This window comes from Eptatretus burgeri, chromosome 10 (genome assembly GCF_056783735.1).
Source record: "Eptatretus burgeri isolate ZD-2024b chromosome 10, Ebu_testis_v1, whole genome shotgun sequence".
Lineage (NCBI taxonomy): Eukaryota > Metazoa > Chordata > Myxini > Myxiniformes > Myxinidae > Eptatretus > Eptatretus burgeri.
Genome location: NC_140970.1, coordinates 14,836,402 through 15,051,401, shown reverse-complemented (window position 1 = coordinate 15,051,401; position 215,000 = coordinate 14,836,402). Strand labels below are relative to the sequence as shown.

General features: G+C 42.1%; 2 protein-coding genes and 2 long non-coding RNA genes across 6 annotated transcripts in view; 2 read left to right on the top strand and 2 right to left on the bottom strand.

Annotated features, from left to right (window-relative positions):
* The first annotated feature begins 22,218 nt into the window (after positions 1-22,218).
* On the top strand, positions 22,219-59,428 carry LOC147017971 (uncharacterized). The gene is made up of 3 exons (XR_015062780.1): positions 22,219-22,654; positions 53,940-54,251; positions 58,702-59,428. It is a non-coding gene; the product is annotated as an uncharacterized LOC147017971 (long non-coding RNA).
* A 4,974-nt stretch (positions 59,429-64,402) lies between these two features.
* On the bottom strand, positions 64,403-133,495 carry LOC147017969 (uncharacterized). Its single transcript, XR_015062212.1, has 3 exons — positions 133,153-133,495; positions 65,221-65,338; positions 64,403-64,971 (listed from the first exon to the last, which is right to left on the bottom strand). It is a non-coding gene; the product is annotated as an uncharacterized LOC147017969 (long non-coding RNA).
* On the top strand, positions 66,266-98,092 carry C10H10orf105 (chromosome 10 C10orf105 homolog). 3 transcript variants are annotated; one of them, XM_085897104.1, is made up of 4 exons: positions 66,266-66,521; positions 89,572-89,664; positions 90,253-90,430; positions 96,322-98,092. In XM_085897104.1, exons 3-4 carry the CDS (start codon positions 90,275-90,277, stop codon positions 96,562-96,564), a joined length of 399 nt encoding a protein of 132 aa, XP_085753230.1. In that variant the 5' UTR covers positions 66,266-66,521; positions 89,572-89,664; positions 90,253-90,274; the 3' UTR covers positions 96,565-98,092. The 3 variants fall into 3 exon arrangements, with proteins under 3 accessions (XP_085753230.1, XP_085753231.1, XP_085753232.1); XM_085897105.1 differs by having other exon boundaries at positions 66,267-66,521; positions 89,596-89,664; XM_085897106.1 differs by lacking the exon at positions 89,572-89,664 and having other exon boundaries at positions 66,269-66,521.
* Positions 133,496-161,212: 27,717 nt separating the features above from the next.
* LOC147017967 (glutamate receptor ionotropic, delta-1-like) overlaps positions 161,213-215,000 on the bottom strand; it is a 639,638-nt gene continuing 585,850 nt past the window's right edge. Inside the window, exons 14-17 of the mRNA XM_085897103.1 lie at positions 185,311-185,509; positions 184,475-184,638; positions 167,048-167,291; positions 161,213-162,610 (exon numbers count right to left, since the gene is read on the bottom strand). Of these exons, the coding sequence (XP_085753229.1) occupies positions 162,158-162,610; positions 167,048-167,291; positions 184,475-184,638; positions 185,311-185,509 (1,060 nt within the window). The 3' untranslated portion in view covers positions 161,213-162,157. The remainder of the gene's footprint in view (positions 162,611-167,047; positions 167,292-184,474; positions 184,639-185,310; positions 185,510-215,000) is intronic.

The following is a 215,000-nucleotide window of genomic DNA, read 5'->3' as shown; positions in this document are numbered from 1 at the left end:
TTATCCCTTCAACAAGCCGTGTTTGCTTTTGAAAACAAGCTGGAGCTCTTTATCATGGATCTTGAAACAGGCCGTTTACTACATTTTGAAAAACTGAGACAATTTAAAGATGCATGCACAGCAAGTGAGCCCACTCAAAACTTTTATCTCCACCAGTTAGCTGGCTTCACATCCAGTCTCCTACAGTCATTCAAAGCACGCTTTGGAGAATTTCGTGAGCACACTCGTCTTTTTAAGTTCATCACCCATCCAAACGAGTGTTCACTGAACACAGCCGACCTGAGTTACATTCCTGGTGTCTCCGTCAGAGATTTTGAAGCAGAAGTGGCTGACCTGAAGGCCTCAGACATGTGGGTGAATAAGTTCAAGTCACTGAATGAAGATTTGGAAAGAATCGCACGACAGAAAGCGGAGTTGGCGAGCAAGCACATGTGGACAGAAATGAAAAAACTTCAACCCGAAGACGAGCTGATTATCAAAACTTGGAACGCGCTTCCTGTCACATACCTCACACTGCAGCGTGTGAGTATTGCTGTATTGACCTTGTTTGGATCTACGTATGCATGTGAGCAGTCATTCTCACATCTTAAAAACATCAAGTCCAACCTACGATCACGTCTAACGGATGAAAGCCTCAACGCTTGCATGAAGCTTAACCTCACCAAGTACCAACCAGACTACAAAGCCATCAGCAAATCCATGCAGCACCAGAAGTCCCATTAATGGTGAGTATTATAACAACATTATTTAAAAGAATAAATTCAGAGGCTTATTATACTCACATTTAGTTGAATTCAGTCTTAAAATATATTATATGGCTCTCACTGAAATAGATTTCCAAATATTTTGCTTTAATGGCTCTCTGAGTCAAAAACATTCCCAACCCCTGACCTAAAGGGTTCGTAATGGGCTTAATACGCCCGGTAAGTAATCGGAACCGTCGAGGCCGACGATAACACCGCTTGGTTATCCCGATAGTATGGAACGGACCACTTAAGCGGCCCGTGTCCAGAGTCGAACTGCGGCGAGGTGCGATCGCCCGGTTTACCATCCGCGTGGGTACTTAGGTAGGTCGAGTTTGGCGAACAACCCTATCCCACGCGGGTGGCCGATTGGCACGATCGTGGTGAGGCCGAAAGGCCCACCCGTGACTAGCTCCCGGCGTTAGTCCAAGAGGGTCACGACAGAATTGTCCGTCCGGTGGGCGACGTGCCGCGATTCGAGTCACGTGGCCGATCGCACGCCAGCGGGTGCGAATTCGCAACAATATATATATATATATATATATATATATATATATATATATATATATATATATATATATATATATATATATATATATATATATATAATACAAAGTCAAGGCTCGTGTGTGGAAGAACTGGAACACAGAGTGGACCAGGACACAACAGAACAAAAGAAACAGCAGATAGAGCAGGGAAACGCCAACAGTTGGGTTGAGGGACAAGAGAGAGAGAGTTGGACAAATGTGGGACGTGGGGATGAATGAGCAGCAGGAAAGGATGCACGGGGTGGACAAAATGGATACAAAGGCAGATTCTAAGGAAGGAAAAACTGGAAATTTGGAATGAGCTGGTTTTAAGGAGGAGTGGTGTGGGGGGTTACAGGAATGAAACCATCATGGTTTTAGATAGGGTAGTGAACAGCTGTCTTGAAGACCTGGAGGGGCAAATGAGATTGGACACAACATGGAACTTGGTTCTGCATTTGGGGTAAAACAGGAACGAATGAGTGGAGGTGAGCACGAATTCTGGATTTTGGGAGTTTCATCAGAATCAGGTTGGTGGTGGGCCACATGCACCTTGCTGAAGCTGTGGAGGTACAAAACTCAGAGCATGCAGAGGATGGAAGATCAGAAAGGAGGACGAAGAACAAGACACAGTCCAACGACCGATAGATAATAGATGGAAACCGATAGATGGAAAGTGATAGGCCAATAGACTCAGCTTCATCAGGAGAGATTACAGTGATCTTAAAGGCCTTGGTTTTTCAGGGCGTCAATCTGCAAGGCGCCAGGCGGGAGTTCTCTGCCCAGAGAGGGGAGCATTACTCCATTAATCTGCAGATGAAGGCATTCATTGCATATATGTAGGAGTTCAGGTGTGCCAAGGAAGGACTTTGTACAGCAGAGGATGCCATGCTGGTGTCTGTCTTTGGAGGCCAACTCCGAAATGTGATTTGCCAAGAAAGATCATGGCGTAGAGTGAGACCCAATAGTTTGAGTGAATAAACTTCAAGAGGTTTCTGAAGAAACTACATGGGAGGGTTTGCCATATGGTTCTGTCAGTGAGAGAGAGAGAGAGAGAGAGAGAGAGAGAGAGAGAGAGAGAGAGAGAGAGAGAGAGAGAGAGAGAGAGAGAGAGAGATAGATAGATAGATAGATAGATAGATAGATAGATAGAGAGAGAGAGAGAGAGAGATAGAGAGAGATAGGAGGGGAGAAGGGAGTGAGTGTGTGAGATTTGTCAGGATTCAGACATATTCCAAGTGTTTGAATAGCTTGTAATTCTATCAGTCTGAAGAGAGACAAAAGCAAAAGGCTGCTTCCTGATCATCTGAAGAATGAGGGATGTCACAGCAGTGGGTGGAGTCATCAGCAAATAGATAAAAGGGATTTTCCAGAGTCAGATAGATTATTGATGAAGATCAAGAATAGGACTGGGCCCAGGACGTTGCCTTGTGGCACTCCAGCCAGCAAGCCATTCAATAATTATTCTTCTTTACCGTAACCCAAGGTCTCCCAAATTAGCCAAAATCAACTGTAATCACACACGGAAAGTAAATGGCTGAAACGTGCTCTTACCTTTTAAAGGATTTATTTTACAATGAAAAGCACAGGGAAGAGGGTCGACAAGATGCGATCATAAATGGAACAAACCAAGCGAGTCAAAAGACACAAGACACAAATGGGGAAATGCAAACTTATATACAATGAGGAGAAATAGCTCAAATCCTAACCCACTGGGCACCACAGATCACACTTTTACAACATGACAATCATGCAGGTGGGACTTCCTTTTTCTCTGATGTACAGAGTAGACACAGTTCAACACAATGCATCCAGTTTTAGAGACAAGGTGTATGATGAAGAGCCAGGAATGATGGTGCACAGACAAAGTAAAATGGCCACGAGCAGAGCCAGCGATGAGTAGGCCTTCAACCAGGCCATCTGGTCCCCCTTGATCTTTTTAGAGCAAGACCTTCTGGTCTGCCCTCCGTCTTCTTCCACCAAACCCTCCAAAAACAAGGGTGATCCCAGATTGGGTTGATTCCACATAAGGCTTCTTCTTTCAAGCAAGGTCTCTCCTCCTTTCACATGAGCCTCTTTGTTCTTTCCAGTGGAACCACAAGCCTTTCCTTGTTCTCTCTTGTGGACTCTCTGGTCGACTTTTCTCACCTGGAGTTTTCTGGTAGACTCTGGTGGATTCTTGAGCCCTCACGAGCCTCTCTTTTCTCTTCAGGTTTACTCGGTTCTCTTACACTAGAAGCTCCTGTTCCTCCCCTCGTAGACTCTCTGGTGGTGTCCAGTTCTCTCCTCCTCTTCCTCCTGGGTGGAGTCTCCCTCTTGGGTCCTGCTGATGGGAGTGGGTCCTCTTGGGTCCTCCACAGCACACTGTGCACCACCATGGCTGGCACACACTAGCCAGACAGATAATAATTGGCTTTTTGTACACGTGACACAAGTGCCTCTGCAATGGGAAGGTTATACCAAGCCCCATCCACAAATAAGATGTTTTGCAAATACATAATTATTCTCTACCCTGTCTATCTATCCATTACCTACACTGCCTCAGCATCACATGTTGCAAACGACTTACTCTGACAGATCCCTGTTACATGGTAATCTAACCTACTCAAAACACACGGACAATACTACACTTACCACAGTCTAGTTATGGATCCTTCCCCTCTTCCATGTAAAAATATTCCTAAACCTAACAATTTGTATAACGATAACAATTAATAATAATAATCGCATTTAAAATAATAGTAATAATAATTTGAAATGATAATTGTAAAAGCAATACTCTTAATAGGGTTTCTAAGAATACTCATAATAATTAATATTCATAATAATTATAATAATAATTTTCATAAAGTCTTTGTCACTTGTGTTTGTGCAAGTATATAAAAGTTGTAGACATTAGAAGGGGCTATATATTCCAATTCCAATTTATTGGAAAAAATACTCCTCAAATGAGTTTTATGTCTAGGGCATTGTTACGAAGCAAACCGACTTCCTCTCCAGTATGTAATAAAACGCCCATAAAAAATTCATGCAAAATGTAATGTCTTGTTATACAGGCCACCTTAACCAGATATTATGCTTCTGAGGTTTATGATGGCCATGTTTATATTACATTCACCAGTGAATAAAAATAAACACATGAAAAAAATTACAAATAAAATGATATGACAATATTGTAATTCGCACATTTGGTCACAAGCTGGAGTCCCGGCACAGTCTCAGAGGGCCAACTAACGTTCCCGGGGTAATGATGTGCTGTCGAGCCAATGGTCTCAACTTCAAACGACCTTCTATCCAATCACAAGGATGAGCCAAGTGAGATAGCTCTTATAAATACGATATTTGTTTAGTTTAGGTGGGCTCCAACTGACATCATGCACGTGCGAATGTAACATCTTTTACTACTTTGAACTCCTTAGTGAAAATGTGATTCGACTTGTGTATGTGCTGTTTCAAAGTAAGTTGTCCTTTGCGACAAGTATAGGGTTATTAATACCCTAAATCCTGGTAATTTTTAGAATTGCAGATTTCTACCTTTCTGTGAACAACTTTATTTAAATGCCATACATAAATTGCTGTTATTAGAGTCGAAAAGGTTGGGTCTTCAACTCATATTAATGAACAAGATGAAAAGAATAAAGACATATACCATACTCAATCATGTTGCTTCATGTCAGAAAAAAGTTTTGTTCTCCATTATTCGATGAATATAATGATAGTCATTTTAATCTCGCACGTTTTTAAGGCTTTTAATAGTCATACTCTCGTATTCATATCCATGCTCCAGCCATGATCTATACACAGCACCAGTTCTGCGGAAGCAATTTCTTAGCACAGGTTGCAATCCTGGATGGGTCGCCACTCCGAGGCAGGATATTCGACTAAAAGGGCAGGAATTTGAAATTTGCCAGGGTGCCGGCAATAGCTTGCCTATTCTTCATGAAGGACACCGTCGAGTCTTTACAGTGCACTAACTAAATCAAGTAGATGCCCCAGCAAACAATTTAACATTGCCATAACATTTCTGTAACGTTTCACTTAGGTTGTTGCAACATTTTGCTAGAAAGTTACAGGAACGTTCAAAAGTATGGAAAGGTTTACGTTACCACAATGTTTTATCATAACATTGAGATAACGATTTTATAACTTTACAGGAACGTGTTTCTAATGTTGCAGGAATATATTTTTTATAACTTTACAGAAACGTTCATATAATGTTGCAGGCACGTTTTCTATAACTTTACTGGAAGGTCATACAATGTTGCAGGAATGTTTTTATAACTTTACAGGGACATTTATTTTAACAAGGAATTATTTTATGTCCACTGCGATGATGGATTCCATGACCTTGCTGATGATTGGAAGCCCATTGGTCTGTTGTAAAGAGGATCTGTTTTTGCACCTTTGTTATGTAATGCTTTGATGTTGGCTGACTTTCAAGCAGATAGAAGATGACCGAGGGTAACTGACAGGTGAACATGGCAGGGAGAGGATTGTCCTCCCCCCCCCCCCTCCCAGGACTACTTTGTGGAGCTTTTCATGGTTGCTTTACACAGCTATATTTCGCTGGAAGAGTATGGGAGGAGTCAATTTATTTATATGATTGGGTGATTGGATCTTGTTTTCATTTATATGTTGACCCTTATTGAAATTGCATGTGGTACATGCTTGGGAGCCTCAGTGGTGCGCATTTCTGTCTGCACTGTCATTGATTCACCAATAAGCGATGAAACCATTCCGGTGACTGAGGGGTCTGTAGCATTGTGATTCTTATGTATGTACTACATATATATATATATATATATATATATATATATATATATATATATATATATATATATATATATATATATATTGTAAGTGAGCCTGGTGTTGGCGCAGTGGTTAGGGCAGTGGCTTGGGATCCAAAAGGTCCCGAGTTCAAGCCCCGTTGGACCACTGAATTAATACACCAGGGGGTTGACTCAGCCTGTCATCCTTCCGAGGTCGGCGAAATGAGTACCAGTGCACTGGGCCGGTGCATACCCCGGTTAAAATAGGTGTATCATATCCCTGTGTCGTAAGAGGCGACCAGGGTTGTGTCAGGAAGGGCATCCGGTGTAAAAACATGTGCCAAATCACTATGCGGATCATACGGATGATCCGCTGTGGCGACCCCTTACGGGAGCAGCCGAAAGAAGAAGAAGAAGATATGTATATTGTAAGTAAAAAAACTTACATTATAAGATAAACTTGCCATCAAAATTAAGGTTGTTACTCATTGTTAATTTAGAGCAGCAATTTCTGAAACAGGAAAGAGGAAACTTCCCAATGTAGAAAACTATACAATCATCATAGAGGTCAAAGCACCATAAGTGCTTTTTGATTATATGGTGATATGTTCAGGCAAGTGAAATGCAAATTATTTCTTACTGAGCTGTCAAGTAGAATGACCTGGATAAATCTTTGCTTGTTGTTGCTTCATTATTCAATCATTAATGAAGCAAATACAAACAAAGTTTCATCTCAGCCATGCTGCTTCTTCTTTTACATCCACGCTTTAATTGACTCTCCAGCAGTTGATGGAAGCCAAAAGGGGCAGGAGCAGGTTGTTAAGGAAAGAAAATCTGTGAGATTTGAACGCTGTCTCTTGAGACAATGCTCAATAACAAACGCTATCCTGAGGCTGCAGCTTTCCCCTAAAAAAACTCTCTCTGAGATACTGTTCACTTTCAGTGTTCCTTACTTGCACACTTCTAGTGTTCCTAAGAGGCTCCCATATGACACTTCTCACAAAAAGGTTATTAAAAATGATTGCTCACTCCCACAATCCCTTGAGACACTTCTCACTTTTAACAAGGAAAGAACGTCTGGTAATTTTAGAAATACAGTCCTTCGACTATTTATTTAATTATCTGTACTTCGAGGATGCTACATGATTGATTTTCAGTTCACGGTCACCGGAAGAAAATGCATTATCGATGAATGATTGCCTCTCAAGGATTATTGGCCTTAAGGGTCTCATTTCCAGCATAAATTTTCTCAAGCTCGTTTTCAATATAATTTTTCGTTTACATATTTCATGTGTGGCATCAGTCATTAAATTTTGCGTATTAAGTAATCACTGCTCTCAAATTAAAATAAATCACCATTGTATGAAACAAGTGGCACACCATTTATGATTAACGTGGACCCCTTTTGTGTAAATACCTACATCAGGACTGGATTTAGAGTTGTGGGTTCCCTGGGACAAACAAGTCTTTTGGGGGGCTGCCATCAGAATTTCATCATCAAATTATGAATTGATATAAAATTTAAAGTGCCTCAATTTTTTCAGGGTTTCAAAAAATAATGAGAACTATGTTCTGACATGAAAAACAAAACAAAGGTTTCATATATCGCAAACAGTTTAATAGATTACTGTATGATATACAGGATACATGAACCATATACATAAATGACAACAAACTGGGTTGACGTGCTTTCAGAGAGGCAAATATTTGAATCACATCTTTGAAATCCAAATCACGCAGCAAATCATATTCAATACCGAACAATTCGAGCGAAGAGAGATTACGTTGATTCGGTCTGCCAGCGAAGGTGGATGGAGGATGTTTTCACGCCTGTCTCTCTGTGAACAGGATATCTCAAAAGGTTATGGACGGATTTGGCCGAAATTTCGTGGAGAGCTTGGGTATGTGACACGGACTAAATGATTAGATTCGGTGAGAGATATGGCCATGAGGAGCACAGCTTAACGTTCGGGCATTGTCTTGATGCCTCATGGCAAGTTTGATTTGGATGTCTGGTGGTTTTTGAGAAGAATATTTTTGTATAAAATACCAATATTTGGAACAAACTCCCCCCTTCAGGTCGGGTCTGAATCCATATCCGGCCTATCAGTGGGATACAAAACATAAACTAATCCGCCTGGCAGAGACATACACTCTACTAAGTGGCCGTTCTATGTCATTGTTGTTCTGAGTCTGTTATTTTGCCTAAAAGTATCCATGAATTTAGTTGCATTAAAAAAGTCTTAAAAGTGCATCAAAAATGCTTTGGTAATTATTGGGGGGAGGGGGCTGTTTTGTGTGGATCCCAGGGCTATCTCCCTGTTCACCCCTCTTTAATTCCTGCCTGACCTTCATAAAAAGGGGGCAAGTTAATTCGAAATTCGTATTGGTTCATATGAACATGCAAGTCTCCCCTCCTACTTTTAACTATTTCACAAAAATGTGGGGAAAGTTCATCATGATTGTGTCCTCTTTTACGTGTAACTTGGCTCTGTCGTGATTTGAGAGAGATGTCATATATTTAGAAGGGAGATCGATGCTGAAAAATAAATCAGTGAAAGAGAGTCGGGCAGACATTTGGACAACCTTGAAAGTGATGGAGGTGAAAACTGCACATCAGAACACGCGAATTTAGTGCAGATATAAATAAATCACATATATTCTACATTAATTGCATATTTATTCACACACCTTGAGTTATCCTTCCATGGGCACTGCTCCCAGCCATCCAGCTTGGAAGAACTCCCATCAAAGTAATATCTCTCAATGTTGTATGGGTTGATGGCCAATGTGTTTTTTTGGAGGGTCGGGGAAGCATGGTCGAAGAGCAACTGGCCCTGTGGAAATGGTGGCACCACATGCATTGAGATTCTGAGCAGCACGAGGCACCTCTACGCTCCAATTTAACTCGTGCATTCAACACCAGCAGAATTGGATCCACAAATAAAAAACAACCATGGCTGCAGAAAGAAATGCGGATCAGGTCAGAGAATCGCCTGCAGGAGAATAAATGATTCCGTTTTGATTTTGTGAAGCCAGCTATTGATGATTGATTTGCGGAACTCATGGAGCACCCTTGTTGTCATCTGTAAACAGCCCTTTGGCGAGGCATGGTCCTTTGAGAGAATGTGTTGGTTGCTGTTAAATTAAATTGACAAGTGAATACAAATTTATGCTGAATAAAAAAGCAATTTAGGGATGACAAACTACAGTCTAAAAAAGGTTTTAAACAAGATAGGGATGATGTTGGTGAAGACTTAAGAGAGGAGCGAACAGTATTGCCATCACATAACAATCCCTACATCACTGTCTCCATATAATACTAATGTCGAGCTAAAAGTATTAGAAGCTCTGATATTTCATTTCAGCATAAGAAAACGAAGCTCCTATATTATTTTTAGAGAGTTCTTGCACCTTCAGTTGGCTTTCATACGTTTTTTTGATTACGTTATACTAACCAATCACAAATGCAGATGATTATAGAGTGCTGTTAGTGGAGATGTGCATGCAGTTTGTAAGAAGTTGATGTTTCTGTACAGTGCTGGTATTAACATTGTAGTCAGACTGCTAATTTGTAGTCTCAGTATATGGCTATACCACAAGAGTAATCAAGTACTGTTGTAACCAATGGAGTGTTTGTCGAAGAATGAAGCAATAATTGATGATGTGTGAAGGAGACAGTGATGTAGGTATTGTTCAGTGACGGTAACACTGTGAGATACTCTCCAAACTAACATCAGCCTAATCTTGTTTAAAACATTTTTTAGACTGTAGTTTGTCTTCCCTACATTGATTTTTTTTAATTTAGCATAAAGTTTTTCATTCATTTGTTTCTGTAATTTTTTTTTTATCATGTCGACTAACAGATTGGGATAGTACTCAGAGGATACCTAATGTTGGAGCAAAAGTAACAAGAGATCTTAGTTAGCAATGTGAAATATTGCATGTCTTCCTGCATGTCTTATGTAACCCTGACTGTATCTGACTGTATCGTATCCCTGACTGTGTCTTATTGCTCGTTTCTCACAGAACTAGATGGTATTCAGAGAATACATACCCTGTGCAGTTTTGAGAACGACTTGGTGTGAACCAACTCTGATGTTTTTCTTTAAAGTTTTTTTTTTCTTTGATCCAATACGGCTGCCAGACCACTTGATCGATGACGTCATCTTTATCAAACCATATTTCCCATGGGAAGTTGATCAAATAGTTAAATTGTATATTGATCGGTTGAGCAGTTTCTCCTATGAAGATTTTCAAAGATTTTCTCTTCGATCCAATTTGACTTCCAGAACACGTGACATATAATGGTCATTTTCATGAAAATCCTATTCTAATTTCAAGTAAATCGGACGAAAATTGAGGATTTCACAAATTTGGCATCCATTGACCTCAAAAATAATTAGCGATTCAATTCAGTCAGTTGATCTGAGAATTCTGTTCACAAATCAATCGGACGAAAATTGAGAGATGAAAATTGACAATTTGATAAATGTTGGTAAATTTGATGAATGCATGAATTTGAACCTATGTTGACCTTTTGCCCTATGTTCACCTTAAAAATAATTTGTGGTTGAATTTGGTGAGCTGATGTGAAAATCCTGTTCAAATTTCAAGTCAATTGGATGTAATTGACAATATTAGAAAGTCAGCCTCTGTTGGCCTTATCAACAATGTTGACTTCAAAAATAATTTGTGGTTGAATTGAGTGAGCTGATGTGAAATTCCTGTTCAAATTTTAAGTCAATCGGATTAAAATTGACAATTTTAGAAATTTTGGCCTATGTTGACCTTTTGGTCTATGTTGACCTCAAAAATAGTTGGTGATTGAATTAATTAACTTCATATGCAAAATTCTATTCAAATTCCTAGTCAATCGGATGAAAATTGAGGATTTTAGAAATACTCGCTCAGGATGGCGGAACACGAAACACTCGCTCCGGATGGCTGAACACAAAACACTCACTCAGGATAGCGGAGCAGGAAACACTCACTCCTGATGATGTGGCTTGGTGGAAGAGCACGAAACAATCCCTCAGAATGATGTGGCTCGGTTAAATCATCTGCAGTGAGTGAACATTTCACTCAGAATGATGTAGCACAGTACTGCTATCGAGTATAGGACACTCGGCAAGTGGCTTAAGCACTCAAGCAAACACTCCAATTTAATGGTTGACAAGGAACGGCTGACCAGGCTGTGGCTTCATACCATATAGGATCCCTTTAACTTTTATGCTGGTCTTCACCATGCATGCAACAGTTAAAGAAATAAAATGAATTCATTCAAATGATGAATTTATCCACAAAAGAGTGGCTGTTTAATGTAGAAATTCCCTGAAGACACCGCAAAGTTTAATCGCCCGTGAAATAGACATCGCAGATAATCCGCCCTGTTGCCTGCTCATCTGTGCATGTGTCAGGTGGTACATCGGTTCATGATCCACACAAATGGGATAACTTTATTTAAAAACATCCGTTTCTCACCATATTTGCTTTGATACCCTGTAGAGCAACCTCAAGAAACATCCAAAAATATAGACACAGATCTGGCAGACACTACAGATAAGCAGTCCTTCTGGGAGACAGTGTGTGTAGTCAAGCAGTGAATGCATGAAGTTGTATTGCTCAATGAAGCTGGGTTCATTTTGGCACATTCTGAAATCTTTTGTTCACTCAATAAAATTCTCCAAACAGGAGAAAAAGATGTTTTAATGGTTTGGAAATTTCACATTTTCTTGTGTATGTATGGAGAACAAGGGAAGATAGCTTTGCTTGCTTAAAGTAAATAGGTATATCTGCTTAGTCATAATACTCGTTATTTCTTTAAATTATCAGATTTCACTCCAGATTTCGACACTTCTTTAGTCGGGACAACATCCGATCCTCAAAACCGAAACAATATTTCGATGATACACTATAATTAGTCCATGAGAGTAGATCGTGGACAATTGCATCATATAATGCAGCAAATAACTCCAAGCTCTAACTTGAAAACCATAGCACGTACAAAAGTGAAGTAATGAGCGATTTGTAACTCTCTTGAACAGACATTCAATAATATGAGTGAGGAAAGTGAAAAAAGAATTTTATTGTTAAGCAATTGTTTGCCCTGTTCCAAGTCAAAGCATGGTTGAGCAGGCCAAAAAACACATGGCGGCTTCAGACCCCAGTGAAGTGACTCAGCTGGAATATGCCTCAATACCCCATAGAGCATGGTGACCTAGGTTGCGAGTGATAAAGGATATAATTAAATAAGGCCATTAATTATCCTCAAAAGGAGTGTTATAATTAACCCAAACACCAAATTTTCAGTGAGGCAATTCCTTTGAGTTGTGTTTAGTGTGTATGCAAAGTTTCAGGCAGCTGGGTTTCATGGTTTTAGAGTTATGGAGGACACACACACACACACACACACACACACACACACACACACACACACACACACACACACACACACACACACACTTATTAGTATAGATAACAATGTAAAAGCATCAATTAAAGTATTATTATGGATCCGCATGTTACCAAATTGTGTTATTCCCATTATTTTGTCCTATATCTGCAATTGTTCCTTCACCAAGACACGACAGGTTTCTGCAAGGGGACTGATTTGATTATACAAGTTTGTTGATGTATTAATTTGAAGTTTGAATTGACCAGGATGTTGAAATACTCAGAAACTGCTATATCTGTGTAAAATAATCTTCCTTCTTTTAGAAATCATCTTTTCCCCCATAATTTTGCTTTATTTTGCTTCTATCAATTTACTTTCTGTGAAAGAAGTTGTAAGAACGAACTCTGTTACTTTTGCATTGTTTTTGAATTTGCAGGTTTTCACCTTTATTCCTGCACTTGGGCTCCTTAAGCATTTTCTTTTTGTAACATATAAACAGCTCAATCAGGCACTTGTGCTTGTCAACCTGTCATACCGAAGAAGAAGAAAAATAATAATAAGAAGAACCACTTCTTTCACATCTTCAGGATGCACAGGACTGCTGGGGCACAATCCTGGACAGGTCACCACTCCAACACAGGATACTTGAATGGCTCATTCTTCCCAGTAAGATGGAAATCATTTTGCTGACCTCAAAATAATAACAGGTTGAGTCAACCCACCTGGTTTTAACTAACGACATGACAGGGGCTTAAACCCAGGGACTTAAGAATATCTAAGCCAGCCACCTTAACCATCAAGCCAACACCAGGCTTTCAGAGGAATTATGCTTTGGAAAATAATCATTATCATTCTCTCCTTCCCTCACAATTTATTTAAGTGACCCCTTGCTCTTTTTTCTTTGGACATACATGTTTTGATTATTATTTTTTTTTGAAATGAAAATATCTCTGAGTTAAGCAAACCAAAATGGTACTTGGATAAGTTTCCAGTGGAGACTGATGTCAGACAGTTTTTTTTCTTTAATCCAGCTTGTGATTTTTTTTCCCAGGAATTATGGAATCCTCACGACAATTCATGGACTGGTGTTTGTTTGTGTGTTTGTTTGTTTGTCGTGCTACTCCTCCTATGTTGTTTATATCTTTGCCGGTGGTTTTGGAGGAAGGGGGGGGTGGGGGGATGCAAATTCTCTATGTAAATGTGTATCGTTTAACGCCGCCTCCAGGTGGGAGAGGGTATTACAAGTCTCCACCATTTACAATACAGTATTCCTGTCCCTTGGGATGGTTGGGATGGTGGGCTTGGGATCCTGGGGTCCTGAGTTCAAATCCTGCTGAGCTGTTGAATTAATTCCAGGTGGGGTAAACTCGGCCTGTCATGCTTCCGAGGTCGGCAAAATGAGTGTCAGCATGCTGGTATATTGTCGGAGTGGCGACCCATCCAGGATTGTGTCCAACAGCCAAGGAGAATGCTTAAGCAGCACCAACTCTGCATAGAGTATGGTCCCAATGGATGGATGGATTCCTGTCCCCACGTTTTCCAATGCGTGAGGTGTTTTGAATTATAAGCAGTAGGTATATTTTTTTACTTCATGCACGTAACCCGAGTTATTTTTATTTTATTTTCTGGAGCAATTGAGGCAGCTGTCAGTTGCCTATACACCACCCAAATAAAGTTATGTTTCAGAAGAACGTGTTTCATGCTTGGAACAAGATCACCCATTGGGCAGGTACTCTGCCAGTACATTGAAAGTGTGACATCTTAAGCAGGATGATATCCTGAAAGTTATTCATGCAGAAGATTCCTTCCATCGGACCATACTCTGTGCGGTGTTGGTGCTGCTTCAGCAGTCCCCTTGGCAATTGGGCACAATCCTGGACGGATCGTCACTCCAACACAGGATACCAGCATGCCTGGATGGGTCACCACTCCAACACAGGATACCAGCATGCCTGGCAATAATTTTTCGACCTCAGAAGGATGACAGGCCAAGTTTACCCCACCTGGAATTAATTCAACAGCAGAGCAGGATTTGAACTCAGGACCCTCGGATCCCAAGCCCACCACCCTACCCATTAAACCAACCCCAGGCTATGCAGAAAATTGCCAACTTTGAAGGTCTTGTTTTCTGAAAGGTTTCAAAATTGAATAATATTGACATTCTGCTCAGCCATAGCAGCTCAAAACTCAAAAATTCTATCTTCAATGTGTTCAGCTTTGATGGCCAAAAACATGCTCACAAGTTCAAAGCCATCTCATGACTTTAGGAGGGTGGCAATGTATCGGGCAGAAGAGTAGGTGAGTGGAGATTAATTGAAAAAAATACTAAATTTCAGGAAGGGTACAGAAAGGGGCATGTTGGAAGTTGGATGAGGGTAGGGGTAAAGTATCTTCAATCAATGTGTTGCTGAAAAACACCAGGATAACAGATTATTATCATTATATCAGGAATCAAACACAGTTGAGACTCCAAAGTGAGCACGTTATCTGTCAGCCCAGTAAAAGATATGTCATAAGGCTTGTAGTCAAGGCTTGAATCAAAGCTTTGGACTCAAAACCTGCAACATTGCATGTATGCACCCTCACGAGGTCGCTATTCTCCACCCACAGCTATGTTACCGTATTGACCACGACTTTGGATGTGTATGTTTATGTTTAACAGTCTATCTGCAAAACCTGCTCTGCTGTATATCCTGCTCAAGCAAAGGTACCACTCACCTTGCTGTCCTTATATTTTGTCAATCATATGTTTTGTGCAGACTCATTAAATGACTGGTGTTTTAAGGCATTAAAAAAAAATGAAAAGATGGAGTTGCAAAGTGAAGGTGAAAAGAAAATAACCTTTGATAACGATGCCAAAATTTATTTACCCATGATCTTTGTCCCCTCTTATCCCAAGTGGGGCATGGACTTTAATAATTGCACTCCTGCTTTTTGAACCATCCCATGACCACCCATTAATCAGGCTTCCATACAGCTATTAAATACCATCTCCGTTCAGCCGCCATGCACAACCATGATCTTTTCTACCCCCCATTAACCCTTCCCAAGCACAACTTTTTCCACGTTTCCAGTTTTCCCTTCCACTTCTGTGATGTATCTTTCCTTCATTATTCTGGACATGTTAGCTATTTACAACTATCATGTATTTCATTCCATCCAACGATTTGGTCGCAAGAATTATATTTGTTAATGGGAGGGGAGGGAAGAGGGAGAGGAGTTCGAGAATGTATCCTGTTATTCAAATAGGAAAATAAGTTTTAAAAAAAATCCTACCTTGAAAACTCCCAACAGAGTAGGATTGCTGGGACAAACACCAGTCTGGCTTTCACCTCACTCCAAAGCAAATGGGCATACAGGTAACCACCCTAAAAAATACTCTATAGTGTGATCACCTCCATCGCCTGTCCCATCCATCCATCCATTGGAACCATACTCTGTACAGAGCGTTGGTGCTGCCTGTCCAATTGCCAAAGCAGTCTCTTTGGCAATTGGACACAATCATGGACGGGTCGCCACTCCAACACAGAATAACAGCAAGCTGGCACTCATTGTGCCACCCTCAGAAGGATGACAGGCAGAGTCAAACCACACCTGGTATTAATTCAACAGCCGAGTGGGATTTGAACCCAGGATCTTAGAACCCCAAGCCCACCAGGCTAACCATTAAGACTACACCAGGCATATAGCCTCTCCCGAAGCATTGGAAACTTTGTCGAAGGAATGCTGGAAAGCAATAATGATGGAATGGTGGAAAGCAAACATGAACGACTAACTTATCAAAATGGAGCATGATTAACTCAAGAAAGATCTGATCAAAGTGAAACACAACTCACTCGAAAACTTGCAGCAAAAATCAAATACAATTGACTCAAGAAAACCTTTGATGAAAATGTACTACGCTTGAATTGAAAAATTTACTTTCCTAACAATGTTATTACCTGAACACTGTTTGCACTGCATCACGTGATGGTGAGAACAAAAATAACAAAAAGAACAAAGCAAGGACCTTGCAGCATGCACCCCAGATTAGTTAATGAGGTACAAGTTATGTCATCAGTCTTAAGATAATGGTAGCATTCTGTAACTTCAGTCTTAAGATATAATGGCAGCAAACTACAAGGAAAGTTACAGAAAAAAATGTTGTAAATGAACAATCAACATCAGGTGTATTGGTGTGATAGGAAGGAGAGAATACGAGGATTAGTATAAACCTGGGTAAAGGACAACATTGCATCAAGAGAAGGGGGTGATATTAAGGAGGGAATAAATGTGGAGGATTCTGTATGGGTGGAGATTAAATATTGAAAAACAGTAAGATACTGGTGGGATGCTTTTATATGGCTCTCAATGTGAAGGAAGAGGAGGAAGGAGGAGTCTATGAATAATTCAGAAGGGCAGGTTGTAGGGAAGAGTGTTGATTATGGGGGATTTTAACTTGCCAGGGATAGATTGGGCCAAGGAACAGGGAAAGGGCAGAGCAGATGAGGATTTCCTAGTTTTAGTCCAGGATTGATTTTTAACCCAATTTATAGATAAGCCCACTCGGGGGAGTGCAGTGTTCGACCTACTTTTAACTGACGATCCCAATATGCTGGAGGAGGTGGAGGTCAGGGAGCATTCAGAATCATGTGACCATAACATTGTGTGTGCAAGGATTCTGTTAAGGGTTAGAGTTCAGGATAGTAGGGTAAGGGTATTAGATTCCAGGAAGCAAACTTTGAGGGTATGAGGAAAGAGTTGGGTGATGTAGATAGGGAGAAGCTAACAACAGGATAATCGGCATCAGAGAAATGGGAAATGTTACAGGACCAAATGTATCGAGTGCAGAATAAGTACATTCCATTTATATGTAAAATTATAAGCAGAAAGAGCTAAGCCAAGGTGATTGAGTAGTGAGATAATGAATGCTATTAAGGAGAAGCAGAAAGCATTTATTAGATACCAGCAAATACCATCCGTCACTTCGTTTACGGGAATACGAAGAGCGGGGAGAGGGAGAACAATGGAGTAGAGAGAGAGAAAGAAGAAGAAGGAGGAGCAGGAGGGAGGGCAGAGGAGGGAGGGGAGCAAAGAGGGTGCGGGGGGGGCAAGGAGGAGTGAGGCAGGATGGTGAGTGAGGAGGGAATTCAGTGTGAGAGGAGGGGAAGTGAAGGCAGGGTGAGGAAAGGGGAAGGGAAGGCAGGGTGAGGGGAAGGGAAGGCATAAAGAGGGGAGGGGAAAGGACGGCAGCATGAGGGGAAAGAAAGGCAGCATGAGGGGAGGGGAAGGGAAGGCAGCATAGCGGGGCATTACCGGGGTGAAAGTGCTTTGAATCGTCGATTGGGAAAGTGAACTTGTTGCTGTTGCAGACTTTGGCTTCTTTGAATCCACGTTCTCAATCTTCATTAGCAGGTACTCTCTCTGGAGTTTGGTTTTCAAATGTTTTAGCATTTTGGACATATTACCGTGATGAGAAAGTGTATTTTACAAAGTGAGCATGCAACTTTAGGACCGTCTTCTTTAACCTTCCCAAAATAGTTCCAAACTGCACTTCTGGACCTTTTAAATGACATGTCAAGATTTATCAGTTGATTTATTCCCTACCCTTCCGTCAGCAAAGCAATCAGCACACTTTACCGCCAGCTCTAACTGCCTTGCGAGTCATTTAAAAGGAACATGTCGGCTCAGGTTCACCACTCCATTGCTTTAGATTTCATGGTTGGAATTGAATGCTTTGGAATCTATTCCAACCACCACTATTAGACACTCAAACATGCAATCCAACTAAACGGTTTATGAGGAACTGCCAGCTTGGTCATACTAAATACCATCCTGAGATGACCGGAGACATCCAGAATATCAAACAATGTGTGATTTGGACAAATTTAAACTTTTTAGCAGTCGGAACTTTTACAAAGTTCATTTCCGCACTTAAAATTTTGAAATTTGGTTCAAGTTAAGACATTCTAGAGCTTATCATATTTCAGCTGTAATGCTTATACATTTCCAGAGAGTTGTATGGCGATGGATGGAGGAGGGAGTTTGGGAGGAGATTGGAAGGGGTTTCAGAGGAATTAAGCATGAGGTGATGTGAGTTGAAGAGAGACGTGTGGTGAAACGTTAATTACAATTCATACTGTCTCATCAAAATTATTCGACATAGAATAACAGTGAAGATGGAAACAAAGTAATGTCTGAAATCCATTTTCCACCAGTCATACAATAAATACCACCCAGAGATCAACTCCGCCCAGACACATCTGGAGATAAACACCGTCCTGACATGTCCAGAGACAAACACCGCCTGGAGATCAACACCGCCCAGACACATCTGGAGATAAACACCGCCCAGACACGTCTGGAGATAAACACCATTCTGACATGTCCAGAGACAAACACCGCCCGGAGATCAACACCATCCTGACATGTCCAGAGACAAACACCGCCTGGAGATCAACACCGCCCAGACACATCTGGAGATAAACACCGTCCAGACACGTCTGGAGATAAACACCATACTGACATGTCCAGAGACAAACACCGCCTGGAGATCAACACCGTCCTGACATGTCCAGAGACAAACACCGCCTGGAGATCAACACCACCCAGACACATCTGGAGATTAACACTGCCCAGACACGTCTGGAGATAAACACTATCCTGACATGTCCAGAGACAAACACCGCCTGGAGATCAACACCGTCCTGACATGTCCAGAGACAAACACCGCCTGGAGATAAACACTGTCCGTACTATAAAATGAACAGGACTGGAGTTAGATTTATATCACCATCGGAGGAAACAGAGGCAAGTTAAGAAAATTACTCGGCAAGCAAAAACAGAGGATGAGGATGACATGGCTAAGAATAATAAGCACAATAGCAAGGCATTCTTTAAGTTTATCAGGGGGAAATAACAGGTTAGAACCAGTGTGGGTTCATTGAGGAATAGCACTGGGAGAGTGATTAGTGATGAAAGTGAGATGGCAGGCTTATTAAACAGGTATTTTTCTTCAACTTTTACAGAAAAACAGTCAGGAGAATTACCAATAGCTGAGAGTATTTATCAACGAGGTGAGGAAGGGCTTTTACAGAAGATCCAGGTTGGAGTGGAGGAAGTAAAGGAACAGCTAGAAAATCTAAGAGTAGATATTATCTGGGTCCAGATAATGCACACCTGAGAGTATTGACGGAAGTGGCTGAGCAGGTAAGTGGGATGTTAACAGATATTTTCAAGAGCTCACTGGATGCAGGACAGGCACCGGAGGATTGGGGAGTAGCAAATGCAGCACCATTAATAAAGAAAGGCTCCAGAGAAGATTTAGGAAACTGTAGACCTGTGAGTTTGACTTCATTTGTGGGGAAGGTGTTGGAGACATTAATTAGGGACCAGATGAAGAACCATTTAAAGAAATACAAAGTAATTATAGGTAGTCAACATGGGTTTACCAAAGGTATTTCCTGTCTTACAACTCTTAGAATTCTATGAAGCAGTGTCTGATTGGGTGGATGATGGAAAGGCAGTGGACATAGTATATCTAGACTTTAAGAAGGCATTTGATAAGGTACCACATCGGAGTTTGTTAGCCAAAATGAGTACTTGTAGAGTGGCTGGTCAGGTCCCAAATTGGATTGCAAACTGGCTTGGTGGTTGGAAGCAAAGAGTGGCTGTGAGCGGGAGGATGTCTTGCTGGGAGTATGTAAGTAGTGGGGTACCTCAGGGATCAGTACTCGGACCAATGCTATTCATTATTTACGTCAATGATTTGGATAGTGGTGAAGAGGAGGCTTTCCAAATTTGCAGATGACACATAGCTTGGAGGCAAGGTGGATAGCAGAGGGAGTGATGATCAGATTCAGGAAAGTCAGATTCATGAATTACTTGCATAGATTGGGCAAAAGATTGGCAGATGGAATTTAACCTGAGCAAGTGTAAGGTGTTGGGGAATGGGAAAGAATAACGAAAATAGAGATTACAGGATGCAAGGGGTAATTTTGGAGTGTGTCACACAGGAGAAGGATCTGGGGGTGGTAATAGAAATGGGAGGTAAGCAGGAAGAACAATGCCAGGCAGCGATAGGTAGAGCAAATAAGGTTTCAGGTTGTATTTGGAGGGGGATCATTTATAAATCAAAAGAGGTGGTGTTAACATTGTACAATAATTTAGTGAGGGCCACATGTAGAATATTGTGTGCAGTTTTGGTCACCACAACTCAGGAAGGACATCGATGCTGTTGAGAGGTTTCAGGGCAGGGTGACTAGATTGATTCTGGGCCAAGCTAGACTCAGCTATGAGGAGCGGCTGAAGGAGACAGGGCTTTATACACTAGAAAGGAGGCGGTTACGAGGATATATGATGGAGATGTTTCAGATAATGAAGGGTACAGATAAAATAAGTGCAGATGAATTATTCAACAGAGTAGACAGTGATAGAACTAGGAGCCAAAGCCTGAGAGTAAAGGGGACATTTAAAACGGTAGTAAGGCAGGGGACTTTTAATCAGATTCCTCTGCACTTATTTTATGTATATCTTTGGGTCTCTCACTGTCTCACCTGAGGCAGGTAGGTGGTCTTTCTGTCTTCTACTGTCTCCTCTCTGGCGTTGCCCCCCACCCCTGCTCTGTCTGTGATCTGCCCCCCCCTCTTCCCTTATCTTTCCTTAGAGCGCTCAAGGTACACCAAAAAACCCCTTGTGGTTAAACTGCAAAACAAAGAATCACTGCTCACCTTCACTCTTTCATTCCTCTTTTTTCTTGCCTCTGGAACAAACTCTCACCCTGTCTTCAATCCCAATCCTCCCTCCAGGCCTTCAAAACTGCTGTTCACCACCATCTCATATCTTTCCCCATCCAAAATCTTGATCTTTACTACCTCCCTTAATCCAGCCCAAACCGACCTCCTTCACATTCCCTGATTTCCTTCCTGAAAGTCCCTGTAGTACCATCTTGTTTACCCCCGTGTGCCCTGCCCCATCCCTCTCCTTTTGAGAGATCTCCTATTGTCTTTGTTCCCCACAGTTTTGTGCTTCCCTCTCCCTTCCCTCATGTCTCCTGCCTTGTTATATGTTTCTGTGTATTAGCTCTTACATGAACCTCGACTTGGGGTCCAAAAATAAAATTAAGAGAGAGTAATTAATGCATGGAATGGTCTGTCTGGAAAGGTAGTGGTAGCGGAAACAGTAGATAAGTTTAAATTAGAATTAGATATGTACCTGGATGTTTTGGAGATAAAGGGGTATAGGGATGTTGGCAGGACTTTTAGGTAGTTTATGCATGGATGGGTGATTGTGTTCATCTGTATGATGGGGGTCTCATCAAGGGGTGGTGTGTGGTTGATGTTTGTTTCTCATCCAAGAACTGTCTTCACCCTCTACCCCCCTCCCCGAAAGACGAAAATAAAATTACAAAAAAAAACACAAAAATTAAACATTTTGCAATTTTCTTTTTCATATAAATTGGTCTGGTGTTGATGTGGTGCAGACAGGATGGGCCAATTTGGACCCCGTCCTGAGTCTAATTTCCGTGAGGATCTTCGTGTCTCTTTCATTATGACAAAAACATTGCTCACCGTTTTATAAAATTGAAACTACAATTTATATCCTGATTTGTTTTTGTCTTCTTCCCATCCCACAGTCAATTTCTTATCTTGGCTCATCGTGTGAGGGTAAGCAAGGAGCAAAGAAGTTCCTGACAGGCTGTTCCAAAAATTGCCGCAACACCCAAAATAAATACTCCATTCATGCCAAGCAACACGATCGTGTTTACGGACACACTTCTGTTTTTCAGTTTCCTGGTCATGGTTGCTTCTTGTTGATCTGCTTCTGCTTCTGCTTCCAAAAAGCTCAGTAATCGTTCTGGATTTGTCTGTGCTGCCATCGATTTTGTGTTCTCCGTTTGTGTGCTAACTCCCAGACCAGAAATGTTGTCTTGTTCAAAATCTTGTCCAGAAGTCCATCAGACTCCAACACACCAATGTATGCTTGGCGAATGAAATCTGAATTCATCCTTGAATGATTTAGTTATCTCGTTCCGTAGAGACATTCCTGATCAGATTTATCCAAACATCCCTATTCTTCACTGCTTCCTGAAGCTCTGGCAGAGATAGCTTGGATGCAGCCTTTACCGCCATCAATCCACCTCATCACAAAGCCTGCCTCTTTCTCTTCTTCCATTAAACATATCCGCATGGTTGATTTCTCCAGACCTTCGATTTCTGCATGCGTTATGTCTCTAAGGTATGACAGTTTATGTTTCAGCATCAGCACTTCTAATGTACACGATGGTGTAATTTCTTCAAACACTGATTTGTTTAATACCTCCACCACCGAAGGTCAGCAGAGGTTATGTTTACACTCCTGTCTGTCTGTCTGTCTCGAACAGCACATCTCAAAACATTGTGGATGGATTCAAACGAAATTTGGTCGACAGGTTGGTTGTGTGAGAAGCACGAAAAAATTAGATTTTGTTGAAAATCCATATCCAGATGTGGATACTGTAATTTTTAAGGTGGTGCTTCACCATTGAGAGATCGGGCCAAAACGATATGTAGCACGATATCTGAAATTTTTTTTGTACGGATTCTCACTAAACTTAGTGGACATGTTGGGTGTGTGACAAGGAAGAATTTGTTCAATTTTGGTGAATATCTGGCTCCACGTGTGGATCTGAGTATTTTTGAAGTGATTCTTCACCATTGAGTGATACTACTAACAACAATATATTTCACGATATCTCAAAAAGATACATACAGATTTGGATAACACTTACTGGACAGGTTGGGTGTGTGACGAGCAGAAATGGATTCAATATTGGTAAAGATCTGAATGTTTTATTTTTTTTTAAAGTGAATCTTCACCAATGAGAGATAGGGCCAAAAGCTAAATATGTTGTGGATGGTTGAAACTTGGTGCATGAGTTGGGTGAATGACAAGAACAAGCCAATTAGATTTTGGAGGTCCGGATCCAGATCCAGCCTATTGGTGGGAAACAAAACGGAAACTGTTCAGACAGTCGGTGGTTTGCACTCTACCGAGTGTGGTTCTAGTTATTTTTGTTGTCCATGGAATTTTTAGCATTCGTCGCCAACATAACCTTTCAAAATTGTCAACTTTCTTCCTTTCTTTTTTTGTCACCATCCATGACTCGCATCCGTACGTTCACCAGCCTCCTCTTGGTTTCCATTATTTCATCTTTGTCTTTCTAGATATTTGTTAACTCTGACATTGCTGTTCTCCCCAATGCTAACCATCTATTAATTTCTCCTCCACATTTTCACTCACTTCAATATTAGAATCCAGGAAAATGAAATTTTCCAATTTGTCCATGTGATCGTCTCCAAATGTGAACACATCAATCTTTTCAGTTGATAATATTTTACTCTTTTTGGTTTAAATAAGGACCAGCTTTTCATTTTCCTTCTCTACTGTCTTCAGCAGTTTTCTCAAGTCCTCTTCAATTCCACAGATTAGTATCATTAGCATACCTCAGGTTGTCGATGCATCTTCCTAAAATCCTGACTCCAGCCTCCATGTCATTCAAGTTTGATTTCGTAATGATGTGATCACTATGCAGACCTTGAACAACTAATGGGAGATAATGCATCCCGATCCAACCCCTTTTCCAATTCCAAACCATTCTGTATCCCCATACCCTATTATTACTGTCGCTTCTTGTTTAGTGTACAGACTTCTCATCAGATATATCAGAAGTGCCAACATCCCCATTTCTCTCAGCATAATCCACATCAATTAATGATCAACACAATCGAAAGCTTTGCTCTAACCTATATAAAAAAGACACACCTTCCTTTGATATTCCCTTGATTTTTCGATGATCCACATCATATTTGTGATTTGTTCTCTAACACATCTTCCTTTTATGAAACCTGCTTGGCCGAGAGGCATTTCTCATTTCATGAAGTCTTCCATTCTGTGTTGAATGATTTTTAGTAATATGTTGTTGGCATGTGACATCAAGGCAATGGTTTGGTTATTTGAACATTCTCTTGCATCCCTTTCCTTTGGCAATGATATGTAGACTGATTGCTTGCACATTTTAGGCCACACAATCCAGTTCCAGATCTGTGTACAGATAGCTGTTAAAATTTTGATTGCCTCCTCCCCAATCCCCTCAAACAGTCATGTTGGAATTTAATCGGAAATCTCATGCTTTTTCCTTTTGCGGACTGTTTCAAGGGTTTGTTGTCACTTTGAATCTCCATGCATGCCTCTTTGAAATATCTATTTTTGTCTTTCCTACCTTGTCGTTGGAAGTCAGCATTTAGCCACTTAATGTCCTCTCTCTCTCTCTCTCTCTCTCTCTCTCTCTCTCTCTCTCTCTCTCTCTGTCTCTCTCTCTCTCTCTCTCTCTTTCTCTCTCTCTTTCTCTCTCTCTCTTTTCATATCTCTCTCTCTCTCTCTCTCTCTCTCTCTCTCTCTCTCTCTTTTCATCTCTCTTTTCATCTCTCTCTCTTTCTCTCTTTTCATCTCTCTTTTCATCTCTCTCTCTTTTCATCTCTCTCTCTTTTCATCTCTCTCTCTTTTCATCTCTCTCTCTTTTCATCTCTCTCTCTTTTCATCTCTCTCTCTTTTCATCTCTCTCTCTTTTCATCTCTCTCTCTTTTCATCTCTCTCTCTTTTCATCTCTCTCTCTTTTCATCTCTCTCTCTCTTTTCATCTCTCTCTCTTTTCATCTCTCTCTCTTTTCATCTCTCTCTCTTTTCATCTCTCTCTCTTTTCATCTCTCTCTCTTTTCATCTCTCTCTCTTTTCATCTCTCTCTCTTTTCATCTCTCTCTCTTTTCATCTCTCTCTCTTTTCATCTCTCTCTCTTTTCATCTCTCTCTCTTTTCATCTCTCTCTCTTTTCATCTCTCTCTCTCTTTTCATCTCTCTTCTTCTGTCTGCAATAATTATTCCATCTTCTGACAGCCATTTAACCTTCTTCTTTCCGCTTATTTTTGGGATGTTGTTTTTGGCTTCTTCATTTATAATGTCTTCAAGATCTTGTCACAATTCGTCTGGCATTCTGTCAACCAAGTCCAGCTCTGCATAATGGTTTTTCAACCTTCATTGCATATTCTTCAGGTATATGTTCAAGGTCATATCTAGTCGGGGTTTGTGAGTTTATTTTTTTTCACCGTTCTCAATATGACTCGTATTTTTGCCACGAAGAGTTCATGATCTGTCATACAGTCTGCACCTGGCAGAGCATTGGCACACTGTAAAACACTTCTCCATCTTCTGTTGATGAGAAGATAGTCAATCTGATTTCTATATTGTCCATAAGATGAAGTCCATATGTACAGTCTATCTTTGGGTTGTTTGAAACTTGTGTTTGCTCATTCGCCACACACAACTGAAGCATTTGCTCACCTGGCTTGTCAAGGATACCAAGTCTGTGCTTTCCTCCAATCCCTGGTGTTACTGCTTCCACAATTTTTTTTCATTTCAGTCGCTCATAATAATCAAAACATCTCCTTTTGGCATCTTTTCTTCTAGTTCCTGCAACTTTCTGGCACAATCATCATCTGACACAATGGCTATATTTTCGTAGATTCCTGATCATTATTGTCTTCTTGGCATGTATGTAAGTGGTTTGCCATTGCCTTCTTTTGAGCAGTGTCTGTGGGTGATTTATGGTGTCTATGGTGATGGGTGATCCGAGCCATTCGCCTCGATAAGACAATCCTCTACATAGCATCAAGGTGATGTAGCCATTACTGGTGATATGTGCCAGCTGCCTGCATGGCAATCCAACACCTGTTCCCATGGCTTCATGTAATCCTGATCAGAAGGCTAAAACGTGGTCATGCTCCTTGCCTAAGGGTGGCCCATGGGTTAACCATTGCAAGGGCCACCAACTTAAAAGAGAATTGCTGCCTTTACCCTGTTAAACCATTAATGTTTGGCTTTGGTGGAAAAAAAAACTCAGCCAAAGGCAGCGGCGGACTTCTATTCCGAGTTTCCTTCTCCGAGATGAGATGCCTACTCAGGCTAATGAGCCCCATCTCCCTGAAGCAATGACAGAATCATACATTGTTTAAATATTAAGTTTCACACAAAATAAAAGTAAAGACAAAATATTAATGAAACAACCAAGTGAGTTAAGCAATGGGACAAAGTGAAACTGAATATTAGTATAAGGTGATTGGGAGCCAGGTATCATTGGCAGAGTGGAAAGATCACAAGGGTGAGAGAATATGGTGATTATTGACCTGGTTTGGACAGCGACTACTATCAAATGTGGTTATGCATGGGTATTTGAAAATGAAACGGAGCATTTCACAATGCAGAACTTTAAAAGTGTATACAGATTACAGCACTGTAGACTGCATCTCAGAATGAACAATCAATATTAAAGTAGATTTGCGTGCTGACTGATCATGGCGTGACACGCCACGCACTTGTCCTTTCCGGAACAGTTAAAGCTTATCCACAAACCTTGATAACTGTGCATTGAATCACAGCCCTCAAATCAAAAACTGCGCTATTCCTGCCAACCCTAACCCACCGGCATTTCTCTTACCTGAAGGACTATTGTGTATTGCTATCCATCCATCTTGCCATCTCACTTTTCAACAAACCTTGATTGTTGTTGTTGTTCATCTTTCGGCTGCTCCTGTTAGGGGTCACCACAGCGGATCATCCGTCATGATCCGCACACTGATTTGGCATAGGTTTTACGCCGGATGCCCTTCCTGATGCAACCCTGGTCGCCTTATACGACACAGGGATAAGGTTTGCGTTTCGCCATGATTCCGGGCTGCCCTACACCCTCTCATAGCGCGACCCAGCGCAGAGCTCCCGTCCTCAAGCGATCCTCCAACCCAAGCCTCCGAGTAGCCGGATTACAGGCGCACGCCACTACGCCCGGTCAACAAACCTTGATTATGTGTAGAAAAGATATAACTCTTCACGGAGTTTGTTTAATGTGCTTTCCAACGCTCAATCCTGGTTTTAGCCTTCCCCCCCCCAAAAAAAAAATGTGTTTCCTCTCGAAATTATTTTATGAATAAATGTTTTTTTTCATGGAAACTGCCATCATTCAAAATTCAAAGTAACATATTGATGACAGTCACAATTAACCATGCAGTATTTATATTGTCTCATTAACCTCCGATATGTCTCATAAACCTTCTCGACTAACAATTTTCATGAAAACTAGTCCAGCACAATGTGCTTCACCTTTTAAGTGAGTTATTCTTCGATCTTGTTTTAATATTGTTAGAGCCTGATAAAATGTTAATTCCCTCTCCCCCAACTAATGCTGTCTTTAACTGTGGATAATAATTTTTTATTATCATTATTTATTTATATTTTATATATGAGCATGTTCAACAACTTTGGTGAATTTCTGCCAAACCGTTTTGGAGTTAGCGTGATGGATGGACACACTGACAGACAGACAGACAGACAGGGTCAGACAGAGCTGATTATAATATCTCCTCGTTTTTCTCAAAAACTGAGGACATGAATAGAACAGCAATTGATAGACCACATACCTCTGCCAGGCTGAACAGTTTACATTTTGTATCCCACTCATTGACTGTATCTGCATCCAGAGCTGAACCCAAATCTAATCAGTTTGTTCTTGTCACCTACCCAAATCATCCACCTTGTTTTATCATCACCCATCCATAACATTTTGAGATATTGTGCTACATATCATTTTGGTCGATCTCACGACAGTGAAGAATCACTTAAGAAATTAAAGACATCTCATGTCCATATCCAGATCTTCACCAAAATCGAACAAATTTGTCCTTGTTACACACCCAACACGTCCACCAAGTTTCGTGCAAATCCGCCATTAACTTTTTGAGATATTGTGTGATATATGTATATTTTTTGGCCCTATCACTCTATGGTGAAGAATTACTTTTAAAATTATAGTGTCTGGATACGGATACAGATCTTCACCAAAATCTAATCAATTCGTCTTTGTGACACTGCCAACCTGCCCACCAAGTTCTATCCGAAGTGGATAACTTTGTGAGATATCCTATGGTTACTGCAGCACCAGGCCAAAAGAAACAAGAGAGAGAGGTTCGCATTTTGCACCGCCATTGCCCATAGGATCCTAAAAGACCACGGCTTTCCAGATAACATCTTCTTTGGTGATGAGGCCCACTTCCATCTCAGCGGTCATGTGAACAAACAGAACATGCAATTTTGGGCAGAACACCAACCACACAAAAATATGGAAAACCAGTTTGTGTACCCAAAATGAGGATTTAGTGTGCTATCGGATGAAGCAGTATAATAGGACATTTCTTCTTTGAGAACGAAGCCAGATAAATAGTGGCAGTCAACACAAATAGATATGTTGATATGTTGTAGGGAACATTCCTTCTGGAAGTGAGAAGGATACAAGACATCACAATGAATTCAGTCATCTTACAGCAAGACGGTGCACCACCGCATATGTGGAATTTTTGAGACGGAATTTCCCCGGTGATCGACTCCTTTCTCGACAGATGGCCAACCCATAGCCTCCCTACCCCGCGGATCTGTCTCCTCCCGCCTATGACCTGTGGAGGTCCCTCAAAGCTAAAGTCTACGAAAACAACTCACATACACTGCAGGAGTTGACAAATAACATCAGATCCAAAATCAGATGGATCCCACCTCAAGTTCTCAGCCTAGTTATCAATGACTTCGATGTCAATACAAGCTGAGTTATTGAGAACTTCAGTGTCTGTGAGGCAGCTGTCATCCAGAACCATGGTGCTTGGATTGAGCACTTTATCAACTACTAATATCATTGCTTATTATTGCTTGTTGAAGCATTTTTTCACTCTATCAACAAATATTTAACTCATCCTGTGTATTATTAGACAAAAACAAACAAAATTGTCCCTTAAAAAATATTTTAGTTTGATAAAAAGTTGCACATCATTTTGGACCAGCATGTACATCAATATTTATTACACATCAATGTGCAAATACTTCAAATACATTACTCTGCATTACATTCTATTGACATATTTAAATGACTTCAAAACTGATTACACTTTTCATTTTTTTCAAACCTGCCACCAGCCCTCTTTATTCGACCTTTATCATGTGATGAAAAAGATAATTGAGATTGGAATCTTGCACCACGGAATCCTGGGCTGCACAATATCGATGTAGCAAAGCACATGCTATAAGGCAAACACCGATAGAGCATCCATTAAAGAAAAATGACCAAGTACCAAGATCTGAAAAAACGAAGTCAAGAAAATCTTGAGGATGAGGAGTGCCGACATTGTGCGGATGGTAGTTAAGAGGAGGAGATTGGGACCATACTCTTTGCAGAGTGTTGGTGCTGCTTAAGCAGTCTCCTTGGCTATTGGACACAATCCTGGACGGGTCGCCACTCCGACACTGGATACCAGCATACTGGCACTCATTTTGCCAACTTCGGAAGGATGACAGGCTGAGTTAACCCCACCTGCTGTTAATTCAACAGCTGAGTGGAATTTGAACTCAGGACCCTAAGATCCAAACCCCACCACCCGAATCATTAAGCCAACACCAGGCATAGTAGTTAGGAGGTAGATAAAGCAGAACCTCATAAAGATTTTGAAAGCAATAGCAGCAAATATTACAACAAACAAACTACAATCGGAAGCTCACGAAGGTTCAATGGCAATCTTTGAACTTCTACCCATTTTAGTTTTCATCTGCAGTCTGATGGAGTACTACTCACTCCTCTGGGGGTGGTACTCCTCCCTCACACTTAGCTCGACTTCACACTGTGGAAACCAAGTCTTTTAAGATAATTGGTATCTCCCACGAAGAAGCAGAGTCTTTAGGTCTCTCACTTTCTCACTGGAAGCAGGTTGGTGGTCTTTCTGTTTTCTACCGCCTCCTCTCTGGTCCCCCCCCTCTCTGTCTGTGATCTGTCCCGCCTATATTTCCACAGGGTGCTCAAGGTCTGCCAAAAAACCCCTTCTGGTGAAACTGTCAAAATCAAGAATTACTGTTCACCTTCACTCTTTCATTCCTCTTTTTTCCCCTCTCTGTAACAAATTCCTACACTCTCTTCAATCCCACCCCTCCCTCTAGGTCTTCAAAACAGCTGTTCACCACCACCTCTTATCTTCTCCCATCCAAAACCTCGATCTTTTCTACCCCCGTTAATCAACCCCAAACCAGCATCCTTCAAATTCCTTGTTTTCCTTCCCGAAAGTCCCGGTAGGTGCCATCTTGTTTACCCCGTGTACCCTGCCCCATCCCTCTCCATTCCACAGATCTCCGATTGTCTTTGTTCCCCACTATTTTGTGCTTCCCTCTGCCGCCTTGTTATATGTTTCTGTGAATTATCTCTTACACAATTCTCAACATGGTATGCAGAATAACAATAATAATAATAATAATAATAATAATAATAATAATAATAATAATAATAAGCAATGTGTTTGAATCCTCGATCAAACGACAACTAATGACTCATCTGGAAACACACAACCCTCCTTATTGTTCAGTATGGCTTTTGACATTCAAGGTCCACTCGTGATGTTCTATTCATAATGACTGAACATGTGAATAGGTCTTTGTCTCATTGTGGAGAAGACAGGGTTGTTGCTCTCGACATCTTGAAGGCTTTTGACAAAGTGTGAAACAAGGGCTTCATCCATAAATTAAGATTATATGGCATCTCCAGAAAATTGCTTGATACAATTTCAAACTTCCTTACAAATCGTCAAATCTCTGTGGGACATGAAGGACTGCCATCCCCTGTCCATAATACAAATGCTGCTGTTCCTCAGGGGAGTACGTTGGGTCCAGTACTGTTCTTGTTATAAATCAATGATCTGCCTGATTGTATTCTTTCTCTATGAAGCATTTGCACAGATGACTGAACACTGTATACTACCTCCCCAGGAACCTTGTCTCCTCCTTCCCGTATCCATGCCAGTACCACTCTCAATCAGGACCTAGAGATTGTGATTGACTGGAGAAAAGATCTCTCCTTGACGAAATCCAGCGACATGCTGCCATTCTGGTGAGACAGTTGGCATCATCCCTGGAACCTCTCCCAATCTGAGGTTCTGTTGAATTTTTGAGCCTTTTCAAGAGATATTACCATGGAATATGCTCTGCAGGTTTCTCACAGGTTGTTCCACCTGAGCATACTTTCATTCGCTCGACAAGTTTGGCAGTTTCTTCCCATCCATACACTGCATCTGTCCTGAGGAGTCAGACTATGGAGTACTCTTTAGTTATTTTCCCCACTGCATCACTTTGGAACAGTTTTCCTGCATCATGCTTCCCCTCAATCCCAACTTACTTCAATTCAGGAAGAATGTCAATACAAATGTTTAAAATATCTATGCTTTCCTTTGTGTAGCCACAACCTTGTGTGGCCTTTGGCTTTGTGGTGGGCGAAAGAAAAACAAACAAAAAACACAAACAAACAAAAAAAACAGTCAACAATAGAGCTACAATAGGCAACAAATGTGAAAGTGAAGGTGACATTCGAATATCTGTCCTTAAATTATACACGTATAGACCCTGTTATGAATCTCAATGTATTTCACTGATAACAGATAATCTTGCTAATGGAACCTAGAATCGATTTCGGATAATTATATTGTGAGTTATCTTCATCGCTGTCCATCATGAGCAGTATGGTGTTGAATTTTCTCACCTAAGTGCATCATGGAATGGCTCTGATGATTGACATGCAACATATATGTTGAAACCAAAGAGTGATTTTCAGTATTCATGTTTGTTTGAACACAAATGTATGTGCCAAACATGACATACATGGGATCTGTTGCAGCATTATTTTATAAAATTTTGTAAATTTGAACAAAAGTTCATTTTTCACTTTTACATCTGACTGATTATTTAGTGCAAAACCATTTTTGCTTACTTTAACCTTTTCATCTTTAATGCTGTGTCTGTTCGTTAATCCACATCTTGTCACCAGTTGGAGTCTTGGCATGATCCTGGAGGTCCAAATGACTCCCCAAAAGGAATTATGTGCTGTAACTCCAATGGTCCAAAATACCTTCTCGCTGTGATTCAAGTACAAGCTATTAGGATGAGCTGAGCAATATCGTTGTTTCAATAATGAACAATAATTTACTTTATGTAAGTTCAAACTCATGTCATGCAACAACCGAAAGAACGGGGCTCACACGTTTACAAAAAAAACACACATTTATTTATTTTACTACTGCACATGTATTTACAAGTTCAATTCCCATGATTCCTTAAAAGTTATACCTTGTTAAAGTTATCTTTTACAATTTGCACAAATTGTATGGTTACAAAATGCACAGTTTATAAATCCTTCGCTCCAACATAACAATTAATCACAAAGAAAAGTTCTTGCACCTCGAGATAAGTCTCTCTGCAGAGAAATATGGGCATTTGAACACGAAAGTCATAGAACGATACACACAATGAATGACATTGGGAACTTCTTTCAGATATTGACTTGACTGACTTAAAGGAGAGAGGGCCATTGGGGAAAGGGAGGGGAGGTGGTGAGACAAAGCTGATGGGTTCTCCAGAGAAACGTTGTGGTATTTTAATAATTTCTGGTTTCAGCTTGACCTTCGGTACACTGTATATCCATCCTATTGTGTAGGGGGGCACAGAATGGTATAAATGCTGCCTGTCAGACCAAAAGTAACCCAGGTTGTCATCCCATTGTGCCTGTGCACCAACCTGCTTTTGGCTGGTCAAAATTAGCTCCCATCAAAAGCACCCAGCTTCCACTTTGACTCCAACATTTGCCACCTCTTCTCACCCCCAGTGTGCCTTTCTTGTTAAGCTCTTCCTGAGTCTGCCCTCTGCGTGACTGCACAGACCTTTTTTTTCAGCTTGAGTCAGTCAGCTTGGCAGCACAGCCATTCAGATGCTCCAACGTGGCAACAAACGAGTGCTTCCTCCATGATCAGTCGCTGGAGAATAGAACGTGTCATACATTCACATTTCTCCCCCCATCACCTCTCCACATATGTTGTGATATCAATTGAATGTCCCGTGGCAGAGAACACTGCAAATGGATCTCTCTTTTAGAGTCATACATGGGCGACAGATGATTTCCTTCAAAATAAATATTCTTCGAAATGCTCTCAGAACAATACGTGATTCATCCAAAATTTAAATCTTAATTGGTTTCTATCAAGACCTGCCAAAAAAACTACACTTAGCCATAAGAAAACATTGAATGTAATTTCCTTCATTTAAAATTTAATTGCCTTTTCTAATTTTAAGTGTGAGATCCAGACAAATGACAAAACAGACGAGACAAAGGTACACCACAATAATCTCATACAGTGAATATATAAAGCAAATATTATAGAACAAAATCTATATGCCTACATATTAGGTATAAAACGAAAATTGCACTCGATAGAGCGCATAATGCATTTCCAACAAACTGAACAGTTTATGTTTTGTATCCCACTGATCGGCTGGATCTGCATCTGGACCTAAACCAAAATCTAATCACCTTGCTTTTGTCACCCACTAAACTCATTCACCAAGTTTTGTCATAATCCGCCCACAACTTCTTGAAATATCGTGATATATATATATATATATATATATATATATATATATATATATATATATATATATATATATATATATATATATATATATATATTGTTTTTGGCCCCATCTCTGAATGGTCAAGAATCACTTAAGAAAATTTTGAAAATTCTCGTACCTCGATCCGGATCCGGGATTCCATCAAAATCAAATCGATCCATATTATTGTCAAGCAACCAACCTGTCCACCAAGTTTCATCCGAATCCATCCACACCTTTATGAGATATTGTGTTATATAGCGGTTTTAGCCCTTTCACTCAATGGTGAAGAATCATTTTTAAAATATTATTGGATCTGGATCCCGATCTCCACCAAAATCTAATCATCTCGTCCTTATCACACACACACACCCAACATGCCCACCAAGTTTAGGCCAAATCCATCCATAACTTTTTGAGATATCCTGCACACAGACAGACAGTCAGACAGACAGTGATGAAAACGTAACCTCCATTCACCTTCGGTGGCGGAGGTAACCAAAAGCTAAGATTACTCACAGATCTCTAACCCTCTCACTCATAACACTTTATAGCACAGACTAACATACATTATTACCATTTGTTTACGTTTTGTTTGACAGTTTTTTTTTGTTTTTTTTGCAGTTTGGTTTACAGAAGTATAATAATTAACTTTATTTTAACCTGGTTGGTTTTATTTTTTATCTTCCAAGAAAAGTTATTATTAATCGAGGCCTAGCCACTCTGTCCTCGCAGTAATATTAAGTTTGATTCTGGAATAAATATTTAGGAAAAGGAAGGAAAAGTCCAGAATAAATATTAAACACAAAACATGGTTCCCACTGATAGCCATAAAAAAATAATGTAATATTACATCATTAATATAATTATCATAATGAAAATAATGCATTATGTTATTTAACAAACCACACAAAAAATTATCATTTTCCTGACAATATAAGTTTGTGAAAATATTTTGTTCGTTGGTCCATGACAATTTCCTGCAAAGCCATTTTCTTCCAATGCAGCGCTTTTGTGTGCATTTGTTCCGATGAAATTGCTCTTCTCCTTGTCCAAAATATTTACAATCCTCACTGAATTCATCCCGTCTTATGTTCGACTTGATCTATTTAATTTACTTTCCATTGATGGTGGTCCCAAAGGTGTTGCAAGCTTCCAAAAATATTCAGGCCCCAGCTCGAACTTCAGACACCCCGACCCCCACTAAAACATTTCACCCAGTGGCATGTGAAATAAAATAGGCAAATTGTTATAAAGTCTAATTCTTCCCTCCAGGTCTTCAAGACAGCTGTTCACCACCATACCAGATCACCCCCCCATCCAAAATCATGGCATTTTCGATCCCCGTTAACTCTCCCACCACCACAATAAATTTCACGGGGTGAGGTCTGATGAACAAGGGGTCATGGCATATTGCACACACCACAATCCATCCACAGGTCGGGATAAGTCTCACTGAGCCATTTCGTGGACCCAGAGATCCCAGTGCAACATGGACACATGTGATTTATTCATGTGAAGCTTTCTTAAGGGCGAGGTTTACGCAACTCAACCAGCGAACTTTCGAGACCTGAAAGAGTGGATTCAAGCAGCTTTTGGAGAAATTATGGTCGGAAAGTGACAGAAAATGGTCTTGGAGTATCGCGAAAGGATGCACGCTGCTTGAAAATGATGGAAATCACGTGGAAATTCATAACTAATTTTGTACACTTCTGAATTCGATGCATTTTTTTTACCATAAAAAAAACTTGAAATATTTACCTATATCCTGTAAATAGCTTGTTTGATTTCGTTTCTTAGTAACAGAATTACATGGGTTCAAAACCGGGAATAGATACATGGCCTACTCTGTGTTAACTTTAGCAAAGGTGGGTCCAGCATTTTAAAAAAAGGGTGAAGCCGAGTGGTCAGGAGTGTGGGATGAGGGAGGGGGTTGAGTGTGGGGTCCTTATGTAATATATTATGTCAAAAATACATCCCACTAGCAACATCTATCTGGATAAATAATTGCAAGTTTTTGTCCATTGACCGTGAAGAATAACAAAACATTTTAAATATTATCAGCTTAACATGTTTTTATTTAATTTTAATAATGGAAGATTTGTTTTTAAAAGAAATAAAATTTAGATGGTGAATGACACTTTGTCCTTCGTCACTCCTCCCACCCCCCCCCCCCTCATCAAGTCCACCTCTAAGCAATTATCTTGTCATCTTTACACTTATCCCACTCTTGATTCACACATCTCAACTGCATTGAACGATGTTAGTGGAGGCTAAAGTTATTGAAAGTGCATCTTGGGACTCAGAGCAAGCTGTGAACATTTCCGCGGCTAAGTACCAATTCTAGACAGGTTGACACTTTTTGTAAGGTGAGAAATCAGCAGAGAAGCCACGGAAATCAAACACACGGCAGTGAGGGTAATGCAACAGGGCTTTACCAACTCCACAACCAAAGCACCTCATTTTGCATGCTCAATATTTATAGTTTATAAGTCACAGAGACAATAATTCTAATTCAGAGAACCTGACACCCACCTCCAATAGTGGGGCAACTTCGCTAAATATAGCATAACAATTGTGCATTTTATGAGGAAAGCACCAAATTTGGCACACTAGTAGCCTATCATATAATGAACAGATTTGGATATTGGGCCATCTCAAAATTTTTGATGACAGTGGAAAATGGCTGCCACAGCCATCAGCGGCTGAATTTGAGATGGCTCAATATCCAAATCTGTTCATAATATGATAGGCTACTCGTGTGCCAAATTTGGTGCTTTCCTCACAAAATCTACAATTGTTATGCTAAGTTGCCCACTACAATGTCTGAAAACATGAAAATTTTCATTATTATTCGATAATAATTTAAAATTGACATTGGAATGCGTGTGATGATGACATATTGCAACACTTAAAATTGGAAAACTATGGATTTCCGACTGCATAGAAAATGCCAAGCTGGAGTATCATCTCCCAATATATGGCCAAGCAAACAGGGCAAAAAGAAATTCGAAATAAGATGGAAAGGAGTTTATTTTTTTAGGTGTTGGGGCCAAATGACCATGCATCATTCGAGCAAAGCTATTGATTTTATTGATGATCCCCAGTACTTGAAACATGTAAACTTTTCAGGGATATGCCTGTATGACAGACAATATTTCTCATATTCGTGTGTAATTTTGGACTTTATTGAGTTGCATTTTCAAATACGACTCTACTTATTTTATGGCTACAATTATTCGCACCTTCTTGTGGGGATGATAGAGCAAGATTGTTGGCCGAAGTCTACCGAAATGGATGGCAGCCTTCACATGAGACTGAAGGTGGCACGAATTTGTAATTCGTTCAGGTTGCTGGTAGAAACCTAGTTTCACTTCAAAAATGACACCGTAAGATACACTACATGGCCAAAAGTATGCGGCCATCCTTTCTAACTAGTATATTTGGATATTTCAGCCACACCCATTGCTGACAGGTGCATACAATCAAGCACACAACCTTGCAATGTCCATAGACAAACACTGGCAGTAGGATGGGCCATAGTGAAGAGCTCAGTAACTTTCAACATGGCACCGTCATAGGATGCCACCTTTCCAACAAGTCAGTTCATCAAATTTCTGCCCTGCTAGAGCTGCCTTGGTCAACTGCCAGTGTTTTTATTGTGAAGTGGAAATGTCTCGGAGCAACAACAGCTCAACCGCAAAGTGGTAGGCCACACAACCTCACAGAATGGGACAGACAAGTGCTGAAGCTCGTAGCGTGGAAAAATTGTCTGTCATTTGTTGCAACATTCACTACCGAGTTCCAAACTGACTCTGGAAACAACGTCAGCACAAACACTGTTCATTGAAAGCTTCATGAAATGTGTTTCCATGGCTGACCAGCCACACACAGGCCTAAGATCACCATGTGCAATGCCAAATGTCGGCTGGAGTGGTGTAAAGCTCACTGAATTTGGAATCTGGAGCAGTGGAAATCCGTCCTCTGGAGTAATGAATCACGCTTCACCATCTGGCAATCTGATGGATGAATCTGAGTTTGGCAGATGCCAAGAGAATGCCACCTTCCCGAATGAATCATGCCAACTGTATAATTTGGTAGAGGAGGAATAATGGTCTGGGGCTGTTTTTTATGGTTCAGGTTCAGTCCCCTAGTTCCAGTGAAGGGAATTCTCAATACTACAGCATACAATTACATTCTATATGATTCTGTGCTTCCAAATTTGTGAAAACAGTTTGAGGAAGGCCCTTTTCTGTTTCAGCATGACAATGCCCCCATACACAAATTGAGGTCCATACAGAAATGATTTGTTAAGAGCAGTGTGGAAGAACTTGACTGGCCTGCACAGAGCCCTGACCTCAACCCCATCGAACATCTTTGGGATGAATTGGAATGCCAACCGTGAGCTCGACCTAATCGCCCAACATCAGTGCTTGACCTCACCAATGCTCTTGTGGCTGAATGGAAGCAAATCCCCACAGCAATGTTCCAACATCTTGTGGAAAGCCTTTCCAGAAGAGTGGAGGCTGTTATCGCAGCAAGGGGGGGGGACCAACTCCATATTAATGACCATGATTTTAGAATGAGATATTGGACGAGCAGGTGTTCACAACTTCACATACTTTTGGCCATGTAGTATACTTACTGTCCACCAAGGCACCACCTCATACTAACAGATGTGACACTCAGTTTCACATCCATCCTCTGAACGGCACAACTTGTGTTGCAACATCTTACCTGTGAAGTACTAGTCTGACAGTTTATAGTTGGGCCGAGAATCAAACCCACACAAGGTGGCTCAAAGGTAAGTGCGCTAACTCTGCACCGTCCTATCAGGACTCCCTGCTGTCGTTATTGGAATGGAGATGCAGAAAGGTACATTGGAGCCGGCTCAAATGTGAATGGGAAAATGGAGAAATAATGGAAATCGATTTACTTCCGTCGGACAAACAATAAGATGCTGAGAGTTGCATATCTTTATCCTGATGATATTTATTGGCTTACACAAGCAGACACCCGATTGGCAATGGATATACGAAAGTTAGCTTTTTTAGCAGCAAAGTTTCTGAATAATAGGTTAGTGCATGATGTCTAGATTTTACACACACCACACAACAGCAAAGTCTGACTCCACTGACTTTATCTTGAAGATAGGAGGACAGAATCTCACTCAACAAGCATTATCACATATATCATTATAGCTGCTTTGCTACTATTACATTACTGAGAAGTAAATAAACGATTTTACAAAATAATATGCTTCTCTGAAAGATGATCAATGAGAGAGAAAAGCTTTCCCAGACTTTAGATTACAATAGACTTTAGGCCCCAAATATGATTCAAAGTTTAATATCACCCTTGTGAGAGCAGAAAGTTGACGAAATGCACAGATACATTTTCTATTCCATATTTACAAGGGGTGGATGAGCTCCATTGAGTTTATAGTTTCAAGCATCCAGTACAGAGATGCTGTCTCCTAAAAAAACACCCAATGCAGGTAGGAAAATTTATTTTTTCCACCTGGCCTCGTTACCCCGTCCTTCACAGTGGTCCTGTGAAGAGGTTTCCTTGTTTCAGGATGAGGTGAAGGTTTTGCCAGTTTTTCCTCTTATTCTTTTTCTTTGTCACCCTTTATAATAGTGGCTTTCAGCCTTGTTTAGGGTGTACTTCCAAAAAAAACCCAGAAAGTGTCAAAAAAGCCAGACCATGGATGGCTGCGTACCACATTTATGCACCGTGTTGTCGAACACGTTGCATTTCAAATGCCTATAAGCAGCAAGCGGCTGTGGGAAATGAGCCACAAAACTCTCGGTAATAGTCATGTAGGCCTGCAGGAATAAAAGATAAGCACACTAGTAGTGTGCTTCGAACTAAGTTGTAGACATAGTGGATCATATCCTCTGGGGGGATCTGATTGGTATATGAAGTTGTGTTCTGGCACTGGGCAGCAGAACTACATTAGGAAACATTCCTTGCAGAATCCTTCAGAAAGGACATTAAAGGGCATGAGAAGCGTTTTATGATGTTTGCTTGGCTTATTGTAATCGAAAGGTATGATTATTATGAAACCATTTAAGTACAGTTTTTGATGAATTATCACAGTGATGGAAGGTATAATCTATATTGTGTTTGCTGTTCACGAGCTCCCCAGCCAAAAATACACCATCTCATCTTTGATTTCTGAAGTGATTAACACATTGAGCACATTTCAGGTACATTACTGCTGCCCAGCCAGTTCCCTTCCATCACATGCACAATCACGATTAGGATATTTCTACTTGTCTTGTTATATTAACTGAATAAAATCAAATATGAGTTATCTTACAAGGAACTTCAATGCAGGAGGAGACATTTAGCCCATCATGCCTGCACCACACTGATAGCAGACCAAATGTATCTGTCAAGCTGAGGGATATCCAAAGTGTGCAAAAATAAAAATGTGGATATATATTTATTCAAATTTTTATTTTTTAGTTATATATATATATATATATATATATATATATATATATATATATATATATATATATATATATATATATATATATATTTTGGGAGGGGGGTGGGGGGGGTAGATTGGCATGGGCAGTTTTGGGGCTTCTATGATGTCTGTTTGTAGACACGAATTTGTTAATCTTGTTCCATTGCATCGTCCCTGTGATGGCCAAAGATTCTGTAATAGTGTTTCCAATCGTTTGTCTTTTACTTCAATGTTCTCTGTCCATCTTTGTCATTGTAGTTGCATTTCGGTGTCTTTGTCTATTTGATATCTCCTCTAATGTTTCATTAGTAAAGCTTTGATGGTTCCTCAGAGTTCCCTCACACAGTTCAGCCATGTTTACACTTTGGGTGGTATAGCGGGCAGTGTATCATTATCGTTTAAAATTAAAAAAAACTTTGACATTAAAAAATACACATATTTGTATCAGATGGAATGAGAGGTATGTGCGGTATGAGGACAGTATCTGAGTTCAATCTACCTATTTATACAGGCCTCTATCATGTGTCTGTAGATACGTGCAGAAACATCGCTAAGGCTTTTATATACAGTGCCTTCAGAAAGTATTCACACCCCTCAACTTTTGCCACATTTTGTTGTGTTACAGTCTGAATTAAGAATGGATTAAATTTAAAAAAATGCCACTGATGTACACAAAATACCCCATAATGACAAAGTGAAAACATGTTTTTAGAATTTTTTCAAAATTAATTAAACATGAAAAGCAGAAATGTCTTGCTTCAATAAGTATTCAACCCCTTTGCTATGACACTCCAAATTGAGCTCAGATGCATCCAATTTCTTTTGGTCATCCTTGAGATGTCTTTACAACTTGATTGGAGTCCACATGTGGCCAACTCAATTGAATGGACATGATTTATAAACAAAAACACACCTTTCTATGTAAGGTCCTACAGTTGACAGTGCATGTCAGAGCAGAAACTCCACCATGAAGTCCAAGGAACTGTCCGTAGAACTCCGAGATATAATTGTGAGGAGGCATCGATCTGGGGAAGGGAATAAACCAATTTCTAGAGTGTTTAAAGTTCCCAAGGGCACAGTGAGCTCCATCATTCGGAAATGGAAAGAATATGGAACTGCCCAGAGAGTAGTATAGCCACCTTGTGCTCAGAGGTCTTGTATACAATTTGACATTCCAAAGAATGGGAGGATGAGACATTTGGCAACTCAACTGCAGGATTAGCATTAGGCAAAATAACTAAAAACTCCAATAGGTGTCCACTTTGGGTGGAGGGAGAGAATGACACAATCGCGGCAAAAGTTTGCAGTGTTATCAACCAGATCACCCTGTTTCATAGTAAGACATTCCTTTTATCAATATGTAGGTCAAAAGATTATTGGGTAAAGGGAAACATTACTGACAGCCAATTTGACAATAGCACAAAAATTTAATATATAAACTACCAGCAACAATTATAAATGAAAATACATGAATATAATTATTTTTCTTCCACAGAGGGCTCCAGAGCTCTAAGAATGCCCCCAGACCCATACCTTTTGAGATGGATAAAGGCGTTTTGAAGTAATAGAGGTCTGGCTTGAACCACTGAGATTTCCATTTTAACATTGGTATTTTCCATAGAATACCCAGGTATCTTGCAACAATAGAGATCTGATTTGTACCACTGAAACATCCAATTAGAGCTATCCAAGTTAGCAACATATTGCAGCAGTAATAGAAGACATGAGGCATGACATTGCAATGAAATTCAATTTCCTGGCTCAATTAATAGCGGAACTAAAGAAACTAGAGACAGCCAAGCCAACGCTTTGCTTCCTCAAAGCAAAAAAGGAGCTCAAAGCCATCCACCAGAGGTATATCCTATGCACCAGTCATCTCCATTTTCAACCTGCTACCAGAGAAAGAGGATGCCAAGTCATCTAGGATGAGGTCCATCAAATTACTGCCTTTGAAAACTTTCTCGGTGAACTTGACTACCTTATCTGGCATGTTCAAGTAGAGTTGGGACTCAGCGACCACCACCAAATGGAAGAGGCCACGCTCCTCATCAAATACACTAGGCATGGCGTTAATTGTGTCGCTTTGACCGTCAAGCACTCTATTGCGACCATCAGAAGGAAGTATGACATTTGTTTGGACTGCGCGTCAAGATGTCGGTTAACACCGATACTCCAGAGCTGACCTGCACCGAGTGCAGAAAGGTCCGAGAGTTGATAATACTCATCTTCGATAAAGCACAGTAATACTACCAGGAGGGGCAGAATGTCAAATTGGGATCGTTCAACCCGAATCACCACTTTCAATTCTGGATGGACCACATCTTAGCCCGATAGCTGGAGTAGGAGCACTGAGATAAAGATTACCCCAATAATACTAATAGAGAAAAACTCCTGGAACAACTCCGGGAAATCATTTGGCATGACGAGAAAAACCATCGCCTACTCACAGTTGATGACATCTGAGCAATGCTAAAAGAAATCGGGCAAAGGGATCTGAAAAAACCACTCCCCTCTTATTATGCAATGCCTCACAGGTATCCTCCCCACCCCCTCCCCCCAGCAGCTTCTTGAATTGATCTGTCAATGGGCAAAAAATCTTTTCACGGAAGTCATAAAAATTTTGGACTGGGTCCAAAACACCGGGCGGATGAACCACCGTTATTACCCTGATTATATATTCAAGATCCTTGATGCAATTCTTCCTGAAGATACTGGTCTGTCAGCAATAAAAGCGAAGGAGCTCCGGCAGGTCCTTTACAACATACACATGCAGTGATGGGCTTCACTTGAAAAATGTGAAAGGGAGTGGGAAAAATTGGTTTCGAGTTCCTGGGATAGAGTCGACTGCCACTAACTGGGCAAAACACCAGCGGCACTGGGCAAAAGCCCAGCAGCACCGCCCGCTCTAATTCTCATGACCGTCGAAGGCAGCGAGTGGATCATACTCTGTCGAAAAGTTTGTTTTTTGTAATTATTGGGCATAAACGAACCCAAGATTTCTTTGCCATACAGTTGAAATAATTTATAAGTCCAGGGTATTGTGTCGAACACATCAATGATTTTAAAAAACTCATTAATCCATCTCTTAGTATACCCCTTCTGAAAATGTGATTTCCATCGGTGTATTCGTACAATATCACCAACTCTAAACTTTGGTTTCCTCAGATTAATTTCTTGTTCATATTTTAATTCTGCAAATGTTTCTGAGAGTTTCAATTTTGTTCTCGAGTGAACTATTTCATTGTCAGCATCTACAATATCTTGTATGATAGAAACCCATTTCTTATGGCCGAGGTGAGAAAACTTTTTCTACAATCTCCCCTTCAAAGTGAGAATTATAAGCTCAATGGCATCAGCCTTTCCTTCATGAAAGGTACTGTACAATGTAATACCATGGGCCTTCAGAAAATGCAAAAATATGATATTACAGAACTCTGTGCCCTCATCAGTCCATAACTTCTTTAGCTTCCTTTTACTTTTACTAAATATCCTGTTGAATGCTAACATAAGAGTATTTCCTCTTTTGTTTTTCAAAGGAACAACCCGCATATATATACTCCTCAAATCAATAATGATTAAAGCATATTTATATCCCCTATCATTATTAAGTTCAATCAAGTCATTGGACCAATTGTAATGAACCTCCTTCGAATACACCTTCCTTCTTTTAAACTTTGTAATCATCAGTTTATATAATTCATAGGCTAATTGCTCTTCAGGCTTAATGGCATCAATTTTTTTTGCTCTGCTAAAGTGGAAACACCAAGTCTCAATCTTAATTTAGCACTTGTCATCTTCTTAATGATAAATCTATCAACTTTCTCTCTCAATGTTGGATTTCATTTCAAAGATAAATTATACGTTTCTCCATTGGCTTTGTGTTTCTCATCTAAAGTAGTGCTATCCCCATAATCAATATCGTGTTTCATACACACTTTATCAACCCTATTTTTGGGTCTGCTCCAAGGTTTAGGATTGTCAGCTTCATCTAATCTCTTATCCAGGTTTGTGCCAGGACTACAGAACGAATATCCCAGTAGATGTAGCTCTCTGGCTAAGTCAGTCATTGAAAATTTACTTCCTGATAGCAATTTTTGAAAATCTCCTCCACTTTTCTGCTTAGAAATGAATTGACTATTTTTAGTTCCACACACTGTATCTCTCCCTTTCTGTATAACTATATTATATTTACTTTTTAGAATAGAGATATCTCTAGTCTCAGTTTTCTTTCTGCACTTGGCACAATGAATCATTCTCTTTTAACTTATACAGATTATAAGAAGCTTTTTCACTTTCAACATTAACGTTTGGATCTTCACTTTGCAAAAGTGGATAATACGAAGTAGCATCTTCATACTTTCCTCCATATATAAAAAAAAATTCAAGAATCTTGTTCCCTCTTCAGTCTTCTTCCCTCTCATCACCATCACCCCCTTAATATGTCATATATGTCGTCTTCCCTCTCATCATATAGTATGTCATATATGTATTTGTCTGGATTTGTTGATATTCCTGCATTTGTAATTATTTTATTGAGAATGGGGAACCAGTAAAATTTATTCACCCTTTCTAAAAGAACTCCTTGTTTTGCTTATTTTATTACCTTTTGTTTATTTAATATTTTTATTAAATCCATATTTGTCGGTCGAGCAAAACCAGGGTAAAACCACTCAGTAATTGAGAATGTTCCATTCTCATAACGTAGAGTATAATTATTAAAATATTGAATGCCTTTTTCTCGCAAGTATCCTTGGATACAAGAATTTTAATTTTCTTGAAGAGTTCCCTCGCTTCTTGCTATGTATTATATATTATATTTCAGAAATATACGAAATATTTCGATGAAAACAACACCCCTTCTTCCTATCGTCATATCGGTTTGTAAACCCTTACATATTACATGCAACTGTGTTTTTCTTGAAATCACAATATAAACCCAAGCGAGGCTTTCATAGACTTTGCTCCGATAAAATTATTTTATTCGTTGTAGGCCAAATGTGGTTCCACAAATCACAGTGTCTTCACTGAGCAGATAATAGTCCTCCTTGTGAGAATGTTTCAATTGTTCAAGGTCTTGTAGGTCTATTGAAAATGGCCAATTATACCCTAAATCAGGCATATCGTATTCCCAAGGTGCTACTTTAATTTGGACTACACGCGCTTGTTTATAAAAATTATATATTTATTGGAACATTAAACAATGTAGCACTCGATATTGTTGATGTTATTTCTGTATTTTTGAATAAACAGCTGTTTTGCTTATGGAGAGGTGTTGTGCCACATCATTTTTTTCTTTTGGCGAGGTGTTGTGCCAAATCATATAATCTCACCAAGTCATTATCATGTGTAGGACTCGGGTAATTGGTTAATTTATAAGAATTATTCATATCGATATTTTGTGTAATTCGATATTTCAGGTGCTCTGCCTGTGCTTTTGTGTAATAACTGGACAAGTCAATATCCAACTCTTGCGACACACCTATGGTAGATCCATCCTTTCCAACATGCATCATCTTTTTATTCATAGCAGATTTTAAATGGTGCCATAAAAATCCCCATTGTTGTTGAGATGAAACAGCACACATAAGCATAATTGTCCAAAATATTTTGAATTGATGGCTTGTGTTTGAAATGTCGGATAAACACCTTCCCTTAAAAAATTTTCAACTTCAACAGGTGGTGGAAGGCCATAACTGTCAAAGTAATATTTAGCAGCCTTATCACTAAAAACACAAACGCAATGAGAACCATTTCCACTCCCATCTTCTAAATTCATAACAACGTTCTTGGTATCTTTGTGCAAAGTTAATAATTTGTTTCTCATGCAGATTACTACATCAATTTTCAGCCTTTTGCAATATTTCTGAAGTTCTACATTCGAGGTTGTATTTTTCCAAAATTCTTTGAACCACTCGCTGATACCCATTACCTCTTTTGTAAATAAAACACCAACTTGTGCAATAGAAGAAAGCATATCTCCAACTAGCAATCTAACTTTATCTGGAAGGCTTTCAAGCTTTTGAGCAAAATCTACAATCACACCGGTACCCGCAGCAATTTGTTTCTCAATCTTTCTGTAATGTCTTTCCAGCTCTTTTTGAGCGTGAAGTTGAGCCTTCCTTTCATTAGAAGTTTTTACCGCCAATGAAATCCCACCCAACAAGGCTCCCACAGCACCAAGACCCACCAGTATAAGGAGAAGGGATATAATAAATCCTCCACTCGTCTTCCTTGAGGAATATTTCTTCAACATTGGTTTTGTTATTTTTTCTCATAACCATCCAGTATCATATAAGGTTTCCACTTGTTCTCGTGTGAGTAAAAAATCAATTCTTACAGCTCCTTTCTTTGAATTGTATTAACATTGACAGAACAAGGTTTTAGATTTTGAATGCATAATTTTAGTTTTTCGAAGTTGCTTTGATTAACATAGACTCCCATTGGTACTTTGCCACTCCTCATCTTATTAAATTGTCAACAAACAATTAGTTAATATCAACCATCGCGCCATTTTCTACCTTAATCGCCATTTCAGTTTCTTCCAAAAGCAAACAATATGTATTAACTTCTTCACTCTCTCCTCTTTCAATGTATAGGGAAGTATCTACTCCATTGGACTTTATAGTTTCCTTTTGAGAAATCAGGTGAAGCGCATATATTATATAAAGCTTTGTAAATGCAACCATATTCAAAATGAGCTCTTTATTTCCATTACTTTCACACACCTTTTGGAAAGAGTTGTAGGTTTCCGCATAATCATTTTTATCCAAATCAATTTCCAATCTATCTCGCGGGTAAAATGTCCCATCCAGAGAAACTCGAAGTTGTTTCACCTTGGCATATACAGCCAACACGTTGTTCTTATCAGTCGTGGTATCTCAATCTGGTTCCTTAAATATGAGCCAAAGTATCGTGGCTTTCCTTCCAGAACACCCAAACTCCAAGTTTAGGTAGTTTGGTTCATTTTAATGTGTTGGCATCTCCTTTTTCCATGATACATTCATCGGCTTCTTTGAGTTAAGTCTTCTATTCAAGATCTCCTCCATTTTCAGTTTAGAAGTGTATTCACTGATATACAAACACAGTTCATTAATAATGAATTTATTGTTATCACCGAAAGCTTTAGCAGCACCAAATAGCACTCTGATTTCATTGTTATTTCTTTGTAATTGAAATCTAATTTTTAGTCCATACAGAGCTTTATCATAATCACAGAATCCAAATATCCCTTCAAGAGGAACTGCCATGGTAAAACTATTATCTGCTTTTGATTCATCAGTAAACATTGACTTTCTTTGATTATAGCCTGGGTCAATGTCTGTTCCCGTAGCCATATCAGGGATTCAAACCTTCAACAGCCTTCTTACCCAATCTATCGCTAAACGAATACAGGGTTAATTTCATCATTTCTGATGTTGTATAGACAAAATCAACCACTTCAACTTCTTGTGTTCAAATATACAAACAACTATCAAACATTTTCCAGAAGAAATTATTTGGGAGTGTAGCATTTGTAGTATTCACAGCCTTAGTGAATGTAAATTTACACAACAAGAAACTATCGGCTAGATTCAAGTAAATTTGTTGATTATTTATTTCAAAACCATTTGTTCCATTTGTATTCCAGTCTGTTTCTGTGATGGCATTTACCTTAAAGTAGTCTTCCTTTTTGGTAGAGTTTGAGATGATTATGGTATCATCCAAATCAAAGCTACTATCAATCGCTTCCATACTTGTGTGTATTTAGTAATTCATATTGTTTACGCTAAAACTTTCGAAATTCTGACCCCAATATGAGGATATTTTTATGTTTTTCTTGTGGCGAGAGATGAGTTTTACTTTTCTTAATTTCTTTGATAGCCTCCAATTTACGAGATTCCTTCTGAGCATCTTTCACACTCTTTATAGCACTCACATAATTTCCCACAGCAGAAGCAGTCAAACTTATGAGGTCCTTATGTTTAAGAATTGTTGAACCAATGCCCATTGAAGTATCAATTATTCCATCTCCACTTCAAAATTGTTCTCCAACACCGGGTTGCCTTTTAGGTTTGGAGAATCCTCTACGAAGATAAACACCTTTACTCTGGGGAATGTTCGAAGAATGGAATGGGTTAAGATTTATACCGTGTACTTCAGGAATTATTATATATTTCTTCAAGTCATGATTCCTCACAATAGGCATTATATATATATATATATATATATATATATATATATATATATATATATATATATATATATATATATATATATATATATATATATATATATATATATATATATATATATATATATATATATATATATATATATATATATATATATATATATATATATATATATATATATATATATATATATATATATATATATATATATATATATATATATATATATATATATATATATATATATATATATATATATATATATATATATATATATATATATATATATATATATATATATATATATATATATATATATATATATATATATATATATATATATATATATATATATATATATATATATATATATATATATATATATATATATATATATATATATATATATATATATATATATATATATATATATATATATATATATATATATATATATATATATATATATATATATATATATATATATATATATATATATATATATATATATATATATATATATATATATATATATATATATATATATATATATATATATATATATATGTATATATATATATGTATATATATATATATATATATATATATATATATATATATATATATATATATGTATATGTATATATATATGTATATGTATATACATATGTATATGTATATATATGTATATATATATATATATATATATATATATATATATATATATATATATATATATATATATATATATATATATATGTAACTAAGATAACAAAGAAAAATGTCAATGTCGAAATGGAAATCTCGGTGGGATTACTTAAGTAATTTACTGCTAGAAGTCTGTGTCATGGAAAAAGAAAATTGCGTAGTAGATACTGCAATGGATCGCAATAGTTCTCCATTGTTTGTAATGGATTGCAATAAGAAGACATCCAATTATCCTGCTGGAGATGTGTCTTATGAGGATGCTGTGAGCCTACATTCATGCGATAGCTTCGAAAGTTTGTTTGATGAAATTTTGAGTGCGACTGCCGATATGTTTGATCGTGAAATGGATGAAATTTTGTTAGATATGTCTGATAGTGAAAATTCAGATATGTTTGATAGTGAAAACAATTAAAACTTGCCAGCCCTCTCGATAAGAAGCAAGTTAATCCTAGGAATGCTATCATCCTGCTTACGAAGCCAGATGTATAGGTCTAGATTCCGTGCAGTATTCCCACGGCGCCCTCTCTGTGACCCACGTTGAATCCTCCACGGCGACCCGCTGTGCATCCAATCTGGCGTGGGAACGCCTGTTTTGGATCTTCACGATTTCAGTGTGTGCTGCCTGTAAGGCGCGACGAAGGTTCCTTTTCGTATTGTTACATTTCATAATCCCTTGGCGTACTTCATAAACGACCTGGTTGTTGAGCTTAAGGCCCGGTCACACCTTGACGTTTTAGCCAGCGATGGCAACGTGTTAAAATTTATGTAAAACGCTGGCTTACGTTGAACTTTTGATGTTTTTTTTTTAAAGATTCGGACGTATTCATAGCGACTTGGTCTTATGTATAACGCATTGGTAACTACACAGAACGTTTCGTTGTGTTATAGATAACTTATACCAACGAATGCTGAACCTGTTGTCGGCCTACACAACCGATGCCCAACGATAGTCTAACTCAGGCATAGCGCGATGCATGCATCGCCGACGATGTCGTGACGTAGCCTATTAAAAGGCTGACGCACAACGAATCAAATCATAACTGTCGTAGAAATGGAAGGGTCAAAATCGCGGTCACACCTTGGTGATCTTGCCAGCGTATGCCGACGTAACAAAAAGTGTGTCTAAAACGTTGGGGCACGTCGAATACGGTATGAGTAAGTTTGGTATGCGCGAGTAGAACGCTAAATACGCTATCATAAGTCGTAGTAAGTAGAGTACATCAAGAAATTTTGAACATGTTCAAAATTTTACGACGTACTCGGCGTATGACACACGTTCGCATGCGATGAGGATAAGTTTTACACACGATATGTGGACGCTTACACACGTCCACAAAGGCTACTTATAAGCTACTCATAAGTCGAAACACGTCGCGGTAATGTCTTTTTTACGCGAAACTTATTTCTAACTTGTGTTTGACGTGCTTTGAACCAATTCTTTACGTAGTCCCAACACACATCGACGTATGTAGACGTATTCCAATGACGTCTTCCGGTTGACAAAAAAAAAAATGAACGTGTTTCTAGCTTACAACTACCATATAAAGACGTGTTCCCAGCGGTTTTGGGAATTGGTATATAAAAATGGTGTTCATAAAAGGGGAACCCAACAGTGTTTTCGAGTCCTTTTTGAGTCGATGTCCATGTCAGCAGTAATAGTAACAGTATCAGTATCGGTATTGGTATTAGTATTAGTAGTAGTTTGTTCATGTTGGCAGTAGTAGGTGGGTGTGAGGGGGAGGGTGTGGGTTATGGTGGATCGTCCTTGCGTCCGCGTGTCCACAGGTAGGTTCATAGGCTGCCACTCAATGATTTAAATGGCTGCATCTCCACTATTGAAAGTCGACGCTTGCGCTCAACAATTGGATTTTTTTTACACTCAACGACTTTTAAACGGTACCACTCATCTAGTTTCATTGTTTACAATGAACGATTTAAATTGCTGTCACTCGCCTTTGTTTTTTGACGCTGGGGTTTGGAAATTTTAATCGTTTCTTTTGAACGTGCTAAATCGCTCAAACCCCACTATTGAAAGTCGACGCTAGCGCTCAACAATTAGATTTTTTTTACACTCAACGACTTTTAAACGTTACCACTCATCTAGTTTCATTGTTTACAATGAACGATTTAAATTGCTGTCACTCGCCTTTGTTTTTTTTTTTGTTTGTTTTTTTGACGCTGGTGTTTGGAAATTTGAAACGTTTCTTCTGAACGTGTTAAAACGCTCAAACTCGACTATTTTAAATAGACGCTGCCGATGGACAATTGGAATCATAGCCAAGCTAGACATCGAAGTGTGAACACCCTCGTCATGCCGAAGAAAAGTTTGAAGAATGCTGCAAATAAGTGTCCTGGCCGTGGCCGTGGACGCTGACGCAAGGACGATCCATTATACCGACGTCTTTCAGCCTATGATTAACTTAAAAGTAACGTCTGTCGACGTGTGGCAACGATCGCGTAACGTGCCAACAACACGTTAATCATAGGTTAGAAATAAGTTTTGGGTACGCTAAACATTACCTCGGCGTGTCTCAACTTATGATTAACTTACAAGTAGCATGTGTTGACGTCTGTCAACGATCGCAGACCGTGCCTACAACTTGTGGCCAGCGTAGCGGAACGTGTGAGTCATACGCCGGCATACGTCGTGAAATTTCAAGCATGAAAAAAATTGAGGACAACCGAAAAGTACAACGTTTAAAGCCAACATACAATGACGTATGGCAGTGTTTTTCAGCGTGCTCTCAATGTTATCAAAACTTACCCATAACGTATTCAACGTGTGCCAGCGTTTTAGAAAAAAAATTCAAAAATCGGCATACGTTGGCTAAAACGTCAAGGTGTGACCGGGCCTTAATGATTCATCGTTGGCTTTGACATTGTATCTATGTATCACCTCTCTATAAAAGGTAGGGGATGGGTTTCAGAGCCAGAACCCCTTTTAGTACAACAAGGTACATATGGTGCACATTCAACTGTGCCAGATGTGACTTTTTGCTTTGCTTTTTAATATTTTAGCAAAGCTGCAAGAGCTGGAAGCTGTAGTAGCAGCGACTTGCATATTTTTTGCTGTGTACTATCCCTTCGTTATTGATAAAGTTGACCCCCGGATCCCTTAGGAGCTCCTCTCGTATACTTTGAGGGGTTCACACTCAGGCATGCTCCCTGTCCTTATTCTCGAAAACTGATCATGCTCGGGGTAGATCACGTCACTTGGTTGGTTGTTGCACTTTGCTAAAGGCACCTCTCTGGCAGTTGAAATCTTCGCTCTTTGGCCATTGAAGGTCTTCACTTGCTTCTGCGCTATGCCCTTCCATGGTAGCCATGAAAAATGGGTATAGGAAGGAATATACCAATGTCCAAATGGAAATCTCGGTGGTTCAAGTCAGACCTTTATTACCTCAAGACGCCTATATTCATCTCAAAAGGTATGGGTCTGGGAGCATTCCCAGAGCTCTGGAGCCATCCCAGCACAAGGTAGCTTCAGACACCTATGATCTATACAACTCCAGACACTTCCTAGAGCCAGCCGTCTGACCAAACTGAGCAACCGGGCATGAAGTACCTTAGTCAGGGAGGTGACCAAGAATCCAATGACCAATCTTATAGAACTACTGAGTCCCTTGGCTGAGATGGGAGAACCTGTAGGAAGGACAACAGTCTCTGCAGCACTTCACAAAGCTAGGCTTTATGGGAGAGTGGCCATACGGAAGCCACTCCTGAGAAAAAAGCACATGACAGCATGCAAAAAGGCACATGAGAAACTCTGAGAGCATGAGGCAAAATATTCTGTTGTCTGATGAGATGAAAAGATGAAAATTGAACTCTTTATCCTGAATGCAAAGTGCTATGTCTGGCGGAAACCGAGCACAGCTCATACCCATCAAACAATATCCCTATGGTGAAGCATGGCGATGGCAGCATCATGCTATGGGGATGTTTTTCAGCAGCAGGGACTGGGAGTCATGTCAGGAAAGAGGTAACAATAAATGGAGCCAAATGCAGGCAAATTATTGAGGAGAACCTGCTTCAGAGTGCAAAAGACCTCAGATTGCAACAAAGATTTACATTCCAACAGGCCAATGATCCCAAGCATACAGCCAAAGCAACACTAGAATGGCTTCAGAATGAGAATGTGAAAGTCCTTCAGTGGCCCAGCCAAAGCCCAGACTTGAATCCCATTTAGGATCTATGGAAAGACTTGAAGATTGCTGTTCATCTCGGCTCCCCATACAACTTGACAGAGCTTGAGGAAATCTGCAAGGAAGAATGGGAGAAATCCCAAAATCCTGATGTGCAAAGCTGATACAGACATACCCAAGACTCAAAGCTGTAATTGCTGCCAAAAGTGCTTCAATAATGTATTGACTCAGGGGGTTGAAGCTCTGTGTTTGAGAATGGAGTTTTCTAAAAAGACTTGGGATGACATTTAATTGCATTGGATAAACAGCGTTCTACCTACTACTTATGTTGATTTACACCTACAAATTTATGCATTGAACTCGAACATCGACTCTGTCAAGGTAAAAAAAAAATTTGTATCCTCAGAGCCTGATTTTTGGATGTAGTAATCTTATTTTAAATGAATGGAAATAATTAATACTTTATTCTTTCCTTCCGCAGGAAATTGTTTCAGAAATACAAGGTGAAAACACCCTTTTTGCCCAAAGGAGAGGTGACATCATTAATTTGTTTGAGAACCTTTTAAACTATGATCACCTTGGAGACCCACAAAACAAGATCTATCTTGATGGCCAAACATATGAGACCTACCTTGGAGACCTACAAAATTTGGGAGAATCAGGAAAAGAGTTTTGCTTTGAAGACTCGAAAAGCAGGTTCTATTTTGGAGACTGCTTATGAGTTCTACCTTGGAGACCATTGGAGTTCAAAACCTAATGATGTCATTCTTTGTTGGATGGTACTTGATGAGAGGTAAGTTCAATTGATTAAAAATTAATTAAACAGTTTATTATTTCATTGGATATTAGATAAGTAATGCATTTATTTATTCTTTTTCAACAATATTAATAAAGTGTTGGTAAGAACTGAGAATTCTTTAGAAATATTTATGATATATCTCCCAACCCCTTTCTACTTTTTTGAATTTGAACTTCATTTTGAAGACAGAACTGAAAGAAAATAATAAAAAGCTTTGTTGAGTTGAAAGACTGCATTTACCTTGTGTTATTATTATTGAAATTTTTTTTTTTTGAAAAAAAATATTTGTTGATTGTTGAAAAAAAATGGTAAAAATGATTTATGATGTTAGGATTACGGTGGGAATATGGGTTTGAGTGTGAAGGTTCAGGTTTGGGTTTGAATGTAAGGGTTCGGGATGGGTTTCGATTTCAATGTGAGGGTTGGGGTTTGGTTCGGGATATGAGTTTTAATGAGAGCATTTTGGTTGGGTTAGGGATATGGTTTTGAATGTGAGGGTTAGGGTTGAGTTTGCAAAATGGGTTTGAACATGAGAGTTAGAGTTGGGTTTGAATTTAAGTTATAAAAACCAAGACCTCAGCAGATATCCCCTGTTATATTCCCCTTAGCTTAGCCTCAAGTGGTCACTGCAGTATGTAACAGAGAAGTGTGAAGCACTAACTTATTGCCTTTAAGGACTTAATATTGTTACGGTTGTGGAAATTCGCATTACACCATAAAGAGCCCTCAGGTGAGATATCTCTGTAAGTACATGTGTAGTTAGCCCAAACGCGTTGTATAGAGGAAATATGTGTGATTCATCTGGGCTGCGACACTTTGAGTTAGCCATTTTTCTGTTCTATCTTTTATTTCAAACAAACAGTATCTCAACAACCACGCCATCCCCACCACCGCGCCAACCACACTACAACGACGCCACCTCAACCACTTACGCTACCACATCATCGCTTCTACAACCATTCGCAAACACCACCACCTTCGCCTTTACCTTCGCAACTTCATCCCACATCATCGCTTCTACGGCCATTGCCAAACACCACCAGTCAACACCAAACGTCGTGTTCCCGGAGCCGTTCGGCAGTGGAGGCTGAACGCATCGATCCGCGGATCAGGAATGCTTCACGCCCACTTCCCCTCCGTCCAATGGGCGAACGCGAGGTGGCTTGGCCCCGCCTCCAAGCGCGTGTCTGTGAAGTCCACTTATGCAAATATGCAGATCAAGGGAGTTTCATGCCCCCTTTTTGCCCGACCAATGGCTGAACAGAAGGTGGCGTGGCCCCGCCTCCAATCGCATTTTGATCCGCATATTTGCATATCGGCGCCTCCTGAGAGCTATAAAGATACGAGTGCAAGGCGACTCGCGGGCATGAGTTGCGGTGCATGACTTGAGGGAGAAGCGTGGAGCGTGGAGCGTTGAGCATGGAGCATTGGGGAGCAGAGTTGAGAGTTGAGAGTTGAGCTGGAAGAAGTGGAGTGCGCGCGGTGGAGCTGCAGGTGGCGGGTCGGGGCAAGGAAGCTCGGGTCCAAGGCAAGGAGGACGGTGGTCGGCGACGTGGTTGCGGTGTGGGGGATCGCTCGTCTCGTCGCGGGACCCAAGCCAGCCAGCCACTCCCCTCCCCCAGGGCATCAAAAATTTCCCCTTCCCCCACGCTGAGATAGTGCAAAGGGGGGCCCCATTCCTCTCCCACCCCAAAGTGGTGTCAATGAGCACGCCAGGGGCACGGAGTCGGGGCACAGTGGCGCGGACATTTTGCGGCTTGCCCGCCAATACGTCACGAGGATGCGGGTAAGACCTCCCCGGTCTCGCGGAGCTGGCCGCTCCTCTAGGTCCCGCGCACATTTGGCCTATGGGCATGTCTGCCCCCTTGTCTGTGAGGGTGGCTTCCTTCTTTTGCTTTTGTGTAAATGTGTGTTGCCGCCGTCTGTGAAGTAAAACTGTGTAAATGTTGCCGTGTGTACGCATGTAGTCGGTTTTAACTCTGCATTTGCTTTTGTTGCATAATTGTATGGCTGTAAATACGTGCGTCTGTGTTTGTAAATAAAATGCTTGCTTGTTGAACTGTTTCCCCATTTCGCTGCATCCTTTCCTTTGATTGAATCTCCATCTTGCATCACGTAAGAGATTCGTATTGGGTTTAAAATGCCCGGTAATTAATCGGAACCGTCAAGGCCGACGATAACACCGCTCGGTTATCACTGTAGCACGGAACGGACTGCTTAAGTGGTTCGTGTCCGGAGTCGGCCTGTGGCGTGGTACGATCGCCCGGTCGACCACTCGCGCAGGTACTTAGGTAGGTCGAATTTGGCGAGCAACCCTATCCTGCGTGGGTGGACAATTGGCACAATCGTGGTGAGGTTAAACCCCCATCCGTGACTAGCTCCCGGCGTTGTTCCGAGAGGGTCACGACTGAATTGTCCGTCCGGTGGACGACTGCCGCGATTCGAGTTACGTGGCCGTTCGCACACCGGCGGCGCGAATTCGCAACAATATGTTAAGGTTTTGGTTTAAGTTTAGGGATGGGCTTCATTTTCTTACATGATTGTGAATTTTGTCTTTTGTAATTCCTCTGAATAAAATGAAACTGAAACCTCTTCTCCTTTCAAATCATATAATTTATAAGTTCAATGAATGGCATCTAAAATATCAAAAATCTTAAAAAGCTCACTATTCCATCTTTGCGTATAACCTTTGGCAAAATGAGATTTCCACCTGTAAATTCTAACAATGTCATCAAATCAAGTTATTCTCTTTTTCATATTCTAATTTTCTAAATGTTTTTGATGGCTTGGATTTTGTTGAGGAATGAAATGTACTATTGTAATCTACAATATTTGGAATAAAAGATACCAATTTTTGATGACTGAATGACTGAATTATTTATACAGTCTCTCTTTCCAAGTGCAAGTGAAACATTCAATGACAATGGATTTCCTTTCATTATAAGTGCTGTTTAACATCATACCATTATCATTTTTTGATTAAGAATTTTTTTATGTTCTGTGATAGTATTAATTTCACTCATCAGTCAATAATTTATTCGGCTTTCTTTTGCTTTTATTAAACAAGTAGGCATCCCAGCCCTTCGGGAGGGAGTACCCATGATGGCCCACCGAACACTGTTGGCCACTTGGTGTCCGAGGAGTCAAAGAAATGTAAAATTGTCAAGGATAGCACCACGATCAATATAGCAATCCCCAGCATGAGTCATAAGGTGAGGAAAGCATGCAATAAAGACATCGCACCATATTCACCACTGTAAAAGGTGAGGAAACATGAGGTGAAGTGTGTGTTTTAAAATTCCACACCATAATCATCAATATTCTAATCAGCATTGTGAGGGGTGAGATATAACGAGGTGAGGAAAGCGTGTGATAAAGATGCTGCACCATAATCATCAATATTGTAATCACCACTGCAAGAGGTTAGGAAACAGAAGGTGAGAAAACACGAGGCAAAGAAAGCGTGTGACAAAGATGCCGCTCCGTAATCACCAATGTTGTAATCATCGCTGTGAGAGGTGGGGTAACACGGCGTGAAGAAAGCATGTGATAAAGACGCCACACTCTCATCTATACCAATAAATGTCAATGTGTGTCAGTGTGTCTTCTCCATTACTCCAAAACCGTGAAACCTAGCAGCCTGAAACTTTGCATGAATACTAAGAAAACTCCAAGGAAGTGCATGACTGAAAATTGGGTGTTTGGGATAATTAAAGCACCCGTTTTGAAGGCAATTAATGGCCTTATTTAATTATATGCTTTATCAGACGCATCTTCAGTCACCACTCTGTATGGGGTCTAAAGGTGTATCCGAGGTAACCTCGCTGGGGTCTGAAGCTGCCATGTAAATTGGCCTGCTCAACCATGCCTTGACTTGGAAGAGGCCGCAACAATTTATTCATGATAAAGTTATTTTTTTCTCTTTCCTCACTCAGAATTATTGAATGTTTGTTCATCATTGCTATCAATAGCTGTTTACATCACTTTTGTAAGGGCTATAGTTTTCAAATTAGGAGCTTGGAGTGATTTCATGCATTTTATGATATAATTTTCCATGATCTACTCTCAGGGTCTAATTAAAGTATATCAGTGAAATATTATTTCAGTTTCGAGGATTGGATATCATCTGGACTAAATAATTTAAAGAAATAAATGAGTATTATAACTATGCTGATATACCTATTTACTTTAAGCAAGCAAGGCTATGGTCCCTCCTTCTCCAGATATACACAAGAAAATGTCAAATTTCCGAAGCATTAAACTTATCTTTTTCTTCTGTTTGGAGAATTATATTGAGTGAACAAAAAAATTTAGGAACGTACCAAAATTAACGAGCTTCATTGAGCTCTCTGATTTAATGCAGTCACTGCTTGACTTCATGCCATGTCCCCCAGAGGGACTGCCTATCCACAGCAACTGCCACATCTGTGTCTATGTTTTTCAGAGGTTTCGTGAGGTGCTCTCCAAGGAATCAAAGCAAATCTGGTGAAAAGCAGACGTTTTAAAATGAAGTTATAACGTTTGCACGGACCCAGAACTGATGTACCATGTGACACGTACACAGATGAGCAGGCAACATGGCGGATTTTCTACAATATTTATTTCACAGGTGATTGGACTTTGCGATGTCTCTGGGGTTATTCTGCATTAAGCAGCAACTCTTTTTGTGGATAAAGTCATTATTTGAATAAATTCATTTTATTTATTTAACTGCTGTGTGCATGGTGAGGACTGGCTGTAAAGTTAAAGGGATCCTATATGGTATGCATCAACAGCCTGGCCAGCCGTTCCTTATCAACCATTTAATTGGAGTGCTTGCTTGAGTGCTTAAGCCACTTGCCAAGCTCCTTTGTCAATAGCAGTACTGTGCCACATCATTCTGTGTGAATCGTTCACTCACTGCAGACGATTTTGCCACGCCACGTCATTCAGAGTGAGTCGTTTGTGCTCCAGCACTGTGAGTGAGTGCTTCATGCATATCATCCTGAGTGAGTGGTTCATGCTCCGTCACCCTGAGCGAGTGGTTTGTGTCCGTCACCCTGAGCGAGTGGTTTGTGCTCCATCATCTTCAGTGAGTGAGTCATGCTCCCTCATTCATTCTGAGTTGTGAAATAACACCCAATTTCTGAGCCATTTGCTGCATTAACGTGTTTTCAAAATTACCGAGCCAATTATTTTTTCCACCCGTCACACACAGCTGTTTATAAAGATTAATGTTTGTGAAAATATCTCTAAAATGTTCATAAAAATGCAACATTGGTTTTTGGTGAAAGCTACTCAAGGTTTTTGGGTTATATGCAGTTTGTGCTGTAGTCGGTAATCACACTGACTCCAACCTGCCAATTCCTGAAAAAATGCAGATATCAGTCAGTGTGTGTGTGTGTGTGTGTGTGTGTGTGTGTGTGTGTGTGTGTGTGTGTGTGTGTGTGTGTGTGTGTGTGTGTGTGTGTGTGTGTGTTTTTGGTTCTTAAATCATAACATATTCTCGATGCTACCTCCCCAACCCCCACCCCTCTCTCCCTCTCTCTCTCTCTTTCTCTTGTGGAAGGAAAAATAATTATATTCATTTTAATCCCAAATATATTCATTTGTTGCTGGTACTTTTTAAAATTGAACACAGTATATAATAAAGTCTTACTTTTATACTCGAGTAAAATGACTGTCAGTATATTCTCCCCCTCCCCGACAGTCCTTTGACCTCCATAGTGATATAGATGAATATACAAGTAAAGTAGTATTGTATCTTACTAAATCTTATGTGCTTTGACCTCACTGAAATACATATAACCAAGACTAGTATCTCCAATGTTTAAATGGAATTGTCCAGTTGCTGAAGAGAAGAATGCCTTGCTGGTGCCTCATTGTCTCAAATAAATTAAATAACTTCGGGAGGATGCTGGAGCAAATGTCTTGCTGTCTACGGAAAATTAAATAACTCGATTGGCTTTTGATTGCAAAGGCCTTGCAAGCTGCATGAAAACAGGCTGAGTGTTTTGAGAATGCATGTTCAAAGTACTGACCTCATGTATCCCTCCACCCTCCCTCTGCCTTTCCTCCCCAAACTTATCATCCTTTCTTCAAGGTTAACACTGGAAACTTTTGCCATGAGTGTGTCTATCCTCCCCTCCTTCCTGAACTGGCCATGTGTGCAGTTCTTAGTTGCCTTACCTTATGCCTGTCAGCCCTCCTCTTAATTAACCTTTGCCAAATGTCTCACCACCCCCTGTTTTTAGCTGCCAAAATAGAATAATGAGCATTGCTGTGTGCATTTTGAGCAGAAAGAGGATCGTGTTTGATATTGCTTGTGTCTTGTTTTTCTCTTTTCCTTGCGCATGCTTGTTGTTGCTTGTTGTTAATAATAATTGGTCTCAGACTGACAGAGAAGAACTGAATTTCTTCCACACTCTCTTTGTCCCATTCTTGCTCTACCCATCGCAATACATTGCAGCACCCTCCTCCCACACCTCTCTCACTTTCCCCTGTCTGTCTCTATCTCTGAGCATCTCCAGATGGTGGTTATGTCTGGACAGTGTTTGTCTCCAGACGTGTCCAGGCAGTGTTTATGTTTGGACGGGAGTTTGTCTCCGGACGTGTCTGAGCGGTGTTTGACTCCGCCAGCTTGGCTCCGGACGCGGCTGGGTGGAGTTTGTCTCTGGACGGATCTGGGCGATGTTTACGTCCAGACAGGAGTTTGTCTCCGGACATGTCCAGAAGGGAATTTGTCTCTGGTCAGCTTGGCTCCAGATACGTCCAGGCAGTGTTTGTCTCCAAACATGTCTGGGAATTGTTTATGTCCGGTCGGGAGTTTGTCTCTGAACGTGGCTGGGTGGTGTTTGTCTCTGGACACGTCTAGGCGGTGTTTGTCCCTGGATGCGTCCAGGCAGTGTTTATCTCTGGACACCTCTGTGTGGTGTTTGTCTCCAGACACATCTGGGCGGTGTTTGCCTCTGGACACATCTGGGTGGTGTTTTTCTCCTGACGTGTCCAGGCAGTGTGCGTCTGGGTGGTATTTATGTCTGGACAGGAGATTATCTCCAGATGGAATTTGTTTCCGTAATTCTCTGGACAGGTGATTGTCTCCAGACAGGAGTTTATCTTTGGATATGTCCGAGCAGTGTTTGAGTTTGGACGGCTTGGCTCCAGCTGAATCCGGTGGTGTTTGTAACCGGGCCGTGTCTGTAGGGTGACCAGTAGAAAATGGATAACAGACATTATTTTGTTTCCATCTTCACTGTTATTCTATGCAGAATAATTTTCATTAAGCAGTATGAATCGTCATTAATGCTCCACCGCACCTTCCTTTCACGTCACACTGTCTTCCCTTCCCCAACCCCTCCTCACTCCCTCACCACTCCTCACTCCCCCACCCTTCCTCTCTCCTTTCCCCTCCACCTTTTCACTCTCCCAGCTCTCTCGCCCCCACCCCTCTCTCCCTCTTCCCCCCGCTTTTTCTCCCTCCCCCATCTCGTATTCCCACCAGCAAAGCGACGGGTGGTATTTGCTCGTCATCAATATTGTAATCACTGTTGTGAGAGGTGAGGAAACAGGAGGTGAGATAACGTGATAAAAAAAATACCGCACCATCATCATAAATATTTTTACCGGTCAAGCTCAAGTATGGATGAGGTCCACATGATAGTTGCCGGACCCGCCATACCTTGAAGCCTCGAGGCCATGGATAACTCCACAGCCTGACAAGCTGTTAAGGAGTTAACAAATCAAAAAAACGTAAAACCCCCACATAAAAAAAAAAACAGAAAGAGTATTGAATTATAAGAAGTTTGAAATTAATACCCCAATTTACTTCTCCTCTTTTTATGTCATTTCACAAAAACTTTGTCATAATATTAATACCAGTACCCAATTTGCGTCACCTCAACTCGCACTTTTGTCGCTTTTCAAAGCGATGAACTTTTATTCTCGAACATTTAAATAACTTACAAGATTGATAAAGGCACCAGAATATATCGCTAAAATATCAAATCAAGAGAGTGCAAAATTGCCGAAAAAACTAAGTACTGTACTGTACTTTGGGGTCACACATTAAACAAAATGTACTGTGCTGTAGATTGTCTAAAAGGCATTGTAAAAGTGTTTCTGCAGAAGTTCAATTGGATGTTATGTATGGAATAGATGTTGGTGAATAAGCCATTGATGTTGCCTCCGACTATGGTGTGTACCATTTATAAAAATGCCGAGGTTCATTGAAGGAGTTAGAAGAAGGATAAGGAGGATGAAGAAGAAGAAGAGGACGTACCATCAACTTGATTGCTTCTCGAAGAGGTTTATTTTTATTCTAATATGTCTGGTAATTGTTGTTAATTTATTCATATGTATGTGTACTTGAATATAACTGGCATTAATCAAAGAAAGGGTAATATCATCGGTAAAAAGTAAAATATAATACGTGAATTGGTGATGTTTAGGAATGCATCCCCTGCTTATTCCATTAATTCTTATGAGAAAAATTGCTTTTATTTACGTCATTTTGATTGATATTCGTCACACTTTTCAGGAACGCATCCCCAACGCAAACCAGGGTCTGACTGCTTTAAAAGTTGATGGATTGACTTTTCCTATGTAATTAAGGGATGTTCCAAAAATTTAAGAAATCAATAATAAGTCTATTAACACATACAAACTAAAAAAATAAAAACAAAGTTGAAGTGTTAAGGGTTTCAAATAAATATAAATATGATAAAACAGGCATCAACCTTCTCTGCATTGAATATGCAAAAGGAAATTCACATTATACTTACATTAAAAATATCTCAATAATAGTAGCATCTCAAACTTCAAAAAGGAATGGAGAGAACTATCCTTGTAAGCACTGTTTCAACTTATTTCACACAAACAGAAAACTAAAACAACATTCAACATATTGCCTTGAGCATCAAGCAATGGCAATTTAAATGTGTGTTCAAGAACAGAATTCAAAGACGTAAATAAAACAACAAAACATCCATTTGTGATATATGCAGACTTTGAAAGCAACCTACAAAAGATAGACATGGCTTCACCGAATCCTAAAGAACCCTATACTAAGGCATAGAAAAAACATGAGCAAAGTACCCGCCCATGAGCGGGTACAGTTATCTGTTGAATGGCGTTGGCCCCGTCCCGATCGGATGAAATTGAGAAATTGACGTTATCCGGTGACCTTGACCCCGTGACCTTTGACCTTGACCTTGATCCCCTTATATCCATTCCCAAGGATCACATATGCCAAGTTTCATCTCATTCTATCCAACGGTTTGGCCATCTATAAAGGACAAACAAACATGAAAAATTGATGTTTTAGTCAATTTATGACGTCATAACTCGAAAACCGGAAGTCGGAAGTGAATGTCGTCAATCAACTGTGTCATTTAATTTTGATTATCTGTCGAATGGCGTTGGTCCCGTCTCGATCGGATGAAATTGAGAAATTGAAGTTACCCGGTGACCTTGACCCCTTGACCCCGTGACCTTTGACCTTGACCCCCCTATGTCCGTTCTTATGTCCCAAGGATCACTCATGCCAAGTTTCATCTCATTCCATCCAACGGTTCGGCCGCCTATAAAGGACGAACAAACAAACACACAAACACACAAACAAACATATTCTCTCTTTTTAGTATAGTAGATATTACTTGTATATTTTGTTATTGCATCAAATCATTACTTGGAGACAAAAATAATAAATTTGAGCTCTACAGAGGAGAAAATACCCCTCAAGAGTTTGTAAAGTGGATGGAAGTGGATTGTATTAAATTAACAGAAAGAATACATCACACTAATAAACCTTAAAGTGTATCTTGAGATGAGGAAAATGATTTTAAGATATCCTACATTTATCATATTTGCAAAGATAAAATCGTTTTGACAACTTTTGAGACCATTGTCATATTATGGGTAAATACAGAGGTCCTGCTCATCAAATTTGTAATCTCAATTATAAATTTCCTTCTTTCAATCCTGTCTTTCTTTACAACAATGCTCACTCTGACACAAATTTATTCATACACAAACTCTTGAAGACGTTTGGATATATATCAGCCATTCCTTCAACAGAGCAGAAGTATATCTCATTTTCCAAATCATTTCCAATGAAGAACAAAACTAATATTAGATTCCTTGAAACATACAAATTTATGACAAGTCCTTTATTCAACCACATCAAATCTCACATTGCATGAAATAGCATCAAATTGAAGTTTTTTTAAATGAAGTATATACCTGAACGCTGGACAGGGTGCCATGTTTGATTAACTCTCTAGCGGCAGCAATACCCTTCATGAGCTGTGGTGACCAAAACTGCTTATAATATTCAAGATGTGGCCTCACTAAATTATTATACAGTGTTGAAACCACCTCTTTTCAATTGCAATTGCTTACCCTCCGAATACAACCTAAAACACTGTTTGCTTCACCTATTGCTGCCTGAAAATGTTCTGTTTGCTTAACCCACAAATCTATTACTACCCCCAGATCCTTCCCCTGTGTGACAAGCTTCAAGATTGCCCCTTGCATAATGTAATCTCCATTTTCATTATTCTTACCCATCCCCAGCACCTTACATTTATCCAGATCCTCAACAAAATCTAATCAATTCTTCCTTGTCACACAGCCAACCTCTCCACCAAATTTTGCCCGAATCTGTCCATAACATTTTGAGACATCTTTCTCACAAAAAACGACTTCCGTCCACCTTCCGTGGCAGATGTATTAAGGGCTGTGTGGTAAAAAGAGGGGTAGGGGAGAATGCAGGGAGTGGGGGGGGGGGGGGTGGACAAAATGAAAAGAAAAATTAGCCTCAGGACCAATAACTCTCCTTCTTTAAAATCACAATTCTTCCCACAATGTGGGATCAGCAGCAGAATACAATTGTGACCGAAGTCTTTATGGAACCAGCTGCCCTGGTCCAACGTTTGACCATGACAGGCATTTGTAATTTTTTTTCAGGGTGCCAGCAATAACTTACCTAATCTTTGCGAAGGACATCGTTGGATCTTTAACATCCATCAACTTGTGCTGGCAGATGGAACACCCAGTATAACGTCCTTCCGATGGACAGCACACACAATGATGAATCACCCTGCCTGCGAAACATCAGGATGACATTTTATAGCTGGGTCGAGATTCAAACCCAGACTAGGCAGCTCAGAGGCGAGTGTGGGTACCTCTTGGCTATCCTGCCCAATCATCTTTAGACCTTGAACATAGTCAAATTAATCCTGCCTTCAGATTTATTGCCAAAATGATAATTATGCTCTAATGAAATGCATGCAGTTCTATAACCCCAATATCATGCATAACACATCAAGAGTCAAAAGACCTAAATGTGAAAATAAAAAAGAACAAGATTTGTAGATCAGCAAAAATCAAGAACCCTCAATAAATTTATTTTAATCGATATTTCCTAGCTCTGAATATAACGTTAGGATGATCCTGCAGCTTGGAGTTACATTTTCCTCACTTGTTCTGACGATAAGTTTTGCTATTTTGCTTGGCCTGCTGTTGAAAATTCATCATCTGCACATCCAAAGGTCTTTTGTCAAGACTCGAAAATTCCATCCTTTGTCCGTACAACATTAAACAGCCATCCCGCCGTTTGTTCGCCTTTCTTTTACTAGTTGGCAAGGGTCGAACTATTTTGAGCTTGCCCTCAATACGCAAATCCCCGTATTATGGCTCCTCATGCAAATCGTAAGATTTCTTATCGCTCATAACAAATAAGGACCAACAAACTATTTTGGGTTTTTTTCGACATAGGACACAAAAGACAAATTTCCAGAATCCAAGCATGAGTATTTGTCTTTTCAGCAGCACCGCTGATCATTTCTGGATGTGATAAAGCTCATTTCTGGCACATTTCCCATCAGTTCCATCATGCTCAATGCATGCATGAGCTGGCTGTACTCAGGATAATCGCTGGAGATTGACCGGCTTTCCAGCACAGCATGAGTGGAAAGAAAGCGAGAGGGAGTTGCTGAGCTGTTAATCCATATTGTGCGTCGCACAGTAACCAAGAGTGACCACCACCGCGGGGAGGCACGGCCGCCCTCAAAGTTTTCATTAAAACCCTTTGCAAGCCTGTTTGCCCTCCCTTCTCAACATAAGAGGCCTTTCCAATGCGAGCACAGTTCTACAGCAGCAGAGTGACTACCATGGGAATTGCTGCTTAGGCTTTTGGTGTCAATTAAACCACGAGGTGCTGGATCCCCGAGCAAAGCACACACGGGAGGACATCGGAAACGAGTCACCTGCAAGTCTTGCCTAAAGGTTAGCTTGACCCGCACTCTCTGTGCAGTTGATAGTTTACTGGAATAACGGAAAGAATGGTTGAATTTTTATGCATGCATGGTCACGGCGTTACGATGGACATGCACCATAATGGATTGTCATGGATGATAAAGACTTTGTTTAATGCAGTGCTTTCAATTTTATCACCTGCAATGTTTTGTCGTGTTATAGAATTGCCACCTAAAGTCTGCGAAGCATCAAATGCATGAACTTTCAAAGTGCACTTGAAAATAATTAAGAATTTTCCTCATTCAGTGGGAGATCTTCAATGGAAGATTTCAATGCGCTTCCTCTTTTGTGGAAAAGAAACTCGAATCATAAGTCGAAGAAGATCATCGAAAATGCTTATTTTTCATCATTTATTTTGAAATCCCCATCATCTATTCCCAGTATCTCATGTACCACGTGCTTCACCTCCAGATGTGCAAACTTGTCATACCATCAAAGTTGAACCCCCCCTCCCCGACAGCACAAAACAATGCGCCTCGGTCGACCATTGATTTTAGAGGAATTGTTTGTCTGTACCATTTCGTCTCACTAGCATTGAGTAAATCTTTTGGATTACGATGGGAATCACAGCATCGTATGGATATGAATGTCCTTAGTCAACAAAACATGGGACACAAACCTGCCAGTCTTTATTTTAAACAACTTTTGCCTCCACATGCCCAACATCATGCAACTCACGTTTTAACCTCACCTCCCTCTCGTCCTCCTTTATGTGATCCACAAATTTTGACGAGAGAGGAGAGAGGAGAGAGGAGAGAGGAGAGAGGAGAGAGGAGATAGGAGAGATGAGAGAGGAGATAGGAGAGATGAGAGATGAGAGAAGAGAGAGGAGAGAGGAGAGAGATGCTTTTTGTGTCTTAATTATGTTTGTCGATTAATTGCATTCTATTGGAATAGACGATCTGAGCCTTTATAACTCATTCATCCACATTATAAATGCATCATTTTAATCAAATACCAATGAATAACAATTTATACTTTCTAAACTTCCAATATAATGCCATATTTATGACAATAAAGGGAATATGATGGTGTTTTTAGAAGGCAGATTGTACCACCTAATACGTGGTGTTCATCAGATGCGCCATTACCAGATGTGATGTATGTTCATTTCCGGCTGCAACGTTTCATCTTGTGGATCATAAAAAAACTATATGCGAATCATTCAGTTACCACCAAATTCGACAGAGATGAAGAAAAATATATAAATTTCAAATGTTATGAATCTTAAAACAACAGCTTGCTCACCTTGGAGTAAATTCATGTTGACTTTGCTGACGCTAAACTTCGAACAAAAATTTTACAAACTTCCTGCCGTCGTACAGAATTGTTTTTTTTATCACGAGGCTGAAGGGTTGAATGTCCTCTACATAATCGATAGTGGTTTCCCCAGATTGTGGAATTATTACAAGCTTTGAGGGGCTCAAAGCCGAGCAATGCTGCTTGCACTGCCTCTGAAGCCAGATCATTGAAAAAGGGCCAAAGAGAGTGTATGTGTCATCTACATTTATTTCACATACCTACTGCATGCCTACATTTCGCCTACATTTCTTTGTCTGCCTACATTTCGATACTAAACATTGTTCACGGCATTTAAAAATAAAATCACTGTGACTATCGGAACGTGCAGCATTACATGCAAGTTTCTGATTGTTGTGAATTATAACTTATTAACCACTATAGCACATTTGCTTCAAAATTTGGCATTCAATTGGTATTTGACAAGTCTCATTGGAAATTGTTTCACCAATATCGTCCGCATTCACTTGTTCAAGGGATTTTTTTACTTTCTGGGTTGGTGGAATCTGGTACCAGGGACATATGAGGCAATGTTTCTCATTTCATTACTTATAGTTCCTTTTCTCGAATTCAATCAAATGTAGATTGGAAGTTGTAACAGTATAATACAATATCTTTTTGACAGGCTAATTGCATGACTTGCAAGTCATAAGCAAGGCCTACAGGCAAGATGGCATTCCTCTCTGTGTCTTGAAGGAACGTGCTTCAGAACTTGCACCCGTGCTTGCTCGTTTGTTTCGTTTTTGTTTAAAAACCCAAACTTTTCTTCTTACCTGTAAACATGCCTTAGTACAGCCGATTTTAAAGAAGGGTGATCGTTCAAACCCTTCTAACTACCGTCCCATTGCTCTGACTTCTACTGCTTCCAAAGTCTTTGAATGTCTTCTCAATTCCCATTTTCTCAAGCATCTTGAATCTCAGAGTCTTCTATCTGACCACTAATACGGCTTTCGCAAGGCAAGATCTGCAGGTCTTATCTTTTCTTACATTACGAATGTCTGGGCCTCCTCTTTGAGAGACTTTGGGGAATCCTTTGTTGTCGGCTTTGATATCTCAAAAGGCTTTGACAGAGTTTGGCATCGGGGTCTGATATCCAAGCTTCCCTCCTTCACTCTGCTCTCTCATATCGAGCTTTCTCTCCGACCGCTCTATCTCTGTAATTGTTGAATGTTCAACATCGACCCCTTTCCCTATCAACAGCGGTGTACCTCAGGGTTCCGTTCTGTCTCCAACAATCTTCCTTCTTTATTATCAATGACCGACTTTCTTCCACAAATAACCAAATGCACTCGTATGCTGACAACTCAACATTACATTCCTCCATGTCTTTCCCATCTACCCCATCGTCCCTCACTCGATCTACATCTCGTTCATCACAGGCACCTCTTTAAATTCGGATTTGGACAAGATCTCCCAGTGGGGAAAATGTAATCAAGTTAAGTCTAATGCTTCAAAAACTCAACTTCTTCCCATCTCTCTCTAAAATTCCTCCCAACTCTTCAATCTCCTTTGAAAGCTCAACAAGTACACCATGTGATACAATAAACCTACGAGGTATTACTCTAACATGAAATTTATCCTGGAATCCACACATTACGCAAATAGCTAAGTCTGCCTTGAATAAATCAGGAGGTCGATTCAGATGTCGAAGATTCTTCTCCTCTGAACAGTTGCTCCAACTATATACAGGATTGATTCGTCCTTGTATGGAGGACTGCTCTCACATCTGGGGAGGTTCCAGCTCCACATACTTACTGGACAGAATTGAATACAAAGTTATTTGACTTGTCAACTATCCCACACAAATGTGACCTAAAAACTCGACCTGCTCAAATTACGCTGCACAGTGGGCTCTCTTTCTCTTTTCTACAGATATTACTTTGGTTTCTGCTCACAAGAACTTGCTGCTTGTGTACCTCCACCATTAGTGAGACCAAGGAAGACTCGACAAGCCACGACATTACATGATTATTGTGTGGCCATTGGCAACTCAAGGTTGGGCCGTTATGTTTGTTTCTTCCCCGTTAACTGCCAAACTCTGGAACTCTTTATCTTCTCAGATCTTCCTAAACACTTATGACCTTCCCCTTTTCAAAAAGCAGATTTTTTTACTTCCTCCAAAACTCTTGGAATATTGTGTCTTTCATTACTTTTCTACCAATGCAGTTCTTTTATTCAGGCTTGGCCTCGATGAGGACTATTTAGTCTGTGATTAAATCCTTCAACATCAACAACAACTAAAAAGAAGACTGGAAGCACCAATGACCCGAAGACTCGGACATTCGTCCTCCTGCAGAAGTGCAGACCGCAACACCCAATGATCCAGTGAATCCATGACTCCTGAAGCCCGAACCAGACGTCCACTGACCTCTGGCTCACAGTCAGCAGAGACATGAATATCACTGCCAAGGTAAGTGAATCTCTTCGTGACCTCAACATCCTCACCACAAATAGACAAAGACAAGATAGCAGCATCCAAGATGACATTGAAAGCCTGGATCTTTGTTTTGACCGAGGAAATCATCCCAGCGGATCCGACTCCTCATTCAGCACCTCAATGTCGACCAAAAGGATCTCCAGAGTCTCTGCAAAGAAGACAGCATCATCTGCGAAATCAAAGTCAGTGATGTTGACATTCCTAAATGATGCACCGCAGCTTGATCTCTCTGACATCCTCCCTAGAATCCAGTCCATATAAGCGCTGAATAGTGTGGAGGCCAGCACACACTCCTGATAAACTTCAGTAACAACTGGAAATAAGTCGGAGAAGATATCACCACATCTCACAGCACTCTCAGTTCCAGAGTATCATTCAATAATCAGATTGATCAGTTTTGGTGGCACCCCACAAGGATGAAGAATCCTCCAGAGGGCATCCCGATTCACTGAATCAAATGCTTTGCAGAGATCAACTTAGGCTGCAAGAAGCCCCAGTCGAAATTCTCATCTGCATTCGTTGAGGACCTGAAGGGCAAGGATAGGGTAAATTGTTGATCTCTTTGGTGTAAATCCTGACTGCTATGGGCACTGGTACTCAAGCAGATGGCGGCGAACCCAATTAAGAATTATCCAAGCAAACAACTTGCCCGCACTGAGAGCAGCAACACCCCTCGGTAGTTTCCTTCCTGGTGATCACCCTTCCCTTTCCAGATAGAAACAACAAGGCCCCTCTTCCAATCAGTTGGGATGATGCCTGTGTTCCAGGCAGAGCACAGAACTGCTTGCAACGACTTGAGTTCAGCATTTCCACCAGCCTTGAGAAGTTCAGCATGGATGCCACAGATCCAGGAGCTTTACCCCATTTCAACCTGTTCACCGCAGACTGTGTTTCCACAAACAAAGGTGGATCACAGTTGATTGGAGTGTCAGCAATAGGGATAGTAACACCCCTGACATTCAACTCAACATCTGGTGGATCAGCCTGGTGCAGCCACTCAAAGTAACCGGCCTAGCGGGTCTACACTTCAGACTCCTCTGTCAAGAGCCCTCCACCCTCCACTCTAACTGCAGTACACTGAGCGAAGTACAAAGTGATACCCTCAGAGATTCAGCTTCATCCGTAAGTTTCCAATTATTTTGAAGTCCATGGTTTCCACGGCATCAATCTAAGTGAGGGTCGCCAGCTGGGGATGAAGGCCTCAGAGGTATATACTGGGATATTGAGCATAAAATTCAGCATTCATGCTGACTTTAAACTCAGTGCACATGCTACTCATTATCTCTTGAATAATTTTATACATATCCACATTATGAGATGGAGTGACAACACCCTCAGCATTCACTAATGTCTGTGAAACTTTTCCTTGTTATGAGGTCAACTCAAAATTTTAGAGTTTCCCACCATTCTCCAGAGTGCAAACTCAATTCCGAAATTACACAATGTTGACACCGTTTTAAATGTAATGGGGTTCAAACCCCATACTGCTCAAAGCCGTTTGCTGAAAGCAGCATTAAACAGAGGGTGGATTGACTATCCTGAAGGAATTATGTGTCATAACCCAATGTTCCAAAATACCTTATTTTTGTGACCTGAATTCAAACTTCTCAATCTATACTAATAAAAGGCAGTGTGTGTGTGTGTGTGTGTGTGTGTGTGTGTGTGTGTGTGTGTGAGTGTGTGTGTGTGTGTGTGTGTGTGTGTGTGTGAGTGTGTGTGTGTGTGTGTGTGTGTGTGTGTGTGTGTGTGTGTGTGTGTGTGTGTGTGTATGTGTGTGCAGTGGCGTAGCAAGGAGGGGAGGCAAATGGTGTGGTCGCCCTGAGTGGCACTTTTGGGGGGAGGGGGGGGAATTTGTTTTGTTGCATTACAGTACTGTACCTGCGGCATCATCTATCACTATCGACACTTCTGAGGACAATTTTCCCGTGTCGTGTGAAAACTCAAGCGCAGGTTTGAAATTTAAACCGGATTACAATACTGTACCTGGAGCAAGCAAATTGGAAATATGAAAATAGATTTTAATTGGTGGAAACCGCTTCCATGTACCTTTTGTCCTTCCTTATATTCATCCGTCATAATGAAGGAGAAGAACCTGTTAACGAACAGTGTTTCATTCGATAATAGTTTATTGTTGTTTCGTTTTTCTTTTGTTGTTGTTTAGTTTTTTGTGTTATTGTTTTATTTGCATCAGGACAGTAAGGTCATTCCTCCTGTTGTAGAAGAAACCGTCAGTCCCCCATGGGCCACTTTTTAAGCGGTGAAGCTGCTTCACTGCCCAACTTCCTTCCAACAGCGATCCCCCCCCCTCTCAGGATGTTTGACAAAATAAAAAATAATAAAAAAGGAGGTGGGTACAAAAAAGGAAGTGGATGGGGGCGATCAATTGGTGTTTTATTATTATTATTATTATTTGGCCTTATCTTAGACATGTCTTGCTCATTCGAGAACTTTGTAAGTGTCACAACTAAATTAACTTTCTTACTGAGTTACTGTCTTTATTATGCGTTAAATAATAATATTATAATGTCACTTGCAACAAAATCCATCGTTATGTCATCGTACTGGTATTTCAACTCTCCCAATGGCATCCCCCCCGCCTTCCCCCCCCCCCGGCTGTCACCCGGAGAGGACCACCCTCCCCACACATCCCTAATGCTTCAGTCACATTTGGCTCGGCACCCGTAGGGTCTAAAAAAAATCTACGGCCACGAGCTATTATAGGACGGCCGCAGTATTTCCACGGTCACACAATGTAGCACTCACATATGTTTTTATTTTTGGGTAGCTGCACGGGGTGTTTAGAAATTGTGGAGACCGAAAATGTGGGGGTGCCGTACGGTCTTTGATTTGATGTCGCACAGTGACCTTAGGGCGTCCCTGCGGCTGCCATAGACTTTTCAAGGCAGACGCAAGTTGCCCGCAAGGTGACCGCAGGGGAGACCGCAAGGGGGGGGGGGGCGCAGGGCAACTGCAGGGGGACCCTAAGGTGAACGTAATTTTTTTTGTTTTTTTGTTTTTGTAATTTTTTGGGGGTTGGCAAAATTCATTTTTCATTGATAAGAGCCTACGGCAGCCGCACGAATAATGCAAGCCCACCGTACGCCCTACGTACGGTCGACGTGGAACATCTACGTCATAGCTACGGATTGTCGAATTGCTACGGCCAACCTAGAAATGAAAAAAGTTATAACTCCGCGCTTTAATTCCACTGAGACCCCAACGGCCTGTAAAAGATAGCCATACGGCATAGGGCCACCCTGAGGCCACTTCAGAAACTCTGCGGCCGCCGCACGTTTCTGTCAATTCAGGGGGGGGGGTATGGCTGCCGTATCCTAGCTGTAGAGCAAATGTGACTCATGCTTTATTGCACCCATGCATCTCATTGCTGTGTTCGCGAGACGAGTTTGCTTCACTGAAGGCAGGAAGATATGAACCACTCAGTCACAACAACTGAATGCTTAGTCGGCCGATGACGATTTTAAAAGGTGGAAAACAAAGGTGTAACTGTTTATGAGCAAATGCGCTGTACTTGATTCGATTTGCAATAACATTATTTAGTTATGATTTGTGTTTAACTCAGTATGTGAGTTACGAGAGGGCGGCAAATTGACAGTCCACCCCCGAGCGGAATTTTACCTCGATACGCCACTGTGTGCGTGTGTCTGTTTGTTGGCATGTTTATTTGTGGAGTTATACTGGAGCTTTCTGATGTGGAATGTGATGCACCGAAATTATCACAATGATCTCCTGAATTGATTAGTCTAATTAACTACAAAGAACCAGGAAAAATTCCCATATCTTAAGCACACATCATGCTGAAGTTGTATGGAGCAGCTTAATAGGTTCTTCCATGGCATGGCATTCTATTTACAAAATCTAAAACAAAAATAATGACAAAATTGTGACAAACAATGTGTTAATTGATACTAATAATATTAACAACAAAAATAATAGTGGTATCATTTGGCAATAATACTAATAATATCGAACATATCATCCTCCTTCCCCCATCCCTGCCCTGGCCCAGGCACATCTGGGGGTTCCACCAGTTATGTAAATGGATGACAAGTAATTAAAATGATCACAGCTAATTGCACAGCATCACAAGTATAAGCTTGGTAATAATCCCTTCCAATTGTCACTGAAAATTTACATGATGTAAGTGCAATCATTTCCTCTGACCACACAAGCAAAAATAGGGACACAGCTGGCTCGTTAACAAAAATAAACAAATTTTATTTAATTACTACACATACTAACTATCACTTTAAAGTTGGTACTAATGGGATGATAACACAAGTAAGGGCAGATTGTCAAAAACCTTCAACTCAATAAAATAGTTCATCCCAAAGTTGTCGAAATCTTCACGTCAACAAACAGTTCATCAAAAAGGTATTTACTGTTTCTCTAGGTCTCTGCACAGATATAAAATGTAAGAAAAATAACAGACATATAAAAACATTTCCAAAAGATATGTTGGAAGTTCCATTGAAATATTCTCTTTCTACACGTGGACCAAGCTGACTGTCAAGAAAGTTTGATTCCACACACTTCAACCATGCGAGCACTGCTCACAATTCTCGTGCCTGGCCGCCGCATGAATAAAGGCCCAAAAGCTGTGGCCGCAGAAATGCCACTTGTGTGGGCCACTGTTGGCTGGGTTGTAATCTGCGCCATGATTGCACACTGCTCCGGGACGGTCGACTTGTTCACTCATTAAATTGGGCCCCATTCCATCTTCGCTATCCTCCACCATTGCTCTGCACAGTTGCCCCACATCAGCCTGCTCCGTACTGCATCTCCAGATGGTTGAGAAGACTGCTTGTAGCCAGTCAACAATGGCGGTCGATGTAACAGTCACCTTGTGCGCAGGTACAAAATTGTGAAGAAGGAATTCTCGTGCAGGAAATTCTCGTGAAGGAAACACCTCACTTTAGTGCCTTGGTATTTGTCCTTAATTGCCTCCACCACTGAACATGGATGGAGGTTATGTTTTCATCCCTGTTTTTACTTGACGAAATCTAGGATTTTGTCAAATCTGTTGGTCCGTTCAGTTTGTTATCTTGCCAAAACGAAGTTTTTGCAAGATATGTTAGTTTGTTTGTTTGTTTGTTTGTTTGTTTGTGTGTACGTCTCGCTCTATAGGTCGCATTTCGAGTCGGAATGTCATGGAACTTCACCAATGGACTTATTGGCTACCAGAATAGAACCCTATAACTTTTGGCATGTCAAGGCCAAAGGTCAAGGTCACAGTGAGGTCAAACATTCGATTCTTGATGGTTTGGTACAGATAACTTGAGAACCGAAGAAGCTACCAATGTCAAATTACACCAGGTGATTCAGGAGGGTGATGGCTAGCACTGATTGTATTTTGGTCAAAATCGGTGAAAGGTCAAGGTCACAGTGAGGTCAAACATCAAAAAAAAATTATAACTCGAGAATGGAAGAAGCTACCAATGTCAAATTACAACACCACGTGATTTAGGACGGTGATGGCTAGCACTGATTATATTTTGGTCAAAATCAGTCAAAGGTCGAGGTCACAGTGAGGTCAAACATAAAAAAAATATAACTTGAGAATGGAAGAAGCTACCAATGTCAAATTACACCACGTGATTCAGGAGGGTGATGGCTGGCGCTGATTATATTTTGGTCAAAATCGGTCAAAGGTCGAGGTCACAGTGAGGTCAAACATAAAAAAAATTATAACTTGAGAACAGACGAAGCTACCAATGTCAAATTACAACACCACATGATTTAGGACGGTGATGGCTAGCACTGATTATATTTTGGTCAAAATCAGTCAAAGGTCGAGGTCACAGTGAGGTCAAACATAAAAAAAAAAAATAACTTGAGAATGGAAGAAGCTACCAATGTCAAATTACACCACGTGATTCAGGAGGGTGATGGCTGGCGCTGATTATATTTTGGTCAAAATCGGTCAAAGGTCGAGGTCACAGTGAGGTCAAACATAAAAAAAATTATAACTTGAGAACAGACGAAGCTACCAATGTCAAATTACACCACGTGATTTATTTGTTTGTTTGTTTAACCCCAAAAATACCTATTATCGCTCAATATTCTCGATGGTACGCGATCTTGTTGAATTTCGTCAAGTCCTGGCCCTATGGGCCATTTTATTTTTCTGTTTGTTTGTCTATGAGCAGGATATCTCAAAGTTTTGGACGGATTTGGACGAAACTTGGTGGGCAGGTTGGGTGTGTGACAAGGACAAATTGATTAGATTTTGGTGAAGATTCAGATCCGGATGCAAGAATTTTAAGAGTGATTCTTCACCTTGAGAGATAGGCCAATAATTATTTATAGCACGGTATCTCAAACAGTTATGTGCAGATTCAGACGAAACTTGGTGGATGAGTTGGATAGATAAAAAGAACAAGCTGATTAGATTTTGGTTGATAGGCTGGATCTGCATCCATACATCGGTGGGCTACAAAACGTAAACTGTTCAGCCTGGCGGAGACATGTGCTCTACCGAGTGCCCTTCTCGTTGTCAACTGCGATTTTTGCATGAGGCTGGATGGCATGATATTGTAACATCCGAGGGTTAGTGTCAGGCAACATGTTCTTCTGACACACGTTTATTTGGACAGTGTGGAGGCAACTGACAGCTACTATATAGGCAAAAAAAAAATCCCGGGTTATGTGTATGAAGCAAAAACATACCTCCTGCTTATAATTCAAAACACCTCACTGCAATGGAAAACATGGGGACAGGAATACTGTACTGTAAATGGTGGGGACTTGTAAAACACATACCCACACCTAGAGGTGGTGCTGCATGATACACATTTACATCGAAAATTTGCGTCCCCTACACACCCCTCCCCACCCCCCATGTAACATGTTAATAAGTATGTATAATGATGGAGATGGGCCATGCATATGCCTGGTGATGGTTAGACAGAGGTCCCTGGATGCGCTGCTCCAGTGCATGCTCCCATACCTGACCTGAGGTCAGGTACACACACACATACCGGTCCATGAATTATAGTCAGGATTTTTATTATAATTATGATATTTCTAAAGAGGGTGTGTGCATGCGTCTGGTTCTCACTACCTTTTTCTTGGAACATTTATGTTGGTTTTAAATCTTCCTGGAGCGATCGAGTAATATGTGTTGCGAAGATCGTATATTGAGGTTGTTGTGATTGATTGTCAGCAACGCAACTTTAATTAGTACAGCATTTACACATTAACTTCAGCAAGTTATAAATATACTGTGTATGGTGAGTTGTTACAAAGATTGTTTTACACAGGTTTATTACAATACCTCCGTGTTCAGGCCTCGAGTGAGTATGTTTCTTCGACACTGCCTGGGTTTTCCCCAGGAGTGATCGAGTAATATGTTTTGTGAAGATCTAGGTTGAGATTGGAGTAATTTGTTGTGAACAACAAATTTAATGAAAAGAGTATTTCATTGACTTTCCCCAGGCAACGCCGGGTACTTCAGAAAGTTATAAATCTCTATGATGAGGAATAAAACATTTTCTATAACAAGCTATATTTCCATGTATGTTAGAATGTTAAAAAGCATTTGTTTTGCTTAAACTATTGTAAATCTCTTGTTCATGTAACTTTTTGAATGCCCCACCAAACAGTATAACTTTTACCATTTTTTTTTTAATGAAATATTATGTTTATGTTGGGATAGTTATGCATGGGAAAACCCAAACAAGCATGAATTGCAGCATTGGTTTGACTTCATAATATAGCATTACACCAGTGCCAGATAAAATTGAGGAATGCTCCATTCTGCATGACAGATTAATTACTGCACAATGCATGGAATGAATAGAGCACAAGGAATGTAACAGGATCTCATACTTAAAGTGAAGTCAGCCTAGTCTCCATTTACTGGACAGATCTATAGTGCAATGTGTGCATCATCAAAGATATCCAACAGAAAATTATGGTGCCCATGCCCCGTACACCTGTAGACGGCAGCAGGATGATGGGAAAATGTCTCGTGTGTTCCAAAGATGGGACAAGTTTCAAATATCATATTACTATTTCGATTCAATATTGTGTCCATTTCGTTTTCCTTATTATTCGCCAGTCGTTAAGGATGTTCTAAAGGGAATTTCTCATGCCTTTTATGAACTGCTCCATTATCTTAAGAACCTTCAGAGAAACCAGGGAAAATCGTAACGTGGGTCCATTGTTACAGTTGCACCCACTCATATCAGACATAGGTTACAGTTTTCCTTTTCGCACAATGTGTGCAACATTTAATAATATGTGTCTCAATGGAAACACCTGGTGACAGCACAACATTTACAAGTTTTATAAACAAAAACCTGTTTATCAAACAAGGTGAGTAAACGTCATACTTCGTGAGTTAATTTTAAATAATCAGGTACACAAGATGGAAATGATATGAACTTGATTTTATAACTGTGAAAATTGATGTCATTAAGCTTATTGGTTCACGAAAAAATATTTTCACGAAAAAAATAAGTGACCACTATATTCGTTATTGTTGTGTGTCTGTCTGTCTGTCTCTCTGTCTGTCTGTCTGTATGTCTGTCTGTCTGTTTGTCCCGAGCATAGCTCCGTGGGTTTTGATCCGATCCTGATAAAATTTTGGTGGGAGGTTTATATCATGATCTCGTTGTGTTTTCCTGAGAATGGGCGTGGTGCGCCCATTATGGGCGGAGCCATGCCCAAAAAACATGTTTTTAGGGGGTAGCCGATTTCAATTTGCATCTTCTCCTAGGGGGTTTGTCGAATCTGGCAGGGGTTTCGGTATTTGGTTAGCCCAATGGCACATGCATAGCCCCACGGAGCTCGATTTTTCATTTTCGTCCCAAGGTCAAGGTCACAAGGTCACAAACGTAGAAAATTGTGAATTTTGACGTAAAAATCCATCTTCTCTGAGAGGTTTGTCGAATCTGGCAGGGCTTTCGGTATTTGGTTAGCCCAATGGCACTTGCATAGCCCCATAGAGCTCGATTTTTCATTTTCATCCCAAGATCAAGGTCACAAGGTCACAAACTTAGAAAATTTCGAATTTTGACATAAAAATCATATGACTGCCCAAACTTTGAGAGCTAGGATGACAATATTTTTTATGCATAATCTTGAGGTCATTCCCCACCTAAAGTCTTGAAACCATTTTGCTCTATCTCGAACACCTTGCCTGTGGCGCCCCCTTCAAGTTTGTTTTTATGCTGATTTCATCAAAGAATGGATAATCCGAGGAGTGTGAAATGCCCTATAGCCAATATGACGTTATATTGTTCCTGGAATGTTCCAGAGGAAGTTTTGCAGCAAAGGTCATAATCCTTGACAGGTCAGGTCAGGTATGGGAGCATGTGCCAGAACAGCACGTCGCTGCGTCCACTTTCCGCCGGTACTCCAGGGGTCTCCGTCTGGCCATCCCCCAGGCAGATGCCAGGCCAATCCCCATCTCCTTGAGATGATGGTCAACCTGTTGCAACCATGAGGCACGTGGTCGACCCACTGGCCTCCTCCACTCATGAGACTCCCTCGCTGAGAGAATCTGGTGAGCAGGATCAGAGTCAGGAAAACGAGCCACATGTCCATACAGCCGCAACTGACGCTCACGGACAATGCAGGTAACAAATCTCATCCGAGTCTCTCTCAGCAACGGCTCGTTGGACACAAAATCCGACCAGCGATAGCCAAGGATTCTCCGAAGAGACCTGGTACCAAAGGAATTAAGTCTCCGTCTCAGATCCTTGGTCAGAGTCCAAGTCTCGCACCCATAGAGCAAGACTGGAAGTACCAAGGACCTGAAGACTCGGACTTTCGTCCTCCCGCACAGGTACCGGCAGCGCCACACCCCATGATCCAGTGAATCCATGACTCCCCAGGCCCGACCCAGACGGCTATTGACCTCTGACTCGCAGCCAGCAGAGACATGAATATCACTGCCAAGGTAAGTGAAACTCTCCACGACCTCAACATCCTCACCACAAACAGACACAGACAGGACAGCAGCATCCAAGATGTCACCGAAAGCCTGGATCTTAGTTTTGACCCAAGAAACCCGTAATCCCAACGGCTCCGACTCCTCATTCAGCACCTCGAGGGCCCCCAAGAGGATGTCTAAAGTCTCCGCAGAGATGACTGCATCATCTGCAAAGTCAAGGTCCGAGATCTTGACATTCCCAAATGACGCACCGCAACTTGATCTCTCCGACATCCTCCCTAGAATCCAGTCCATACAAGTGCTGAAAAGTGTGGGGGCAAGTACACATCCCTGACGAACTCCAGTAACAACTGGAAATAAGTCAGAGATGGTACCACCACACTTCACAGCACTCTCAGTACCAGAGTAGACTTCAGACATCAGATCGATCAGTTTTGGTGGCACCCCACGAAGACCAAGAATCCTCCAGAGAACATCCCGATTCACTGAATCGAACGCTTTACAGAGATCAACATAGGCTGCAAGCAGCCCCTGCCGAAACTCTCGTCTGCGTTCGGTGAGGACACGAAGTGCAAGGATACGGTCAATCATTGACCTCTTTGGTGTAAAGCCTGACTGCTCTGGACGCTGGTGCTCAAGCAGATGGTGGCGAACCCTATCGAGAATTATCCGAGCAAAGACCTTGCCCGGCACTGAGAGCAGCGTCACCCCTCGGTAGTTGTTGCAGTCTTGGCGATCACCCTTTCCTTTCCAGAGAGGGACAACAAGGCCCCTCTTCCAGTCAGTTGGGATGATGCCTGTGTTCCAGGCAGAGCACAAAACTGCATGCAACGACACGAGTGCAGCATTTCCACCAGCCTTGAGAAGTTCGGCATGGATGCCACAGATCCCTGGAGCTTTGCCCCGTTTCAACTGGTTCACCGCAGCCCATGTTTCCACAAGCGTAGGTGGACCACAGTTGATTCGAGGGTCAGCAACAGGGATTGTAACACCCTTGACATCCAACTCGACAGTTGGGGGATCAGCCTGGTACAACCGCTCAAAGTAACCGGCCCAGCGGGCCTTCACTTCAGACTCCTCTGTCAAGAGCCTACCACTCTCTGCTCGAACTGTAGTGCTCTGAGGGATGGGCTTGGATGAACGTAATGCGCGAATTCCCCTGTAAGCGGGACGAGAATCACCTGTCCACAGGTGATGCTCTACCCCCTCACAGATTCCTCGCACATAGGCCTCCTTGTCCACCCTCAGTGCACGTACAGTTTTACGCCTCAGCTCCCTGAACAGCTCAGCTCTGCCATTCAGCCTGGCCCTGCGACTCTGGTCAATGGTATCCAGTGTCCCTTGAGAGACAAAATTCTTCTTTGCCCTGCGGTGAACTCCAAGGCATCCACCGGCAACATCAAGGACGGTGGTCTTGAAGGCGCTCCACAACTCTTCAGGACCCCCCAAAGCACCCAGACCCCCCAAGTGTCCACTCAGCCTGTTCGCAAACTCCTCAGCTACTCTCTCATCCCTGAGCTTGGCAACATCCAGTCTCAGCTGGGATGGTACCATTCTCCAGGATTTAAGGTGCAGCTTTAGAGTTGCTATAACAAGCCTGTGGTCAGTATTGAGGAACTGAGCACTCCGGTAGACCCTGCAGTTCTGGATCATCCTCCAACGACCGTCAATGAGGACATGGTCAATCTCCTTTGCCACACCGCCAGCGTTGGAATACCAAGTCCAGTGATGAGCTTGTGGGCGCTGAAACCATGAACCAGCCACCCTAAGTCCATGACTTCTTGCAAAGTCAAGGAACTTAGTGCTATTCTGGTTCATAGTTCCTGACCCATGGGGACCAACACACACCTCATAACCGTCCCTATCAGTTCCAGTCGATGCATTGAAATCCCCCCAAGACTAGAAGTGTATCTCGTCTGGGGCACTGATCAACCACAGACTCGAGTGTGGCGTAGAATGCATCCTTCACGGTGAGATCACTCGCCTCAGTCGGAGCATAAACAGAGACCAGGGAAATGACACCTAAGGAGTGACGAATCCTTAATCTCATAATACGCTCGTTGACCGGTGTTACCTCAATTATCATTGGGGTCAGATTATTGGACACAGCTACAGCAACTCCTTGGGTATGGTAACCATCAGAGCGACCAGACCAATAGTAGGTGTAACCACCCACCATTATCTCGCCGCAATCCGGTCTCCGAACCTCAGAGAGAGCTGCAATCCCGATGTCCAAACGCTTGAGCTCAGATGATAACAGAGACAGGTGATCATCCTCTCTTAGGGATAGGACATTTCAGGCACCCACCCGAAGGGACCGCCTCAGGTTAACCCAAGGAGACCGCCGTCTGGTGGACGACACCTCAGCACCACTCCGACACACTCTCCCGCAATCTGACCCAGGGATGTTACCCCGTGGTTTCCCTCCTATCAAAGATTGGGGGTCCCGAAGGCTTTGCCCCAATCCTGTCATCCGGTGAGCTGCCCTGCAAAGGGAGGCTGCACAGGAGGTACTCCCACGGAGTGTGTTTTCAGATTTTTTTCGCGTTTTTGCGTTTTGCGGAATGAAGGGTTTTACGGTGGCCGGAGTGCAAATCCTGCCACCAACCTCCTAATAAGAAGTGACCCAACTGCAGGAGGACGTCCGCAGACACAGTTGGGCACTAGATATGGATGGCCGTTGGCTCACAAGGAGCTCCTCCGCCCTTTGACAGGTTTTGTTTTTAATCCTGCTGGGTGTCCATATCCAAACACCCTCCTCACCAGAAACCTGGTGGGGGAGACGGTTTAGTCGCCGACAACCCGACCATGGAACAGGTTAGTACAGGTTTACATGATACCTGTAGCAGGTCACAGATCGAACCTGACCTGACTTTAATCTTGACCACAGTCAATCCTTGACCTTTGAACTTTAAAGTTCACAAAGGTCAAATTTTCAAAGTTGTGGGAATCGAACCGGGTTTTCGACCTTCTTCGACGGACTAACTCCAATAAGCTATAGCACGTTATCTGCTTCCTTATTTTAATGTCCACAACATTGTTTTGTGACCTTTAAAGGTCATGCAAAGGTCAAATTTTTAAAGTTGTTGAACGAAACCGGGTTTTCGACATTTTGCAGCTAATAACCTGTCACTCGTACCACATCATGTTGATCATTTTATAACTTGTTCAAACATTATCACATTGTCTCATCCTTGACTTCTGAAACAATCTACATCGTCAAATACCGCTCGTGAACCATCGTCGTCTTCAGACTTGTATTTCAATCATGATCGTGTCCATATCTGTCGTATAGTGCACAACTGCAGGTAGTACGTCTTGAAATCACAACAGATTGTTTTGGGGTCTATAGTAACACCTGGGGCAACAATCAGAACAGCAGTTTACAACATTATCTCAGTGTGTTTCGTGCACTACAACCATTCCTTTGAACAGGAAAATTTTCAATGAGAGGCCATCTGACTTCACTCCATCAGAAATGACAGACCTTGTCTTGAATGTCCTGATCGTAGTTCAGAGGTATCAAGGACAAGCAAACCAAACTGAAGTCCACATCTATATACTTCAGATGTTTCTCCAGGTCCATCAACCCAAGGTCAATAATTATGTGGACAGCATTATTTGCTGAAGAACAGCACTACTCACTTGAACCCAAGTCAGGACATTACATAGGAATGAAATAAAGCTCTAAAATTAGAAATGAACAGTAGGGACTTGTGGAACATCTGCCCAGTATAAAATGTGACTTCAAGTCCTCAACTCACAACCCTCAAGTCCTCAACCCCATTCACCAAAGCCTCAATATCCCCCTCTCAACTCTGTCCCATCTTTAATCCACCCCTCCAACCCAAACTCTGTCCTCCCGTCCTCACCCCTCCTCCCCCGCTCATAAAAGCAAATGGGTATTTCCACATCGAAACAGTGGCATATTTAACACTTTCCCCTTGCCTATCTTGCCATCACCAACTTCACAGAAATAACGACTGAAACAACTTCGACATGTCATGGCCCATCACATTCGCCTGTCCAATTCACAATCCTGGGAGATATGCAGAAATTCAATGCAATTTCAACTGTCAAGTGACCATGAGACCAGAAACCAATGTCTTCCTCCTGATGCATATAAATATAGTGTTGCGACCACGGGTACCGAGACATCAGCTTGTCACTCAGGGCGATTAATCCCCGGTTGTCCTCGGTAGAGCCGGACTTGGGGCCACCGCTCACAATTAACGGTGTGACACAGTGGGTTGTTTTAAAACCACGAACGCCACCCAGCTAATCACGAGTTCCAGTGTCCACCGTCTAATTATTCTGTTTAACTAGAGGTCATGTGGTTACCTGAGCGGGAAGCACGCCCTCGTCAAAGCACCAATGTTATCTCGTTTAGATAATAATTAGGGCGGCCGAGCGTTTTAACCGCTGGTGCGTGCCGACGATTTTTGGTCAAATCTGTGGTAATTACCTCCCAGTCTATCTCGGTTCGGACAATGCTGACGGTCCGGGCAATTCGGACAAACGGTTCAAACTGCAACAACAACCAAGGGGTGACACTGCTCTCTGTGCAGGGCAAGGTCTTTGCTCATAAATTATTGGTAGGGTTCGCCACCTTCTGCTTGAGCACCAGTGTCCAGAGCAGTCAGGCTTTACACCAAAGAGGTCAACAATTGACCGTATCCTTGTTCTTCGGGTCCTCACCGAATACAGACAAGAGTTTCGGCAGGGCTGCAGAGGTCAACATACGTTTGGGTCGGGCCTGTGTAGTCATGGATTCAATGGATCATGGGGTGTTTCGCTGATGGTACCTGTGTAGGAGGATGGAAGTCCAAGTCTTCAGGTCCTTGGTGCTTCCACTCTTGCTCTGTGGATGTGAGACTTGGATTCTGACCAAGGATCTGAGATGGAGACTTCATTCCTTTGGTACCATGTCTCTTTGGAGAATCCTTGGCTATCGCTGGTCAGACTTTGTGTCCAACGAGCGTTTGCTGAGAGAGACTCAAATGAGATTTGTTACCTGCATAGTCCGTGAGCATCAGCTGCCGCTGTAAGGACATGTGGCTCATTTTCCTGATGCTGATCCTGCTCACCAGATTATCTGAGCGAGGGAGCCTCGTGAGTGGAAGAGGCCAATGGTCCGACCACGTGCCTCATGGTTGCAGCAGGTTGACCATCATCTCAAGGAGATGGGGATGGGCCAGGCATGTGCCTGGGAGATGGGCAAATGGAGGCCCCTGGAGTACCGGCAGAAAGTGGATGCAGCGACGTGCTGCTCTGGTGCATGCTCCCATACTTGACCTGACCTGACTTTGAATGGGACAAAATCTGCAGTTCTTAAATGTACTATATCATGTCGGATTGTATGAATAATTACAATTTTGTCAGTTGTCTGTCATAATAGTTAATGACTTACTTAACTAAATAAATATATAATATTCCATTCAATTTCTAACCTAACTTCAATTTCTAATTCAAGTCTGAACTCTCAAACCTCTCTCCCTCCTCAAAATCCTAGTGGCGTTTAATCAAATTTGTTTCTGGTGTATGTTCCCCCTCCATCCCCTCCCTTACCTCAAATGGCCGCACTGCTGATTCCACACGTGATAAAGCTGAATGTCTAAACTCGGTGTTTGCAGCTAAATCTTGTGTCCTAAACCCATCACTATCTCTACCCACTTTACCCAGTCGCACCCAACTGTCCCTGGACTCTGTATCCTTTTCTCCTGACAAGGTAGAGAGCTTGCTTTCAAACCTCGAGTCAGATTCTGCAACCGGTCCAGACGGCATCAGCCACGTGTCCTCAAAGCCTGCTCTTCTGCTCTTGCTCACCCACTCTCTGTTCTATTAACCCTCTCATTTGCCCAAGGTCATCTGCCATCTGCTTGGAAATCTGCTAACATCACTGCCCTGCATAAAAAATGTGCAAAAACAGATCCCTGTAACTACAGACCAATCAGCCTTCTCCCAATCATCAGCAAGGTGATAGAATCCATCATCGCCTCAGATATGAAATCCTTCCTCTTCTCCAATGGCTTGATTTCCAATCATCAATTTGGTTTCACACCAGGTCACTCTACCCTGGATATGCTGCTTCTGCTCTCCCATCAATGGATGGAGGTCCTCAATGCCAGACACGAAATCCGAGCCGTATCCCTGGACATATCACGTGCTTTTGACACAGTCTGGCACCCTGCTCTACTCACCAAACTCTCTTCCCATGGTATTCAAGGCCATCTCCACTCATGGCTCGCAGACTTCCTCTCCTGTCGCAGTCAACGTGTGGCCCTAAATGGAGTTCTTTCATCCCCTCTTCCTGTGCAGGCTGGAGTTCCTCAAGGTAGCGTTCTGGGCCCTGTTCTTTTTCTGGTTTTCATCAATGATCTCTCGGACTCTCTGGAAAATCCTCTATTTCTCTTTGCCGACGAATCCACCCTCTGCCGTACCATCTGTCATCCCTCAGACCGGCAAGCAGCAGCTTCTTCGCTCACTGCAGATCTGGATAAAATCACAAACTGGTCCAACACGTGGAACATGTTTTTCAATTCAGACAAATCTCACACTCTCACTATGTCTCTTCGAAAGGACCGTTTACAAAACCCCCCCATCCACTTTCTCAACAATCCTCTGGAAGAAGTCTTTTCTTTCAAGCTTCTAGGTCTCACTATCTGCCATGACCTTTCCTGGGAAAGTCACATTTCCAACCTCGCCTCAAAAGCCAGTCGCCGACTGGGAATCCTCCGTCGTGCAAAGTCCTTCCTCGGCCCTCTTGAGCTCCTGACCACTTACAAAGCTTTTGTCCGTAGCCTGATGGAGTACTGCTCTCCCCTCTGGGCTGGTGCTCCTGCCTCCCACCTTTCTCGGCTTCACGCTGTCGAAACCAGGGCATTTAAGATCATCGGCATCTCCCGCAATGAAGCTGAGTCTTTGGGCCTCTCACTCAATCACCGCAGGTTGGTCGGTGGTCTTTCTGTCTTCTACCGACTCCTCTCCAGCCTTGCCCCCCTGCTCTCTCTGCGATTTGTCCCCACCACATTTCCACAGGGCGCTCAAGGTCCGCCAACAACCCCCTTCTGGTAAAACTACCAAAATCACGAATCACTGCTCATCTTCACTCTTTCATTTCTCTTTTTTCCCGCCTTTGGAATAAACTTCCTCACTCTATTCTTTCCCATTCTTCCCTCCAGGCTTTCAAAACAGCTGTTCACCACCACCTCTTATCTTCCCCCATCCAAATCCTCGATCTTTTCTACCCCCGATAATCCACCCAAGCCCACTTCCTTCATTTCTCCTGCTTTCCTTCCTGAAAGTCCCTGAAATGTCCATCTTCTCTTCGCCATGTTCCCCGTCCCATCCCCATCCCTCTCCCTTCCACAGTTCACCTAATGTGTCTGTTCCCCACTGTTTTGTCCCTTCCACTCCCGCCCCTCTTGTCTCATGCCTCCTTGCTGTGAGTTGTGTGTTTGCTCTCATACGAGCCTCGACCAAGGTATACAAAAAAAAAAAAAAAAAAAGTGTGAATATTCATCCTTATTGCGTTTTTCTCTTTTTATTCTCGACCTTGGATTGAATTCACATCCATCTTACTCTCTATGTATGAGTTGCTTCAGCCCTCAAAATACATCATATCCCCCTCCTTGACCCATAATGCAGTGTGTGTGTGTGTGTGTGTGTGTGCGTGGGTGCGTGCGTGCGTGCGTGCGTGCATGCGCTCACATGTGTTCATGTGACTTTTGGACTAGTTAGACTGATTATTATCTTCATTGAAGGTAGACAATAGGACCTTTGTATATGGCGTAGATACTTTAAGTTGCCAGTCCTTTGGTGCACTGAGAGTGCCTCAAGGGCTGTGCACCACTATTTGAAAGTGACAGACATTAGACCCATGTCAGGTTTGGACAGGAATTTAGAATTTGGTCAAAATGCTGTTTCCAATTGCCAACTCTTTACAAAAGACACTGTTGGATCTGTAATATCCCTGGTAACCATTCTGACAGATGGATCACCGGCTTATTCTCCCATCTGATGGATGACACTCATTGGTGCAAGACTTTGCCTGTGAAAGACCAGGATGGCAATCAAACCGAGACTGTACTGCTTAAAGCTCAAAAGCAAGTGTTATACTGCTTGAAGCTCTGTTCTCTCCTGCCATCTTCCTTTCTCACAACGTTATCTTGAAGTCTGATCAGAATTCCATGCAAGACGCAGCGATCAGTGTTTCTGATTGGGTGTTGTGCCTTTGCCAAGGCAGGCAAAGAAACTCAGGCCATAGGGCTATTCATTGTGTGGATCACAAGGCTAGGAGGCATGTTGCCAAGCAACGGTGTACAGACTCGACCTTTGATTGAGGCGGTGATGCGGAGGCGCATAAAGCTTGCCTTGGAGTGGGTGTGTCCATTCATTGCTTGGGTTGTCTCGCTGCCTCTGCATTATTGAATGATCTACAGTTTGCTTTGATTTTGTCTTTAACACAAACAGCTTTCAAAATTAGACTTTACAAAATTACCTCCAGCGTTGCAATATCCCTTACTTTTTAAAAGAGAATAATAAATTGTTTATTTTAAAGTATAGATCTGTCACAACATGTGGCCTACTGTATCATGCTCAACATCAGGTCGGGATTTTTTTTTAAATCTTACTGTGCTTGGAGCGTGTACATTTGGGTGTTCCAAAAAAATGAAATTTTTTGCTGCTCCTTGATTTTGCCTTTGTTCCAATACCCCATAATAACTTATAGGTCAAAAATGAACAAAATTCCATGATATTTAGGGGTTCCTCAAGTTGGCAGAATGATGTCCATTATGGAGAGGGCATTTTGCACTGCAATGTCAAAAAGCTCATCAAGGTCTCCTTGGAAAAAACTATTCTTTCATCCTATATGACTGCTGTGGTTTTTGAAAATGTCAAACAACCATATTAATTGTAAAGTGTACTGCGTTGTGCATATTCGACGGCAAGTTGTCAGTTACAGTTTGACAAATTTCAACAATATTGTGCCAACTTGAGGAACCCATAAACATCCTCCAATCTGCTTCATATTTGGTGTGTATGTTTCTACTGTCAAATGGAACAAAGGCTCACCAAGGGAGCATGAATATTCATACTTTTACTTTTTTACCCTTATTATGAAGCACACTAGTGTACATATTATGGCAATGTTGCACGATTGAGAAAAGAAAATTGAAAAAGGAAAAAAAAAAGAGGCGAAAATTGAAATCAGGAAGTTGGAGAGGAGATGAGAGTAAAAAAGAAAAGAGGTTTGAAGAGGAATAAATGATTGAGATTTATAAGAAGGGTCGTGGAGGGGCTGACTATTTGTGTCATTTTTCATAAATGGATGAACTTATTTCCCTTTCCTTTTATACGGGCAGACATCGTCTTTCTCTCTTCTACAGCAACGACTCCAGGCAGCCCTGCGAGATTCATTACACATATATGCAAGGCTGCATTCATATCATAATAATGTAAGTAAAATATAGTCAATGTATTTTAAATGACAAAGTTTCTCGCAAAACATAATGATGCCCAGATTATGAAATAGCTGACATCTCCAGACTCATTTGACCTTCGGAAATTATTTGTGGGTGTTGTGTGTGTGTCGGTGGCTCGGAAGGAACAATAAAGGAGTCTTGGTGTGAAGAAGACTTCACAACAGAATATCTGGCATTCAGTTTCTCCGCAAGAGTTTAATTAAAGTTACATAAAACTAATTTATCTGCCAGTAAATGTGGAAAAGACACACAGCCGGTTGACTAGTTTTAACCAAGGGCAGACAGGTCGTTTTTTGGAGATAACGCCCTGAATCGTGGTGGTTCATCTGGCATGAAACGTCTAAAGCATTATTCTAAAGACAGAGAAGGGATCCATCGGGTGCTGTTGTGCATTGCATCAAAAACTCTTATGTGACCATTGAGTGTGATTTCCCATAAAATGTACCCTGCAAGTGGGTAGATAAATGTTGTGTGAAACCATCAAACTAGTAAATAAACATGCAAATTCAGTTTATTTCTGCACATTGGATTTACTTATTTTTTTTTTTTTTATTCCCCCAGCATTGTCCATCGTTTTTGACCAATGAGGAACTTGATCTCAATGAATCTGAGTGGAGGTCATAACGAGAGCTGGATCATATCAACTGCTTCGCCGGGAAGCTCTGCGAACGACCCACTTCCAATCATCATTTCAGTTATCGGGATCTTTCTGGTCATCGCCTCCTGCATAGTCTTTATGGTATGTGTGTTCACCAAGATTTGCAAGCGATACCTCTAAAAGCTTTTACTTGACACTTAACACTTTGTGTGAAATGTTATTATCCACTATTGATTAATTGACTCATCTAAGTTTGTTCTCTTTTCTCGCAACATTCTCATACAAACCAAAGGTGATTTCCATTGCGTTGCTGATGAATCTTCATAATTTTCTTCAACGCAGAACTGTTGCTCATTTATTTCTCAGCTCCGCATGATGTAGGTGATGTTGCGGTAATATGGACGGTTTGACAATATCGATGTCAAGGATTTCAGGGTCATCGAAATCACACTTCACCAAGTACATCTTGGTGTGCTTTCATGAGATATTTCATTTTTGGTCAAGGATATTATGGATACATCCATGTACAGCATGTCAATGACATTTCTCATCATCATAAGAGACTGTCCATATAACCGCGTCATATCATGAGTTCATACATGGCCATGTCCTCAAATGTCTGCACACACAAGATGTGTCTGCCAATAAATAATTACAAAAAAAAACACAAAAAGTTGGCAGAACAAAAACGCTTAATTGTGTTATATTCTGAAACAAACATTCAATGTCGGCCAAATTCCTTGAACAAAGAGCAATCGAGCAAAGAGGCAAAGCAAATAGACAGAAGCGCACATACATCAAATTAAGCACACTTTACAAAGAGACAAACAGAATCATCCTAAAGGATGCAGTGAAGGGTAAGAGATTAGTTACAAGGGGGAGGGGAGAGAAGAAGTTGGGGACAAGCTTGTATCAGAGTAAATAAACATTGAATTTTTGTTTTTTATTACTGAAACAGACAAGTCACATAGATAATGCAATAGTGGTTGCACATGTCAGTTTTAACCAACCATTGGAAACTTCCTCTTATATGAACAAGTTATTATTAATATCTCTTCAAAGAATTAGCTCCATCCTTCCAGTAGGCTAAATATTTCATGTACTGGGAACAATCTTTGTGAAATGCCTCGATCCTTTTGTCGAACGAAAATTGTGCTTCGCTGACTGCTAATATTCCAGCATCCTGAGTTAATTTTCGAGGAAAAGCACGCAATCCATGTCATCCCATGTTTTGAGCACTTGGACGTCTGGTACTACTTTCAATGTCAAAAGTCCATTATTTTTTCTGTACAAGAGTGAAGCTCAAGAAAGAGCAAGGTGGAACTGACAGTGGGGCAAACATCAAGGGAATAAACGACCAGGTAAAGAGGATATGGAGTAGGGGACAAATGATGAGATTGTGGGATTATTCATGCTTGAAGGACATGCTCCATATTTCAGACCAGTGTCTAATCATTTCCAGATCAGCAGAGAGTGAGAGAGATGCAGCTACTGACTGCCTGGCAGAGGAATTTTGAGTCTATTGGATTTTGAGGCCTCTAATTGATTATTTTGTTTGAGCTGCCTTATAGGCTGCTTTACTGAGAAGCTCTGTAAACATTCTACCAGAGTGCTCGGTTCCTCGATACCGACCACAGGCTTGTGGGAGCAACTCTGAATTTGCAGCCTAAATCCGGGAGAATGGTACTATCCAAGCCGAGGCTGGATGTTGGCAAGCTCAAGGATGAGAGGGTCACTGAGGAGTTTGCAAATAGGCTGTCAGGATATGGAGGGGTCTGGGTGCTTTGGGGAATCCTGAAGTGTTGTGGAGTGCCTTCAATACCACCAGCCTTGATGTTGCCGGTGGATGCCTTGGAACTCACTGGAGGGTGAAGAAGAATTTTTTGACTCAAGGGGCACTGGATACCATTGACCAGAGTTGCAGGGCCAGGCTGAATGGCAGAGCTGAGCTGTTCAGGGAGTGGTGGTGTAAAACTGTACGAGTGCTGAGGGTGGATAAGGAGGCCCATATGCGAGGAATCTGTGAGGAGGTAGAGCATCACCTGTGGTCAAGTGATTCTCATCCTGCTTACAGGTGAAGTTGCGTATTGCGTTCCTCCAAGCCAAACACTCAGTGTGCTGCAGTGAGAGCGGAGGGTGGTAGGCTCTTGACAGAGAAGTCTGAATTGAAGGCCCACTGAGCCGCTTACTTTCACCGGCTGAACCAGACTGATCCACCTGTTGTTGAGTTGGATGTCAGGGTTGTGACTATCCCTATTGCTGACCCTCCAATCAACTGTGGTCCACCCTTGTTTGTGGAAGCACAGGCAGCGGTGAACTGGTTATAATGGGATGAAGCTCCTGGGATACGTGGCATCCATGCTGAACTTCACAAGGCTGGTGGAAATGCTGTACTCATGTCATTGCATGCAGTTATGTGCTCTACCTGCAACTCAGGCATCATCCCAACTGATTCGAAGAAGGCCTCATTGTCCTTCTCTGGACAGGGAAGGGTGATTGCCAAGACTGCATTAACTACAGGGGGTGATGCTGCTCTCAGTGCTGGGCAAGGTCTTTGCTCGGATAATTATTGATAGGTTTGCCACCATCTGCTTGGGCACCAGTGCTCAGAGCTGTCAGGCTTTACACCGAAGAGGTCAACGATTGATTGTATCCTTGCCCTTCAGGACCTCACTGAACACAGATGAGGATTTCAGCAATGGGCTGCTTGCAGTCTGTGTTGATCTCTGCAAAGCGTTCGATTAAGTGACATGGGATGCCCACTGGAGGATTCTTGGTCTTCATGGGGTGCTACCAAAACTGTTGAATCTGATGTCTGAACTATTTTCTGGTACTGAGAGTGCTGTGAGATGTGGTGATACCATCTCAGACTTATTTACAGTTGTTACTGGAGTTTGTCAGGGGGGTTGTACTGGCCCTCACACTTTTCAGTTCAGCACTGGTATAGACTGAATTCTGGGGAGGATATTGGAGAGTTCGAGCTGCAGTGCAGGCTTTGAGAATATCAAGATCTCTGACCTTGATTTTTCAGATGATGCAGTCATCTTTGTGGAGTCTCTGGATATCCTTTTGAGGGCTCTCGAGGTGCTGAATGAGAAGTCGGAGCCACTGGGATTATGGGCTTCCTGGGTCAAAACTAAGATCCAGGCTTTCAATGACATTGGATGCTGCTGTCTTGTCTCTACCTGTTTGTGTTGAGGATTTTGAGCTCATGGAAAGATTCATTTACCTGGGCAGTGATATTCATGTCTCTGCTGGCTGTGAGTCAAAGGTCAATGGACATCTAGTTTGGGGCTGGGGAGTCATCGATTCACTGGATAATGAGGTGTGGCACTGCCAGTACCTGTGCGGGAGGATGAAAGTCCAAGTCTTCAGGTCCTTGGTGCTTCCAGTCTTGCTCTACAGACTTGAGACTTGGACTTTGACCAGGGATCTGAGGCGGATATCCTTTGGTACCAGGTCTCTTTAGAGAATCCTTAAAAAAAGAGTGCTGGTTGGACTTTGTGTCCAACGATCGGTTGCTGGGAGAGACTCAAATGAGATTTGTTACCTGCGTAGTCAGTGAGCATCAGCTGCGGCTATATGGGCATGTGGCTCGTTTCCCTGATGCTGATCCTTCTCACCAGATTCTCTCAGCGAGGGAGCCTCATGAGTGGAAGAGGCCCACAGGCCAACCACATCTGGTTGCATCGGATTGATCGACATCTCAAGGAGATGGGATGGGCCAGTCATCTGCCTGAGGGATGGTGAGACGAAGGCCCCTGGAGTACCGGCGGAAATAATTAAAGGATAATTAATTAAAACGGAAAGAGGAGGAGGGGAAGGAGAACAAGAGAGTGACCGAGTGAGGAGTGTGAAAGGGCATGGGAGGTAATGAAGATGCAAGGAAATAAAGTATTATAAAATGGGAAAAACAGAGAGAGCGGAAGGATTGAAGAGTTGTCGGAGATGGGAGGGCTAAAATAATGAAAAGTGCTCAATGATCTCTTGGGGAACCAACGTACTGAGCCTGTAGGCTTTGCTCTGTCTGTTTATGGCTACCCCTGATTCTGAAATGGAGGAAAATACCGGAGACTGCTATGTGTCTGAACGTTTGGGAAGATAGAAGTGTCATGAAACAAGCTTAGAGAGGTCTGCCCTTTTGTTTCCTACATTGAGTAGCTGTTTACGTAAGCGATCACCCAGTGTTCGCCCTTGTTTCACAGATGTTGATATCACCAAATGTAAAGATGTAACCTCTCCAATGCCAAAGTGCATTGTCACATATATGTGAACACGTAAGCCATGGTTAAATGAAGAAATTAGGTCACACTGCAAATTTCAACAGGATTCTTCAATGAACGTATTCCAACCGACATGCAAAATTGCACCTTGATTGAAAATTAAAGTTTTCCTTGAAACCTGTTCAAAGTTCAGTTCAAAACTTAATATGAAGGTGAAGAGGAACAGACGATATCTATCATCCTGAAAGATTTGGTAATTCAAGCCTAAGTCATTTCAGTGCCAAGAAAAATGCAATTTTCATGATTTTCTTTGTTGACTTGCCCAAAAATCATCAAAAGTAAGAATTTTATTAATTGTATTAACTATATAATCAGATGTCATGCTTTAAAATGCAATATCTTTTTCAGTAATGTCATTCCAGTAAGTGTGAATCATCTTGTGGATTCATAGCTTATATGTGCTGTCTGTGAAATGCAAAACAGTCTGCTGGTGTTGGGAGTTTACAGTGTTGTGTTACCACCCAATCTATATCGATGCTGCGATTGAAGGGAGGTATTGTGCAAGAGTGAAAATGGATTAACCCATGCAGTTTTTAAAGCATAGTCTGAGCATGAGCATGAATGGAAACTCGTTGAGTGGTTCTGATTCCTTTGGATTCATTATCCAATGTAGTACGGTATCAGTCATGCTGTGATTTCAGGAGCACGATGCTTCATGGAGATTATGACTCCAACAACATAATAATTCAAGTTTGATTCCAGGACCATAGTGATTCATTCAAATTGGGATTCTAGTACCACTGAGCTTCATGCATATTATGATTCCAGTACCATTCTGCACACTTAGTTGTTTGGCCATTTGTGGTAATAACCTGTCAAAACCTGGTTCATCTTCATATTGATTGGTCGATCCAATTTTCTGGAAATGATGATGCGACTGATGTCATGCTCACTTATGCAAATTAGACATCCTACTTGACTTTGTTTCCTTCACCGACGTGTTATGTGATGTCAGAGGGTACACAGGACGCCTTTCGGATTTGTATTTTGAGCTGATTTTGTGTTGCTACTGATGCTTGAAGGCAGAAACAGCAGGCATATCTTGTATGACACTGCATTTTTATGTCTGCTACTGAAGGTTGACAGAGGTTATGGTTTCACGCATGTGTTCAGCTTTGTTGTGTTTTAAATTTATTTTTCCTTTTTTGCATAAAAATGCATTTGTCAATCTTCATAAACACTTTTTCAAGATTAATGCTTAAAATTCTGTGATTATTTGCTTCGGTTGTCTTTCGAGTTCTCTCCCTGTATTGACGATCGATTGCGGGTTTGAGTTTTTTTTTTTTTTTTTTAATATTTTTCATCATTCAAGTGGGAGTAATAATTAAAGTCATGCCATAATTTACCACATATGCAAATATGGCAGAAATGTATGTACCCCCTTCTACACTACCAATGGAGTAGTTTAAAGATGAGCTTCCCTGGGTATGTGACAAGAAGACCACAGCCAATCAAAAGGATGTAAAAAAACCTTTATTCAAAATGTGTGTTCAAGGCTTGTGGAGTGAGGTGGGGGAGGGTTGAACCAGTCTTTCTTTCTATGTTGGTAAGTTGGATACACTGCAGAAAGTCAATTGGTTATTCATTTGCAATGGCATAAAATGTAGGAATCCTCAATTTTGCTAAACATTTAGGCCTGAAGGGTCATCATGGTCAAACACTCCATTACTTATAAATAATGTTATTTTGTTTTGCTTCATCCCCATATTTTTCAGCATTCTCATACTTACCATTCTTGTTTCCTTTCAGGCATTGTGCCGTCCCTTAGGGCTGGACATGGTGAGGCACAGCCGGGACCCTCTTCCCCATGACCCAATGAACAACAGTGAACCCCAGCTTACCATTTGGCAACGTCTTGGATCGATACGTTATTCCTTTAGCTCCTTGCATCAGCAGCAACGCCGATCACGAGGAAAATGTCCTGACATGGCTGTAGGAATGAACCAAGGCATTGACCGGGGAGTAAAGATAAAGGAGCAGGCTTGCGCATGAAAGTGTCTGTTCTGGAAACTATTTCTTATAAGAATGGGAGATTAACTTTTGGAGAAGCTGGCATGGTTAATTGCATTGTATAAGAAAGGTGTATTTCGTTCGAAACCACAAACCATTTTTTTATAGGGTATCATGGTATCATGGTCATATTCAAACCTAAAATATATGCAATACATGTGAGAAAAAAAAACAATGAAAAAAAGATCATTGTTGTTATTTTAAGGGCATGGAATGCTTAAGGGATCTGACAGGATGGTGTAACTGGTATAATAGTGCACTTACCTTTGAGATGTCTCGTCTGGGTTCGATTTCCAACCTAATTGCAATCTGCCAGATTGGTGCTTCACAGGTATGGCATTGCATCACGAAGTATGGTGCCTCTTTGATGGGGGGTCCCATGTGCTAACATTATCTGGTATATGTTAAGGATCACACAGTGTCTTTCACAAAGATTAGGCAAGTTAATTCCAGCAACATTAAGAAATCCCAAATTCCTGCCCTGATGACTGCTGGAAAGGGAAAGGCAAACCACTTATTGTAATCCTTGCAGTGGGACTGCTTTGGCAGTACTGAACCTACCTTCGGGGAGAGAGAAAGAGAGAAAGATGGAGATGGAGAGAGAAAATGGGTTTGGGGAGGGTGGGGCGGAAGAGAGAGATTTAGAATGTGAATCAGCATGCTTAAGGATAATTTCAGGCACTGAATCATATTTTTGATAACTGGGCAGATATTTACATACCACAGTATATACACATATACAGCATATACCTACATACATACATCTATCCATAGGGAGCATGCGCCACAGCACGTTGCTGCATCCACTTTCCGCTCCAGGGTCCTCCGCCTGGCCATCCCCAGGCAGATATGCCTGGCCCATCCACATCTCTTAAGATAGGACATTCCAGGCGTGCACCCAAAGAGACCACCTCATATTATTCCGAGGAGACACAGTCTGGTGCACAACACCTCAACACCACCGTTGATTTCACCAAACTTAGTACTCCACCAACACACAGTATACAGTATGTACAGCATGAAACATACAATATTGCTTTTTGGGAATGGTCAGGGAAGAAAGGCCGACTCTTGTTGAATAAATTGGATGCTATATTTTGGCTCAGTAAGATAATTTTGATAAGACAGAAAGTATGTAATGAGCACACTTATACACTGAGGCATAACTTTTCAGTGAGAGAGAGAAGAGATCTAGAGAATTATTCCAGCTTCCACTGTCCTCCATAAAATGAAAGCCAGAGAGAGAGAGAGAGACAGAGACAGAGACAGAGACAGAGACAGAGACAGAGACAGAGACAGAGACAGAGACAGAGACAGAGACAGAGACAGAGACAGACAGAGACACAACCATTCAAATTTCAACTCTCATACAGTAACTCGAAACATCAGTTTTTAAGAAACAGAGACACGTGTGCACTAAAGTATTCATTATCTCTAAATGCATCTCAGCCTCTGATTCATGCATGTACTTTTTGTCTGTAATGAGAGAATATTAAAAGACAAAACAATAGGTGGACCCCTCTTGGAGATCAATGACATGAGGAGACCTATAGTATAGGTGACTTACTACATGATCTGTGCATGATGTTTGCTTTCATTAGACATTCATGATGTGCCTTTGTGTCCTTGTACTCGAGGATCCTTAATCCCATCCTCACTGCATCATCGGACATAGTTATCTCGATACATCGAAGAGGATAATGTTGTCTTCTCAGTTACAACAACTCCTAATGGAAAACAAAACGCTTTGTGGATTTGCCTCGATTTTAGGATTCTGTACCACAGTGTGGAAATGCTCTCCAGAGACACACAAGGTTTGACGGGTATAAAGCACAGCAATTGAGGACACACCTGAGGCTTTCCCACAATCCTGTTCTCCTTCATGCATACTTAGAGTTGCTCTGCCTTAACAGCTGTTCACAGCAGCATCACTCAGCATGAAGTAACATTTCTGGTGGAAATGAATACTGAGAATTGCTTCACGTTCACAACAGATGGACAAACTGCTACAAAATACCCCCATCATTGTCATCCGTGTTTTTCGACATCTGTCGAGGAATGTCTTAAACATCGTCCAAACTGCACATTCTCCACTCATCATCGCCTTGAGGGAAACATCGGCACGGAAAGACAACCCGTGAGACATATAAAGACTTAAGGGAGATTTCCACCCAATTTATTTTCTCTTTCACTTTCTTCGATCATCCTCGTCCCCAAAGGTGACAAATAAAATGGTCGGCTTGATGATCTGATAAATATATTGAATTTTCTAAAAGTGTGAATCACATTTAAGACTCAAACCATATATTTGACATGCATAAAGCCAAAACCCCTTCACACTTACACTACCAGTCAGAAGTTTTAGAACAACCACGTTTTTCCAGTTTTTACTGAAATTTAAGCACTTTAATGTTTCAATGTTCTCCGAAATGAAAGCATAGAACAAATAAACAATTGCAGACAAAAAAGAAATGATGGAATCGTTTTGTTGAACAAAATTTAATCTAAAATTTTGACTCATCAAAGTAGCCACCTTTTGCAGATATAACAGCCAAACATAGTTGTGGCATTCTTTCTTCAATGGAAATCAAATATTGTTAGGAAAGTTCTTCCCAACACTGTTGCAGAAGTTTCCACAAATGTGTTGCTCTGGTTGGTTGCCTTGCTATCACCCTTCTGTCCTGTTCATCCCAAACCAGCTTGATGGGGTTTAAGTCTGGAGACTGTGCTGGCCATTCCATGATTTGAAGCCTACCGTCTTGTTTCTTTCTTCTAAGGTAGTTTTGACATTGCCTGGATGTATGTTTGGGGTCCTTATCTTGCTGGAGGATGAACCCCTGACCAAATTGGGTATAGATCAGAGGGTATTGCATGGCACTGCAAAATGCTGTGGTAGCCCCTTTGGTTCAGGGTGCCAGTCACCCTGTGCAAGTCGCCGACTCTGGATCCAGCAAAAGAGCCCCAGATTATCACGCTTCCGACTCCATGTTTGACAGTTGGTGTCACACATGGAGGAACCATCTTTTCGCCTATTCGACAGTGTACAAAAACTCTACGTGATGAACCGAAGATTTCAAATTTTGATTCATCGGTCCATAAGACCTTCTTCCAGATTTCAGTAGTCCACTGGCGGTGCTTCATGGCCCAGGCAAACCTCTTTTCTGATTTTGCCACCTCAGCAATGGCTTTCTTACTGCCACTCGACCTGTCAAACCTGTAGCATGAAGTCTTCTCTTCACAGTTGAAACTGAGACTTCCTTACTTCGAAGCTGTTGTTAAGCTGTGCTTGAAGCTGCTGTCCTGTGAGCCACCTATCACGCAAGCTCTTGACTCTCAGAAACTTGTCTTCTGATTGTGTTGTGGCTTTGGGTCTGCCAGACCTCTTCCTGTCATCGTTTCCTCCAGTTTCCAAGTGCCTTTTGATGGTGGAGGAAACTGTACTCACTGGCACCTTGGCTTACTTTGCAATCTCTCCAAAGGAAAGACCTACACTTTTAATGGTTATAATGGTCCTTCTGTCTTTTATAATCCTACACTTTTATAATATGTTAATTGTCTTTTTCTCACTATTATGATAGCAATATACTACTTCCTGCAGTGCAATATTGTCCAAATAATGCTTCAGAGGGTGCAGCAACACAATCTGTTCCAACACTGCTTTTATACAGACAGAGGGTTTGTAACTAATCAACAAAAGTTGGGCCACCTGCAGGAATTGTTTGCATTAAATTTCAAGGCTTAATTTACTTCCATTCCTGCAGAACAGCTGCAGTTGCTAACCCATTACTTCTTCCCTGAAAAGGGCCTTTTTTAACACCTGAAATTTACATTATTTTTCAGGTTTTTGGTAACCTAAACTTTTTTTTAACCTCTGGCAGTTTACCGCTTAGCTTTGTACCATTTCACGTTACTCGCTGGAATTTAACTGCTTAAATTTCAGTAAAAACTGGAAAAATGGGGGTGTTCTAAATCTTTTGACTGGTAGTGAAGATTATTGCCACGAAAATGCCACTTATATAGATAGGGTGGCCCACAAAATGATGACACATTCACAATTATTTCCCCATGCTTTAAAAAAAAAGGGAAGATATTCTAATCGGCCATGTCTGTCCGTCCATCACACTATCACCTCCTAAACTGTTGTGCATAAATTCACCAAACTTGGTAGTTATGATCACCACGTAGCATGAAGGTGTGACAGCAGTATTATTTTGGCCATACCCCCAAGGGCAGGGTGAAAAAGGTGAAATACCAATAATGCAATTATGAGCACAAATATGAGCGATGGGTACAAACGGGGGATTGATGTCGAAGACATCCATGATGGCAGCCTTCACACTGCCCTGATGGAACTTTCATACTGTTCTTTATACCTTCCTGATGTAGATGCTTCTCGGCCTATGGCAGAATGAGTTTAACTCCATCACTCATCAACTTGTGCTGGTTCATCCGTCGCTGGTGTCTTATTGCATTGTTCCCGCAGTGAACGACCCAATCATAATATATATATATATATATATATATATATATATATATATATATATATATATATATATATATATATATGTAAAACCCTATTTGTATACGTAAGGTGTGCGCAGGAAATAGTCGACACTGCATCTCAGCTTATATCCCAGGAGGTACTGGAGGAGTAGATGAGGCACGTGCTTCACTGATGATGGCTGGCCACACACTGAAGGTACTGAGTGAGGAATGGGTCTGATGTGCGGCCAACCGTGGTGGGCGAGAGTTGGGGGGGGGGGGTTAGGAATGGTATTTTGTGTGGGGTAGCACCTACCCTCGTACACCTATCTCAGATTCATGCACTGAACGAAGACTTATATTGTTGCTACACCCTCTAGCACGTCCAGCAACGAAGGAACTCTCCATCTGGAGGGCACCTAACTTTAGCAGGAATCTCCCAAAGAATGGTTGAGAGATTTTTCCACGTGTTGGTTGAATCTGCAGCTGCTTCTATCACCTCATTAAAGTTAAATTTTCTGAACCGGATTTGTCCTGTTTTTCTGTGTTGAATCATATCATGTTGTGCTGTATTTGTCAAATTTGTTTTCTTGTTGTTGAAGGCCGACTCCTCGGATAGCCGACATGAAATTGATGTTTCCCTTTTGTCGCCAAGTTCCTTGTTTTGCTTCTCTCTTCCCAAGTATTGTACTGTCCTTTCTAAGTCCTCAATGTTATCCTATTTCCTCAGCTTGCTTCAAAAAACATATGAACAAACAAAAAAAATCTTATTTTCTCACTCCAGAATGATCTCATCTCGACGTGAATTTACTTCTGCCTGCACTTGTTGCACTGCATTCTTTTTTTTTTCTCTCTCCCTTTTCTAAATATCTCCAAACTGAATCTTCATTGAATATAAATGCTTCTTAGTTCTTCCTTTAAAAGCTTTTCAAAACATTTTAAAATGCTTCACTTTCCTGAATTTCTCCATCAGAAGTACATCACATGGTCTTATTCTTCACCATGACCTATTCATTTTTTTTTTAACCACAATCTATTCCTCTTCTTCTTCTGCTTTACAAATATTTTTTTCCCAAACTGTCACCTAAATGCTTGGTCCACCAACCGTCCCCCCCCCCTGCACTGACAGCATCACCTTGTTTCTTCATCAAAAATTACCACCCATCCAATGATCTATATCTCCATTTGTCCAATTTGGGAATTTGGAATTGGCATCCCTCCACTTCACGTTGTCTTTTTCCGCATCACCACCTCATTCCACCCCCTCAAAGCTTCAAGTCCCCCCTTTATGCAGCCATTCCTCACCCACACTCTCAATACCTCCCCATCAACCCATCCCCTCAAAGCTTCCCCCTCACCCCACCAATTGAATCTTTCCCCCTCAAACCCCCACCCTATCTCCATCTCTTTAGGCAAATATCATGCTTTTCATGTCTGGCACCCTGCCTTCCTCTCCAAACTCCCTGCTGAGGCATCAAAGGCCAACTCCACACATGCCCTACTGACTTGCTCTACTCTCGTGGCCAATGTGTGGATCTAAATTTAACCCTTTCACCTCCACTCCCTGTTCAGGCTGGGATTCCCCAACAGTGTTCTTGGCCCAGTCCGATTTTTCAACTTCACCAACGATCTCTCTGACTCTTTATAAAACCACATTGACATATTTCCTGAGGAGACCACCCTCTGCCGTGACATACCTCACCCTTCAGCGAGGCAGGCAGCAGCCTCTTTCCTCTCTTCAGATCTTGACAAAATCACAAGCTGGTCAAACACTTGGAATATGTCTTTCAATCATCCTGACAACTGCCACACTCTCACTATCTCTGAAAGGAACATGTGTTAATCCCTCCCATCTACTTTCTTAACAATACCCTTGAGGAAATTCAGTCATTAAAACTCCTGGAGCTCACTATCAGCCATAATCTTTCTTGGGAAAACCATATTTCAAAGTTGACCTCCAAAGCCAGCCGCTGACTGGGCATCCTGCATTGTACAAAGTCTTTCCTTGGAAAACCTGAACTTCTATCCACCTATGATGCCTTCATCCAGAGATTGATGGAGAACTGCTCTCCCCTCTGAGCTGGCTTCTCTGCCTCACTTCTTGTTGAGCTTGATACCATAGAAACCAAGACCTTCAAGATTATTGGAATCTCCCACAATGAAGCTGGGCCTATGGGCCTTTTAGTTTCCCATCACAGATAGTTCGGTGGCCTCTCTGTCTTTTACCACCTCCTTTTCTGGACTTACCCCTCTACAGAAAGCGCACTTTGTCCCACCAGTTTTCTGTAAGGTACATGTGGTCCATAATCAACCTCCTTCCAGTGAAACTACCTAAGTCCAGGATCACTGCTCACCTCCTCATTTCTTCCTCTCCCCCCCCCCCACCTGGGAAACCAACTTCCACATTATCTTTTATCTCATTCTTCCCTCCAGGAGTTCACCACCATCTCAGATCATCCCACCCCCTCAATCAAAAACCATGATCTTTTCTACCTCTGTTAGCCCTCTCCCCACCCAAAGCCCACCTCTCCAAATTTCCAGTTTTTCTCCCTGAGAGTTTACTTCTGTATCCATATTGTTGAGCCCATGTGACCTCTGCTACACCTCGTTCATTCCCACACACATTGTTTGTCCAAGTCTCGCTCTATTTTGTCTTTCCACCCTGCTGTTGGTGTCCTCCTCCCCCCTCCCTTCCCTCTACTGGTCCTCTTGTTCTGTTGGGTCCCTGATCCATTCAGTGTTCCAGCTCTTCCACGAACCTTGACTGTTAAAAAATAATAATTATAATAATAATAATAATATTGTAGCCATTGTCGCACTCTTTTAAGTTTTTTTTTAACACATTGTGAGGGCTCAGAGAGAATGTGACAAACAGGAATGAGAACTGGTTCCAGACGAGGACGAAAGACAATGGAATTTACACAGCGTGAGCTAATAGCACAGAATAGTCTAATATATTTTATAGGTACTGTGGCATCTTTAACACCATTAATCGAGTGCTCGCAGATGTGACTGCCAGCATGATGTCCTCGTCGATGGATGGTGTACTGTTCTGTTGTGACACCCTGCCAACTGATCACCAGGAAAACAATTTGGCATCGTTTACTCTTCCACGTGGAATGAAATCCAGATTGGGCAACTCATAGGTGACAATGATATATCTGACTACCAGCAGAATAAATAAATCTGATCCACACTTCTCTCTCAAGTGCAAAATGTTTAACTGCACAATGCAATCCCAAACATCAAATCAATCTGATACACTTAGCTTGTTTGCTGGGGTCAAACATTTGCCATCTGGCAAGCCCACACAGCCACTGACCACGCATGGAGTTCAATTTCCAAGAAAATCCGTTTAAAAATCCAAGAAAAATGATCCTGTTTTTGCAAAAGAAAGTTGCAATGATTGCTTTAATCGGCACTCTCAAAAACTCGTCCCATTCATTTATATTCATAGCCTAGAGACGAGGAAACATGGGTCGCCTATTGCAATGTTATTTCATTTCCTTTTGTTTCTCTTATTAAACTCAATCTGTGAAACAATGACTCGAACAAGTGACGTACATCCGACTCGTCCTGAAGAAAGTATTGGCTGAATGCACATGGGAGAAATGCATAAAAGAAAGAGGCAAATGGTCGCACAGACGATGCTCTCTAGCCACGTCCATCTCATCGGCGACGTCGTTCTGCCATCTGCTGCGTGCAGACAACGCTAAAAGCGCTTGGCAAAAGATGTGCAGTGGAGAGCCAAAGGTACCAAATGATCCATACAGGCTAATCCAAAGGTAGTAACAAAGATGTGTGGAATGATATTTTCTTGAGTCAAAAGTACAGAGTTTCAAAAATATAGTTTCAACCATGCAATGCACCAAAGAAGCATTTTACGAGTTTATTATTCCAATCGTAGAGCTTGTAACATAAATCGATATTGATGATTGAAACCAACTATGATGCAAACTAACTCGATGATTGAAATACCTCCAGGTCAGCAGTTTCTATCACTTCACTGAAGCTGCATACATTTCATTGATAACTCCATGAACGCTTAAATTGATCTTGTATTTAAAAAAGAAAAGTGATTTTGACCCCCTTTTGACAGTAACCAGAACACTGAGAGTGAAATTTTATGTTCTCGTTGAAATATGAAGCTCCAAGATGCAGAAAAGTATTGGGCTGTTATATTTAAGTGATGTACCTTCATCGACAGAACCCATCAATTACATAAACTTGTTGGTTCCTTTGTGTGTAAGCTGTTGAGCTAGCACTGGAATATATATTGTTACGGTTGTGGAAATTCGCATTACACCATAAAGGGCCCTCAGGTGAGATATCTCTGTAAGTACATGTGTAGTTAGCCCAAACCTGTTGTACAGAGGGAATTTATGTGATCCATCCGGGCTGCGACGCTTTGAGTTAGCCATTTTTCTGTTGTACCTTTTATTTCAAACAAACAGCATCTCAACAACCACGCCATCCCCACCACAGCGCCAACCACACTACAACCACGCCACCTCCACCATCTACGCTACCACATCTGCAACACTCGCCATTCAATAGGTCCCGTGCGGTTACGATCTCCGCGGAGGAACAAACAAAAACCAACAATGATGCTCGGGGGCTTTTCCCGCATGTTTCTCCCGTTTAAATTCTCCGCGCTCGGTGTGGTGGAAGTGCGATCTGAGCCGGGGGACAAAGGTGAGAAAAGGTGGGGGCTTCTTTTTGGGGGAATAATTCTCTGGCCCTGAGCCAAAAACTGACTCCCCCGGCCCCTGCACGGGACGGGGTGGAGGGAGAGCGAGAGGGCACGCCCCCCTGCGAGAGGCTTCTCCAAGAAGCTCGAAGGGAGGCGGGGCCGAAAACGGGGCGGAGCGAAGGGTGGAGCCCCGCGCTACAAAAGGCGGACAGCACGGACCTTGAAAAAGTCGAGTTGGTTTTTCGAGGCGAGTTAAGTTGAGTTGAGTGAGTTGAGTTGGTTTTTCGAGGCTTTCCGTCTCCTAAGAGAGAAGTTGTCTTTGAGGCTTCCTGTCTGCTTGTCTTGTCGGGGAAGAGGTCCTGCGCTCGCAGCTTGGCGAGCGACCTGTGAACGGAGGCACGGATGGGAGACGCGGCAGCGCCGGTTGTGAGGTTTACCTCCGCGTCCAGACGAGGAGTGCCGAAGAGTGTTCGCCGGCCGCGAGAGAGGTTGGGGCCAGGCGCGACCATGCTGACGGTCGTGGGAGAGGGACTCACCAGCCACGAAAAGGGAAGTCGCGGCTTCTTTTCCTTTTCCTTTGCTTTTTGCGTAAATGCTTGTGGTGGCGCCGTCCGTCAAGTAGTATTGTTTTAAATGTTGCCGTGTGTCCGTCTTAGTCGGTTGTAGCTCTGCATTTGCTTCTATTGTTTTAACTGTTTTATGTGCATTTTTCTTTTGCTGTAGAAATGTGCCTTATGTGCCTTCTGTGTGAAATAAATGTGCATTGTGTGAACTTGTTTCCCGTTTCGCTGCGTCCTTTCCTTTGTTTGAATCTCCATCTTTCATCACGTAAGGGGTTCGTAGTGGGTTTAAAACGCCCGGTAATTAATCGGAACCGTCAAGGCTGACGATAACACCGCTTGGTTATCACTGTAGCACGGAACGGACTGCTTAAGCGGTTCGTGTCTGGAGTCGGCCTGTGGCATGGTACGATCACCCGGTCGACCATTCGCGCAGGTACTTAGGTAGATTGAATTTGGCGAGCAACCCTATCCTGCGCGGGTGGGCAAATGGCACGATCGTGGTGCGGTTAAACCCCCACCCGTGACTAGCTCCCGGCATTGTTCCGAGAGGGTCATGACTGAATTGTCTGTTCCGGTGGGCGAGGCGGCCGCCATTCGAGTCGAGCGGCCGATCGCATGCCGGCGGGCGCGAATTCGCAACACTGGTGTCAGCGAGCGGGAAACAAACTCTCCCGTCTCCAACTAAATTTACGGGAATCGGTTCAGGGGTGAGAGGAGCGACCCCCGATTCCCTCCAAATTACGAGCAGGCCAAATTGATCCCTTACGAGAAATAAGATGGAGTCTCAAGGCGAGCGGGTGCCGGGGGTATTATAAATGTAGGATCCATTGCCCAGGACGGTACTTGTAATTACAATCCGTGGGGAAGCTCAACCCAATATTCTGAGCACGGACTTTATCGGCAAACTGAGTTGCGTAATGGCGGCGCAATCGCACCTCAGCGAAGCACGGAGCGAGCGGCTATTTATGGCGCGGCGAATGGCGCGCCACGAGGAAAGCGCTCCCAACAGCTGTTTCAAACCACGTGGGCATTGCAGGCGAGGCAGGTGGACATTGGCGGGTTTGGAAAGAATTGAAGGAAGAATGGAGGACTGAGCTCGAAAAAGAAAAACAGAAACACGAGCTGGAAGAAAAACAATTAAAGAAAGAACTATTGGACAAGTCAAGACAGGCCAAGGAACTCGAGGGAAAAGTGGGGGAAATAGAATTGAGGATCCATGAGTGGGAACAAGGGACGAGCGAGCTAAGCGAGAGAATGGAGGAGGAGCGAATTGGTAACTCCCGGGACAGAAAGCACATGGAAGAAGAATGGAAAACCGAGCTCGAAAGGAAACAAAAGGAGCACGACTTGGAAGTAAAACAACTAATGGAAAAATTATTGGAGGAAGCAAGGCGGTTCAAAGAACTAGAGGGGAGAGTGAGGGAAATACAGTTGGAAGAGAAAGAATGTGAACACGATTGGAAAATAAAGCAACTCGAGCGTGAGGTAGAACAAGGCGTTCGGGACAGAAGAAGACTAGAAGAAGAGGTAAAAGAGAACAGGAATATCAGAAACAATTGAAAGAAAAGGCAAGATTTCAGAATGAGATGCAAGAAAGAGTAATGAAGGAAGAAAAGAAATGGCAGGAAGAACTAAAGGAATACGGGAAGAAAATGGACGAAATGAGGAGGGAAGCCTGGGAAAGTTGTGCGGAAAGGAGGGAAGAAGCATGCAAATTGAGGAACAAATTAGAAGAGAAAACTTCTGAGTTTCAGAAACACCAAAACAAAGAGACGGAACTACAAAACGAGCTGAGGACGTTAAGAGAGGAAATAAAGAGAACGGAGAATGAAATGTTAAGGAAGCACACTGTGCAAATCAAACAGTTAGAAGCCAAAGCAAGGTCGGCGGGTGAGGAGATGAGAAAGGAATTGGAAGAGAAAGCTTCTGAGTTCCAGAAATACCAAAACAAGGAGATGGAATTACAAAACGAGTTGAGGATGGTGAGAGAAGAAAGAACGACAGCAGAGAATGAAACGTTAAGGAACCACACTGTACAGATCGAACAGCTGGAAGCGAAGGCCAGATTAAAGAATGAGGAACAAGAAAGAGTACTGAAAGAACAAAGATTGAGACAGGAGAAGGAAGTCAGCCAACTAAAGCAAATAACGAGATTGCAGAATGAGATGCAGGAAAGAGTAATGAAGGAAGAACGAATGAAGCAGGAAGGAGAAATTAGGAGATTCAAGGACACAACGAGATTGGATTGGGAAGAACGAGAGGAACAATGGGATAGAAAACAAAAGGAACATGAACCCGAGGTTGACCAATTGAAAGAAAAGGTGAGGCTGGAGTGCGAGGAGATAGACAAAGAACAGCGAATGAAACACAAAAAGAAGATTAACCTAATGAAGCAAACCATGAAACTGGAGAAGGAAGGACAGGAGAGGAAACAAGGAAGAGTAGTGAGAGAACAGCGAATGAAACACAGGAAGGAAATGAGGCAATTGAAAGAAACAATGAGATTGGAAAATGAAGAGCAGGAGGAACAGTGGGAGAGAAAACAACAACTATACGAGTGTGAAATTGAACAACTAAAACGGAGAGGGACATTGGAGTCAACGGAGATTGAGGAGCTCCGGAGGGAGAACGAACAGCTAATGGGGCTCGGAGAGGAAGGACGACTCAGACGGGAAGGAAAAAGGAGCCAGAAAGAAACAGAAAAAATAGAGAAGAGACTGCACAAGAAGGACGGGGTTGGGGACGAGCACACACACATTGAGGTAGTGGAGGATAATGGGGGCGAGCTGGCAGAACATGTGGGGACCCAGTGCAAGCAGCTGGATAGCCTCCTTCGGGAACAGAGGGAGACGCTATTCTCCCTTGAAGCTGGTCACGACCAGGTGAGTTCGGTCGTGTTGAGCGAGTTTAAGGGGATGAGTGCTGTGGATGGGTGCACGAGCAGCTTGGGGGGTATGGAGGCCCCGGGAACCCTGGAGGTGACCCGATTCCCCAGTGTGATTGTCCCGGTGTGTGTGGTGCAAGGTGTGAGTGCGCCCCCGTGTGTGAGTGGTGTGATTGCGAGTGTACCGGGGTGCATGCTTCCCAGCACGCCACGAGTGAGTGAGCGGCCGAGTGTGAGAGGAACAGCGTGTGTAAGGGAGATGACGGTGGGCATGCGGGAGCACGCAGCTGCATCTCCAAGAGTGAGTGTAATGGTGAGGTGTGTTAGTCTCGTGACACGCGGGAGTTTGAGCGCGTGGAGGGAATGGAGACGGCGACAGATAAGGGACAAGGGCTGAGTTGCGGCCGGAGCTGTAATGGGGACCGCGCCGGGTTTGCCCAGCGGCGAGCGTGAGGTCCGTGCTGTGCAACGCACGAGGCCGCCATGTGCGCGCTTGCTGGAGTGAAACCCGGTCCGGAAATGCACGCGGTGGATTTGCCAATCCCACGGACGGACAAAGGTTAGGCAGGATACGGATTTGGACCGGACGGGTTCTCCACGCGGGCGTGTGTGTTAAGCTCCAATGGGCAGAGCACATGTGTTCGCGTGGGGAACCCCTCGAGACGCGGGGCTTGTGTGTTTTTATGCGCCGGGTGACGTCATGGCTGCGTGTATGGTTGGAATCTGGCAGGAGGGTGAATCCCTGCCGGATGGTACCGTCCAAGAGGGACGAGGGACGCGAACAGCTGCCATGACGTCATGCCAAAGGGGCGCGGCTGTGAATTGCCGCGCTGGTGCTGCGCGAGAAAAAAAAAACCAAGTCTCGCTTTCGGGTGAACAGGATTCCCGGGCATGGGGTGGAAGACCCCCCCTGCCTGGACACAGGATACGACTAGTTCAGGGGAAGGGTTAGTGTTAGCGAGACCGGCTTCATGGGGCAGGGGTAAGTCCTCATGGGCCCGTGGAATGGATTAGGTAGAGGGATTGCAGTTTAGATTTAGGATGGAAAAGGGGATATTTGGATTAGAGGACAGATACAGACTTTGGATGTGTAGAAGGGGACGTAGCTTATCTATGCAGGTTAAAAGGAAGTGCTGTATTTTAAGGGATGACGTGGGAGCACGAGTTAGTTAGGAGATGTACTCAGCAGGATGGCTGAGATTCAGCAGTGGGTTGTGAAGTGGAAGCATGTGCTTGGTGAGTGAGTGAGGCCAGCGGGTCTGTGTGAATGGAGCGAATGGGGAATGCATGGTGCGATGAATGATTGGGGGGAGGAGTGATTCCCGCCCAAGGGACCCTGGGGTCAGTGTAGAATGAGTTAGGGGGTTAGTCAAATTGACAAAATGGAGGTCGTTTTGCTGTTGGTGGGAGTGTAGGCTCAATACCTATTTGGAGGGGTGCAGGTGCCCTGTTGACGGGCTGGGAGCGTGGCTGTGAAAGGTGAGTATCGCTGAGTGGGTACCCTGGGCTAGTCGGCCGCGGTAGGCCAAGGGCCCATGGGGGGCCGGGATAGCCTAGTGGGCAAGGGTGCGCCGCATGATGCGGGGGCCCAGGGTGCCGTTAGCCATTTGGGTAGTGTTGTGGGCATGGGTGACCCTCGGAAAGGGGCCCGGGAAGCCAACCTGCCACGTGAGCATTTGAGGGGAGTTGCCATGGAGGGCACTCCCCGGTGTTTAGGGAGCTGGTAGGCTCGGAGGCAGTGTAGTGCCCGGGGATGCCATAGCTGGAGAATCGGCAGAGGGTTGTGCCTGCCAAGGGAGCCACGCGTCCCAGCCATGAGACCGTGTGAGGGCACGGGAGGAAAATGTGGGGCAAGGCCCAAAATTGTGAGGACACCAACACAGGTGACGGGAATATGGGTTCATAGAACCAGTTGCTTAAGCAAGAGGCACTTGTTGAAAGCCCCAGGGTAGTTTAAGAGATAATGGTTAGGGTTGATTAAGAGATGTACCCCTCAGCACCATCCATCCCTTCGCTCTCTTTGTGTCCCGCTGGACCCACTTTGGGTTAGATCGCTGAAGTCTGGGGAGGCCATCCTGAGGCTTCGTTGGGCCTCGACACAGGACGCTAGCTCTCCCCCATTCCCCTCTGGGAATGGAGCGTAGGGGTTTGGAGTAGGCTAGGAGATGGTAGGTTAGCCGAACAATGACGTTAAAGGGGGTTAGGGGACGAATTATAGTGGGGAAGAGTAAACAAAAAAAAAATTAAGTTGGGGCTAAATTGAGTTTTACAAATTAAGGGAGTGGGTATGGATAGTGACAGGCAAAGGCAATAGGTGGGAGGGAAATGGTTAGGTAGGTCCGAGCCCGCCTTTTGAGTGGCCAGCACCACCGCACTCCCTCCTCTAACCTGCACTGCACGGCGGGAGGCCGGCCAACTTCGTCTGCTGGCTGTTGTTTTGCTGCGAGGCCTGTACCGGCAGGATCGTCAGCAGCTGTGTTGCTTCAAGGCCTGTGCCGGTCGGATCATCTGCCGGCTGTGTTTGCCTGCAGTGGCCTTGTTCTGCCGGCTTTGTTTGCCTGCAATCACCTTTGCCATGCCATGCCTACTGCTCTCATCAATTTCCCCCCCCCCCGTTCTGTTTTGATTTGCCCCCCCCCACCCTGTTCATTACCATGTGCGCCAGTATCGTCGGGGAAGTTGCAAGGACTGTCCTGTTGGCAGTTACAACACGGGCCTGCAGTGGCGGCCCATGTGCCAGTTCAGCGTTGACTTTTGACTTTTTTTCTTCCTGCAGAGTCCATTGATCCTGGGCCATGTAAAATTTCATGTAAAATTTGTAAGGTTAAGTTGTTAAGATGTACTGTAAATATGAGTGCGCCCCCGGCATGTCTGTATTAGCGCCGGCAATTTTATTTAAGTCGTCCGTATGAGTGGGGGGACACGAATACCATGAATGTCGCACTCAGGGATCCGAAGGTAAAACGTACGAGGGGAGAACTACACATGATGGCACACAAGAATTTGACGACTCGGGACGAGTCTGTAAAAAGGGGAGGGGGTAGTGTTACGGTTGTGGAAATTCGCATTACACCAGAAAGGGTCCTCAGGTGAGATATATCTGCAAGTACATGTGGAGTTAGCCCAAACCCGTTGTATAGAAGAAATTTATGTGATCCATCCGGGCTGCGACGCTTTGAGTTAGCCATTTATCTTTTCTATCTTTTATTTCAAACAAACAGCATCTCAACAATCACGCCATCCCCACCACAGCGACAACCACACTACAACCACGCCACCTCCACCATCAACGCGACCACATCATCGCCACTCGCCATTCAATAGGCCCCGTGCGGTTACGATCTCCGCGGAGGAACAAACAAAAACCAACGATGCTCGGGGGCGTTTCCCACCTGTTTCGCCCGTTTAAATTCTCCGCGCTCGGTGTGGTGGAAGTGCGATCCGAGCCGGGGGTCAAAGGTGAGAAAAGGTGGGGGCCTCTTTTTGGGGGAATAATTCTCTGGCCCTGAGCCAAAAACTGACTTCCCCGGCCCCCACATGGGGCGGGGTGGAGGGAGAGCGAGAGGGCACGCCCCCCTTCGAGAGGCTTCTCCAAGAAGCTCGAAGGGAGGCGGGGCCGAAAACGGGGCGGAACTAAGGTCGGAGCCCTGCGCTACAAAAGGCGGACAGCACGGACCTTGAAAAAGTTGAGTTGGTTTTACGAGGCTTCCTGTCTCCTAAGAGTTGAGTTGGTTTTTCGAGGCTTCCTGTCTCCTAAGAGTTGAGTTGGTTTTTCGAGGCTTCACCTCTTCCAAGAGAGAAGTTGTCTTCGAGACTTCCTGTTTGCTTGTCTTGTCGGGGGAAGAGGCCCTGCGCTCGCGGCTTGGTGAGCGACCCATGAACGGAGTCACGGACGGGAGACGCGGCAGCGCCGGTTGTGAGGTGGACCTGCGCGTCTGGATGAGGAGTGCCGGAGAGGGTACGCCGGCCGCGAGAGAGGTCGGGGCCAGGCGCGACCACGCTGACGGTCGTGGGAGAGGGACTCATCGGCCACAAAAAGGGAAGTCGCGGCTTCTTTTCCTTTTCCTTTGCTCTTTGTGTAAATGCTTGTGGTGGCGCTGTCCGTCAAGTAGTATTGTTTTAAGTGTTGCAGTGTGTCGGTCTTAGTCGGTTGTAGCTCTGCATTTGCTTCTATTGTTTTAACTGTTTTATGTGCATTTTTCTTTTGCTGAATATACGTGCCTTGTGTGCCTTCTGTGTGAAATAAATGTGCATTGTGTGAACTTGTTCCCCGTTTCGCTGTGTCCTTTCCTTTGTTTGAATCTCCATCTTGCATCACGTAAGGGGTTCGTAGTGCATTTAAAACGCCTGGTAATTAATCGGAACCGTCAAGGCTGACGATAACACCACTCGGTTATCACTGTAGCACGGAACGGACTGCTTAAGCGGTTTGTGTCCGGAGTCGGCCTGTGGTGTGGTACGATCGCCCGGTCGACCACTCGCGCAGGTACTTAGGTAGGTCGAATTTGGCGAACAATCCTATCCTGCGCGGGTGGGCAATTGGCACGGTCATGGTGAGGTTAAACCCCCACCCGTGACTAGCTCCCAGCGTTGTTCCGAGAGGGTCACGATTGAATTGTCCATTCCAGTGGGCGAGGCGGCCGCCATTCGGGTCGAGCGGCCGATCGCACGCCGGCGGGCACGAATTCGCAGCTATATATATATATATATATATATATATATATATATATATATATATATATATATATATATATATATATATATATATATATATATATATATATATATATCTTCTTCTTCTTTCGGCTGCTCCCATTAGGGTCGCCACAGCGGATCATCCGTATGATCCGCATTGTGATTTGGCATATGTTTTACGCCGGATGCCCTTCCTGACGCAACCCTGGTCGCCTCTTACGACACAGGGATATGGTACACCTATTTTAACCGAGGTATACACCGGCCCAGTATACTGGTACTCATTTCGCCGACCTCGGAAGGATGACAGGCTGAGTCAACCCCCTGGTGTATTAATTCAGTGGCCCAACGGGGCTTGAACTCAGGACCTTTTGGATCCCAAGCCGCTGCCCGAACCACTGCGCCAACACCAGGCTCATATATATATATATATATATATATATATATATATATATATATATATATATATATATATATATATATATATATATATATATATATATATATATATATATATATATATATATATATATATATCTTTCCTTTTCTCACTTTTCTAAAGGCCCAGGAATTGATTTTTGCCCAAATGGGACATCTTAACCAAACCAAACCATAATGTAGCTGCATAAGAGCAAAAGGAAATAAAACTTGTATACAGGCAGGCAGATTATTGTATGCACATCATGGAACCATACAGTAATAAATGATTGTGGAATAAGTTAAAACAATTGCTATCAGGCTTCCAATTTCTAGTGGTAGATTCACAACAGATTCCACCTTAGAACTGGCAGTGTCTTCTTGTTCAACACAATGAGTATGTGAAGGTATTGTGACAAGATGAGCATTATCGGCATTGGCGTTCAAAGCATCTTGCAAGCAAGTAAATATACAACACCGTCTTGAAGGTTGCAATCACGGTGCCTTTTGATTTATCGAAAACATTGTGTTTAGTCTCCATCATTTCTTCCCATCTACTTTCTTTAGGGTTTCATTACTATATTTATCTCAAATTCCAATTCCTTGATCCATTCTCACTCGGAACGCCGATCGCATGTATGCCACGGTTGAGTAAGGGATGATCACTACATGTGACGACGACATTATCACACGAATATAGCAAAAATTACCAAAGGTGGCTGATTTATTTTTCTTCTTCTTGTACATGCGCCTTTGGCACTCAATTAACAAGGGAAATTTATTCTTGCTATTCTGGCAAACGCTGGCTGCATTTTTATTTGCCAGATGCACTTTTCTTTCCCTCATGGTAATTTGACAAAGAGCTTACATTCGCCAAGGAAGAATGAAGCAGCTGAAACAAAAAGGGCATTCAGCAGAGAGCATACCTCCACCAGGCTGATTATTTTACGTTTTCTATCCCACTGATAGGCCTAATCTGGATTCAGACTTGAATTAAAATTTAATCGGCTTGTTCTTGGCACCTAACCAACTCATCCAACAAGTTTCATCCTAATCCGTCCAAAACGTTTTAAGATACCGTGCTATATATCGTTTAAGGCCTGTCACTCATTGGAGAAAAAGCACTAAAAAAATTCTCGGATCCAGATCAGGATTTGGATCTTCATCAAAATCCAATCAATTTTTTCTTGGTACATACCCGACCTGTTCACCAGGTTTTGTCCGAATCCGTCTACACCTTTTTTGCGATATCCTGCTGTATGTCGTTTTTGGCCCTTTCTCTCAATGGTGAAAACAAGGACAAATGTGTCCAAGAGCAGCGTCCCAAAGGTTTTGTCGGCTAAAAAACAAACAAACAAACAAACAAACAAACAACAACAACTTCCGATATTTTGTCACGTGCCTTGATTAAGCCAATAGCGAGACCCGTCATAGTGTATTTACGTATTTACAAAATATCGTGTATTTACGAAATAAATAATGTATTTACGAAATTACAACACATTAAATGGAATAATCTTTAAATAGTAACGTGAACTTTTCGAAACTTTAAAGCAAATGTCCGAATATATTTAAAAGTTCATGATAGACGCTCTCAAAAGGCACCGTCAATGTGAGGATGTGTATATGTGCTTAGTATTTAAGGAGATCCGGATCGTGTATATAAAGGAGCCGAGTCCTAATATAAAGGTTTTGTCAGAACAAGAAGAAGAAAAACAACGCCAAGCTCTCCAGCTGTGAAGGACACCTAGAAATTCTCGGATCCAGATCTGGATTCGGATCTTCACCAAAATCTAATCTTTTCGGCCTTGTCACATACCCAAGCTCTCCACAAAATTTCTTCCAAATCTGTCCACAACGTTTTGAGATACCCTGTTCACAAACAAACAAACAGACAGACATAAAGGAGTTGAAAACAACCTCCATCCACCTTCAGTGGCAGAGGTAATTGTAGCTGCTTTTTAATTAGGATATTTTTATGGATTGTCAAATCAGGTCAGGTATGGGAGCATGTGCCAGAACAGCGCGTCGCTGCGTCCACTTTCCGCCGGTACTCCAGGGGCCTCCGTCTGGCCATCCCCCAGGCAGATGCCAGGCCCATCCCCATCTCCTTGAGATGATGGTCAACCTGCTGCAACCATGAGGCACGTGGTCGGCCCACTGGCCTCCTCCACTCATGAGACTCCCTCGCTGAGAGAATCTGGTGAGCAGGATCAGCGTCAGGAAAACGAGCCACATGTCCATACAGCCGCAGCTGACGCTCACGGACTATGCAGGTAACAAATCTCATCCGAGTCTCTCAGCAACCGCTCGTTGGACACAAAATCCGACCAGCGATAGCCAAGGATTCTCCGAAGAGACCTGGTACCAAAGGAATTAAGTCTCCGTCTCAGATCCTTGGTCAAAGTCCAAGTCTCGCACCCATAGAGCAAGACTGGAAGTACCAAGGACCTGAAGACTCGGACTTTCGTCCTCCCGCACAGGTACCGGCAGCGCCACACCCCATGATCCAGTGAATCCATGACTCCCCAGGCCCGACCCAGACGTCTATTGACCTCCGGCTCACAACCTGCGGAGACATGAATATCACTGCCAAGGTAAGTGAATCTATCCACGACCTCAACATCCTCACCACAAACAGACACAGACAGGACAGCAGCATCCAAGATGTCACCGAAAGCCTGGATCTTTGTTTTGACCCAAGAAATCCGTAATCCCAACGGCTCCGACTCCTCATTCAGCACCTCGAGGGCCCCCAAGAGGATGTCTAAAGTCTCCGCAAAGATGACTGCATCATCTGCAAAATCAAGGTCCGAGATCTTGACATTGCCAAACGATGCACCGCAACTTGATCTCTCCGACATCCTCCCAAAAATCCAGTCCATACAAGTGCTGAAAAGTGTGGGGGCAAGTACACATCCCTGACGAACTCCAGTAACAACTGGAAATAAGTCAGAGGCGGTACCACCACACTTCACAGCACTCCCAGTACCAGAGTAGAGTTCAGACATCAGATCGATCAGTTTCGGTGGCACCCCACGAAGACCAATAATCCTCCAGAGGACATCCCGATTCACTGAATCGAACGCTTTACAGAGATCAACATAGGCTGCAAGCGGCCCCTGCCGAAACTCTCGTCTGCGTTCAGTGAGGACACGAAGAGCAAGGATACGGTCAATCGTTGACCTCTTTGGTGTAAAGCCTGACTGCTCTGGACGCTGGTGCTCAAGCAGATGGTGGCGAACCCTATCAAGAATTATCCGAGCAAAGACCTTGCCCGGCACTGAGAGCAGCGTCACCCCTCGGTAGTTGTTGCAGTCTTGGCGATCACCCTTCCCTTTCCAGAGAGGGACAACAAGGCCCCTCTTCCAGTCAGTTGGGATGATGCCTGTGTTCCAGGCAGAGCACAAAACTGCATGCAACGACGCGAGTGCAGCATTTCCACCAGCCTTGAGAAGTTCAGCATGGATGCCACAGATCCCTGGAGCTTTGCCCCGTTTCAACTGGTTCACCGCAGCCCGTGTTTCCACAAGCGATGGTGGACCACAGTTGATTCGAGGGTCAGCAACAGGGATTGTAACACCCTTGACGTCCAACTCGACAGCTGGGGGATCAGCCTGGTACAACCGCTCAAAGTAACCGGCCCAGCGGGCCTTCACTTCAGACTCCTCTGTCAAGAGCCTACCACTCTCTGCTCGAACTGCAGTGCTCCGAGGGATGGGCTTGGATGAACGTAATGCGCGAATTCCCCTGTAAGCGGGACGAGAATCACCTGTCCACAGGTGATGCTCTACCCCCTCACAGATTCCTCGCACATAGGCCTCCTTGTCCACCCTCAGTGCACGTACAGTTTTACGCCTCAGCTCCCTGAACAGCTCAGCTCTGCCATTCAGCCTGGCCCTGCGACTCTGGTCAATGGTATCCAGTGTCCCTTGAGAGACAAAATTCTTCTTTGCCCTGCGGTGAACTCCAAGGCATCCACCGGCAACATCAAGGACGGTGGTCTTGAAGGTGCTCCACAACTCTTCAGGACCCCCCAAAGCACCCAGACCCCCAAGTGTCCACTCAGCCTGTTCGCAAACTCCTCAGCTACTCTCTCATCCCTGAGCTTGGCAACATCCAGCCTAGGCTGGGATGGTACCATTCTCCAGGATTTAAGGTGCAGCTTTAGAGTTGCTACAACAAGCCTGTGGTCAGTATTGAGGAACTGAGCACTCCGGTAGACCCTGCAGTTCTGGATCATCCTCCAACGACCGTCAATGAGGACATGGTCAATCTCCTTTGCCACACCGCCAGCGTTGGAATACCAAGTCCAGCGATGAGCTTGCGGGCGCTGAAACCATGAACCAGCCACCCTAAGTCCATGACTTCTTGCAAAGTCAAGGAACTTAGTGCTATTCTGGTTCATAGTTCCTGACCCATGGGGACCAACACACACCTCATAACCATCCCTATCAGTTCCAGTCGATGCATTGAAATCCCCCAAGACTAGAAGTGTATCTCGTCTGGGGCACTGATCAACCACAGACTCGAGTGTGGCGTAGAATGCATCCTTCACGGTAAGATCACTTCGCCTCAGTCGGAGCATAAATAGAGACCAGGGAAATGACACCTAAGGAGTGACGAATCCTTAATCTCATAATACGCTCGTTGACCGGTGTTACCTCAATTATCATTGGGGTCAGCTTATTGGCCACAGCTACAGCAACTCCTTGGGTATGGTAACCATCAGAGCGACCAGACCAATAGTAGGTGTAACCACCCACCATTATCTCGCCGCAATCCGGTCTCCGAACCTCAGAGAGAGCTGCAATCCCGATGTCCAAACGCTTGAGCTCAGATGATAACAGAGACAGGTGATCATCCTCTCTTAGGGATAGGACATTCCAGGCACCCACCCGAAGGGACCGCCTCAGGTTAACCCAAGGAGACCGCCGTCTGGTGGACGACACCTCAGCACCACTCCGACACACTCTCCCGCAATCTGATCCAGGGATGTTACCCCGTGGTTTCCCTCCTATCAAAGATTGGGGGTGCCCCGAAGGCTTTGCCCCAATCCCATCATCCGGTGAGCTGCCCTGCGAAGGGAAGCTGCACAGGAGGTACTCCCACGGAGTGGGTTTTCAGATTTTTTTGCGTTTTTGCGTTTTGCGGAATGAAGCGTTTTACGGTGGCTGGAGTGCAAATCCTGCCACCAACCTCCTAATAAGAAGTAACCCAACTGCAGGAGGACGTCCGCAGACACAGTTGGGCACTAGATATGGATGGCCGTTGGCTCACAAGGAGCTCCTCCGCCCTTTGACAGGTTTTGTTTTTAATCCTGCTGGGTGTCCATATCCAAACACCCTCCTCACCAGAAAACCTGGTGGGGGAGACGGTTTAGTCGCCGACAACCCGACCATGGAACAGGTTAGTACAGGTTTACATGGTACCTGTAGCAGGTCACAGATCGAACCTGACCTGACATGGAATGCCATTGTCAAATGCCAAAGTAAAATGGTAGATTGTAACAATAACAAATTTAAAGGACAGAGGAAAGCGTTTTGTTAGTGACACAAAACAAATCACTGGTGAAAAGATAAGTCTTGTCGAGAACTGACGACACAATCTGGCCACTGATGCATTTCTGTGGTATGTGAAGACCATTTTCAGTCAAGGTGCTTTCAAAAGAACAGTGTATCAACAAGATCTTCGGATTTGTACACAAATTTGATGCTAAAGCGGTCAATAAACAACATAATATGAAAAGATATGCATTTCCGAAAACTAGTTCGATGATTGTGAAAGGTTTGCTGCAGTTTTACAAGATCGTTCTGATGACAACGTATGGCAGTTCCTGAATTTTTGTTTCAAAACATGTATAGTTTGGGGTTGACAAGCTCATTTCTGTCGGGCTGCAGGACTTTGACGGGGTCACTGGCTCGGCATTGCATGGGGTTTTCGACGCTGTTGAATAAAAATGGACCTATTTTCCCCTAGAGTTTGTTTGTTATTTTTTTCGCAATTCTGGCCAAAAGCCCTTGGGAGAAAGGAGCCTTCTTTTATGGTGATTTTTAAAAAATCAATCACGTGTGGAGTTCACAGTGTGGGTGGACCAGATGGCTGTTCGGGCAGCACACATCTGTCTTTCAAATTGGCCAACAAATTTGTCAAGCATATGAGATTAATTGTCCCTATTGTTGGTTCTAAGATACACCATATATCCTTCACTACTAACTTTTTGAAATCATAATTTCATGTTTCATAGACAACAAAACAGATGGAAATAAAAATATTGATCAGTTGATCATTTCTCATTTTCTTTCAGATTAAATCGATGATCTTATGTCACTTTTGATTTCCCATAATCTGCGATTACAAAAAGGCTTCATTATGATGATATTTTTTTTAATCACGGATAACATTATTGTGTGGCTTATAAGCACGAACAAATTAATAAAATGGCTTATTTTTGATGTCATAAATCACATACAAAAATTGCCAATGTCCCAGGAACACTTTAGTGACTTCACTTTGGCTCACGAGCCAATTGCAATCCATTTCAGAAGGAAGCGTGCATTTTGAATCCAGCGAATGGCTCATCAACTTCTTTACATATAACGATTTTCTGATAACCAGTACATTTTCCAAAAAACAAATCATAAAACAATTCTGGATATGGGCTGTATGTAAACCGAAAGGCAGCACCAAAATATCCACATAATGACTTTTCCACTGAGTGTGATAGAGGAGAAGAAAAGACAAAAGCAGCAGGTATTCATGCCATCAGTGAGGAGGGAGAGAAAGAAGAAAGAGATAGATAAGCATTGTAAAATCAAAAAGAAGATCAGCAAATTAAGTGAGAATAAGGTGCATAGAAATAATTAAACTGAGAATAAACATGAAGTAAAGTTGGTACCTTCTTAATGTAATGTGAGGACATCAAGAAACGTTGGAAAGAATACTGTGAGCAACTGTATGAGATAAAGGAAACATATAATAAAATTAGAGTATTATAATGAACGAGTCACTATTCTCAGAAGTGGAAATGCAATAAAGACATTGGAGTATCGGAAAGCACTAGCAGCGGATGAGCTATCAGCTTAACTAGTAAAGTCAACTGAGGAAGAAGGTGTGGAGATAATGACAGACTCTATAACCAAATCTAGCAGAGCAAAGATTGGCTGAGTACCTAGAGAAGAACAATCTTCATTTATATAGTGTTTAAATAGGGTGCAAGATGGAGTGCCCAAAGCAAACACGGTCATGCATTTTATATCACATGCAAGTACAATTCTACTTGACATGGTGCGAGAAAAGATACATTTATTCCTGAAAGATGCCAAGACACCAGGGATGTTACCGAATGGAGAGTGGAACTATAAACCAGATTGCTTATATGACATGGATTGTTGAAAAAGTGAGAGAACTGAATAAGAATTTGTGTTTGTGCTTCATTTATTATATAATGGCAGTTGATTTTAACTGTGGTCAACAATGGAGTATATGGGATTTCCGGCACTCATAATCATTGCGATGCACAGTCAATGCAACAACCAGAAACCCACATTTCACACTGAAGATGATGACAGTGAGTGGGTCGGCATATCGGTCAAGGTATTTGGCAGGGATACGTCCTATCCACTCAGCTATTCAACATTTATGCTGAAACTCTCGTGCATAACACATTTAGAGGGTGAACAAGGGAGATGCATTGGTGGATAAATGATCAACAACTTTTGCTATGCACCCATGAATACTACATTGCAAATCCAATACTTCAAGAGATCCAAAACCTGATTGAAAGAGTATGAATTGCTTGTGAAAAAGTACAATTATTTTCATTGTTGACAACATAATGATCATGGTGGTGGATGACAACCAAACATTAGAGCAAATAGAAAGCTTTTAAACACAATAGAGGTTCAACTTTCTTGGATGCTTTCTGATGAACGAAGGTCGAGTAGGAAAAGAGATAGGGATGGCAAGATGAGCTGTGGCATTATTAAACACCATTTGAAAAGATCATGGCATATAAAAATAAACAAGGATCTGTTTATGGCATGCTTAGTCTTCTGAAATGAAATGCACATACTTCAGTCTTCATCGGTTAATAGGCCACAAAAGAAAAATATCAATGCATATGGAACATATGGTACTGGATAGGTATCTGCTGTGTGTATCTCATGGAATGAAAAAAAAATAACAAAGTTATGTGTTGAGGATGCTAGCGAACTCAGACAGTTTATTAAACATAATCACCTGCAGAAGGCTGGGATATTTTTTGATCTGGAGAAAAACAAGGTAGTAATTAAGTAATAAACATTATTCAGGGAATGGTTGGAGGTCTTTTCACCTGGTAATGAATTAAATTGAAATTTCACTGACAATTACTGATGTATATATCCAGCATGTGATTTATGCACATTATTATGCACAGAGATTATGTACAAGATCTCCTGGTGAAACTTGGAACAATGTGAAGATAGGGATATATATATATATATATATATATATATATATATATATATATATATATATATATATATATATATATATATATATATATATATATATATATATATATATATATATATATATATATATATATATATATCTTCTTCTTCTTCTTCTTTCGGCTGCTCCCGTTAGGGGTCGCCACAGCGGATCATCCGTATGATCCACATAGTGATTTGGCAGATGTTTTACGCCGGATGCCCTTCCTGACGCAAACCTGGTCACCTCTTACGACACAGGGATATGGTACACCTATTTTAACCGGGGTATACACCGGCCCAGTATACTGGTACTCATTTTGCCGACTTCGGAAGGTCAACTTTGAGGAAGCATCTTTATGACCCAATCTTTTCACCCAATTTCACCCAATCTTCACCCAAGATTCACCCAATCTTTATGACATGAGCGCCATTTGTCTGTGTGTTTGTGTCACCATTTTTCTCAGAGAACTGACCAGATCTTCGTCAAACTTTCATATGTTCATTAATGAGTCCCTGGGAGTGTTTTAAGCAAAAACATTTTTGAAAATTCTGAAAAAAAAAGTTAGATTTTTATTTTATTTTAATTTTTTTTCTTTTAAATCTCTATGGTGCCTTCGCCTTTGTAGCTATATGAAAGGCGATTTTAAATTATCCCTGACCCCATCCTTTAGAAGGTCAAGGGAAGTGTTTTAGGAGCCCACATAAAAAAAAAAACTTCAAAATGATAACAGGAATCGGCCAACACCAGGCAATGCCGCATACCCCTTGCGAGTCTATGATAAAAAATGTGTTATCCGTGGCATATGGTCAACCATACCCTATGAGTTTCACAAGAAAGTGAGATGATACCTCGCTCGTAAAAACGAGGTATCCTTGCATTCTGGTTGCCTGCTATGGTGGAACAGGGTTATTGGAACAACAGGGTACCCCCCAAAGGTTGAAAAAGGTGTGTTTTGAACTACATGGATCACATCCAGGTATTGTGACCATTAAGCAATTGCCAGGAGCCATATTTGGTGGCCGGGTATATATGAAAACCTATAGAGCAAGGTTTATCGCTGCTCAATGAGTTAGGCTGCCAACCGAAACTCATCTGATGCACCGCCTCACATGTCGTCCTGGCCTTCTAAACCATGGTCTCGACTTCACATAGATTATGCTCGACCATTCCTAGTGAAGAGTTTTTTTTGGTTGTAAACGATGCTCATTCAAGGTGATTTGAATGTTTTGCCTTATCATCCTGTACTGGTGACATCACAGTTGAAAGTTTATGTGCCATATTTGCTAATCGGGGTATATCTGATTGTGAGGTTAGTGATAATGGTTTATGCTTCACCAGTGCTGTGTTTCAGGATTTCTTGAAACAGAATCGAAATGGCATTAAGCACTATTGCAGTGTAAACACCTTTATACTCACATGTAATGGGTCAGCCTGAGAGAGAGAGCTGTGCAGGTGTTCAAGAGAACTCTAAAAAGGTGAATGATGGTTCTTCTCTGCAGACCAGGTTGCCACTTGTGTTATTTACATATAATACACGCCTGCACACAAACCACTGGACGCACACCCATTGAAATGATGTTCATTTGAATGCCAAGGCCACACTTAGCCCTGATCCATCCTAATGATTCGACTTTGAGTCCAGAGTTACTGACCACAAGTTTAAACAGAAGTGGGACCATGGCAGGACCTCAGTTCATGTCAACAACATGTTCAATCCTGTTTTTGTGATGAATTCTGACCGAGGATAAAAATGGCTCACTGGTTATGTAATTGATCGAATTAGCAACTCTGTATTTGTTGTGGAACTGTGCAATGGACATACAGTACTTAAACATACTGACCAATTCCGTCTTTGCCCTAAGGCATTGTGAGCCCAGTCCTCCAACCCATGTTCAGCCCGTTGAAGATGAACCCTGGTCTGACTTCGGTGTTGTCTCACTTTTTCAGCCCTTCCTCTTGCGGATATGTCAAAAGCCATAATGGAGCCAGCCAGTTTGTGATCGAACAAGTGCTGTAATTATATGTGGTACTAAATGTGAGGATGGTGGTGGACTTCCTGGATATGGCTGGTGTGGACAACACAACACCATACATCCTGCTTTTAGCCCACATGTATGTAATATAATGCTGTTATATCATGGGTAATAATAATAGAATGCATTATGAATGCTATTATTTGCTGCCAATTATATAATAGCAACACTTGGCACACAAAGCCTGGTGTTGGCGCAGTGGTTAGGGCAGCGGCTTGGGATCCAAAAGGTCCTGAGTTCAAGCCCCGTTGAGCCACGGAATTAATACACCAGGGGGTTGACTCAGCCTGTCATCCTTCCGAGGTCGTAAGGTACAGTACTCAAATGAGTCTTTATGCATGAATGATGTATCCCATTCTCTGTTCGATTTGTCTCACCATTAGATTTTGTGGACTGTACATGGATTGTTTATAACATATATTAGGGCCGCATATGTAATTTCTCCCAGGCATGGCTTCAAGTGTGGCATGTGATGTTTCCCCTGCAGAAATCAGTTGTAAATGAATTTCTACTCACGCATGGTCAATCTGGTGGCGAGACAAATGCAGGCATTCCCTTGGTCCCAGATACACTCTGTGAATGTAACGCTACATAGACTCCATGAACGTAGCAAAACAGAAGAACTGTTCCCGAAGATTCAGCAGCAGCAAAAGTTCCCCGACTCTGCGCTGGAGACTTTGGTAAGAAGGAGAGGAGAAGATTGGGACCATACTCTGTGCAGAGCGTTGGTGCTGCTTAAGCAGTCTCCTTGGTTATTGGGCACAATCCTGGACGGGTCTCCACTCCGACACAGTATACCAGCATGCTGGCACTCATTTTGCCAACCACGGAAGGATGACAGGTTGAGTTAACCACACCTGGTATTAATTCAACAGCTTAGCAGGATTTGAAGTCAGGACCCTAGGATCCAAAGCCCACCACCCTAACGATTAAGCCAACACCTGGCATAGAAGACATGTCACAAAATGTTGTTTCAGTGGAAGAAAAACAAATGCCCTGGGCTGCCATGAGCAGTAAAAAAGAGCAAATATTCCACACAGTAAAGTGATCCAAAAAGACTGACATACCCGTTAGTGGAAGAAAATACACAATAAATAGAAAAGTTTGTTCGGTCCATGCAAGTAATTAGTGGCTAATGAGGTAGAACTCCACTGATAGTCCCTGGGGAGGGACAAACAGTCAAGAACTGGTAGTTGGTTAACGTCATGGTTCATGTCTTGTAGCTAAAGAAATCTCGTGAGAGTCTCGGATGAATCCTCCGATTCAAAATCGTGCGAGCATCATGGAAAAGTACATGGAGCTCATTGGTTGTTCTTGGTTTTAAACCATGCCCAGTTATCTGAACGAATGTAGAAGTTATGGATGTAAAAATAGAAGCCATTACATTAACCCCCTTCTATTCTAGATTTCTGGAGAATAATGAAAACGACGATCGATAATACTGTACAAGTTGTGCATGATGAAATAATTAACCTGCGATGAAAAATAAGCACTAATCATGTCGATCAATCCTTGGAGCTGTTAAAAGAACTTGCACAAATTTCTCTGGTCAGTGTACATGTCTGGCAAGCCTAGTTTTTCTGACTTCTGTAGGTGTCGGTTAAGTCAGGGGAGTAGATGCAGATGCAGGAATATGGCTTTTCTCCAGCTGATTGTACAATTGGCTCAGTTAGATAATCACCCTCGAGGTTGGTTTTTTTTTTTCAGCTGATCAATGCTGACAAATTCCAGTTTGCCCTGCATGTCAATACTGAAATACTTTGGAATACACTCTCAAAGGTCCTGAATCGGGTGGTTGCAGTGGTTTGCATACCACAACACAACGAACAAAGATGTGTGTATGGTTAATAAGTCCTCTTGGAACTTGAATTATGGTTCATTGTGATTGTGTCGAAGCTGGTGAGGTACCGGACATGCGCCCTTGCAGTCGATGTGCAAAACTGGATCGATCCAGTGATGTAGTCGGGCGACTAGGTGCAACCATTTGTCCTGGTGGTTTAGGAGAGCTACCACAAATAAGTTCCGCTGATGTACATCCGAAATCATCCTTCATGGTAGTGGCGTACCAAGGGGGGTGCGGGGAGGGCAGTCCACCCTGGGTGAAGTGACAGCCAAGGGAAGGTGAGTGGGTGGTGCCAATGGGTGAGGTGAAATGCCAGTTTGATGATATAAAGATGGTTTTAGTTGCAAGTGACATTATAATATTATTATTTACTTCATAAAAAGACAGTAAGTCAGCAATAAAGTTAATTTAGTTGTGACACTTACCAAAGTAATCTTGAGTCGAAGTGCCCGAACGAGAAGGGTGCATGTAAGATGATTGCTTTATTGTCAGGTCATAGCTGATCTCGCGTGCTCTCGCAAGATCTCACACAATCCCATTTGAGTTGGAAGAGCATATGGTAATTCACAAAACACAGAACCGAACATAAACACGGAGCAGGAACACAGCATTATATTACAGAGCTGGAGGTGCTGGAAGTGGTGGTCAATGGGGGGACGTAGGAGGGGGAAGGAGGAGGCAGAGCTGATGATGTGCTTGACATGGGTTTGTCAGTGGATGAAACAGATCATGATGGCTTGAAGTAGCTGCTGAGAGTAAACTGTTGACAGTTTTTTTAATTTCTCCTCAAGAGTCCTCATATAAAACAGGATGTACCACTGACTTTTAGCTTTCTATTTGTACCACCGACTCAGGCCTGATTTAGCCTTCAAAGCTGCCTTCAATTGTCAATGGAAACGTTCAACTATGCCATTGGATGCTGGGTGGTAAGCAGTGGTACGAGTACGAATGCATCCCAACAGGCTCGTCAACTCGGTGAGCAGGTGGGATTCAAATTGCTGACCCCTGTCTGTAGTGATGTTAGATGGTGTGCCATACTTGGTGTATTATCCAATGGTGTATTAATGCTCTAGCGACTGTCTCTGCTGTAATGTCCTTTGTAGGAATAGCGTCAGGTCACCTTGTATAACGATCAATACAGTTAAGCATGTCACTGTGCCCACCTGATGAAATGGAAGTGGTGGTCCTATGAGATTGATGTGAATGTGCTTGAATCTCGCATCTGGTGTTGCAAAGTTACCTAAAGAAGACTTGACATGGTGATGGGCCTGAGCTTTCTGACATGTAATGAAAATTCTTGCCAACTCATGAGTATCCTTGTTAATAAGTTTTGAGTGCATCTGATGCCAGGGTGCACCAAACAGTGAAGTGCATTGAGGATTCCATGACAGTGCTTTTTAGGCACAAAGGTCCTTCATGGCTTTTTGAGACATAACACCGGATGTATCCATCTGAAACAGGGAGTGGTACTTGCCGAAATGACAGTGAAGAAGATGAATATTGTATCTCACAGAGCTCCTCATCATTCTCCTGATCAGCTGCTATCTGGCTGTAATCAATGGAGGAAGAAGTGTGAAGCACATGGATCTACAAACGTGAGAGTGAATCAGCTACCACATTATCAAGTCCCTTCACCTGCCTGATGTCTGTCATGAACTGGGATATGCAGTCGAGATGATGAATCTCCGTTGGGGAATGATGACCTGGCTTTGAGTGCAAGTCATGCACCAAAGGTTTGTGGTCACTGTGGATGATGAAAGCTCTTCCTTCCAGTAAATGCCTGAAGAGCTTTACGCTGAGATACATGGCTAATAACTTTTGACTGAAGGTACTGTAGTGAGTCTCAGCCAGCTGCTGAGAAGAATGAGAGTGGCTGCCATTACCTTCGACCAGCTATTTGAGTGTGCCACCAACAGTCATGCATCCATTATAATGCCTAACAGAGCGTCTGACTTGGGATGAACAAGGAGCGCAGCCTCAGCCCAATTTAACTTTCACCTTTTCAAAGGCTGAAAGCTCTCGCTCACCAATGGTGATCACCTGGATTTTCCTCTTTTAATCCCTGAGCATGTCGATGAGGGGTTGAAGTGTGTCAGTGCATTTGGGAATGAAACGGTGGTGGAAGTTTACCAGACCTAGAGATTCTGTCATAGTGTGGAGTGATGTCAGTGCTGGGAAGTCACGGATGCTCTTCACCTTGTCTGGTAGCGGACATATTCCATGCTCATCCACAACATGGCCTGCCTCGGAAAGTGAGTGTAGATACTCCCCACTGACACTTCGCGAGGTTAATCACCACACTATACTTAGCCAATGAGTCAAAGAGCTGTGGCAGGTGTGATTCATGTTCATCTTATGTAGAGCTAGCTCCAAAGGGTCATCGAGATAGGCGTAGTCAAAAGGCAATCATCGTATGATATTGTCTCTAAAATGTTGAAATGTCTGAGCTGCGTTATGTAGACCAAATGGCACACAAACAAATTCAAAGAGTCCAATCTGAATGTACACTCTAACCAGATCTACCTTCGAGAAAACTTGAGCACCTTGTAGAGAAGTCTTTTAAGGTGTGCCACCAGATAGCGATCAGGCACAGTGGACTTTTTGAGCACCCGATAATCTCCACAAGCCTGTGAGTCTTGCGGTGTCTTCTTCGGGACCATGTGTGAGAGTGAGGACCAGTTACTGCAGCATGGACGGATGACACCGAGCTCAAGCATATGATCGAACTTTGTCTTGGAGATAGACTGATGTTCAGGTGCTAGGTGGTGAGGTCTCACTGCTGCATGTGGGCTTCGAGTCTATTGTGATGTGTGATGGAGTGTTTGACTGCTGCATCACTATACCCTGGTCAAGTTATGCTGGGGTATTCATGAAGGAGGTCGCTAAATCATGAGATGTTGATACTCTTCACATACATCAGAGTGATGGTGGATACTTGTGAACCCATCCCTTACACAGTAAGGTTGGTCATGGTGTCAAAAAGCTGATGATGTTTGACATCCACTAACAAGCCAAACTGATTGAGAAAGTCAGCCCCGATGATGGGTGTGGGCAGCTCAGCAACAATGAATACCCGGCGAAAAACTCGACGAAGTGCCAGATCATGTGTCAAAGATCTCTCTCCAGAGGTGGTGATAAGTGAGTGGTTAACAACTTGAAGTTGGGGTGCAGTGTTGTGAGACCAAGTCTTGTTTTCGGTTGTGCATGGCAACACGCTCATTTTGACTCCGGTATCAACCAGGAAACATGTGGCTGTGTTTTTGTCAGTGATTTAGAAAAGGTGACTCTCACGGTGACTGGCAGAGTTTGCTGTCCATAGCTTCTGGTCATGCCCTTTCCCTGTACGGTGGAAGTGGGCTTCTTGAATGAACATGGTGGCACACACTTCTGGGCTGCCATACCATAATGCCAATGGTACCAACATTCTGCACTTTCATGCTCGTAGCGAGGTTGACAATTACTCTGGCTCCGGCCACGCTGTTTACTTTAGGCCCGTTCACAAGAAAACTCATACTCACTGTAGGTGACAAGTGAGTACCTGCAGTTGTGCCATGAGCTGTTTGACGGTTGACTGCAAATCCTGGATAACTGAATGATCCATCTTGCACCAAGTGGCTAGCGTGTAGCAGCAGCGATGGAGGGTGTGAGTGCTACCACCCCCACAATCTTATCAACGATCTCAGCAAGCTGCTTGATGGTCACAGCTTCATTGGTAGAAGCCAGGATAAGTTGACTTTTCCTGGGAAACCTTGTACCAGAAATCCCCTGATAAACCAGTGCTCAAGCATATTTACATTTTATAAAATGCAAGGCAAAATTACGCAGCCATAGGCATAATGGCCTCCTTCTGTGTTAAAGTTGCTTTTGAGGGAACTCGTATCTGTTTACCTTCGCATTCTGCGAAAGGTGATGTTTTGATCGCTGTGTATTCATTACCTTCACATTCTGCGAAAGGTTATGTATTGGTCGCTGTGTATTTATTTATTTATTTATTTGTGAATATGTGTGTGTATGTGTGTTTGTTTGTTATTCGCATAACTCAGAAAGTATTAAACCAAATCGCTTGAAATTTGGTGGGATGATGGGTTATTATCCAAGGAACATATAATTAGATTTTGGGAGCGATCGGGTCAAAGGTCAAGGTCAAGGTCACGGAAAGGTCAAGTTCGTATTTTTACCATAGCGCGGTCAATTTTGATCTAATTGGCATGCAACCGATGCCAAAATGTTCAGAATTCATTGCCCAATCTTGTGATGGGCGACATGACACAATTACGTCATTACACTTGTTTTTAAGAGAAAATGTCCCAAATCCTGGCATTATAATCAGTACCAAAATATATGTTTGTGGGAGATGCCAATGATTATTTATTTGTTTGTTATTTGCATAACTTAAAAAGTATTAAATCGAATTGCATGAAATTTGGTGGGATGATTGGTTATTAGCCAAGGACTATTTGATTAGATTTTGGGATCAATCGGGTCAAAGGTCAAGGTCATGAAAAGGTCAAAATCGTCTTTTTACCATATCGCGGTCAATTTTTATCCAATTTGCATGAAACTAATGCCAAAATGTTCAGAATTCAATGCCCAATCTTGTGATATGCAACTTGACACAATGATGTAATTGCCTTTACTCGCGTTTGGGGGTCAAAGGTCAGGGGGGTCACGACCTTGCAGATGTGCGTATTTTTATCATAATGCAGTCAATTCTTATCCGATTCGTATGAAATCAGCACCAAAATGCTCCTTGTTCTGTTTCCCACACTCTTATACCAAGAACAAAACAGTAGCGGCGGCGAAGGTATATGCTCTCTACGAGTGCCCATTCTAGTTATTTATTTATTGATTGATTTAACGTGGAAGGAAAACTTGAAAAAAGTAATTATTGGAGGGAGGATTGAAATTAAGATGGAAGAGGTTGGAAAAATATGAGAGGAGTAAGAGAATGAAAGAAAGCTAGGGAAGAGATAATAATAAGGGGAGGTATAGCAACATGTATGGAGCATATGGAGGGGGGAGTTGAGATCAAAATTTGCCATAATTCATTGCACATGTAACTGAAATGGCACTCGTAGAGTGCATTGTCTCGCCTTGCGTTCCTTCTGAACAAAAATACCATCGTTAACTGAACATGCTACTTTTATGGACCACTGATATTATGGCACATATAATATACCCGTATCATCCATGCAGCCGATTATGTCACAGTTTCTTGGCATGGGTTATGAACGTCATAAATTTAATTCTTCACTCACATTTGGTAAAAGATTAGATACATAAAGTTTCAGATTTTTTTGGGGGGATAAAGATTTCAATTAAACCAATTATGACTGGAATGTCACTTCACGGATGATATCATTGTTATCATCCTTCATACCCCAGGGGAAGTTGATGACATATGCCAAGTTTTTTATTTTTCTCATTGTGCGGTTTCAGAGAAAATGATGCCTGATTTTTTTTCCTTTGATCCAATATGGCTGCCATACCATGTGACCAATGACGTCATAAATTTAATTATTCACTCACATCAGGTCATAGATCAGATTTATGAAGTTTCAGATTTTTGGATAGGGATTTCAATTCAATCAATTATGGGTGTTATACCACTTCACCGATGACATCATTGTTAGTCACCCAATACACCCTATGGGGAGTTGATGTATGCCAAGTTTGACTTTTTTTTGTTGAGCTGTTTTGGAGAAAATGATGTCCAAATTTTTCCCTTTAATCCAATATGGCTGCCGTACCACGTGACATATGACATCAGAGTTAGCAAAAAATATTCTCTGAGACCGTGAGGAATCCGTCCTATGTTTAAAGTTTTGCATCAATCAGACAAGCCGTTGCAGAGAAAACCATTTTAAGGAAAAATATATAGACGCGGACAGACATACAGACAGACACACAGAAAGGGGCATTGCAATAGTCTCGCATCCCCTTTGGGGCAAGACTATTAAATAGGTACGTAATACATAAACATCACAAATTTGAGAAATTATTTAATTTTGCCATCAAAACGTATGCCAACATCATCAGCAGAATGTTTATTTATTTATTTATCTTTTTGCTGCGAGTCACTCACATTGATATTTGGAATTTTTTTATTTTTTCTAAAAAGAGCACAGAACTGCACAGTCGGATAGGTGCATCGAGCGATCACAGAGCAATTGTGTGATCACCTGACTTCCCCTTCTTTTCTCCCCAACCAACAGTCTCCCACCTTCCTTACACCCTCCCTTAAAATCCGGTCCGCTCAACTGACGGATGCAGTAGAGGTCAGGAGAATCAGAAATGAAATCCTTTCCAGGAAATTGCATTTATAAATAGAGCTCGAAGATGAGACGACATTTTAACAAATGTCGATCACTTCCTTTTATCTTTCACTTCATCCAATTTCAACGAAGTCGACATTTTCTCAGTTTGATGAAATCTTGCCTTGGGCAAGATTCCACATCAAAAAGGAAAACCTCTGTGCTCACCTGTCATGAAATGCTTGTTTACAAAGGCAAGGCATCCCAAGTCACAGCAAAGGTGCACACAAGCGACTCAGCCACTTTTGTAGGCAGTCAAGTCCCGTGGAAGAGCGAGAACACTGGACGGATCAGGATGCAACTGAACAAAAGGAATAGTAGAGAGAAGGGGGGGAACTTAAACAGCAGGGTTGAAGGACCACATCGAGGGAGACTTTGAGAAATAGTGGGTTTGGGAGGAATAGAGGTAGGGTGGGATGCATGGGGTGGAAAAGATAGGTACAGAAGGAAACTCTCAGGAAGGAAAAACTGGAAATTTGGAAGGAAAAGGGATTGGTGGTGGGTGCACGGCATTACTACACTACTGCATTAGCAAAGGCACATACACGGCATTGCCGGGAAACGCCGGGTCCAACCCTCCCTCCAGAATCACACCCCACCCCTTCCCTCCCTCCTCTCACCCTTTTCCCTCTGTCATCCCACCCCTCCTCTGCCTCCACCCTCCCTCCTCCCACCTTCTTCCACCGCACCCCTCCCTTCCTCCTCCCACCCCTTCTCCTGCCTTCTCCAACACCACCCCCTCCCTTCGGACTCCCACCTCTTCCCTGCAACAGGTAAGACATTAGAGAGCAGAGTACCCATTGGGTGGGTCGAGTTTGTACATTACTTGTTGAAAAAAGTATAGTCTGTATTTTGCAATAAATATTTTGCAACTACACGGAGATGTTTGTGTGGTGTGTGCTTAAAAAGGTTCTGGATGGTCTAAACTCTAAAGGGTACGTTACAATAGTTGTTGGTGTATAAGGGGTCGAAAGGATCAAATCTCTCAAGAATATTAAAATGGTTTCAAAAAGTCCAAGTGGTCGAAAGCTCAATATGGTCAAGGGTCCAAGCTGTCAAATCTGTCTGGAGGGTGAAAGGGGCATTAAGGGTCTTATGGGTTTTTGGAGTCTTAGAAATCGAAAAGGTCTAAATGGTCTTTGAGGTCATAAAGGGTCTTTAGGGGTCTTGGTGTCTAAATGGTCTTTGGGGTCTTTAGGGTCTAGGGGGTCTTTGAGATCGAAATGGTCTTTAGGTCTTTGGGATCTAAAGGGTATTTGGGTTCTTTATGGGTCTTAAAGGGTGTTTGCGGTGTTAGGGGTCTTAGGGGTCTCAAGGGTCAGTGGTCTCAAAGCGTCTTCAGGGTCTTCGAGGTCTTTTGGTTCTTTGTGGTCTTATGGGTCCTCAGGGTCTTAAAAGTCTAAGGGGTCTTCAAAGGTCTTAGGGATCTTTAGGGTCATAAAAGGTCTTGGGATCTAAATGGTCTTTGGAGGTCTTAAAGGTCTAAATGGTCTTTGGGGTCTTTGAAGTCTAAAGAGTCTTCGGGGTCAAAAGGGTATTTGAGGTATTCGCGGTCTTACAGGTCTTTGATGTCTAAATGGCCTTTGGGGTCTAAAGTGTATTTGGGTTCTTAATGGATCTTAAAGGGTGTTTGGTGTCTTCAGGGTGTTAAGGGTCTTGGGGTCTCAAGGGTCGGAGGTCTCCAAGGGTCTTCGAGGTCTTAAAGGGTCTTCGAGGTCTTTTGGGTCTTACGGGTCCTCAGGGTCTTAAAGGTCTGAGGGGTCTTAAAAGGTCTTAGCGATCATTGGGGTCTTTCGGGTTGTCATGTAAAGCAGTTCCTGTGGCTCGATCTGGATCGCGTTGATCTCGTGACACCTGGAATGCTGCTTCTGTTTGGAAATAAAAGCCAGTATCTTACATGGTGTCAGAAGTTAACGGACCTGCTGCTTTTTAACAAACGACCACCCATAAGCCAGTATCTTTCAAGGGTCTTCGGGATAAAGGGTCTTCGGGGTCTTTAACCCAATAGCATGCAAAGGCAGGGTCCAATGGGCTACGCCGATTTATTTTTTACTGTGCTATAACTTTTCCATTTCAATTTCGATTTGCAAACCTTTCATGCGTCCCTCAAATCGGAGAGTTTTTAGATCCTCGTGCAGGATCTCTAAGTCTTACTCACGTTGTTGTTCTTGTGGACTTTTTTGTTTCACAGCCTACAGTTTTCATCGAAACTTCCTGAAACTTGGCAAATATATGTAGAAATACCCTGCACACACAGTAACCATCTCCGATTTTGAAAATTCCTACTGGAAAAAAGTTATGACGTCAAAATATCTCCGCTAATGGAATTCGCCTAAAAAATTATCTCCGAAACTCGGCAAGCTTTTTGAATTCTTTTTGCGGGAATCGAACAGGGCTTGAGCAGAGATGAATTACCGCACATATGATACATCACTATGACGTCATATAAATTTTTGATGACGTCATTCCTATTTTTTGACATTTTTTGTTTCACAACCCAGAGTTTTCATCAGATCTTCGTGAAACTTGCCATGTATATGCAGAAAGCCCACGCGCAGACAGTAACCATCTCCGATTTTGGAAATTCTTGCTAGAAAAAAAGTTGACATCATAATATCGCTGCTAATGGATATCGCCTATATCCTTATCTCCGAAACTCGGCAAGCTGTTTGCATTTTGTTTGCGGGAATCAAGCCGGGCATTAGCACAGACAATTTATCGCAAACCTGATACATCACAATGACGTCATATTCGTTTTTATGACGTCATCATTAAGAGGACGAGGATCTTCGCTCATTTGAGCTTGTTAGTGTGGTCGGAAATTGGATCCGGACGTGACATTTCATACGCAAATATTCTATCTCTGAGATATCCAGTAATCAAATTGTAAAAGACACATGGTGAGTTAACTTTTTTTCCCCATATTGCTCACTGTGCATTATGTGCTGGTACCTGAAACAAATGCCTCACATGTGAAATGTCTCACATTTCTGTTTCGAAATTCCTACATTTTAAAACCATTGGTCTATTCCAATTGAGCCACCAACCAGTAAATTATTGAATGATCTATGTTTTACACCTTCTACACTGTGCTTGGTGGATTGGAAGTTTAAAAGTAAACGTGTTTATTAGCAAAGTGTCGATGTAAGAAAAAGATATTTTGAGTTATGATCTGCTCTTGGATGCACCTTCACAATTTCATTTCAGCTGAAGGTGCAAAAACACACACACACACACACACACACACACACACACACACACACACACACACACACACACACACACACACACACACACACACACACACACACACACACACACACACACACACACACACACACACACACACACACACACACACACCTCCATCTAATTATTTATTGATAATTTGATTGCTGTAGAAAATGAGTTTTATTACCCCCCCCTAAAAAATCATTGCTTTTATGAAGTCTTAATGTTTGCTGTCTTTGGTAGAAATAGGATGCAAAGGCTGATTATCCTGTTGATTTAGGAGAGATGGTAATCTCGCTAGCATGTATAAACATGTACGGCATGTATAACAGCTTTTCTGTGTGATTATGAACTGGTTATTCAAATTAATGTTCATGTTTAACTTAACTCTAGTCATGCAGGTAATAAACTTAATGAATAAACTGAATAAAATTGAAATTTATCGATTGAAGATGAAGCATAGTTTTAGGGATAAGAATGATGAAGAATGTGAAATGTAGCCACAGCTATGTCAAATGAAGGGGGGTGGGGAGGGGGGGCAACATTGAGCAACCCTGCTCATCTGCCATGCCCTTAAGATGAGTTCAGGAGGCTTGTGGCCCTGGTGATTAAAAGCACTTCAGAGAGGAGAAGTCACACACATTCAATACGGCATTGATCAAAAGGTCACATAATCATGGAATGGGGATGTTTTGTTACTGCGCGATACTATGAAGGGACACTTTTATGTACCACGATGCTATCGCACATAACATGACGGAATCCGCATCCAGATGTGAGAATTTAAAAAGTGATTCTCACCATTCGGAGAAAAGGACAAAAATTATACAAAGCACACTATTTAAAAAGGCTACGGATGGATTCGGTCGAAGCTTGGACGGGTTGGGTGTGAGACAAGGACGAATCGATTACATTTTGGTGAAGATCAGGATCTAGATCCGGATCTGAGAATTATTTAATTTTCTCGTGATTCTTCACCATTGAGAGATCGGGCTAAAGAGGATATCGCATGGTGTCTCAAGAAGTTGTTGACAGATTTGGATTAAAGTTTGTAGACAAGTTGAGAGTGCCACAAGGAAGAATTGATTCAATTTTAGTGAAGATCCGAATCCAGATCTTTAAACGAGAATTATTTAATTCTTAACTGATTCTTCACCATTGAGAGACTGAGCTAAAAACGATATTGCATGTTGTCTCAAGAAGTTGTTGACGGATTTGGATTAAAGTTTGTGGATAAGTTGAGAGTGCCACAAGGTAGAATTGATTCAATTTTAGTGAAGATCCGAATCCAGATCTTTAAACGAGAATTATTTAATTCTTTACTGATTCTTCACCATTGAGAGACTGCGCTAAAAACGATATTGCATGTTGTCTCAAGAAGTTGTTGACGGATTTGGATTAAAGTTTGTGGACAAGTTGAGAGTGCCACAAGGAAGAATTGATTCAATTTTAGTGAAGATCCGAATCCAGATCTTTAAACGAGAATTATTTAATTCTTAACTGATTCTTCACCATTGAGAGACTGAGCTAAAAACGATATTGCATGTTGTCTCAAGAAGTTGTGGACGGATTCGGATGAAACTTTGTGGACTGGTTGGGTGTGTGAAAAGGACGAATTGATTCAGTTTTGGTGGAGATTCGAATCGGCATTCGAGAATTTTTTTAAGTGATTCTTCACCATTGATATATGGGGTCAAAAACTATATACAACATGTTATCTCTTAAAGTTGTGGATGGCTTGTGACAAAACGAGGTGGATGAGTTGGATCACTGACGATAACGAGCCGAATCAATTTTGGTTAAGGTCCGGATTCAGATCCGGCCTATCAGGGGATACAAAATGTAAACTGTTCATCCTGGTGGAGGTATGTGCTCGACCGAGTTCTGTTCCATTTCGCTGAATGACGTCCTCGAAGTGATTTCTATTTTTGTTTATTTATTTATTTTGTTGTTTGTCTGTTTGTTTGTCTGCACAGAACTTTATTGTTTTTCTCCGCAACCACTTGTTGGATTGAGGCAAAATTTTCACCATAGGAGCGACTCCTCATGTAAAATGTTCTAATGATAATTATGACGTCATTGGTCACGTGGTCTGGCAGCATTGTTTGAAAAAAGCAAAAATGGTGTCCCTCTGTATCTCTGAAACCACACCAAAGAAAAAATTGAAACCTGGCACTTGGCAAGTACTGCTCATGGGGAATAAGTGGGATTTTTACGACTTCATAGTTGCCTTCGTTATGACGTCATAATTGCATATTATGTAGAATGCTACAGCTGATCAATATGAAAAAATCTGAGGGTCATACAGGGATAAATTGGTCCACAGCCGTTATTGGTCACATGATTCAGTAGCCATATTGTTGTTTTTTTTAAACCTTCAAAAATCTTTTCTGAAATGTCTGAACAGCTCAAGACAAAATTTTACAATTATGACTGCCTATCCATGAGGAACAAAATGCTCACAGATATGACATCATAGGTCACATGGTTTGGCAGCCATAAAAGTTTGGCAGCCATATTACCGAAAACCTATAAAAAAATATTCTCCAGAATGGCTGGACAGATTGAGTGGAAAGTTCACCCACATGTTCCCTAACCCTTGTGGATACCAGGGTATTCAAAAATAATTGATGTCACTTGGTCTGGCAGCCATAATGGATTGAGCAAAAATCTTCAAAAAAAATCTTTCTCTTGAACCGCTTCATCGATGGACATGAAACTTCACAATCATTATCTAGTAGCGAGGATGAATATTGGTTCACGAGTCCGTAAGTGACCACTATATTCGTTGCGGGTGTGTGTCTGGCTGTCTGTCTGTCCTGAGCATAGCTCCGTGGGTTTTGATCCGATCTTGATAAAATTTTGGTGGGAGGTTTATATCATGATCTAGTTGTGTTTTGCTGAGAATGGGCATGCTACACCCATTATGGGCAGAGCCCCACCCAAAAAACATGTGTTTTTAGGGGGTAGCTGATTTCAATTTGCATCTTCTCCGAGGGGGTTTGTCGAATCTGCCAGGGGTTTCGGTATTTGGTTAGCCCAATGGCACCTACATAGCCCCACGGAGCTCGATTTTTCATTTTCATCCCAAGGTCAAGGTCACAAGGTCACGAACTTAGAAAATGTCAAAAAATCAATAAATTGGGCATCGAGATCCTAGGGTTTTCAACTGTTTCGAATGAAAATTGGTATGCAAGTAGTGCTCTTCGAGTACTACAACTTTCATCATTTACGTTTTTCCCGATTCCCACCAGTTTGCCCGTGGCATCCCCTCGAAGATCAAAAAATATAAAAGGCGAACCGTGTACATTGCTCGTGAACCATCACCATCTCCAGACTTGTATGTTTTAAATTTGAACCTGGTCGGACATATGGTCTGGCAGCAAGTATTGTAAAAAAAAATTGAATGTGGGTATTTTTTTTAAAATCAGGCTCACTTGGGTGTGCCTAGATGGGTTGGAGGGTAGACGAGTATGAGTTGAAACCCAAATAATATCCAGGTTCCTCCAGATGACTCCACCTTTGCTTTTTGCTTGTTCGGGTTCCTTCTGATTCCTCCAATGCAGGACTGTACCTATTTGGTCTTCCATTTGATTTGAATTGAATTTATCTTAATCCCATTCTGAATTCAATTGAATAATTAAAAAAAAAAACGTCATGGGTCAGGGTCGGGTGTCCAATCAAAGCGGGACATCTTGGTACCCAGTCATCACTGGCAGCAGTTATAAAGTGGCAGTTCTAATTATGTCTCTTATTAATTACGTAACACACCAGTACACAAACACTACACAAAATACACCACATCAAACTACACAAACACAACACAAAACAAGTCCTGGTGAGGGTCTGCAATCTCTGATTGCCCTTTTTCTTGTGTTTTATTTTGTTTCCATCGGGGCCACAAGATAAATTGTACTACATTTTTGCATCTATTGATGAAAGGAGAAGTGTGTGTGTGTGTGTGTGTGTGTGTGTGTGTGTGTGTGTGTGTGTGTGTGTGTGTGTGTGTGTGTGTGTGTGTGTGTGTATGTGTAATAACCATCGCATTCAGGAACAGAGCAATTATGGTAAACCAATTTGAAATTTCCATTCTTTCATATAAATGCTGAAAATTTATGTATATATCAATATTTGAATTATCGATTTTTTTTTGTAGCAATGGCAGGTTAAAAGTTGCCCGGAAAGCAGAACTGAGTCAATCTAAACACACGCAGCACATGCGCAACAGGCCTCATTTATCATTAATATGTCATTTTGAAAGTTCCGTTTTGAAGAAAAATTTAGATGGTGGAACTGGCTACTGCTTTGTCACCACTGATCTCTATACTAACTAGATAGGGTGCCTAACGTTAACTGGTCGGATGACTCGGACTGTCCTCAAGCCACTGGAAGTGAGTGCTCCATCCGCCATATTCCTTCTCCCACAACACAGAAAATCCCATTTGCATCAATCCAAATACTTGCTTTGTGTTGACATCGATACAAATACTTGCTTGGTTTGCATCAGTATAAATACTTGCTTTATTTGCAACAGTAAAAAGACTTGCTTTGTTTGCATCAGTACAAATACTTTCTTTATTTGAAATTCCTTCGTGACTTGCTTTGTTTGCATCAGTACAAATACTTGCTTTGTTTGCATCAGTACAAATACTTGCTTTATTTGCATCAGTACAAATACTTGCTTTGTTTGCATCAGTGCAAATACTTTCTTTGTTTGCATGAGTACCAATACTTGCAATACAAATACTTGCTTTGTATTGTTAATACAAATACATATTTCCCACGAAAATTCCACCTTCCCACTTGATTTTTCTCCTTTCCCACTTGATTTTATTCCATACCGACTTGATTTTAGTCCATTCCCAGGTTGAAAAAAGCATTGTTTTTGTATTTTTGAAATTCCATCGTGTGCTGCTTCCGGTTGTAAAAACCACAACAGTCATGATCAAAGCAGACAAGGAATCACATTTCATTGGTAAGTAGCATTCTCTTTAGTTATGTGCAGTCCGTCACATTCATTTGTTTTGGGAGAGCAAAAATGGTTGACAAATGGCTTCAAAAAATGAGCTTCCCCTCTTGTCCAATTAGTATAGAGATCAGTGCTTTTCTCAGAATTCCTTGTAGTAATCACTGGATAATATCGTTATATGCTTTGGAGGTGGGGTGGGGGGCATTAAACATAGAAAATTGCCCTATGATGTAGGAAGACAAGATAATTGGAGAAATAATAAGAAAAGTCAGTGTTTTGTTGCAAACTATTTTCTGTGAATGTACGAATCTGACATTTTGTGATTCTCACCCATATTTCTTGCTGTTAATTAATGTGTCTCCTGTACACTCCTTATTAATTGGGTCACAATATTGCCTTGGCAAAGGCTAACATCTTAAAGTGAGCTGTCCTTTAATCCCTGCAGTTTCTTTTTTGTTGTAGGATGCTGATTATTATGATGACCTTGCAATGTTGCCTAATTGGAAGAGGAGCAGGAAGAGGAAGAGGTGGTTAATTGTGTTCATCGGCTTTGATAGTACGGTGAGATATGGCTGGCTCCATTGAAAACATTTTCATGGCTAAGCAACCTGACACCTGCTACGAGTACATGAGCTCCCACAATTCATAGCTTTAATGTGCACCATGTTATTGGAGGATGATGTGGGTACAATAATGTTTTGGGGGGAAAGTTGGAGTAGGGGGCAATGCTTTTAGTGTGTACTCAGCTGTGATAGTGCCATGAGCTACGGCTCTGGGATTGCTGTTGAAACCATTTGGCCTATTTGAGTGGAGTCTAAAATAATATTTATTATAAAATGTTTTTTGTTTTGTTAAAAAAAATTAATCACTTAATGCTCCAATAAGTGGTCAAATCGTCACTTTATAAAAATAACGAACAAATTAACCAGAGTAATCATTGAGCCTTAATGTTCCTGAAACAACAGCAAATGGGCGAAGAAGAGAATGACATTGTAAGGATGAGGGGAGTGCAAAGTGGATACGGAAATCAAACAATGGCATTTTCACTGTGTAAAGTTTGAAGCAGATCATATCATATATATTTGGCCGAGAGGCAATTACGAGTAAACCCCACAGGTAACATCTCAGGAGTGCGACTATTTTGCTGATGCACTCACTGTTCTTGTAGGTTAGCGCAGAAATTTCACCAGGGTGCTTGGGATAACTCACATACTCTTTCTCCAAAGATAATGTTGGATCTTTAGTGGTCATCACTTGATGCTTGCAAACAGGATACCCAGCCCAATGTCCTTCCAAGGGATGGCACTCTTTGTGTTGCAACATGCAGCCTGCCAAGCACCAATCTCACCAGTTATAAATGGGCCGTGAATCAAACCCAAACTAGACATCTCATAATTATGTAAGTATGCTATCTCTGTACCATCCTGTCGGACTCTGAAGCAGAAATGAATAAGTTTCATTCACGAAATGTTGAATTCACTATTTATACACGTTGGTTATACATACTGGATTCATGGCTACCCATAGTCAGTTTCAAGATGGACCTTACCCTGTTTCTATTCAACCACCCCCACCCCACCCCCACCAATCAGTGTGAGATGAGTTACGAGGGGGAGAAGAGGGTGGGTAAAAAGTTATTTCCCCAACCATTAAGGATTAATTCTGTGCCAGGAAAGCTTGGAAAACGATGTAGCAAAAGTCCTCTTCTGTAGTTCCCATGCCATGGTGTACATTCTTCCGAGGGGTGGATAATTTTTTTGATGCCATTGCAATTGAAGCCATGTGTTTGGAAGCATCAGGTGCACACAGCAAAATACAACAAAAATTAACCTGAACAGCAGTAGAGACCTGTATAAACTGCAATGGAAGCATTTCTTTTAGCCAGAAGTGATGCCACCCAATATGAGCAATAAAACAAGCAATAAAACATGCGCAACAGCAATGGGAAATCAACAAACATCTGCACATTGAAAGCAAGAATAAAAAGCATAAAATATTGTTGAGCTGGTTTAACTCTACCCTTTCTAAATAAAGGAAATAACTTAAAAGTCATTAGTATAGTTTTGCATTAAACTTGATCGATTGCATATCGTCAGTTTGCTAGATAATGAAACTTTATGGTTAAAATGAGGTTGCTGCCCTTTCAAACGTCCAACAGTTTTATTTCTGATCTTGGAGGACAAAACAATGGAAAACAAGAAAAATAGCAATCAGAGATTGCAGACCCTCACCGGGACTTGCTTTGTGTGGTGTATTTTGTGTGGTGTTTGTGTACTGGTGTGTTAGGTAATTGATAAGAGATATAATCAGAACTGCCACTTAAAAACTGCTGGCAGTGATGACCGGGTACCAAGACATCCCGTTTTAATGCAACCCCGCTTTGATCGGACACTTGACCCTGACCCATTACGTTTTCAAAAATTATTATTCATTATTCAATTGAATTTAGAATGGGATTAAAATAAATTCAATACAAATCAAGTGGAAAACCAAATAGGTACAGTACTGCATTGGAGTAATCAGAAGGAACCCAAACAAGCAAAAAGCAAAGATGAAGTCATTAGGAGGAACCTGGATAGGATTTGTATTTCAGCTGCTACTCCACTACCCTCATACCCATCCAAGCACAGCCAAGTGAGCTTCATTTAACAACAAAAAAAAAAATCAAAAAATTTCATAATTCTGCCTCCCGGATCATGTGTCTGGTCAAGTTGAAATTTAAAACATGCATTCCCCATCACTACTAGTTCATAAATGTGAAGTTTCACATCGATTGATTAAGTGATTCCAGAGAAAACATTATTTAATATTTTTCTTCAATCCAACATGCCTGCCAAACCATGTGACATCAAATATTCCTGAACAAACATGTACACCCATGGTTTGGGGAACATTTGTGTGAGATTTCCCCTCGATCTGTCCAGCCTTTCTGTCGAAGATGTTTAAAGGTTTTAGGGTAAATCCAACATGGCTGCCAAACCACGTGAGCGATGACCTCATAAATGTGAGCCTTTTGTTCCTCATGGATAGGTGGTCATATTTGTAAAGTTTAGCCTCTGTTCAGCCACTTCAGAGAAGATTTTTGAAGGTTTTTTGAAATTTTATTTTATGAAAAATGGATGCCGAATCACGTGACCGATGACGTCATCAATTTTTTTCCTGTGGACCATTTTATCCCGAGATGACCCTCAAATTTTCATACTGATCAGATGTAGCATTCTAAATATGCAATTATGACGTCATATCGAAGGCACCAACGATGTCATAAATTATAAATCACACTTATTCCCCATGAGGAGTACTTGCTATTTGCCAAGTTTCAATTTTTTCCTTGGTGCGGTTTCAGAGATACAGAGGTCCAATTTTTTTGTTTTTCCAATATGGCTGTCACTTCACGTGACCTACGGTGTCATAATTATCATTAAAACATTTTACATGAGTAGTTGCACCGATGATGAAAATTTCATCTCAATCCAACAAGCGGTTGCGGAAAATATCAAAAAAGTTCTGTGCCGACAAACAGATACAGAAACAGACACAAACAGAAACACAAAAAACGGACCCAAGCGCAATACCCTCTCCTTCGGCGAGGGTCACGAGTCTTTCAAAAGAGTGAAGTTTGTCTCGTTGCAGTTTTAATGCTTTAACGTCAACGTTTGCATGAGAGAGTACAAAAGACCATTTACGCAAATCTCACGTATGTTGGATGGATTGTCTGTGCAGATGTCATTGATGTTTACAGAAGAAGGCATGCTCAGTTGAAAATAATTACACAACATGTGAGTAGGGTGAATATACTGATTTTGGCTCACTTACCCCCATGTTAATGAATGGGGAATTCTCAGCGATTCATATTTTTTTCCCCTAAAAAATAAAACCCCCTTTTTATCCCAAGGCATATTTATTTGTCTCCCCTTTTAACCTCGGGGCACTTTTTTTCAAATAACCAATGCATATTGTTTAGCTCACTCAATGAACCTATAAAGATTTGTTCATTCTCAAATTCCTTCAATAGTTTAATTTTCTTTGCACAATAATCCCCATCTAAAATATTTAAAAATATATCATTTGAATTTTTATATTTTTCAAGATACCCTTTTTGTTGCATTATGAAATGATAAACTTCTCTTAAAGCTCTCGTCTGACTACCTCCTGAGCCTCAGATATTTTGCATAAGCCCCGACCACTTTTCATAAGTCCCGCCCACTTTACATGAGGTATTCCCATAAGCCGCGCCCACTTTTACTAAGCCCCGCCTACTCTTACATCATTTCCAGTTCATCTCCTACTCACAAATAATTCACTAGAAAATTCTAGAATGTTATGGTTTTGAAAAATTTCACAACGAAGGCTTGCCTGGGCTTGCCCAAGGAATTTTCAGAGTCCTCCATTTAAAATAAAATTTCTCCATTCTAACAACATTACAACATCTGACTCACAAGGCTTGCCTGGGCTTGCCTGGGGTTGCCCAGGGAAACAAGTCATTCTGAATAAAAGCTTCAAGCCCAGACTCCATTTTAAACATATTTTTTTACTTTCACTAAGAATGGAGTGCTGTGCTTGGAGCTTGGAGTTCCTTGGAGTTCTACTACTTGTATGGAACAAAACCTTCAAGTTGATGATCTGGATTCAAACCTCTTATCTCTTGAGGTAAGATTTTATTTTCCGATTTTCAAAGTTTGATTGAAGCATAGACTCATTTAATAATGAAATCACTTCATTAATACATTATTATTTTCTCTCACAGGAAATTGTATCTGAAATACGAAATGAAAATACTGCTTTTGCCACAACTTGGGACGAAATTGTCGGTTTGGTTGAAGACCTTATGAGCGACCAAGACCCATAGAACGAGCTCGTCCTTGATGACCCAACCAAAGAGTTATACCTTGGGGACCAGCAAAATCCTGAAAAAGAGTTTTACAGCAATAATACTTATTGTGAGTTATCAAGACAATACCCACTGAACAAGTTATACCTTGATGAGCCAGAATACAAGTTTTACCTTGAATACTCACAATTTTTGAAAAAATCAGGAAATGAGTTCTGCCTTGATGGTTTAAATAACTACCTTGGAGACTCAGGAAAAGGGTTCTGTCAAGATGGTTCTAAATATGGAACCTACCTTGGATACTCACAAATTTCAGACATTTTGAAAAATGGAGATTTCCTTGATGATCCACAGTTATACTATGTGAGATCTATCACTGAAACCCATAAAAATTGGAATAATAGGGTTTTCCTTGATGATCCACAGTCATACTATGTGAGATCTATCACTGAAACACACAATATTTCTGGAAATTGTGGTTCTACCTTGGAGTCTAGGATAGATGGTTATATTTTTGGAAACTTGAAATGTGGGTTCTGGCTTGATAACTCACAATGTGATACATATCTTGGAAATTAAACAGGAATGTGGTTATACCTTGGAGACTTGGAAAGTTGGGTTTATTTTGGAGACTTGAAATGTGGTTTTTACCAAGACTCTTGGGGATCTCAACCTATCGATGTAGTTCTTTGTTGGATGGTGCTTGATGAGAGCAATATCAAGAAAGTTCTTACTCCCCCTTTCTACTTTATCAAACCTGAAAGCTTTAAAAGACAGAATTGGAAGAAGAGAAAAAACAAAATATATATATATATATATATATATATATATATATATATATATATATATATATATATATATATATATATATATATATATATATATATATATATATATATATATATATATGTTGTTAGTTCTGGGAAGAAGATGCAGGAAGGTTCTTACTTCCCCTTTCTACTTCATCAAACCTGAAAGCTTTAAAAGACAGAATTGTAAGAAGAGAAAAAAACATAAAAAAATATATTGTTGAAATACGTATTGAAAAAAAAGACATTGTGTTGGGCGAGGATTGGGTTGGGGTTGAGATTTTGAATGTGAGGGTTGGGGGTGGGGGTTGAGATTTTGAATGTGAGGATTGGGGGGGAGGGGACACACACACACACACACAACAGTTAAGCCTTGACTATTCAGTTGAGGATTCTGTGTTTTGGGTTCACAGATCTAAGAACATCCCCTTGACACGCATTATATATGGCAGATGCCACCTGTTATACACCTCGGACTTGGCCCTCGAGTGTCCACAATGGTGTATAGTAGGGGGGATTGAAGCACCAACCCATTGCTCCCATGGGTATTATCTGCTTAGTTTTGTCTTTTGTAATTCCTGTGAATAAAATGAACCTAAAATCTCTTCCCCTTCCAAATTATATATCTTATTAGTCCAAGGAACCGTATCTATTATATCAACAATTTTAAAAAGTTCATTCGTCCATCGTTTAGTATAACCCTTTTCAAAATGAGATTTCCATCTATATATTCTTACGATATCATCAACTTTGAACTTCTTTTTTCTGACATTAATCTCTTTTTCATATCCTAATTTTGTAAATGTTTCTGATGGTTTCATATTCGTTGATGTGTGAATCGTGTCATTATACCTATCTACAATATCCTAAATAAAAGATGACTATTGTTGTGAACCGAGTTGTGTGAATTTTTTTATGTAGTCTCTCTTTTAAGGTGCGATTAAAGCGTTCAATAACAGCAGCTTTTCCTTCATTAAAGGTACTCTATCATGTAATGCTGTTATTTTTTAGAAAATTCATAAATGTCTTGTTATAAAACTCTCCACCCTCATCAGTGCACAATTTTTGAGGTTTTCTCTTACTTTTATTAAATATCTGTTGAAAGGCTATCATAAGAGTATTACCTGTTTTGGTTTTTAAAGGGACAACCCATGCGTATCTACTCCTCAAATCAATAACGGTTAAAGCATACTTGTACCTCTTATCATTATTGTGTTCAATCAAATAACAGACCAGATATAATCAACTTCCTTGGAATAAACCTTCCTTCTACGAAATTTGTGAATATTGGTTTATGTAATTTATCAGCTAATTGTTCTTCAGTCTTAATGACATCATTAGAGCCTATACGTTTTTTGAATTTCCAAGCCCAAGTTTCAATTTAGCACTAATCATCTTCTTCACGATGAACCTATCAACTTATTCTCTCAAGGTTGGATTTTGTGTCAGAGACAAATGATACAACATTTCTCTATCTGCTTCATGCTTTTCTTCCAAAGTTGTGGTATTCCCATCATCAATATCGTGTCTCATGCACACTTCATCAACCCTATTGATGGGCTTACTCCATGATTTAGGATTGTTTTCCTCATCTAATCTTTTATCCAAGTTTGTGCCTGGACGACAGAAAGAATACCCTGGTAGATGTAATTCCCCTGGTATTCCAGTAGTTGTAAATTTACTTCCTGATAAAAACTTTTGCATATCTCCTCCGCGTTTGTGTTTGGAGATAAATTGACACTTTTTTGAATCACACACCGAACATATACCTTTTTGTATAACCCTGTTATTTTTACTTTTAAAATATGAAATATTTTTAGTATGAGTTTTCTTTTTACATTTGAGACAATAACTCATTTATTTATGAGAAAAATTCCTACAGAGTGCGAAAACCTTTTTAGTGCACATGCACATTCCAACATGCACATTAGAATCTTAATTTTTAAAACATAAAGAATCCTTAGAAATGCTTTCACTCTCTCCTCCATTTATTTAAGAAAAAAAATGAAAAACTTTAATCGAAGTCAATCACACCATCATCATCAATAATATAATCTTTATCTCCACTTTCTCGTTTAATATCTTCTCCCTGAAAACGATGTCAATAGTCTTGTCGAAAATATTGCTAATAGACTTGTCAATTCTTCGTTTTCCTCCTCGGTGAGTTGAGATTTATTTATTTTCTGTAATACCACCAATCATTTTTTAATCTCACCGGTTTCCATATTTTGATATTTATTTATTCTCGCTCTTTCCTCCCTCTCCTCTCTTTCTTCCTTCTCTCTCTTCTCTCTTTCCTCCTTCTCTCTTCTCTCTTTCCTCCTTCTCTCTCTTCTCCTTTTCCTCCTCTTCCCTCTCTTCCTCAAATCCTTCCTCGTCCCTCACAATATATATTGTGATAAATGCGGTGAGGGCGGACATGTGGGTGGTTGGAGTGTCAATGGAAGATGTGGAGGATAGAGAGAAATGGAGACGGTTGGTCCGCTGTGGCGACCCCTAACGGGAGCAAGCCGAAAGAGGAAGAAGAAGATATTGTGATAAATCGCTTAATCTCACCAAGTCATTCGCGTCAGTCGGGCTTGGATAATTTTTTAATTTATAAGCATTTTTCATATTAATATTTTTTGTTATACTATATTTATGTCGTTCAGCCTGTGCCTTTGTGTAATAATTTGATAAATCAATATCCAGTTCTTGGGATACACCAAAGATAGAACCATCTTTACCAACATAAGTCATTTATATTAGATTAAAAATAATGTCAAAATTTTTTATTTTTGTTGAGTTTAAATAACACATATAGACATAATTGACCACAACACTTGGAATTTAATTCTTGGACTTGAAATGTTTGATAAACACCATTCTGTAAGAATTTTATGACTTCAACAGGTGGTGGAAGACCAAAACTATCAAAATAATATTTATCTTGACTATTAAAAATACAAACCCAATGAGACCCGTTCCCATTATTATCTTCTAAGTTCATAATAATATTCTTTGTACGTTTAGGCACCTTTGTTAATTCATCTCTCATACAAATAACCACATTATGAATTTTTAATTTCTTACAATATTTCACAAGTTGTAAATTTGATGTTGTATTCTTTCCAAATTCTTTAAACCACTCATCAATGCTCATTTATTTATTAGAAAGATATAATCCATTACCTCTTTTAGCTAATTTTACACCTGCTTGTGCGATAGAAGAAAGCATATCTCCAACCAACAATCTCGCTTTATCAGGCAGACTTTCAAGTTTTTCAGCAAAATCTACAATTACACCACTTCCACTAATTTGTTTCTCCAATTCTTTGTTATGTCTTTCCAATTCTTTTTGAGCCCAGAGTTGAGCCTTCCTTTCATTGGCAGTTTTCACCGCTGTTGAAATACCACCTGTTAATGCTCCAACCACACTTAAACCAGCAAATAAAGGAATTAGAAATGGGAGAAATCCTCCACTCGTCTCTCTTATTGAATATTTCTTCAACATTGGTTTTGTCATTTTAATTTTAAGTGAGCCAGTATCATTCAAGATTTTAACCTGTTCTCTTGTGAGCAAAACATCAATTCTTACTGCTCCTTTTCTCTGAATTGTATTAACGTTAATTGTACAAGGCTTTTGATTTTGAACACAAGATGATAGTTTATGAAGATTGATTTGATTAACATATACCCCAGTTGGTACTTTGCCACTCATATTTTTAACAAAAAATTACGTGAGACTAATCATAACACCATTATCTGTATTATTCTGTAATTCTGTTTCTTCCAAAAGCAAACAATATGCATCAACTTGTCCACTCTCTCCTCTTTCAATGTATAGGGAAGTATCCACTCGATTAGACTTTATAGTTTCCTTTTGAGAACTCAGGTCAAACGCATAGATTGTATACAAACTTTTAAATGCTGTCATATCCAAAATAGGTTCTTTTATTTCCATTACTTTTGCACACCTTTTGGAAAGACTTGTATGCTTCAGCAAAATCTTTTTTTCCAAATTAATTTCCAATCTATCTCGTGGATAAAATGTTCCATCTCGAGAAACGTGAAGTTGTTTCACCTTAGCATTATCACTCAATGCATTATTCTTATCAGAAGCATTATCGCCATCTACTTTTTAAAAATGATCCACAGATATCGTGGCTTTCCTTCCAGAACACCAAAATTCCACGTGTAAGTGGTTTGGTTTAGTTTAACGTGTTGACATCTTCTTTTGAGGTATGATACACTGAGTGGTTTCTTTGATTGAAGTCTTCTGTTCAACATCTCTTCTGTTTTAAGATTAGGAGTATATTCACTAATATACAAACTCATTTCATCAATTACAAATTTATTCTGGGCACCAAAAGCACTAGCAACACCAAAAAGTAATCTATTTTCATTATCATTCCTTTTAGTTGAAATCTAATTTTAAGACCATACAGAACTTTATCATGATCACAAAATCCAAATATACCTTTAAGAGGAACTGCCACAGTAAAACTATTAACTGCTTTTGTATCATCAGTATACGTTCCTTTCCTTTGAGTATATCCAGGGTCTGTGGTTGTTCCCGTTGACATATCAGGAATAAAACCTTTGACAGCCCCCTTTCCCATTCTATCACTGAATGTATATAGTGGAAATTTCATCATTTCAGATACAGCAGAGACATAATCAACCACTTCAACTTCTTGTGTTCCAATGTACAAACGAACACTATCAAACATTTTCCAGAAGAAATCATTTACGAGTGTAGCGTTTGTGTTATTCCCAGCCTTCGTGAATTTAAATTTACACAACAAGAAACTTTCGGATAGATTCAAATAAGTTTGTTGATTGTTTATTTCAAAACGTTTTGTACCATTTGCATTCCAGTCTGTTCCAGTTATTGCATTTACCTTGAAGTAATCTTCTTTTTTAGTGGAGTTTGAGATGACAATGGTATCATCCAAATCATAAATACTATCAATTGCTTCCATACTTGCATATATTTAGGAAAAAAGATGTTAAAACTTTTGAAACCCTGACCAAAGTATTTGAATTATTTTCTGTCGTTTTTGAGGAGACAACTGAGTTTCGCCTTTCTTAATTTCTTTTATTGCTTGTAATTTATGAGATTCCTTTTGGGCATCTTTTATGCTCTTTACAGCACCTGCTACATTTCACACAGCAGAAGCAGTTGAACCAATTAGGTCTTTATGTTTAAGAATAGTTGAACCGATACCCATTAGAGTATCAATTATCCCATCTCCTCTAAATTGATGTCCGACACCCATTTGTCTCTTAGGTTTATAGTATCCTCTACCAAGATACATACCTTCACCCTTGTAGTATGGGGAAAGGAACATCCCATCCCCTGTATTTATTATATATTTTCCCAACTCATGTTTCCTCACAATAACCATCGTATTTATTTCTTGAAAAACTTCACGTAGGTGAATTCGGATGAATATAACTTCTCCATTAAAAGAAATCATATGTTTATCTTGGTTGGTTATCCTAAAATTTACTCTGTGTATGGTTTTTCCTGACACAGGCAGATAAACCAAATTTTTGGGTTCCATATTGAATTTATAACCAATTGGGGTTGAGTATGCGCTGAATGAAAATATTGTATTTGTTTTATTCCATCATTATAAGCACCATCAATCAAATCACAGTGAATTAATACCGAATTTATTCCTGAGGATATTTGAATGACTATCACTGTAAAACGTCCCATTAGTTTCAATCTTTTTTGAGGAGAAACCCAATAACTCTCTAAATGAATTATCAATTGTGAAATCAACCTTGTAGTTATTTTTAAGTTTAATCGTTGATTTTGAAGTATGTTTTTGAATATCTATAACAATATTTTTTGGTTCATCACCCTGTTCTTTCATAAGACGAACAATTTCGGAAGATATTTGAGAAATCTCAAATGCTGCGGGTGACTTATCATTTTGTATCCACTTCCCGGATTATAACTAAACTTGTCATTTTTCTCAGTCATATTAAATAAGATATTATAAGTTTCCATGGACAATAAAGATGCCTCATATTCTTTTGTTGGGTCAAGTTGTAGTGGGTATGGGAATGAAGATGTGTGGTCGCTTGTTGTGAAATTAAAACTAAGGATTGTGCTTCTAATCAAATTTAATGAGAAAAAATGTCTTTATATTGATATTTATTAATTATTTTCATGTTCATCAACTGGTCTAAAATGGCTGATGCTTCATTAAAACAATTGTTATTTCCAGCCTTCTTACTGCCTAATAACAATAACAGTCTATTAACTAATTGTGATGGGTCATTTGGAAGAAAACTAACAACTGAACCAAGGATACTTAAAGCCTGAATAATGTGTTTCTCCTTCTCATTCTTGCCACGTTTACCAGAAAGACCAACCCAAAAATTAACAGAGTTCAGCAGATCAATATATACTCTATCATCATTATTTTTCATATCCAATGGTTTATCAAAATACTTTGATTCACCCCTCACATTTGAACGTTGTCTTCCATCTTTTGTGAGAAGAAACATTAATCTCGGAGTTAGTTTAACAGGGGGTTGAGCAGAACCCAAGAACTTTAATTCATCATTAAATATCAATACCTTTTCTTGAACAAGATGAAATATTGCTGGTTGTTCTGTTGGAATGAGTCCTGCTTTGGTTTTTGAATCCGCTGAATATTCATTGTTTTGAAGAGCATTCACAATATAATCAAGGGGTCGATTAATCTCTTCCAGTTGTTGAAATAATCCTTCATCATTATATTCTAATTCTCCTATATGCTGTAATTCTTCCTCCATCATTTGGCTGAAATCTTTTATCATTTGAAGTTTTTTTAGGAGTATATTCTATTGTGTGAACTGTGGAAACATCTATAATTTTTTCTTTGGAAGTTTTTAAAAGTGGTTAAAAAAAAAATTCACATTACACATACATCAATAATTTATCAAGATTAATCTCTTCTCAGGTATTCAGAACAGCAAGCAAAATATATCCTTGTAAGCGATGTCTTAATTCATTTCATACAACAGAACGATTAGAACAACATTCAAAATATTGTAGTAATCATAAATCAGCTGTTATTACAATGCCTAAACCTGGTGAAAAGATTTCTTTTGAAGATTATAATAAATCTATCATGCACCCTTTTGTGATATATGCTGATTTTGAATGTATCCTTAAAAAGATAAAAACTGCTTCTCTTAATCCAAAAGAATCATTTGCAAATAAATATCAAAGACATATTCCTTGTGGTTTCTGTTATTATATCAAATCATCTGTTGGAGAAAAGTATAATAAACTTGAACATAATCGTCGAAAAAAAGCTTCACAAGAGTTTGTAAAACGATTAGAAAAGGATTGTATAAGACTAACAAAAATTAATGAAAGAAACAAATGAACCGATGAAATTAACCGAAGAAGAAAAATTAGAATTTAGAAAGAACAATATCTGCCATATTTGTGAGGAGGAAATTGAGGAGTCTAAAGTTAGGGATCATTGTCATCTTACTGGTAAATATAGAGGTCCCGCTCATTCCTGTTGTAATCTTAATTATAAATTTCCTTCTTTTATTCCAGTCTTTCTTCACAACAGCGCCAACTATGATACAAATCTATTTATAAATGAACTTTCAAAAACACCAGGGAATATTTCTGCCATAACAAACACAAGTCAAAAGTATATTTCATTTACAAAAATGATATTCACAAAACCTTTAACTCATATTAGGTTACTAGATTCTTACAAGTTTAAGGGAACACCACTGGCCTACCTCGCATCAAATCTAAGCTCCACGGACTCTTTTCCAAATCTTAATTCATTCTTTCCAAAAAAGGAAATTTTCACGAAAGAGGAAATTCAGATTAAAGAGAGAATTCAAAGTAAAGAGGAAACTCTAATTAATGAAGAAATTCTAACTGAAGATGAAATTCTAATTATAAAGAAAATTCGAACAATGAATGAAATTCTAACTAAAGAGGAAATTCTGATTAAAGATGAAATTCTGATTAAAGAAGGAATTCTTACGAGAGAGGAAATTCAAACAAGGAATGAAATTCAAAGTAAAGAGAAAATTCTTACAAGTAAGGGAATTTATCCTTATGATTATATGGATTCATTTATGAGATTTAAAGAAACACAACTTCCATCAAAAGAAAGTTTCTATAATAACCTTTATGAAGAAGAGATAAGTGATAAGGAATATAAACACGCACAAGAAATATGGAAAATATTTAAGATAAAGAACCTTGGAGAATATCATGATTTATATCTAAAAACATGTTTTATTGTTAGCTGATGTGTTTGAAGCTTTTAGATCACTCTGTCATAATAAAAATTGTTATGGATTAGATCCTGCCCACTATTTCACAGCTCCTGGTTTAGCTTGGAGTGCAATGTTGAAAATGACAAAACAAGATATAGATTTAATCAGTGATGTTGATATGCTTTTGATGATTGAGAAGTCCAAGAGAGGTGGAATATCACAAGTATGTTCAAAAAGATATGCTAAAGCAAATAATAAATATCTTCCAAATTATGATAGTGAAAAAGATAGTAATTATTTGATGTATTTTGATGCTAATAATTTGTATGGATGGGCAATGTCTCAATCTCTGCCTTATGGTAAATTAGAGTGGGTGGAAGAAAAGGATTATGAAAAGGTTTTGATGAATATTGTTATTTCTTCTCAAGAGGAATTGAATGAGGAAGAAGAAGGTTATTATTTTGAAGTTGATTTGAGGTACCCGAGTGATGTTCATAATAAGCATAAAGACCTTCCTTTTGCGTGTGAGAAAGAAACTCCAAAGAAATAATGGCTAAGTGATTATCATAAAAGTTTTACTATTAAAGGTAAAGCAACATAAAAGTTATTAACAACATTCTCTGATAAATAGGGATATGTTTTGCATCAGAGAAGCTTGAAACAGTTTTTGAGAGAAGGATTGAGAGTAGCTAAAATTCATAGAGTTTTAAAATTGAAACAAAGTCCTTGGATGGAAAAGTATATTAAATTCAATACAGATATGAGAAAAAATACAAAAGTAAAATTTGAAGGGGAATTCTATAAATTGATGAATAATGCTGTCTTTGGAAAGACAATGGAGAACGTTAGAAACAGGCAAAGTATTAGATTTGCAACATCTTGGAAAGAAGCTTCTAGATAGATAAATAAACCAAGTTTTAAGAGAGAAGAGGTTTTTTCAGAGAACTTTTCTGCAATTCATATGAAAAAGGAAAGTATTGTAATGGATAAAGCAATTTATATTGGAACAGCAGTTCTTGATTTATCAAAGATATTGATGTATGATTATTTGTATAATGGCTTAAAGAAAGAGTATGGTGAAAATGTTTCATTGTTGTATATGGACACTGATAGTTTTATTCTAGATATAAAAACTGATGATGTTTATAAAGATATGAAGAAAAATATGGGAGTATATGATACAAGTAATTTTAGTAAGAAGAGTGAGTTATTTTCAGAAAAGAATGAAAAAGTTATTGGTAAGTTTAAGGATGAGTTGGGTGGAAAAGTAATGAGTGAGTTTATTGGATTGAGAGCAAAGGCATATGCTAATAAGTATGGTGATCAGATTGATAAAAGGTTAAAGGGAATAAAGAAATATGTAATAAAGAAATCAATAACTTTTATAAATTATTATAATTTTGTGATGAATAAGAAAGAGGAATATAGGAAAATGAATACAATAAGAAGTTATAAACATAAGATATATGGTGAAGAAGTAAATAAAAAGGCATTAGGAGCCTTTGAAGATAAGAGATGTATTTTAGATAATGGAATAGATTGTGTTCCATATGGATATTGTATGATAGTGTATAGAATAGATTGTGTTCCATATGGACACAAATTTTAACGATGGGAAGATGGGTTAGGGTTTTCAAGGGCTACCGCCACGTTTTTCACAATATATATATGGTCGAACCAAGTATTAATCAAACTAAAGAGTGGAGAAAATCTCAGTCTTGGTATATAAATGGGAAAACATAATGAATGTGAAAAATATCAAATAAGTCTTATTGAAAAAATAACGAAAACAAAGGTAAATAAAACAAATAAGCGAATCAATTTAAAAACTAGTAAGTTAGAGGATGTAAAGAAAAAAAATCCTTGAATGGACAGAAAACTTTGATGGTTATCAATTCAAAAATGGAAAAATAATTTACTACAATCACAAAATGATATGCAACTCAGGAGGTCGTCAGATGAGAACATTAAGAGAAGTTTATCATTTCATAATGGCACAAAAGGGGTATCTTGAAAAATGTAAAGATGCAAATGTTTTATTTTTAAATATTTTAGATGGGGATTATTGTGCAAAGAAAATTAAACTATTGAAGGAATTTGAGAATGAACAATTCTTTATAGGTTCAATGAGTGAGCTAAACAATATGCATTGGATATTTGAAAGAAAGTGCCCCTAGGTTAAAAGGCGAGACAAATAAATATACCTTGGGATAAAAAGGGGGGTTTATTTTTTAGGGGAAAAAATGAATCGCTGAGAATCCCCCATTCATTAACATGGGGGGAAAGTGAGCCAGAATCAGTATATTCACCCAACTCATGTGAGGGTCGTTAAAAGGATGAGGTGAACATTGTTTTTTCAAGAAAATCGTAAGGTACAGGGAAGTGCATGAAGCTTTACGTATTCCTTAAGATATTCTGCACTTGTCCCATGGTTGCGGGAGTGATGCATGCAATCCTTCTGCTGAGCCTTGGTCATGTTATATGCAGTCCAATACATTCAAAGTTTCGTCGTCATCTGGAAACCTTATGGCAAAAGGGTTTTGGGACAAGAATGGTTTAATTCACATATACTTTCTTGACAGTGGGAAAAACATCATGTGCAGTACCACACTAACCTGTTAGGCAATGATGTGAGATGAGCGATACACGAGATGAAATTCTGTTATGCTGTCTTTAGTGCGTAATATTGATCACCATCCCACAGCGATTATGACCACTACGACTCTGACAGAGATGTCTTGGGAAGTACTCAGTCACCCACCATACAGTCCAAACTCGTCACTTTGTGATTTTCTTCTCTCTGAACCAATCAAAGAAAATCTGAGTGTCAAAAAATTTACGAGTGATAGACGTCAAAGCAGTTTCTGAAGCGGCTATGCGTACATGTCCAAAATAATTAAACGCAGGTTATATCAAGATACCTGCACAACCGTGGGACAAGTGTGGAATATCTTGAGGAATACTTGAAGCTTCATAAACTTCCCTGTACCTTCTGATTTTTCTCAAATAAAACGTTCACCTCTTCCTTGAACTATGCTCATATGTCGTGTGATCATGTACAACTGAACACACCTTTTTCTGTATAAATGTATGTCATCTGCACAGACAGGTCGATGAGCAAATGCATCAAAATTGCGTGAGGTTTGCGTTATTTGTCTTTTGCAATAAGCTTTCCAGATGATGGCTAAACCTTGAATATTTTTGGTGGTGGGGACCAATAATATCCACTCCACGTTGGTTCACTGACTTGAGTGTTACATTCTGGATTGAGGTCTCATCATATCTCATTTCTCTTCAATAAATCACCTCCTTTTCTTATGGAAGAATTAAAAGAACTTGTAATTGCTACACAAATCACCTTTTCATTAAACTTAAGGTCCTTCGGTGTCCACATTGCACTAACTATGCAAGGCTGACAGGATAGCCTAGATGTACGCACACTCGTCTCGAAGATGTCTAGCCTGGGCTTGAATCTCGACCCAGCTATCAACTGTCATCCTGGTGTTTCACAGCCAGGGTGATTCATGAATGTGTTTATCGTCCCTCAGTTGGATGTTTAACTGGTGTTCTGTCTGTCAGCATTTGTTGCTGGATGTTAAAGATCCCATGTGTCCTTCGTGAAGAGTAGGCGAGCTATCACTGGCGCAATGACCAAATTCCTGCTCAAACCATGCGGAGGGCATTGCATTTGGTGTGTTTGGTACACACCAAACACAGCCATGCCCTCATATTTCAATGGAGGATGAATAATTGTTCCCACACTTAATAGGCCTACATCGCATCCAATTGATCTGGAATTACACATACAATAATTTGGCAATCAACCAAAACAAGATGTTTCACTATTTTAAAAATTGCTCGTGTGAATGACAACAGCTGTTGTTTGCATATGAGAAAGCTCGAGATCACTTACCAATTCGCGTAGATTTTTCAACTCGCCACCTTATTCAAACACACAAATAAGTGAAATGCATGCAAAACTAAATTGTGCAGACAGTCTCCTGTGAATTTCACCTGCTTTGATGTTCTTCAAAAGACACCTCGCAGCACACATGACTGTTTGCTGCCATCCCGGTTTTGCCCAGAGTGCTTTGATCAGTGTTTATGTGACTTCCAGTTCAACTTTCTCTGGTGCCTTGCTCACTATAATTGCACAAAATTTCAACTCTGAACGATTATTTTTATGTTATACAACAAAAAGTCAATGAGAATCTTGAGAAACCTTTGTATACGCTGAGATGACATGACAAAGGCATTCAGAAAATGACTGTTACTGGATGTTAAAGCACATGGTAAATGAGCTTTTTCCCTTCTATATATCCTATCCACCACATCCTTTTCGATGCAAAGGCACACGTACTTAATTGGTGGTTGCTTCTCTTCTGTAAAATATACTTGTTACCTCCATAGCTCACGATTTATTGAAACCGAGTGCCTTATTTCAGGAAATCCATTTGATCCTTAATAACAGCTATGAAGGAAGATCGTCATTCTCTTTTAATTGTCTTTCTTACATTACCATTCTTGCCAGTGGAGATTTCTTTCTGGGTGAACACTTCATAAAAAAAGAATTTCAATCAAACTGGGTTTGTATCCTCGAAGCATAAGAGGCATTTGATTGCGTTTGACATTTCAAGACCATTCGACGATTCCTTTTTTTTTTCTTGGATGGTGTGACTGCAGTATTATTCATGCCTGCTGTAATAACTTCCTTGCAAGCAGGCTTATAAAATAGCAAACAGATTTATTTGCTTGAAATTTTTCATTACCACTGAAGATTTACGTGAGAGTATAATGGGTATGTCTATCAGGACGAAGCAGAGGCGGCACAATTACCTTTGAGCTGTCTCGTTTGGGTTCAATCCTCAAATTGACTAGAAAGTGTTGGCAGGGTGTTGTATGGAAAAGTGTGCCGCACATAGAGCATTAAGCTGAGAACACATCTGCTGCATTGATTGCTGATGGACGATAAATAGACCACGGTGTCTTTCGACAAAGAGTAGGCAAATATTTGTGGGCACCCTTGCCAAAACTTCAAATTCCTGGTCCAGAAAGTTAGACACTGCCAGTTCCAATTTCCCATGTAATTTTCAATATGGCACCTCAGCAATCGTCAAGGTCATAGGTGTTTGAATCTTTTTTTTTTGGATACAAAGTCGAGACTCATGGAAGAGCTTGAACACAGAACAGATCAGAATGCAACAGAACAAAATGAACAGCAAAAAGAGAGGGAGAAAATGCCAACAGCAGACAAACAAGGGATGTGATGTGAGTGTGAATGAGGGTTGGTTAAGGGAGGATGCACGGAATGGACAAAATTGATTCAGAAACAAACTCTCAGGAAGGAAAAACTGGAAATTATGGGAGGGGGAGATGATTTAACGGGGGTAGAAAATATTGTTGTTTTGGGTGGGGGTGGTGAACTGGGCCTTGAACACCTGGAGAGAAGAATGTGATTGAAGACAATTTGGATGTTGGTTCCACAGACATGGAAAAAAAGAGAGGAACGAATGAGTGGAGGTGATCAGTGATTCTGGATTGTGGGAGTTTCAACAGAAGGGGGTTGAAGGTGGACCATGTGCACCCTGCAGAAACCTGAGGGGGAACAAAGCAGGGTGCAATACCAGAAAGTAGAAGGTAGAAGACGGAGAGCCCACCAACCTATCTGCGATGGAAAAGTAACAGGCCCATAGGCTCAGCTTCATCACAGGAGATTCCAATGATCTTGAAGGCCTTGGTTTCCATAGCATCAAGCTGAGAAATGAGTGAGGCAGGGCCACCAGCCCAGAGGAGAAAGCAGTATCTTATCAAGCAGCAAATTTAGGCTTTGCATGTGGGTCAGAGTTCAAGTGTGCCAACGAAGGATTTTGCATGACAAGGGATGCCGAGTTGGCAGCTGGCTTATGAGACCAGCTCAGAAATGTTGTTTGCCCAGGAAAGATCATGGCTGATCGTGAGACCCACGAGTATGAGTGCCTGAACTTCTGTACCCTGCGAGCTATTTCTATTTATCTATGCTTGTTAGAATAAGACTATGTTCCTTAGATTTTTTAATTAATGTGACACCTTTAGTCAGTCCATGCATGAGGTGGTTCAAATTAATTATTTACAATCCCTGAACTGAAACGCACAAACTCACATGTGAATTGCACTGGGCACTTTCTTTATTAACCACACGCTCCTTTTGAAAAGTATAAGAGAACCATTCAACAACAACACAGGCTGAGCCGAATCACAACCTCTCTACTTCTTTCCAAGTGGCAAAAGCAATGGAATGACATTTTAGTACAGACAATATAACGTGAAGAATGGAGCCAAGGAACCTTGCAAAGCTCTTGCATAGAGATAATGATTATACCTCAACTGGTTTAAAGTGTCTCATGCATGGTTGAGCTAAGGAGGCACACCAAACGTAAAATGTGAATCGACCTCATGATTCCCAACACCTCCTCATTGTGTACAATCAATATATAGCATATTAACTTGTTCGTCAGTGGAAAATAGAAAACCAAAAGAAATGCAGTGGGATTACCATGATGAGGTGGAAAAGTTTGACTTTCTTTGTGGAGTAAAAAGACAGGAATGTTGGCCATTGTAATTTATCTTCAACACTCAAACTCTTTTAAAATACTCTGAGATTTTGCTCTTGAGCACATGGAATCTTTAAGCAAAAGTGTTTTTTCAGTATAGTTTAGACCATGAGCCTCAAACTGATAAAAAGACATTGTTTGTGGTAACAATGCTCTATTCAATCAGGCACTGACTCGGAGGCTATAATTGGACATTAAAAACACAATTGGCCTAATGAGGAAATACATCACACCCTTCTTTAGCATCTAAACCAAAACTACACCCATTCCTGGTATCTACATTTCTGTTGGAAATGCTCTGCCCAAGCATTTGTGAAACAAACAAGCTTGTAAGCAGTCTAGGGAAGGAAGAAATGGAGAATTAAGAAAATGAAAGGAGGGGAGAAGGAATAAGCCCATTGAATTCCATTGCATTTTCGAGTTCTTTTCCTCAGCCCAGTTCAAAACATTTGAACAAATCCTGTACTTGATACCTCCTCTGGTTCATGGTTATAAAGACCATTCAGATAGATGTGCTGTGTAACTGTTCTTCATCTGTTTCCTGCCCCGAGCTTGCTGCCACCGCCTGAAAGCAGACAGACTTCACCATGCAGGGTCTCAAAGTAACTGATGTCTGTGGTGAAAGGTCTGGAGCTTCCCCACTGCCCTCACCAATGGTCAAAACCTGGCCAAAACCTTGGTCTTCACAAACAGGCTCCTCACTGGATGCAATCAGAAGGTCCTGGCCTCTTGACAGCCTTGAGAATTGTGTGTCTCTGTCACCACTGTCATTTCCACTAGAAGACGGCAGCATTGGTGTCTGCACAGTTGAGTCTGGGCCAACATTAAAGAAAGAGTCTGCCCCTGTGGACGGCTCTGAGTTGGTACACAAGAAGGCCTCTGGCCTCAAGTTGCTTGGCTGTAGATTGCGTATTTTCTGCTGCACAGTCTCCAAGTTAATCTCCTTCTCCTCCTCCTGTGAGATAAAAAAGTGCAGATCCCTAAGAGTGGTACCACAACCTGTTTTTGATGACAAAAGCACATCAAGCACAGAATCATAGCCGTCTGTGGATATGAGAACACTTTCTGTTACTATACAGCAAATTTAAGGTAAATTCATAAAGCTTACATACTCTCACTGTTGTGTTACTAAAGGGAATTAAAACTCAAGTTTCAAATCCTGGCAATTTCTAGATCTGACTGTTTCACTCTTTTTGTCAGCCCGAATGAAAATTACATCATAAAACTAGAGGGGGGGCACTCAGGAGAGTGCAAAACCTCCGCCGCCAATACTGCTGGGTCACTCAAGTGATCCTTATATCTTATTTATTAAATATGATGTCAACAGTGCTGACAGTTATAGTTCTTTTCTCCACCATTTTTTTTGGGGGGAGGGGGGGGGTTGGAAATCACTTAAAACATGTAGAAATGCAAAAAAAAAGAAATCGAAATTTTGTTGAAAAAAAAGTTGCAAAAAATTTCTTTTTTCTCTAACAATTTTTTTTTTTGGGGGGGGTGGAAATCACTTAAAAGATGTAGAAATGCAAAAAAAAAAAATTCTTTTTTCTCTAACAATTTTTTGGGGGAGAGGGTTGGAAATCACTTAAAACATGTAGAAATGCAAAAAAAATATTTTTTTTCTCTAACAATTTTTTTTTGGGGGGGGGTTGGAAATCACTTAAAACATGTAGAAATGCAAAAAAAATTCTATATTTTTTTTGGGGGGGTAACAATTTTTTTGGGGGGGTTGGAAATCACTTAAAACATGCAGAAATGCAAAAAAAAAAAAAATTCTCTAACAATTTTTTTTTTGGGGGGGGTCCAAAATTTTGGGGGGGACTGCCAAGTCCAAAATTTAATGGCATGATCCTTGGACCATACCGAACCCCCCCACCAAGTTTTGTCGAAATCTGTCAAGGAGTTTTTCCGTAATACTGTTCACAAACAAACAAACAAACAAACAAACAGAAAGGGGTGAAAACAGTAACCTCCATCCATCTTCGAAGATGGCGGAGGTTAACAAATGCAACTTAAACTTCCCAATAATTCAAGGGAGGCAGCCTGTATTGCCTTATGAGATTGACGATTGGCTGTGAAACATCATGTGATGTTTTTATTTTTGTTGTTTTTTGTTTTTTCACATTCAATTATAGACCCATAAAGTCAAGACATGGTTGACTCCAATAAAATTACTGAATAATTAAATAATGATCAAGTCTCATAATTCGAATCTTTTCAAATATTGTATTTCAAATTTTCTTTTGCACTTTACGAGAGCTTTATATTCAGAATTAAACTAGAAATCAATGAATGTTTTAAGAATCCATAGTTTGAGACATTTGAGGAAGCATGACTATTAAAATTGAATCAAATTAAACACTTTTATAAAGTAATTCACAATGGTGCCTTGTAGGGGTACATATTGAAATTCATATTGAACATGCATGAAAATCCACTGTATTATAAGCAGATATTAATTTGCATATTATCTTTAACTCCTCTCTCTTTTTTTCCTCCAAATTTCAGGCCAATGAAACAGTTAAAACAGCATGAAGGGGGCAATGGGGAGCAAAAGGACATTGGACATAAGTTCATACAAGAACTGATGGAGGAGGGTTTAAGAGAGGATGGTTTTGAAGAGTAAAATATCTCTTCAGTAGGTATGGGAGACAACAACATAAGATGGTTCTGTGTTGTAACCTTTAAAAGCCGGAGGCAAGAGCAAGCTTTTATGTATACCAGGAGGCAATTCAACATGTGAGAGGAAACAAGAGAAAAGGAAGGCAAGTGTAAGTACAGTGCCTGTATTTTGGAAGATTAACAAGAAGCTGGAGAAAATCATTTGACCTAGGAGAGTTTGCAAAGAGTAGAGGGTTGAAAGGCTAGGACGTGCAAGATGACAAAATATGCAATTGAAAGCTGAGAAGTCATCAAGCCATCTATGTAAGAACACAAAGCCCTCTTCCAGTTGGAAATACAATATGCCTTAGAGACATTGTAGCTGATGTGGAGACTTAATTCTTCCAAAGATTTATCCACGCACTTGAGAGATTGAAATTTTTTTTCCTCAAAGGGTGATCACAGAAGTGGATCGGTGGATTGTTGTTTGGTATTTCGAAAAGAGAGAAGGTTAAAATGTGAAACGGTCATGTTCCAGGTGGTGGCTCAACTTCAGATTATCCCTTGGTCAATTGTGATGGATGAAACTGCTGTCTATTTATGATCAGGATTGAGAATTAATAAGTAAAGATGCAATCATCAGTAATTTTGAAAAGAGAATTTTGCAGAACCTTAAAGAGGTCATTGATGTACACAAACACACTTGTAGAATTGGAACATGCTCTTGTGGTACAAAAACCTCATCTGATACAGCAAGGGACAGTATTCTATCAAAAGCCATGCATTGCTTGCGAGCGAGGCAGAAAAAAATCTGCAAGCCAGGCTCAAAAATATATATTTGTCCACAAATTACCTTTCCAAATGCAAACCATAAGAGAAAAATAATTGAATAGGATATAATTATGTGGTTTGCAGCATGTGAAAGAACATTTCTCAGTTTTATTTTATTTTTTTTAGTTTTCGTTTCCAAGTGTCTCCTGTGAAACATGATGTCACATTTACTGCAAATGAAGTAATCACAAGACAAATCACAGTGCGTTTCCTGGTTTATAGAGACCAAATGAGCTAAACAGGTTCAACAAAGCTTCAGGATGACCTATGGAAATTGACTACCATCGAGAAAAATGATTCTTGAGTGGCACAAAACGTTTATGGAGATTGTTGGCATCCTGCAGAGAAAGGGGGAAGGCTCGTCGAGCACAAGTGGTGAGGATGATAATGGCATTCGTGAATAATTTGAGTGCAATCACCATAAGTCCATTCAGATTTGGATGATAATCATGACAAACCTTCACAATAAAACTTTCAGATGTTCTTTCACATGCAGCAAACTGCATTGTTGTATCCCATTTCATTATTTTTTGTTGTAGTTACCTCTGCCACCGAAGGTGTATGGAGGATATATTTTCACCCTTGTCTGTCTGTCTTTGTTTGAGTGTGAACAAAATATCACAAAAAGTTGTCGACAGATTTGAACAAAATTTAGAGGAGAGCTTGGGTATGTGACAAGGACTCATTGATTCGATTTTGGAAAAGATCTGAATACGGATCTGGATCCAATAATTTTTAAAGTGATTTTCACCATTGAGAGATCAGGCCAAAAACGACATATAAAAAGATCTCAAAAAGTTTTGGATGGAATCGGACAAAACTTGTTGGACAGGTTAGATATGTAACAAGGAAGAATTAATTTGATTTAAGTGAAGACCCAAATCCGGATCCAGATCCGAGAATTTTTAAAGTGATTAACCTAATGAAATAGAAACCGTTGAGTGATAGGGCTAAAATGATATCAATCACAATATCTCAAAAGTTATAGACGGATTTTGATGAAACTTGGTGGGTGAGTTGGTTAGATAATGAGCAAGCTGATTTGATTTTAGTTCAGGTCCGAATCCAAATCCGGCCTATCATTGGGATACAAAACATAAAGTAACCAGCCTGGCCAAGGTATGCACTCTGCCAAGTGCCCTTCTAGTTTGAATTTGGAATTGCAATTTGTAGCCACCCTGTATGTATGTATATTTGTATGTATGTATGTATGTTTGTATGTATGTATGTATGTATATATATATATATATATATATATATATATATATATATATATATATATATATATATATATATATATATATATATATATATATATATATATTCGTATGTCCTCATGCTAAATACTTCAGGTTTAATGGCTTTAGATATGTACCGAGACTGTTTTAGCCTTATGGTCCTGGTTCAGGACCTCAGTCCACAGTTAAGAAGGTAAGAGTAGCCTCACCAAAGGAGAATGACAATGATGTACGATAAAATAATGGGTAGAATCATACCATAAAAGAAGATCATTGTAATAATCATACCATAAAAGAATGATGAGAATGAAAGGAATTATGTTTGTCATTAAGTTGCTTACAATGGAGAACATAAATACATTTTTGGAAACTCTCTGATTGGGTCAGGGTTGCTGCCTCAAAAAAGATCTTGGATCTCCCATCCTGTTACCTTGAGTCTTACTTTTAGTCCATCAGCTTGGTATAAATCGATTAAATGAGGGTATGTATAATTTCTAACTTTCTGCATTGCTCGTGAGTGCGTTTCATGGATGTATAGGCTGACAAATACGCATTTAGAGCCTTAATTACATAAATACATTAGAAGGATTAAAACAATACCATATAGGTTGTTTTTAGAGAATTTGAATCCATTCTTTTATAAATGTAGAATAAAACAGGAAAACCAGGGATTTGTTGTGGATTCCAAAGATTGCTTTCAGGTGTGAAATTATATTCCTGCTCACCGGTTGAGGAGGGCAGAGGTTGCGTGGATGGCTATTCCTGCAGACTTCACAGGCTCCAAGCAAGCAAGCAAGAAGTAAACCAACAGCAAGGATGGCAAAAGCCCCTGCAAGTCCAGGCAGATCAAGGCCCTGTGGATGTGCAGGACTCAATGGAGACCCATATGGATCACACTTTCCAAGATGGCGTGGCCACCACTTTTGCCGTAGTGCCTCAAGCTCACCATTCTCCTGCAACTCCAAAAGCCTGCCATACAGGTAGCTCTGTCTCACACAGTGCTGTTTTTTTTTCACACAATTTATCCTTCATCAAATACAAGTGATCGAAAAACGTATTGTGCAACAAAGTTGATTGTCATATTTTTTCTGCAGCAAAAATAAACGTTTTCCCTCACAAACTGCTGCCATAGAAAACCCATACTTATCCCTGCAGCAACTGAAGTTGTTTCAGAAAGCCTGGAAACTGTTAAGATTGAAAACACCAGTCCATTTTTATCCAGTCTCCTGATTATGAGTCATCAGGGATGATACCCAGCTTTGAATTTGAGCATGGTGGCACAGCTGACAATTTTATTCTTTGGAGGGGGAAAATTGCCACTCTGCCTAAGTTGATAACATTTTTCTTCATCAGGTTTCAGGTTAGTTGTGTTTGGTTGGTTTCCTCTCCCTCCTGAAAGGCACCAAGGAATCATCACACGACTCTTCTTCTGAACCAACTTTGGCAGTGGAATGCGCTATGGCTCACCCAGTGAGGCTAAGTGCCAGGTTATGAGATTTTTCTGGTTCAGGCAGTACACGTCTCTCTTTCTTAATTACTGGCTTCTTTCTCCATAAAACTGGTGTGACTGATCAGTGATGGTTGAACGTATGAACATGTGATTTCATAAAGTTAATCGGTGGCAGTTGCATGCGATGTCACTTCAGTGTACTCCACCTGTTCTATTTTCTATGTCTTCATGTGGCAGGTCTAAAAGAGCTCCGCATGGTTGTTGTTGTGGTTTTTGTTGGGTGTTTTTTTTTTTAATGTGCACCAATTGGTCAGGCAGCTGCCGGATCCCATATACATATGTTGTTCGAGTCCACCCATCATGGCACCCAGATAAAATAATATGGCTGCCATCTTGTTTTTTATTGTGGGCCTAACACGTCAGGCCTGCAGGCCTTTACTGATAATGCACTTCCCAGGTTTGTTGTGTCAGATTTCCATTGGCTTTGTTTGGGTCAAGCGTTACGATGAGTCACCCTGAAAAATCTAATCGTATGTTGAGTAAAAATTATTTGGAATATTTAGTCAAGAGGAGTTGAGTGGACAGAGGAGGTGAAAAATATATATCTTGTATCGCAGGTTGTGACCACATTATGGTTATTCTTGTTCAATGACATTTTTAAGGCATGCCAGGGTCATCAGAATCCTCACCTTCATATGGCTTTTAAACGATGGGCCCAATGGAGGCCTGCTATCAGTGCATCTCATGCAGGAATGTAGTGGTTTGCTTCATAGGCATCCTATCATATGGCATTGTCTACATCAGACATGCCTCTTCAGGATCTGAAAAGTGAGATGTGCCTCCAGCAAGTAGAGGGGAAAAGGTGCAGGCCATGAATTTCTCACAATTCTCTGGTGCATCTTTTTGGGTTGTGTACGTGCTCAGTTTTCTATCATCCACTAGCAGTTCTGTTGAGGATGAGCATTGTCTGTTTAAATCTGATGGCTCACCTTGTTGGTATTATTTCCATTTCACAAGGATATGCCAACAGCTATAAACACACTTTGCCCACTTGCTCAATTGTGAGCAACAGGTTTCCCCTGTTGCAGTTGGTTTCTCCTGATAATGAAATGATCTCAATCAGTGGATTTAGCTGAGGCTCAGTGGTTATTGCTGCACTACCCATATCTAAAGGATATTGTTTCTCAGGTGTGATTTTTATACACACACACACACACACACACACACACACACACACACACACACTATTCCGTTGCAGGTGAGGCAGATTGTCAAATAAAATTTTGCAGCATTATCTCCAACCACTTCTATCGGCATCTAGTGTTGCAGTATTTTACCATTTTTCTTTAGCTTATATTTTTGATGACTGTTAGCATGTTATCCTGCACCTTCCCTCAAGCCCTTAAAACTTATTCAGAATATGACGACCAGGTTCATAGTTCAAGCTCGTAAATTTGATCCCATTGCGCATGGCCGAAAAACACTACACTGTCTGCCAGTGCACCAGCGTTAAGATTTTACAATAAATAGCTGGTTACCTTTAAAGCTCAACATTAATTGTTTCCTGTCTACATTTCTGACTTAATCAGGCCTTATAGTACAGCGGCTAAGCACCAGAATCCTTTAGTTTGTGCAGAAAGCATAAAACTTTGCACAGGGATACTACTACCCCAAGTGATCTAAAAAAAATGGACCCCAAAAATCCATGCCCCTTTGTGGCCACGATCTTGACTTAAAATATGGCTGCCATTTTAATTTGACTTTCTTTTATAACTTCAAAATTAAGCCAGATACGAAAGTTATTTTAAGGTCTAATCCAACATTTTCAGGATCAAGGAACTCATTGAAGTAATTTCCATGCAAACCTGATGTCGGCCATTTTGAAATTCAAGATGGCGGCCACCAAATTGGAAAATATTGAATATCTCTGTTGTTAATCATGATAGAAACATAATTCAAACAGCAATTCCAATGTTTTCAGTGTCAATTAACCAGATGGCATCTTTTTCAAGGGCATCAGATGCATCAAATACCATGCTGTAAGAGGCATATCTGATTATGTCATACTTGATTCCAATATGGGTATGAAAGTGAAAAAGGTCAATATTCCATATTTCAGTTTAATGCAAACAACTCCCGAATGTATCAATCATTTCAGACTATACCGAGATCATTTTAGAAAACAAACTTCGACACCTGGTCAAGGATGCCAGAGATTAATTAAATGAACCCCTATAGATGCCCCCGAGTGGCAGAAAAATCACAACCGTGCCACCTATATAGGTTTTTCTGGTTTCTCATTGTCACTAGAGAAATGTCACGCAGTTACCTTAATTTTCCTGTGAAGACAGTTATACATCATAACAAGTGCCACCACATATGCACAGGGCAGTGCAAACTGGCTTTATTGTGGAATTTGTTCTATAACATTTGCAGTTCCCTCTGCAGGACTTAGTACACTTGCATGCAATAAGCTCGAGGCAAGCTTTCTTGGCAATAGGTAGACCTGTCCAGTTAGGCCTGAAATTGTCCTGATCGGTCTCCCAGCCCCAGTCAGACGGACTGGGAACTGTTGGCAGCTGTTCAAGGCATTGTCCCTAGATATGTCCGGCTTGATATACTGATCTTGTGTGCTCCTCGAGGGCTGCCTTTGTAGGCGGAATGTTATCAAGGGTCCTTGACATACTGGAAAACTGTCATTCTTGCAGTGTTCACATTAACATCATCACTGGTTCGACAGTCCAGGAGCACAACAAAGCGTTCAAGTTTTACCATGATATTCTCCAGAAGAATTGGTGACACTGGTGATGACAAGAATGCAAAACACTCAGTAATCTTTGGCCACGCACGCCAGGTATTCCACGCAGACTTCTTGCCATTATTTTCAAAGGAGGATGTAGTGTCACATCCTGAGAAAGCATGAAAAAAGGGCAAACCTTTTGCCATTTCAGGGACAATTGCTGTTGCTATCTCATGCATGGGAATGGATCGGAATTCCTTTCCTGTTCCAAATGCTATCCATAGTTTTTCAAGGTTTGCCAAGTTCTGAAAATGAGCCTCAGCCAAAACAACAACGTCCGTGTCAACAGTCCTGATCATCACATCTTTAAAACCAGAATTCAGGGCATCTTTCACATGGAGTAGAATCCTGGTGTCAGCCTCCTCATGTGAGAAAGGCTGTCGTCCATCCAAGTTATGGTTCATATTAGAGCTGACAACTGACTCATGAACAGTGGATATGATAACCCTGTCGCCATGTGTCCTTTGACACACTCTCAGCACCTAGGAACTGGAAGAGTTCATCCTTGTTGTCATCATTGCGAAGGAGGTTTTTCCAATTACCTTGCATCTTCATATTTGGAGACACGTCTACTGTCCCTCTATTTTCTCTTGCTGTAAGCTTCAAAGTGTTTCTCCGATAAACATCCCAAACAATATCGAATCGAAGAGACCTTTCCAGCTCTGAAACTACATATGGTACAAATACCTCCCTGGCATATTCTCCAAAGGTCCTGGATTCTCCAACTGGCAGAAAGTGCATCACTGCAGCACCAAGTATTCTTACTTCAGCAGTTGGGGTATTCAAGTAGGCTGATTTTCTGCTACATTCAAGACATCCGAGGAGATCCGATTTCTTTCCTTGCCTAAGTTTCCCTGCTGTAGATAATGATGGTGGAAATTTCTGATTCTTGTGCTTGAAAAATTCCTCTAGATTTCCTTCTCTTGACTGGCTACCTATGTACAATCTAGCAAACAAAGAACAGTCACTCTTGAGTTAAGAGATCTGCTTATCCTTCGATTGGGCTGCCTTATTCGGTCGACTGAATAGTGGAAATGTGTTCGTTGATATTGGTGCACTGACTGGTGTTTCATTTTTTAAGAGCATGTCCTCAATGAAAGTACTGTACTGTTTTTCTGCTGTTGCATGAATCTGTTGGATAGTTTCAACAACAGTCATCGGCATGATTTCCTGGGTGTGTAATGTAAGCAAATCCTTACTACGATCAATAAATGGATTTCCTAATTATTCTAAGGTAGAGACAAGACCACAAACATCTTCAAAAAAGGATTTCTGCGAACTACGGGTTTGCTTGTGATGCTTGTCACCAGCATCCTTATCATCATTGGGATCAAACTGTGCTTCAAATTCAGCTATTATGGCTGACAAATGAGGGCCAGCCACCATCCATCTCCGTTGGGCATCAGGGTTTTCGGTGAGGCCGATGGCACCCCCATCACCTTTCACAAGCGCATTCAGATGTTCATGGGCTTGGTCAAGTCCTATGGCAGAGAATGAATGTCCTGTTTTATTTGAAGTAAAGGCACCACAATTGAACTGCTCATAAACATCTGGACATCTTTGGTGAAGACTGGTCATGTCGTGTACGTGCACAGGAACCCATCTAGCATAGTGTACATGATCCATTGCAAAGAACCATGGGGCAAATTTAGCCAAGGATTCTGTGTATAACTCGAAATCAGATGTCCGAAGTGTTCTAATGAAAGCAAGCAATGTTAACTTAAGCTTCTTTGAATTTCACTTGGTTTGTTTCAAATGATTGAAAACCTGTTCCAGTCCCTTTGACATGACCTCGTCCTCATCCTCGCCAGGGCTGTGAAAATGATTTGGATGTTGTCCTCCGACAAAGAATGCACAAGGTCCAGTCTATTGGAGGCCTCTGGACTTCAGCTACATCACTTGGTTTAACGAGCTGGAACTGTTTCTCCATCATTCACACCATGCCATTGCAACCTGAAAATAAAGAACTTTTATTTAGTAATGTTATCTCAATGTTTTCACTTATTTCAATGCTAAATTTATGCCATATGCCTTGAGATGCCAATTTTCTCACAACAAAGGCATGAAACAAAGAATATGTGCATGGCTCACAAAGTGGGTATGCTGTGGTATGTTTGTGGGAAATTCCACATAAAACTATTAGGAGGTACTTAGACAAACCATCAATGGTCAGAAATGAAAGTGGACATCTTGGGGAACCGGTAGAAACCGGCAATATCATACTCTCCATTTCCGTGTTTTATTAAAGATGAATTAAAACAACAGAATATGGGTATTTTAACCTTAGAAATGTTACAGTTTGATTGGTAAAATTTTTTATTTTACTGTACGTTTCTTATGTGACAGTTATTTTGAGTGTGGTGACTCAGAATGTGAACTTTGGTGTCTCTTTTATGTTTTGATGGGGGTCTGTCTCCCTATTCGGGTTTTCTGGCATCTACCCTATCTGATGAAATAATGGATTCGTACATAACGCTTCGTGTCCACTGCATCGAGAAAAATAAGGAGTCCAGTGTTGATAATGTTTCTTATGACTTTTATTCCAAATCTCCCTGAATTTCTTGGAAATATGACAGAGTATAACAGCAGAAAAATATAGATCAAAATTGTGATCAGAAAATAAAATTCAGACCGCAAGTAATCCCGTCTTGATTTTCGTGTCAGTCCCGTTATGTACGAATCATCATCTCTCGTCGGACGCAAATAACGCAAGCATTATAAAATCTTGCCGTCTTGCAAAGTTCCCCGATTGATGGATATAATAGGCACTTGCAAGCGTGTCAGCACATTTCCATTCGCCGTCGAGCGCAGCGTTTGTCTTCGTGTCCGTGTATTTGCGAGAGCCGTAATGTATGAATCCAGCATGAGGACGCCGAGCCGAACGAGGTGACTCACATTTGTCTGATAATTCTTCATCTTAACCAACGTTCTAATATTTTTGGTGCTTCGTGAGGATCCGAGAGGTAAGAATTATGTTTTTCGTTTCATGTTTAAAGTGATTATTTTCAAAAGTTCGAAAGAAATAGATTCGATTTTAATGTTATTTTTCCCTTACAAGTGTGCTTTCTCTGCTACTGAACTCGTCTGTGTTTTCTTCGTAATTTATAACATCGGACTCTCTCAAAGTGTGTTGTTTTTTTCTTTTTCTTGTCAGAGTAAAAATTATCTGTTTCTTATCCCAAAATATAATATTTACGTTGATTTTTTTTCATCTGATTCTGTACATAACGCTGACGCCAAGCTCGAAATTCGAACGTGTATTTACAGTGTTGTATACAACATTAGCCTGGTGTTGTAGTGTTGTATATTAATTATAGCCTGGTGTTGGTGTAGTGGTTAGGGTAGCGGCTTGGGATCCAAAAGGTCCTGAGTTCAAGCCCCGTTGGCCGCTTGAATTAATACACACCAGGAGGTTGACTCAGCCTGTCATCATTCCGAGGTGGGCGAAGTGAGTACCAGTGTACTGGGCCCGGTGTATGCCCCGGTTAGAATAGGTGTACCATATCCCTGTGTCGTAAGAGGCGACCAGGGTTGCGTCAGGAAGGGCATCCGGCGTAAAAACTAAGCCAAATCACTAAGCGGATCATATGAATGATCCGCTATGGCGACCCCTAACGGGAGCAGCCGAAAGAAGAAGAAGAAGAAGAAGAAGGAGAAGAAGAAGATTTACAGTGTTGTAGACATTCAGTGGTAACTTTAAAACCGGATGTGCTGCAGCTCTAAAAATTTAGACATAGCTATTTGAATACATGCAGATTAACATAATGGGTTGCATTTCATGTTTCCCTAAACTTTTTTTTTGCCCATTGTGTAACAGTAGTGTACCCACTTTGTGAGCCATGCACATAAGAAATGAACAAATATTATATAGACACATCATATCCTGTGTTTAGAGCAGTATAATACAACAAATATAGACGAAATGCCATATTTTGGTGTCAATATTTATAATCAAGATGGTGGTCACTCAGGGGCACGGATTTTTGGGGTCCATTTTTTTTAAGATCCCCAGGGGTAGTAGTATCCCTGTGCAAAGTTTCATACTTTCTGCAAAAACTGAAGGATTCTGGTGAAAATCCTGCCTTAGCCGCTGAACTATTAAATCCTTGCAATAAAGCTATAGCCAGACACCAGAAATCTCATGGTAGCTACTATATTAGAAAGCATTCCTTTGTGTTTTCTTTAATGGATAATTTCATTTTTGATTGCAGTCACTTCTGTCTGTCGAACTGGTGATCTTCAGACTAGTTATGAAAGAATATTGCTTGGTATTGTGATTAGGGTCTTCATTAGGAAAATAAGTACCTCCTGTTTGAAGCTTTTTTTACACCATGCCCAAACAAAGAAAAATATAATCTGAAAGGAAACTGCACTGCCAGCACACTTGTCTATAAGCTGCCTAGCTTGAGTTTGATTATTTGCCCAATTATAAACTGAGATTGGTGCTTTGCAGGCAGGGTGGTGCATCAATGAGTGTACCCTCCCTTGGATGTATGTTAAGCTGTGAACCCACCTGCAAGCATAAGTTGATGGATGTTAAATATCACATGGTGTTTTTGGATGAAGAGTAGACGAGGTCATGTTGGCAACATGGCAAAATTCTACAATATCTGCCCTAATCTACAAGGGGCCCTGCATCAGCAACACAACCCAAAAAGAGAAATGTGCACACCTGTGGGCATAACTTATAACCTGACTCCTGCTACAATATGCATGTGGATCAATGAAAAATACATTATCTCCCGACTTTTGTCAACCTCTGAGTTTTGAGCCAGAATTGATGGCATTTACATGGATTGTTTGCAAGAACTTCATATATCGAACAAAATTTTTTTTTGCAGCAAAAATGTCTGTCGAGATTTATTTTAAAAAATAAATTTAATTAAAAAAATTAAATTTAATTTTAAAATCTTTTTAAGACGATCCTCTGTTTACGAGTATGAGGGTTAACCACCTCTAAGTGCGCTCCAAAGGCATGGCTTCCTCTGGTTATATCTTACAAATACACCTGTGGCAGCGATACTAACCAACACCCTTTTTAGGTACTCATTTTGCATGTATTGTTGCGGCCTTTGAGTTTGTTGTCATCAATCGTTCTACGCAAGATATATCATATGGCAACATTGCCTAATGCTTGACCATTTGCTAAGCACTACAAACTTGATATAACAGTAGATGGCAGCTTAGTAGTCTTGTCCATTGGTCATCAAGCAAAATATGCTTTTTTTCATGGCTCACCATCCCTGCCCTTGACAATACTTTCCAATTTCTACTACGATTAATTATTTAATGGCCAAATTTATTCCCACCTTTTTGTGGTGTTATCTGGGGAAAGTATTTTTGACTCAAGTTTTTCATGAACCATGCCTGATGTTGAACTGAAGGTGGCAGGAATTTGATCAGAGTGCCAACAACAACTCATAGTCATCAAAAAAGAGAGTGGAAATTTTAACATCTAACAACAAAGAAATGCTCGCAGACAGGTCCCCAGCTTAACGTTTATCTGAAAGATGATGCACTTTTTGCTGCAACACTCTGCCTGCAAAGCACCAATCTGACAGTTTATAGTTGGGTCAGGAATCATCAAATTCATACGAGACAATTCAAAGGTTAAGTGCACTGTCTCTACAATATAAAGTTGGAAACCCATCACCTTCAGGTAATACTTAGGTATTTCTTGCAGCTTTCTGTGGCAACAGTATGACAGATAAAATAACAAAAATACCAATATGATAGATAGCAGTATGGAGTGGAGGAAGTAAAGGAATAGCGAGGTAATGTAAGAATAGATAAGGCTCCTGGTCCAGATAATATGCAACCGAGAGTATTGATGGAGGTGGCTGAGCAGGAAAGTGAGATGTTAATGGATATTTTCAATAGTTCTCCTGGAGTTAGGACAGGTACCAGAGAATTGGATAGTAGCAAATGTAACACTATTATTTAAGAAAGGATCCAGAGAAGAATTGGGAAACTGTAGACCTGTTAGTTTGACTTCAGTTGTGGGGAAGGTTTTGGAGACATTAATTAAGCACCAGATGAGAAACCAGTTAAACAGATACAAACTAGTTAAAGGTAGTCAGCATGGTTTTACCAAAGGTAGTTCCTGTTTAACAAATATTTTGGAGTTCTATGAGGCAGTGTCTGATTGGGTGGATGATGGAAAGGCAGTGGACATGGTATAATCTTGACTTTAAGAAGGCATTTGATAAGGTACCACATCAGAGGTTGTTAGCCAAAGTAAGGACTTGTGAAGTGGCTGGTCAGGTAGCTAATTGGATTGCAAACTGGCTTAGTGATAGGATGAAAAGAGTGTCTGTGAGTGGGAGGATGTCTTGCTGGGAGGATGTAAGTAACGGTGTACCTCAGGGATCAGGACTCAGACCAGTACTATTCATTATTTACATCAACAATTTGGATAATGGGGTAAAGAGTAAGCTTTCCAAATGTGTAGATGACACAAAGCTTGGAGGTAAGGTGGATAGCAGAGAGTGTGGTGATCAGATTCAGGAAATTGTTGATACTTACATAGATTTGGCAAAAGATTGGCAGATGGAATTAAACCTGAGCAAGTGTAAGGTGTTGGGGATGGGAAAGAACAATGAAAATAGAGATTACAGGATGCAAGGGGTAATTTTGGAGCATGTTACACAAGAGAAGGATCTGGGGGTGGTAATAGATATGGGAGGTAAGAAGGCAGCACAATGCCAGGCAGCTATAGGTAGAGCAAATAGGGTTTTAGGTTTTATTCGGAGGGGGATCAATTATAAATCAAAAGAGGTGGTGTTAACATTGTACAGGAATTTAGTGAGGGCCACATCGAGAATATTGTGTGCAGTTTTGGTCACCACAGTTCCGGAAGGACATAGATGCCATAGAGAGGGTTCAGCGCAGGGCTACTAGATCGATTCCAGGCCTAGCTCGACTCAGCTATGAGGAGCGGCTTAAAGAGGCAGGGCTTTATTCATTAGAAAGGAGGTGGTTACGTGGAGATATGATAGAGATGTTGAAGAAAATGAAAGGTATAGAAAAAATAAATGCAGATGAATTATTCAACAGAGTATACAGTCAAAGGGCGGAGGAGCTCCTTGTGAGCCAACGGCCATCCATATCTAGTGCCCAACTGTGTCTGCGGACGTCCCCCTGCAGTTGGGTTACTTCTTATTAGGAGGTTGGTGGCAGGATTTGCACTCCAGCCACCGTAAAACGCTTCATTCCGCAAAACGCAAAAACGCAAAAAAATCTGAAAACCCACTCCGTGGGAGTACCTCCTGTGCAGCTTCCCTTCGCAGGGCAGCTCACCTGATGACGGGATTGGGGCAAAGCCTTCGGGACCCCCAATCTTTGATAGGAGGGAAACCACGGGGTAACATCCCTGGGTCAGATTGCGGGAGAGTGTGTCGGAGTGGTGCTGAGGTGTCGCCCACCAGACGGCGGTCTCCTTGGGTTAACCTGAGGCGGTCCCTTCGGGTGGGTGCCTGGAATGTCCTATCCCTAAGAGAGGATGATCACCTGTCTCTGTTATCATCTGAGCTCAAGCGTTTGGACATCGGGATTGCAGCTCTCTCTGAGGTTCGGAGACCGGATTGCGGCGAGATAATGGTGGGTGGTTACACCTACTATTGGTCTGGTCGCTCTGATGGTTACCATACCCAAGGAGTTGCTGTAGCTGTGTCCAATAAGCTGACCCCAATGATAATTGAGGTAACACCGGTCAACGAGCGTATTATGAGATTAAGGATTCGTCACTCCTTAGGTGTCATTTCCCTGGTCTCTATTTATGCTCCGACTGAGGCGAGTGACCTCACCGTGAAGGATGCATTCTACGCCACACTCGAGTCTGTGGTTGATCAGTGCCCCAGACGAGATACACTTCTAGTCTTGGGGGATTTCAATGCATCGACTGGAACTGATAGGGATGGTTATGAGGTGTGTGTCGGTCCCCATGGGTCAGGAACTATGAACCAGAATAGCACTAAGTTCCTTGACTTTGCAAGAAGTCATGGACTTAGGGTGGCTGGTTCATGGTTTCCAGCGCCCGCAAGCTCATCGCTGGACTTGGTATTCAACGCTGGCGGTGTGGCAAAGGAGATTGACCATGTCCTCATTGACGGTCGTTGGAGGATGATCCAGAACTGCAGGGTCTACCGGAGTGCTCAGTTCCTCAATACTGACCACAGGCTTGTTGTAGCAACTCTAAAGCTGCACCTTAAATCCTGGAGAATGGTACCATCCCAGCCTAGGCTGGATGTTGCCAAGCTCAGGGATGAGAGAGTAGCTGAGGAGTTTGCGAACAGGCTGAGTGGACACTTGGGGGGTCTGGGTGCTTTGGGGGGTCCTGAAGAGTTGTGGAGCACCTTCAAGACCACCGTCCTTGATGTTGCCGGTGGATGCCTTGGAGTTCACCGCAGGGCAAAGAAGAATTTTGTCTCTCAAGGGACACTGGATACCATTGACCAGAGTCGCAGGGCCAGGCTGAATGGCAGAGCTGAGCTGTTCAGGGAGCTGAGGCGTAAAACTGTACGTGCACTGAGGGTGGACAAGGAGGCCTATGTGCGAGGAATCTGTGAGGGGGTAGAGCATCACCTGTGGACAGGTGATTCTCGTCCCGCTTACAGGGGAATTCGCGCATTACGTTCATCCAAGCCCATCCCTCGGAGCACTGCAGTTCGAGCAGAGAGTGGTAGGCTCTTGACAGAGGAGTCTGAAGTGAAGGCCCGCTGGGCCGGTTACTTTGAGCGGTTGTACCAGGCTGATCCCCCAGCTGTCGAGTTGGACGTCAAGGGTGTTACAATCCCAGTTGCTGACCCTCGAATCAACTGTGGTCCACCATCGCTTGTGGAAACACGGGCTGCGGTGAACCAGTTGAAACGGGGCAAAGCTCCAGGGATCTGTGGCATCCATGCCGAACTTCTCAAGGCTGGTGGAAATGCTGCACTCGTCGTTGCATGCAGTTTTGTGCTCTGCCTGGAACACAGGCATCATCCCAACTGACTGGAAGAGGGGCCTTGTTGTCCCTCTCTGGAAAGGGAAGGGTGATCGCCAAGACTGCAACAACTACCGAGGGGTGACGCTGCTCTCAGTGCCGGGCAAGGTCTTTGCTCGGATAATTCTTGATAGGGTTCGCCACCATCTGCTTGAGCACCAGCGTCCAGAGCAGTCAGGCTTTACACCAAAGAGGTCAACGATTGACCGTATCCTTGCACTTCGTGTCCTCACCGAACGCAGACGAGAGTTTCGGCAGGGGCTGCTTGCAGCCTATGTTGATCTCTGTAAAGCGTTCGATTCAGTGAATCGGGATGTCCTCTGGAGGATTCTTGGTCTTCGTGGGGTGCCACCGAAACTGATCGATCTGATGTCTGAACTCTACTCTGGTACTGAGAGTGCTGTGAAGTGTGGTGGTACCGCCTCTGACTTATTTCCAGTTGTTACTGGAGTTCGTCAGGGATGTGTACTTGCCCCCACACTTTTCAGCACTTGTATGGACTGGATTTTTGGGAGGATGTCGGAGAGATCAAGTTGCGGTGCATCGTTTGGCAATGTCAAGATCTCGGACCTTGATTTTGCAGATGATGCCGTCATCTTTGCGGAGACTTTAGACATCCTCTTGGGGGCCCTCGAGGTGCTGAATGAGGAGTCGGAGCCGTTGGGATTACGGATTTCTTGGGTCAAAACAAAGATCCAGGCTTTCGGTGATATCTTGGATGCTGCTGTCCTGTCTGTGTCTGTTTGTGGTGAGGATGTTGAGGTCGTGGATAGATTCACTTACCTTGGCAGTGATATTCATGTCTCCGCAGGTTGTGAGCCGGAGGTCAATAGACGTCTGGGTCGGGCCTGGGAGTCATGGATTCACTGGATCATGGGTGTGGCGCTGCCGGTACCTGTGCGGGAGGACGAAAGTCCGAGTCTTCAGGTCCTTGGTACTTCCAGTCTTGCTCTATGGGTGCGAGACTTGGACTTTGACCAAGGATCTGAGACGGAGACTTAATTCCTTTGGTACCAGGTCTCTTCGGAGAATCCTCGGCTATCGCTGGTCGGATTTTGTGTCCAACGAGCGGTTGCTGAGAGAGACTCGGATGAGATTTGTTACCTGCATAGTCCGTGAGCGTCAGCTGCGGCTGTATGGACATGTGGCTCGTTTTCCTGACGCTGATCCTGCTCACCAGATTCTCTCAGCGAGGGAGTCTCACGAGTGGAGGAGGCCAGTGGGCCGACCACGTGCCTCATGGTTGCAGCAGGTTGACCATCATCTCAAGGAGATGGGGATGGGCCTGGCATCTGCCTGGGGGATGGCCAGACGGAGGCCCCTGGAGTACCGGCGGAAAGTGGACGCAGCGACGCGCTGTTCTGGCACATGCTCCCATACCTGACCTGACCTGTATACAGTGATAGGATCAGGGGCCATAGCCTGACAGTGAACAAGAGGAGAGTTAAGACGGTAGAAAGGCTACTAACTACTCAGTAATTAACTACTCAGAGAGTAGTTAATGGCCTCCCTGGCCTCTTTACTCCACAAGAATGGCCTCCCTGGAAAGGTAGTGGCAGCAGAAAAAGTTGATAATTTGAATTGGAATTAGATAGGTACCTGGAAGTTATGGAGACAGAGGGGGATGGGGATGTTGACAGGACTTTTGGGTAGTTTGAGCATTGATGGGTGACTGTGTTCATGTATAGTGAGTGCTGTTGGTGGGGGTCTTGTCAAGGGGGGTTGTGTGGTTGATGTTGTATGTTTTTTACCAAGCCCATGCCCCCTTCCCTGAGGGGAAGAAAAAAAGAAAGAAAGAAAAAATACAACAAACTAAAAATATATAAATAAATAAATAAATACAAAAACTAAAATAAAAATATAACCAAACAAACAATAAAAAACAACAATTATTTCATTAATTAAAAACATATTTTTGCATTTTCTTCCTTGGATCTTGTGTTGATAAATTAGTGTGGTGTTCGTGCAGGCATGATGAGCTGAATGGCCTCCACCTGTGTTAGATTTCCTTGATAGATTTCCTTGTATAATCTAGAAATGTATGTCCCAAAATATGTAGGTTTTCCCCCACATGTTGCTTCCAGATACCCACTGATCATCTCCACAAATAAGTGTTTTCCAATGGGTTTTATTTTGAAATACTCTCATGACTGCATTTTGAAAAGCAGAGTCTCAATATTTGAAGGTAATGGCACTTGCCTACCCCTGTGCTGGATTGGCATCAGGCAGGCCAGATGAAGGCAGAAGCATGACAGTCACTGTTACTATGGGGATGACAATGTTTTTAGAGAGAAACATTCTCTAAGAGAGCTCGGCATTGTTCTTCTTCTTGTGAAGACAAAACCTTTCAGACTCGGCTCTTTCATATACAAGATCTGGATCTCCTTAAATAATAAACACCTGTATACATCCTCGCATTGAGGGTGCCTTTTGAGAGCGTCTATCATGAACTTTTAAATATATTCGGACATTTGCGTTAAAGTTTCGAAAAGTTCACGTTACTATTTAAAGATTATTCCATTTAATGTGTAGTTATTTCGTAAATACACTATTTTCTCGTCATGAACGACGATCGTCCAGGATGGGTCTCGCTATTGGCTCCATCAAGGCATGTGACGAAATATCGGAAGTTGTTGTTGTTGTTTTTCTTTCTTTTTTTTCTTTTTCTTCTTCTTATTCTGGTGAAGACAAAACCTTTAGGACGTGGCTCTTGGACACATTTGTCCTTGTTTTTCAGTGGTAGCAGCATGTGAGGAATACCCCCATTTCCCAGTGAAATATATCACTAAATGAAGATTGACCAAGAAATACAGTATGGACCACTTAAAATATTTCACAATTTAATCCCTCCTTGCAGAGTGACATGAGATATGTCTGACAATGAAGTTTGCTGGCTTCTCACACTCAGGTTGTAAGCTAATCGTTTTTTTTTTTTTGCACCTCTTCTCTGGTCTTGCTTCCTCTGCTCTCTCAGCCATACAACCAAACCCTCCTCCCCCAGCACCTCCAGGGCATATGCATTCTTCCAGTAACCCACTCCTTCAAAAAACACCAAAATCCAGGCTTTCCACCAACCTCCACTCTTTTTAGTCCCCTTCCGGTTTAGAAGGAAACGCAAGGAAATCAGACACAGCTGGAGGCCATTCAGCCCTTCATGCCTGTGTGAACACCACACTAATTTATCTACACAAGATCCAAAGAAGTAAATGCAATTTTTTACTATTTTTTATTTTCTTTTTTTAAATCTATTTATTTTAAGTTTTTGTAGTTTTTGTATTTTTTTTTCTTCCCCTCAGGGGAGGGGGCATAGGCTTGGTTAAAACACAACATTAACCGGAGGGGACTTGAGGTTTTCTCTCTGTCTGTCTGTCTGTCCGTCCATCCTACCTTTGGTTTTTCAGACTTTTTCCCATAACCTTTAACATATACAATGAAACTTGGTACATAGCTTTATTATGATATAATAAGTTACACAACAAGTTCGAGTTTCAGGGTGTTTCATCAATTTTTCATTTATGCCCTTTTTGGATTTGGAAGATATCACATCGGTAGGGGACATGTATTGCAACACAATTCTCGCTCTGCTTTGTCTTTGCTTTCATTTGTGGATCTGTCTTATGGAGGTGGTTCAATCACAATCTTCCTTCCCATGTTTCCAACTGATGGTGCACCATCATCTCTTGCCATTCCTCATCCATACTGACAATCCACTGTAACCCAATGAATCCTACCTAACCAATCTATCTTACTTGCAGGTTGCAGTGTTTCCTTCCCTTCTCTATCTTCTGCTTTCTTGTTTGTTGAATCCCTTGCTTGTTGTATTCGATTGTTGCCTCACTGCCTAACTTCCAACATCCATCAATGTGGATGAAATGACGGAAGCTGATGAAAATCATTTACTTCACGAAAGGTGACTGATGGATCTGCAGCCATCACCTTGTAAAGTCCAGAGAAGGTCGTAGTCAAAAGCATCAATTGCTGACATGGTTTCTGCCTCAAATGTCCCTCTTTGTGGCCAAGTGGGTTATTGATTATAATTATGAATGACAGAGTTTTAGGCAAATTTCAGACCCTTGTGTTTCTCTTTTAGTGGGACTAGAATGTAAGACCCATTGCTTCGCTGATGGGAATACTAATGTTTGCATAATTGCTAAAAAATAAACAGGTGTTGGGAATGGGGGAGGGGAAAATAATTGAATTAAGCGGTGCATATAATACATACCAGCCTCGCCTATACACTCAGGGAGTGAGGAGGGGGAGGGTGCTAATGGGACATTCATTACATTTATTTTAGATGCTGACTTACAAATAATACACAACACACTCAAAGAGGAGGATCAAAAATTTTTTTTAATCCTCACCATACAAATCCTCCCCTCCTCCCCCTCCTCCTCCTCTCTTCCTTTTCATCAAAGTGGTTGGGGTACGTATTAAGCATGGGCCATGCTGGGAAACAAACTCTCCTCATGCATGTATGTGCAGCACGTTATATGCTGCGTGCATACACGTGTATATGTGTGCATGCTGCTGTAGTGGTATGGCTATTGGACAATCGTTGATGGATGGACGGACGCATGCAGGCAGGCATGCCGAGACCGAGCTCCTTTTATATTATAGATGGATAGTCAACATCTAAGCTTGGGCACCATTAGCATTTATACCCCTACACCTCGTTTACACCATTGTTTTGGTGAGTGTTTTGTGCCCTCACAAACTGAGAAGTCCACATCTTCTTGCTTACCTATTATATACTCGAGTTGTAACAAAGGTTCCCAGAAAGCATTTTCTAGATTCTGGCACATGTTGCTTGATTTTACACATCCATTGTGCATTGTCTTCATGGACACAAGGCCTTCAATGTGTTGTACTTTCGTGTTGTGTGTAAAGTATAGTGATCAAGTTTGGGATCAATTGCTCACCTTTGTGAAAAGACATCCTTGAAAGGGCTGCCCTGCTGAAGAGCCAGGCCATAACCCTTGTCATAAACCATGTTACGCACACTCAATGTACACTCGTCATCGCTCAGTGCTGCGTGCTCCAGCACTGCAGTGTCCCAGAGGAAAGCATATCCACCTCGTTTTACCTATTGTACACACGTCACACATGCAAATTATAATGAAAACATGAAGGGCAGCTTTTACTAGAGAATAATCATTGTTGATGGGGAAACGTTTTTTTCTTCACCTGCTGAATTGATGTACATTTTTGTAGCTTGTACTTTCTTTTTCATTTTTACAGCAGTGTTATGATGTACATCATAGCAAACCGCCTTCATTGCACAGTTGTGGAAATGGTGCTGATGGCTTCAGCATGCGGTAGTATATATAGCACCTCAGATGTCCAGTTTGATTTACTTCTCAACTATATTTACAAATCACATCTCTAAAAAGGTAATCAATTAAACCCAACATGATAGACATCTTTAGCGAATTAAGCATATTCTGACACTTGCTATTCACATCTTACACCGATTAATAACTACAGAGTTTAATCACATTAGTATCGATTTAAACTTTTTTTTTTTTTACTCATCCAACAGGATGTTATGTTAATCTCACCCTCAATGGTTCTCATGCAGCCCCAACCTTTACCCTTCAAAAGGTAGTATGCTATAACCTGAGGGCACATATCAATATTTTCTACACAAATTCAGTGGCACAAGGCAATTCATTCCTAAATAATACCATGATGGCTACTCATTTCCTGATATTATGTCTTGCCATCCTAGTTTGTGCACCAAAGTTAAGGAGCTTACCCTGTCCAGCCCCTCGGCGACGTTTCGCACACAGTTCTCAGAGCCATTGTTACGGCTGACAATTGCCCAGAGGTGGGCGTAGGTGCTGTACTCTGGCAAAGAGGGGTTGAGTGCACGTGCGTGCAACTGTTCATACAGTGCAGAGTGCAGCACAGTACCAAAGGTCACATCGGTTTGACGTGCCAACTCCTGGAGTGAGCTAAGTCATGGAGCAATTTTGGGGTGGGTGACGGAAGAAATTGGAAAGGGGGAAAGATTATTTGATGACAAACATTGTTTTGCAGAAGATAACTTATGTAGTTCACAAAATACATTCATGAGAGAAAGGGGTGGGGGTAGTATGGAGGGGTGGCAACTGCATGTTGATTCATAAAATCGAACAAGAGGGTCATCTTGAAGATTATCACTTTGGTGGGGTGCACAATTTAGATGCGAATTCATCAATTGTACAATCGTCATGTTCACAAAACAGCCCCTGTCAGGATATTGGTACCAGTTTATTTACAAGCCCAAAGAGTGTTTTGTCAAGAATCAAATCCAATCGTGTAGTGACATAGAAACACAATTACAACAGTGCTTACGTCAAGTGGTGTTGTACCACAAGCATGAATGGATGTCAGCAATGAATGTTACGATCCATGATGAGTATAGATAATCAAGAGTGCAACAATTGATGAAATCAAAATAAAGAGCTAACTGCTGTGGGAAGCCAGGCGAAGCTGACGCATCCGGCATTAGTCCCATTTGTCAGAGCAAAAGAGGGACGAAGTGTTAACGCCTGAAACGTCGGCTTGTCCTTGTTTCCCGTTGTGGTTAACATGCATCAGTCAATGTCCTGTTGATTTCATCCATTGTTTGACCTGTCTGCCGACATCGATCGACACTAGGCTTCACCAGAAAGACCACTTAATTGTAACCAAGAGTATAGTTGCGCCAAAGTTGGGGTGCTTGTCAGAAATTCCAGATAGTATAACTTTTGAATCCTCCTGTGGCAGTTTCATTTACATATAGTATTATAAGTTTTGAAAGAGTTTAGTTTATACCGAAATAAATATAGTTGTTTAGGCAACCAGTTGTGAATTATTCCATCGATGCAGTTGGGTTATTGTAACAACAACAAAAAAAACAATCAGGTGCAGATTGAAGATAAAAATGCAAAATATTTAGATGAAATACAATATGCATTTACATGCACAAATAAATAAATAATGACATAAATCAACCAGATGTCTGCGATCACAAAGTGATAACCCGTGACTTACCCTTGACCCACGATCCAATGATGGCCATATTTTTTTCAAACCATCATATGATCTTGACCTTCAACATTCAGGTATGGAGTGTAAAATAACCAAATGTGTCTCCATCTACAATCTCACCATAAAACCCAACGTCATGAAAATCGGAGGAACATGATTCAAGTTATGATCAACAACATGTTTTTTGTAAATTAGATTTCAATCCGAAAAAAGTAGGTCAAGGACAGCAATCAAATATCAGGTGCACAACGTCAATGCAGATCTACTATTGTGATGCAAAAACATTTTGGAAGGCCAAGCAGTCTTGAACATTCTGCATTGGCAAAATTGAGTGATGACCAAAAAAAAAAAAAAAAAATCGTTTTTGTTTTTTTCAGACCCACATTTGACATTGACCTTTAACTCAGAGGGGTAAGATGTAAATTAATTCTAAATGTGACTTGCTCTCGGTTATCTTGTGAGAGCAATTTTGTTCTGATTGGACAAAGCTTAGTCGAGTTACGGTGAAAAAAGGTTTTATAATTAGGTCATGACCTGACAAATTCGGTCAAAGTACACAATTTTATGTCAACTCCCCATACTTTATATTCACATTACTGTTGCAAACTTTTATTCCGAAAGTCCGAACTGGCTCCAAGATACTTGGAAATCTAAATCGACTGATGACGATACAGGACTGTTCCAAAACTATCCTGGTTGCTGTTGTGATATAATTTATGAATCATTTCATATGCAGACTGTGGCTGCTGGTTGCATCATTGCTGGGAGCATGACTGTGCCACTGATGCAGTGTTGCTGCTTCCAGTAAGCTGGTACTCATTTTGCCAACCTCAGAAGAATGACAGGCTGAGTAAATCCACACAGTGTTATTTAACGGCTCGATAGGGGCTCAAATTCAAGACATGAATATCTTAAGCCAGCCAACACCAGGCTTACAATTGATGAATAAAATAGTATATTAAAAACATCAATTAGTGAACACTACCTCAACTGATTTAGAGGCAAGAAGGCAAAAAAAAGGTCATGGTTGAACTCTGTTTGGTAAATAATAATAATAATAATAATAATAATAAAAGAAAACATTTGGCCAAATCCAAAAACTCTCTGAGAGGTGAAATCCACAATTCTCACTTGATCTGGATTAAATGTGATTATATGTGAGTTTTTCATCCATTTGTGTGAAAAAGTAATGCAATGATGCTTTTGGTCAGTTAACCTATCCCACGACTAATATATTGCATAATATCCATGCATAACAACAACTTCTTGTGAAACGACTTCTTGTAAAGCTTAAGCCAAAAACAAAAGATGGGTTATCGTTTAAGAATGACATATCATGTAACATTTACTGTGCTTTTACAAGAAATAATGAGTCAAATTACCATGTGGTGCTGACATTTCCTTGAATTATTGAAAAAAGAGAGGAAGGCCTTGAAACATTATTGCAATTTCCCTCCAAAAATTATCTGTGTTGACATCTCTCACCCCCAAAAAACAATGACAATCGAGTGAATTGCAAAATCAAGTGAATAAAACATGACTCAAAGGACATTAGCTGATTTCTGCATGCTTTATAATTCTTTCCTCTGAGATATCTGGTTCAGGAGTTTATTCCAAATGGCATTAGATCTGATTAATGCTGAATCTTATTGAAGTGGAGAAAAAACCAGCCTCAATAATAACGGGCTTTCCTCTAAGAACTTGTTTTTTAATTGAATATTTTACATTAAAAAACAAATTGAAAAATGGGCTTAAAATTTAATATTTTACAACAGTAGGCCTTTGGGATTGATGAGCCAAACAAACTTCAAATCCCTTCCTGTCTGGTTATAGCATAGCTGTAGTCAAGAACACCACTACAAGATCACATAAGGAAATAAAGGTAATTATTTGCCAATAATACCTGTTATATCAAGATTGCACAATGATATTCCCACTGCAGAGAGTGCTAATTATATTGTTTTCTCCAAGCATAGTATTTGAGCATGATACTCGCATATAATTAATACTCTTTAATTTTTCAATGCAGTGGAATCTTTAACATCCATAACTTCATGTTGAGAGAAAAGTCAGCTTTATGCCACTAACTGAAGGATGGACTGCTCCAAGATGTGAATCCAGAATAGATTAACAAATTCCAGAGGATATCCAGTTATATTTTGTGATTGTGTAATACCAATTCAAGCATGCATGCATTTTGCAACTGTTCTTCTTCTGTATAGACAAGTGGTTTCATCAAAATATCATGTCCATTGACCACAGTCTGATAGGGGGATTCATATTACTATTTTCCATTCTGACAAAAGCACAAGTAAATAACATGATTGTTTATGAATATCCCACTGAAATCAAGAGAGAATGCAGAATGCATTTAATGCATTTTAGAAAATAACTGTCTGAGGACATGGATATGTGGATGCAGTCATCAGACTGGATTCTGAAATCCATAACAATATATGTTCAAGGGGGTGTACTGCCCCCTACCTGCTCTTCCCTTCACCATACCACCACCAAGCCTCATCCCTCCCCTCTCCCCACCACTCCCATTGCTCTCCTGCCCCTTGGCCATGACTGCTCTCGTCTTCCCTCCCTCTCAAAGCTTCCCTCTCACTCCTCCCTCTCAAAGCATCCTTCACACGCTTTCTGGATATCCTAATTCTTTTTTGCCAACCTCTTCCTCCTTATACTTTCCTGTACTTCCTTGTTCCACTACCAAGTCTCCTTGTCTTCCTTCCTTTGTCCAGATGTCACACCATTTCACGCGGAGGCACCTCCAGCTCTCGCATATTATCGATTTTTGCACTAATTTACCTTTGACCCCTGACCAAAGCGAAATCGGTCAATATGTCCTGAGGCAAAGTTGTAGTACTCATTGAGTACCATGAACCTGTAAAGTTTCATTCGTATCGATGCACTCACCTCATCCCTAGGGGCCTTCAATTTTCGCCAATTTTCGCGCATACCCTAATTGTAGGGGGCGCTGCGGGTAAAGTATTCCATGTATCACAAAAACAGGAATATATAAACAGGAAAAACAGGCGAGCATTGGGTGGCTTTGACACCAACTCTGGTTAGTCCTGCAGGGTGTCACAGTCACCCTCACCATTGGCAAGCCAGTGAGGGAAGTAAGTTTAGTTGCCGACTACCCAACCATGTGACAGATAGCATTGGGTTACATGTTACCAGTGGCAGTCAAGAAACCTGACTGACCTGACCTGAATTTGCTGTACGGATGTGAGACTTGAACTGTGACCGGGGATCTGAGACAGAGACTTAACTCCTTTTGTACCAGGTCTCTTCAGAGAATCCTTGGCTATCGCTGGTCAGACTTTGTGTCTAACGAGTGGTTTCTGAGAGAGAATGAAATGAGATTTGTTACCTGCATAGTCCGTGAACATCAGCTGTGGCTGTATTGACATGTGGTTCGTTTTCCTGACACTGATCCTGCTCACCAGATTCTCTCAGTGAGGGAGCCTCGTGAGTTGAGGATGCCAAAGGGCTGATCACGTGCCTCGTATTTGCAGCACGTTGAACAGCATCTCAAGGAGATGGGGATGGGCCAGGCATCTTCCTGGGGGATGGCCAGACAGAGCCCCCTGGAGTACCGGCGGAAAGTGGAGGCAGCGACGTGCTGCTCCAGCACATGCTCCCATACCTGACCTGACTCTCTCAATCAGTACACTCAACATCTCAATCATACTCCTTCCTTCCTCTCAGCATACCTCCCCCTTTTGCCAACCCCTTGAATCTTGTACCGCCCCCTACCTGCTCTTCTCTTCACCATACCACCACCAAGTCTCATCCCACCCCTTTCCCCACCACTCCCATTGCTCTCCTGCCCCTTGGCCATGACTGCTTTCGTCTCCCCTCCCTCCTCCCTCTCAAAGCATCCTTCAAACGCTTTCCCTTCAAATCTTCCTTTCCACCTTTCTCAAAACTCACCCCTCACCCTTCTCCCTCAACTCTCCCCTCTCACCCTTCTCCCTCAACTCTCCACTCTCACCCTTCTCCCTCAACTCTTCACTCTCACCCTTCTCCCTCAACTTTCCTCTTTCACCCTTCTCCCTCCAATCTCCCGCCTCACTCCCCCTTCTCAAAGATGTCCCCCCTCACATCCACAAAGCTGCTTCCTTCCCCTGCCCTCTCTCTTTCATCTCATCCCTCCACCTACTCCAATCTCAATCTTCAACTTCCCTCTGCTCCCTCTCTTATTACTTCCCACTGTGCCTCATCCCATCACCACCGAGCCTTTTCTCCTTCTCATATGGCCCTCTCCCCCTCACTCTTCTGCAATCCCCCACATTCTGTCAACAACTTTCCCTACCCTGCACAGAAAGCCTCCTCCCCTCCCTCTTCCTTACCAGTGTGGACCTCAAACATCCAGGGGCTTCACTCCAACCTGACATCTTTCCACACAGATTGCCACTGACAAACCAGACATAATCTGCTTTACAGAAACTTTCCTCATTCAAGACGTCTCTGACTCCCTTGTATCTCTCCTCTGGTATGACAGACCTGAACCTCGTCATGGTGGCGGAGTTGCTCTCTTCATGAAAAACTCTATTCCTCACTTTCCATGCACTCCCCTCACTCCCCCACATCCCCAGGAATAGCTCTGGCTCCATCTTCCCCTCCACTCCCACCTCATGTTTATATGTGTATTGTACCATCCACCAAACAGTCATCACTCCATTTACACCTCGCTCACCAAAAACATGGATGAACTTTTATCCTGTCATCTCAACTCTCTCTTCCTCGGATGTGGTGATTAAATTGTCATCATGCCATTTGGCTGGGTGTGGGTACCTCCCTCACCTGCCATGGCACTTCAACAAAAGACTTCTGCGACTCATTGGGATTGACACAATCTGTCATCCACCCGACCCGGATCTCAACTAATGGTACTCCATCTCTTGTCGATCTGATTTTGACCAATTTCCCTGAAAATATCTGCTGTTATTCCATTGCTCCAATCGGTTCATCTGACCACATGCTTGTCAAAGTAGACATTTCTGGCTGTTATTGGAGAACCACCTCAGCACCGTCGAGTCTGGCATTACATTCAGGCCAACTGGCAGGAACTTCAAGCAGCCATGAAACTTGTAGACTGCTCTCCCATCTCTACTTTCTCCGACATCAACTCATCCTGGCAATTCTTGCAAAGAAACTTGCTCTTTCATGCACAAATTTATCCCATCTCGTCCTCAGTTTTCACACCCTTTCTCACACCCATGGTACACCGAAGCTAGTGGCGAAGCAGTTTTCCTGAAACAACTTGCCTTCAACTTATGGAAGGCAAATATGACTGAAGGCAATCTCAGTTACTTGCCCAAAGCTCGGATCAAGTGTGTGTCTCCCCTCAAGAAAGCCAGGAAACAACAACTTTCTCATCTCAAGTCTGAAATCTCAAAACAGTCTCCCTCCTCCAAATCGTGGAGGTGTAGTCTCTTTCTGGTGTATGTTCCCCCTTCATCCCCTCTTCCTCTTCTTATTTTGGCTGCTCCCGTTAGGGGTCGCCACAGCGGATCATCTATCTCCATTTTGCTCTATCCTCCACATCTTCCATTGACACTCCAACCACCCACATGTCTGCCCTCACCGTATCCATGAACCTCTTCTTTGGCCTTCCTCTTCTCCTCCTGCCTGGCGGCTCCATCTTCAACATCCTTCTCCCGATATACTCTGCTTCCCTCCTGTGCACATGTCCAAACCATCTCAATCTCGCCTCTCTCACTTTGTCTCGAAACCGTCCGACCTGCGCTGTCCCTCTAATATACTCATTTTTATCCTGTCCATCCTCGTCACTCCCAACGAGAATCGCAGCATCTTTAACTCTGCCACCTCCAGCTCCGCTTCCTGTCTTTTTGTCAGCACCACCGCCTCCAAACCATACAACATCGCTGGTCTCACTACTGTCTTGTATACTTTCCCCTTCACTCTTGCAGCTACCCTTCTGTAACAAATCACTCCTGCAACTCTTCTCCACCCACTCCATCCTACCTGCACTCTCTTCTTCACTTTGCTACAACACTCTCCGTTACGTTGGACAGTTGATCCCAAGTATTTAAACCCATCCACCTTCACCACCTCAATCCTAGCAACCACACCATTCCACCACCCTCCCTCGCATTTACGAACATGTTCTCCATCTTCCTCCGACTGACTTTCATTCCCCTTCTCTCCAGTGCATATCTCCACCTTTCTAGGATCACCTCAGCCTGCTCCCTACTCTCACTACTGATCTTGATGTCATACACGAATATCATAGTCCATGGGGACTCCTGTCTGATCTTGTCCGTCAACCTGTCCATCACCATTGCAAACAGGAAAGGGCTCAGAGCCGATCCTTGAAGCAATCGCACTTTTACCTTAAACCAGTCCCTCATTCCTCGCGCACACCTCACCACTGTTACACTATCATAATACATATCCTGCACCAACCTCACATACTTTTCGACCACTCCAGACTACCTCATACAATACCACAACTCCTCTCTTGACACCCTATCATAAGCTTTCTCCAAATCCACAAACACACAATGTAACTCATTCTGGCCTTCGCTATACTTCTCCATCAACACTCTCAAAGCAAACATCGCATCTGTAGTGCTCTTTCCTGACATAAAACCATATTGCTGCTCACAAATGATCACCTCTACTCTCAACCTAACTTCCACTACTCTTTTCCATAACTTCAAGGTGTAGCTTATCAACTTTATACCTCTGTAGTTACCACAGCTATGCACATCACCCTTATTCTTAAAAATTGGTACCAGTACATTTAATCTCCACTCCTCAGGCATCCTCTCCCTTTCCAAGATTTATTGAAACAATCTGGTTAAAAACTCCACTGCCATCTCGACTAAACATTTCCACGCCTCCACTGGTATATCATCTGGGCCAACTGCTTTTCCACTCTTCATCCTCATCATAGCTGTCCTCACTTAATCCTAACTAATCCACTGCAATTCCTGATTAACTATCTCCACCTCTTCCAACCTCCTCTCTCTATCTCTATCTCTATCTCTCTCTCTCTCTCTCTCTCTCTCTCTCTCTCTCTCTCTCTCTCTCTCTCTCTCTCTCTCTCTCTCTCTCTCTCTCTCTCCCTCTCTCTCTTCATTCATCAGCTCGTCAAAGTACTCCATCCACCTTCGCAACACACACTCCTCGCTTGTCAGCACTTTTACATCTGCATCCTTTATCACCCTAACCTGCAGCACATCCTTCCCAGCTCGGTCCCTCTGTCTGGCCAATCAGTACAAATCCTTTTCCCCTTCCTTTGTTTCCAACTTCTCATACAGCTCACCATATGCCTTTTCCTTAGCCTTCGCCAGACTCTCTTCGCCTTGCGCTGCAACTCCTTGTACTCTTGTCTACTTTCTTCATCTCTCTGGCTATCCTCATTCTTTTTTGCCAACCTCTTCTTCCTTATACTTTCCTGTACTTCCTCGTTCCACTACCAAGTCTCCTTGTCTTCCTTCCTCTGTCCAGATGTCACACCAAGTACCTTCCTAGCTATCTCCCTCACCACTTCTGCAGTAGTTTCCCAGTCATCCCACACCTCTTGACCACCATCCAACACCTGTCTCACCTCCTACCTGAATTTCACGCAACAGGCTTCCTCCTTCAGCTTCAACCATCTGGTCCTTGGTTCAGCCCTCATTCTCTTCCTCAACCTCAGGAACAAAATCATCCTACAAACCACCATCCGATGCTGTCTAGCTACACTCTCCCCTGCCACCACCTTACAGTCTCTAATCTCTTTCAGGTTGCATCTACCGCTTAAGACGTAGTCCACCTGTGTGCACCTTCCTCCACTCTGGTACGTCACGCTGTGTTCCTCCTTCTTAAAATACATATTTACCACCGCCATTTCCATTCTTTTTGCAAAATCCACCACCATCTGCCATTCCACATTCCTCTCGTTGACACCATACCTACCCATCACCTCCTCATCATCTCAATTCCCTTCCCCAACATGCCCATTAAAATCTGCTCCAATCACCACTCTTTATTCCTTGGATACACTCTCCACCACTTCATATAACTCACTCCAGAAATCTTCTTTCTCCTCCATCTCACACCCCACTTATGGGGCATATGCACTGATGACATTCATCATCACCCCTTCAATTTCCAACTTCACACTCATCACTTGGTCAGACACTCTCCTCACCTCCAATACACTCTTAACATAATCCTCCTTCAGCATTACCCCGACACCGTTTCTCCTCGCATCCACACCATGGTAGAACAGTTTGAAACCACCTCCTATGCTCCTAGCCTTACACCCCATCCACTTGGTCTGTTATACACACAGTATGTCTACCTTTCTCCTCTCCATCATATCAGCCAACTCTCACCCTTTGCCAGTCATAGTACCAACATTCAAAGATCCAACTCTCATCTCCACACTTCTACCCTTCCTCCTCTCCCACTGCCTCTGGACACGCCTTCCCCCTCTCCTTGTCCTCTTTCACCCAGCAGTAGCATAGTTTCCACCGGTACCCTGCTGACCAACAGTACCGGTGGCGGTCGTTGGTAACCCGGGCCTCGACCGATCCGGTATGGAAATCCGGTTTATGATCCGGATATTGATTTGCCACAGGTTTTATGCCGGATGCCCTTCCTGACGCAATCCTCCAAATTTATCCAGGCTTGGGACTGGTGCTGAGAGTGCACTAACTTGTGCAACCACAGTGGCTGCGTTCCCCCTCACCCCCTCCCTTGCCTCAAATGGCCGCGCAACTAACACTGCACGCGAAAAGGCTGAATGCTTAAACTCCGTGTTTGCTTCTAAATCTTGTGTCCCAAATCCATCGTTATCTGCACCCACCTAACCCAGTCGCACACAGCTGTTCCTGGCCTTTGTGTCCTTTTCTCCTGACAAGGTAGAGATTTTGCTGTCAAACTTCGACTGATTCTGCATCCGATCGAGACGGCATCAGCCCTCGTGTCCTAAAAACCTGCTCTGTTGCTCTTGCTCACCCTCTCTCTGTTCTATTCAACCTCTCATTTGCTCAAGGTCATCTGCTTGGAAATCATCAAACATGACCGCTCTCCATAAAAAAGGTGCAAAAAACAGATCCATGCAACTTCAGACCAATCAACCTTCTCCCAATCATCAGCAATGTTATGGAATCCATCATCACTTCCAATATTAAATCCTTCCTCTTCTCCAATGGCCTGAATTCTGATCATCAATTTGGATTCAGACCAGAACACTCTACTCTGGACATGCTGCTCCTGCTTTCACAACAATGGATGGAAGTCCTCAATGCCAGACATGAGATCTGACTCATCCCCAAAGACATATGGCATGCTTTTGATACAGTCTGACACACAACCCAGCTCACCAACCTCTCTTCCTATGGTATCCAAGGCAATCTTCACTCATGGCTTGCAGACTTCCTCTCCTGTTGCAGTCAACATTTAGCTTTTCGTGGAGATCTCTCATCCTCTCTTCCTGTTCAGGCTGGAGTTCCTCAAGTCAGTGTTATGGGCCCTGTGCCTTTTATGATTTTCATCAATGGTCTCTCTGATTCTCTGAAATATCCTCTTTATCTCTTTGCTGATGACTCCACCCTCTGCCGTACCATCTCTCATCCCTCAGATCGGCAAGCAGCAGCCTCTTTACTCTCTGCAGATCGAGACAAAATCACATGCTGGTCGAACAGTTGGAACATGTCTTTTAATCCTGACAAATCTCGCACTCTCACTATGTCTCTCCGAAAGGACTGTTTGGAACTCCTCCACCTCCCCACCTCCCAATGCACTTTCTCAACAATCCTCCTGAAGAAGTGTTTTCATTCAAGCATCTGTTCCTCACTGTCTACCATGATCCTTCCTGGGAAAGCCCCATTTCCAAGCTGGCCTCCAAAGCCATTCACCGACTGGACATCCTCCAGCATGCAAGGTCTTTCCTTGGCACACCTGAGCTCGTGACCATGTCCAAAGCCTTCATCCACAGCCTGATGGAGTGCTGCTCTCACCTTTGAGCTGGTGCTCCCACATTTCATCTTTCTCGGATTCACGCTGTGGAAACCAAGAAATTTAGGATCATTGGTGTCTCCCACGATAAGGCTGAGTCTTTGGGTCTCTCATTATCCGCAGGCAGGTTGATGGTCTTTCTGTCTTCGACCATCTCCTCTCTGGCCTCCCCCATCTATTCTGTCTGTGATCTGTCTCCCCCCCCCCCCGCATATTTCCTCAGGGCACTCTAGGTCTGCCAACAACCCCATTCTGGTACAACTACCAAAATCAAGAATCACTCCTCACCTTCATTCATTATTTTATTCCTCTTTTTTCCCAGCTTTGGAACAAATTTCCACACTCTCTTCAATCCCACTCTTCCCTCCAGGTCTTAAAAAGAGCTGTTCACCATCATCTCTTATCTTCCCCCATTCAAAACAATGATCTTTTCTCCCCCCCGTTAATCCACCTCATACAAACCTCCTTCAAATACCCTGCTTTCCTTCCTGAAATTCCCTGTAATGTAAGGACGTGAAAGTCCCTGTAGTGTCCATCTTGTTTAGCCCGTGTACCCTGACCCATCCCCTTCCACAGATCTCCAAATGTCTCCTTTCCCCACTGTTTTGTGCTTCCCTCTCGCACCTCTCTTGTCATCTGCTCCCCTTGTTATATGTTCTGGTGTTAGTTCTAAAACGAGCTTCGACATTGTACTAAACCCCCCCCCCCAAAACCCCGAATATCTTCATTTCCACAAGAATGACATCTCAGTGTCATGGAGATTGGCAATGTCATTTCCAGCATGACAAGTAGCTACTGTTTTTCAACCAATTCACTTTTCAATGGGGTCATTACCTTTTTAGAAGGTTTACAAATCATCAACTTTTCATAAAGAAAGGGTTAAAAATAACCCTCTCCTGCAAAACCTCCCACTCTGCTTCTTGTCTGTTTAAAAAGCCCTTCTTGTACGGAAACTTGGACTCAAGTTTGTTTCAGTGTTACAACTAAATTAACTTTCTAATTGTGTTAGTCTCTAATATCTAAACAAATAAATGTGTGTGTGTGTGTGTGTGTGTGTGTGTGTGTGTGTGTGTGTGTGTGTGTGTGTGTGTGTGTGTGTGTGTGTGTGTGTGTGTGTGTGTGTGTGTGTGTGTGTGTGTGTGTGTTAGGGTGCTTCAAATGCCCCCTTTTTTGCGAAAGTTTGAAAAACATTTCTCTTTTTTTTTCAGAATTTTCCATCATCATCTTGGGGGTCCACATCGGGGTTAAATTTCAGGCACGCAGCTCCTGCGCATTTTTCAGAATAAGTGTTATTTTTCACTGTATAGTGATCAAAACTTGTATCTTCTTCTTCTTCTTCTTTCGGCTGCTCCCATTAGGGGTGGCCACAGCGGATGATCCGTATGATCCCCATAGTGATTTGGCACATGTTTTACGCCAGATGCCCTTCCTGACGCAACCCTGGTCACCTCTTACGACACAGGGATATGGTACACCTATTTTAACCGGGGTATACACCGGCCCAGTATACTGGTACTCATTTCGCCGACCTCGGAAGGATGACAGGCTGAGTCAACCCCCTGGTGTATTAATTCAGTGGCCCAACGGTGCTTGAACTCAGGACCTTTTGGATCTCAAGCCGCTGCCCTAAGCACAGTGCCAACACCAATCTTCACAGTGATCAAAACTTGTATCTGGTGGTGAAATAATTCTGACATATCAATGTACTGCTCCTTTGGTGATGTTCCAGTGATATAGAGCCAATCAAATTTTCCGGGAAATTTGCCGGAGAAGCGGGAAACTGGTGATTTTCCCAGAAAAAAAAAAACAACAAAATAGTAACAAATGCCTCGGTTCTATCAAATTCACGGCTTTATAACCCAGAATTATGTGTATTCATATCAAGGTACTCATATAATATCATTAATGATCAAGTTTCAAGCGTTTCCGGAGATTCGGATTCTCTTTCCTGTCATTCTCAGTGACTTGTTGCATATTCTGAAAGTGTTCTTCAGACCTCGCTGCACCGAGACAGTCCGTTCCAAGTTTTATTAGACGTTCAGCCACATCATTATTTACATTGTGCTTTGGTTTTAGATTTTGAATCCACATAGACTGGAAGTGTTGCCAACTCACTCACTTCATACGTTAAGAATGAATCGTCCAGTTCAAGTTCTCGGAACACAAACCAAGAATCAACCGAGACAAAGTCAGATAGGCTCGATGTCAAGCGAATGTCCTTGGGGAAGTGAGACTTTCCGAAGTCTGTACCAAAGCACCCAATAGGCAATAGTCCAAGTTCCTCTCTGTCAGGCTTGACAGAGATGATACGGTCAGCCAGTCAATGCTTCTCTGCACTTGGAACATCCTCACTGAATAAGGCTAAGGGCACAAACTCAGCTGTTAAGTACCAAAGATGATGCTGTAGAGCTTTGATAGCGGATGCAGAAACCTCGGAGTCCACAGATCCATAGCGTATGAAATCATTATACAGACACAAATTGTTGTATGGCGCATGTACACAATCCTCCGGGAAAACACAATTTCTAGGGAAAAAATACCATTTTCCGGGAAACTGTGCCAACAAATTACAAGCCAACCGTGTTACAAACATCACCAAAGGAGCAGTACAATGATATGTCAGAATTATTTCACCACCAGACACAAGTTTTGATCACTATACAGTGAAAAATAACAATTATTCTGAAAAAATGCGCAGGAGCTGCGTGCCTGAACTTTGACCCCGATGTGGACCCCCAAGATGATCGAAAATTCTGAAAAAAAAAAAATGAGAAATGTTTTTTCATGTATTCGAACATACCTGTCCTATCGCCGTTATGTTTTTCAAACTTTCGCAAAAAAGGGGGCATTTGATGCACGTGTGTGTGTGTGTGTGTGTGTGTGTGTGTGTGTGTGTGTGTGTGTGTGTGTGTGTGTGTGTGTGTGTGTGTGAGGGTTTCTCCTCCATAACTCCAAAACCATAAAACGTTGCTGCATGAAATTTTGCATGCATATTAAGAAAACTCCAAGGAAGTGTTGGAATGAAAATTGAGTGTTTGGGTTAATTAAAACACCCCTTTTGAAGATAATTAATTAACAGCCTTATTTAATTAAATCCTTCCTCAGGCGATCCTCTGCCACCTCGCTTTCTGTGTGTCCTGAGGCGTTTCCTGGGTAACCTCGCTGGGGTCTGCAGCCGCCATGTTTTTTGGCCTGTTCCACCTTGCCTTGACTGGGAACAGGCCGCAACGATTTCTTAACGATAAAGTTTTTTTTTCTTCACTTTCCTCACTCATATTATATCGAAAGTCTGTTCATCACAGTTACAAATCACTGTATGCATTGCTTTTGCAAGTACTATAGTTTTCAAATAAGAAGCTTGGAGCGGTTTCATGCATTACATAATACGATTTTCCACACTCTACTCTCAGGGACTAATTAAAGTTTGATCGAAATATGAATTTGGTTTTTAGAGTCAGATGTCCAGACTAAATAAGTTTTGAAATTTGTTGTGAAATATACCCATCCATTGGAACCATTCTCTTCGCAGAGAGAGGTGCTGCTGAAGCAGTCTCTGGTTATTGGGTACAACCCTGGATGGGTCACCACTCCGACGCAGGATACCAGCAAGCTGGTACTCATTTTCCTGACCTCAGAAGCATGACAGGCTGAGTTGTTGTGAAATCTGATAATTTAAAGAAACAACAAGTCTTATAACTAAGCCGATATACCAATTTACTGCAAGTAAGGTTATGTTCCCTCTTCCTCCATAGATGCACAAGAAAATGTGAAGTTTCCAAAGCATTAAACATACCTTTTTCTACTGTTTAGACAATGTTGTTGAGATATCTATGACAATGTTGAGTGAAATTTTGTTTAGGAATGTGCCAAAATTAACCAGCTTCATTGAGAGATATGTATGATTTAATACATTTACTGCTCGACCTGATGCCCTATCCCCCAGAGGGACTGCTTATCGATAGCATCTTCCAGGTCTGTGTCTATATTTTCGGTGGTTTCGCGAGGAGCTCGACAGTGAATCAAAGCAAATCTGGAATAAAACGGCCGTTTAAAAAAAAATGATATGACGTTTTTGGCAGATTATAATCTGCCACCGCATGCACCATCGCGTGTACCACGTGACGCGTGGACGGATGAGCAGGCAAGATGGCGGATTACCTGCAATGCTTATTTCACAGGCGATTGAACTTTGCGATGTCTCCAGGGTTATTCTGCATTAAGCTGAAACTCTTTTGTGGATAAAGTCATTATTTGAACAAATTCGTTTTGTTTCATTAATGGCTGCATGCTCAGTAAAGACCCGCTTTAAAGTTAAAGGGATCCTATATGATATGCAGCAACAGCCTGGCCAACATTTCTTTATCAACCATTTAATTGGAGTGCTTTCAGGAGTGTTTAAGCCACTTAACGAATGCCTTACAGTGGATAGCGGTACCATGCTACGTTCTCTGAGTGAATTGTTCACTCATTGCAGATGCTTTTGCCCACCATGTCATTCAGAACAAGTGGTTGATGCTACGTTACCCTGAGCGAGTGTTTTGTGCTACGCCACATTGAGTTGAGTGAGTGGTTCGTGCTCTGTCGCCCTGAGTGAGTGGTTCGTGCTCCGATACCCTGAGCTAGTGGTTCGTGCTCCGTTGCCCTGAGCGAGTGGTTCGTGCTCCGTCACCTGAGTGGATGGTTTTTGCTCTGTCGCCCTGAGCGAGTGGTTCGTGCTCCATCATCCAGCGAGTGGTTCGTGCTCCGTCGCCGTGAGCGACTGGTTCATGCTCGGTCACCGTGAGCGAGTAGTTTGTGGTCCGTCGCCATGAGCGAGTGGTTTGTGCTCTGTCGTCATGAGCAAGTGCTGTGTACTCCGTCGCCATGAGCGAGTGGTTCGTGCTCCATCGCCGTGAGTGAGTGGTTCGTGCTCCGTCGCCATGATTGAGTGGCTCAGACTCCGTCTCCCTGAGTGAGTGGTTCATGCTCCGTTGCCCTGAGTGAGTGGTTCATGCTCTGTCTCCCTGAGCGAGTGGTTTGTGTTCCGTCGCCCTGAGTGAGTGGTTCGTGTTCCGTCACCCTGAGCGAGTGGTTCGTGCTCCGTGCCCTGAGCGAGTGGTTTGTGCTCCGTTGACCTGAGCGAGTGGTTCATGCTCCATCACCCTAAGCGAGTGGTTTGTGTTCCGTCGCCCTGAGCGAGTGGTTCGTGTTCCATCACCCTGAGCGAGTGGTTCGTGTTCCGTCACCCTGAGAGAGTGGTTCGTGCTCCGTACCCTGAGTGAGTGGTTCGTGCTCCATTGCCCTGAGCGAGTGGTTTGTGGTCCATCACAATGAGCGAGTGGTTCGTGCTCCATCACCTTGAGCGAGTGGTTCGTGCTCCGTCGCCCTGAGCGAGTGGTTCATGCTCCGTCACCCTGTGTGATTGGTTCCTGCTCCGTCGCCCTGAGCGAGTGGTTCATGTTCCGTCGCCCTGAGCGAGTGGTTCGTGTTCCGTCACCCTGAGCGAGTGGTTCGTGCTCCGTGCCCTGAGCGAGTGGTTTGTGCTCCGTTGCCCTGAGCGAGTGATTTGTGCTCCGTCACCCCGAGGGAGTAGTTCGTGCTCAGTCACCCTGAGTGAGTTGTTGTGAAATAACACCCAATTTCTGAGCCATTTGCCGTTTAAGGTGTTTTCTAAATTACTGAGCCAATGTTAATTTTCAACCTGCAACACACAGCTGTTTATAAAGATTAATGTTTGTGAACATATCCCGGGAACATCTGTATAAATGCAACGTTGTTTTTTGGTGAAAGCGACTCACAGTTTTTGGGTTGTTGCTGATATCAGCCAAGCGTGTGTGTGTGTGTGTGTGTGTGTGTGTGTGTGTGTGTGTGTGTGTGTGTGTGTGTGTGTGTGTGTGTGTGTGTGTGTGTGTGTGTGTGTGCGTGCGTGCGTGCGTGTATGTGTCTGTGTTGTTTTTAAAGCATAACATATATATATATATATATATATATATATATATATATATATATATATATATATATATATATATATATATATATATATATACATATATATATACATACATATATATATATATATATATATATATATATATATATACATATATATATACATATATATATATACATACATATATATATATATATATATATATATATATATATATATATATATATATATATATATATATATATATATATATATATATATATATATACATATATATTGTTGTGGTTACCAAATTCGCAAACCACCATTCAGGTCCCTTAGGTGAGGTATCTCGGTAAGTACATGTGTAGTTAGGTCCAAACCCGTTGTCTAGTGGGAATACATGTCATTTATGCGAGCTGCGACTCTTCAGGATAGCCGTTTTTCTTTCACTATCTTTATTTTGGACCAACCGCCATGATCACAACCACAACATCAACCACCGACCACAACCACCGCTTCACCACAACCGCCACGACCTTCACGTCACACCTCGCAACCGTAGCATCGCCACCGTTCTTGCCCCGCTGTGGGTACCGGTGTTGGATTCGTGCAGAGCGCGCGTCGAACCGCGTGTACAAAATCACGGATTTTGTGCTTCAAAAACGGATCAAAAACGACACACGCCCACTTTTTGCCGTCCAATCGGTGAGCGAGGGGCGAATTGACCCCGCCCCCAGGGCGATCGATATATGCAAATTTGTGGATCAAAAAGCCTTCACGCCCACTTTTTCTCGGGCCAATGGGGAGCGAGGTGAAAGGTCAAAGGGAGGGGGTCAAAGGCGAAGTTACGGGGGGATAAAAGGACGGTGTTCGTCAGTCAGAGAAAAGGAAAAGGAAAAGGAAAAGGAAAAGGAAAAGGAAAAGGAAAAGGAAAAGGAAAAGGAAAAGGAAAAGGAAAAGGAAAAGGAAAAGGAAAAGGAAAAGGAAAAGGAAAAGGAGAACGAGAACGAGAAGGAGTCGGAACGGAGGGGACGAGTGTGGAAGTCTGGAGCCCGAAGCCTGCAGTGGCTGGAGAAGCTGAAGAGAGTCGGACGAGGGGGTGCTCGCGTCGGTGCCGGGAGCTGCACGCCCGAGGGAGGCCGGCAGCGCGACCTGGCCGAGGTGGAGACGCACACCAGGGATAATAAAGATCCTCTATACCCCGAGCATCAGCAACCCCCTCCTGTTTCCCCCCGCGCTGAGATAGTGCGACCAAGGGGGCCCCGTTCCCACCCCCTGCCAGGCACCGTCCACGAGGCCCGCGGGTTGCGGGGCCATCGCCGCTCCGCGTCTCATCACCAGACGGGTAGGCCCGACCCGGTCTCGGCCTCAGGCCCGCCTCATTCTTGAGGATATTCTTTTCCTTGGTTTTGGGTATGTGTTGTCGGCGCCGTCTGTGAAGTAGAATTGTATAAGTGTTGCCGTGTGCTCGGTAGTCGGTATTAGCTCTGCACTGTGTTTTCGCTTTTATATTTGCTTTTTGTGTAAATGGAAGTGTGTTTTCTTTTTTTTGTGTGCATTTGGTGGAATTGTATTTGTGTGCTTCCCGTGTGCCGCGAATAAATGTGCTTTATTGTTGAACTGTTCTCCCGCTTCGCTTCGTCTTTTTCTCCCATTGAATCCTCATCTTGCTTCACGTAAAGGGTTGGTAGTGGGCTGAATACGCCCGATAATTAATCGAACCGTCGAGGTCGACGATAACACCGCTCGGTTATTCTGATAGTACGGAACGGGTCGCTTAAGTGGCCCGTGTCCGAAGTCGACCTGCGGCGAGGTGCGATCGCCCGGTCTACCCTCCGCGTGGGTACTTAGGTAGTTCGAATTTGGCGAGCAACCCTATCCCACGCGGGGGCTGATTGGCTCGATCGCGGTGAGACCGAAAGGTCCACCCGTGACTGGTTCCCGGCGTTAGTCCGAGAGGGTCACGACTGGATTGTCCGTCCGGTGGGCGACGTGCCGCGATTCGAGTTACGTGGCCGTCAGCACGCCGGCGGGCGCGAAATCCGCAACACTGGTGTCAGGTCGTGCGATACAAATTCATCGCCCTCCTCGCGGCACTGGTATCGGAGAACAGGAAAACGGGCTCTCCTGTCTCCGGCTAAATTCACGGGAATCGGTCCAGGGGTGAGAGAAGCGACCCCCGATTCCCTCCAAATTACGAGCGAGTTAAATTAACCCTTCACGAGAAGCAAGATGGCGTCTCAAGGCGAGCGGGTGCCGGGTGGATTAGGTATGTGTAATAGTAATGTAGAATCCATGGTCCAGGATGGAATCCCCGTGCAGGAAATGTTGATTGTGCAGGAACACGGACTCGCCCAACTGAACCCAGGGCCCGAGGTGGGTGCGGCAGCGGCCGCGGTGTATGACACCTCCCCCCCCCTCTCCACCAAGACCCTTCCCCAACCCTTGCCGAAACGGCTCAGCTGAGTGCATCCAACATGGCCCAGCTATGCGCCATGCTGGCGGCAATGAACGAAAAGATGAATGCGAAAATGATCGAAAAAATGGATGCAAACACAAATGAAATGAAAAACGAAATGAAAGGCATGAACGAAAAGATGGATACATTCACAAACGAAATAAAACGCATGAAAACTAAAATGGTAACAAACATGAAGGAAGAAACGAAAAAGCTCCGGGGGGAGACGCAGAACATGGGCCGAAGCCTGCAGGCGGGCATGAAGGCCGTGACAAAGGAAATAATAGTTGAGACAAGGGAGGTAAAGGGTGAAGAGTTGGCAGAGACACGGGAGATAGAAAAAATAGAGGAAAGACTACACGAGGAAGACGGGGTAAGTGACGCGCACACACACACGGAGGTAGTGGAGGACAATGGGGGTGAGCTGGCGGACTGGGTAGAGACCCAGTGCGAGCACCTGGATGGCCTCCTCCAGGAACGAGGGGAGGGAGTATGCCCCCTTGAGGAGAGTCACGACCAGGTGAGTTCGGTCGTGCTTTGCGAGGTTGAGGGGACGGGTGCTGTGGACGGGTGCACGGAGAGCTTGGGGGGTGTAGAGGCCCCGGAGACCCTTGTGGGGACACAAATCCCCAGTGTGGTTGTCCCTGTGTGTGTGGTGCAAGGTGTGAGTGCGTCCCCGTGTGTGGAAGCGACCCCGTGTGTGAGTGGTGTGGTGGCGATGGTGCCAGAGTGCGTGCTTCCCAGCACGCCGGGTGTGGATGGGGCACCGTGTGTGAGTGAGGCCGTGTGTGTGAGTGAAACGGCCAGTATGAGTGAGGCACCACGTGTGAGTGGTGTGGTGGCGATGGTGCCGGAGTACGTGCTTCCCAGCACGCCGTGTGTGGATGAGGCACGGAGTGTGAGTGAGGCACCGCGGGTTAGTGCCCCCGCGTGTGTGGGTGAGGCACCGTGTGTGGAAGAGACCGCGTGTGTGAGTGTCGCCGTGTGTATCAGTGAGGTACCGCGGGTGAGTGCCCCCGCGTGTGTGAGTGAGGCACGGAGTGTGAGTGAGGTACCGCGGGTGAGTGCCCCCGCGTGTGTGGATGAGGCACGGAGTGTGAGTGAGGCACCGCGGGTTAGTGCCCCCGCGTGTGTGAGTGAGGCACGGTGTGTGGATGAGGCACCGCGGGTGAGTGTCCCCGCATGCGTGAGTGAACGGCCGTGTGCAAGGTCGCTGTGTGCAAGGGAGACCGTGTGTGTGAGAGAGCGGTATGTGAGGGAGATGTCGGTTGGCATGCGGGAGCACGCAGCCGCGTCTCCCCGTGTGAATGTGATGGAGTGGACTGTGTGCGTCGTAACACGCAGGTGTGCGTTGGTTGAATGGAGGCGACGACGGAGACATGGGAGAAAAGAAAGCCGAGTAGCGGCTGTAGTTGTTTCGGGGACCGTGCAGGGTTCACCCAGCAGTGACCACGCGGTTCGTGCTGTGCAACGCACGAGACCGCCACGTGCTCGCTTGCGAGAGTGAAGTCCCGGTCCGGAAACGCACGCGGTGGATTTGCCGATCCCGCGGACGGACAAAGTTTAGGCAGGTAAATGGATTTGGACCGGACGGGTTCTCCACGCGATCGTGTGTGTTAAGCTCCAACGGGCAAAGCACATGTGTTCGCGTGGGGAACCCCTCGAGACGTGTGGCTTGTGTTTTTTTTTTATGCGCACGGTGACGTCATGGCTGCACGTGGGGTTGGAATCCGGCAGGAGGGGTATCTCTGCCGGATGGTCCCGTCCAAGGAGGGACGAGGAACACGTGCAGCTGCATGACGTCACGGGCAGGTGCAAAGTGCGCGAGCTCTGAGTTGCTGCGCAGGTGCTGCGAATGAAAAAAAAAAAAAAAAGCAAGCCTCACTTTCGGGTGTACAGGATTCCTGGGCAAGGGGTGGAAGACCCCCTTGGCCTGGGCACAGGATGGAAACTAGTTAGGGGGAAGGGTTAGCTTAGCTAGACCGACTTCATGGGGCAGGGGTAAGTCCTCATGGAGTCCGTGGAATGGATTAGTTAGAGGGATTTAGTGAGATTTAGGTTGGGAAATAAAATGAATTTTTGAGTTAGGAGACAGAGACAGACTTGTGGATGTGTAGAGGGGACGTAGCTTAGCTACGTAGTGTTAAAAGGAACGTGCTGTAGTTTAAGGGACGACGTGGGAGCACGAGTTAGTTAGGGGAGGTAGTTAGAAGGATGGCAGAGTTCAGTGGTGTGTGTGTGTGTGTTGAAGAGTTGGTGAGTTGTGAGTTAGTACATGGTGAGTGAGTGTGGCCAGCGGGTCTGTGTGAGTGGAGTGAATGGGGAATGCATGGTGCGATGAGTGATTGGGGGGAGGAGTGACTCCCGCCCAAGGGACCCCGGGGTCAGAGTAAAGTGAGTTAGCTGGGTTAGTCAAATTGAAAAATGGAAGTCGTTTTGTTGTTGGTGGGAAAGTAGGCTCGAGACCCATTTGGAGGGGTGCAGGAGCCCTGTTGACGGGCTTGGGAGCGTGGCTGCGAAAGGTGAGTATCGCTGAGTGGGTACCCCGGGCACCAGGCTAGTCGGCCGCGGTAGGCCAAGGGTCCATGGGGGGCCAGGATAGAGTAGTGGGCACGGGTGCGCCTGCTTGGTGCGGGGGCCCGGGGCGCCATTAGCCGCGTGGGCAGTGTTGTGGGCACGGGTGACCCTCGGAAAGGGGCCCGGGAGGCCGGCCTGCCACGTGTGCGTTTCAGGGGAGGTGCCATGGGGGGCACTCCCCGGTGTTAGGGAGCTGGTAGGCTCGGAGGCAGTGTAGTGCCCGGGGGTGCCATAGCGGGAGATTCGGCAGAGGGTCGTGCCTGCCAAAGGGAGCCACGTGTCCCAGCCAGGAGACCGTGTGAGGGCACGGAGAGAAAATTGGGGGGCGAGGCCCGAAATTGTGAGGACACCAACACAGGCGACGGGAATCTGGGTTGTTAGAACCAATAGTTTAAGCGAGAGGCGCTTGTTGAAAGCCCCGGGGTAGTTTAACAGTTAAATGGTTAGGGTAGATTAGGAGATGTACCCCTCCGCACCATCCATCCCCTCGCTGTCGTTGTGGGCCGCTGGACCCACTTTGGTTGGATCGCCGAACTCTGGGGAGGCCATTCTGAGGCTTCGTTGGGCCTCGACACAGGACGTTAGCTCTCCCTTGTTCCCCTCCGGGAAGGGAACGTAGGGGTTGGGAGTAGGCTAGGTGACAGAATAGGTTAGCCGAACAAGGACGATAAAGGGGGTTAGGGGACGATTTATAGTGGGGGAGTAAAAATAAAAACAACAAAAAAAATTAAGTTGGGGCTAAATTGGGGTTTGACAAATTAAGGGAGTGGGTATGTACAGTGACAGGCAAAGGCGATAGGTGGGAGGGAGACAGGAAGGTAGGTCCGAGCCCGCCTTCCAAGTGGCCAGCACCACCGCACTCCCTCCACCAACCTCCACTGAACGGCAAAGGCTAGCCAACTCCATCGGCTGGCCGTGTTTTTCTTAGAGGCGGAGGCCGGCCAACTTCATCGGCAGCTGTTGTTTTGCTGCAAGGCCTGTGCCATCGGCTGGCCGTGTTTTGCTTCAAGGCCTGTGCCGGCCACTTCATCTGCAGCTGTGGTACTTCAAGGCCTGTGCCGGCCAGTTCATCTGCCGGCTGTGTTTGCCTGCAGCGGCCTTCTTCTGCGGGCTGTGTTTGCCTGCCACCTTTGCCATGCCATGCCCACTGCCCACGTTCACCAGCCCCGTTCAATTTTTGCTTTGCCCCCCCTGTTCATTTCCATGTGCGCCAGGATCAAGGCAACAGTTTGCAAGCTGCGAGAACTGCCCTGTTGGCAGCTACAACACGGGCCTGCAGTGGCAGCCCGTGCACCGTGTTTTGCGTCCATCCATTCATCCATTCATTCGTTGTGCTCATTGCGTGTGCCACTTGAGCTGGCACGGAGACTACGTTTGTGCGGCCCATGCACCGTTGTGGTTCAGTGCGTTCAGTTCAAAAAGGAAGGCCTTGGACTGCGTGTGAGCAGCCAGCCACGTTCCCTGTCACCTGCATTGTTTTGAGCCAGAGACTGCATGCGGGCAGCCTGGCTCCCTGCTAACTGCTTTCTTTTTGCAGAGTTCATTGATCCTGGGCCATGGTTTAGTGTAAAATTTGTAAGTTAAGGTTAAGATGTACTGTACATATGAGTGCGCCCCCGGCATGTTTGTCTTAGCGCCGGCAATTTTATTTAAGTCGTCCGTGTGAGTGAGTTTGTTTAGATAGTTACGCAGCCCTTAGGTTATTTATTTTGGGGACACGAATACCATGAATGTCGCACTCAGGGATCCGTAGGTAAAATGTACTAGGGGAAAACTACACATGATGGCACACGAAAATTTGACGACTCGGGACGAGTCTGTAAAAAGGGAAGGGGGTAGTGTTGTGGTTACCAAATTCGCAAACCACCATTCAGGTCCCTTAGGTGAGGTATCTCGGTAAGTACATGTGTAGTTAGGTCCAAACCCGTTGTCTAGTGGGAATACATGTCATTTATGCGAGCTGCGACTCTTCAGGATAGCCGTTTTTCTTTCACTATCTTTATTTTGGACCAACCGCCATGATCACAACCACAACATCAACCACCGACCACAACCACCGCTTCACCACAACCGCCACGACCTTCACGTCACACCTCGCAACCGTAGCATCGCCACCGTTCTTGCCCCGCTGTGGGTACCGGTGTTGGATTCGTGCAGAGCGCGCGTCGAACCGCGTGTACAAAATCACGGATTTTGTGCTTCAAAAACGGATCAAAAACGACACACGCCCACTTTTTGCCGTCCAATCGGTGAGCGAGGGGCGAATTGGCCCTGCCCCCAGGGCGATCGATATATGCAAATTTGTGGATCAAAAAGCCTTCACGCCCACTTTTTCTCGGGCCAATGGGGAGCGAGGTGAAAGGTCAAAGGGAGGGGGTCAAAGGCGAAGTTACGGGGGGATAAAAGGACGGTGTTCGTCAGTCAGAGAAAAGGAGAACGAGAACGAGAAGGAGTCGGAACGGAGGGGACGAGTGTGGAAGTCTGGAGCCCGAAGCCTGCAGTGGCTGGAGAAGCTGAAGAGAGTCGGACGAGGGGGTGCTCGCGTCGGTGCCGGGAGCTGCACGCCCGAGGGAGGCCGGCAGCGCGACCTGGCCGAGGTGGAGACGCACACCAGGGATAATAAAGATCCTCTATACCCCGAGCATCAGCAACCCCCTCCTGTTTCCCCCCGCGCTGAGATAGTGCGACCAAGGGGGCCCCGTTCCCACCCCCTGCCAGGCACCGTCCACGAGGCCCGCGGGTTGCGGGGCCATCGCCGCTCCGCGTCTCATCACCAGACGGGTAGGCCCGACCCGGTCTCGGCCTCAGGCCCGCCTCATTCTTGAGGATATTCTTTTCCTTGGTTTTGGGTATGTGTTGTCGGCGCCGTCTGTGAAGTAGAATTGTATAAGTGTTGCCGTGTGCTCGGTAGTCGGTATTAGCTCTGCACTGTGTTTTCGCTTTTATATTTGCTTTTTGTGTAAATGGAAGTGTTTTCTTTTTTTTGTGTGCATTTGGTGGAATTGTATTTGTGTGCTTCCCGTGTGCCGCGAATAAATGTGCTTTATTGTTGAACTGTTCTCCCACTTCGCTTCGTCTTTTTCTCCCATTGAATCCTCATCTTGCTTCACGTAAAGGGTTGGTAGTGGGCTGAATACGCCCGATAATTAATCGAACCGTCGAGGTCGACGATAACACCGCTCGGTTATTCTGATAGTACGGAACGGGTCGCTTAAGTGGCCCGTGTCCGAAGTCGACCTGCGGCGAGGTGCGATCGCCCGGTCTACCCTCCGCGTGGGTACTTAGGTAGGTCGAATTTGGCGAGCAACCCTATCCCACGCGGGGGATGATTGGCTCGATCGCGGTGAGACCGAAAGGTCCACCCGTGACTGGTTCCCGGCGTTAGTCCGAGAGGGTCACGACTGGATTGTCCGTCCGGTGGGCGACGTGCCGCGATTCGAGTTACGTGGCCGTTCGCACGCCGGCGGGCGCGAAAACCGTAACAATATATATATATATATATATATATATATATATATATATATATATATATGTATGTATATATATATATATATATATATCTCTCTCTCTCTCTCTCTCTCTCTCTCTCTCTCTCTCTCTCTCTCTCTCTCTCTCTCTCTCTCTCTCTCTCTCTCTCTCTCTCTCTCTCTCTCTCTCTCTCTCTCTCTCTCTCTCTCTCTCTCTCTCTCTCTCTCTCTCTCTCTCTCTCTCTCTCTCTCTCTCTCTCTCTCTCTCTCTCTCTCTCTCTCTCTCTCTCTCTCTCTCTCTCTCTCTCTCTCTCTCTCTCTCTCACCTCTCTCACCTCTCTCTCTGTGTCCCATCCTTGTTGTACCTCCTCACAATACAGTGCAGTACCCTACTCCCACACCTCTCACACTCTCCCTTCCTCCTCTCTCTCTCTCTCTCTCTCTCTCTCTCTCTCTCTCTCTCTCTCTCTCTCTCTCTCTCTTGCTTTCTCTGGACATATCCGCATGGTGGTTATGTCTAGAAGGCGTTTTTTTTCTCCGGACGTGTCAGGGCAGGGTTTATGTCCAGATGGGAGTTTGTCTCTGGACGTGTCCAATCGCTGTTTGTCTCCGGACAGCTTGGCTCCAGACATGTCCATGCAGTGTTTGTCTCCGGATACATCCGAGTGGTAATTAATGCTCCACCGCACATCTGCTTTCCCTTCCTCTCACCTCACACTGTCTTCCATTCCCACATCCCTCCTCGATCCCCTACCCTCCTCTCTCCTCTTTCCCCGCTCTCTCTCCTTCAACCCTCCCCCTCTCTTCCCCCACCTATCTCTATCTCTATCTCTATCTCTCTATCTCTCTATCTCTCTATCTCTCTATCTCTCTATCTCTCTATCTCTCTATCTCTCTATCTCTCTATCTCTCTATCTCTCTATCTCTCTATCTCTCTATCTCTCTATCTCTCTATCTCTCTATCTCTCTCTGTGTCCCATCCTTGTTGTACCTCCTCACAATACAGTGCAGTACCCTTCTCCCACACCTCTCACACTCTCCCTTCCTCCTCTCTCTCTCTCTCTCTCTCTCTCTCTCTCTCTCTCTCTCTCTCTCTCTCTCTCTCTCTCTCTCTCTCTCTCTCTCTCTCTCTCTCTCTCTCTCTCTCTTGCTTTCTCTGGACATATCCGCACGGTGGTTATGTCTGGAAGGCATTTTTTTCTCCAGACGTGTCAGGGCAGGGTTTATGTCCAGATGGGAGTTTGTCTCTGGACGTGTCCAATCGCTGTTTGTCTCCGGACAGCTTGGCTCCAGACATGTCCATGCAGTGTTTGTCTCCGGATACATCCGAGTGGTAATTAATGCTCCACCGCACATCTGCTTTCCCTTCCTCTCACCTCACACTGTCTTCCATTCCCACATCCCTCCTCGATCCCCTACCCTCCTCTCTCCTCTTTCCCCGTGCTCTCTCCTTCAACCCTCCCCCTCTCTTCCCCCACCTCTCTCTCTCCCTCTCTCTCTCTCTCCCTCTCTTGCTTTCTCTGGACATATCCGCACGGTGGTTATGTCTGGAAGGCGTTTTTTTTTCTCCGGACGTGTCCGGGCAGTGTTTATGTCCGGATGCGAGTCTGTCTTTGGACGTGTCCAAGCGCTGTTTGTCTCTGGACAGCTTGGCTCCAGACATGTCCATGCAGGGTTTGTCTCCCGATACATCCGGGTGGTAATTAACGCTCCACCGCACATGTGCCTTCCCTTCCTCTCACCTCACACTGTCTTCCATTCCCACATCCCTCCTCGATCCCCCACCCTCCTCTCTCCTCTCCCCGCTCTCTCTCCCTCAACCCTCCCCCTCTCTTCCCCTACCCCTCTCCCTCTCTCCCCCACCAATCTCTCCCTCTTCCCCACTCTTTTTCCCTTTCGTATTCCGGTCAGCGAAGCGTTGGGGGGTATTTGCTAGTTCGGCAAATAATAATATTATAATATCACTTGCAAATAATACCATTCTTATACCAAGCATATGGCTTTGATTTTAGACTGAAACATTCCGGTTAGGAAACAAAGTATCATTTTCTCATCATAAATAATGGAAAAGGAGCTCCCGCAAAATGAAGGCTCGCATAACGAGGGATTATAAAGTTACGTAACCCCTTCATTAAGCAGGGGATACCTGTATTCCATTTAATATGGTATAGCACATGCATGCAGTGTTATTCATCAGGCTACAACAATACATGTCTTTTTTATAAAGCACATGATACATTACATGCAACTAGCAAGTTGCATGTGCCGCACGGGATTCTTAATAGAGTCGGGATGGAGGCGGTAAGAATGCGAATGCCATCTTCTGTCATCGAGCTGGCAACCTGGGAGCAACAACTCCCATTTATTTCCACATCTAATGCAATTTAAATGCTCTAATGGTGACGAGGTGCTCCATTTGAAACTGTTTGTTCGATATATGTAGCTTTTTGATGCCTAGGGTCCGTAATAAAAAACTGTATTGTTGTCAAAGCCTGTGACCAATTGCAAATTTGTACATGTGAAATACATTATGGGAAAAATATGTACATGAAGGTTGAGATTATTTTTCCATTACAATGTCAAGGTTTATGGAAGAGCAAGCTGAGAGATGGGGAGGGACACACGCTGACAGTGGAGCCACATTTCAATACAACGAAAGAGGGGAGAGTGGGAGAGGGGAGTGGGGAGAGAGAAACCCTGCAAGAGGGTTGGTGTACATTAGTTGGCTTCATTGTAGGTTTGGGTGTGCTATACCAATACTTTTGGGAACATATAGCGTAAATTGCCTCGGTTTAAGATATGGATGGAGCGTATCAGAAAAAAGTACTCTCATCAGAAGATAATTATGAACAGCAGGAAGTCAAAGATGTCCTTTTAAAAACGCAGCAGGCTCAATCCATGTCGATTTTCAATAGCTGCTCTGGCTATTTCAATGGTATAATTATGGCGGCCATCCGAGAGATCGCTATTGAAAGGTTATCATCATAAAATGGGAATCTTTGCTGCTGATGCATTACTTTATTGATGCTTAAAGTGGTGAGCATTTTATTATTTTTGAATTGGACTGGTTTCTAACAACGAGTAAATTGTGCATAGGTTGCTGATTCGTTCGTGTTTACGAAAGCAATGTCGGCGAAACCAATGATTTAATATTCTGACCCCAGATACCATTGTTTGGATCTTTAGTATGCCTTTGATATCCTGTAAAGTCTCACAGGATGCAAGTCTAAAGCTTCAGCTCACAGTATTATCTAATAAAAGAGGAAAACTTTGGTATTGTCACTCTACAAATCCTTGCTACTTAACTTCAACAGTGGGCATTCAATTCCTATAAAATTTCAAATCTGAATTTTCAATAATCTAATTTACATTCCCAAGTCGACACTAAGCATTCCATGGCTCCTTTCCAATAGATTACTCCTTGGGCCCAAAGTATACAAATAGAGAGTTAAATTAAACCTTCACTTTTTCTTCAATGAAATGAAGCAAAAGTCAACGCGTCTTTGCATGTGAAGATACTGGTGATTTAACAATGACATTAAAACCACAAGCCAGCATTATGTTAAAAACCAACACCAAGCCGATTAGCTTCAGAGGGCTTCTCTCTATTCGCATTTTGATGGGTCATCTGTGGTTTCTCTCGTCCTGTTGATGGGTGATTATGCATGACCTTGTGTTACGATATTTATGAGCACCTGAGTCCTTCAGCATACAGATTATAGTATCTTCTTCTTTCGTATGCACCAAAAGGCTGTGGGGTAGCATCATTGGCTGAGGGCACAGCTGTGCTGCTGCTGCAATGCCCTCTGTAGGTTAGAGCAGGAATTTGGAATTGGGCCAGACTGCCGGCGATAGTTTCCCTACCAGGGATGGACACGTGGGATATTTAACATTCACCAACTAATGCCGGCAGACAGGACGCCCAGTCTAATGCCCATCCAAGAGATGACACACATATTTATGAATCACCCTGCCTGTGAAACACTGGGGTGACAGTTTATACCTGGGTCAGGATTCAAACCCAGGCT

Excerpts from the sequence above, each read along its gene's own strand:
- C10H10orf105 (XM_085897104.1), top strand. The coding sequence starts at position 90,275 with ATGAGGAACTTGATCTCAATGAATCTGAGTGGAGGTCATAACGAGAGC. Across the intron at positions 90,431-96,321 it reads CCTCCTGCATAGTCTTTATG|GCATTGTGCCGTCCCTTAGG; the intron begins GTATGTGTGTTC and ends GTTTCCTTTCAG.